The sequence below is a fragment of the Chlamydotis macqueenii genome, chromosome 1 (assembly GCF_036417535.1).
Source record: "Chlamydotis macqueenii isolate bChlMac1 chromosome 1, bChlMac1.mat, whole genome shotgun sequence".
NCBI lineage: Eukaryota > Metazoa > Chordata > Aves > Otidiformes > Otididae > Chlamydotis > Chlamydotis macqueenii.
Window position 1 is genome coordinate 84,086,839 of NC_141556.1, and position 287,469 is coordinate 84,374,307.

The window sequence follows — 287,469 nt, forward strand, 5'->3', positions numbered from 1 at the left end:
GCCCGTCCCTGCCGGAGAGAGGGGCTCGGTCGCGGCCTCCCGCCGGGCCCGCACGGTGAAGGAGACCAAGGGATCGAGATGTTGATGGGCATCGCGGCCTGGCAGTGCAGCAGGCGCTGAGTGCTCCTCACCACTTGGAGCAGGTGCCCTCTGTGCTGGGACAGGCTTTGCCATCGGCTCTTCTGGAGACTGGCTAACCTTATTAGACGTTTGTCCGTTTATGTAGGTTGTAAAATGTTTGTCTTAGTACCTGGAATATGCTTTGATGAAGAAACAAGACACAGGGAAGTTTTTCTGTTGAGGTCACATAAAGCACACGTAAAGGTGCACAGTGGACACCTGCATAAAAAGAAACCACAGTGCCAGAGCTTGCTGGCAACTTTTAGAGGAGAAGCTCTTAGTTACTCTCGAAGAGCATCAGTTCTTCTGTCAGTTGCCTGTCTTAGAGTAAGAGTGGTGGTTCAGGGTAAACTTACTCATTTTCAAAAATAGTGTTGTAGTTAGCATGACTGTTTCTGAAAAAAATGAGAAATGCCCTATCAGGTCAGACCAGTGGCTCATCCTGATGAGAGCTGGTGAGTTTCCTTTAAGGATGATGGCTCGTGGTCCAAGGGCAAGTGGAAAGAAGCAAAAGACAAGCAGAAGCAAATCATGCTCCATATACATGTACAAGATGCAGAAGCTCAAGCACCACTGAGGCTATAAGCATCATAAATATTCCTGCAGATGACATGTTTGAGCTTCATGTTGCAAGAACATTGCATCTGGCTCAGTAATGAAAGTGCTGGACTATGAAGTTACAGGAGATCCAGTCCCGTTGACTTAGAATCACAGAATAACATTTACTGCTGCCTGAAAAGCAGCAAAATACACCGTTTGGGCTGTAAACAAAAACATCTGCTCTAAATGCTGGGAGTTTTTTAATTCACCTGGAAAAGTGTCTAGGTGATTCTCCTAAAAAAAAAAAAAAAAAAAAAGCTATAGGAGGTATTTAAGGCTATTCAAAATAAAAGGTCAGATAGTGATCAAAGGAACAATTACAAGGTGAGGAACTCAGCCACTGTAATCCCTGTGAATTGACTGCTCCTAAAACACTCAGGACTGGATGAATGACTAAGACATTTGACCCTATTGCAAAATTCATAGAAGTCGATTCGAGGGAAGAAACTCTGCAGTCTATCCAAATGAAGGGGAACTACTGCAATGAAGAGGCTTTAGGACTTACTGGGGGAGGGATGTTGTAATCTATAAAGACTTGAGGATTTACACACCCAAGCAAGTAGGGATGTTGGAGGATACATGACAACCTATTCCCCTGGTTTTCCGTTAGTTTAAATTGATTAACAGCTAGTTTTATCACATGCCCCTAGTTTGTCAAAGATTTACTCAAGAACAGTTTTCCATTTACTTTATCCACCGCCTTCATTATTTTTGTAAATATCAGTTCCTCATCTGCTCACCAAATTCTGCTCTTTCCGCTCACCAAATGGTGGAATCCTGGCCTTTTTAGTGTCTCCTCATGAAGCAATTGTTCCATCTCATAATTGTTGTCATTGAGGCTCATGCTACAATTTTTGAAACTAACTTATACGGTCTGGCTGGAAACCTGTCACACACTATATGCCTAAATATAAACCAGGATTTGTTTCATAGATAGCATCGCTTGCTCACATCTTAGGTGCAGATCTTCCCAGCTCTGGGCTTCTCAGCAAGAAGAAACCCATTTTCATTCCAATGAATTTATTTTTTTTTCCGTTCCAACCCATTTTAGCAAAGTTCTGCTGGAGAAACGGCATCTTATAGAGCAAGCCACGAAGCGATGGTGACACTCAGTGGCTCTGCAGGAAAATTGCACCTTCTGAGTTTACACGTTTTTTCCAAATTATCAGCGAGACAGCGGTAGCACATGAACCTTATATACAGGTGAGTAAACAACACTGCTTAGCATAAGGATGTGTCTGCATACTGTGCCGTATAGATTCATACAGTACAGGCATATAAATGAATATCTAGCCTACGTGTCTGCGTTTGCCATCTTTCCCTTTCCCACACCCATTTACTTACTTTAGTCTGAGACCACAATCTTCAGGTGCCTCAGAAGGAAAGTCCTTTCTTATGTGGTGGGGAAGGCTGGGATGATACACACTGTCAGGGAACATGGCAACTTGTAATATATTCAGCCTCAGCCACCAAGAGCTAATCCCTTAGACCTATAGCATGAAGGTGCAAGGGGAGCCAGAAATCCAAATTAGGCCAACCTCCAAGCCTGGGATGTCTCCCTGCTCAGAGAAGAGGTTGACATGACATGTTCCAGTAAACTGGGAATGTGGGGTAAGTCTACGTTGCACTCACTGCAATGTACTTTTTACAGGCTGCAGAGATCTCTGCTTTTGGTATCCACACCTTCCGACACGTAGACACCCATCCATCCACAGCCTCACCACATCACTGGATCTCTTCAACAACCTCCTGCTAGCCCTAGCCAGGTGACCCATCACCGTCTCCAGAAGGAAGAAGATGGACAGGTGATGATCGCAGCAAATCCAGGGTCTGGTTGCCATTCTGTCCTGTCTCTGAGCAAAAGCTCATCTGTCTGTGCTAGTTTCCAAGTGCTCCTCTGACTTCTCCAGCCCTGCATTTCTGACTTCTCCAGCCCTGCATTTCAGACAAGTCTTTATATACCATCGCCTTTCCTGTATCCCTGCCCTACACTTTATTTCCTGCATGAGTGATCCTATGCCAATCTGCAGTTCCTACATTACAAGGCTTCTCCAAATTTGCAAGCTGAGAAAGTGGAGAGGCTCCAATACATGTCTCTTTATCTTTGTTTCCCATTCCTCAAAAAAAACAAAAAAAACCCAGGTCAATGCATGCCAAACCACCTTTCTGCTCCCTGCAGGGAGTGGGAAGTTGGAACACATAAAGGGAAGATCAGAATGCTTTGTCTGTGTTCGAGGAGCCAGCACCAGGGGTCAGTTATCTGCAGTACCCCGAAGGCACCCTTCTCCTCACCCTTGCCTTTAAGATGTGAACTGCATACGAAAGGAAAACTAGGTCAACAAGCAAAAGCTGATACATATCAGTCTGCTTCCAAATGCTACTGGACCTGGCCATCAAGACAGTATCAACTACATCTACATCACTTATCAACATAAGAGAGAGTGTGGGAATAAGCCCACTGTGCAGCAAACTGTACAACACAAGAGGTCACAAGTTTTAGACTTTTATGGGGAAAGAAGCCTCTTTGAATGTCAAAGATAAGCCACATTCCAGGACCTCTACCCTTAAGTTGAAAAAAAAACAAGTTTAAAAAATTACTTATTCATCTATTGCATGTCTTGAATTTAACTGTGAGTTGATACAAACACCTTGATGCAGCTTGATAGAAAACTATTCTATAGAATAAAATTAAAAATTAGGAAGATGTCACATGTGAGTTCATAAGTATACTTACCTTGCATGGAGGCAGCATGGATCATGAGATGAGTCATGGAAGTCTGATGAAGTTCCCACTGACTGGAAAAGGGGTAACATAACCCCCACTTTTAAAAAGGGAAACCTGGGGAACTACAGGCCCGTCAGTCTCACCTCTGTGCCTGGCAAGGTCATGGAGGAGATTCAAGGCCAGGTTGGATGGGGCTCTGAGCAACCTGATCTAGTGGAAGATGTCTCTGCTTCTTGCAGGGAAGTTGAACTAGATGACTTCTAAAGGTCCATTTCAACCCTAACTATTCTATGATTCTATGGATCCATGGAGTCTTATATGGTTCTCAGTGGTAGCTATTTAAAAAGCCTATTAAAGTCCTGCAGGTGCAAGAGAAAACTCTAGGTCATCTTTTACCTCAAAAAAAGAGAAAAAAACCTTAAGAATAAACCTTAGACTCTGTATGTTGTCCAACAGTCCTCAGTAACAAGCCTTACCATTCCAAACTACAGCTCTACAGTTTTGTGCTGCTTTGCTGTTTTGGGTGCTCAAAGTCAGAGAAAAAAAAGGAAAGGGGATTCACAGCACATTGTTCTGTATCCAAACTGGAGCATGTCAGTTGAGCATATACTAATATGCATGAGTCAGGAAAGAAGGCATGTGTCCAGGTTTCAAGGACAGTTTGTAAGTGAGCAATCAAGAGGGAGGTTTTGGTGACTAGGAACTCCAAAGCCTTACTCCTTTTCAGAGAGCACAGGAGTGTTGTTTTCTCTCATGTGTTCTTCTTTTTGGAAAGAGAAGGAGGGTTGTTTTCTGACACAGCTCAGTGCTTTTGGTTTCATGGCTGTGCAAGAAGCCCCACTTTCAGGCAGATATCTCTGGCTTAGAGACAGAGGGTTATCTAAGCATAGATAGGTGGTCAAAGTATCAGGATACAGACAATTTGTCTTGTGTCCTGACTTCTCGCTGTATGAGGCCTCTTTTCAATTTTCCATATGACCACTGCAGAGGTTCTGTGAAAGCTTAGGAAACTTATCTCTTCTGCACTCACTAGAAGCAGTGTTGTCTTTCAGTCCTATTTGCACAGTACTGACAGATGACCACAAAGGCCCACATAAGCCATACTCATCAAACCTTTATGATTTATGAATGCTTCAACAGATCCCTACCTGTTCATTGTACAGTCTTCTTTGTGTATAGATTTTAAGTATGCTATTTATTTTTTATAACAGCTTCCTAACAAGGCCATAATCCATTTGGGGCCATCTCGTGCTTATAGTCCTCCTTCTTTTAAGGGGCGTACTTCCCACTTCTTTTAAGAGCTATTCTTTGCAGAAAAATCCCTTGCTATCTGAAATGGTGCTTACTGGATTGCCTGTTAGCTGCTTCCTATACTGTGTTCTTCAAGACCTTCTGTGTTTTTTGCAGGCTGAAGCTGCAAAACTTTGCAGGAAGTTTCCCAATTGCCTCCAGGCCATCTGCGCAACCACGATCCACACAGCAGCTGTAGTGACGTGATGGGAGGAATTCTCCTGGCCTTCTGCCAGCTACTCGTACCCCTACTTTGCTTACATAGAGCAGAAGTTCCTTTCGTGGACTGGAAGATGTTTCCTATAGATGTCACCAAGGACAGGGAGCACCTTTCTACAGTCAGCAGAACTGAGCAAACTTCAGACTGCCCACCCAGCACAGACTAGCCACTTACCCCATTCCCTAACATTTGTGTCCTGGTTTCGGCACGGATGGAGTTAATTTTCCTCTCAGTAGCCAGTGTGTTTTGGATTCCGTATGTGAAGAATAAAAACACCCTGATGATAGGAGTTGTTGTTAATGAGACCAAAGACACTGTTTGTCTTTCCAAGTCTCGTTAACATGCAGATACAGGAAGCTGGGTGAAAGACAGACAGAATAATTGACCTAAACTGGCCAAAGAGAGTATTTCATGCCATAAACGTCATGCTCAGTATATAAGTGGGGGTTGCCCATAGAGAGGGCATCTTCTTCCACCTTTCTTTTGCTCACTGGCATCATTCCCTCTACCTTGCTGGCTCACTTTTGCTCCTTTGTTTGCTGCTCGGTTTCGTTTCCATGATCGCAGCTCAGGAAGGGCTCTGTTGGTCATTCGGACATCGGTTGGTGAGAAATTGTGTATTGGTCATTTTGTATATATTAATATCCTTATACTCTGTTATTATTGTAGTTTTCCTTTGCTATTTTAGTAAACTGTTTTTATCTCAACCTACGAGTTTTCCTTTCTTCCCAATTTCTCTCCCCCATCTTGCTGGGGAGGGGGAGGGTGAGTGAAACTGTGTGGTGACTCAGGCTAAACCACAACAGTCTGCCCCAAGAGGCGAAGACTTCACTGGCTTCTACTGTACAGTTCAGTCTTCAGAAAGCTTGCCACACAGCAGTTCTTTTGCAGTCCTCTTCTTTGACAGCTTCCTCAGCCCTTCTCATATACAACTGAACAACATTGATCTGATTTCAAACCACAGCCCAGAAATATCTGTTTGTATTCACATTTCACACACTTTATTTCTGTACTTATTTACCCCACCCAGGCACAAGGTGGCAAGACTTCCTGTCATCACGAGGGGATCTTGATGGGCCTGTTCCTATTTAGATCTAATTTCATGGGCATCTGATGATATAAACTGTAAAGCAGACCCCTGACATGTGTCCATTTAGAGGGAGGAGAGCCTGGCTCATGGGCACACTGAGCACACTGGGTTACAGTCTTCAGTTTTTATTTATAACCTCCCTATCTGAAGTTCAAACAGATTAGAGGACCTTCCTCCCGAAGATCCTTCAGTGCGGCCTAAGTACTCAGAGGAAGAAACTTGCCAGGAAGGCAACTGAGAGATTGTGGGCCCCACTTTGCTCCCTTGTCCTTTCCTATCCATAGGCAGAGCACCATCACCCAGTACCTACTGACTCCCATGATGTTTTGGGATGGGGCAATGTTAGGGGAACATTCCTTGGAGGCCCCTTCCAGTGCCTTCATATTTTTGCTTCCTTGAACTCAGCCCTGTCCTCTTTTTGTATCAGTTGTCCATAGAATCACTTGGTTCCTCAGGTTTTCTGCTTCCCCTAAAGGCTTGTTAGGCACTGCTATGAGACTTTTATTTTCCTTTATTCCTGTCCCACTGGACAGCCCCAAGAACAAAAATCAGTAGAGGCAGAAGTGCTAGCTCTGCATATTTTATGGACAAATCACTCTGAATGGTCAGAGAAAAAATAGATCAGGCAAAGGGCTGTTACACAGGAATCCCCCAAACAACCCTGGTCACATGATTTGCTTCATCTTTTTCGCCCTTTTTCACTCCTAGGTACTTCCTTTTCAGAAGCACCATCCCCTCCAAAAATACACAGCCCACCTTGCTCACTTTTTCACCATTGGTCCTGGGCTTGTTGACTTCATAGCTTTACTTCATATTTATGGCATGATTGCCCTAGTAACTTCTCCCTTGGTAATCAGCTTGATAAAACTAGTATCATTTTTTTTCTTATCTCGTATCCCACTGTGATAAAAGGGCCTAAGGTTTTGCTTAAGCCATTTTGGAACCTTATCCTGAGCCATGTAGATAACCAGATCCTTATCCTGGGCCATTCATAAAGATAACCAGGCCCTTATCCTGGGCCATATAGATAAGCAGATCCTTATCTTGGGCCATATAGAGGGGAAGCGGGGAGCAGGGGTGGGTCTGGAGACACGGGTGCAATCAACTAGATTGTGAGCTCCAACAAATAAAAGAAAAAAAAAGGAGACAGCCAAATTGGGTGATCAGGGGAAGGGTATAAATATTGTAACTCTGAACTAAGAGGTGTGCCTCTGCTGACTCAGCTGACTAGCAAATAAAAGATACTTTGCTCCGGTGACTTGGTCCTCTGCAGATTATTCATGGTGACGGGCTGTTTCTCACATCACCTTTTATGTGTGCTATCTTGCTAATGGCACTGCATATCCTGATAAGCCATCTGCATACACTCTACTCTCCTACTGCATATGTTGCATCCTGAGATTCCTTAGGAATTTTTAGTAGTGCCACATATAAGGATTAGCTACCTGAGTTAATGTCTTAACAGGATGAGACTGGATATTGCCAGATCTAAACAAGCACAGTGACTAAGGCTGTTGAATGACCCATCCAGAAGGCCTGGACATGGGTAGCTGAAATGGAAAAACCTAACCCAGTTTTATGGGAAGTGGTCATGCAAATCAGAGTCCGAGACAGGGAGCTGATGAACTTCAAAGAAAACAGCAAGGGCCATGCTCTGTTATGTGACTGGCCCTGCATTATTCCAAAAAGAAGAGAGGGGTAAAAGGAAAGTGATACTGCAAATCACACCAACAGATACAGTCATTTATGATTGTTTACAGAAAAAAAAAGTTGAACACTGAGTAGTGGTGCATGATATAAAAGATGATAGTATAGAATTATAAAATCATAGCACAGTTAGGGTGAGAAGGGACCTTTAAAGATCATCTAGTCCAACCCCCCTGCAAGGAGCAGGGAGGGACATCTCCAACTAGATGAGGTTGCTCAGAGCCCTGACCAACCTGGCCTTGAATGTTTCCAGGGGTGAGCCACCTACCACCTCTCTGGGCAACCTGTTCCAGTGTTCCACCACTCTCATTGTAAACATTTTTTTCCTTCTATCAAGTCTGACTCTGCTTCTTTCTATTTTAAAGCCATTAACCCTTGTCCTATCACAACAGGCCCTGCTAAAGAGCTTTTTGCCATCTTTCTTATAAGCCCCCTTTACGTATTGGAAGGCCACTATCAGGTCTCCCTGGAGCCTTCTCTTCTCCAGGCTGAACAGCCCCAACTTTCTTAGCCCGTGCTCATAGGAGAGGTGCTCCAGCCCTCTGATCATCTTTGTGGTACTGCTCCAACAGGTCCATATCCTTCGTATGTTGGGGGCTCCAGAGCTGGACACAGTACTCCAGGTGGGGTCTCACCAGGGCAGAGTAGAGGGGAAGAATCACCTCCCTCGACCTGCTGGCCACGCTTCTTTTGATGCAGCCCAGCACGCATCAGGCCAGGCTTTCTGGGCTGCAAGTGCACATTGTTGGCTCATGTTAAGCTTCTCATCCACCAGCACTCCCAAGTCCTTCTCCTCAGGGCTGCTCTCAACTCATTCTCTGCCCAGCCTGTATTTGTACTTGGGTTTGCCCTGACCTACGTGCAGGACCTTGCACTTCGCCTGGTTGAACTTAATAAGGTTGGCACGGGCCCACCTCTCCAGCTTGTCAAGGTCCCTCTGTGTGGTATCCCTTCCCTCCAGCATGTCAACCACACCACGCAGCTTGGTGTCATCAGCAAGTTTGCTGAGGGTGCACTCTATCCCCCTGTACATGTTGCCGACAAAGATGTTGAACACGGCCAGTCCCAATATGGATCCCTGAAGAACTCTCTGCTTGGACATTGAGCCATTGACGACAACTCTTTGAGCCCGGCCATCCAGTCCATTCCTTATCCACCAAGTGGTCCATCCGTCAAATCCATGTCTCTCTGTTTTGGGGACAAGGATGTCGTGCAGGACAGTGCCAAATGTAAAGAAGGTGTAGTTAGGACTGAAGTTATAGTCCAATGTGGGATGACTGAGTAGACAAAGCAAACAAAGAAAGGGAACCATTACAATTCAGAAGGAGAGATGACTGGAGGCTTGCCAATGTGACACCCATCTACAAGAAGGGCCAGAAGGAGGATCCAGGGAACTACAGACCTGTCAGCCTGACCTTGGTGCCGGGGAAGATTATGAAGACGGTAATCTTGAGTGCACTCACCTGGCATGTGCAGGACAACGAGGGGATCAGGCCCAGCCAGCATGGGTTCACAAAGGGCAGGTCCTGCTTCACCAACCTGTTCTCCTTCTATGACCAGGTGACCTGCCTAGTGGAGGACAGGAAGGCTATGGATGTTATCTACCTGGACTTTAGCAAAGCCTTTGATACCACCTCCCACAGCATTCTCCTAGAGAAGCTGATGGCTCATAGCTTGGACAGGTGTACCCTGTGATGGGTTAAAAGCTGGCTGGATGGCTGAGCCCGGAGAGTTGTGGTGAATGGAGTTAAATCCAGTTGGTGGCCGGTTACAGGCGGTGTTCGCCAGGGCTCAGTGCTAGGGCCAGTCTTGTTTAGTATCTTTATCAATGATCTCAATAAGGGGATTGAGTGCTCCCTCAGTAAGTTTGCAGATGACACCAAACTGGGCAGAAGTGTTGATCTGCCTGAGGGTAGGGAGGCTCTGCAGAGGGATCTGGACAGGCTGGACTGATAGACTGAAGTCAATTGTATGAGGTTCAACAAGGCCAAATGCCGGGTCCTGCACTTCGGTCATAACAACCCCATGCAATGCTACAGGCTTGGGAAGAGTGGCTGGAAAGCTGCCCAGTGGAAAGGGAGCTGAGGGTGCTGGTAGACAGACGGCTGAACATGAGCCAGCAGCGTACCCACATGGCCAAGAAGGCGAACAGCATTCTGGCTTGCATCAGAAACAGTGTGGCCAGCAGAAGTAGGGAAGTAATTCTGCCCTTGTACTCGGCACTGGTGAGGCGAGGCTGCACCTCGAATACTGTGTGCAGTTTTGGGCCTCTCAGTACAAGAAGGACGTTGAGTTGCTGGAGCGCATCCAGAGACAGGCAATGAAGCTGGTGAGGGGTCTGGAGCACAAGTCTTATGAGAAGCAGCTGAGGGAACTGGGATTGTTCAGTCTGAAGAAGAGGAGGCTGAGGGGAGACCTCATTGCTCTCTACAACTACCTGAAAGGAGGTTGTAGGGAGGTGGGTGTTGGTCTCTTCTCCCAAATAACTTGTGATAGGACAAGAGGAAATAGCCTCAGATTGCATCAGGGGAGGTTTAGGTTGGATGTTAGGAAACACTACTGAAAGAGTGATTAGGCACTTGAACGGGCTGCCCAGGGAAGTGGTTGAGTCACCATCCATGGAGGTGTTCAAAGAACATGTAGATGTGGCACTTCAGGACATGGTTTAGTGGACATGGTAGTGTTAGGTTGACAGTTGGACTTGATGATCTTGAAGGTCTCTTCCAACCTTAAGATTCTATGATTTTATGATTCTATGATTCCATGATTCTATGATTCCTCCTAGCCAGACTATGTCAGCCCCAAAGGGCTCTTCTGCAACTTCTAGTCTCTTTCAGATATGTAGGCCCTTTTTTTCAACTTCCAGGCTCGTATCTCCCAGGCATTATTTGTTGTTCAGTTGGTGTCTTGAGGGAAGGGAGTCCTTTTCTAGCCCCAGCTCCAGGAGCACACCCACAGTGCAGGACATATGATGCCATTCAGGTACTACCCCAGTCCTGGTCCTACATGGTGACATGCAGTAGTCATTTACATAAGTGTTAGTCTACCCTATATCTGTAGTATATGAACATGGCCTTCATCTGCTAGCTCTCAGAGGTTGTTTTAGCTAGCTGCTTGTTCCCCTTCTGCAAGATAGGTGTATAGAGGAATCTGTAAGAACATCAATATTGCATTTATAATGTCATCAGGAAGGTGAAACTGCCATAACCTCAGGAAGATTATGGACAGTTCAGTACATGGTAATATCTATTAATATCTTCTGTTTGCATTAAACACCTACAGCAGCTTTAGCTTTGCATGTCCTGCATGTAGAGTCCATCACTGTGTCATATTGTTATTTATTTTTATGAAAGGTAACTGAACCACTAAAAGGAGATTACAAGTGTTTGCTTCCAAAAAAGGAATCACAGGCCATAAAAAAAAAAGCAGCCCCACAAACACATCCAGATCTAACTCTTCTTTTGTATGGCTTGGCAGATGTGCTTTTAAAGCAGTAGACATTGAAAGGAAATCCTGGAGCCCTTGGTCTTGGCCTCCCTTTGTAAGGCGCTGTTATATGGTCTTTTTCTGTCTGGAAGAACAGAAGTAGTTCTCCCTTAACCTCCCCTTGCCTGTTCAGTTGTGACAGAAAGATGGTTTACAGGGCCATGTAGTGAACCAGATCAGGGTTAAAAAAAAAGCCTTTTTTTTTCTTGGAGTTTGGTTGCAGACAAACGGTTGTGTTAGCTCAATTGAGAAGGTAGTCCAGAGATGGGAGTTATGGATGAGAGGAATACCTAAGCCAATATGGTGACCAAAAGCAAAGTATGTAACCATGACCTAAGTAATGTTTCTCTCTTTTTCAAACACTAAAATGTGTGCAGATTTCATCAACTGTCAAGTCACTGCCTTCTTTCCAGTTTCCACATACTTTATTTCACTCAATCCCAAACTACTGTGTACCAAGCCAGCTTTTTACATAGAAACTTAGGGCATAGATCAAAGGAAATAGGATTTGTCCAACACAGCAGGGAAGAGGAGAGCCAAAACAATAAAGTTTTCCTTATGGAAGTGGGGAAACTCAGATTTTTCGTTGCAGAGCCAGGGCAGTCTAGTAGGAAGCCTTCTTCAAGACATCTGTGGAAAGAAATAGCAGGAAAAGGCAAAGCGCCTGATGAATTTTTAGGAAGATATCTAAGGACAAAGACATCTTAGGCAATGAGTTGCAACATCTTTTTGTCACTGATATAGGCATTTCCAGTTGCATTCAGATTTGGGATGCTGCAAGGACTGCACATATGAGTGTATGAAAATGGAATAAAGATAGATCTTTTTAACCTTCCATGGCATGCTCAAGCCCTGGTTTGCACTGAGATTACACCTGAACTACAAACTGTGCCCGCAACTAGTATAGTAGATTCCAGTTCAATCTGCAGTCCAAGAAGGCTCCATAGCACATGATGGAATTAAATCGAGAACAGAGGTGGGCTGCTTTGCTTCCTTATTGTCAGTCCTCTGCTCTAACTGTTTCAGCTGTTCCCACCTTGGAAGCCTGTTAACACTAACCTGAACTGCAAGGGAAAACGTATTCTCTTGCTGTGCGGTCATCTGTAGAAACAAAAGAGAAAGGGTGGTGAGCTACAGAACTGCATGGTAGGGTAATGCCAAGCTTCTTAAAATATTCACTTTCCAGATTGTGAATGCAGGGTCAGAAAAATGTCTACAGTGGATCAGACTGTAGACTGACTGTAGACTGTCTCCCTGATGTGTCTCCACTACAGCTGTAAAAGGTCCTCTTATGCAGTGTGATATCTTCTAATGCAAGAACATTTTTGTACATAGAGAATATTTCCATATTTTGTCTTTCAGTCATGAGATTTACTGATAACTAGTATTTTCAAGTCAGATAATTTTTGAAGTGTATGTGCTAAGCACAAAAATTCTTGTACAGGATGGAATAGCAAAGAGAGACCTTATTAGGTGACAATATTTAGCTCTGTAAAGGCTGGATTAAGAAGTCTTCTCCTTTTCTTGACATGATGTGGAAGGGAGAACAAGAATGGAATTCAGTATACAACATGTAAGCCTATGATGCTGTTTTCTAAAACTCCAGTGGTAATTTTTCCATTTTGTTCTCAAATTTTTTCAAATATTTTTTAAAAATAATTCTTAATATTCCATCTACTGGTTTGAATCATACTGAGCATGAAATAATCAGAGGCTCAAAATGACTCCAAAATCTCTCTTCTGTGTGCTGATAGCTAATTTAGACTTTTAAAGGGTAAGAAATTATTTTCTTATTATCCTCTGAAACATGGCAGCACCCAATGGATGGTAGGATTATTACATTATACATGAAAAGCATAGAACTTAATTCTGTCTTCTAATGGATTAGGGTGACAGTATGTAACATTGATTTTAAATAAATACCTAAGTATTTTGAAGACAGCTAAAGAGCAGAAAAAGATATGGTAAATTGACAGAGAAGCTTTCATTCCACAGAGAGGTTGCCTGAATCTAGAGGAAGTCAAAAAACACACTCATTTTGAACACATTTACACCACAACATATTCATAGTGCAAGGCAGTCTGATCTCAAGAACAGAAAAGCAAGTGATCCTGCTAGTTGAATGTAGAAGTTTTGTACAGAGGAAACCAATGCTTGGAGTTCCAGGAGGAAGTGCACTGGAATAAGTGAGATAAGGAAATAAAGGGCACAGACAGAACTATGTCTGAGTGGGAGGTATAATAGTTACTCTTGGCCTATGGCAGTGAAATCTCCCCTGGCTTATAGTAGTCATAGATGTGCACTGTTGCTGCTTTCAGGTTCTGCACTTCAACATCTTGTTCCACTGAGATATTAAGCTTCAGAAAAGTCTCATCCAGCTGGAGAGAAGAATAGAAGTGAGCAGGAATGCACTGGCCTTCTCAAAGTCACCTGCATACCAAATGTATTCCCTCTGCATCAGAGATTCCTTTCTCATTTCCCCAGGTTCTTCCACTCTCTTCCTCTTTTGCCAAAATTTTAGCTGCTTGACCAGCCTAGAGATTTGCATTTCTGATCTCTGAGAGTCCCAACGCAAAGACTGCAGTTGCTACCACTTGAATGGGCAGCTCCCTGTGGTCTTCCTCTTACCTCTTCCAAATAGATTGTGACTTTGTCTGGTTTTATCTCTGTCTTTTTCACCAGGGGTATTTTCTCCAGCTGTATAGGAAGACAAAGGATAAGCTTTGTTAGCAGCATCTCATTGGCCTTCAGTGTTAGAATCATAGAATTGTTAGGGTTGGAAGGGACCTTCAAAGGTCATCTAGTCCAACCCCCCTGCAAGAAGCAAGGACATCTCCCAGTAGATAGGTTGCTCAGAGCCTCATCCAAACTGGCCTTGAATGTTTCCAGGGATGGGGCATCCACCACCTCTCTGGGCAACCTGTTCCAGTATTCTACCACCCTCAGTGTAAAAATTTTTTTCCTAATATCTAATGTGAATCTACCTCCCTCTATTTTAAAATCATTACCCCTTGTCACACCAGGCCCTACCGAAGGGTTTCTCCCCATCTTTCTTGTGGCCTCCTTTAGGTATTGGAAAGCCACTATCAGGTCTCCCCAGAGCTTCCTCTTCTCCAGGCTTAATAGCCCCAACTCTCTCAGCCTATGATCATAGGAGAGGTGCTCCAGCCCTCTGATCATCTTTGTAGTCCTTTTCTGGACCCTCTCCAACTGGTCCATGTCCTTCTTGTGCTGGGGGCTCCAGAACTGAAAGCAGTACTTCAGATGAGGTCTCACCAGAGTGCAGTAGAGGGGCAGAATCACCTCCCTCGACCTGCTGGCCACGCTCTTCTTGATGCAGCCCAGGATGTGGTTGGCCTTCTGGGCTGCAAGGGCGCATTGTTGGCTCATGCTGAGCTTCTCATCCACCATCACTCCCAAGTCCTTCTCCTCAGGGCTGCTCTCAATCCATTCCCCGCCCAGCCTGTATTTATACTTGGGATTGCCCCAATCCACGTGCAGAACCTTGCACTTGGCCTGGTTGAACTTCATGAGGTTGGCACAAGTTTGCACCTCTCTAGCCTGTCAAGGTCCCTCTGGATGGCATCCCTCCCCTCCAGTGTGTCAACCACACCACACAGCTTGGTGTTGTCAGCGAACTTGCTGAGGGTGCACTCTATCCCACTGTCCATGTCGCCGACAAAGATGTTAAACAGGGCCGGGCCCAACATGGACCCCTGAGGGACACTACTCGTGACCAGTCTCCACTTGGGCACCAAGCCATTGACCACCACTCTCTGAGTGCAGCCATCCAGCCAATTCCTTATCCACTGAGTGGTCCATCCATCAAATCCATGTCTCTCCAGCTTAGAAAGAAGGCTGTTGTGTGGGACAGTGTCAAACGCCTTGCACAAGTCCAGTTAGATGACATCAGTTGATCTTCCCTGATCCACCAATGCTGTAACCTCATCATTGAAGGCCACCAAATTGGTCAGGTACATCTGCCCTTATTGAAGCCATGTTGGCTGTCACCAATCACCTCCTTGCTCTCCATGTGCCTTAGCATGGTTTCCACGAGAATCTGCTCCATGACCTTGCCAGGCACAGAGGTGAGACTGACCTTACCTGTAGTTCCCCAGGTCTTCCTTGTCCCCCTTTTTAAAAATGGGGGCTATGTTACCCCTCTTCCAGTCATCGAGGACCTCACCAGACTGCCACAACTTCTCAAATATGATGATCAGCAGCTTGGCAACTTCATCTACCGGTTCCCTCAGGACCGCGGATGCATCTTCAGGTTCCTTAGATGTTCCCAAATCTGCTCTTCCAGTACAGTGGGTGGCTCTTCATTCTCCCAGTCCCTGCTTTTGCCTTCTGCAACTTGGGTGGCGTGACTAGAGCTTGTCAGTATTTGTCAGTGAACTTGTCAGTGAATGACTGCTGACTACAGTACTTAGCCTACTGAAGCGAAAACATGCATTCCTGTCATAGTTTAGCCCCGATAAGGACCAGACTATGCAGTCTCTCTCTCACTCCCCCCACCCTTTGAGAGAATAGGGAGAGATAATATAAGAAAAAAAGGCTTGAGGTTTGAAATAAGGACAGGGAGAAATCCTTAAAGTTACCATTACAGGTAAAACAGACTCGACTTGGGGAAAACTATTCATTTATTACTAAAATCAAAGCAGGATAATGAGATAGAGAACAAGATAACCTCCTCCCACCCATCCTGGGCTTCACATTATCTCTACTACCTTCCCCCCGACCCCCAAGCAGCACAGGGAGGCAGAGGGAATGTGGGTTACAGTCAGTTCCTCACATGTCATTTTACACTGCTGTTTTGTCGTTGAGGGGACGAACTCCTCACATTCCTCCCCTGCTCCATCATGGAGTCCCTTCCATGGGCTACAGTCCTTCTTCAAACTGCTCCGGCGTGGGTCCCTCCAGAATGGCTGCCCCAGCGTGGGCCCTCCACACGCCACAGCCTCCTTCAGGCATCCACCTGCCCCAACATGGGGTCCTTCACAGGCTGCAGGTGGATCTCTGCTCCTCCGGGGACCTCCATGGGCTGCAGGGGGACAGCCTGCTCCACCATGGTCATCACCACGGGCTGCAGGGGAATTCTGGCCAGGAGCAGCATTACTCCTCCCCCTCCTTCTTCACTGACCTTGGCATCTGCAGTCATTCCTCTCACAAGAAATGCTTCACAACAGGCAGGCAGACGCCTCTCAGGTTCTCTTCACATCCCATCTCATCTCTCCACTTCTTGCAGCCGGGCTGGGCCAGAGGGTAAGGCCTGCAAGGTCCACAAGGCTCGTGCTTCCCCCTCTCTGCCTCCTGCTCAACGTCTTCACATCTTCTTCCTTTTTTTTGTTTTTCCCCTTCTTAAATACTTTATCACAGAGGCATTATCAGGGAGCATTCTGTCGTCTATTGGCTCAGCCCTGGCCAGCACTGGGTCCAACCTAGCAGCTTCTTGCAGAAGCTACCACCGTAGCCCTCCATCACTAAATAAAACCAGAGCAGTTCCCCAACCACAACGGCACTGAAATTTGTTGGGAGCTCATAAAGCCTTAGAAAATATTTTTTCAGATTTGGAACAAGTGTCCTTGAGTCACATTCCTACTTTCAGCACTTGCAGCAAAGGGAAACAACGTTAGTAGGAGAACATAATGGATCTTTGTGGCTATCTCCTGGAACTCTGAAGCATGCCATTGAACAACTCTATGGTATTCAGCAGTGCTTTATAGAATATTCCACTGGCACTGGCATCAGCAAAGGGTCTCAGTGCACCCCAGATGGTTTTAAGCAGGTGCTTTTCAGCACCTTTCTAACCTCTTGCCACATATGTGATCCTCACTACTGAACAAGAAAAACTACACAATCAGTTCTGCAAGTGGGAAGTTGCCTTGAGAAATAGCCCACTATATCTGTGCTTGCTTAGTTTAGTTAACTTGTAGTAAGATAACCTCATAGCAGCTACCATTCTCCAGCAGTTCTTAGAAGTTTGGATATTTCTGGCTAAGCTACATCTGGAAAATAGATTTTCATATCTTCAGGGAAGGCCAGAGGAAAACGTCTTACCTCTTTCACAGAGCTCTTTGCAGGAATGAACCCTGACAGCGTCTCCACTTCCGCCAGGGCCATGTTACTGGTTTCACAGTCCCCTACATAACTGAAAGAAGGCAGGAGGGAAGCACATTAGATATGATAGGCATCACAATATTTGTAGGAGATAGTAACGAACAGTTCCAAACTCTGGCCTGCTCTACAGTGATGTGAAAGCTGAACATCTTGTGTAGCTGATGGGAGGAAGGGAACTTCTTGCTCCATCTACTTGGTCAATACGGAGATAGATTGTGTAGCAAATGTGTTATGGTTAATGTTCATGCTGCCTTCTACAACAGATGGAAGTGATCTTTGATGTTACAGATTGAGAACAGCAATGTCAGCATTGTTCTCTTTCAGGACAGTACAGCATGGAGAATATGGACCTAGACACTCATTCTAGACAGATGCTGGAAAGCGAAGTGTGTATAGGCACTGGAGTTTCTGCTGTCTGGTTCCAGCAGAGGTTCACACTGCAGGAGAATGCATCTCAGGGCTGGGTCAGCCTAGGCTTCCAAGCGTCCCCCAGAGAGGGAGCTCTGGCTCTTGGGAATGCTGCCATCTCAGCTGCTAGTGCTCTGGGGGCTGCTGAGCTGCTCCACACTGACCGAGATAGTTGCTGTAGTTTTGCAAGCCACTGCCAGTGTCTTCTCATGCTTCCCCAAGCCTTAATTCTCAGTTCACCATCTCTTTGGTATCTATGGAGAAGAAAATATTCTTCCCCCATGTCTTTGTCTCCAGACAGGAAGTTTTTATGGGGCTCTGGTCATACTGCTGGGGCTCCTACTTCTTTCCACTGAAGAAAGAGCCTCAAGAGATCTCATACCTGACAGACACATGGATGACAAGCTGTTTCCTGACACCATCACGTTCTTTTGGTACTGTTTCCACGTCCAGGATAAAGACCTCTTCTGTTTTTGGTGGTGAGATGTTATAGTACAAAGTGGTCTGGTGGGGGAGAAAAGACTTCTGTGAAGTGCCCTGGAGCATCCCTGTATGAGCCAAAGGACTACCTGTGCCTTTGGCTTTTAATGAATTGCTAACCAGTGGCTAACACAATTGGCCCTAGCTGTGCTTCCTGTTCAAACATGCTGTGTTTAGCACATAGCATCAGATATATCTGCCAAATGTAACCCTCAGCATGAAGGCTCAGTTGTCTGCAATCCAAGACCTCATTCAGTACAACATTATCTTAGTCCTACTGAAAAAAAAATATTGTTAAGTTGTGAGAAAGTATATTAGCTAAAACCCTTCCCACAAGAAGCAAGAAGTGTGACTCTTAACTGTTGACATGAAAGAAAGAACAGAGAATCAGAAGAGAACAACTCAGCAAGAGGGATGATCATGCTCCTCTGAAGAGTAGCACAGGCCAATCTTCCTCCACTTGCCTGGTGACTGACTGCCGGCCAGCAGGTACGCATCAGATGTCTTATGCTTGTTGACTATATTCAAGTCAGTAAGTGTACGCAAGTAGTGTGAGACCTAGCTACCTCCTACATACATTACCAATAAATAATTATTGTGTCCTCTTGTCTATACACTGTTTGCAGATTCTCTGTGAGCATCATAAGAGATGGCTGAACAGACGTGACCCAGTAAGAGAGGTTTTCACAGAGAGCGACTTGACTCTGCAGTTCTTTGCTGCATGAATGGCTCATAAGGAGACTACTATCAAAGCTGCCAGGATGTGTTCTCCTGATGGATTAGGTATGTTGGTATACTGGGGTAAGAAGACCTTGGTCCTACAAGACTCCCCTTCTCTGCATGTGATAACAACCCAAAGAATATTTACTGTCAGAAGATATATAGAGCTGAGTTCCTGAAGCAGTGACATCGGCAACATACGTTCGACATAAAAGTAGGTACTGTTCTGTATCTCGTCACTCCTGACTTCAGATCTACTGATCTCTTAATGATGACATGGCATGTAACAGCAAAGCTGAGACATTTCTGAGAAGAAGATATCATAGATGATTGCAATAAAACAATGTAAACAGACTATACCTGAGCTACTTTAAGCTTCATAGAATCATAGAATGATTAGGGTTGGAAGGGACCTTCAAAGGTCATCTAGTCCAACTCCCCTGCAAGGAGCAGGGACATCCCCGACTAGATCAGGTTGCTCAGAGCCTCATCCAGCCTGGCCTTGAACGTTTCCAGGGATGGGGCATCCACCACCTCTCTGGGCAACCTGTTCCAGTGTTCTACCACCCTCAGTGTAAAAAATTTTTTCCTAATATCCAATCTAAATCTACCCCCCTCTATTTTAAAACCATTACCTCCTTGTCCTATCGCAACAGGCCTCCCTGAACAGCCTCTCTCCATCTTTCCTGTAGGCCCCCTTTAGGTATCGGAAGACTGCTATAAGGTCTCCCCGGAGTCTCCTCTTCTCCAGGCTGAACAGCCCCAACTCTCTCAGCCTGTCTTCATAAGAGAGGTGCTCCAGCCCTTTTATCATCTTCGTGGCCCTCCTCTGGACCTTCTCCAACTGGTCCATGTCCTTCTTGTGTTGGGGGCTCCAGAACTGGACACAGTACTCCAGGTGGGGTCTCACCAGAGCAGAGTAGAGGGGCAGAATCACCTCCCTTGACCTGCTGGCCACGCTTCTCTTGATGCAGCCCAGGATGTGGTTGGCCTTCTGGGCCGCAGGGGCACATTGCCTGCTCATGTTAAGCTTCTCGTCCACCAGCACTCCCAAGTCCTTCTCCTCAGGGCTGCTCTCAATCCATTCCCCGCCCAGTCTGTATTTGTGCCTGGGATTGCCATGACCCAGGTGCAGGACCTTGCACTTGGCCTGGTTGAACTTCATGAGGTTGGCACGGGCCTGTCAAGGTCCCTCTGGATGGCATCCCTCCCCTTCCAGCGTGTCGACGGCACCACACAACTTGGTGTCATCAGCGAACTTGATGAGGGTGCACTCTATCCCACTGTCCATGTCGCCGACAAAGATGTTGAACAGGGCCGGGCCCAACACAGACCCCTGAGGGACACCACTTGTGACTGGTCTCCACATGGGCATTGAGCCATTGACCACCACTCTCTGAGTGTGGCCATCCAGCCAACTCCTTATCCACTGAGTGGTCCATCCATCAAACCCATGTGTCTCTAGTTTAGAGAGAAGGATGTCGTGTGGGACAGTGTCAAAGGCTTTGCACAAGTCCAGGTAGATTACATTGTTCTGCCTAGAAAGCCAAATCCTACTAAGAATTTGAGGCTATAGTGCCTATTTAGAGCCAAGCCTCACTGGAAGAGTCAGTGGCAAAACCTGACAGCTCTGTTCTGAATATGTACTCACCTGTACACAGACACAGCCGCTGCCAGTTACCTGCACTGTGTACATCCCTGGGACTGCAAGGAGAGGTGCTTGATGCAGGACCAACTTGTTGTTCCTGTGCACATGGAACTTCAATGGAGAAGCCTCCTTGCCTTTCACTGTCACCTTTACGTCTCTGATCTCCTGAGGAATCAGGGCTGCATACTGAGCGAGGTCCTAGAGGGTAACAACTGTGTCCTGAAGGCAGAGAGAGTGAGTTTGCTATGGAGCAATATGGTGCAAGATCTGGCACACTAAGTCAGTCACTGCAGGGAGAACTACACACCTCATAGCCCTGATTCACACTCTTACACAAGCGAGGTCTGTGCCACTAAATCCACAGGCAGCAGGATGACTTCTGCTATCTGGAAAGGGCAGCTTCTGGGCCCTGGGACTGCTAGCCCCAGGGCCCAGGTAATCCCAGTTATACAACATAGAAAAAGAGTTTCCCCATGTTTCCCATTCCCAAGCAGGGCTAGTGTGTGCCTGTCTGCAAAAGATGGATCTAGAGTGACATACTTATGAGAGATGTGCACATTACTCCAGGCACAGTATCTCTTTCCTTCCCCCAAGACTTTTCCTGGCTCGTTACCTGTGTGGAAGCAAATCCACCAAAGGTATTTCTTTGTCCACTGAGCCAGTGCACAAGCTTGCTCACTGAGGCTTCATTGAATGCCAAGTCTGGTTTGGAGACATGAGCCAGGAGGATGTAGGCTACTGTCTCAATCGTAGAAGAGGAAAACTCTTCACTGCTGGAATGTGATGTCAGGAGCTCTGCTGTTACAGGGAGAAACATTTGGAAAAGAAGAACAATAGATCCCTATGAATATCAGCTTTTCCTGCCCTTGTACCCCTTGAGGACTGGCAGTTCCCTGTACACCATCAGAAATGCCTATGCCTTTCTGGGGCACCTCAGAGTGCAGAAGCCAATCTCTCCTGTTGCTTTTGCACTCTCAAGGGCCACCCAGGTATGACAGGCTCAATTTCTTCCTCTGAAAGCATTGAGAGATCCAGGCCACAGATCCTCAACCCGTTCTTCCAGGAAACACTTCCTCTAGAAACTGATTGACTCTAAACGGAAGCTTTTTGTTTCAGTCCTAGTCTTATTCAGCTCTGTGTATATTCAAAACTATGTCTGCAAGCTACAGCATTTTTGCTTCTTCTGCATTTACCTAGCATAGTCTAACAGGGCTCCCTGTGCTAAAAAGCTCTAGGACTTATTTCCAGTTAGTTTTATCTGTTGTACAAGAATCAGTCACTCTTTGAGGGAGAAATGCTGGCAGGCTACCAGAGGAGCAAGACTACCCAAATTATTGTGTTGGCATCCTCACTATGCAATGCCTAGGCTAGAACAATTTAAGCTAGAGCTGGGCTCCAACCTATAGTCCAAGCTCACAAGCACTGAATGCTTCTGAGTCTGGCTGATTGTTTTACTGTAGTGATAGCACAGGGCTAACCAAAATTCAGCTAAGACTTGAGCTTAATCGTGCCAATGTAGACACCTTCTGTGATGGCACAAATGTGAAAAACTGAAATGCTTTTAAAATTTGAACTCAGTTTTCAGAATAAACCTTCACTATTGAAATAAGAATCACAAAATCACTTGTTTGCATAAAACTAGCATAAAGGCTTTAGAATTTATCATAGGGACTCTATGGCTCTATGGACTGCTATTACTTCATTATGTTTATCACAACGGAAGGTTTTTGCATGAGGGATTTGTGATTTGTTATTTGCAAGGTGACATAAGCAGAAATTTTTTTTTCATGGTGTGTTAGAAGGTGTCTTGGAGATGTAGCTACAGATGACCCACAGATTAACCTAGATTCTTTAAAAAGCACCAAACTCCTATTTGAGATCCAGCTGTAATCCTGAGGCTAACAGAATCCTACCTACCAGCCATGGAAAGGGGTCTCTAGCCAGCAGAAGATAATCCTCTCAGGCAGAGACTATCCAGCAGGCAAACTGGCTGCAGCTGATGGCTGCAGTCACATCCTCAGTTTCGACAGGCAGAACACAGATACATCTAAGCATGTAGGACAACACTTTTCCCTCACTGCTAACTATTACCAGTGGAAGCAAGAGCCAAAGAAAACTATCACTTGACCCCTAGGCAGTTTGCAGTGCTCTGTGCCTTAAGGGGACATTTTCCAAAGTGCTTGGTGAGTTAGAAGCATCAGGCTGACTGGACATCAGTGCAGATGTGCTTCAATCATTTGTTCCATATCTGCTTCCTCAGAGGCAGCTCTGAGAAAGTGTGGCACTCAGTGTGTGCGATTCAACTCCTTCCACTTGGCCCACCAGCCACCCTGTGAAGCCAGCTGGGCAGCTTGAGTGGTTATGCAGTGAACTGCACTGGTAGCTGGTCAGGCTGAAAAATCTTCTCTCCCTTTTTTTCTTCTGTGTTATTTTTCAATCCCCAGTGTAATTCACCATACTCCCAGATAAACAGGTGTGGGGAGAAACTTACTTAAGGCAAATCAGGTAATGTTGTCACCAACTGTTTAACCATAGGCTTAGGTGCTTTGAAACCTCCACCTGGCATCCTCATTCAGGATAGAAGACCAGTTTTTTTTCCAAGATAAAGAGATAAAAGGAAGAACTAAGCTTAGCAGTACAGCAATAAAGATGCATCCACCCAAGGGCTCTGTGCTGAGTAAAGCAGCAATGGGGAAGCAGTCAAAAGGCTTGAATTCTGCAAGTAAATGTCCAAACCAGCAGCTAAATAGATATGGTGAGGCAAGTTTCCTCTGCAAGATCTCTGGTACCATGTATGAATTGCTGAAGAATAATGGGAGCACCACAACTCAAGTGAGTACTTTGACCACACAAGTTACGCATGGATCACCTCTGCTGCTTTTCATTAGAAGTTGTTTCCTGGATCTGAGAAAACTAGAGACTTTCACAGCTTAAATAAATTACCATTTTCCAACACAAAAGACAATCTGAGAAAAATTAAATTTTCCAAACCAGTGCAATAAAATCCTACAGATATCAGGCCTTAAACATAATAATTATCTCTAGAACATGAAATCTTCTAAACACTAACAACCTACCAGTTTCCTTCTCTAGCGTATCCAGGAGCTGCTTTCTCATCTCCATGTCCTTGGTCAGTGTGAAGACATAAGCTATCAAGGCCTTGACATAAAGGCTTGTCTTATCTAGTGTTATATTCTTGAGGCAATGTAAGGCATTATCCAGCATGGTGTCCTGAGAAAGGAATCCAAACCCAGTGAATTTCCTCTGACCACTTTTTGTTGTGAAAATCTATTCCCAACCCTCACATATCCCAGCTACATCACTGACGTATTTCAGTGCTAGCATGTCTCTCAGGACTGTGAAACACACAAAGCAGAGTGGACAAAGCACTGTGGGTTGAAAACAAATATGTGACTGGGCATATCACTGGGATGAGGGATTGTTAATATGCTGGAGAATCCAACTACACAAATTATCTGGTAACACACTGGCTCAGAACTGTCAGACTTGCATGCTGTGGTTCTCAGCTCTCAACAGGGTACGATGTTGTTTTCAGAACTGTACCAGTAAGGCTGGAGTATCAGCCCATTGTGTCTAGAATAGTCTACACTCAGCTTGAAGATCACTGCTTTTATTTCGGGTCTGAAGGAGAAGGGGTTTCATACTTGAAAGGTGATCTTTTTTTTTTTCCTTTAACAATATTGGTCAGTTTAATCAAAACTATTGCCTCTCCCTGCAAGCTCTGAGCCATTTTCATAGACAATTGTTTCCCCTGAGATCATTTGGGAATGGCAGATGCTCTGCTTTGCTGCAAATCAGGCCATTTATATTAAGAACTCCTTACCAAGTTAAAAATTTCCTGTTGAGCTTATTGTGTACAAAGGTGGGACATGATAGAATCTTTCATCAACTCAAGCTGGGTACTCCTTGAAACCACAGATCTGGGGAGGAATGAAGGGTGGAGCATGCTCCCAAGCACTGCAAGAGTTTAGATGGGACTTACATATTTCTCCAGATGGAGCTCCGCCAGTGCAGCAGTGATGTAGGCTGTTAATGAGATTGTATTATTCACACCACCCTGCAAGTCATATAGACAAACATCAGAAAGGGACAAAACTAACCTTTGCTTGCCTGTCGTTGCATAGCCACTGAAATGGCCTATGGATAGCGTATCTAAGAGAGTACAGTAGAATGTCTTTGGGCATTCCTGGACATGTGGAGACTGAAGGAAAGCACTCCAGGCTCACTTACTGAATATTATGAAAGACTGGTGTTGAGGGCAGCCTCAGAGCCATATTTTGTATAAAGCCTAGGTCTGCCTTTTCAGAAAACTGTCAGGTTATTTATTTTATTAAATATGTTACAATTGGACACTTGAACAAAGTTTTTGTGATGCAGGATTTGCATACAAGAAGCATACAAGAAGCATTACAAGTTTACATACAATTCATCTGACTCTGAGAAGCTACAGGTTAATATGGGTAAACAGGCTCACAGAAGCCTCTTTTCCCATCAGAGGACACTCATTCTTGAGGAAGTTCTGCTTGCATCCTCAGACATGAGACAAGATTACATCTAAAATGAGGGGGGAAATTTGGGCTGAGATGCTGAGAAAGCATCATTCACACTGAATAGTAGAAACTTTGAAGTGTAAGGAGGGTGGGGGTGCAAAATCTATTCCAAAAAGTTCTATTAAAATAGAAAGCTCAAAACTGAGAAATTAATAAAAGTCAGACAAGGATGAACAGTCTACCTGTACACTCTGGTTTTATTTTGTACTGCATCCAAATTTTAAGGGAAAAAAAAAAGTGTAACTCTTTGCTTTGCTAAAATAGCAGCCTGTTTTCTTTCATAAACCTGCCTTGTGTTTAATATGGGCAACTTTGCACTCTGACCAGTATGGATTACTCTTCCCTTTAGAAAGACAATGGATTCAAGTATTGCCATACTGCATGCACACTGTTTAGTACCTGAGCAGTAGGGCATATTCACCAAGAGTTTGGTGCATTTCCAGATATGCTGCAGGAAAATTATGGGGATGCCAGGCTCCAGGAGAAGTTACACTTGGTGAGCAGAGGAGGGACAACTGTGTCTTCAGATAATACCAAATTAGAGCACATACTCAGGCCTGTCTGAAGGATATTGTGCATCATAAGTCATGGGAAGAGGGAGAATCCAGCCAGGGTATTCTAGACAAGCACTAAAACATAAAAATATTCTCCCTGTGCCCCTGCAGTGTCTTGCATAATTAGCTATGGTGCCTTTTGGCTAGAGTAAAAATTAAGAAAGCCTGGCAGGGATTAAAATCTCACACAGAGCAAATGCCTTCTGGTTTAGGCCATGCTTTTTCTTTCTGCTCTGGGAAGCTGCCTTGGATGTGCTAGGCCATAGAGACATTGCTTTGTGCTACTGTGCACAGTGGAAGAGCCTGGGGAAGCAACCCCGTGCCCCACACTGTGTTCCTCCCACTCCCGTGCTTGGCAGCCATACCTTCAAGTCATTGTTGAAGAGCTTCCCCACACTCTGGAAGCAGCCATTGGGCAGCTGGTGCTTCTGCAGCCAGAGCAGAGCATTGTGCACATGATCCTTGTTGATGTAAATGTGAGAGCTGGCTTGTCCGAAGGACCTGGCTAAAAATGCTGTCAGCCTGTGGGCAGAGCATAGAGGAATTCCATATCACAGGCAGGAGCTGAACCAGGAAGGACAATAGGTTTGGGATGACAGCACCAGCTCTAGTCACTCACCATGTGTTGCTTTGGTTGTCAGCTTTCCCAAAGGCACTGTAAGAGCCATCATCATGTTTGTAGAGCAACTGACGCTGATAACCTATGAAGACAGGTGGCATGACAACTCTCAGTGTAGCAGCTCAAACTTTATCCTTCCTGTGGGAAAAAGGCTTCACAGCAAGAGACTTCACCAGGTCCTACAGCCAGAAAAATTGAGGCAAACCTACCACCCCACAATTCCCTATGTATCCCACAGCATTCAAGTGACAAGAAGCAGTTGCACAGCATCACTGGGGTGCGCCATGTGGCTGCTTTACGTTACTAGAGCTGTTACGTGCAAGTACTGTGGGTATCTGCCCTCTGGTCTGCAGAACGGTGACATGCTCAGCCACCTCATGTCTCTCCATGCCTGACGGAACTCTCATGGGTAGCTTGCTGTGAATAAAAGGAGGTGTAGGAGTGAGGAGGAAGGCTTTTCCTAGACGAGACCAATATGAAACCCTGTTTGTTTTTCAGAACTTCTGCTAGCCCTGTTGGGAATCAAGAAAGCGCCGTTTATAAGACATGCAGAAAGCAACAAGGCGATGCCTTTGAGCTCTGAGGGAGAACACTGTCCGCATCTGTTTGCTCTTCCTCCACCCTCCACATGGCCTCGATGTTTTCCTTCCATTTTGCCCCTCTGCTGCCGCCATTCCCTTGAGTAGGCCCCCCTCTCCCAGATATCTGTCCCAATGTGTAGTACAAGAGAGAAAGGGGGGAAGGAGAGGGAGTAAAATCCTATTCATGAGAGGCTGCTGAGCTTGTAAAGTAGTAGGATAAGGAGACTGGCAGGCTGGAATGTGAGGCACATGAGACACAGACAATGCCACTGTATTAAATTCAAATTATATTGGACAGAGCTGACATGTCCCCACAGTACATGTCCTAAAACAAAGGGAAACACTAAGCTACCAAACTCATATCTATTCCCAAAGGCTGCTCTTTATTCCAATTAATAACAGCTGATGCCCTGTTTCCACAAGGGACTTTCATCTGCCTCAGACTGATAAGGGAATAAACCACAGGCATCACATGATGATGGAGATCATTAATTACCTACTCTCTTTTCTGAAAAGCAGGCTTAATACTTCAATAACAGGTAGAGACAGAAGAAAGGTGTGTTTTCTTCAGAAACCCACTTTTCCTTCCATGAGACATTTCCCTTATGCTCTGTGACATCTTCCTCTGTCACAGCTCTGGCAGTGCTCCCACTCCTGCCCTGCACCTCCCTACCAGACCAGCGCCCCACACTCTTGATTAAGCGCACCTTCATTTTGCAGTGGAAGGAAGAAAGACAATGTTTACCTGTTTTCAGGAATTTCAGTGCTTTATCTTCAATTTTTGGGTCCAGTTGTTTAGTCTTATTCAAGTACTGGAGTATGAAGATATTTTGTGCAAACTGAACCATGTTCTGTTCACCACAGCCAAAGGGCATCTGTAGCAGCTAGTCTAAATTTTGAAGTGCTGGGCCCATGATGTCCCCTTCAGTTTGAGGTGGAGGAGCAGGAGAAGGAAAAAGCACAGAAATTCAGCAGTGTGAAACAAAGGGACTGCTACCTTATCTACATTCTACTTGGGTCCTGGTAAAGAGCCAGCCCCTCAATGAACAGAGGCGATTAAGATTTCTGCTGACCCTTCCTGGATTAGTCTAGAACACAAGGGGAAGATGGTATGGTTCTGGGAAGAGGGAGGGAAAGCAAAGCTTGAGGGGATCTGAAGAAAGGTGAAGAGACCTGTCATTCCTGTTATAAAGGAGGGAAAAGAATTAGACAGGCAAACTAGGTGTAAATCTGCAGGGATGGTTTTGGTTCACTTAGATGGATGGGAGTGACAGACGTCAGAGAAGATACTCCATTTTGTGCCTTCTTTTCCAGCCACTTGGGCATCACCCAGGGTTATTCCTTATGAGAGGAATAAATATTGAAAAAGATTACTTGATCCACATTTCTGAGGCCAACATCACACACCTTACAGTTTATCTCATGAGGAACTGTGTCAATGCAGCATTAAGGCCAAAGCATTGTGCAAGCTCTTCGCTCTGGGGACCCAAGAGCAGGGAAAGCCTTTCTCACCAATCACAGAGAAAGTGGCTCTGCCAGATCCCTCCAGCACTTCTGCAGGTAGCGTCAGGGAGAACTCTTCAGAGACAGTGTTATCTGAGGAAGGGAGAACCCAGAAATATATCCCTTGGAAGAAGTATCACACACAAGGAAACTTGGCCAGGTAGAAGACAGACACAGACAAACTATAGTGGTTGTCCTCCCAGGCAGGGATGGTGCCACCAGCGCTTGCTCTCTAACAAATTCTCCCCACCTCTGGGTATTTGCAGTAGCCCTGTCCCTTCCATCCTGCTCTTATTGTCAATAGCAGTCAGGGATTTTTGTGCCATACCTGCAGCACAGAGAAGGGCATTTTGGGGCTTCTCCTGTAGGACACCTCCTGGCTGCAGATGGAGAAAGAGTAATTCAGACAAGGAAGGCAGGAAAGGAAGTCACCATGCCTCAACAGGCCTGTCTCCTTCCAAGAAGGGGCTAAACTTCCTGTTAGCATCTTGTTAATTGCCTCAGAGGATGACCCACTGTCTCCAGGTGTTCTCCACCCTAAGGTCTGACTAACCTTCACAAGCAGAGGTTTTATCACTGTGTCTCTCTCTCCTTGCAAAGGTGTCATAGCAATCCTGTAATCACACAGATCATGTGAATCTTCTGCTACGCTGCTCACAGTGACATTCACTTTGCCTGCAGGAAGCACAAGGGCACATCATTGAGCACTTGCAGCAAACAGCTGTACAGGTGTCAGGACCAGACATGCAGATGCAGGTAAATCCCACCCCTCCTCCTGCTAGCTGCCACACATCCCTCTGCTCAACCTCACCAAGCCTGGTGGCTGTCACATTCCACTCAAAGCTTTCTGCTTCATTGGCACAGAGGCAGCTGGTGAACTGGCAGTCTGGACAGGCATCCATCTTTAGTTCTGGGGTCTCTCTGAGAGTAGTACGCACCTGAGTGTGGTGAGGTATACATTGGCATAGTGTTAGTACCAGGCACTGCAAACACCATGGGTCATGAAGTGTGAGACTGTGCTTTGTGGCCCAGACACCAGCATCTAGGCTCCTGAGAAGCTCATATCTTGCCTTTGGGCTCAAGTTTTTGCTCTCACAGAGGTGTGTAACTGGGGGAATACTCACCTGGATACAGCCCTTGAGGTAGTTGAAGACAGTGGCTTTTAGACTGAAAGTCTCCCCTTGGATCACAGAGTATGGCATTGACAGATCTACAAAGAAAGGCTGGAAGACCCTAAGAGTGGTCAGAGGAGAGAACCCAAACCCAGTTTCAGCAACACAGAAGGTGTTGGCATTCCATTCTGTGATGGTATCAGGAACAGCAACTTGGACAGATGCTTGTCCATTGTCCCTATAGCAGGGAAAGAGGAGAACTTATTCAGAAGCAGTCAGAAGTCTCCAGGGGTCTCTCTGGGGAAGGGAGACAGAGGCTGTTATCAACCCAACAGAGACTAAATCCCAAATCCAGGTCTCTGGGAAAAGTGTCCGTGGTTTTGACTTCATCATGTTATCAGAGCAAGGAGCAGAATCACTCTGGCCAACAGGACTTTCTGCAGAAAAGCAAGTGATACCTCAGAAACCAGCATATGTATCTTGAGGTGAAATTAGTTCTTCATTCAAAGGCAATCTAATACAAACCATAAATACTTTATGATACAGAACAAAAGTGGACAGGGTTAGCTTTTCAGTCTGTATCTTTGAGGAATACAGCTTTAGGGAGACAGAGTTGGATGGAATTAAGCCTGAGGCTCAGTCTGACAGATACAGCAAATTTGGTCTCGATCCGGGGAAAGACAACATGCTCAAATGGAGTTGCACTCTTTTAAATAATCTGTGAAAGTGCTGGTGGAGACCATATTACATTTTCTGTGAAAAGCAGAGAACACAAGGACAGCCAATAAAGCACAGAGCTTTTATCCATGATTTATAAATCAGGTCCATCGAACTGGACACAAGTTTAATTCCTCTCATACACAAACAAAAACCACAGTAGGATGGAAGTCAGCCATCTCAGCTGCAGGATGACCAGAACTGGGAGGAGGAAGCTCCTTCAGTCAAGGAGATGGGCATGTCCATTCCTTACCAACAACATTGTCTTTTCCAGAATACATCTTTTTCTCAAAGCCTGGTTGTATACAGGAAACTGGTTTCTTGATTCTAGTATTGGTTAATATTTTAAGGCGCAATTTCTGGGAAAAAAGTGAGGAGAGTAAATCAATGATAAATAAAAGGGAACAAGGATTGTTGAAAATATCTCATGACAGCAGGTATTATAAGAAGGCTGGCGGTAGCTGAAACATTTTAAAATCCTGCTTATTATATTTACAAATGCATAGACTTACAGGCTCAGGCTCTAGCCGATGCATGAGGAATGGAAACCATCTTCTAAGGAATATTGGAGCTAATAATTGCTTCTCATAAAAAGAAATTTCAGCTTCATATGCCTAACCTTAACAATGAGCCAGAGTCAAATGCCATATAGCCCACGAAAGACTTCAGAGAAAAAAATTCCAAGCTTTAAATCTCTGCACTTCTTGCTTTGATTTAATGGTCTGCAAGTCACTGAGAACTCTTCTACTTTCTTGAAGTGCTAAAACCCTTCATGGAGAATATGGGTCCTCACGCTTTCTGTAGAGGCTGTACGTGCCTATGGACTTAAGTCATATGTTACACAACAGTCATCTGTTACAGGGTCACTAATAATTGAAACATAGTGGGATCTCCTTTAAGTAGCATCTAACATTATCTAGGAATAAATATCTAGAAGACAGCAGAGTACCATGCCTTTGCAGGGAATCAGGGTCCATATTTGTAACGTAGAGTTCTGTCAGCCTGAGAAGCCCATGCAACTCAGACTCCATTTTAGGTTATTTTCAGTGTGTTGTTACCCTCTTCTCCTATTTTGAGGTGCTTTTACTTGCATATATTTCTTTAAACAGCATTCTGTCTGAAGCAGCACCACTTGGGTTTCAGTTAGCAGGTATGTTGTTAATCTTCCATTATGCTTGTTAGTGGATTAGTTTATTTTGTCATTTGTCTTGACAGTTAGCTATAAGCCAAATTGTGAAAGACTTTTAATAAAAACTGCTTTGAGGAAAAGCAATAAGAGAATCAATGAAACACAGAGTAAAGGAGTTTGCAGATAAAATAATAGCCAAACAGCAACTCGTCAAAATATGGTGAGGTGCTCAGGTCTTACTGGGATATTGTTGCCACTCTCCCTTTGTAGATATGGTAGCCTAAACTAAGTTTATTCATTTTTACACTGCCTTTCTCTCATCAAGTGGTTTGCACTATGCTTATTCATAAGTTTCATTTTTTGCTGTAGTCCCCAAATGAGTGTGGCTACACTGGCAAGCAAGGCACAGATGACTTGTAGCAATGGAAATCAGGGCAGGTGAAGTTTGCTAAGAGTAAATTCTTGTAGGCATTCAGGATGGTATACTGGCAACCACTGGCTCAGGAAAAGTTTTGTACAAGTGAGAGACACACCTTAAACAGATTAAAGACATCAGCATCACTTTGGTACCATGGTGCTTCCATCCAAGTCTTTGTGTGGAGACTGGACTGCTGAGGCAGACAAGGGTATGCCTCAAAGTCTTCCAAGTGATAAGGGAAACCTCGTCCTCCAACTGTGAAACTGTCATCAAAGACCTTTTCAGACAGCTGCAATGGAAAAACAGAGGTTTTCATGAAGAACTGGCCAACAAACATGAGTATGGGTCAAATATTTGGATCATAGCCCTGTATTATACTTCATAAAGCTTTGCAGTTGAGGAAGTTGGTACTGGCCCAGTTTATACTAAAGGACATGAAGCCCAAGGGGTGGGTATAGGCAAGTATCTTTTAGCCTGCAGACTTCCACCTCTGACAGTTCAAGCCTTTTAACTCTGGAGTGCAAGATTAGGACAAAACACATGATTCAGTTTGAGCACAAGGCATTGTCACATCTGACCTACATATTTAATAATTACTATTTTATATTCTTGTTAGTAGATGACACAAGTGCTCTGCCCTAGAACATAATTCCTGTAAAATGGAAAACCAGATCACACTGTGGGTCCTATCTACAGGTGCAGCAAGTCGCCCTGGATTTGGGGCAGCTTTTTTTTTAACAGGCTGGCCTGCTATAACTTAACTTACAACTTTGCATAAGGCATATACATGTGTATTATCTCTGATATACATTGTGGAATTACGTTAGAATTTTCAATTATTGCAGTATTTTTGTTCTAAGTCTTAAATTAATTCATCTGAATGAATTTAAATGAACTGCTCTAAGGTAAGTTCCTTCAACCCTTCTAGATTCTAAGAATGCACCTGGATGCTGACAAGATCTTGACTACTTTTCACCAGCCACTGTGTGCACTAGGTGCTGTCCTTTAGCTACTGTTTGCTAAAGAACTGCTAAGGTGCTCTCCTTTAGCTACTGTTTGCTAAAGAACTGCTCAGGTGATCAGCCTAATCTGTCATATGGTTATAATTCAGCAATGTTTGGGGCAGAGGGATACAAAGACTCTGCTGGGGCAAAATTCCATTTCAAAGGTTTAGCCTCACTGCCTGGTAGAAGACATAAGAGCAGAGAGACAGGTGGGTGTGAGAAAAGGTGCTAAACACTCTCCCTCTGAGCAGAAAGCACCAGCATCTCTTTGAAGCTGCTCTCCCCAGCTACCCCTGCAGTGCTGTGCAGCATCCACCACTCTTCAGGCAGAGGCCCACAGTGCAAGTCTGATGCATGAGGAACATGATCACCACATAACTGCTCAGAAGAGGCTGAGGAGGGGAAATGCCAGGGCAGCCACTTAACACTGCAGCTGAGTCTTGGGATGAACTATGGGCTTCCTCCCACCAATGCATGGAAACAGAAGGCAGGCAGACACTAGGAGTTGATCACCACAGACTGCACTCACTGTGTCTGCTGTTAGAGTATTGTTGTTCTTCAGGATGACACTTTTGTCAACAGCTTGAATAGAACACAGGGACCCTGGAGCAGCCTTGAGGTCCAGACTGACTTTCGATCCTGGGACTTCTTCTTTGTGTGAGAAGTCCAGTGCCACCTACAAAAGAAGACAGGGTCAGGGGGCTTAGCATTGGAGAATGGAATACTGTGACTCAGATGTCTGGGTAGCAGAGGGAAAGACAGAGAATAAGGTAGGGAAGGGGGCTGAGATGCTGAGAAAGGTCCTCCTGGAAACCCATTGGGAAAGTTACAAGGGCTGCAGTGTGTACAGCCCAGCCACAATTTCCCCTATCACCACACATCCATCATCCTCTGATCCAAAGCTACTACAAGGTAGGCAGGCTTCTCCTCTTTGTTAGGGAGAATATGGGGGACAGTGTGTTCCCAAGTCAGTAATGGAGAATGGAGAGAGAACACAGAGGTCAAGGAGACCTGGTTTACTCCTTGGGAAAGGCTTGCAAGTCAGTGTTGGGGAGGGCAGGACTAAGAATTCAGGGAAGAAGGGCATTACCTGTTTTGTTTCCCAGCCAAAAATACTGGGCATCTGGTTCGGCATGTATCCAGCTTACACTGCTTGGCTGAGGATAAAACAGGACCAGGAGCCACAGGTCAGAGCACATCAATGATCCCATCACACTCTTTGTGTTTCTACTCACCTTGTGCCTAAAGCACTTTTCTACTTGAAATTCTTCCACATCAGCCACCACTTCTCCATCCAAGAAGACTGCATACAGTAGAAGCTTGATGTCAGGCAGGAAATCATTGCCAATAGTCAGAGTCAATGAGAAGGAGCCCTGCAGATCTGCAGAAGATAATAGCAAGAAAGAGAGGGAAAGTATTCAGCTAAATCAGCTCATTGAGGTAGGACACACAATAAGAATCAAAAGAGGGAATTTAATAATTTCTACCTGCAGATAACGACATCCCACACAGACACTGTCACAGATTAACAATAAACCCACGATACTGGCCACTTCTTTGTCTCATATTTGGCAAAAAATATTCCTCTTCCCTACTGCACCTTAGATAAACATGTAAGCTACAAAAATTTTATATCTTCTCCAAAGGTACAAGCTAGCAGCAAAGGCATAAGGTTAGATATTAGATCAATTAGACAAAACAGGAGAAGGACAGTTACCTAGAAGGACACTAAACTGATATAAGAGGAGATTGTGTTGGTCTAATGAAGTGGACAACCACAAAGAACTCAGTTCAATAGTTCCCACCTGTGCATAAGAATAAAACCTGCAGAGATTGTCACTGGAGAGCAGTCATAGTTTTCTGAGGTGTGTTTAAGGCACTTAACTTCATGTGTTTCTACTCACTCTCATGCTGGATAATTGGCACCTGCTTCTCTCCACTGAAAAGGATCTTGCCTTTTGCTATGACCTGAAGAGCAAAGAGAAGAGCCATTCAAGGGCCTGAGTTCTGACAGTATGAGGAGAGTGAGAAAAGAACGAGAGAAGAGAGAAGGACATCTGACAGATGTTGTGACAGAAGCTCCTCTGCCAGGACATGACCTACAGAGCTCTGCAGCAGAGATGGTGATAGCATAGCTGGGACTTGAGAGATGTTGGTTAGGCAATGAGAAGACATGGCCACTTGCAAAGTCAGAGATACATTGGAAGCTAAGAGCAGCTGCTCTTAAGCCCTAGTGAACTCTGATCTTCACATTACTAGGATACAGTACTTTTCAACCGTACAAATGAGCCTAGTTCATAAACCTCTCAGCTAGGCTGTAGTCACACTCTTGCTTTGGACTCACTTTCTCGAAAGTGGACTTCATCAAAGCCTGATTACATACCTCTGGAGTGCATCAAGGCCTTGTGCAATTTCAAGCCTTTTCCTGTAAATATACATGCCAGGGGAGGTCAGCTGTACCAGAGATTGCCTCTTAGTTCACAGGTGGATTGCCCCAGACACAGATGGAAATCTGGGGCATACCTGGTCAGTAGAAACCAGACTACTCGTGAACATACTTTTCCACTCCTACTCACGTGAACATAATAGAAAGTGGAGTGAATGGCAAGTATCAATCACCCAAGCTTAGGTCAGGGCACTCCTAACAAAGTAAAGCAGCTGGGGGCTAGAAGCAGGTCCAGGAACTAGAAAACAGGAGGAGGTTTGGCCATAACAGAGCTTACAAACTGATTTATACTGGCCTGGGAGTAGTTTACCCTTTTTTGTGAGTATCTATGTGCTGTGTGAAAACAGCCAGTAAGCATAATCCTGCCCTGAAATTCAGCTGTCTTCTGTGCTCACCAAGTAGTGGAAATCAACATGGTCTGCTTCAGAGTTGAGTTTATTCCGGTCAAGGATATAATCCACTTGTACTTCCTGCTCTTGATCACAGGGCATCACATTATTCCTGGCCTTGATCTCAAGGAAGCTGTTGCTCTCAGAGTAGAAAGGTTTCAGCCAGTGGAAGCTGTCCTTGACTGCTGTGTGACTTTCAGAATAATCTTGCTCATTATAATTTCCAAGGCTCTAGGCCCTTCAGAGCACAAAAACAAGAGTTGTCAATTAGTATCAAGTGATACAAGGAGGCTTGTACACCTGCTGAAAACTCTAAGTCATCTGAGCTGATGGCAGACCATATGTCTGTACGCTTAAAATATTCTTTTATTTAAATGTAATTTTAAAGTCTTTTATGAGACTTTCTCTTACAAAGTTTTAGCAAAAATCTAAGTCTAGCAGATGTACCCACAATCTCATTTTTCCTCCTTTATCTTTCTATGGGGACACGCTCCAAACTAGACTTGGCAAACAGAACAGCAACCCTGTTTTTAGTTTGTGTCTCTGGTCAGATGCCCTGAAGCAAAACAGGCACCAAAACAGCTTTTGTACAGTGAAGCTCTACTTTGCTGCTAGTTTAGGGCCCTGTGGACAATAGCCATGGGCCTAGGGACAAGAACTAGAGCCTGTGCCCAGGCTCCCTCAGGACGTAAGTCTACCTCCTAGATTACAGAACCTCTGATCACCAAATCCTGCCCAACCAAAATCAGGGAAACTCATCCTGGACAGACTGGGGTCTTGGGAAAAAAAAACATCTGAAACAACAGTTCCAGTCTCTGAGAAAAGGATGGCAATAGGAGATCGTACTGCTTGGGCATGAGTCCCACATCAGCTCAGGAATGCAGATAGTGAGAAGATGGGTGTACTACCAGACAATGAGCTCCAGGCGTAGGATGAGAAGTTGTGAGGAGAAGCCAGAAACTGCTTCAAGGTCTGGTGTTGAAAGGGAGGTCAAGAGCAGCTACCTACCAAGCTGAGCCCAGACAAACTATGTGCTGCTGCAGAGTGAGGGCAGCCACTAGAAGTGGAGTTCAACAGAGACAGGGGTCAATTGCCAGTTCTACTGAGCCACCTCCAACATATTGCAGAGTGGAGAAAGGGGAGATTCCCTCTAAGGAAGCGTTCAGATTAACATAAGTTTTTAGTGGAGTCAAATGAAGGTGAAGGGGGTTAAAAAAAAATCAGGGTCATGCTCCTGCTCAGGACAGCAGACCACCTTTGGTGACCATTTGGCGGAACTGTTGCAGTAGAGTGTCCAGTTTCCCTCAGGAGATGGCACTGGAGAGTAAAGATGCTTCTATAGAAGTAGTCAAATGAGATCAGGAGCCAGAAGACTGTGCTCCAAAACCTCAGATTTCTTCCATTTTCTATCATTTTCCTCAGTCTACCTTGGCACTGTGGCAGAACATCTGCAGAGAAAGGGAGGAAGTTTATACCTTGTTGTACCACATTCCAAGGCACTACCAGTGCTTAATATTAACTGTTTCTATCATCCAGCTCCCTCAGTCCTTCTAGCTTTCAGGCAGGTTAGAAGGATCTAAATAAAAGTGCAATAAACACACAAAACCAACAATGTGCAGCTGTTCAGGGCTAGAAATAAATGGTAGGGCAGCCAAATGAGACACCCATATTGGAGAAAAAAAAAAAAGTTATTTCCTCAGATCCTGTGCTTTTTCTTAGACACTGCTGCAGGATCCTTGATGATCAGAAACAGTCTTGTCTCCAGTAACTTAACTCTTACTGTTCCTCGTCCTCCTTCATGCTGGGGTTACTACTGGCCCAGGTGAAAGTGTCCCCCAATGGCACAGCAGTCCTAGCAGCACCTAGGGGACTTAAGTCAGAAATTATTGCCAGTGAATTGATACACAATGCTTTAGTAATTTAGAATCATAGAATCATAGAAGAGTTAGTGTTGGAAGGAACCTTTAAAGGTCATCTAGTCCAACCCCTCTGCAAGAAGCAGGGACATCTCCAATAAGATCAGGTTGCTCAGAGCCCTGTCCAGCCTGGCCTTGAATGTTTCCAGGGGTGAGCTACCTACCACCTCTCTGGGCAACCTGTTCCAGTGTTCCAGCACCATCTCCCCAGATGCCACAGAGGGAGACCGTGCTCCAGCCCTCTGATCATCTTTGTGGTCCTGCTCTGGACTCCCTCCAACAGGTCCACATCCTTCTTATGCTGGGGGCTCCAGAGCTGGACACAGTACTCCAGGTGGGGTCTCACCAGGGTAGAGCAGAGGGGCAGAATAACCTCCCTTGACCTGCTGGCCACACTCCTCTTGATGCAGCCCAGCATGCATCAGGCCAGGCTTTCTGGACTGCAGGTGCACACTGCCAGCTCATGTTGAGCTTCTTATCCACCAGCACTCCCAAATCCTTCTCCTCAGGGCTATTCTCAATCCGTTCTTTCCCCAGTCTGTATTTGTGTTTGAGATTGCCTCGATCCATGTGCAGGACCTTTCACTTGGCCTGGTTGAACTTCATGAGGTTTGCACAGGTTTGAACCTCTCCAGCTTGTCAAGGTCCCTCTGGATGGCATCCCTCCCCTCCAGTGTGTCAACCACACCACTACGCAGCTTGGTGTCATCAGTAAACTTGCTGAGGGTTCACATTATCCCACTGTCCATGTTGCTGACAAAGACGTTGAACAGAGCTGAGCCCAATATGGATCCCTGAGGAATACCACTCATCACTGGTCTCCATTTGGACATCGAGACATTGACCACAACTCTGAGTGCGGCCATCCAGCCAATTCCTTATCTGCCAAGTGGTCCATCCATCAAATCTATGTCTCTCCAGTTTAGAGACAAAGATATTGTGTGGGACAGTGTCAAATGCTTTGCACAAGTCCTGGTAGATGACATCAGCTGATCGTCCCTGATCCACCGATACTGTAACTCCATCATTGAAGGCCACCACATTGGTCAGGCATGATTTGCCCTTAGTGAAACCATGTTGGCTGTCACCAATCACCTCCTTATTTCCCATGTGCCTTAGCATGGTTTCCAGAAGAATCCGCTCCATGACCTTGCCAGGCACAGAGGTGAGACTGACCGGCCTGTAGTTCCCCAGATCTTCCTTATGTTACCCCTCTTCCAGTCTGCAGGAACCTTACCAGACAGCCACAACTTCTCAATTACGATGGACAGTGGCTTAGCAACATCATCCACCAGTTCTCTCAGGACTCACAGGTGCATCTCATTGGGTCCCATGGACTTGTGCACCTTTAGGTTCTTTAGATGGTCCTGAACCTGCTCTTCTGCTACAGTAGGTAGTTCTTCATTCTTCCAGTCCCTGCTTTTGCTGTCTGCGACTGGGATGATGTGGCTAGAGCACTTGCTGCCGAAGACTGAGGCAAAAAAGTTGGTGAGTACCTCAGCCTTCTCCATGTCCCAGGTAACCACGTCTCCCATTTCCTTCTGGAGAGAGCCCGCATTCTCTCTGGTCTTCCTTTTATCCCTGATGTACCTATAGAAGTTTTTATTCTTGTCCTTGATGTCCCTGGCCAGATTTAATTCTGTCAGGGCTTTAGCCTTCCTTAGCCGATCCCTGGCTGCTTGGACAATCTCTCTGGAATCTTCCCAGGCTACCTGTCCTTGCTTCCACCCTTTGTAGGCTTCCTTTCATTTTGGTCCAGGAGCTCCTTGCTCATTCATACAGACTGGCTGGCATTTTTGCCCTACTCCCTCTTTGCTGAGATGCATTGCTCCTGAGCTTGGAGGAGCTCCTTGAATATCAACCAACTTTCCTGGGCCCCTCTTCCCTGCAGGGCTTTATCCCACGGCACTTTACCCAGCATATCCCTGAAGAGGCCAAAGTCTGCTCTCCTGAAGTCCAGGCTAGAGAGCTTGCTGCATGGCCTCCTTGCTGCCATAAGGATCTCAAACTCCACCATCTCATGATCACTGCAGTCAAGGCTGCCCTTGGGCTCCACATTCCCCACCAACCCCTCCTTGTTGGTGAGAACAAGGTCCAGCATAGCACCTCTCCTGTTGGTTCCTCTATCACTTGCAGGAGGAAGTTATCATCCACACATTCCAGGAACCTCCTGGATTGCTTGTGCCCTGCTGTGTTGTCCTTCCAATAGGTATCAGGGTGGCTCCATGAAGACCAGGGCTTGTAACCATGAGGCTGCTCTTATATGTCTACAGAGGGCTTCGTCCGCTTGGTCCTCCTGGTCAGGTCGCCTGTAGCAAACTCCCACTGTAATGTCACCTGTCCCTGCTCTCCGTTTAATCCTGACCTGCAAGCTCTCTGTCTGTTCCTCATCCATTCCCAGGCAGATCTCTGTGCACTCGAGCTGGTTGTTGACATAGAGGGCGACACCCTTTCCTCATCTCCCCTGCCTGTCCTTCCTAAAGAGTCTACATCCCTCCGCCCCAGCATTCCAGTCATAGGAGCTGTCCTACCACATCCTCATGATGCCAAAAAGATCATAGCCCTGCAGGCATGCACACATCTCTAACTCTTCTTGTTTGTCCCTCATGCTATGTGCGTTAGCATAGAGGCACTTAAGCTGGGCCACTGGTGAAGCCGACTTGCTGGCTGGAGCAGCTGAAATTCCTTTGAGCTGCACTTTAGGTACTCTCATACTTAATTGTTATCATTCCCCAGGTTCTAGGCATCTGTTGCTGGCACTGGCACCAGACTGACAGTAGTGGGATGGATTGTGGTTCCCCTTCCCCAGAAACATTAGTTTAAAGTCCTCTTTACCAGTCTGGCAAGCCTTTGGCCAAAGACACTCTTCCCTCTCTCTGTTAGGTTGGGCCCCATCAGCCCCTAGTAGACCAGGCTTCTCAAAGCAAGTCCCATGGTCTAAGCAGCCAAACCCCTGGCTGTGGCATCATTCCCGTAGCCATTTGTTGATCTGCCAGATTCAACTGGGTCTTTCAGGCCCCTTCCCTTTGACTGGGAGGACAGATGAAGAGATTACCTGCCCCCGGAGTCCTTAACCGTTGTTCTGAGGGCTCTGTAATCCTTCTTGATACTCCTCAGGCTGCTCCTGATTGTGTCACTGGCACCCACATGAAACAGCAGTAGTAGATAATAGTCCGTGGGCTGTATGAGGTTCAGTGACATCCCTCTTGGTGACATCCCTGATATGAGCCCCCAGTAAGCAACACACCTCTCTAGAGAGTGTTGGGTCAGCAAATGGTCACTAGCACTTGGGTCACTACTATCACCCATCACCTTTTCCTGGTTGCACTGGTCATTATACAAGCAGGTTGGGCTGCCTTGCTCAGCTCCAGTATCTCTCCTAATGTGCTGGAGTCTTACCTCTTTGGCCTGCAGAGGAGCAAAGCAGTTCTACAAGGGCACCTCAGGTTTCAGGGGAAGCCTCTTCCTCCTGTTGGCCCTTGCCTTTGCAACCTTCCATTTCTCAGCATCATTGCCCCCCTTCCCTTCTGCATGTATCAGCAGGGGAGTTTTTGGCTGGGGTCTGTAGTTCTGGTGTAGACTGTGCTTGGAACCAGGTATCCAACTCCTTCTCAGCCTCCCTGATGTCACACAGCCTCCTCATCACCTCATGCACCTCAGTGACCCACCACAGGATCTCATCCACCTGGGCATACCTTCTGCTGGCAGGGCTGCCACCTGTCCCTGCTCCAGGAGAAAGGTCCAGGCACTTCCTGCAGTCCGAGGTCTGCACTGCACCCTCTCCCTTTGGCTGCTCTGTCTGCACGGAGGCATCGGCCACCACTGTGGTAGCTGGTGCAGGCCTCCCAGACGGAGCTGCAGCCTTTGCCCTCAGGTGAGTGCCCACCAGTCTGCCTTGAGGGTTGGGTAGGATGAGTGCCCTCAGCCAGTGCCCAGATGCTGGGCTGTGTGGGCTCCTGGCACCTCTCTTGGTTACCCTTGAGCTTCCCCGGTTCAGGAAACCCCTCTGTACGCTGCGCTGGGATGCACCACTGCAGATCCTGCCAGCACTGAAGCTGTTGCCTCGGCGATCCCAATTTATCCCAATTTGACATGAGCATTTGGACAACTGCTCAAAAGGGATGTTGTTTCTCTGCCGATGCCACCCCATCCCATATGCCTTTTAACACACAGACTGGTTTCAGGATCTCATGGGGAAGCCTCCAGAGACTGCAGCTGGCCCCAGAATTCCTTTTCAGGGAATATACAAAGTTAGGATGGGGAGAAGAAATTGCTTCTGTAGAAGGCTTCTCTCATAGTTCCTGCGTACCAGCAAAGCAGCACTTATTTTCCTGGAGATTGTTGCTTTCCACCTACAGAAATATCAATAGACCTATGATGTATACTCAGCAGAGAAAAGGCATCCATGGGTGTTACCTTCCCTGTGTATGGTAGTCCACGTTTGTAGAATGAATGGAGGTTGATAAATTCTATAGACTTTAGTCTTGTTGTAATAGGAATTATAGCCATTTCCATAATGTTTGCTCCTGGATGGAGAGATGAGAAATATGTTAAACCCTAGCAGTGCTCTTAGGGAAGCAGAAGACTTTTTGGGGCCCTCTTCTTCATTACATGATGCATTGTACCCCATGACTACTTATTTCTCTGTATTGAAGATAAAAAGAAACTGGATGACTGTTTAGTTATAGACAGCTACACTGTAGATGCCTGAAAGTGGCTGGAAGGACCCCGCCCACAGGGTGACAGTTAAAAAAATGGGCACCTCGAGTTGCCAGAACTACTGATTTGTAAAACCTACCTGCTTATAATCAATATTGTGTCAGACTAAAAGGGAGCAGAATGGGATTCCTCGCAGCAGGAGTGTGCATTATCAGCCCTGCCTCAGGTTTACGAAAAGACAGGACAAGAGACTGCGGGTGGGGACTACCTGTCAGGATAGTGCACTACAATTAGCAAGGACTGCAAGGGCTTTTTGCAGACTTTTACATGGCTAGCCAGGGCTTTGCAACTGGATAAGGAACACCTTGGTGTCCTGGCAATCACTAAAAAAGTTATATACGTGCTGGTGGAGATGCAGGGTGGAGAGGATTACAAAATCTGGTAATACTAGATGGAAGAGGCACTAGAATAGAGACTATCATCATGCCAGAAGACTTGGGAACCCTCAAATTACTGTTTCAAAGGAATTCAAGTGCCACAGAAAGGCCAAAACCAAAGAAGTTGCCTTCAAGGAAGAGAACACTTCACATATTCTCCAGTACCTGTTCCGTCTTCCACAATTTCTACTTTTACAATTATGTAGCTGTCAGTTTCATTTAATTCCAGAGTCTCTGTCTTCACCGTAAAAGGAGTGCAGCCATTCTTGCTTGTCTGGAGAAAGTGAGATATGAAGAGAGAGAAAGAGCATGGTGTGGAGGAAGAGGATCTGTTTCATAGATTCTGAGAAGTCGTAAAGAAGTATTTCCAAATACTTGTGGAACAGATGGTAGCTCAAAAACCTGTAACTGCAGAATCCCATAATGGAACCTTTGCCAGAGAAGAAAATCAACACGCTTGGATTAAACATTCACTAAAAAAGTGACAGAAAAAAAAAGTGCTTCAGGTACATCACATAAGGATTGATTGTGTCACAGGCAAACTCAGGAGACTGGATTAAGCTCAGATCCTGCAACTGAAAGAGCATGCGTGTCTGTACCTGAGCTAAAGGTAACCCCCTTCCTGAAACCATATGGATCTGATAAAGCCTGACAGTGTGGCTTTCCAGTCATGCCCATCTCTGTGATATGGCTGTGTTAAACAAGGGAATCCAGTCAGTTACAAATTGCAAGAGCTATGCCAAGCATTAAGGCAGAGACTGGGTACAGCCAGTCTGCCAGAGACGTGAGGTGGACAAAGTGTTTCTAGTCGTGCATGTTAAGTTCTCCAGAGAACCTTGCAGAGCCTCTCATTATACTCTGTGAGAGGGAACCGGCATTCAGTTGATGTTTCGCACAGCTAAGGCTGTACAGCATTCCAGCTGGAAATGTTTGGATACTGGGTGCATTTTAAAAGATGCAGAGATTCAACTGGATTTTTTTTATATTCTGGCTTGTTGCTGGCTGATCTGACATTTAGAAATGTTTTTTAGTGACTTTCAGACTAAAAGAGCTGCATCAGAAAGCGATGGGAAAAACCAAGTGCAGACCTTAACCACAAACATATAATGAACACAAATCTGCATAAATTATAACCAGTATTGGACATAACCTCAGACAGTCCAACTAAGAAGCTTAAGATGATCCAGTAACTGCATGGATACAGCAAGAAACAGGGCATTAAGCCACAGAGCATCTGATGCTCTGATATCCTCTTTATTAGTGGGAATGGTCACAGGGCTGAATAGACCAGTGATCTGATCCAAACAATATGATACAGACCCTTGGGAAAGGCATCAGGCATCATTCCTTACAGAGAGCTTACACCTTCTCCTGAGACACTGAGTCAGATATCGGTAGCTAGAGCAGTAATTCAAGCAACAGAGTCACAGGAAGAGGAATCAGTGATCTGGTATAGTTTAGCAAGTGGGAAGACACCAAACTAAACAGATTGGTGCACATCAGAAGTGCATTGAGGCAGGTTAAGGGGAAAGCCATACATTTTCAGCAGATTATACTTTCCACTCTCCTATTTGTTCACCTACCCAGTTGTTTTGGTTCTTCATCTCAGTAGAACTTGATAAAGTGTCTTCCAAGTACCGGGATAATGTGATAAAAGTAATATTGTTTTTCCCTTGAACAGGCTTCCCATAGGTATACTTGTGTCAAACAGGAGAAACATTGACCTGAACACTGGCTACTTCAGCACAAATATTGGTCCAGGCCACCCCCCACCATCATTGCAGGGAAATAGAGCCTAGGAGAGCTTTGCACCTTGTTTGTTCAGGAACTACATCTCATCCCTTAAGATCAGTTCGCATCCATCTCCACCCACTATTACCAGTGTTCTTAGTGTCCTTCAGCCTCACACTAAATGATCAGGTGCCAGAAGGAGCCCAATCCAGAGAGTTATCTGTCTCCCTCAATAGCAGGTTAATGCAAGAATATCATACTTGGAAGGCCACTTCTCAGCTATGGGCAATCTGGAGGTGATTGTGGAGCTGAAGGCCAGAGATCACAAAGGTACCATGTACTTACTTGCCACAGACATTCAGATGAAATTCTTCATCCACTGTAGTGATAAATGGAGGGTGCTCAATCTTGATTTCAAAATTTTTCAGCACTGCACAGAAGATAAGAATATAAGGATGGAAGAAAAAAAAGCAATACAGTGTATGGGCACTGACTGTAAATTCTGTTATAACTGCACTCCAGATGAGGGGAAAAACAGTAATGTCTCCAGTAATTCATCACCATGCTGCAATAGGGGTTACTCCCTTCAGCCACACCACCCTCAATTATACATGAGGCTGCTTTCTAATCCAGCTCAGTCAAACATAAACATTTTAAACAGCACAGGGTTTTGTCCTTACTCACATCACTGCAACTGAAAGGAACTAACGCATGATGCTGCTTCCTATTATAGCAGCTGACTGGAGTGGACAGTAAATTTAGCTTAGAAGAGGGTGACAATGAGAAGTGGAAACTGTTCATCACAGGGCCCAGCCATAGCTAGAACAAGATGTTAGACCACAGCCTCTCCCTTGTACCCTATGCAGCTGCAGCATGAGATGTGCGCACAGACCCATCTGTCCTTGTGCCCAGTTTGCAGTTCTCTCAGAGCAAAAGGTCTGATGGACATGGCCACATCACCCTGCTCTCTTCTCCAGCCACCCACACTGCTTTTCCCTCAGTTTTGTTGTCCAAGTCTCACCATACTCATAAACACTGAAGGTTTTTTGAGCCGTGTCTTGTTGCACCTGAGATGGCATACTCCCCAAGGGGTGCTTCAGATGCTGGGGGAAGGACAGATGCACAATGCCATGTCTTGACTTTACATTTAGCCACTCAGCAATATGATTATATTCTGGATCCTATTCGGGAAAAGACATGCAGAGCCACCAAGTCACACTGGGAGCATGAGTACCCGGCAGGTCCAGCCATACTCAGGCACAAGAAGGCACTACGAGGGCTTAACCTTGCCCCAGTAGAGAGGATGCCAGATCACCAGGAGAGGTTCCTTTTCCTCCCTCCAGTATCCTTTTACTGAACTTTTGAATTGCAAAGGTTGCCAAGAACAGTAAAGCTTCTGGAAAGCGGTAACACCATGACTCCATGGTAACACCATGGAAAGAAGCAGCAGTTGTGCTGCATCTACTGAGACTTAGCCTTGTGCTTTGTGCTCTGTGCAGACAAGGTGTTGGGCAAAGGTTCATTATGGCCCTGCCTCTAGCTCAGCTGTGTGCATCACAGAGGTGCTCATTTGAATGAAGATCTCAGGCTAACTAGGTAGAAAAGACTTCAGCTGAATCTCAACCATAACCATAACCTTATGAGGTTACATTTGTGGCACAACTCTGTCCAGGAGTGAAAGGGCACACTAGAAGAGACAGACATCTTCCTTTGGTCTGTTCTCAGTCGCTTACCTGCAGCCATATGTGGGAATACTGTAAAAGCAAGAGAAACACAAGCTCAGTTTTGTACAAAGCAAAACAGTATCCGTGTAAACCAGTATTAATAATACTGCCTGATTTGAGTCCCTAATCAGAAAGTTCTGCCCCATTCAGATGCCACACTAGGTGTTCTCCTTCTGTGCTTCTGTGCTAGCTTACACTGCAGTCTTTCTCCAAGGGACCGGTGGATGAGTGGTTTCCTTTCAAAGATCATTTGTTCTTATGGTTTAACAGGCATCATGGGAGATGTCTCTTTCATGAGCCTCTCAATGTAGCCTCATGAGCCTCATGCTAAGGCTCCTACTTCTAGAAAAGCATAAGGTGATACTCACATCATTTTTAAAGACCTTAAGGTCCTCATTGAGGTTCACAATTCGAAATTTCACTGGAGATATAAAGAAAAGTATATAAACCATTCTGGGTGCAACATGTCCTTGCACAAATCTGCTTCTTTTTTTCCGTGGTCCAGTATTCATGTCTCTTTGTTTACCTCAGAGGTATTCAGGTCTTTCTCCAAACAGCCCTCCCCAGCATCTCCCACCCCAGAGGACTTTGTCTGGGAGGTCTATATGTAGCTGTGAGCTGTTAAAACTCACTGCCTGTACCTGGAAAGATTACAAAGATGTGTTAAAGAGTGGGGCTGGTCTGCCTGAAGTCTGTTCATATTGTGAAGACTGTGGAGTAACTCTCTGTATTTCTACAGTTTGGAACTGCCACTCTAGGCTTTACTCAAATATATCAGCAGTCTTCAGAAAACAAGAGATTGTCCAGTGTCCTGGAAAGTCCTAGCTTTCTTTTTAGGTCTCACTACAGATACTTCACCAAAACAACAACCAGGAGTAGCAGCCTGGGCATTTGGTATAGCACAGCTCAGAGGGGAACATCCTGACTCATATTGTTCCTGGAAACATATGATAATATAGATCTGCTTTCTTCCATCTCCAACAAGCTTAGCTTGCTGCATTTGATAAAATCTTCCCCCTAGATGTGGCTGCTACCTTGACCCTTCTCATTTCCATACACCAGCTTCTTGCCTTACCTGTTTCTCCAGGTTTGTATAAGCCCTTGTCTGTCTCTACCAGAATTATATTCTTCTGGGGCTTGACCAGAACCTTCTTGCGACCCTCAAAGAGCACATTTTCCCCACTGTGGATCAGGACATGCAGAAAAGCCACCTTCTCTGGCTGTCAGGTTAAAAAAACCAAACAAACTGCCTGAGACTACAAGTAGCTTGAAGGAGAAACAGAGGCACCCGTCCTACCAAAATCTCCAGTTTCCCTCTCCTCCTTTCTCCTCCTTTGATTTAGCTCTCTTCTTTCCCTAGTCTTAGTCTTCTCTCTGGTCCTCAGCTTCCTCATTCTCTTTTCTGTGCCTTTGTCCTTGTCATGTTTACCTCTTTCCACATTTCTGTCTCCCCTTTGCTATCTTTCCCACCCTGCATCTCCAACATCAACATGGCTCAGAGGAGAGACTGAAGCCCTCTAGTTTGTAAGAGGAGAGGCAGTCAAGAGAGGTGCCTTACGTGTGACGTGGAATTATCTCTTTTCCTGGGAATGAACTCTGGCACCTAGTTGATTGACACAAGGAAATGGAAAAAAAAATTCATCAGACACTCTGCATCTTATCAGAATTGTAAGACATCATCTCACTCTTAAAAAACCCCCGAACTTCAGAGTCCAAATTCCACTGCATGACTCTCTCTCTAACCTCCTTGTCATTATAGGGAAAAAAAGCAGTCACTGTCTGTCTGGTATTTGACAGCTGAGAGACCATAGGGAAGTGAGTTCTAGAGCTGATCAAGACAGTAACAGGAGATAAGGTACCGATCAGGCAAAAACAGGACATCTCAGTATCAGAAAGACCAAGCTTACCAGGAGAAAAGTTCTTCTTGCTAACAGCAAACTTCCTTGGCTTTCCAGAACCAGGACTGACCTCTCTCCTAATGGCTAGCACCAAACACTTAGTTAATTATTGTCTTGTTGATGCAAGAACCAGAAGTGACTACAGCCCCTCCTTGAGTTCTGCTGAATCTGCAGGACAACCGTGGCATAGGCACAGTGCTGAGGACAACCAAAACAGTTTGTAGAGCCTCAGCATCAAATACACCTCTGTGGCTCTCCAGAAATGTAACTGAAGGTCCTGTAGTCATGCCCCAGCCTCAGTATGCCTAGTTAAGCTAACTAGAGCAGCCAAGTTGCAATCATAGGAACTCAAGACACCCAAGAAATATCCAGACTGTCTAGGTGAAATTAAGTTCACTGTAGGTTCAGTGGCATCACCACTCATCACAGCTAAATTAAATCAAGCTCAATGTCTATGCAAGCTGCAACTACACCTTGCAGTATAGATGCAGCTTTAGAGCAGGACAGTCCTATCCGTGCTGTCCTGAGGAACCAAGGATGAAAATAATGTATTCCCTATGCATTGACTTGCATTGTGATATACAAGCATATTTAGGGAAGAACATTGACTAAACTGGACGTTAATGTTTTCCAACAGGCTTTAAGTAGGATGAAATGGGCTGATACATATCAAAAGAACAGATTTTTGTCTAGACAGGAAAGAATCCCTACTTTGCTAGGCTTCAGAACACTGCTGTATTTTGCCTGGCACTGATAGGGAAATACGCTTAACCTGCTTGCAATACATGGCAAGGTAAAGGACAGAGAAGTGCTGTGCTCCTGTCTGAAGTGAAAGTGAGAGCATTGACTGCTAGATCAGCAGCCACAGCTACACTCACCTGGAAGGTGACACACTGAAAAGTGCTTAGCTTCTCCACATCCTGTTCCACCAGTGTGTGATTCTGGGTTGTTACCTCCAAGGTGACAGCCAGGTGGACGGCCTCAGTCAGGGAGCAGAGGTGAACACAGAGCTTCTCCTCTTGGGAATGGTGAATGACAGCAGGGAACACCACCATATAGTGACTAGAAGAGAGCAGATGTTCAAAAACAGTTCAGAGGGAGAGGTGGGCAGGCCAGAATCCATCTCAGTTGCTTTCATGAAGAGGTAGACCAGGGGTTAGAAATGTCTGGAGACCTGCCTGCAGTGAAGGAACTGCAGTGCAACTCCCTTTCCACACCAGAAAGAAGCAACAAGCCTAGTGTGAAACCACGGGGCTCCTGGTATGTGTCTGTCAGCATCTTGCCACCAGCCAGGACACAGCTGCCCAGTGTACAAAACTCCAATTGCAAGTTACATACAGCAAGGCTGTGTGAGGACTGAAGTTGAAGACTCAGTGGCTGAGGCATAAGGCTTCAGTCCTCACACCAAATTTCACCCCCACCAGCATAGGATGAACAGAGGGAAAACTTGTAGCTTCTGTAGCTTTGCAGTGTGTGCAGTGCAGCACTTGCACAAGCAGACACCGGGGGCTTCACCTGCAGTGGTGGTCAACACCCAGCATCCAACAGGACTCAGTAGGAGCTGCTTCTGCTCAGCCGCACTGAGAACAAGGTGCCCACCATTCAGGTCTGTGATGCCAAACAGTGCAGCACCTTAGTACCGCCCTCCAATGACAGTCCCTTCCACCAAATCCCCCGAAATCAAAAGGAGATAATCTCACGGTTTGAGGCTTGCTGCAGCTGCGACTGGGAACAGGATCAGGGCTAAAAGGAGCACTGGTGCTCCCATTGCTTGGCCTGGGACAGACAGTTGACAAGATCCACACAGGAGAGAACTGCCTGTACTGATGGGCTGGAGCAATCCTAAATACCCCCCTCAAATGCTCCTAAGTCCAAAGCATGTGGGAGTTGATATATGGAAATAATATCTCTTCCATGCTAATGACATTAGTCAATATTTACTTGCTTCCACCAACAGTAGCATAAAGGCCACACAGCACAGTTCTCCACCCACATCTGCATTCAGATGGTATTCCAGGCCATGAATTAAATGCTCCGTGCCAGAGCATTTTGAGGGAAGATGTGGGGTGGGTGACTTCTTATGCAGGCTGAAGGAGACTTAGGAGAAAAACTCATCTCAGCTGCGGCTGATCTGGATCCTGGCAGTAGCATCTGATGAGAGCCAAAGCTGCACACCAGCTACTGTCCTCAGCTGGTTAAAAGCATCCTCAGTACTCTCTCTGTGCATCATTATTCTTCTTCCCCTCACCCAGTGTTGAATCAGAGCTTGGAGTAAAAACCTGTCAATTCACCTCCATTCCCTACATCACTACCTCTCTCCACTCATTCATCCCAGCCATGTCTGATCCTCTTGGATACAGAGCTTTCTCCTCTGCTCTTTCTACCCACTGCTGCCAGCTCCCTTTATAGCTCTGCTGTAAGGCCTTTCCAAATAAAGCAAGACATTTTAAGTCCTCACATATTTTAGCAAATCATACCCCCAAGCCAGACCAGTTTTCTACCAGCTTCCTCTAGCCATAAGGTAATTATACACTAATACCACCATTCATCTCCAGACTCCTCTCAGGCACTGCATCCTTGTATTTCCTTTTCCTGGGTGGCAGCAGTGAAGTGAACAGGTCTTGGGTGTATTTGCCCTCTAGTTAGAACTTAATTTGAAGGTGGATGTCCTCATCCTGCCCTGGCCCCAGCTGTGTTTTTGCAGAGCCTAACCAAAGGTACACAAGATAGAGTGAATTTGCAATCCACCCACTCTTTGCTCCCAGCTGAAGCAATCCCATGGATTTACTTTGGCACAGAGTCCATATGCGTGCTTAACATCCACCCTCTTAGTGCACAGTTCGATGTAACAGGAACACATTAGCCTTTAACTTAGCATTGACAATCAGATAATCTGCAGGTTTAAAGCACCGTGTGTCACTGATCTGGAGCATATTTGGTTCTTTGAAATCAACAGACTTTTGAGTTCAAGCCTAAACTAGCAGGACAGAAAACAATCAGAGTTCTGCCCGGTTTCAGAAACACTCTCCATGGCTCTGCATCTCTGAATGGTCATAAAGTTGACTGCCTCTGAAGTTAAATGGGAACAGATAGACAACAAAAAGATAATAAAATGCTAAAGTTCTTCCCTTCTTTCAGGGAGGAGTGGGGAGCACTGGCAGAGCTGTGTGTGGAGCCCTGGGCTGGGCTGTCCAGAAGCGGCAGGGCAGCAGTGAAATTTCAGTAAGAGGCAAGTAATACATAAAAAAAAAGATCTACAGAAGAGGAACCCTGAAACAAAATCCACTGACATCACAAAGAATGAATTTGCCCCAGGATGTTTCCAATGAAATCTTGGTAAAAATACCTTTATAAAAATTGAGCCCCTGTAACAAATATAGTAACTGAGCACTCCTGCTGCCCTCAGCTGTGTTGCATAGGAAGACAGAGCAAGACATTTGCCAGAGAAATATCAACAAGCATTACAAAGACCCAAGGCAAGTGCCTTTGGTGTGTAGGCAGTAAGCACTGTCTCCACCCCTTCCACCCGCCCACATCCCAGCCCCAGCCACGCACAGCATGATTCCCACCTTCTTGGTTTCGAAGCCAAGAGAGAGACGGGCACCCTGTCAGGGCAGAAGCTGCATAGTCTTTCAACTCTGGGTGAGGGGGAGAGGGAAGAAGGAAAGCAGCAGAAGCAGAGTGAAGAGGGGACAGAGGAGAGGCTCACCTTTCCGTGGAGGGATTAAACCTGCAATCAGCTATGTGGAGCGTCACTTTCCTGTGGGGCAGCATCCTTCTCCTGTCTAGCACTGCTGGAACGCCTGCAATGCTGTAAGAAACTCAGCTGCTTCGCATACACACTCTAGTCTGTGGGAAATCCTGAGGGGGTGGCGGTGTGACAGAAACAAGACAAAAGTCCTAAGACCAGGAGTGTTTTTCCAGAAAGGCATAATTTCTCATATTCCCAAGGTTTCACTTGGTTCTCATGCCTCCTCCCCACCTCACTCTCCCTCTAGTGCCTTTGATGTAGGCCTTCTATTTCTGCAAGGACTCAGGCAGAGCAACTCTGCTAGCTTTCTGCATGTGTTTAATTCTGACCTGCCAACATCTGACATCTCCTACTTTGCTCCAGAATATATTTCCTTTGGGCTTTTGTCCCCAGAGTCATAAATCACCATTAAAATCTTTAGCAGACAAAGCTGGCTGCCTTTACAAACCAGGAAAACGTGAGCCCAAGGTATCTGATAGTGGTGCTCTGTGTAAAGCAGTGTGTTCATTCTGGCTTGGCTGGCCATCTGCTCCCTCTATGCCTTTTCTCAGACCTCTGGCAAGGACAATTCCTGGTCCTGCTTCTCTTCGTATCAGGAATGCAACTCCTGTTGCAGCAGGCACTGCTGTAATACACCAGCTTGTGAACTTGCTCTTGCTTTTTGAAGGCCTTTGCTTTTGCAGCCATGGCACAGAAACATGACTGTGCTCAAACAGTAGATGTTACAGTGAGAAATATGTCACTGGGTCATAGCTGGATTCCCTCCTGTCATGTGTGGTGTGGCATGGACAAGTCTAGTTTTAAAAGTCTTTTCCAGCAGCAGTATACCATCTTCCTGTAGAACGTGTTCCATAGGCTGACAGCACCTGCTGAAATGATTCTTTACTGCTACCTGTTTCCCACTGTTACCTTCAGCATGAAGCTTTGCTTTATGGAAATACTGCTTGCTTCAATAAGCTGTCTCCTGTCTTGCCTGTATACCAGTGTTTTTTCTAGACTCATGACAAAGTAATCCAGCCTGGCTCTTGGGATCCTTGAATGACAGCCTCAGAGACGCTATCTTATACTTCTATAGCTCAGAAGGCAAGGGCAAGAGATGAATTGGCAAAGGAGTGTAAGAAAATGTTCAAGAGAAAAGGGTCATTAGGAGCAAGGGAGGTGTGGGAGGTTCAAGCAGTGAGTATTATTGCTCATCCCATCCTGCTCCCCAGTGGCAGTGGGGAGGTGCCGTGAGTCACCTTAAGTAGGAAAATCAAACTGCCATCGGCATCTTTTATCAGATCCCTTACTATTCACAGCAGACAAGCTGCTCAAGTCAAATGTGAAAGCACTCCTACTGGCCAGTAGGACTTCGACTCCCTCTTGCCAGGGCGCTGAGCTCCAACTAAGAACTGCCAGCAGGTCATGTCCCTGCTGTCCTGCTGCTACAAAATGTGCTGCTGGCTGAACATGTCCAGAGCCAGTAGGCAGGAGGAATCAGTGATAAGGGTTTTCAAACGCCCTTGAATGTTGGCTTTTCTTTGGTCTTAGTTGCTGCACTGCAGTATAAGATGAAAAAAAAACCTCCAAGAAGATAAGGTATTCATGAGACTGTGTCTGGGACACGAAGTCATGACACTGGGTCCTATACACATTGCATTGCTTCTGAGCCCAAGAACAGCTGATAGGACAGAAAGCAGATAACCAACCAAGCAAAATTATGGTGATATGTAGTGTGGTTCAGTGAAAAGGCTGAAGTCTCAGGAAGCCTGCAATGTAGCCAAGCTCTGCAGCTGATCCCTTGGATGATGTGGGGAGATCTCTTCACCTTATTTTGACTTTCAGTTTTGAAAGCAGTGACTTTATCTTTTCACACATGCATGCAGCACATAGTGCAGACCCTGTGTTAACAGCTCCATACCAATAGATGAGAAGAATGGTGTGATTTTGTCCCACTGGCATTGTGAGAGTGGAATGAAGAGGCCAGAAGTCTTATTAGGAAGTACACAAATCCTACAGTCAAAATCTGTCCTCTTAGAAAATCAGTTTCACCTGACTTTTTCTTCCCATTTTTAATAGAAATTATGCCGTGGCAATACCATCTCAGCTCTACCACCCCTTCTCAGAGACAGTGTGCCTCCAGCTCAGCAGAAAACAAGCAGTCCTGATTCACGTGACAGTAACCTTGCAAAGTAGAGCTGGGAATGAGACTCTGATCACTCAGTCTATCTCTCAGCTCACCTTCTTTCATTGCATGAGCTTTCAGGTGAGAAAGATATTTTCAGGGGTTGTCAGGAGGGTGGGCAGCTCATGAGTTCTTCCGTTGCTGGGCAGGAAGGCAAAGAATTGTGTCTTACCATGGAGACATCTTAATCGGGCACTAAATCTTCTGCTTCAGCCTTTATAGGTGTACCAGTGTCCTTCCTGCTATGTAGCCCTGCTGGTATTTTACTCTTCTAGAAAACATTCTGAAAAGTACTGTGAGAGTCTTTCAGGGCAAGAAGAACTGGAGCAATATAAAAGCAGTATCATAATCATTATCCCAAAAGCCTGAGGATCCATGCACAGGATTCACACTGAGTGATGGCTACAACTATGCCTGCAGGTCCCCCCTCCTCTTGGAAACCCCGATGAAGTGGCTTTTATTGTTATCAGAGTCCTGGAAGCCAACTCAGAGTTTCAGAAGAAACAGAAAGTCCTAATCAAGCATGCAGAGAAGAAGACTTTTATCCAGACAGACAAACCTGTGTACAAACGTGGACAGACTGGTATGGACAGAATGCCATGTCTTGTGAGAGAAAGAGTATTCCTCAGGCCACAAAATATGGGGTACCCTCTAGTGCTTGGAGCAGGGCCTGCTCTACAAGAGAGATGGGTCACAGGCTTCATCTTCTTTCTAAGCTGTTCCTGCTTTGGGGGATTCAGGGATACCTCTCTCCTAGATCAGCATGCTATATGTTTTCTCCAGTACTAGCCATACTCAGACAGCATGCCAGTGTGAATAGGGCTTGTGTGTTTTGGCTGATGTGCAAGAAAACATTCAGATGCCACTGTGTTATATTCACGACTGCTCCAGTCAAAGCCACAATAGTTTGTTAGCGCCTGAAATCCCTCTCTCTCCCTCAGATGAGGATCACAGTCCTGCAGGCCCCATCACTGCCTCTCCACCCTCTCCACTGGCATGACCTTCACTGCAGGCAAGACTGATTGCCCCACCACAGGTCCCATGTCCAGAAAAATGCTGTTTCTTACCAGTGCAGTCAGCTTTCCCAGGAACCCCACACTGCCTCTCCTACCACTGTTTTTCTAGCCGTCTGGCAGCTTGTAGCAGCGGTTTGGACATAGGGCCAGGAGTGGATGGCACTAGCTACTGCCTGCACCCTCTCAGTAAAGCACATAGGCATGTCTTAGCCTTCTGTTATTATTATTATTGTTAACAGACTTGATTTCATTTCAGCCAGTCCTGTTTTTCTTTTGCTCTATAGTCAAATTGCGAATTGTAACCTTGGATCAGAAATTTATTGCCAGCAATGAAATGGTAAGTCAAGAGGCAATGAAATGGTAAGTCAAGAGGGGAGAAGCCTTTGTAAGGCTGAATATGCTATGGGCTGCCTCTGTAACTTCTGGATCAGTGCTTGACCCAGCTAGGTGATCCATCTGTGGACAGCTAGTCAGCATTGCTTTTGATGCTTACAAACAGCATTGGGCACTACCTGCAACGCAGAAGCCCCTCATATGTTGGGTCATAGGCAGTCCCTGGGAATCAGTTGGGGAAGACTCACGAACGGCTGGGAGATGAAAAAATGCTGAGGAAGTGAATGGTAACTTGACTGAAAGCATCCCACCAGTAACTGTTATTTCCTCCTCACAGCACCGCCTGGTGGAACTGAAGGTAAAGCACCTACTTTATTGAAAGTGGTGACCTCATCTTACCTTGGGGAAGACACAGGTTTGGAGATGACGGTGGGGAGATATGGATGCCAAAAGCCAGTTATCTTAGAATGGATGGGAATGGTCCTTGACTTCTTGCCCTTCCTTCCTTTAGTATCCACACAAGTTTGGCTGTGCAGTGTCATGATACTGATCCCACAGGGGTCCCTGCATTAAGTGCTGGGTGCCACTGAAAACCAGTTAGCTCTCCAGCAAACTTTTCCAGAGTAGTCACAGGACTTTTAGTCCTTCTATCCTGTGAATTGAAGATTTGTGAAAATCCTGAAGATTCTTTAGGGAGACTTTTATATTTATCATACAGAAAATAAAAGTTTGACCAGTTAGTGATGTGGCTACACAGCTAGTGAAACTTCCTAAAGCATCTTTCAGGATATTTGCCCTTAAATTTTTTTTAGCTTAGTTTCAATATTACGGGTAAAATATGGACTGCAATCATCTGAGCTGAGAAAAGATACCTGAAAGAGGTGGGGAGTTTGCAATTATTCATGCAGAGAGGTCACATCAAGTCGTCACTGAAGTTTTCTGGCTGGGCAATGTGGCCACAGCCAGAATTCTGCATCTTGCCCTCCCAAGAACCAGCTGTGGGAGAATGCTGTCCGTCATGGACTGACTGTAGCATTCAACAAAGCCTCCAAATGCCCTTGCATCCCAGGTCTTTACATCCTCCTTTCTATACTGACCAGCATGTGCTGTCAGGATTGACCTGGGGAATATGCTAGCTCAGATCACCACAGGAGTCTCTGAGAGGGACGACCTCTATCTTTTAGTGTGACAGGCAGGCAGTAAACTGTCTGCAGTTTCATAGCAGTCAGTGAGACGGCAGTGCCACCAGAGAGCAATAACGTGGTAGATTGCTATCCTGTTCAAGCTTGGACTCACCTGAGCACTGTAGCTCTGTCATAGACCTGGGCTCTCAGGACAAGAGGATATGTGCTCAGATCATGCTGTGGTAGCTTGGACATCCTGCAAAGGAGTCTTTTTTGGCACTGGGAAATAACTATCTACTATTGCCTACACAGGACCCCAAAGGGAACCGAATTGCACAGTGGCTGAATGTTACACCTGTGGGAGGCATTGCAGATCTGTCCTTCTCTCTGGCTGCAGAAGCATCGGTTGGCAAGTACATCATCAAAATGCCTGACCGCACGCACACCTTCAGGGTGGAGGAGTATGGTAAGAGTCACGGCAGCAGAGAAAGATGTATTGCCTCCTGCCCCTCTCTCTCACACAGAGCTGAATGGGCCATGCAGCTGTGAACAGCTGTGCTAGTTGTGCTAGCACTTGAGATGTCCAACTGCCAATCAGTAGGTGTAATCACTGACTTTCACTTAGGCCCACTGGCATTCTCCTCACCCATGTCCTGAGGATGGACTGAGGCACTATCCCACAGCTGTACTCTGTGGAGGAGAATAAAGCTGTCTACTCCCTCCATGCTCTTCTGGCTGGGCTGCTAGTGCATTGCTACCACGTCCTATGCCAGTAGTCAGGGAATTAAAGGAGAGATTTCTTTCCGTGAACAATCATTTGGGGAGGACTGGAACAAAGGAGCTCTCTCTGTTCTCACTCTGTTCTCTCTCTTGCTTTCACACAGTGCTGCCCAAGTTCAGTGTCTCCATCCAGATGCCTCAAGTGGTCACCATCTTGGAGGAGAACTTCCATCTCCGCGTTTGTGGCATGTGAGCTGACTTGTCATGGCAGAAAGTGCTTCCTTACTGGTTTGGAAACTGCACAGCTACCGATAACTGAGCTCAAAATGGTCTCTGCCAACCCTCCTCCATCCCAAAGTCTGGTACCATGGCATCCTTTGCTAAGGAGTTCTCCTGAACTCTCATCTTTCTCCATATTCTCTCTCCCTACTTCATTCTCTGTGAGTTTGAAAGTGTGGCAGTGGATCCTCTCAGTAGGGTATGTGCCCTACAGTACAGTACCTCTGCTGCATTGATTAGTGCCAGTGTGGAAGGAATAATGACTAAACTTGTGGCCAGCACAGTGTGCCCTAGCACTGCCTGCTGGGATGAGTGTTGACTTGGAGAGAACTTAGTGACCACTACTTTCTGTCTAAATCTGATGAAGTAATTTTAACCTCTTGGCCTCTGATGAGCTCATGAATCATGAAGATACTGCAGGCTTCTGGGTTGTATAGCTGAAAACCACAGGCTAAAGCTGATTTTATTTACCTTTGAAGTGTTTCTGTATGTGAGTGTAAGTGTTCTTTGCTATGTTTGTCAGGTACATGTATGGGAAAACAGTCCAAGGGAGTGTGAAGGCTGTGGTGTGCCGTAAACATATCCGCTATAATTGGAAGTCTTCCAAAGGCAAGTGCAGTATTTGTAAGGATTACACCGGTGAGGTGAGCACATGGGATATCCACTCCCTTGCAAAACAGAGGAACAGGGGCAAAGAGAGGGAAGAATACTAAAGGAAGGAGCGGGAAGGAGCCATTGAAGTAGTATGCTCTTTGGTCAGGGATTGTTAACTCCCCAGTACAGCAATTTTAGCCCCTCTCAGGGATTTCTCTAACTGCACTCAGATGCACTCAAAGGAAGAAGCATCTGTAGGCAAGCTAACTACTGCCTACAAAACAAGTATTTTGACAGAGCAATACAAAATACAGGCATTGTCCACATTGATTCACTTCCACTGGATTCTTTTTTAGCACCCCCTTTTAAGCTGGTGTGAACACCTATGTGCTCTTTCCCAGAAACAGCTGTTTTGGAGACATAGAAATTACCTCTCGCATCTAAATAAGCAACTGCAACTCAGCACAGACTTTACTAATTCATCTTTATGGTTAAATTAATGTATCTATATTTGTTTATATATTTTCAAGTAACCCAGCACATATCTTAAAGATAAATCCCACCCTAAAAGAAGAAATCATGTTGTCAGGGAGAAATGACAACTCATGTTTGTCATTGGCACATGAGTGAGCGTGTAAAGATGAGACACACATGTCCTAATAGTGACTGCACCACAGAAAAGAAGTACGTTTCATGCCAGTATGGAAGTTATTCCTTTAACTCAAGTGTCTTAGTCATGTACTTTTAGACTTCTGGGCCTTGGGTTTGATCTGCACTGCAGAAAGGATTAGTGCATTCATGATTAATTAAAAGATACAAATTCATATCTCCAGACAAACAAGGACGGCTGCTTTGCCACTGAGGTGGATATTAAGTTCTACCACCAGAAGCGTGGTGACAATTATGATTTCAACCTGGAAGCTGTTGCGTTTCTGAAAGAAAGTGGAACAGGTAGCAAAAACTTATTCTACTCTTAGTGGAAAATCTTTTACTTCACACTCATACAATATGCTTGCCTTTGGGTTTTCATCTGTAAGACTCCTTATGGATCCTTGTGTCTTCCCATCAAACCACTGGAACTTTCTGCACTGGCTCTGATGGGGTCAAGTGTGCTGAGGGTTGTGTCTTCCCTGGGACCACCATGGCAGCATGGATGTTCTCATGCACCATACCACCCAGGTCTGACTCACATAGGACATGTGAGTTCTCTATCGCAGGATGGGCTTTACCAGCATGCTTGCTCTTCGACAAGCTGTTGTAGCCAGTCCAGCTCTGACAGCCACCTTGGTTTGGCAGAGATGGACAAGAGCTGCTTTTTATCATCTTCTGGTCACAGTAGAAATGTGCACAGAGGTGGACCAGGCCAGGTTCTTTTGTTCTTCAACTATACTTTAGGAAAGTTTGTTAGAATGAGGAGACACTCAGAGCAACCAGGGCCCAAGCCCTGACTGTGTACCATTAACAAATAGCTGCTCATCAGATTTATCTCCACATCCCAGACAGAGAGATAAGGCTACTTGGCCAGAATGCCTGTTAAATATACCATCCCATAACATTTCCTCTCTGACAAAATTTTACAAACCCTTCCTTACAAGAAAATATTTTGCAGCCCCTTGCTGAAAGTAGTAACACACATTTACTTATCAAACAAGTGCAGTGATTTCAGGTGGGCAGCTCATGATGAGACAGCAGAGTGCAAATTAACATGATGAAGGCAAGGGAAAATGTTGCCTTCTAGTGACTCCGCTGTGAGAATGGGAGGAGAATGGAAATGGACAGTTGTGAATAGGACCATCTCAAAGTCAGAAAGAGCATTTGGCAGAGACCTGCTGGTAGACTGCTGTAATTCTAGCAGGTCAGAATGTAGGAGGCACTATTGCCCAGTGTGTGTGTGTGTGTTAAATGACTTCTGAAGTTACATGGACAAACTGCAATCCCCTATGAGTGACTGTCCATCCCCTACCCCAACCCTTACCAATCTTGCTGCCTTTGCTCAGACGCATGATACTCACCTGCATGCACTTCCTATCTTTTCTAGGAGTGGAGTTCAACATCACTGAAAACTGCAAGGTCACTTTTGATATCACAACTCTCCAATTCTGGGGGACAAGCTACTACTATCAGCAAGGAGCTCCCTACTATGGAAATGTAAGTGAACTGGGCAGAAACGTGGAAAGCTAAGCAGCTGGGCCTGAGGGGATGGCAGCCACAGAAGTACTTAGAAGTGCCCTTACTCTGAGCTGCCCAAAGCTGCTAGCACAGTCCTCTGTCCCCATTTCTCCTTTGACATCTGTACCAAAGGTGTGACCACAGAATAGGTATATGACTTTGCCAGATGAGATGGCTGCTGCATAAATGGGGAGGAGTTAGAGGAGTCAGAAGTCACACGGAGAGTCCCTTTGCAGATAGGGGAATTGGTACTTCTACTGGGAGGCAAGTTTTCAGTCCTGAGGTGTCCAATTCCTGATTGCTTTCTGCTTCGTTACAGCTGGAACTCAAAGGTGCCAATGGGACACACCTGAAGAACAAGGAGGTGATTCTTACAGTGTCCTATGGTAGCAGGAAGCAGACCAAGACCTACGTCACAGATGACACTGGAATGGTCTCTTTCACTTTAGAGACGTCAGCATGGGACAACAGCAGTAAAGTTCTACTAGAGGTTAAGCCAAATAATTACATTGGATTTGACTAGCACTAAGCAATGCATCCCTCAGACCTTTAGTCTATGTCATTGTCTCGGTGCAGGCAGGGAGATGGAAGCATGGAGCACAGAAATCACAGATCTAGGGACAGATCTCTGCCCATTGCAGAGGCAACATTCTGGCCCTTGATGCCACACACAGTCCCTGAGGAGCCAGGAGACATGATGAGAGATGAGGCAGTGGATAAAGGCCTCATGAAGTTGTGACTGAGGTCTACCTACATAGCACCTCTGCCTGAGATAGAAAGGGCTTTGTGGAGCTGGGCAGGGACAGAGAGCTGAGGAAGGACTCCCACATGGTATGGAACACGAAGATAGGAAAGGAGCTAGGGAAAAAGCATCTGAAAATACATGCAGAAAAGAAAATGTTAGTGACCAGTTTGCATTATGTTTCCTCATAATTAAAGCATAAGAATTAGCATAAACCTGGGATATAGAAGGCATAAAACTTAGGAGAGATTCTTTCTCTCCTAAGTGAGAAACAAGTTGGTGCAAGGCAATCTGGAGCTGAGCAGGTAACTAGGAGGTAAGGGTCTAAATAGGGATGCCACCTGCAGGGAATTGACAGAAAAGTTCTGCATCTGCTTTCCCATGAAAAAGGAAGGCTCTCTTATCTCGTTTTTAGGGGTAGATTTCTAATACCTGTCCTATCTAAACTTCAAGGTCAAGACCCTTCAAGGCAAGCCCTATCTCTTTATCAGAGCGCATACAGTATCTTAGATGATGGATCTTGACCTTGCTGGAAGTCCACAAGATGTTAATGTCATAGTCTCAATGCAGATAGGTCAAAGATGAGCAGGCTATTGACCTTCAGTCTTCCCCTGCCACCCCTACCCTATGGATCAGGGAAAGTGCTAAAAGAAATGTGATGTGTGAGTGGAATAACACTGAACATTGAAATACATTATCAAGGCAGATCCATGCCGATGCTTTCCCCACACAATATCAGACAGAAGCAAACGGTTCAGTGGTTTCATCCAGGTACTAATAAGCTACTCTACACAATCTAACGATCTGGCTTGCTCCCAGGAGCAGGAGAATTGCAGAAGTTCAGGCTCAAAGCCCTGTTAGTATACAGCTCCCTGCCTCCTTTTTAGATGCTATTTATCCCAGAGCATGCGTGGGCAGGCAGTGCCAAGCTCCAGAGAAAGGGGCTGACTGAACTTGGCTGAGGTGGAAAAAGGCACCTTACCCTGGGAGACTTCAGAGCCCACTGTCCAGTCAGTCTTGGTTTTGGCATGGGAAGAGCTGTAAGAAGTCTTCAAACACTGAGCCACCTTTTCTGTGCCACAGGCAAAGGCCCAGTTGGAGGACTTAAGCAATCGAAATGTGATGGTGTCTTATGGCACTGCATCCCTCACACTGAGGGCCTTCTACTCTTCCAGCCACAGCTCTGTGAGGATCCAGCCAGTGCAGGCAATGCTGCCCTGTGGGGTCGTGCAGCAAGTCACTGTGCACTATTGCATCCTAGCCACAGAGCTGGGGGACGGAGCTGCCAGAGCAGACTTCTACTATCTGGTGAGTGTAGGGCAGCAACTGGCAATGAGGTCAGCTTTGCAATGGGTCTGTGTCGGCACAGGGCCCTTTGCTGGCCCAGAGATACGGAGCAGAGGCACTATCAACCCTTTGTTCTGTTCATTTCCCTTTAGGCTTTGGCCAGAGGATCTCTCATGCATCATGGGCAAACAACAGTACTTCTTGATTCACCATTAGGTAAGAGCGTCTAAATACCAGGAACAGATAAAAGACCCACAGGAAAGCCCTTCCAGCCCAAATAGGGAAAGAGAGAAAAGAGATCTGAGACCAACAGGAAACAACAGAGCTGGCACAAAAAAAATCAAGAGGAAATGGCAAATACACCGTGTCTTCTCTGTCTTTTAATTTCTCTAATTTTTTTTTTCTGATCAAATGGTGAAATTGTCAGAGTTTATCTGCCAAGCAGAAATTACCAGAGACCTTCAAGAAAACTCACATAATCTTTTTGCTGGACTCAGGTGGAAAGTCATTTCTCTTCCAAGTGCGCACTGTTGCCAAGTTCCCTCATGATGTAAGGTCACTGCTACAAAATGGCACTAATCTGCATCCTGATCTAGCTGTGGCCTCCACAGAAGCAAGGCAGAATAGTTTTTATCCAAACAGATGTACAGAAGTATTGCAGAGGATGAGCATATTGCTGCCATAGTCCTTGGAGACAGACTTCCTTGCCTCTTCCTATACTTTTTCTATTTCTCCTTCTTCCTTCAGGTCAGTATAGTGGGGCTTTCAATGTCACTCTGCCCATTGACCTCATTTCACCCATGGCTACCCTCTTTGTTTACACTGCTTTCCCTGAGGGACAAGTGGCAGCTGACACCTTCAGTCTGAAAGTCTCCAAGTGCTTCAGGAACCATGTAAGTATTGCACAAAACATAAAGGGGCAGGTGAGGTCTGAACTATGCTGGGCTCAAAACAACCCCATGGGTGACTCCAGGAAGGGAGAGTTAGCCAGCCATGTAGTCACACTTCTCAGGGACACTGGTCAAGGAGTGATTCTAAGGGTAGGCTGGGTCAGGGCACGAGCTGAGCACCATCACTTGGTGGGACAGAGACATCAGAACTGCTTGCTAGCAGGGCAATGGGGGGAGAGGCCATGCAGCAGCTTAGAAACCTGCTTCCCAGTGAAACTTCACCATTGGCATGCATATCCTTGCTGTCTGTGTGAGGCCCTTTGCATGACCCATGAGGATGGAAGAGGTGGGTGCAGGAAGATGGGGTGCTGTGCAGCTGCTATCTCATTTTACTAGTGTCCCATCTGAGCTGACCAGTCTTTTCCTCACCAGGCAGAGGGGCTGCTAGAGGAAAAGACCCGCACCTCACTCCTGTGCCCCAAAGGTAGGTGTATGTACTCCAGGGACAAGGATTGTTACCATTAGGATTTTTGAGGCTTTTATGGGAAGGCAAGCCATTCAGCTCTACCTAGTACTACAAGCTCCTGGCAGTACCAAGCTACTGCTTAACCACATCACAGTCACTCATCAGTGGGTAGCCTCATCTCTGTGTCATCCTTTCCTTTGAATGCTGATTTCCCAACTGATGAGGTGATCCCAGCCTTGTTTACATCATCTCCTGGGGATACTTGTGGGTGTGCCATGTCCCTTCTGTCTGGTGTTCTGATGCTTTTGCCATTTGCAGGAACTGCAGCTTCAGATACAATCACTTTCACTATGCCAGAGAACATGGTCCTTGGGTCGGAAAGAGTCTACATCTCTTTCTTAGGTGAGATTTAGGAGGGTCTTAAAAAGTAAGATTTTTCCCCGCAGGAGTCTTTTCTTCTGGTGGCACCATGTCTGCTTTAGCAAACAGAGTAACAGGAGGGAAAGTGTACAGAGAGGTGCGTCCTTATGTCTTCCAGAGAAGCATCCTATCTCTCTTATACAAGTGATGCTGGGCTAGATGGATATATAATTTCACCCAGCCAAGGGAAAGATACAAGTACCGTATCACTGATCCTGCAGGGCTCTATAGACATTAAAGTCACCCTAGTGTGAGCAGAGGTGAACTGAGACCAATCTTAGCAGGTTATCTGGAGAATCAGTGAGATTAGAAATTTTTTTAGATGCAAGAATGTGTAAAGCTCCCAAAGCTGTGGTTCTGTCCTACAGGTGACATTTTGGGGACAGCACTGGACAACATAGATGAGCTCCTCCAGATGTCCGGTGGCTGTGGTGAGCAGAACATGGTGCATTTTGCCCCCAATGTCTTTATCACACAATACCTTGAAGAAACAGGACAACTGACTCCAGAAATTAAACAGAGAGCAATTGGCTATCTGGAAAGCGGTGAGTGGATTTCTGCTCATCTTGGGCTATTAAGCTGGTGATATACACTATAGTAGGTCATGCGGTGGTGTCATAGTTTAGCCCTGATCGGGACCAGACTATGCAGTCTCTCTCTCATTCCCCCCACCCTTTGAGAGAATAGGGGGAGATAATATAAGAAAAAAAAGGCTCGAAGTTTGAGATAAGAATAGGGAGAGATCCTTAAAGCTACTGTTACAGGCAAAACAGACTTGACGTTGGGAAAACTATTCATTTATTAATAAAAACAAAGCAATATAATGAGACAGAGAACAAGATAACCTCCCTCCACCCCTCCCTCTTCCCAGGCTTAACATTATCTCTGCCACCTTCCCCTCGCTGAACGGCACAGCAGGGAAGAGGGAATGGGGGTTACAGTCAGTTCATCACATGTCATTTCATGCCGCTGCTTCTTTGTTGGGGGAAGACCTCCTCACATTCCTCCCCTGCTCCAGCGTGGGGTCCCTCCCACAGTCCTTCGTGAAACTGCTCCAACGTGGATCATTTCTTCCATGGGGTACAGTCCCTCCCTCCCTCCAGGCTGCCCCAGCGGGCCCTCCATGGGCCACAGCCCCCTTCAGGCATCCTCCTGCCCCGATGTGGGATCCTCCACAGGCTGCAGGTGGATCTCTGCTCCTCCTTGGACCTCCATGGGCTGCAGGGGGACAACCTACTTCACCATGGTCATCACCACGGGCTGCAGGGGAATTCTGGCCGGGAGCAGCATTACTCTTCCCCCTCCTTCTTCACTGACCTTGGCATCTGCAGCCGTTCCTCTCACAAGAAATTCTTCACAACAGGCAGGCAGATACCTCTCAGGATCTCTTCACATCTCCTCTCCACTTCTTGCAGCAGGGCTGAGCTGAGTCAGGCACAGACGGCCACCTGGCAGGAGGCCAGAGGGTGATGCCTGCAAGGCCCACAGGGCTCGCGTCTCCCCCTCTCTGCCCCCGCTCAGTGTCTTCACATCTTCTCTTCTTTTTTTTTTTTTTTTTCTATTTTCCCCTTCTTAAATACGTTATTGCAGAGGCATTATCATGGAACATTCTGCTACCAATTGGTTCAGCCTTGGCCAGCAGCAGGTCAGCCCTAGGCCCGGCTGAGTCCACTGAGTAAAGGGGAAACTACTTCTAGCAGCTTCTTACAGAAGCTCCCACCGTAGCCCCCCTCTCCCCCCCACCCTAAATAAAACCAGAACAGATGGAAATCTCAGCAGAGGCTTGGTGCTGAACAGGATTTGTGTAGTGTCACTTGCCTGACACCATGAGAATTACAGCAGTGTAAATCAGCTGTGTCCCAGCTGAATAAGGGGTGCATGGCACCCCTCTGAAAGTCCTTTGCTGAATTCCTTAGAGGCAATACTCTCCTTAATGATCAGCAGGATTGGCAGGGCAGGTTGTCACCTTGAGAACACGACAAGACACAGAACATCTTCACTACCCTCAGCCTTTTCTTGTAGGGTATCAGCAGCAACTCCTGTACAAGCACACAGATGGCTCATACAGTGCCTTTGAGGAAGGAAGTGAGCCAGGGAACACATGGTAAGCAGAAATATCCAGGCACAGATGAGAAGCAACAGCTTGACCTGGTCAGGCTGAGACTGGCTTGAATTTTGGTATGGGGAAACTGAGGGAGTCTGGAGTTGTGGAGTTGTGAACAGAAACTGCTCCTGAAACTTTTTAGAAGAGAACCATGCCAATGAACTGACTTGTGCTATCCCTGTTTGATTGTTTGTGCTTGGGAACCCCACCTGAGTCTGATTCTGAAAACTTGGCTGCAAAGACACTTTCATTCCAGGTTTTTCAGAGTGCTTTTTGCCCAAACAGGATTGGGAAAGGGGCTGAGTGAGCTCACTAAATATCAGCCCTCCTGGCTTTAAATGACACAAGTGCACCCTGTTGGAATTGGCAGAGCTCCAGGGGAAGAACTGAATTATCAGTGAATTTTTTCTCTCTTGCTGCTGATGGATCTGAGCTTGAGCTTCAAGAGCATCTGACACATATAGATTGCTTCCAATTCTCCATCTGCACAGAGGCTCTGGCCTGCTGGTATTTCTCCAGGGATGAGATGGTGGAAGACACAGAGATTCCTATCTCCTGCTGGAGATGGGCATCAGTGACTGGTTCAACTGGATTTTCTTCTCCCTTTCTTGGCTCTAAGCTTACTGCCCTTGTTCTCAAGACTTTCAGCCAAGCCCGAGACTTCATCCACATAGATGAGCAGAATATAAAGGATGCTGCCAGTGCCCTAATTAAAAGTCAGACTACATCTGGCTGCTTCAGGAGTGTGGGGAAGCTCTTCAACAATGGTCTGATGGTATGACATGTCCTGCTGTTCATTAGGCACCTCAGAGCTCCTTCACTTCCTGGCCTAATTTGAGTGCCAAGAACAAATGAGCTCTACTGCAGGAGGGAGGCTCTGATGTGCCCAAGGTCACCGTTGGGTAACACTCAGGGTTGTGCTTTGTTGTGGTGGCGCATTTTCAAGTTATCAATGATGGAGGTTTGCATTTGATGATATGCACATGGGAACTGAACTAACACCCTGACTTAGCCCCATCTCAAAAGCTAACACACGCCTCAAAAGAAAAAAAAAAAGGAGTGAGTGGAGATTGATGGCAGCCACTCATGTGAGATTCACCTTGCCAGGGATGTGCCCTATACACTCAAAAGCATAGCACTTGTGCATGCACAGACACACACAGAGTACCACCAAAGTGGAGCCAGCAGCAGTTTGGTGGATAGGACCTCAGATAATTAATCCTGTAAGTGAAGAGAATGGCATTTTTCACTTCCTCTTTTGCTCCTCCATGCCCTTGCCACTGTCCTGGCCCTCAGGTGAGGTGCCATCTTGCAGCAGGGTTGTGGGAACATTTTCCTCTGGCACTAAAATCTGCTACTGAAAATCTTTTGCAGGGGAGGGGAAAGGGGAATGTGTTCAGCAGAGGGAGGGAATCAGCTATCCAGAGGAGCCTTGGGCACTGTGGCTGACAAGTGCTCTGGTAAACAGGACCTGCAAGAGTAGATACCAGCCCTAGCACTTCCTTAGCAGAAGGAATAGGACCAGCACTGTTGCTGCACTGGCTTTGCTCAGGGAACAGAAGGCACTGGAAAACTTTTTTCTCTCCCTTCTCACAGCAGCCCTCTTATTCTCTGTTTTGTGATGGCTGCAGGGTGCAGTGGAGGAAGGATTGGGCCTGACCTCTGCAATCGTCACAGCTCTCATACGCTCAGGGATGTCACGCTCTGTGAGTATGGGCAGCAGGGACGGGCTGTGTGTGCAGCCTCTCAGCAGGCAGTGCACTAGTGCTCTGCCTTTGTCAACACATGGGTATGTTACCAGTGTTTTCCTCATGTGTCCTGTCCCTGTTTCCACCCTCCTCTGCACATATCAAGGCTGCATTCCATTCCGATACACCCTGCCAGCAACCATTGTGCTTTCAATTGCATCCTAGGACCCAGTTGTGTGGAAAGCTCTGAAATGTATAAAGGACCTGGTCAATGCTGATACTGGCAATTCCAGCCTCTACAGTCTGGCACTAGCCGCAAATGCCTTTGCAGCAGCAGGTGATAAGGCCTTCAGGCAGAAAATCCTCAAAAGATTGGATAAGGCTGCCACAATATCAGGTACCAAAGACTGTGGGGCAGGAGAAAGAACCATTGGCAGAATTGTGTGGAGATCCTAGGGCTGAGTGACCAAAGGAATGGTGGGCAGGAGTGGGGGGCACTAGCAGAGCCCTGTGGGCAGCCCAAGGCTTGAATAGCCTCTGTTTGCCAAGCTGTCATAGGCTATATCCATACTGTGAGATAGAATTTCTTTATGGATAATCTCACAGTCCTGGTCTCCCAGTCGTCCAAATCAGGAGAGCTTCCTGGATATTGTAGAGCATCTTGCCCAGCCTGTAGGCCTAAGTTTTTACTGGGAAAAGCAGAGTGCTGGGAGCAAATAGGGAGATATGCACCCATATCTTGTCCCAATGTACATGTTCACTCAGTACCTAAGCACAGGGGCTGAGTAGGACTCCAAGGTCATTAGATACAGCTACACACTCCATAAGTGTTCCCAATCCACCTCTAGATGACCAAATATTCTGGAGTCAACAGTCCAAACAGGAAGAAGACTCCCTATATTGGTATCGAGCTTCATCTGTTGATGTGGAATTGACATCTAGTATCCTCATGGCTCACCTTTCAAAGTCAAGTTTATCTTCAGATGAAATCCGAAAGGCATCCCAGATTGTATCTTGGCTCATCAAGCAGCAAAACCCTTATGGAGGCTTTGCTTCAAGCCAGGTAATCCCCTTGAGCTATAAGCAGCAGAGAATCTGTGGTTAGCTGTGGTTTGTGAGAGCAATGGGTTCTAGGATAGCCTATGCGTTCCTGAGGGGTCAGTACTGGCCTGGTCCTGTTTAACATCTTTGTTGGTGACATGGACAGTGAGATAGAGTGCACCCTCAGCAAGTTCACAGATGACACCAAGCTGTGTGGTGCAGTCGACACGCTGGAAGGGGAGGGATGCCATCCAGAGGGACTTTGCCCATGCAAACCTCATTCAGTTCAACCAGGCCAAGTGCAAGGTCCTGCCCATGGGTCAGGGCAATCCCAAGCATAAATGGGCAGGGAATGGATTGAGAGCAGCCCTGAGGAAAAGGACTTGGGGGTACTCGTGGATGAGAAGCTCAACATGAGCCAACAATGCGCCCCTGCAGCCCAGAAGGCCAACCACATCCTGAGCTGCATCAAAAGGAGTGTGGCCAGCAGGTCAAGGGAGGTGATTCTGCCCCTCTGCTCTTCTGAGATCCCTGGAGAGTACCTGGAGTACTGTGTCCAGCTGTGGAGCCTCCAACATAAGAAGGATATGGGCCAGTTGGAGAGGGTCCAGAGGAGCGTCACAAAGATGATAAGAGGGCTGGAGCACCTCTCTTATGAGGACAGGCTGAGAGAGTTGGGGCTGTTCAGCCTGGAGAAGAGGAGGCTCCGGGGAGACCTGATAGCGGTCTTCCAGTACCTAAAGGGGGCCTACAAGAAAGATGGGGAGAGGCTGTTCAGTAGGGCCTGTTGTGATAGGACGAGGAGTAATGGTTTTAAAACAGAGGGAGGTAGATTCACATTAGATATTAGGAAAAAAAATTTTACAGTGAGGATGGTGGAACACTGGAACAGGTTGCCCAGAGAGGTGGTGGATGCCCCGTCCCTGGAAACATTCAAGGCCAGTTTGGATGAGGCTCTGAGCAACCTGATCTTGTGGGGGATGTCCCTGCTTCTTGCAGGGGGATTGGACTAGATGACTTTACAGGTCCTTTCCAACCCTAACCATTCTATGATTCTATAGTAAAAAAGAAAAAAAAAATGAATTTACAGCTCCTGGGAGCTGGGAAAAGGTGAATATTTGTATTCCCTGAGCTAATCTCATTCTAAAAGTCCAAGGGGAACTTGTTGTGCTGTAGCTGCATTATGAGGGTGGGAAAGGCTAAGGACTGGGAATGCACAGAAAGCAGGGATCGCATTTTGCCCTGTGTGTGTCTCTTTCCTCAGGACACAGTGGTTGCTCTGGAAGCCCTAGCCCTGTATGCAACCAAGACCTTCAGCAAGGATGGTCCTGATCTTCAGGTTTCTCTCTCCTCTGAGGGTTTCAACCAAAACATCCAAGTAGACAACACCAATCGCCTCCTGCTGCAGACAGTGGAGCTGCCAGCCATTCCTCGAGATTATACTGTGCGTGTCCAGGGCCATGGGTGTCTCTTCCTGCAGGTAAGCCCAGTCAGGGAGAAAATGTCTGCCTGGGGAAAAGCCTTGAGGGCAAGGGGACCTCTCACCTTGCTACTTAGCCAACACTGAAAACAGACTGCTGCAGTGACTTGCAAGAATCTTGGCTTCAAGGCTGGTAGGAGCAGCTGGAATCCAACAGGTAAGGAATAGAAATTCCTCAAATTAAACCTGGATCATCTTCACCCAGTCAGAGCTGCACCTTTCCTCCAAGAAGTCCAGTGAACACCACCAGGAGCAGCACACCAGCAGAACCTTCACTTCCACCACGTAGTTTTTCTCTTACAGCAGTGCAAGACAGCAAGCAGTAGATAAATGCTAGTCAAGGACACTGTCCAGCAAAACACCCCTGCTATTCTCTGCCTACTAGCTTCTTTCTGTTCTGACAGGCCATTCTGCGGTACCATATCCCTCCACTGAGGAGCGACGTCACTTTTGCCCTATCTGTACAGACAGAGTGCACCGCACCCAATGCCACCCAGTTGTCTGTCACCATTCATGCTCGGTAGGAGACACTAATTTGCCCCTTGCCTTCCCTGTGCTAGGAGGCTTCTGGCAGCACACTAGTTTCTTGATGGCCAGAATTCCCCTTCCCTCATGGTGTCCAAGTTCTAGGATGTCCCCATTCATTTAATTATGCACTCCTCAGCTGTGTGAAAGGTACAAGGCCCCAGAGGGACGCCTCAGGCTATAGTCTATCTCATTATCGTGCCAGTTACCACAAATTTTCTCAAGGTCTGTGGGTCTCATCCCCTTCTAGGATTAGGTCTCAAAACCCTAGTGATGTGAAGGTCCTGTGGGACAGACTGCTGACACTTATTCCTAAGTCTTCCCTCCTCTGCTCCTGGTTGACTGTCACAGCACTCTCTTCTGCTGTATCCCTGCCTGACTTGGGACAGAATTGCTAAGACAGCAGGCAGAGGATGTGCTATTCCCTGCCGTGCGTAGAGAAGGTAACTCCAGAAGCCTTCCAAGGAATTTATTCTCCGTGGCTCAGCACAATTAAAAGAGAGATCAGGGGAAGCACAAATATTTATTACAGTACAGGAACAGGTGTGCTTACAGGAGAAGCACTGGAATGAGAGGCAGATTCCTGTACTTGGCTGGAGCATCTGGAGATCATGACTCAGAAAGTAACATTAGTGCTGTCCCCTGGGTTCCTGCTGCAGCTACAAAGGGAACCGTGTGTCCACCAACATGGTCCTGATCCAAGTGGAGCTGCTGTCTGGATACAGCCCCGTGGCAGGTTCACTGGAAGAGGTGAGATTGCAAGTTTGTGTCCAGCTGGGACGGGAACAGTGGTGGATGTCCATCATGCAGGATTGCATGCAGAACTCTGATCATTCCTGCAGGCAGAAAAACACAGTTCTTTTCTTTCCAAGAAATCTTTATACTCAAAGTCTCTTCCAGGCCACACCTTGCCTTCCCCTACTCCAAGGGCTTCCTTGGCCATGTGAATATTTTGCCTGTGCTCTCAGAAGCACGAATATTCCTGAATATTTCTGCTTTCTGTTAGAGTCTTTCTGACATTTTTTCCCCTATTTTCAGCTAAAGAATTTTTTCCCCTATTTTCAGCTAAAGAAAATGCCTTTAGTGAAGAAGGTTGAAAGTGAAGCTGACCAAGTCATTCTCTACCTGGAGGAAGTGAGTGGAATTTAAGTTATCATCATCATTAAAGGGACTATGGACTGGCAGGTAGCTTTTAGCTTATTCATGTATCTTGCTTCCATTCGTATTTTAAGTACCCAGCGCTGTTGTTCCCGCATACTAGCCACATTTGCTGACCTGGAGAAGTGTGTTGTGCCAGTCAGGAGTAGTTCAGCTGCAGAGCCTGTATATAGTGCCACGTAACTTGAGTGAAATGAGGCTAACTCTGATGTTAAGCCTACATCTGTCAGCACTGTTCAGAGGCTTTTGAAAGTCCATATACAGTGTTTGATCAGGATCGGGGTGTAGTAGTGGGATCCATCTAGCAAATTCAAGCAAGCCTGAATTCTTAGAAAACCCTTAAGCAGCCTGAATGTAGTAGGGAGTATCTAAGATTGTTCATGGAGTTTGCCAAGATCACTCAAAATGAAACCAAATGGTTGTGTGAGCAGCAGTGCTCGCTCCACAGCCTCATTAATCAATGCATTAAAAAAACACTCCAGACTTTCTCTAACTACATGCACCTGAAATACGACCTGGCATGAATTTAAAAACTTCAGAATTTCCAAGAAGCACTTCTACGTTTCTGTGATTCTTCACCCGCAGTTGTCAATAAGCTGAGCTAAGCTATCTTCATCATAGGCAGATCATTATCGTGTATAGAGTTGCAGAGATGCTGCTTTCGTTACATCTACCGCATAGAGCAGAAAGGCAGCACAGAGAAAGATTTCATCTCAGGCTGCCAGGTAGCACAAGGTGGAATCCAATCAACAGCAGGTCATGTAACTACTACCATCCAGCAGATGTTCATCCACATCCTGCATTTGTCTGCTTAGTGGTGAGGGAGGTGTGAGACAGGAGAACATAAGAGCTGGTGTAATGGGACTGTGTATAAGAAAGCAGCCAGTGAGAGAAGATGCATGAAAGAGCTCAGAGCACAGCTGGATGAGAATGTGGTTTGGAACACTAGTGATACATTTAGATACTTAATGCACAGTGACTCTGTGAGTTTGATGTCTCTTATGAGCTAAGTTAAATTTGGTGACCAAAAATGGGAGATGGCCACAGAATGTGAAGTAAAAGACATTTCTGAGATAGACTGGAAAGCAGAGCAGATCTCTCACAGTGCTGAAGTCTCCACAGAGCCTGAGTGAGAGCTGGTGGAAGGGATTGTCTTACAATACTTTCATTCTGGCTCTAATCCTTGCATCTCTTGGTCTTAGCTGACTAGACAACCTCACACCTACACTTTGATGGTGCAGCAGGACATGCGAGTGAAGGATTGTAAGCCAGCTAATATCAAGGTCTACGATTACTGCATGCCAGGTGAGCTCAAATGCTGTACTGCAGAAACCACCCAAATGTATCATTAGAAAGAAATTTTCTGAAGTTGTCAAGTCTAAGACAATGCCATCCCTGATATGTTTATTTAACTGCTCCTTAGAAGCTCTCTAGTGATGGACTTACCCTCTTGGGTTTCAAAATGGTAGATCCTTCTTTCTCTGGTCCCAGAACTTGCAAGCTTGAAGTTGGCATGTAGATCCAGTTAGAGTCTAACTCTCCCAACAAGAGGGGAGCAAGGAGGTCAGAGCTGTGCTTTTGTACACTCATTTTGTGGGAGGCAGCAAAGGCAGAGGGATCATAGTTGAGGGGATGGCTTAGAAGAAGGCCACCTTAGAAGAATAACACTGAAAATAACACGTCCTCTGTTCTCTGGGGTCCCTAGTGGGAAGAAAATCTAGAAATGTGTCAGGGGTTGCTATTGCTTGAGAAGGTGAGGAATCCATAACTGTAATGGAGCTGTTTGGGAGTTAGTACTTACCAGTGCTTTCATGTGTCACAGTGGAGGGGAGTCATAGCCTGTAAGCTGAGGGAATGCCTCTCCTCTAAACAGAGGCACAAGGCTGGGTTGCTTTGGTATATCTCACCAGCACTTTTTTTTTTTTTGTCTTCCAGAAGAAACTACAGTGATAAGCTACAGTGCCCCATGTGAGTGAGGTGAGGACTTCTTTTGTCATCACAGGTGTCATCCTGAAGGGTATGGAGAGGGAGGGAGATTCAGGCAAGGGCTCATGGTCCAGAAACTTGCCAGACTGTAGATTCAGGGTAGGAAGTGATTAGCAATACCATGTTCACCTTTATTGATGGGCCTGACTCCTTTTCAGTGCTAACCCTTTCACAGTCTCAGCCTGGCTTCTGAGCTGGGCAGATGCCCATCCTCTTTCCAGGCTGGGCAAAGGCAAACCTTGAATTTGACCAGTGCCTGCTCCTGTTCTAAACTTTGCTTGCATCTGCATGCTTCCTTGCCCGCTTCATGAATCACCTGTGGGAGGCATACAGCTGTGCCCTGGGATGCCTGCCACAAAGCCCCACAATCTTAGTGGAGGTTCTGCCTCAGGCTTTTTATGGGTAGAGTCAGAGAGAGCCCTGTCCCTTGATGGCTTATTGTTCACGAGGTGCAAAAAAAAAATGCCCTGAGTTCCCAGTGGTTAGTTTCAATACTTCAGGAACACAGATTTTTTTGTCCTTTGTTGTCTTCACAGGAAGTCTCTGTCCATCAGTCCTTTGTCACCCCTGTCAACAGCCAACACATGGAGATGAGAAGCAAAGAGAAAATACTTGAAATTTCCTGCTGAGCAGTTAGTTTCTGAAATGCTCAGACTGTCTGGCATCTTATTAAAATCAGGAGACTACAACTGTCTGATTGAGTGATTATTCAGATTTACTGTTTTTCTCTCAAACCAGGAACACTGCATTTAAGAGCATCTGGGGAAAAAAAAGATCTTCTTCACCTCTGCTCTGTGTGTGCATATACATGTACATGTGCAAAACTCTGCCCCTTCAGTCTCAGACTTGCATAGGAGGAGGTAGAGCCTTCACCAAGACAGAGCTGGTACCTGGGAGAGATGACCATCACACAAGCTGGAGTTGAAGGCAAGGGAGGGCTCAGATATGTTCAACAGTTCCTTTGGCCAAGAGTTGCATTTAGAGACCTTTATCAAGAGCAACTGGCAAGGCTGTACTGCTGAGGAAGCGTGAGAGGCTACAGTCTTAATGCACTGCATTACTGTCTGGACACTGCTTCAAAGAAGAGCTGATGACCAGGAGCTTGCAGGAAGGGCACAGAAGATACAGCTGTCACAGCATATTCTGTTGCATCTTGTACTCCAAAGCTGCCTTAGTTCTACTGCAGGAAGTATTAGGAGAAACCATGGGAAGCATGAGGAGAAAGCAACAGAAAAGCTAGAAGGTTTGTACCTTGGCAATGGCAGAAATGGTATCTTAATGAGCTAAGCCTGTAGTTCATGAACAACTGGCACAATGGCGGCAAGGTCGGGATCATGCTTATTTTAATTCTTCTTTCTAAGTGTGTACCAGATATGTGAGAACCCCCCACCACCCCAACCCAGGCCTTCACAGTGCAGACACAACTGCTATGCTGCTGTGATCCCTCAACCCATCCACTCAGGCACAGGATCACATGGGCTCAACTTTAACGTGGGCTGTATCCCACATGGGGCACTTTCTTCCACTCAGTGCTCAACCTGAAATATTGGGCAAAAGCAGGAGTCATGGTGTGGCAGTTCCTCTGCTTTCTTTTATCACAGATTTTGGAGCTCCTCCATCCCTTTCTGAGGAACCATCTCTGATTGTGGGGACAGAAGGTAAGACAAACCAGGAGGACATGATCCAGTCCTTCCATGGCTATCATCAGGCTGTGGAAGGTGCCTTGTTTTGGCTAGTAGTGGGGGTGGCTCTCTAGGCAGTCGACTAGGAAGCAGTCTCTCTGTGGGATGGTGTCAGGATGCAGCATGTACCATGTCAAGATTCTGTCTTATCCTTCCAGAAGGGACTTCTCAAGACATGTCCTGGCTTCAAGCTACTACTAACAAGCCATCCTCCTTCTGGCAGTTGGGTATGTCACCCCACAAGACAAAATATTACATCTTCCCAGCTTCAGCTTGCTCCTTTGGCTGCCTGGATCCCCCATTCTAATGAATATAGTGGGAGGTGGAGGGAATGGAGCCATGTTCGAGTCTGAGGGCCCTTGTTAGCACAGGCTGCTATAGTTTTGCATTCTCACTCCACATGATGCTCAGCCCTTCCTTCCTCATTTTAATTTGAGAGATGCTGTCCCTGTCTCTGCCTTCCACCAGAGCCTTCCAGCTGCCTCCCTGGCTGAAAAAAAGCCCTCATCCTCCACGCACCCAGCCACAGGCAACTGCCAGTTCCTCTTTATAGCTGGATATATGATCTCCACTGATTATCATCCTCCTTCCTGTCTTTGCTTACATCCCCTCTCTCCCACACAAAACCCACAACTTCCTGATCCACTGTTTGTGTCACACAGGGACTTACTGCCTACCTCAACTACAGACAGCACTGTAGTCAGCCAAAGCTCGCTCCTCTGCAAAAGGAAATGAGGAAGTCAATTACACACATATGCACACACACACAGAACAGTGCACAATGTCTTTTCCCAGCCAGAGAGCTAGGAACCCAGCTTCCAACTCCAGAGTAGGAGGGAATCTGCAACTCACCTGGCTGGTAGTAATCGTAGATTTTGACAATGGCTGGTTTCAGATTCTTCATCTGAATTACTTGTTCCAGTTGCAGAACGAAAGTCTGAGATTCATCATTGAGCTTGTGGAGATGGAAAGAAATTATCAAGGAAGGGGAGAAAGAAGTCATTGCTTCTTTGCCTTCCCTAGCTTGAATGTTTTCCTGCACTAAATCTCTCTAATCCATCAGAGATTCTGGATTTTAGAAATGGAGTATGTGTGTGGAATAGCAAATGCTAACCTATGGCTCTTTCCCCATGCCTAGCCCAGCCTTAGGCTTCTCACACAGCTAATTGTCCTCTGGCTTCTCGCTCTCACTGTGCCAAACCAAATGCTTTTTTTTTCTGCTTACCTTCTCCAGATAAATGTAGACCACATCAGCTTTCACTTCTACTTTCTCAACAATGGTTCTGTGCTCCAGCTGGGATAGGAAACAATAACATGAGGAAATTTGTGAACACTTTCCTTAGGGCTTCCTGACCTGAGGGACCCACTGTTTTATTGAAGGGATGGTATGGAGCTGGACTCTGTGTGGAACTGTCTTTCTCACACATATGGGTTTTAGTGGTTATACCTTTAGTAATCCTTTCTGGACATCCCTTGCAAGCATCTCAGGGATGAACTATGTTGTCCCTACTCAGTTAGAGGAATCTCCCACTCTGGGGACAAAAGGCTGCATGAATAACACAAAGGACCGATGCACTGGTCAGCAAACAGGTGCAGGTACCAGTAAAAATTCTTGTTATGTCATCCCACTTACTGCTGCTTACTCTTAAAGACCTGCCTGGGAGCTGTGCTAATAATTCATCTTTCAGTTTTACAGCTTATTGGGAAAAAAATATATTTTTCGCTAGAACTAGAGTCTTTGTAAGAAATCTTGTCTTAGAATTTCTGGCAAACAAATCCTGGTGTTTAGCACAACCAGCAACACATTTTGTTCCTATCCCAAGGCAGAATACTGCCAATGGGAAAAGCTGAACTACCTCCGATCTCCCATAGCCTGGCCAGGCACATGTGGAAATGAGAGGGTTTGATTCAGTTACAACAGAAAAGGCCCCCTACTAATTTAGTTACCTCATGGCCCGAAATGAACAGTTCCCAACAGGAGCAAGCAGGTGGGATCCATTCACCACAGCCACTTTTTCTTTTTATTCCGGTCCTTACCAACATCCTAGATCCAGGAGCCAGGGCAAATCCAGACAGCAGGGAGACCTCAACTATCACCATGTTGGATGTGACTCTGCTCCCAATGTAGCTGAAGAAGGAGAAACAGACAGAGGGTCTGACTCTGTGAAAACAGTGTCCTCTCAGCCCCTCTTCCCTCCACCACCATACCCTGCGAGTTAGGTAGCCCATCCAGGACCGAGGACATGGCAGCCACTGCTCCCTCTTGCAGCAGGTAGCCAGCACCTTCCTTCCCCACCCCTTCCACCTAGCAAACTGACTCTCTGTCCTCTCCACCCCAAGTACCAGGTCCCTCCATTGCATCCCTGTGGCTTTCCCAGCTGCTGTCCCCAAGCATAGTAGGTCTTGCTAGAGGAGGAAACAACCCTTGGAGTCACCTGGCAAGGATGCGGATGATGAGGACACGTGCATTGGCCTGGCTACAGTTGGTCAGCTCTGTGTTGACACGCAGAGTGAAGGTTATAGCAGCCCGTGAGGGAGGCTCATTGTACCTCAGGACTGTCTGCAGGGCAGGAAAGGGCAAAAAGCCAGGAGGGGAAAAGACAGGCCAGGCATGATCTCATGCAGCGAGAAGAGGCAGAGTTTTCCACCTCTCCTCTCTCCCATGCTCATCCCACCACCTCACCTGAGCAAAGACACAGCTGCTGCCATAAGCCTGCACCAGGAACTGCCCCGGGACCTCTGTCAGTGCCGCCTGCTGCACCAGCAGCCGTTTCTGGCGAGTGACTTGGAAAGCCTTCCCAAAGCCCTTCTGGGACTTCACCCTCACAAATGCCTGACCTGATGTGCTGAACGTCCTTGCTGCATATTTTGCTAAGGCTTGCAAGGCAGCGACTGTGTCCTAGAGAGGGAGAGGCAGTCACTCCTTTCAGCATCAGCTCTAGTGAAGCTGATTTGGAGCAGGAAGACCTCAAGAGGACTTGCCCTGCTAACCTCGGATGCAAAAGTACAGGAGGGAGCTACTTGTTACCTGGGTGGAAGCAAAACCCCCATAGGCATTCTGCTGCCGTGTCAACCAAGCCACAATACCAGCTGCAGTTGTCATGTCACCTGCATGCACCAGTGGCTTAGAGAGGTATGCCAGGAGCACATAGGCTGTCAACTCAATGTCCACTGACTGAGTACCAGGCCAGAAGTCTGTGGAAGCCGGAGAGCTTGGCTTGGGGCTCCAGTGGATTTGTCCTCCTGCAGAAGGAAAGGAGCATGCAGGCTATCTGGAGAGGACATAATTAGGAGTTCACAGGAAACAAAACCTAGAATGCTTTCAGGGCTCCTTCAGCTCTTTCCCTGTACTAAGGCCAGGATTGCTTTCTTCAGTTTATTCTCCAGGCTTTCATCTGGTTGTAGCTTACAGATTTCTACCTCCTCCCTCGAGGGGATCTTTAAATCCTCCAGGCTGAGGATAATTCACTCTCACAGCCTGTGAAATAACTTACTGTATTTTCATTTACACAGTGCAGTTACTGCACAAATACAAGGAATATGTACAAATACATATGTCATTTTTAACAGTTCTAGTTGGGCATACATTACTCCAGATGTGAGGTGAACGAGAAGAACCCCAACCAACAGCCAGCACCTGATTTTATGGCCTGTTCCTCCAGTTTGTACAGCAGCTCCTGGGTTGTCTCATAGTCTCCAGCCAGGGCAAAGGCATAGGCCAGCAGAGCTTCTGTGTAGATGTTAGTGATGTTGTGAACTGCTTGCTGCAGGCAGCGGAGGGTACTCTGCATCAGCTTACCCTGCATTGGGAGAAGAGACACACACCAAACTGACAGGGGCAAAACAGGGGGCAGGGAAGCTCATTCCAAGGAGCCAGAATATGTCTTCGTGATACAGCTCTAGAGAAACCCATTAAATTACACACTATCTTGAGAAAATAAGCACTGCAGCCCCAGTGTGCACTGGGAGCCATAGCCACCAAACACTGTTGCACCGTGCGAGTTTTGCAGCACTGTCTCTTTTAAGGAATGACTTTACAGCCCATCCAAACATCATCTCCCTCCCAGCAGCTCCCTACGTGTTCGTGGCCTGGAGAATGCCACCATTATGAGCTGACATATCCCCATAGCAGTGCCCAGGCGTGGGAGCATAGGCGAGAGCAGGAGGGAGCGTGCTTACCTTCAGCGGCTGACCCAGCTCAAGCAGTGCTGCAGTGACATACGCCCCCAGAGAGATTTCATCATCCATGCTGCCCTGTGAAGGGAATGCACCTTTCACTCTCTAAGTGGTGTTTGGAGGGTGCAGGCAGTGACTCCCCAGAAGGAAAAGCATTCCTTTCATGTTCCCCGCACCATACACTGCTTTCTTTAAGGCTGGTTGCATGGGTTGCAGGTGTGACTCTCCAGGATCCTTTGGGATCTCACAACATATGTGCAGCCATTCCCCAGCTGTGCTGCCTGACTTGTCACTATTTACCTTTAGGGAGGAGTGAAAGAGGCTCCCTTTGGTGACAAAGCAGCCACTGGGGAGCTGGTTTTGCTCTAGCCAGCGTAAGGCATCCTGGATATTCTTGTCCTCTACGTAGATGTATTTTCTGGCTTGGCTGAAACTCTTGACTACAAAAGCTGTTAGCCTGGGAAGAGGATGAGTTGTGAGAGAAACACAAAAAAGGCAAAAAGAAAGTCAAAGGCCTCCTGGTGCTTGTCCCTGAAGTTAACACTGAGATAGTGGGGTGCCAAAAAGGAGTCATTTTCATACAGAAAGGCAAGATAAAAGTGGAAATTCTCCATGGGACCCAAGTGGCTCCTCTCCCTCACTCTGGCTCCATAAAGGTACTACTCATGTACTACTGCTTTACCCAGTCTTTTCACAGGTAAAAAACCTCTTACTCCCTCTACTTTTACCTGTTGCACTTCATGTTCCTCAAATACCTAAAGACAATCTTAAATTCCCCATTTTCTTCCTCTCTTCCTTTCTCTGTTTCTCCCAGCCCAGACACCACAGGGTCAAGCTGGGCCAGTGTAGCTCCTTCCAACTCTCCCAAGCAACACCTTCCCTGGGAAGATGATTTTTTATTGCTCTTCCCTGATCTACCTCCAGTCAGTATGTAGTCCTCTTGGCTGCTGGGACACCACTAGCAGTACATGGTGTTGTCTGTGGGACAACAGCAGGGCCATAGAGACAAAAAGCAAGTGCCTGCCCCCGGGACCATATCTTTGTTGTTCCACGTTCCCAGCAGAAACTCTGCTGCCCTAACTCACTGCTTTTTCAAGTGGCTCAAGTATCTCAATCTGGCTTGCTGCCAGGGAGCTCCTGGGGTCTCCATCCAAAAGAAGGAACACACATCTTATCAGCTTTCCCAGGCACATTAGCTGCTCTGGCTCAGACAGGAAAAATCAGGAGTGAGAGAGACTTGCAGTGCTTACCAAGTGTTCCCTTCTTCACCCTGCTGCCCAAAGACACTGTAGGACCCATCTCTGCGCCTATAAAGAAGCTGTGTCTGGTACCCTGGGGAGATAGGAACAGTAATTAATACAGCACAGTAACACAGAGGGACCAACGTTGACAGAGTGAGTGCAAGGGCAAGAGCTATTGGTAGGCTGGACATGAGAGAAGGAAGGCATAGGAGCAAGGTGAGTCTGCTGTACTTGCCATTGTGCAGGAATCCTGTTGCTCTCTCCTTGATCTCAGGGGTCAGCTGCCTCGTCTTCTCCAGGTACTGCAGTATATATACAATGGGGGCAAACAGCACCATGTTCTGCTCCCCACAGCCAAGGGGCATCTTCACCAGACGGTCCAGGTTCTGCAGTGCCATCCCCATGAGGTCACCTATGCAAGGGTGTAAGAAACAAAGCAAGTGTAAGTGTGATTTGAAGTGCTTCTCAGACACGCAGTGGATAATAGTGCTTTATCTCAGCACAGGAGGAAAACACTGGAGAAAAGAAAAAAAAGGAGTAAACAACATAGTGCAGAACAGAGAGTGGTGACTGTTTTGCCTCTTCCCAGTCTGGCATTGTGATGCAGGGTGACCACACTGTGGAGTCCCTGAGGAACTTTGCCTTATCAGCTTTTGCAGTCTGAAGAGCTTCAGCCATAACAAGTAATATTTGTAAAAGGCTATGAGCAGAGCTACAGTTGCTCAGTGTGTCACACAGACAGATAAATATAAAAGCACTTAGGGAAAAGTTGAAATGTTTCTGGTCTTTAGCCAGACCTGTTCTACCTGGCCATATGTCAAGCATCAAAATGTCAGTAAGTCAGAAGGGGCGCTAGCCAGATGATATGACGGTATCCCTATGTCCTCCAGCCAGTCAGAAAAGCCTTGTATTTGCTTTCCTCCTTTGGGGCTCTGTTGCATAACATCGATGGCTACTTATGTCAGGTGGCTTCAAACCAGTTCTGGCATGCGGGCAAATGAGCCCAGGCAAAGTGTATTGAATGGTAGGTATGTCTGGTCCCAGTAGCCTCTCCAAAGTGTTGTTTTGCAACTTATTAATGCTGAGAAGGATTTCTTCTCTCCAAGAGCTTCTCTTGTAGCAGTGAAACTTAAGAGGGAGACAAGAAGGTTGTGAGCTTTTGCTGATTGTATCTACACAGAACTAGCCAAGGTCCCAAAGTCCCAGTAAAAATAATGGCTTAGAGTCTCTGCTCCAAAGTCCTAACTAGAAAAATAAGGAGTATCCTCTTCTGCAGATTACTTTTTCCATGAAAGTCTAAGTGCTAATCCAAAAATCTGAAAGCCTTGTGTTGGCAAACCTTGCAGAGAATAGAAACACAGCATCCTCTCTTTTGAGCAGTTTCATGTCAAATGGATCGCATGACACCATCACCAAGTTAAACCTTGCTCATCTATAACAGCTGTCAGTGAGCCCACAGTAGAAATCACTTACCTGAGATGGAAATGAAAGCCCTGGCAGATCCCTTTACTACATTATCAGGGAAGTGAAGGGACACAGGTTCTTCAGCCATGTTTCCTGATAACAACAGGATAAAGATGTAGCATGAAAAACCAAGCCAAATGCATCTAACCAGAGGGACAAGACTGGCACAGATAAATGGGACACTGCCCACATCCTGCTTACACAGACTGCTCCCTAGTCTGTCCCAGTCATCACACCAAGCTGCATTGCCTGTAAACTTTTCAATTAGAAGAGTTGTGAGAGCTGCTGGCCAGGCTGAGAGCTCACCAAGCTTCACAATTCAATTCACTGTGCTTCACAAGCTTCACAAAAAAAATCACAGTTGGTCATTACTCAGCAGGGGGACATCCTGGAGAGACTTGCAATGCTGCAGGGACAGGGTGGAAGGGTTGGAGCAGCTCTGACTGGTGACTATCAAGCCCCAGGAATGTCCAGGGGCTACAGTGTGGGAAGGTGACTACAGAGCAGGATTTTGTCATCTATATTTAGTGGCAAACTCAGTAGGACAGCAATGTGGAGGTAGTATTTATTGTTCTTTCCTGTCTAATAGGAAGTGAAACTTCGTATATGAAAAATCATTTGAAAACACTCTTTCATCAGACATCCCACAGTTTGGGCCTGCTCTCAGATCCAATTATTTCAGGCTGCAGGACCCATTCAGGCTGTCCACATACCTCCTCTCGGGCACAGAAGGGAGCTGTAAGTCTTCTCCACTAACACACCTTCTGGCTGCCAGGGTAGGAACATGAACATGGGACAGAAGAAACAAGATCACACATAAAATTCTCAAACAGTAGGAAAATTTCAGAGCAAGTTCAGTGGTTAGTCCCCAGGCTGTCAGGGACTCCATCCTCCTCACCTTTGAAGCTGCCTGCTTCACTGCTCAAGCGAGCAAGAGCAAGCCTGAGGGACAGGGCTCTCTGGTCAGTGAGCACGTACAAAAGCTCATGTACAATGGGTAATTGAGCAGGGAAAGGTACAGAAAGAAACACAGACATGGTGTATGAATGCAATTCAAGAATGAGTACTGCAAGAAGGGAATAGGCTTGGCTAGGTCCTGGGGGGACACGGCAAACTGAGCCACAGCCTTGGTAAGCTAACACTGGCCAAAAAATGAGGAGAGAAAACCATTTAGCCCAGCTGAGCCTCCCTTCCCCCAGGGGCAGGGATACTCAGAGAGAGAAGCAAGCCTGCTCTCATACTGACCTGGACCAGCAAGTGTTTGACCAGCATATGCTTCCGCCTCATGGTAGCTGGCAAGGGCTTCCTACCCCCACACCGTGGCATGGTGTCCAGAACCTCTATCCTCACTGTGATATTCAGAGTCCCTAGCAAATAAAATGAACAGAGGTTGTTTCTTTTACCTATGGCAAATGGTGTCAACTTGCTTTACCTGATAGTGGTCTGAGATGCTTCGGATGGCTCGTCTTCATAGCCAGGTGAGACAGCCAGTACTGATGGCTTGTCATCTCGAAGCATGAGGGAACTAGGTAGTGCCTCACCAACAGTGACTTCAGTGCACTGAAAGGTGCACTGAAGGTCCAGCAGCCCCTTGGACCCCAGTGTCCCCTTCCCATTGTATATGGAGCACAGCACCAGCAATACAAGGTTCCCTCACTGACATCCATGCAGCCCCTTCCTCCCCAGCTGGTCCTACAGCTGTCCCGTCAAGAGTTCTCCATGCCACTCATTCAGTTCCTGCCCTCTCTGATAAGCCTGTCTGAGAAAAGAGAAATAAAGCAGACACAATGGGTCGCATGCTTGAACTACTAAGAACAAACTTTGGGATCCAGAGAAGGCAAGGCTCTGCCAGCTTCTCTTGACCTCCCACTCTCTTTCACTTCAGTTTTAGGGTTCCCCATCATGGCTCCCTTTTTTGCTGCCATACCGAGCTGGACTGCTGTCACATTCCACATGAAGGTCTTGGACTCCTCTGCACACAGACACTCCTTATCCCTGCAGGTCCAGCATGGCTCCACCTGGAAGCCTGAGGATTTAGCCAGGATCACGTGGATCTGAGTGAATGACAGATGCAGGAGAGTGACTGGGTAACTCAGGAGAGATGGCTTGGCACAATGCCTTCTAGAACTGGAGGGCATGGTAAGTCAGTCCTACACAGTGTTACCTGTGGCACAGGTACTCACCTGTATGCACTGCTGCAGGTAGTTGAAAACAGTAGCTTTCAGCATAAAGGTCTCTCCTTGGATGACAGAATATGGCAGTGTCACATCCACAAAGAAGGGCTGGACTGTTCTGAGGCTTGTGGTCGGGGCAAGGCCAAATCCCCTCCCAGCCAAGCAGAATGTCTTGACTCTCCACTCTGTGGCAGCAGCAGGCACTGTGACTGGAACACTCCTGTTGCCATTGGAGCTGAGAGGAAGAGAGCACTTGCATGGAGAAATTCATCCCACTCTGCTGCAATGGGGAGGGCTCGTGGCCCTGGATGAGGGAGGCTGCCGAGGTCCTCATGCTCAGATCAACCTCTGCTGTATTACGAATTACTTCTGCTGCAGTGGCTTTGCGGCAAGGCAGCTCTCAGCAGTTTATTCCCTAAAGCCACAGACCCTCTTTAAATGCCATCAGTAATGGCTTTATACCCTTCTCCTGAAGAAGACACTGCCCAAGTATTCCAGTTCTGTACACTTAGTCAACAGCATGATGTCAGTCAATAGCATGATGTTCTGGAAAGCAGCAATGCCACATCCTCCTGAGGATCTAAGCACTGTGGCAACAAGGGCTACAAAGTTAGCTGGTGTGCCCAGCAAATTAAGAAGTTAGTAGAGTGTACCCCAATGTGTGAAGAGATGATACTCGGTGGTTTGGTCTTGAAGTGTATTGCTGTTCTCTAAACCTGTGTAGACTTCAGTTCTGCACCACAAAGTCTACTAGTCCTTCAGTTTGATGCACTGCAAATGTAGGGAAGAGCCACAAAATTCACATGTAGGCCTCTCTTTGCACCTATAGCTGGGCTTTTGCACCAGTGCAATTTAGTCAAGATTCAATAACAAAGGGATCATCCTTCTGTCCATTTGTAAAGTCTGGCATCACTTACCCAACAGAGAACAGATTCCAGATCCAAGTTTCAGGGAAATAGTGAAGTCTTCCATGGGTTGTAAATTGGGATTGTTCCTTAGTGATTCTTTCGTCTTCCGTAGAACGTCCCCCTGAAAGAAAGAACAAGCAGTCCCACCAGACTGGGAGACAGGAACCTTGCCAATGACAGACAGTCTAGCACTGAGGCAAGAGGCCAAGCAAAAAGTAAGAGAGATTTGGGAGGAGTCTGTCAGATGAAAACAGAAGGGTGTGGGCTGATTTGGTGGGAGAGGGAAAACAGGAAGGGAAAAGAGACTGGTAACAGGAGAACCAGGTTGCAGTGAGCGGGTTGCAAGTATCCCAAGACTTGGTTAGACAAAGTCCCTTGCTGACCTGACCAGAATTGGTGCTAAAGAGACTAGGAACCTTCAGAAAGCCATTTTAACTAGGGACCTTCAGAAAGCCATTTTAACCAATGCTTCTGTAGTTCTGTGAATAACAATACTGTTTTGTTTGCCTGCAGAAAACTCACAGCCCTCTGCAAGCAATGGTTTAAATATCAGCAGACGTGTGAGTCAGTTTATGATTATCTAGTGCAAACTGAGGCATAGGGGAAGTGGCTCCCTGCAGCCAGAAGCTGAGACAGAAGCCAGGTCTCAGCATAGCCTGTAGGGTAGTCACTAGGAAACAGATCCTGGCCCATGCTTGGGTTTATCTGTGCCAGGAAAGGGAATGCCATCCTTTAATGTCAGGGAACATCCAGGTAGTGACTTTCTTCAGAGCCCTTTTGATAGGGACTGGGTTATTCCTGACAAGGATGGTGGACAGGTCACCTAGGCTGTGACAGCAGCACCTGTTACTCCTCAGAGAGCCAATTTCCACCACCAGCAAACCCCAGAGATCAGAGGGCTCTTCCATCTGGGTGACCTCATGTCAAAGATAGGCTGAAAGTGCAGCTCACCCATGGTCAGCTTCCTATCCGCCCGATGAAAGCACTGGGTCGGCTTCTTGATTACAAGGTTTGAGAAGATTTTCAGCCCCATGTTCTGTTGGAAAAGAAGGAGGGCAGGGGAAGCAGAAAAGTGTCTGTGAGTGGGAAAGAGCAGCCACTGCTCTTCAGAACTACTCTGAGAACCATCAGGGACAGGACAGCCCAGTGCTCAGGCGGCCCAAAGCAGCACTGGCCCAAGCAGACAAAATACTTAGAGAGGAAGGGGGTCTGGAAAAGGCAAGGCCCTCTCAGACTGCTTGGAGAGAAAGAAAGCTTAGACACTTATAATTTCAATAGCTCTGGGAAAAGTCACAAAGTGATTACCCGGAAGATGTTAAAGATGTCAGGCTGAAAAGAATACTGTGGTTTCCCTTGTAGCAGAGATGACGTGGACTGGGGCTGAACACAATTATCTGAATGCTCTTCTACTTGGGCAGGATATCCACGTCGGTAGGCAGAAGGGAACAAACCATAGACCTAGGGAAACTCACAGGCAGGGAAGAATTGGGCAAGGAGCAGATACCTCCAGGTGCTTCGCTCCACCCACCCCCAGCATACCCCTGTTACTGCCCATCTCCCATCTCAAGACAGACCTTGCTTTCTCCTCCACACAAAACCTCCTCATCCATTAGCCTCTGGCTCCCCTTGCCATAGCCACTGCCTGCCTCCCCCCCTGCCTCCTGGGTTTTTTTGTGGTTGCACAGACACTCACCATTTGGCTTGTCAGCCCACTCTCTGGTCTCATGAAGAACATGTTTTCATTCACTGCCTGTACCGCACACAGGGAGCCAGGGGCTGCCTGCAGTTGCAGCTGCACTGTTGACCCTGGGTGGGCTTCTTTAGCTGGGAACCCTACCTTGACCTTGAGCAACAAATCAGGAAAGGAAATATGAAAAAGAGAGAAAGTGGAGTGAGGAGACTGACAGACAGATGGCACAGACAGAAAGGAGGAGATCAGGTGGAGTCTTCCCTGCTCAGCCACTGCTATGAACAGAAGTCACTGCTGAAGCTTTCCTGGTCCCTGGGCACTGTGCTGCAGCCATCCCCTTCCTCTCCGTCATTCTCTCTTTGAAGGATCTGAGGGTCTCCTTCCCTCAGGCCTGCTGATTCCTGCTTGTCAGCTCTCCCCCAGCCGCAGGAGTGAGTCTCACCTGGTTTTCAAAGCACAAGGCAACATCAAAACGGATGCTGTCAGCTGTTACCCCTCCATTGGGGAAGATGGCATACACCACTAAGGAAGGTGATGGGGTGAAGTCAGCAGTGAAGGTCAAAGGGATGGAGAAGGAGCCCTTCAACACTGAGGAAGGAAAGGCAAAGTGTTTTCATCACAGCCCCACTGAGACCTGCCCTCCTTAATTTTTCCTGCTTTATAATCCCACAACACCAAACCAATTCCTGCTGCTGCTCTGTCTGCCCTCTCCCTCCATTCTCTGACCTCATGTGCTCCATCTTCCCACAGGTCCTCCCAGTCTCTCTTCCCATCATTGATTCCCTCATTCTGTCTTTTCAGCCTCTTCCAGCTGACACAATTGCTTCCTCAGCCTCCCTCTGTCCTGTTCGCTGACTGCTCAGGACTTATAGATAACAGGGAATTTGGAAGAAACTCTGGCAACTCTCACTGTATGACCTAGAAACCCACCAGACACAAATGTTTCCTTTTGTCTCGCTGCCACAGACTTACTGTTCAGCTTCCCGACCTGGACACTCCTCTGGCCCCTGACAACAATTCCAGCTTTCCCAGTGACCTGTGGGAGGAGGGACAAAGGATGAGTAGACTACTGTTTGCCACCAAAGTGCGGTCACACTCGCCCATGTGCATCTTGCTCTCCTAAGCAACCTCAGAAATAAACTGTTGGTCCAATCCAACCCCACACCTCAGGTCCAGCAGATTTGCAGACATCACAGTGTGGGAAGAGAAGCTTTAACACATGACATTCTGGTCTGGTCTGTCCAGTTAGAACTATGGATGGGTAGTAGGTTCACTGGAGATAAGTGAGAGACAGCTAAGGTATTTCCACTCTAGATAGGTCTGCAAACCAGACCAAAAGCCATTTCCACCGAGCAGCTGTTTGATAACCAGAGTGAAAAAGTGATCCCCCATCCAGTTTTAAAGGGAGGTGAGTTTGACAGCAGACTCTGCACAACACTTCCCACTGCAACCTTGGCAGAGGCTAAGCAGGCAATGGGCTGCAAAGGTAGAAGCCTCCTCCCATCCACGGAGGTGACTGAAGCTCTGATACCAGGATCACACTGTGGCCAGGCTGAGCTGTACTGTGTGTAGTGATCACTCAGTTCTCCAACAACAAGCTTTTCCTGTCATCCCTCCAGGGATGATCTTCACCATTTCACTGGGGTCTGGTCCCATCAGTGCAACCTTTTTCCCCATAATTCTCTACTACCCTTACTCACATAATATGCAAAACCTATACGGCTGGTGTCTTCTCCCATGTCATCCCGATTGAGTGTGAATGTCACCTGGACATTCTGCTTCAGCCCACAAGGCAGTGTTTCTGGGAGTGGATGTATGTCCAGGAAGCTCTTGGTTGTGACATAGAAGGGCTGCAGGTGATGGTAAGCGTTTGTATAACGGAAGTCACTTTTTCGAGGTGTATGCGTGAGATCCTCCAGTGTGAACCTTCCCTGAGAGGGGACCAGAGACACACAGAAATCAAGAGTTTCATGCTTCAGTGCCTTGTTAGGATGTCATCAGGTCGGTTTAGGAAAGGCTGTGGCTTGGTGCCTTCCTACTGGCTTTGCACAGGCAGAGCTGTGTGGGTAGCCCAGGCCTGAGCTGGCAGTGGGGCTGCAGGGCAGGAGTGGGGAGCACTGGCAGAGCTCAAGGATCTCACTTTCCTGTATGCAGAGGTGAGATTTACCTCCAAAGAGATGGATGAGCTGTTCCAGGCAGTTGTGTCCAGGTTGAATGATGCTATTCCACTGCCATCTGTGATGTATGTTTTGATAAATCGACGCCTCATGAACTTTATCACAAGATAAACTTTTCTGTTTTTCATACCATTTCCATAGTGATCCTGAAGCTTAATCTGGTGACAAAAGGGTGAGGCAGAAAAGCCAAAGTCAGATATTTCTTCCAATGCCATACCCAAAACCTTCCTCCCTCTGACAAACATAGAGCCTCCTGTGTAGGCAGCCTTAACTTCAGTTTAGCCCCAAGAAGACAGGAGACCTATACTCTAAAGCTAAGCTGAGAGTGATTAAAATCTGTCTGCTCCAAAAGGTGTGCGTGGCTAGAGCATGAGGAGCTCATCTCCTAGCCAACAGCTGAGACATCCCTGCTGAAACAACACTCATCACTCTCAACAGAAGCTGGAGGTGTAAACACATCAGGGAACCTGAAATGCAGAAACTGGAGCCACACTGTCAAGTGATGTGACACACTGCAAGGTAAAGTACTCTGTCTGAGGAATAGAAAATTGTTTGGGTCAGCAAATTTTACTAAGCACTAAATTCCTTAGCAAATGATGGGGAGGGAAGAAGGAAGGGAAAAAAAATCACCTTCCCCCTGTAGGGTACTCCAGGGATGTAATATGCATTTGGTGTCTCAAATACTGCCCTTGCAGCTGTCCTGGAGATGATGATTTGGTGGGATGTGTTGATCTGTAGCCCTGTTGGAACATAGAGTACAAGGGAAGCAGGATCAGTATTGGAGATGACTACCACACCCTCCTTTAATCTCACTTTGTTATTCCCAGCCTTGCTAAGTAGAGTGTCTCAAACTTCCTGACACCAGCACCCTTCAAGGTTTGGAGGCTGTTCCTGTGGCAGCTCCTTCTTTAGTCAAGATGCATCCAAGTCCCATGTGGTTATCTGCATGGGCACATCGAGTTCCTTAGGCAGGACCGCTCTCTGTGTCCTGTGATGGTCCCAGTACCAGGTGGAGGAGAGAGAGAGGTGTGCCCACTCTGACCCTCACATCCCCTGAATGGTCCCTCTCACCCTTGCATCTTCTCTGCTGAGCCTCTGGGTACCTGTGCCCATCTCCAGGAGAGAGGCTTCTGCATAGAGCTTGCTGTCTTCCTCGCTTGGAGCCAGGTTGAAGACCAACGTGCTTACAGAAGGGGTGAAGCACCCCTTGCTTACGGTCTGCAATAGGAAGTGGTAGATATTATTTGGGGCTTGGGAGAAGGGAAGAAGTCAGAAGTACAAGGTATTAGTCATTCTGTCATAACTGTTGACTGCAACAAGTAATAATGCAGGCTCATGTATAGATAGCTATGGTTCACATTTTAAAGTCTGTATTTTATATTTTATATGCATGAATACATGTAATTCATACTGTAGAAATATAAACAAAACATGCATCACAGTTTTATCAAAGTTACAATGTTGGCAACTTTCAGGCTTTAGTAGAAAACTGAAGACTACACTAACTGGATCACAGAGAAAATATATGAGTATTTTATTAGATCTAGCTAGAAAAACTGCAGAATCAAATGAAAATTCAAAGTAACAAATAATTTCCAGAGCTAGAAGATTACATCTATTGTAACAAGTCGTAAAGCATGAAATGTTTTCAACCATATCTGTATAAGGAAAGAGCCCAGCTGTTAAATACTTTGCTAGGAATGGAAAAATGTAATAAGAAAAATATAAAAAATATCCAATATATAAATCTGTAAAAGGAGAAAATAAAGTATAAAAGCCACTGTGTGATTTGGCTATGGAATTAATCACGTCTCCACCATACGTTAGTCTCCTTGTGCAGCTCCAGGATAGGTTCACCTTCACATGGTAATTTTGCACCTGAGAAAGCTCTATTAATTGTTGTTTCTTACACTGCACCAAATTCTGGCAGGTTTTGCTTCTTTCCAGAAAAGAACAGAAGTCTAAATCTTCCATGAAATTCCTCTTTTCTAGTCCCTATCATTAATAAGCAAAGTTACACAGAAGAACTTCTGGGGGTAAAGGCTTCTCAGTTGGTCTGGGCAACAATAATTGCATTAACTGAACAAAACCAGTTACTTCTTAGTCTACATATACATTACAGAGGTTGCCAAACCTTCCCTACACATCAGTTCATTCTGTTCACTCAGCCCTTGACACTTAGTCCTATGTGGTGCTCCTTCACTACCCATGTATCTTCCAGGATTTTACTCACCGGACCGCTGTATTCCCTACAGATGTCCTTGCTGGCATTTTGAGGACGCCTCCTTGCCTTCTGGCACAAAGTCACTCGCATTATCCCTCGCACTGCTTTCCCATAGCTGTACCTGCAGGGAGAACAACAGAGGAGCTGCTGAGCAGAAGCACTGGGTGTTTTGCTGAGCTCATTGCTCCACCCAGGTGGCCCTCCTAATGAAGGTCTTAGTGCAGCTGGTAAACAGGAATGCATAAATGAAAATAGAGCACATTGTGTACTTGAGGAGTGCACTAGCACAGTCCTGCATCCAACAGAGGCAGAAACAAAGCACAGACAGGAAAGTACCCACATTCTCTGAAGCTCTCCCACTTCTGCGTGCTTGCTGTCCTGAAATTGCAAGCAGACACAGAGAGTTGACCTGAGCTGATATTGTCCCCATAGCATGGAGCAGCACCCAGTGGAGACATTAGCTCAGGTGTGAAAGCAGCAGAAACCTATATCCTTGCAGACAGCAACAGCAACTGCATGGTATGGTAGTAATAGTCCCAATACAGAGTGGCCTCAGATCTGCCTCACTATGGGCTTATCTCATGAGCTGGACTCTTGTTCCCGTCATCAAACCTGCTCTGCTGTTTTTGCAAAGAACAGCAGGAGTGTGCCCTTGTCAGTACAGACATTTCCCCTGCTGCCTTTCCCTGCTTCAGCTCCTCTCTGGCTTTCCCTTTGGAGCAATGCTCCTGACAGTATCAGTAACAGGAAGACATCTATGACTCACCCTGAGGACGCAGAGTGCTGTAATGTTTTCTACTAGAGCTTAATTTGGTCTAATTTTAAATGTCCTGGTTAAAGAGAAATGACATTGGATCAGCAGCGAAGAGACACGAAAAGCCTCTGGACAGCCCAGGCCCAAATATAAATGATCTCACTGCTCTATATCTGACTACAAAGTGCTTTCCATAGCACCCTCCTTCCTCCTTTGTGCTTATACCATCTGAGGTCATGCCTTCCTTCACACTCTTCACTTTTTTCTAGTGACTAGAGAAACCCGTCTGCTACTTCTAAGAAGGTAATAAGTTCAGCAGCTAGTAAGTGAGAAGGAACAGCATAACCTTCTAAAGAAACATCAGTTCTTGCTCCTTTACCTCAGCAGATCAGTCCCATATCAGATATGCATTTTTCCCCACATAAGGTCTTTCAAGGCTGGACACACAGAGCTAGGGTGTCACTTGCTTAGGACAAGTCTTCCTATAGCTGGATGGTCTCTCACAAGTGTGGCTCATGTACCTCTTCCCCAAGGAAGAACTTATTAATTTGACTCTTGCACTATTTGGGATTCTTCCAAAGGAACAACTGTGTTTGTCCCTTCTTCAGCCACTTCTCCTTGATGCATTCAAGAGACAGGAGACATACAGAAGGAGAGAGACAGTTCTGATGAGCTCTTTCCTTTCCCATGGGCATCTTGCTTACCTGCCACACACACGTAGTGGGAAAGTTTTATCTGAAGCATAAATCTGAGCTGGTCCCTCGAAGAAAACATCAAACTTTTGCAGCACTGGAACAAAACCCACAGAGTTATTCCCTCAAAGGCAACAGACTACCCAGACATGGGATCACAAAAGGGAAGAGTGTGTTAATGTAAGGCTGGAGTCCCATGGAGGCACATGTTCATGAGGTAAAAGAAAGAACTAGTTAAAAACAGGGAAACTAAAGAAAGAATCCCCCTTCCCCCCCCCCCCCAATATGTGAACAGACTCGCAGAGGTCTTTAGTGTGTTCTCACTCTGTGCCAGTCTAGTTGCTAGCAGATACCTTCTCCAGGAATCTCCAGCACAATCTCCCTTGTGTTCATTTCTGATATTGCCTGTGGTATACTCTATAGATTTGTCTTTAATCCTAGCTCTCAGACAGTAAATCTTAGTTTACAATGTTTGGCTCTATGTTGTTATGTAGATAGAAACAAGCAACTTTTTCCATCCCATTCTTTCTTCACCATACTCCATCTTACCATATTCCTCCACCTGAAAGGTACTGGACACTTTTGGGTTCACCACACTGATGGTGTAAGTCCCCAGAGAGAGTACAGCAGCTAACTGGAAAGAGAGATCTGCAATGCCTTGTTTTGGTCTCACATCCAGCCACTGGCTAATGCGGTTTTGGTTTGGGTCCTGGAGTCCAAGGGAAGAAAGAGAAGGCAGCCATCAGCAACACCTGCTATTCTCTACCCAGAGCCTACTGGATTCAAAGGCATTTACTTGACTCAGTAAGACAGCAGCCTAGGTATTATCCATACTGAAGTACCTTTCCTCATAACATCTGAGGAGTCTGAAACACCCACCTGGACTTCCACCATGGAGTACTGCAAAGAAAACAGACAGCGATGTCGGAAACTGGCATGACATAGCAACCTCCATGTAAACTTATCTTTCCCGCCTACCCTGTGTGCTGCAACAACACTGCCAGTCCCAAATATTACAATACAAGGAGCTTGATCCTACCAAAACCGGGAGAATGGTTTTGAAATAGTAAGGAGAGTATGTAACATAAAGAACTGTGCTATTCTTTGGATTTGTTTTTTGATCCCTGAATTTTTAAGATACAGTTTGATAGATACTCTGCAATTGTGAAAGCTAGAATTTACTATTGATAAAGGAAAAAAGTAGAGACACTCACAAATACCATCATTCCAAGCTCACAAGTATTAAAAGGCATAAGTTTTGTTACATAAATTCCAAGAATTAGCAAAACTTCATCACCTATAGGAAGAATACATCCCACATTTTCTTGTAAAATCCCTGGCCTAGGAGGTAAGGCTTGGAGATATGAATTACTGCTGACTGCAGTTGACTGTTAACAGGGAGGGACAAAGAAGGACATACTTCAGCACTTCTAGGGCTATTAATTCTCTGTTTGTTCTTAGATCATTGCAGCTACCACCTAGGAGGCAGGAGTGGTGAAAAACATGTGATTTGGAAGCACAGGGCATAAAGAGGCAGGAGCAGGGGCTTGGGAAAGTAATTAGTCTATAAACAGATAGCCACGGTGTGGCCGCATGGCACATGTAATTAACATTATTTATCATTCTAAGCTTTCATGCAGGTTATCATAGGCAGCTCTGTTTTCACTGAAACAAAAAAAAAAATATGCAAGTTAACTATTTTCATAACTTGTCTCTAATGTCAATGCTAAAACAAAGCATGCTGGTAAACAGTACCTGTGTTATCTCCAACCCATCTAATTTACAAACTACATATTATAGCATTAATGCTGCAGTGCAGTCAAGCCTCATAACAGCTTTGGTTAAACATGACCTCTTTTGAGTTTTCATTATAGCATTATTAACAGCTATAATGCTGATTTACTTATATTCACATATAGGCATCAAATATTTACAGTCAAATCCAGAACCAGTTGTAGGTATGGAAGCAAATATATTGTTTACTCTATTATCTAATATAAGAGATATAACTGATATGTTGGGAGGAGAAAGGAATGTGTGATCCTAGGCCCTCACCAATAGCCCAAAAAAAAAAAAAAAAAAGGAAATTAAGTCAGAAATAAAGAGGCTGGAAGGATCTCTCCCTTTATTTCAGTTTAGAGGGATTTGATCCAACTCACTGCCCACGTGCACCCTTCAGTATTTATCTGTCATGGCATGAATTCCTGTTGGCTCTTCTTAGATTGCTTGAGGACAGAGGAGTGTGAAATAGCTATAGCTGCTGGGTGCAGGTATAATTGCTTACCATAAAAAGATGCTAGTCTTTCAGTTTCCAGGCTAGCACATATGCAAGTCTCTGGCGACTTCTCACTCTCTTGACATGGAGAGAATGAGCTGCTGCCAGCGGCAAGTCAGTATAATTCAGTTACACTCTTTTCTCTAATTTCTTTTTTAATGATCACTTCATGCTTATCTTTTTCCATGTCAATTATTTTTTCTTAAAATTTGCAGATGTGTCACAGCTTGCTTCAGACCCTCCTGCCACCCTCAGGTGCAACACACTCCACAAAGTGCCGAGCTTTCCAGAGCTGGAAGAGGGGAGCTTCAGGTCCCGCCAAGCCTCTACACAACTTGTCTGGTGCCCACAGCCAGCAGCCCTTGAATGTCTCTAGAAGCCCTGCCTGACTTCTTGGCTGGCAGGGGTGGGGGGAAGCAGGCGCATGCAGCTCTCAGGCTGCCCTGTACTAATGCAGCTCGCAAGGTGTGCTGGCACACTCCCCAAATACCATTAGAAGCGCCAGCCCTTCTGTGAGATGCCAGCAGCCACCCTGTGAGAATGACAGCACAGCCACCGGCAAACAGCCAGTTTAGTTTAGTAGAGGGTTGGCACTGGCTGCACTGGGTGCTGCAGATATTGGTACTGTCTCAGCCTCCGTGGTGTGGGGCTGGCAGAGGAGGCAGAACTGACAGAGGGAGCCCAGAATCTTCCTCATCTTCACTTAGACAGGCTTTACCTTGCTGTTAACTGGAGCAAAATCTTCAGTCAAAGTCACAATCCGGAATTTCACTGAAGGAAGAAAAATGAGAAGAGCATATTATACAGACAGAGCATGTTTGGGAATGGACTTGCCCTGCATTTGCCTCACCCTGAAATCACAGCTCCCTGCACAGCCCTACACCTGCCCTGCAGCCCCCCTTAACCCTTGCTCAGCCCTGCTCACCACCTCTTCCCCTTACACACATGGCAGCAGCACAGCAGCCAGCCTCACAATTTAGGGTCTTTCCCATGGGCTACACCTGGAGTTACTCTTATGTTTCCCTGTCATCACTGTGAGCAGACCAGTCCTACCTGGCCCTGAGCAAAAAGAACATGTTCAGTTCCAGTTCTCTCTCACCCCTAAAATGTGGTGCACAGATACATCACTCCAGAAGGCAGCAGATAGCTTCCCTGTCCATCCCCATGGAGGCCATATGGCACAAAGCACTCAGCACGCCACTCACAGGAAATTGGGAACAAAGTCCAGGCAGGTCAAGGCAAGGGAACTGTTGGGGTGTTCCACGTAGTGCCCACCTGTCTGTCCTGGGTTATAGACGGATTTATCCATCTGGATGAAGGTGCCTGTGCCAGCCCTGCGGATCAGGACATGCTTCTCTTCATTTACACTGACGTAGTGGCCATTAGAGATGTGCAGGTGGACAGTGCCCACCTCCTGGTTGCTTGCAGGTTGTGGGACCTAGGACAGAAAAAAGGAGCCACCAGGTTAGCAGGCAGTAGGAGAGGACAAGATTGCATGACAGCTGTGCTCTTCTGCTCTCTCCTGCTGTGCTGTGAGGCCAGCCCCTTCTCTGTCTTACTCTGAAGGCCAGTACAGGGTGTCCCCTCAGGGGCTGAGGACTGTGAAGCACAGGGGACAATGCCTTTGCACTGGGGACAGATCTTGGACAAGAGGAAAATGAAGCCTGTTCTGGCACAGAAATTCTGTCTGCCTCTTCACAGGGCCACTGTTAGGGCCTTGCATGGACCAAGATGGAGAAGACTTAACCCAAGAGAAAAAAAAATCTATGTTGATGAGAAATCTGTTTCCTAGAGTGCGTGGGTCACAGAGGCTGAAATCCACTCTTATTCATCAGCGCAAATCAATAAAATAAGGTTAATGAGTTTGTCAGATCAGACAGACTTGTGCCGAGTTTCTGTGCATACCCTCCCATGTCTTTTCTAGGCCTACAGCACATATTCTAGCCCTTAAAGAGAAGCTTGGAGGGAAGCAGATGTGAGGGGAGGCTGGCTGAGATGAAAGCTCTGTCACTTCCTGCATCACAATTCACAAACCACACTCTGTGTCAGTGCTTCCTTCTCAGAGGAGAGAATGAGCTGCACAGCTGTCATTTGGGGGCTTCTAAGCACCTCCATCCTCCTCAGTCCTTTGGTGATACCCAGCAGGAACAGTATCATGTAGGCAGACAAAGGCAGACAAAGGTGTCTCTGCTCTCACTAAACATTCTCCCTGACTCTGCATTCACTCCTTTCCATGCCCTCTTTCCTCCTGCCATCCTCCATTCTCTGTTTCTCTGGTAAGAGGAGTCATGAGCCAAAAAAGCACACTAGGAACTGCCAGCTAGAGATCCCTGCCAAGAATGGTCCTGACCTGAAATTTGGAGCACTCAAAGATCCAGTTGTTTCTCCGGACAACCTTGCGGTAGAGGCTGAGGTTGCCAGATGGATGCACAAGAGTTAAGGCCACACGAATAGGCTTCACCACCCCACGGAGGTCCACGCACACCCTCTGGGAAGAGGGATAGGGCAGTGCAGCTGGAATGACGACCAAGTACCTCCTGCAGTGGGGAAAGAAGACATCATATCGTGGGAGTAGTCTCACCCACTCTTGGCACTAATAGTCTTTGATATGAGGAAGTAGGAGGGTTTACCACCTCTCTGGAGACAGGAGGCGTTGCTCTGCTGGAGTGAGAGAGACAGATTAACAATGAGAGTGTGAACTTCTCACAGGGGTGATGGAAGCTGTATAGTTGATTTCAGATCAATATAAGATAAATGCTTTCAGGTGACTTCAGGTCACACTAATGTATGCATGGTTTTAGAGGATGCTACAGTAGTGCAGAGAAACATATACTGTAAAGATCATCTCTGCTTCTGCAAAGGGTGTTCTTAGGTGTTCCCAGTACATATGGAAAATGCAACAGTCCAGACCCTCAACAGAAAAGGATTCACTCTTTTTGCTTTGAGATGGCTCCTTGGCAGCAGACTGGTTCCTGCTTAATAATCCCTAGCCCTGCAGCCCTTTACTTTATCCAACACCTTTTCCTTCAGCCTGCCTCACACTGCAGTCCCTCCCTCCTCTTGTCCACACTGCCAGTCCTCACCTAGTTCTTGCACTGCAGAGATATCCATAAGAGAGGTTCCCACCTTCAGGTGGATCCTGGGTTCATAACAAGGCTTGTGGCATGCTGCGTACCACTCCATGTCTATCCCTTCCCAGAGATGACTCGCAGAGTCCCACACTCTCTCCCTGCTATCCTGGCCCCTCCCTCAGCATCACAACTATCTATCACCAGATTTTTAAATGGCACTTACGGTTGTGCCACTATCCCCAGGGTGTAGAGCAGGCAGCTCAGGAGGAAGGGAGTCCACATTTTCACAGGAGACCCCCAGAAAGGTGGATATTTCTGGAGGGGTGGTCAAGGAGAGAAGATAGATTTGCAGCTTCTTTCCTTCCAAGGTCTCCAGGCCACCTGTTGTTGCCGTTTCTCCCAGGCAGCAGATAAGAAGCACCAAAGTTTCCTTCCTTCTGCCACATTCCTGTGTTTATAGTGCTGCAGGCACAGGGTTGTACCATTCAGCATGTTCCCCAGCCAATCCAAGTCTTTTTGGACTCCAGCCTTTCTGCTCTCACACTGCCCTTTGGATGGACCAGCATCATTCAGATAAATTTGCTTTTTATTTTATTAAGCAGCAGCCTGTTTCGTGTTCACTGCACTGACCCTGCTCCGTGTGCCAGTTGCAGCCCCAGTCCCATTGTTTTGCCTCCAACTGGATTGTCCCATGACCCCTTGGCATGTGCGCTCAGCTGGAGCTCACAGTGAACTCTTGTGGTCATACTGTCCCCAAGCTTTCTAAGTCTGTAGCTCCCAAGGTAGGTCTCTGTCTTGAACTGGAGACCAGGCTTTGTACAAAATAAGTATATACGCATAGTTCTCTGCTCCTGTGCAGAGCACTGCCTTACCCAGGAGAAGATCACAGAAAGCAGACAGAGCTGGAGTCCTCACCTTATCTCTGCCCTACAGGTTCTTCAGCTTGAAGAGAAAATCTAACAGCTGCAGTTCACTCCACCTATATCACACAGTCCTCTGTGGTCCAGTTCAGGGCCAATTTACACACACACACTCACTGGTGGAAATGAGGGTTGAACATCAGTCAGGCAGCTCAAACTGCATGGTTTGAGTCCCACACGGTTTTCTTTAGCTACCAAAAAGCTATGGCTCTAGCCCTAGGTGGTGGGAACATACGCTATCTGGTTTGGGAGCTTCTTTCCACATGCTAATTTTATGCTTGTTGGTCTGCTTATTATCCCTGAGTTCCCTGAGTATCTTACCATAATTGAGAAGTAAATCTGGTTCTTGAAACTACTTGTTCTTGAAATAAGGAAGTTCTTCTATTTTAGTGTAAGGGCCATTTCATATCAAAATGCACAACTAATTTATCCTCCAGTACCTAACTGAGCTCTTAAATATGTAGAGCCTAGAAATATTTTCCTTTTCTTTAGGAAAGAACAAGAAACTAGGGTTTGGGGCTTTTTTTTTTACCCCCCTCCCCACACACAGTGGGCAGATACAAATCCTCTCTCTCTTTTTTCTCCCCCCCACTAGGCTTTGTTCAGCTCAGAGATGCTGGTGCCAATGGCTTAGAAAAAGGTGGAAGTGCACCTAGATAAACAAGCGAACAAGAACCAGAGCAATAACATCAATCACTTTCTGACATTAGGCTGCCCTTCATTTCTTTCCATGGGTCTCAAAAAGTACAGGCAGTACCTGCTGAACAGTCCCAGTTGGCATTTGTTTGTTCACAGTAGATCCACAGCAATTCCAGGGGACAGCCAGATCCCTCATCGGGGCTCACAATGGCAAAGGTATTGAGAGTCCTGACTCCTACTGATGCCAGCAGCTGTTTTATGAGAGACGACACATAAACACCTCAACTTCTGGACTTAGCACTGATTGGAAACCTATATCCTGAGCAACCAACTCACTCCAACTCCCAGATAAGGAAGCAGAATTAAATAAATGTTGGAGCAACAAAAACAAAGTGGTCAGCTTGGTATGCATGATCCATCTGACTCAGTCCCATCTCCATCTCTCATTACAGGCACAGTGACTGGCTGCTGGTGGCCAGGAGGCATTCGGGAAGTGAGCACCTCTTAGCAGGGCTCTGCACCCACTGGAACTTGTGTCAGGGCACACACAGTACCTGTCTGCTGTCTTGTACTGAGATCCTTCCCGAGCCCACAGACCCATTAATGACTTGGCACAGAGACAGGCAAGAGGCACACAAGAAATGGAGGCTGCATTTGTGTCCCTGGAGGCAGGCAGTCCTCAGTGTTCACAAGCTGATCACAAGCTAGATGGAAGCATGCGCACCACCAAGACTTCAAGTGGAATCACAGCAACCCCTTAATTTTGTGAAGGATAAAAAAAAAAATGAGCGTGATGTTTGACATCTTCTGCTCTAAGCTGAGAGCGGGAAGTTTAGGCCACAGAGAAATCAATGTGTTTTGTACAAAAGTGGTTTTTTCCCTGTCTTTAAATTCTCCTGGCAGACAGCCACCTCTCTCCACATGCTCTCTAGTAGCCAAACACCACAGGTACTACAGTTTAAGTCAGAGAAAGAACATTTTGAAGGACCCAGAAGAGATGTTAAGAAAGTAGGCATAGCAATTGCCATGGAAATTTAGTCAAAAATGTCACTACATGCAATTTTTACACTCTGTGTGTGAACATATGCATGAGTGGGGGCTTTTTTTGTGTGTGAACTTCTCCTGCAGTAATGGGCTCATGCATGAGCTGCCCCTCCTGGGGTAGAATACATATGTGTGTATGACCACTACAGCAGTTGCTTTTCCAATAAACCTCTATTCTGGTGACTTCTGTCAGACCTGTTGCCTGTGCTTTGCTAAGCACTGCAAAACAGAGAAGAACATGGTGGCATCAGCAGTGATAAGCGGGCTCCTTCCCTCTCTGCAAAAGCCCAAGCTCTAGCTAATCGTGCTCTCTTAGTACCAATACCAGAGGCAGGCCTGACTAGCTCTAGTTCCGCTTTTTGGTATCAGCAAAGACAGGCATCACCAGAGGTAAAGGCAAGGGAGAAAGGAGACATCTGCAAAGAAAGCTGCAGTATCTGCAAAATTGTTTAAAAGTTTCAGAGAAAGTAGTATTCTGGCAAAAATCGTGTTCTGCAGAGTTGAGTTCTGTATTGCTCATGAACTGCTGAAGAAATTGAATAAACAGAAGGAAAAAGCACCTGTTTAAACAAAGGTGCAGGAGGAGGACACCTGGAATGAAGCCAACCACAGCACAGCCAGTTCTGGCACTGCACAGGGCACTGGTAACACCTACACGCTCTGCTGAATTTATGCATTCATTCTGGTCCTGTTAACCTGCACATGAAGCACGGAGCAGGCTTTCAGCAGCCTGCCTTTTCTGGCAGATCTCCTCAGTGTGTTACGGAGAGTGTTCACTCTTAACCAAAAGAACTTGAGTGCTTATATCTTTGCCTTACAGAGCTAACTTGCTGAGACTTCAAGGTTACTCTGGAACTTAAAAGTTGCAATTTAAATACACTTCCCAAATCCCTCCCTTTAAACCACCACAAATCCCAGCCTTGCTGCAGGGTCTGGTCTGGAGAACTTTCAGGGCTGTAGCCAAATCCAGATCCTCAACTCCCAGCCCCTCCCAGACTTTCCACTCCTAAGCCAGACTTTGCGTTTAGCCATCACACTCTCACAGTCAGCTCTAGCAAGTGTCTGTGGAGACCCACGTGTCTATATAGCGACACAGAGCTTGAAGATCACAGATCACAAGCTGGAGTTCCTCAAATCATGAGCTTTGATTTTAAAAAGCAGCAATAGGTGTTGAATTTTCACATATGCTTTGGTTGTTGAATTGCCCTTGCATCGTGTTGTCATGTAAGAATCAAGACCCTGTTCACTTTCCAGTAGCTCATTAGGGGAGAGAGTTCAACCCTGGGGCACCATTCCCACCTGGCAACCCGTGGTTTAATTGTCCTGTGCAAGATTCAACTTCACAGGAGGTGCAGAAACTGAAATTACTCCCCTCCCTCCTTCTATGCTAGAAGGACAGAAGCTAATCTGTAAGCTACACAGCAGGGTAGATTTCCTTTACATCCATGTAAAGTGCAGAATAAGCCAAAACCTTATTGCTCAGCTACATCTGTGTGCAGTAGGTGATGCTCAGTGGGATCAATCTCCGTACAGGGCCAGGAGTCCTCACCCCATACTGATGGCTGCACGACACTGCTGGAGTGGAATCCAGTGTTGGAAGAAATTAATGCCAGGTGCACAGTTCAGTTACACTCTCTCTATGAGTTTGCTTCTGCTCACTCCTCCAAGGTAATCCTCTGTCACAGAGTCCAAACACACATCACAGTACCCAGATTTGTGTTTTGTATTTTATTCTCATTCTTTTTACAAGCAAGAAAATCCCTGGATTAAAACAATCAGAATTAATCAGACACCCCAAAGAATTTGTAAGGAAATGGCTGTGAGGATGAGCAGGATGGCCTGGTCTGGGTTTAGTCCTGAAATCCAACTTGAGATTTGCCCCAGCCCACTGAGATGTGACTTTCCAGGTGACGCATGCCTCATCATACCAGAAGAAATAATGCAGTAGCCCTGCTGTCCTAGGGCATCTCGCACTAGTGGGATCCCTGTTGGCTGAAACACAGCACAGTAAGGGAGCAGACCAAGTCCTTGGAGAAACAAGAGCACAAAGAGGGAGTAACCAAGAGAGCAAATAATATGACCCAAATTATTACCTCTGGGATGCTAACAGCTAGGGAGCTCAGGCACTCTCTGAGGACTCTACAAAGGAAAGTGTTTCTCTGGTTTGATCTAGTGCCCTTGTTGTATCTCAGCCCCTCCCCAGGAAGAGGTGGGACTCTCCATATCCAAAAAGTGTAAGCTGAAACTAGTACCATTAATTCTGCTTGGAGTTTCTTCTGGAATAGTGCAAACCATCTATGAACACTGCCAGTCAGTTGGCAGGCAGTCTCATGCACTAGTGTCAGAAAATGCTATGACTAGTCCTTCACAGCATGGCCACATGTTAAACACTTCATGTCCTGCCTACAGGGCAATCAAGCAAAGACTGTTACAAAATCCAGAAAACAGAGGGCAGAGACTAAAGTTCCTGGAGGCCTAGCGAATTCCAGATATAGTTCTAGATGAAGGGAACACATTGAATCAGAGATATGCAGGGCTTCCCTGGAACAGAGAGAGGTGGCTGGGTTGCAGATGAAACATCACATGGCTGCTTGGTCTGTACAGGGGCTGAGAAAGGGACTCACACCTACCTCAGGTGCAGAAGACATTATAATCAGCCAGAGCCTGCTCCTCTGCAACAGGACAGGAAAGACCCAAGTTATCCTTGCACAGAGCCAAGTGCAAACACCTGGACAGCTCTGGTAGCCCACACCCACCTGGATGGTAGTAGTCATAGATCCTGACATGGCCTGGCTTCAGGTTGGTCACTCCAATCTTCTGCTCCAGATGCAGGACATATGTCTCAGACTTATGGCTCAGCTGGGGAAGAAGAGCAAACGAGTTCACTTACAAGCTGTTGTTTTTATTCCTCACCTAAATGATAGGCAATAACAACTCTGTGGAGTCAAACACAGGATTTCAAGGTGAATCTTTAATATCTTGCCCTGCTAGCCCAGCCCTGGATTCCCCACACAACTCTGCCACTGTCCTCCACTCCTGCAGCTTCTCTAGTAGCAGACACATACCTTGTCCAAGTAGATGGCAATACCTCCTTGTGTTTTCTCAGTTCTTCTCACAGAGTGCCAATGCTGCAGCTAAGACAGGAGAGCAGAGGAAGCAATTCAGTACGGTCTTTTGAAAAGCAAGTGTGAGACATCCCAACAAAGTTTATTTGAGCTTGAGTGGGCAGGTTCTCATTCACTCACTTCCAAACTTATTTTGGACTCTTAGCCCTTCAGGCCCATCAATCTGTGGGGACAGTCTCTTCCTACAAAACCCGAGGACAGGAACCTAGGCTACTTAGCTGTCAAGGATATGCTGAGTGAATTGGGCCAGAAGGATCACGATCCTTAAGGCACAAGGAGAGATAGTACATGTTCATGTTTGTTGTGTGGCAGAGAGCAGGGGATGGTGAGATTGCTCAAGAGAGAGACAGGCAACACCTTCCTATGCAACCTCCCCCTCTCCTTGGGCATGGATGGTCCCACTGACACCACATCACCATCCTGATTCTAGGCGTCTTACAGACATCCCGGATCCTGGAGCCAGGACGAATCCAGACAGCAGGGACACCTCCACAATCACCATGTTGGAAGTGGATCTCTTCCCAGTGTACCTGGGGGAGAAGATAAAAAAAAGTCTCTCTCAGCTTCCCCTTCTGTCCACCACCGTACCCTCTGTGTAGGACCCTGAGCCAGGCAGGCCACCCAGGACCAGGGCCAAGGCAGTCACTGCTTCCTCTCACAGGGGCAGATGATGGCTGCACTGCTCAGAGCATCCACAGTCTGAGGTGACTACTTGCACTCCTCCTCCTAGCAAGAACCAAAGCCCTCAGAAATACTTCCCCTCCCATGGAGACATTTCCTTCTCCACCTTCCATTTGGACCCTTTTGCTGAAACTGCCTGCTGCCTCCATTGCAGACAAGAAGCATCCCTCAGCTCTCCAGTCATGCCTAGCTTTCCTTCCCAAGTGGAGTTGTGTCTTTAGAGTCACCTGACGTTGACATAGACAGTGACAGAGTGTGTATCATCCTCGGTGCAATTGACTGGCTCAGTTTTCACTCGTAAGGCAAAGGATGTGGAGACCTGTGGGGAGGGCGTGTTGTACCTCAGCACTGTCTGCAGGGAGAGGCAAAAAGACAAGATAAAACACGGATAACTAGTTCAATGTCATCTGTCATACCATTTTTTCACTAACTACTCTAATCCTCAAGATACAAACCCCAGACAGTGACTAGATAAACCATACACAGTGAGCACACTCATCCCAGTACCCAAAATAAAGGTCACTCAGATTGGAAACCTTTTCTGATCCTTCCAGCTGGAGCTCCTTCTCCTCATCCTTCCCCTTGAGACTGTGCAAGTCAGGTGCACAGCACTGGGACCATCGTACAACATTTCCATCCTCCAGTATCCTGAGAGCCATGGAAGCATCACTGTCCTCATGTTTGGACATGTTCTGTCTCTGAGCCTCTTACAGCACACAGGTTTATTGCATTGGCAACAGGCTGGAATTAAAGCCCAGTTAATGCACATTTTGCTGCATAGAGCTGCAATGGAGACTTTTGTTTATGGTAAGATGATGAGCAGAGAGGGTTGTCACAGCAGAGTCTGTGGGAACCTACCTGGGTAAAGACACAACAGCTGCCGTGGGCCTGCACTGAGAACTTTCCTGGGACTTCTGTCAGTGCTGCCTCCTGCACCAATAGCCGGTTCTGGTAGGAGACTTGGAACTTCCTCCCAAAGCCTCTCTGGGACCTCACCCTCACTTCTGCAACCCCTTTTGTGCTGTATGTCAGTGCTGCATACATAGCCAAGGCCTGCAAAGCGACTACTGTGTCCTGAAAAGGAAGAAACAATTATATTTGCAGCTCTGAGACCCAAAGACACTTGAACTCACTGTCCCGAGGACCTCCAAATACAAGGGCTCCTCTCCTCAAAGTGTTCACACTTGCATTCTTTGTGCATAGATTGCAGAGGTTCTTTCTCAAGTAACATTCCCTTCCCCGGAGACGAGTTACCTGTGTTGAGGCAAACCCTCCATAGGCATTCTGCTGCCTGGTAAGCCAGGTCACAATGCCAGAGGCTGTGGTGAGATCAGACCCTGTGACATTTGGCTTGGAGAGCAGGGCCAGGAGGACATAGGCTGTCAACTCCACATCCACAGACAGTGGCTGTGACCAACGGCCGGCACTGGTTCTGGGCTTGGATGAGGTCTGACTCCAGTAGATCTGCCCACCTGGCAAAGGAAGGGAGTAGATTACATTGAGGGATGAAAGGAAAGAAATCCTGAGGCCTAGGAAGCACAGTGGCTTCTGTCTGTCTGTAAAGACAGTCGAGTAAATACCTCTTGGCTGGGTCATCATGTCACGGGGTGAACTGCAATCCCATGTATTTTGCAACACCCAACACTCCATATTACTCACCAAGGTGATACACAAAAACGAATATGTCAATAATCTGCATACACAGTACCTCTCCATTGTCCTGTTTGCCAGGTCCACTAACAACTTGATACTAGCTAGCTAGCCAGTAGCCAGTCTTAGCGGTCATGGACTAACAAGAGGCAGGACAACTTGCCAGATTGCTTCCCTCTCTGGCACTTTGCAGTCCTGAATAAGAAAGCCTACTTCTCTCAGAGCCCAACCTTCACTTTGGGTACCACAAAAGGATGAGAGGTTTGAAGGAGATCAGCACCCACACCACAATATCGCCAGCACATATCTTGAGTTTGTAGACTGGCTGTCTAAAAACTCTTTGGTGAAGGACCTAAGAAGTAAGGCTATGGTCCTTCCAGGTTGCATGTAACCAACAGCTCAGAAAGATCACTTATCCCTTCTCTGATGTTCACCAGGCACTGAGGTTCCCGTACCTGCTCTGATTGCCTTTTGATCAAGCATATCAAGTAGCTCTTGCGTGCGTTGAGAGTCCTTGGCCAGGGCAAAGGTGTAGGCCAGCAGGGCCTGGGTGTAAGTGCTGACAGCTTTGGGAAGGGAAGAAGTGATGCAGCCCAGAGCCTTGCGCACCACTGTGCTCTACAGGGAAGAGTTACATGGGGGTTGGTCACACACAAATACATGTGAGGCAGGCAAACACTGAGGTACACAAACAGAGGAAGCATTAGCATATGCCAGCATAGAAAGCACCCCATACATTCCCTCAAGCATCTCTGTGCTTGAGCCTGCACTGTTCTCTTTGTATCAGTGCAGCATCAATAAGCAGTGTATCCAGCCCTTGCTGCAAGGTGCTTGACAGATTCTCCCCTTAGCTGGTCATGGGTTTCAGCAGTGCTCCCTCAGTGAAATGAATGCCTTACTGCTGGAAGAACACTATGTCTTCCAAGTTCAAACACAGTAAGAGCAACAACACAAAATTGCAAATGCTTACACCCAGATTGTTGACCAAGAATACTGTGTTCAATTCACCTCTACAGTGCCTTACAGGATTACTAGGATTTCCAGTTTCCCTTGGAACACTAGAACTGCAGTTGGCAGGAGGCAGCAAATCCACCAGTCTCAGCAGCATTGTATTCCAGCATTCAGCTATGCTATTCCAAACATGAGCCAAAGGCTGTGGTTTCCTGTCCCATATGTGTGCATCTACAGCACTTTATGGTTTCCCCTCTTCCAGAGGCCTCTTGGTTAAGGTACAGTACTTGGAGTAGTGTGTCCAGCTCTGAAGCCCCCAACATAAGAAGGACATGGACCTGTTGGAACAAGTCCAGAGGAGGCCCATGAAGATGATAAGAGGGGCTGGAGCACCTCTCCTATGAAGACAGACTGAGACAGTTGGGGCTGTTCAGCCTGGAGAAGAGAAGGCTCCAGGCAGACCTTATAGTACCTTCCAGTACCTAAAGGGGGCATATAAGAAAGATGGGGAGAAACTCTTCAGCAGAGCCTGTTGTGAAAGGACTAGGGGTAATGGTTTTAAAATAGAGGGAGGTAGATTTAGATTAGACACCAGGAAAAAAAAATTTACAATGAGGGTGGTAGAACACTGGCACAGGTTGCCAGGAGAGGTGGTAGATGCCTCATCCCTGGAAACATTCAAGGCCAGGTTGGACAGAGCTCTGAGCAACCCGATCTAGTGGAAGATGTTCCTGCTTCTTGCAGGGGGGTTGGACTAGATGACCTTTAAAGGTCCCTTCCAATCCTAACTATTCTATGATTCTTTCAGTAAGGATCACACAAGGGCTACATTTATGATTTATTTTGACGTGTGCCATGCTCCTCACCTCTTGCCCTTCTAGGAAAGAGAAAAGGTAATATCTGTGTCATCTTTGTGCTCCCTAGATGGCAGAGTAGTATTACTGGATGCAGCCACCAGTTCTCAGAAATGCTCATAGTATCTACTCATGGAGTACCAAAAGCTCCCAGGATCCAACTCGCTTTTTGGTTGCTCTCTCTTGTTAAAGCCCAGCAGAAGCAGTAAGCTAAGCTCCCATCATTTCAAAAGCCCTACTTTTCTACTTTCCCTTAAATATAATAACTGCAAGCAGCACACTTACCTTCTGTAACTGAATAGACCTAAGTAGGAATTACATCACATTTGTGAATTTGTTCAGAGGCTCCTTTATTATTCCTTTTCCTTCTTAAATCTCTCACTTTCCCAGACAGTTAAAATGGAGATAACACCACTAGTGTTTGTACAACTACCAAACTTCAAGTGAAAATACTTGATGCACCACCTGTGAAGTGCTGACTGTTATCGTACATCTTAATACCTTGCCTAGGAACAGATTGACAGCTATTATAACCCATCTGGCTCTGGTGTCTTCTGGTGAAACTAACACAGGAACTGAGAGTGCCACTCTACTGGAAGTGCTTTCACACTGTGCTTATCCTGGTGTTCACAACAGCAGTCCTAAGTGCATACTGTACAGAAGCATTTAGCTTCCCAGCAGCAGTCACATGCCAGCTAAGAAACTGCTTCTCCACAACATGCCATTCATTTCTGCAGTCAACATAAACAGTCTGTTTTGTTCCAAGAGATCAATTTCCAATACAGAGTGGGGCTATCTGCCTAGATTTTTTTGTCATACCAACTACGCTTTAATATCAGTTCATTCAGGTCAGTGTAAAATATCTCCAACCTTTTCCTTGCATTTTATCGCCTAACAACTTTCATAAGCCTTTTAGGTATGCTTGTCAGGAAAAGTAGGATCTGTTCAGAAGACTTTGAGTGCATTTTGCAGGACATCTTCAAACTCTTTCTCAGAATTCTGGCCTCCAGTGATTGTGTATTCTCTGTAAAGCATTTATAACCCACTCAAGGACACCCTTTTCCTAGGTGATATGGCAAGTGTTGTGTTTCCCATTTATCTACCCACACACCTACTCAGCAAATTCCTTCATTGAGGTTATGATAACTACTATGAGACTTGTATTTTTACTTATACGTTGATACTTTTGAGTGTCTTTCATTGTCATGACCATTTTTTAAAAAAACAATGGTTTATGCATGTATGACCAATTAAATTACTGTCTGGTTACTTTCACATAAACAAATCTGCTTCTGCAATGAAGCATTCCTCACAATGGACAATCCTTTCTGAGCTAATAATACTATTGTCATCTTCTATGGAGTATGAGGAATTCCATGAGGTCTCCTACCTTGTGGTAGCCTACATTTTCTATCAATCACCACTATCAGAGCACTAAGTCACCCCCCGTGTATTCATTCAGGACAGAGTAGTGGCTTCCACTAGCTCATTATGTAAACTACTTTGAGGTCCTATTTGTCTTCCTATCAGGATTTTACTCATGGATTTGGAGTACAGTCTAGTCTCTTCTTAGTAACTCTTTACTTTCCTTCCCAAATCACAAAACTGGTTCTTAAACCTACAACAAACTCTTCATTAATTTTCTACTGGGATGAAGGTCCTTGTCCTTTTGTTTCATTCTGCTGCAGAGCACAGTATGTGTCAAATATTTGTCATCCAGTTTAATGAAAAGCCTCCTCCACAAAAATCGACCAAAACTCAGACAGTTCATAGAATTACCAAATGACAGAATAATTCAGATTGGGAGGGACCTCTGAAGGTCTCTAATCCAACCCCCTGTTCAAAGCAGAGTTAGCTATGAGATCAGAAGAGGTTGCTCACAATTTTATCCAGTCAGGTCTTGAAAACCTCTAAAGATGAGACAACTAAACCTCTCTAGGCAACCTGTCCCAACACTTAATTGTCTTTATGGTGAAAAAAGGTGACCTGAAGAATATCTGTTGCCAAAAAGAATGTTAATTTCCATCTGTCTCGCTTTGTTCCCTAAGCCCATTGTTTTCAGCTGCAATGAAAAGCACTGCTCTTTCACTTACTTTTCTTATGTCCAGAGAAATTTGCTTCTCAAATTCTACAGCGATAGCATTTCTCCATCAAGTTTACTATATTTTTTAACTGTCAGTACCACAGAGTAATTAGTTATGATCTTTAGCACTTCTCAGAGTTCCCTCTTGTTATTACTTTGGTGTGCAATTCCAACTGCCCTACTTCACAACATGCGCCTCCCTACAGCACTTCTCTCCCAGACACCCTCCTTCTGGAAAGCTAAAACATGCTAAAAATGTCATTATGGCTATTTACTTGACTGCGGGAGCAGCTACGCCAACCTCTCCTCCCTAACAACTCACTACTAGCTGCATATAGTACAAGGGGGTAGGAGGATGGGGTGGTGGGGGAGCAGGAATGAGCAGCCAAAGTCTGGGAAACAGGCATAGTATCTAGCCATGAACTCCAGTGGCTCCCTGTAGTCTAACCTCACCTTCTCCCTTGCCATTGATGACCTACTCAAGGGATAGATGAGGCTTTTTCCTGAGAAGTGGCAAGTTATCCCTCAGCCACTCTATTACTTTGTCTGCAAGCCTCTCTAAGACACTCTGTTGCCTGCCTCAGTGATGCCACTAAGCTCTTCAGGATTCAGATCTTAAGGCAAGAGCATGGCAAAGAATCACAATATTTACCTCTGGTGTCTCTCCTGCCTCCAAGTATGCAGCAGTGATGTAGGCAGCCAATGGGACCTCCCCATCCACACCTCCCTACAAAAAACATAAACATTCAAAAAGCTGGGAAATACACAAAGACCTGAAGCTTCTAAATAAAGGTCTCACCGATCCCTGGCTTGCTCCCATGCAAGAAAGCAGAACAATACAGGAAAGTGAACTAAACAATTAAACACTTGGCAAGAATTGCTTTGAGTCATCCTTCAAGGTGCTCTGGCTCTTACCTTCATGGCTGTGTGAAAAAGTTGGCCCACATTTCTGAAGCAACCATTGGGAAGCTGGTGGAACTCCAGCCAGGTGAGAGCAGCTTGGATGGTCCTGTTGTCCAAGAAAATGTATGGCTTGGCTTGGACAAAGCATTTAACTACAAATGCAGTCAGCCTGGTTGGGGAGAGAATGGAAAAAAAAAGCATGAGAGGGAAGAGAGAAGCAGAAGAAGATGGAGTGAATGAGAGAGAGGGAAGAATGAGTGGAAAGAAAGAATCAAAGCAGAAGTTGAGTAAAAAGAAAAAGTGAGAGTTTAAAACTGGTGGGTCTCTCCACACCTATTGTTCTGCTATTCCTTATTTGCTGGTCCAAGGACAATTCGTCCCAAGGACAGTTGCATACCCCAGGATGCCATAGCCCACAAAGCATCTAGAATACTTTTGGTCCAATAGGACAGAAAGGATTCAATGTTGGAAGCAGAAAGCTGCCCACCTCCAGGCTGTCAGTCAGCAGAGAGAGAGAGCCCATGGCTTACCAAGTATTACCATACTCATCCTTGATACCAAATTCACTATAGGAACCATCAGGGTGTTGATACTGCAGCTGTATCTGGTACCCTGGGAAGCAGGATAGGACATTAGTGCTCAGAATGGTATTTGCAGTGAGATCACTCGGCAAGGAATGGAGTAATGTTAATATTATAATTGTTTGAGTGCTCTGGGGGGAAGGGGAGTAGGCAACTATTTGTAGGTTGCACACAGGGGAAGGCAAAAGAGTAGGATGGGTCTTTTGTACTTGCCATTGCGCAGGAATCCTGTTACTCTCTCTTTGATCTCAGGGGTCAGCTGCCTCGTCTTCTCCAGGTATTGCAGTATATAGACAATGGGGGCGAACAGCACCATGTTCTGCTCCCCACAGCCATGGGGCATCTGCACCAGGTGGTCCAGGTTCTGCAGTGCTGTCCCCATGAGGTCACCTGGATCAGACCATAGGCACCCTGACCACCTCCTGAGGAGGACGTTTGGGGATTCACCTCCTCCTACCTGTGACTCATTCCCAGCAGTGCACCAGGCAAGACAGCCCCAGCACAGCAGTGTGGGAGCACCTCTGCCCAGCCAGTTTATCAGTTCCACTGTGCCCTCCATATGGGCTGGATACATTTCCTATCCTAGCAGGGGAAGCCTGTAAACAGAACACCCTCTCCCTTCTCGAGTCTTTTAGGTTATCTGGAGTCAGGAAACACAGCCACACATGGGAAGAACAAGGCAGTGGAGCCTCGGAAACCTCAGAAAAGGTGCATGGGGTTCTGGGTTTGGGCTTTTCCAGGGCTATGAGATATGAGATATGATTTGGAAGGGTATTATCATAGCTGAATTCCTTACCAGTGACCGAGATGGTGGCTCTGACTGAACCTTCAACCACATTTAGAGGCAACATCAGGGACACAGACTCCTGTGCTGGATTTCCTGACACCAGTGGGGTAAGATGTGTGGGGATGAGAAAAAGAAAGAGATTCTGATTAAAACAGCCTTCAAAATCCCCAGAGAGTGTTCTGTGCTAACATCCCATTTTCGTGTCACAGAGGTTGCAATCACCTCAAAAACCTATTCCACCCTCAACTCCCTCCATCAACTTCATTGTGACTGTGCTATCCTAACAGCCTTTCTTCTAAAGAGATTGAGAGGATCTTCTCCTGGAAACTCTCAGTGGTTAAAGCCACCTTCATGCTTTTCTTTACATAATTTACTCCATCTAGTTTCAGATTTCAGTTGCAGGTATGTCTTCTCAATACGCCTCCTTCTCTCAAAATCAGCTTACAGCGCTGTCATACACCATAAAATTCAAGGCGGCAGCAGCAATCATAAAGTCACATCCTCCAGCCTTGCCATATTCAGTAGTCTAGTTTTATTACCACAGGTGAAAAAGGCTTCAAGCTATCACATTGTTATCAGGGATGCTGATGCTAAAAGATTGGACCTCCCCACATCCTTACCCTGGGGAAGATCTAGCTAGCACCACAATTAGAGTATGCTTCTGTAGATTGGTGTTGACAGAGAAAATATTTCAGCAAGTGGAAAGACCCAGCAGGTGGTTAGGAAGGAAGTGGGGGATGAGCAGGGTGAAAGAAGAAAACAATCTCTCTACCTTTTTTGGGACACAAGATGGAGCTATGAGCCTTTTCTACCAACACTCCCTCTGGCTGTTGGAGCACATAAAAGTAGCATTGTAATGAGCAGATAGAAGAGAAACAGGATTACAAGTAGATTAGAAATAGATATGGACAAAATCCTGGTTTGGGCTGTACAGTCAGCTGGAGTAACATCATTACCACACAAAAATGTAAATTATTGTCAACCATTTTCATTCCAGATAAGAAAACACATGCATTTTCAGAATAACCTCTGAATGTCTGTGAAACAGATACTGCAAGATTCAGCAGAGAGCTCAAGAACGAGGACATAAAAGAGTGTACATATTTAAAGTTTTCCATGGTATGAAGATACCCCTCTACCTCCCACATCCATCAGTCCTCATGGCTGGGCCCAGCTCAGGCCCTGAAATTCTAATTACACACTTTTAATAGCAAGGGTTAACTCTCCAAATTACCCTGCACAAAACCTGGGAATTGCACAAAGCCCACTTTTAGGTCTAGGTAACAGAAGAGCTTGTCTGACCCGGACTAGAAGGAGTTTGGTGATCATGTCTTTCTGTCCTTGGCTTGGGACAAACGGTGTCTCTTCACCACAGAGCTCTTCAGTGGCCACGGCCTCTGTGCTAAGGGTGATGTTCACGAGCCCTGAAAATAACACGTTTAGGTACGTAAAACATCTTCTGAGGAGCATTTCCCATTACTACAATAGAAGTCACTTGTTGACAACAAAAAATTGGATCAGAGCCCTATATGATTCTGTACCTCCTAGCACACACTTGTGAGTAATCATGACCTTAGGATGAATGCAAACAAGTACTGTCTGGTTAACAGGGCAAAAAAGTGCTCACTCCATGTTAGCTCTTACAAAACATCCCCGCCTTGGTCTCATCCCTTCCCAATTCCACCACCCTAACTCCCTGTTCTTCTCACCCAGTTGTTCAGCTGTGACACTCCACTGAAAGGTCTTAGCTTCATCAGCACACAAGCAGCTGCTGTAGACACAGCCTTTGCATGACTCCAGCTGGAAGTGTGCAAACTCTTCCAGGGTCACTTGGATCTGAAGGTGCAGCAGAGATGGCAGGTGGTAACAAGATAAACATCACAGGCCATAGATTTCAGCCATCTCCTACCCATTCCCCGCTTTTCTTGCAGAGCCTATCAGGGCTCACCTACCTTCACGCATCGCTGCAGATAGTTGAAGACTGTGGCCTTCACGTTGAAAGTCTCACCCTGGATCACAGAAGGTGGCAGTGTGAGCTCCACAAGAAAGGGCTTGAAAACAAGTAGACTGGAGGTTGGAGCAAGTCCAAAGCCATTACGTCCTGTGCAGAACATCCCTGCTTTCCATTCTGTGATGGTGTTAGGCACAGTGACATTGACATTCTTGTTCCCACTGGGACTGAGGAGAAGTAGACAGCAACAGAAGCATTTCACTGAATCTTGCTGTACGCAGCACCAGGTGACCTGGTCTGCACCACTCTCTCCAGTGCACCCCATCCCCTAACCTCAATCTAACCCCTAACCTCTACTGAACTTGTAGCCCTTGCAGGGTTACAAGTAGGTCCTTGTAGAAGTGGGGACCCCTGCCTCAGATTATTATATCAACAGAACATTTTTGACAATAGGTTACATGGCTGCAAGATGCCATCAATCACACTCAATGCTTTTCTCAGACAGCACTTGCCCTTCACACATCTAAAAATGCTTTAGAGATGTCAGCAGTTTCATTCTTCTTGGCCTAGGGATGGAGAACCAGATACCAGAAGAGCAACAAGACTGGCTCAACATCAGTAGAACTTAGCAGAAGGGACAGATCAAGCTGTTCATCTTCCTGTGAGACACTGACAGCTTGAGGTCCAACATGAAGACAGGGCAGACTTAGCTTCTGCCCACATCACAGCTTCTGAGAGCAGCAGACTGTTCTGTGGCTGCTACCATAGTCGACACAAAAAAGCCCTAGCTAAAGCTAATTATATTATTTGACTCCAATAACTGGAGACATTAACTTTTGGCAGGCATGTACATGAAGGCCACACATACAACATGGAGACCTTTGGCTTGCTCAGATCAGGCTGGTGGATAAATCACATAGGAGATATCTGCTGCTAGACTGAAGAGATGGCCGTAGCCGGAAGCACAGTGGAGGTAGGAGAGGGTACATATGGGGGCATCTGGCCTGAGTAGATTCCAGTCTCCAGACACCAGGCAAGAAATTCTTAAAGTCAGAGATGAAAAATCTCCAAAAGCTACCTCAGCAGACCCTGTGTACTCACTGAGCCTTTGTCATAGGACACAACTCCCAGTCCTGTGAAGGACTTCTGTGGAGATTGCCTTCCCCTGCATCCCAGGATACATCCTGTGAGCACACTCTGGGAAATGCCGGCCCACAGGGCTACCACAAGCAGAGTGCAGGCAGTAAATCAAGCTATTTTGCTGCATCGCACCTACTTTCCTAGATCTTCCCATGCCAGCCACCTTCCATGGACAGACAATACTTCTGTATGATCATCTAGTACCAGAAAATGCATTCGATGTAGACATCAGCTCTGATGAGAAACAGCCTGACAGGTATGAGCCCTATGACATATGTCCTTAGACATCTTTCTCAGCAGCTTATGATCTAAATCCAGTTGTACCTGCTGCCATTCCCCGTCACACTAAGCCACCCAGACTGGACCCCCACTACTCAGTTTACTCACCCCACAGAATACAAATTCCATATCCAGGTTTTGGGGAAATGCTTGTGTACTCTCTCTTCAGCTGAAGAAACAGGTGAAAACATAGTGGGCTGATAGATAGATGTCAGATGCTCTGATGGAAATAACAAAGACCCAGTCACCACAGGGTCCTCGGGCCCTGGTTTAGAGCAGAATGTCTCCATCCTAGCTGAGGCTGCAGGTCATCCAGTCAGCTCTTGGGAAGCATGGCACTGGAACAGAAGGTGCTACTCCAAATTTTAAAATCCCTTGCTTCATTTCAAACAACAGAGGTGTTGTGGGCATTACTTGCATTTGTAGGCACCAATGGAAGGGCAACCATTCCATCACATCAGAGATAAGACTTGGGATCAAGACAGCTCACTACATTTCAGAGCCAGAAGCTGTGAGCCCCAGCCAGCCTCACACTAGCACAACAGGTTTAGAGCCAGGACACACTCTTGCTCCTCCTTTTGCAATTACAGCAATTACTGCCTCCTAGCTCAAACCCAGAGTTGCTTTCATCTAAAAGACAGAGCACCCCATGTAAGAAGAAATAGTTGGCAAATGCTTACTGTTATATGCCTTGTGGGGCTGGGCAAACATCAACATGGGCCTGGAAGTAAACATTGCTGTTTCCCGCAGCATAGTTGTTGATGGAGTGGTTGGACAGACTCTGGGTTTCCTAATATTGGTGTTGGACATAATTTTCAACCCCATTTCCTGTAGGAAAAAATAACCCAACTAATGCACCAGAAACTTGTCCTCTCCTCTCTGCTCTGTACCCTGTGCCTTCTTGTCCCCTCACACTGTGGGGACTTGGCTGTCCTCTGGCTTAGTATTCTCTTGCTCCATTTTAAGAGGGAATTATTCAGATCCTCAGCAATGGACAAAAAAAAAGGTCTTCTGAGCTAATTCATCTGGCCTGAGTCAACCAAATCTATTCTTTTTCAATCACATGGTCATTTATTAGGTACTATGCCTTCTCAGTCTGCAGAGTGCAATTGCTCGTGCTGTGGAGATTAAACATACTATGTGAAATCCAATTAAAGTAACCAATCATCCTTGGCATCCTGAATCACACAACCAAAGTGCAGTAACCACACAACAATTTCTTCTTGGTCAACAATTTCAAGTCACTTATTCAAATAACAAATGAATTACAAGGGCCTAAACTGGACCTGTTCCCTGTACTGTCTGTAGTGGCATTCCTAGGATATTCATAAAGTCAGGGGGTCACACTTCCTTCAATTAATGAATTATCCCAACCCATCAAATCAATCATTTTTACCCTGAATGCTGTAAACACATCAGGCTCATCAGAATTTGGGAGCCTGCATGAATGATCATCTTCAGACATTTGGCGAGGATACATGGAGTTATAAACAGATGGGAACAGTTCATAGATCTTGGAAAACAAGAAAAAGAAAAAAAAAATCAGCACAAATAAAACTTGGCATTCCCTTCCTGTCATACATCCAAGGCCTGTTTGAATTGCTCCTGGCTACTGTGCATGAATGCATGCCTGAAAGCCCAGGCTCACTGTCACTATTCTCTGGCTCTTCTCTGATAGAGACAGCACAACCCGCTGAACTGAACATGAGGCAGAGCAACAGAAGCTCATTTACCACCAGTGCACTGAGTGATGTTCAACCTCTTTCTTAATGCATGCCACCTAATCCTCACCCATGCCACACTGAGAGCAATGTGGATCCTTCCGGACAGTGCTTTGAGTTCCCTGGGAGATAAGCTCTGCACAGATGCAATTGCCTGTCTGTCACCTTTGTTCTTCATGTCAGTACAACGGAAGGGAAGAGGTTGGAGCAGGCTCACTCACCAAGGAGCTGCTGAGCTCTTTCCCTGGCTTCAGTAAAAGGATGCTCTTATCCACAGCCCAGACAGCACACGTGGACCCAGGAGCTGCCAGCAAGTGGAGACCAACCTCTGAATCAGGAAGGGTCCTGGGTGTTGAGAAGCCCAGCTCCACCTGGATAGGAAGAATGGAGGCAAGAGGTGAGTAATGTTTCTGCTGCTGGCCACCCTATCACTTCCTGAGCAAGGAAGGGACCTACATGAAGAGCATTTCCAAGGACTTGCCTTGGATGGAAACCTGAGGAATCTCACAAGGACCCTCAGAATGTATTTTAAAAAAACATCACATTGAGATTCTAACAGATGGCAGAGGCGGAACCAGCAGTGTGCGCAGCTCACAGTACCTGAGACATTTCTGTGTCAGAACACAGCACGCTCTTTACCCAGCAAACCAGCCAGCCACAATACACACCTCACACAGCTGTCCTTCTGCTCCTTTTCCAAAAGCCTCAGATCAAAAATAAGCCTAGTCCTTATCTCCAGGCTCTTTGTGAGGTTGGTCTCAGTTTCCTGAAGTGCTTCCTGTTCTTGCTTGAATCTGACTGTCCACGGCAGATAAACAGCATGGAGCAGCAATAATGCCAGTCCTCAGAAGTTCATCTTTGGAGAGCAAGACACAGCCAAGAAAGCAGATTCCCGTAGATGTCACAATGACAAGTGCTTAACTCTTTCTGGATGGCCAGTAAAATCCACTTCTTCCATCGGCCACTTTCAGCTGTCCACATGCTACCAAGTCTACGTGTCTGCTGCAGCAGCAGAGCAGCCTTTAGCCCTCCTGGGAATCACACTAATAACCTGTGCTGGGCTATGACCCTACTGGGCTGCAGTTGCTATACAAGCCTATGGAGATAGACCTAGGAATTCTCTGCCTTTCTGAAACATTGCAGCAGCTCCCACAACGCTCAGCACATACTTGCTCCATACATCACAGCACACTTCACCATTCATATACTGCAGTTCATGTGATGGCATCCCACACAGTATCAGCCACACACAAGCTACACATATTATGTATTCCTCAGTCTCTTCTTTCATTGCAGCAGATACATGCACTCTCACATATTTAGTCATGGCCTCAGACAGAAATCCTACCTTATTTCTGAAACACATGGAGATACTGAAGACGGCAGAATCAGCGATGATTTTTCCATTAGGGAAGATAACATAAACAACAAGTCTTGGAGCTGGAGCATAGATCAAGCTGAAGGTAAGAGGGATGGAGAAGAAGCCTTTCAGCACTAGATGGAGGAAAGAGGGAAGAAGACAAAGGAGATTTGGTAGTGAAAATAGACTCTGATCAGCTTTTGCCATTCTGCATGTGTCTGTTTAATTCCTTTCCTCAAGACTACCAGGACTAAGGAGATTTCTGGAGACCACTGAAACAATCAGCACATCTCTGGATCTGGTATTCAAGAGCAGCAAAAGACTCTTCCTGGTTCTGTTCATTGCCCCAAGGAGATGAAACTGCTCTTTGGAGTTCAAGCTTAGCTCCACTAAGAGTGAGAGTCTCAGATATCTTTCAAAGCTTCCCATCACAAAACATCTCCCATCCCACCATCAACAGAGAGACGACCTTTGTCCCAAAGCACCTATAATTTGAGCTTTATAAAAAAGAGCTGGGTAAGTAGACAACAGTCAGTCAACACGCATCAAAATTATAAGCTGTGGCATCCTAACTACTCAAAGATTATTCTCAGATACAATTGCAAATTAAAGCAGTAGAGTTTCATGCCACTTGCAGGGGCAGCAAAAGGAGACTTCTTTGAAAATGCAGAAAACAGAGGATGAGCCTATGGGTTGGGAAATGCTGAGTATTGTTCTCTCAGTACCAAGCAGGAGAGTAAAGGAAACATGAAAGCTGTAAAGGCACGCTGCTCTAGTGCAACAGAAAAGTGGTGAGCCAGCTCTAAATTGCAATTAAGCTTATGTTCCATATCCAAATAAGATGTGATGCCACAGACCACTGAGTGCTTGCTAGACATGAAACAGGGGAATGTACTTACTTCCTGGAAACCCAACCCAAACAGTCTTCTGACCTGCATGGACTATCCCTCTTTTCCCTGTGACCTAGGGAAGAATACAGAAAGATAAGCAAATGCCAGTTACATAGTCTTTGAGACCACTGTGCAGATCAAAGTAACCCTGAAACTGGAGATTAAATGGGGGCAGGGGGAGGGATATAAGCTTTACTCACTCTCAGGTAGCAGGAAGACCTCAGGGGATCTGAGACTTGGGGGAGGCGAGGTAAAGCTAATACCTGCCCTGCACCTGCGCAGAGCCCAAAAGACAGGTGCTGCTTTTCTTGCTGTTACTGCAGCCCCAGGATCAAAACAAGGATCCAGCCCTATGATGGCTGGATGAGCTACCTTGTCCTGGGCTGAGCCAAATCTATCAAACATCAGGCTTGAATCTGTAGGAGATGCTCATCTTGTGCCTTGGGCCATCACCCACTAGCACTTCCCCAGAAACTCACAAAGTAGGAGAAAATGACACGCTTGGGCCCATGTTCCAGGTCCTCCTCATAAATTCTGAAGTCCACTTGGACAGCCTGCTTTTTACCACAGGGTATCATTTCTGGAACAGAGACAATAGAGACAAAACTCCTGCTGGTGCTGTAGAATGGACGTATGAAATAAAAGGCTTGCTGGTAGCTCAAATCAACTGTCTCAGGCTCTTTATCCAGATCTTGATGCAGGACACTTGCCTGGTGAGACAAAAAAGAACCCCACAGTTAATTTCTCTAGTTAAGCAAGTCAGCTGCAAAGCACACTATCTGCAGCTTGATAAGAAGCTCTGATCAGGTGTGAGCAACACCATAGCACAGGTCTCTGTGTGGAGAGCTCATGAGGAAAACAACTGGGATCTGAAGAACAAGCTCTCAAAGGGAGCCAAGATCCAAAACATGCTGAGGTGTTTCACGTTTGAATTACTGTCCTTCAAGAAGGAAGAGGGGATATGTCTGTAGGTCAGTAAATAGCTCCGAGATGCATACATACCCCTGCCAACAAGACAGACTCTTCCTCACTTACCTCCAGGGAGGCTGAGGTGCTGTTCCAAGCAGTCGTGTTCAGGCTAAATGAAGCCATCCCAGAGTCTCCAGTGATGTACTTCTGCTTAAATTGCTGCTCACCACAGCTTACTACAAGGAGGACTTCTTTGTGCTTCAGTGCCTTGCCTTGGTAGTCAATGACTTTAATCTGAGAACATCACGGTGAGCAAGAGAAGTACAAAAGAGTCTATCAGTGCTCAGAATCTCCTGCTTCTCCAAGTCAGGAGCAGCAGTTCCAAAGGTAGCAAGGTCCCTCTTCCAGTCATTAACAATATTATCAACTCTGCTACTGGTTATCCCTTATTATCACTTCCACTACCATGTTCATTCACCCCTATGCTCTCTACCCCTTCAGAGCAGAAGGCCTCTTGGCTGCTGAAATTCCAAATGTTTGGGTTTTCTCCCCACATATGGATCCTCATAGCTGCTACTACTCAAGGCTATTTTAGCAAATGGCCGTCTTGGGTGTTTAATCTCACTTTTGACAATTTAAGAGTTCTGTCTCTGGGAGTCATTCACACCCTCCCAAGCCCCTGGCTGGAGGTGAGGCTGGACAAGATGCTAGGTAACACTTGCTGTGAAGGCATCCTTCCAAAGGACTGTAACTGGGAATTACCTTCCCCCTGTACATCTCTCCAGTGTGGTAGTAAGAATTCATGTCATCAAACAGGGCCATCCCGGCAGTCTTGGACACGAGTAATTTGTGGGAAGCATTGACGTGTATCTCTGAATGAAAGCAGCAAGACAGAAACATAAGGTTGCAGGGCCAGGGAGGAAGCCAAGTACCCCTCAGCAATTTCCCTGCAGACTGACCCACTGGTAATACCGATGCTCCTGTTCAGCTGCATACACATTTAATACGAGAGAGGTGATCTGCCCAGAGGCAGATCTCGTCTTCCTCTCACTTACTTCTAGCCCTTTGAGAGCTCCCCAAGCTTCACCACCCAAGACTGCAGGCCCTCAGAGCAAGTGTGCCATGCCGTCAGGAACTGGTGGCTCTGTCTGTATCTGTGAGGGCAGATCGCAGGCCCCGATGGGCTCAGAAAGCTCAGAGCCCTTGCTAGCCTGAAAGTCTCCAATGCTCTTGGTAAGATTAGTGCATCTTCAAATGCCTCTTCCCAGCCACCAGAGATGTTTTCAGAGTTACCTGTGCCATCCTCCACCAGTGAGGCCTCTACAACTATGCTGTCCTGATAGTACCAGAAGTCTTGAGTGAAGGAGGACAGACTCACATTTGTGAAGAAGCAACCCATCTTGTCTGTCTGAAAGTACGGAAAGAGGAAACAAGGTCTGCACAAGGCACTTAGGTTAGAAGTTACCCAAATGGTGCAGAAACAGCTCTCAAAGAGCTTGCCTTTTGACATAGCAGTCCAGGATGTGAAGCAGACACAGGATGTAGACCCAGTCATAGTCACCAAGCACAGACACTAAGAGGCAGCACCGGTAGACCACTGGCCAAAAGTAGACAAAACCAGGGCGTAACATCACTATTATTTCACCTGAAGCCTCCAGCAGCCTTGCGTTACCCTGGGGCTGAGCACAAATGTCTCTACATAGGGCTCAGCTCCTGCTAACCTCTCACCTGGTTGTTGAATTCCTGACAGAGATCAGGTTTCGAAGCACTGGGCAGGAATGGGGCTATCTTCTGACAAAGACTCACATGAACCATCCCCTGGACACCTTTGCCATAGATGTATCTGTTTGGGAGAGCAGGGAAAGGAAGAGACAATCACACACAGTGAGAGAAGACAGGGCTTGCTTTGCACAGATGCAGAGACCACTTATTCATGGATATTCACAATATCGCACAAGAGTGGCAGCCATACAGCAGGACCAGGAGCCCTGACCCAGTAAGCAGAGCCAGGCTAGGGCACTGCTGTGATGGGAGATCAAGGGCTCTGTGATATAATCAGTGCTGAACTAATCTGTTCTGGGAAAATAGTGTTGTAAGTGCTGACTCAGCACAGAGCTCTGCACTTTACATCAGCATCAACTGCAATAACCCTAGGATATGCTGAAGGCATGCATCATGTTATGAGCAGAAGCATGGGTGATTAAGAAAGTGACTTTCATTAAGAAAGCACTTTTACATGAGGCTGTTAACTGTAGCATTGTCCTTGGACTGTACCTGGGGCAATTCCTTTTTGCATCTCTCTAGAGCATAATCTGGAAAATCTTCCCTTCATTTCCCATGAGTTTGTTCTGCAGGGAGATGAACACCAAATGTCTGCCACGTTCTGCCCCACAAACGGCTGCTTGTCAAAGGGTAGGCTGTTTGCCCAGGTTTTGTGTGTGGAGACTTGTGGAGTGTTTTTAGAAAAGGGGCGTTAGAGTACCAGAAGGATAGTTATAGGAATGTTTTGTGTTGCATCAGGGTGCAAACAGGTGCCATGAAAATTCTTGCCTCCTGTAACTGAAGTGTAGTAAATTTCCTCTGAGCTTCTCATGGTTACCTAGCCATCTTGTGCTTATCAGGCCAGAAATTAACACAGGACCATCCCTCCAAGTAGAATCCTCACCTGCCACATATCCGCAGTGGGAAGGTTTTATCTAGGGCATAAATCTGCTTTGGTGCCTCAAAGATCACTTCAAATTTTGGCAGCACTGGAAGGAAAAAATAGAGAACTGTAGGAAACACTGGCCAGGGACAGCCTTTCCAGAGAATCAACGTGAAGACTATGGTGGAATAAGAGCCAGGAAATGGAGAAGGAAGGTAGTGAGAAGGGAAAAGGGAAGATTTCCATTGTTTCTTTAACAGATTTGTGTGTAGTCCTTGGTTGATTGCTCCTTCCCAAACTAAAACCCAAACATATCCATGTCCCTGCACTTCTGATAGCTATTTGCACTGAGAGAAGACCAGCCTTTCAACACAATTAATTAGGAGATGAAAGAGAAGTGGGATGGCACTGGACTTCATACTCTCTGGAAAAGCCCATCCTAAATGACCTTGTTTTGTCTGACGCAGAGATATGCAGGAGTCAACTGTGTCAAAGGTCTGGGACCATGCACAACATTCCTCCCACATACTGACCCAAGGTTCCAAAGTGGTCTCTCTCCTGAGCTTCAGCTCAGACTCTTTTCTATGACAGATGCTACTACTTTTCCCATTTGCTCCCAGGATGTTTATCATGGACTAAACATCCAGCTTCCTGGATCAAGAATGCAAAGTCCTCTCCGCAGCTCAGTCATATTCCCCACATGTTCATACCATACTCCTCAACGGAGAAGCTGCCGTACGCTTTCGCACTGGTTACATTGATGACATATATCCCCAGCAAAGGTTTATCACTTAGGTGGAAAGATAGATCTGCAATGCCATCTTGGGGGACCACATTCAGCCACTGCTCTATCCGGTTGTTCTTAGGGTCCTACACCCACAAGAAAGGAAGAAACAGTTGTTCCAGCATCTCACTGACCTGCACGCCATAGAAACTGAGCTTTAGGATTTCAGTGCTATGGACTAACTGATTCTATAGCTAAGGAATGAGGTTTGGTATAGGCTAGTCAATAAATTTTGAAGACAATATAATGCTCAGATTCTGCTCCCAGTTTCTGAGTCTCCTTCTACACTTATCCAAATTTTAATCTCAAATAAAGATCCTTCACAGTTCTAACTTTTTTTCATAAAGGTCTAAGTTGACCTGTCTATACCCTTGCAAGTCTAGAACAACTCAGATGTCTGCTGAAGTAACTGGGAGCATAACCTCAAGTAAGTGCATAAAAAAGAAACTGTAAGGAGTATGTCAGTTTAAGAAATCTTTAAGTTCTACCAGTCAGAGGTCTGTAAAATCTACAAGGAACTGAATATGAAAAGCCTAATGAAATAGCTGCCATCAACATTACTGTAACACTAGCTTTCAGCATCACTTACCTGGAGAAACAGGGAAATCTGGGGAGAGAAAAACGTCAAAACATTAGAAGACAGAAACATGTGCCAGCAACACATACAAAGTACTTCAGATGTAAAGCCCTCTCTGAAGGATGTGAAACTAGTGATATGGAAATTTAGAGCACTAACAACAATATAAAGTAAAACAAACATTACTAAAAAGGAGAAATACTGGGTGGGTCCATTACAGTAAGGTCTGAAGGAAGGGAAAGAAAAAGCCAATCTGGAGGTCACCTAGCACTTGCTAATGACTTCCTGGCAGAGTCCTCCATCAGGAAAACTCACTACCTAAACAGATCTAGCTCTAGCTCAGCTGCAGTCTTAAGGGGGTAATAGAGACATAGGATCACATAGTTTGGAAGGAACCTCTAGAGGTCATCTAGTTGAACACTGTGTTGAAGCACGTCCTCTTACAGCTGATTGCTCATAGGCTTCTCCAGCTGAGTTTTGAACATCTCCAAGGATGAAAATGCCTTCTTTGAGCACCTGTTTCAATATCTGATCATCATTGCAATGAAAAAGTTTGTCCTAATGTGTAATCAGAATTTCCCATGTTCCAATTAGTAGGATCCAGATTAAGAGCACCCCTCCCCACCACACATCCAGGAAAACCTGACTTGCAAACTATTCACTCCCCACAATACACCATCACATCAGGAATCAGTATATCCCATGCTTGTTCTTGCATGACGATTTTATCAAGAGGAGCAAGAGACATGTACAACTCTGTCATCTTCCTGAGTTACCAGCTTTTACTTGAGTTACTATTCTCCTCTGGTCACTCATTAAGGGATGAATGTGGAAAAGTTGGACCTTTGGCAGATGAGCAGGATAGAAAGGAAGTAGGATCCAAATATGGAACAAGGCTGCCTTTTCCACAGCGCCCTAGGGCTGGCTTACCGAATCGTTGAGTGCAGTGAATTCCTCATCCAGAGTCACAATGCGAAATTTCACTGAAGGCAAGTAAAATGGAAATATATTTATCAGATCTCAGTCCTTCCCTATAGACCCCTGCTCTATCTGTTTCCCCAGCTTCTGTCTCCGTTCTATACATATTTGTGACAACACAGACATTCCCACATGTAAGGTACCATGGAAAACGGCCTACTGCCTCTTGCAACTTCAAAGTCACTACAAGCTGGACATTACAGCTGCTGAAAACATGACATCAAGAGACACTGTCTCAAAGCCTTCTGCTAGGGCTGTTCATGAATTTCACGCAATCGCAAGATTTCCATATGGTGCTACCAGCAGAAAGCCTTAGGCCCATGGTTGCTCCCATTTGCAGTTCTCACCTGTCTGCCCTGGCTGATAGACGGGCTTGTCTGTTTGGATGAAAGTGCCCCTGCTTGCCATGTGGATCAGGACCTTTTTCTTCTCCTCAATACTGACCTCTTCACCTGTGATGATCAGTTTGACAGTGGCAATCTCCTCTGTGCCATCAGCTGGAGGTGCAACCTACACAGACAGAGAAGAGAGCACGTAGCCCCCGGGTAATCTTCTTGGGGTCCTGAGCAGGAACTGGGACTAAAGTGTAAGAACTAACCAGTTCCCCTACACCTGTCCCGGGACATCCTCTCCAATATCTGGATCCAGATCACATCCAAATCTCACTTAGTCCTACATGACAGCAGGAGGTCCTGCATGTCATAGAATCTGTCCTTTTTCTCCCTGGTTAAAGAATTTTGCTTCTGGTGACAAGCAGGTGCCTGACACCTCTGAGTCTTCAGACTTGATCAGGAAGATGGGCAGATGCCAGAAAGGTGGGAGATGGTAGCAGTGAATCAAAGGAGAGAGATCAAGGTGTAGCACAGCCTGAAATGCTAGTCCTTCAGAACTACCCAGCATGTACAAGTAAGAAAGCCAGATTAGAAAAGACAATCAGAGGGTCTTCCTCACTCCAGCAGCCAAAGATCCCAGCAGCCTCAGCACAGAATATACTGTATAATAGAAGGGATACTGTTTAGGCATGTCTGCTTTATCCTAGATCTTTGTTAAATTCTCATCAACAATTAATCAGCTCTAAGATGCTGGTTAAAAATAACAATCACATCCATTTCCATCCAACTGCGCTTCAGTAGCTCCTAAGAGCTGAGTTGCTGCATGACTTCAGGTCCTCAAAAACTGCAATATGTCATGCAAAACACCATTGTGGGTAAGGAGTTGGCTGGATGGCTGCACTCAGAGAGTGGTGGTCAATGGCTCGGTGTCTAAGTGGAGACTGGTCACGAGTAGTGTCCCTCAGGGGTCCGTGTTGGGCCCGGCCCTGTTCAACATCTTTGTCAGCAACATGGACAGTGGGATAGAGTGCACCCTCAGCAAGTTCGCTGATGACAACCAAGCTGTGTGGTGCTGTCGATACGCTGGAAGGGAGGGATGCCATCCAGAGGGACCTTGACAGGCTGGAGAGGTGGGCCCGTGCCAACCTCATGAAATTCAACCACACCAAGTGCAAGGTCCTGCATGTGGATCAGGGCAATCCCAGGCACAAATATAGGCTGGGCGGGGAATGGATTGAGAGCAGCCCTGAGGAGAAGGACTTGGGAGTGATGGTGGATGAGAAGCTCAACATGAGCCGGCAATGCGCCCTTGCAGCCCAAAAGGCCAACCGCATCCTGGGCTGCATCAAAAGGAGTGTGGCCAGCAGGTCAAGGGAGGTGATTCTGCCCCTCTACTCTGCTCTGGTGAAACACCACTTGGAGTACTGTGTCCAGTTCTGGAGCCCCCAACACAAGAAGGACATGGACCAGTTGGAGAGGGTCCAGAGGAGGGCCACAGAGATGATAAAAGGGCTGGAGCACCTAGGCTGAGAGAGTTGGGGCTGTTCAGCCTGGAGAAGAGGAGACTCCGGGGAGACCTTATAGTGGTCTTCCAGTACCTCAAGGGGGCCTACAAGAAAGATGGGGAGAGGCTGTTCAGTAGGGCCTCTTGTGATAGGACGAGGGGTAATGGTTTTAAAACAGAGGGAGGTAGATTTAGATTAGATATTAGGAAAAAAAATTTTTATAGTGAGGATGGTGGAACACTGGAACAGGTTGCCCAGAGAGGTGGTGGATGCCCCATCCCTGGAAACATTCAAGGCCAGGCTGGATGAGGCTCTGAGCAACCTGATCTAGTCGGGGATGTCCCTGCTTCTTGCAGGGGGGTTGGACTAGATGACCTTTGAAGGTCCCTTCCAACCCTAACCATTCTATGATCCTATGATTCTATGATTTTCCCAAGCTTTAGCTGCACAAGTTCTTCAGAGAAGAGCAAAACCTACTTCATCTGGTCTGGGATGGAAGAGAGGGAAACAGGTGGGTTCTCCTTATGTATCCAGAAGTGTGGTAGATTTTAACAAATATAATTTCAATTTAAAAATTAGATTCAGAAGGGGAATTCAGTGCTGATGAACAGATTCTGTATTGGGCTACACATTCATTCACCTTCCTAGCAGGCTCAATCCAAGGCAAAGTAGACCCTGTGCATGTCATCCCTGGTTAGGGAGCAACACAAGGGATTTGCAGTTTCTGAAGGGAAAATCAGTGATGGCATTTGCCTAGGGTGGCTCACCCAGAACTTAGTGCACATGAAAGTCTTCTCCTTCTGGATGGTTTCTTGCACTAAGAGTTCACGTCCTGCAGAGCGCTCCAGGACCAGATTCACTTGAAGTTTTTCTTCATAACAGGTGATATGGAGGCAGGCAACTTGGGTGGATGGGTAGTGGAGATCTGCAGGGATCACTACCAGGTAATGTCTGGGGCAGGGAAAAGAAGACATCAGAGGTGGCATCAGGTTGAGGCTCAGAGATGCAGAAGAGCTTCCCTGCAGTTACTCACTACTGCAGAATTGCTCAGCAATGTACCATGGTTGCAGTCAATATTCAAAAGCCACAGTGAACCCAGCAGATTGATTCTCTGATAACTTGAGAAATAGTTTCTGCTTGATTAGCTTAAGTACAGCCCTATAATCTTTTTCAAATCCCTTACTCCAGTCATCTCCTGAACTTCCCAAAACCTTCCCTTGCAGTCTTCAGAAGTGGCCTCATAACCTTGCAGTCTAGACACCAGTGATTTGATCTGGCACAGCAACTGGAGAAGCAAACATCTCTGGGCCTAAGGTCTGACTTGGAAGCCCTCCCAAAAGATGGCTTGTATTTTAACTCACAGGAGTCAATCTAATGCATGGCAGGCAAGGTAAATTACTCAGCTACCCGCTGGGGTGATCTGATAGAACAGGAAGCATGAGAGCTGACAGCATGGAATGTGGTCCATCCACCTAGACTGATGCCTTCGTGAAAGAGATCAAAACAGAAGTCAACGTCACTCACAGTTGGTGAAAAGCAGCTGCCATGTGGAACAGAAGGCTCAGGAGGACGGCTTTTCTCATCTTGGGGGCTCTTGCTGCTCAGTCTTGAACGGCCCTCTTCCTCTGAAATCAGTGAAGCTGCTTTTAGGGAAGGCAATTCCTTTCTAGCAAAGACTAAATGAAGAGGTGGGATGGGGGGAGGAGCCAGCCTCTCCCCACCTCTTTCCCTCTCCTGAAATTATACAGTGGCAGCAGTAGGAATGGGTGTACTGTGCCAAGTGCCCCTTGGCCAATAGCAGATGCTTTGGCTGCCATCCACCAGTTCAGAACATCCCCTCCTGCAAGGCTGCCATGGAGACATCTGACCAAACAGACTTTTGATGAAAAAAACACCGGGAACTTTGCTGATCAGTGACCCAGGCCAGGTCCTGATCACTTGTCACTTGCGTTTCTTTGTTTCAGCTGGAGATGGATTGCTGCTGTACAGCCTGCAGCAAGAGCTCACCATAACACACAGCATGCAGTGTTGTCATTTGGGACGGAGGCTCAGTAGCTCTGAATCAGACTGTGGGGGTGTGGATCATAGGCTCTTTGGCTTCAGAATGGCAGTAAATCCTTGCATGCATATAAGGAAGCACTGTAGCAACACTACCACCAGCCAGCAACTACTAATGAACTAATGACTTTGCCTTTTCCTTCTCTGCATATAATGAGGGAAATGGAAATACATACTGGCCAACAGAAGCCTCCACCAGCTCCCTGCAACATCCATTACCAATGGCATCATCTGCAAGGAGAGGGCCTCAGGAACTGGTTCCAGTTCCTCACTGTTCATGTCTGGGTCTGAAAAGTCTAGGGTACAGGGATACAACCTTTTGGTTCTGTTTTTGAATCTGAGGGTTAGGTTAAAACTCACAAGTTAAGCATGTGGAACATTTCCTAGCACTGATGACAACCTGTACAGAAGGGCAGACAATTGTCCTGTTTAACCAGCCTGGCCTCCAGAAAAACGTGGTCACCATGTAAACTGCCTGTTGTGACTTGTACACAGATTGCATTAATTCACAAACTACATTTGAGACTTGTGTGATACAGCATTAGCTAGCCCAGGCTAAAATGTACCAGGGACTGTCCTAATATTACAGATAGCTATGGTTTTGTGCCTGGAAATATTTCCCAGCACTGTTTAATAGTGCTGATGCAACCTAAACTTTCCATATCTGAGTCCTAACATGATGTTACTCGAAGAGAAAATTGAGATCTCTTTGTCTGGCAAAGCCAGGTTCCAGGATGCCCAGAAATTTCCAGCTAATTTGGGATCCCTGTTCTCAAGACTCTCTATACTCTTTTTCCAGATGGGGCTGGGAAGACTGATCTCCATTTTACCTCTATCATGAGGCCACTCTAGAACAAGCATGTATCATGGGGGCTATACATTACACACAGGAGCCTTTGTCTGCAGTGAATATTTCACTGCTCAGCTGACTGAGATAACTGGCTAGAGACCAGATATCCCAACTGATTTCAGGAATCAGCTTTGAGTTGGTGTAACTCAGTGTTAGGTTCCTAGGCAAGGAATACTGGACACTTTTTATTCTGATGGACACATTCTTCCCATTCTTGTCTCTTTGTGAAGGAAGGTCATGTTACTGAGAATGGCAGGCAAACTTATAAATTTGTATCTAAAACCTGAGATTATCCTACAGAAAGTGCCAGACAGATTTGTCACAAATCAATAAACCATAGTCAGAGAGGTCCAGCTGCTGGCAGACTTCTGACAGAAGTGCACCCACGAGGGTCAGGACTGGGGAGATCTCTCTGACCCTGTCCCATCATGCTCCTCCTTCTGTGTTTGCCCAGGTGCGCTCTATTCCTTGCTTGGCTTTGCAAATCTGCCTCTTGGTCACAGGAACATACATTTGAAGGATCTGCATTGAAGGCAGTGACTGACAGCTGCACAGGTGTCATACACCCAAATAAAGTCTCTGAAATAGAGGAAGCACAACAAGGCTGTGCACAGTTTTGAGTTCTGCAGTTTCTTTTCCTAAATGAACTAAAAGAAGGTCTTTGTGATAGAAGTGCTGAGCCAAGAGACCTATGGGGAGTAAGGGATCTACCCTCCTGAAAACACAATGCTCAGCTGGAGCAAAGGACATAGCACATACTGACAATGCAAAACCATATAGATGGATCTCCACAGGTAATGTGAATCAAAAATGAAAAGGAAGAGGGACTTAGTAAAGGTCACACCTATGACCATGGAACACATCTTCCTTGGTTCAGAATGAGGACCAGGAGCAATGACACCTTGGAAATCACTCCAATGTTTTACTATATTTGAAGAAAACAAAAAGGCAATAGTATCAATGTTCTGTATGAGAAGGTTCTGGGGAAGCATTGATGTCTGCAGAGCACTTTGACAGGAGACTCTGCAGAGAGGAGGAAGGCATCAGTTTCTTTAAAGAATCACATCTGTTAGAGAGCCTGCAGTGCAGAATAATTCATCAAAGAAACTGAATCATTCTTCATTCTCCTCTAGACACTCATCAGCTTCATACAGGCCTAGGGCCTCCTCCATTATTGCCTTCTTTCCTTTCTAATCACAAATGTTATGCTCCTGATCACTGACATTTCCAGCTCACCTCTTACACGCACATATACACACACTTTATAACTTCAAAGACAAGGGGATTTGATATCCTTGTGTTCTGATAGTGAAGTATACTTTTGCATTAAGGATATTTCACAGGGTTTATAAAAAGTCGTGAGGCTACAGTGTTTCTGCAACCTGACCAGCATCCATAACATCATGGAATCCCTTGAAAGAATCTCTCCATAATGCTAAGGTAGACTGCTGCACCCACTTTCTGGTGCCTTAACAGCAGAATTTGTCCACTGAACCAAAGGAATTGAGAACACAGCTGGACAAACACAGGAGAAGGAGCAGGAACTGATGGGATCAGAAAGCTTGACGACAACATACTGTAAACTGTTGTTCTATGCTTCTCTCAATGCTTGGCTCCTACACTGAGAGCATGCAAAGAACCGCAAATCTTCTGAAATTTTTGCCCAGAAATCTAGTGCAAGTCTTTATATTGTAGGCTTTATATTTGTTAATTGGAATTGAGTTTTGGAGAATTACAGAACTATGCCCAAGGGAGTCTGGAAACCTTCACAAGAAGGCTCTCAAACCATGGGCAAGCTATGGATCTCTCTCCAAAGAACAGGTGCAAACCCTGAAACCTGAAGCTTTGCATACTTTTCATGAAAGGGCACAAATAAGTAGTGCAGCTACTAGTGCTATTACTATTTCTAGCTAACACTCAAAAAATCCATACAACTCATTGAAAAAGCCTATTATCTTCTGAATCTTCTTGACCCAACACCAAAGCTGTGGTTCTTGCTTCATCTCTCCTGCTCACCTTACTGAACTAAGAAACTCTCACCGGCACTGCAGGCATAGTGACTTCTCTGAGTCACAACATCCTAACTTATAAATTCAAATCTAGACATCAAGTAGATAAGCACATTTTATGGCACACTCATGATAGTTGAAAATTGTTTACAAGTTGGTAAACTGGCTCAGCCAAAACCACAAAGTCTTCCAGATCTGAATGCTGTGGCTTAGGAATAATCTCTAGTGTTAACTAGGAATCAAAAACCAAACCAGAACCTAGTGGCAAAGTTTGGGGTCCTAGATAAAGCAAGTTCCACCAGAATAATTGTGGTGAAGCTTCAACTCATGTAATATATTTGTGGATCCATTTGTCAGGTGTTACATGAAATTCTTAATTTTGGCAAAGCCACTTATGGCAACTTTGATTATACCCAAGGAGCCCCTTAGAATCATAGAATCATAGAATGGTTAGGGTTGGAAGGGACCTTCAAAGATCATCTAGTCCAACCCCCCTGCAAGGAGCAGGGACATCCCCAACTAGATCAGGTTGCTCAGAGCCTCATCCAGCCTGGCCTTGAACGTTTCCAGGGATGGGGCCTCCACCACCTCTCTGGGCAACCTGTTCCAGTGTTCTATAACTCGCATCGTAAAAAATTTTTTCCTAATTTCGAATCTAAATCTACCCCCCTCTATTTTAAAACCATTACCTCTTGTCCTGTTGCAACAGGCCCTACTGAACAGCCTCTCCCCATCTTTCTTGTAGGCCCCCTTGAGGTACTGGAAGACCACTATAAGGTCTCCCTGGAGCCTCCTCTTCTCCAGGCTGAACAGCCCCAACTCTCGCAGCCTGTCCTCATAAGAGAGGTGCTCCAGCCCTTTTATCATCTTTGTGGCCCTCCTCTGGACCTTCTCCAACTGGTCCATGTCCTTCTTGTGTTGGGGGCTCCAGAACTGGACACAGTACTCCAGGTTGGGTCTCACCAGGGCAGAGTAGAGGGGGAGAATCACCTCCCTCGACCTGCTGACCACACTTCTCTTGATGCAGCCCAGGATGGGGTTGGCCTTTTGGGCTGCAAGGGCGCATTGCCTGCTCATGTTGAGCTTCTCATCCACCAGCACTCCCAAGTCCTTCTCCTCAGGGCTGCTCTCAATCCATTCCCCGCCCAGCCTGTATTTGTGCCTGGGATTGCCCTGATCCACATGCAGGACCTTGCACTTGGCCTGGTTGAACTTCATGAGGTTGGCATGGGCCCACCTCTCCAGCCTGTCAAGGTCCCTCTGGATGGCATCCCTCCCTTCCAGCGTGTCGACGGTACCACACAACTTGGTGTCGTCGGCGAACTTGCTGAGGGTGCACTCTATCCCACTGTCCATGTCGCCGACAAAGATGTTGAACAGGGCCGGGCCCAGCATGGACCCCTGAGGGACGCCACTCGTGACCGGTCTCTGCATGGACATTGAACCGTTGACCACCACTCTCTGAGCGCGGCCGTTCAGCCAACTCCTTATCCACCAAGTGGTCCGTCCATCAAACCCATGTCTCTCTAGTTTAGAGAGAAGGATGTCGTGCGGGACAGTGTCAAAAGCTTTGCACAAGTCCAGGTAGATGATGTCAGTTGCTCGTCCCTTGTCCACCGATGCCGTCACCCCGTCATAGAAGGCCTTCTTGGTGGAAGGACCAAACAAAACTCATTTTGTATTAAAATAGTTCTAGTAAACTGACCTGAGACATTGCAGTAGCTTGGAAGAGCTGATCTTTGTGAAATACCTCGAACACTGTCAGGCAGGAGGCTACAGCCAAAGTCAGGATATTTCCTGACTTTGTGTGACTGATGACACACATACACACATGCCAGGTACACAGGTGTGCCATCTTTCTGGAGGCTGCATGAAGAAAGGGACAGGGAAGATTCCTTCTTTTTGAGGAAAGGTATCAGAGATTCTTCTTCTTCCTCTGGCAATCTCATAATTCCTTTCTCTTGCTTCCCTCTCTTATCTCTACTGTCTTCTTTGGGTAGCCTTCCTTTGCTGACCTGTAAAGGATAGGATACAGTAACCAGTTGGCCAGCTCACAGGTGAGCAGAGCAGTAGTCCCCAGGCACTTGGAGGGAAAGGACCTGCCACACAGGATAGTTCCCTTCCTGGACACTGGTGTGCTTAGTCAGGGGAATAGTCTCTATTTAACAAAGGTCTTTTCACCTCTCTGAACTTATTCTTCTCCCACCTCACAGTTCTGCTGTGATTCTATCTCCTCATTTTACTGCATATAGAGAAAGTGAAAATATTTGCTCCCTACTGCTCAGACCCAGCTATTCTATCCAGCATCCAGCCTCAAACAGAGATGAGAGTTTGAAGGAAGGTGTGATAGCTCTCAAGCGTCCTGTCTGCTAAATACCAGGAAGACTTCAAGGACAGTTCAAAGGTAGTTCTGAAATTTCTGTCTCTGTACCCACTCTGAGGACATGTTAGACTACAGTGTTACATGGCTGCGCTACGTGGAGTACTCACCTAGCTGTTTAAATAGCTGTGGGGCACGCTACATAAATTATGGATATTTGTGTTCCATAGGAAGCAATGGGATTATTTATGCTGTAACATATGTTTTTCTGGCTATACGTGCAGAAAGCTGGGCAACATCTGGATTTCATGCTGTGGTTCGAACAGCCAGGAATCCAGAGGGTCACATGCCAGTACCGCAGCCGAGCAGGGGATTTCCTGGTTCTTGTGCTTGCAGGCACTCTGGCCAGCAGCTGCTTGGACCCTATTAGTTCCAGACCACTTTTCTTCTCCTTCTAGAAGAGTCCGGAGGACAAAGTGGGAGAGATAACAAAGTCCTAAAGAGTTCATCATCAGCCTTACACTGAGCTTCCTCTTGCTGTGAAGCCATGACTCACAGAGTTCCCATCCACAGCACGGGTGTACCAAGGGAGGTTTAGCTTCGTCATTTGGAAAAATTTCTTCACCAAAAGGGCTGTCAAGCATTGGAACAGCCTGCTCAGGGAAGTGGTTGAGTTACCGTGTAAACATGGTGTTTAGGGACACAGTTTAGTGATGGACTTGGCAAAGTTAGGTTTACAGTTGGACTTGATGATCTTAAGGGTCTTTTCCAATCTATTATTCTATGATTCTATATGTTTTTCTTCTAAAGTGTTCCTGAACTTATGTCTGAGAAGAAGCAAACACAGTCGCTTCTCATACCCTGCTTGTCACATGGAACAGCAGGATTAGCGTGTTCAGAGAAATACTCATCAAGAGGTATCCACATCACTATTTATTATTCCCTCTCTTAGAACATAAACATAAAAAAACACAGCTCCTTGCCAAAATTTACACCTGCCATGAAGAGAGACTAGGGAGCAACGGCAGGCTGCATGTCCACGGCTGTGGGGAAGAGCTGCCCCACATGTGCACAGCAACCATTGTCCTGCTGCTTCACAGCCATTTGGAAGACCTTGTCACCTGTGAAGATGTACTGTCTGGCTCCCAGGAAGCATTTTGTTATGGAGGCTGTTAGCCTAGGAGAGAGAGTCTGAGACAGAACAGACTACCAACAGTCGGGTCTACATAAGTAGTGACAGAGAGTTTAGGAAGAATTTTTCTCTACTGTACTGAGAAAAGAAGGGCATTTGTTTACCAGAAGATGCCTTTCACATGACCCTCTCAAAATCCAGTGGAGGATCCATTGCTAGATTTGAACAGAAGCTCGCTTTGGTAGCCAGAGAGTGAATTTTTTTCCAGAAGCAACAACCACTTTCCCTCTGTGTCGTAGTTCAGCCCCAATTGGGACCAGACTACGCAGTCTCTCTCTCACTCCCCCCACCCGCCCAGAGAGCAGGGAAAGAAAATATAAGGAAAAACGGCTTGAGGTTTGAGGTAAGGACAGGGAGAAATCCTTAAAGTTACCGTCACGGGTAAAACAGACTCAACTTGGGGAAAACTATTCATTTATTACTACAAACAGCAGGATAATGAGACAGAGAACAAGATAACCTCCCCCCACCCCTCCCTCTTCCCAAGCTTAACATTATCTCTACTACCTTCCCCTCCCAAGCGGCACAGGGGGGAAGAGGGAATGGGGGTTGCGGTCAGTTCGTCATACGTTGTTTCACGCCGCTGCTTCATGGTCAGGCAAAGAACTCCTCACATTCCTCCTCTGCTCCAGCGTGGGGTCCCACACCTACGCCACAGTCCTTTGTGAAACTGCTCCGGCGTGGGTCATCTCTTCCATAGAGTGCAGTCTCTGCAGAACGGCTTCCCCAGTGGGCCCTCCACGGACCACAGCCGCCTTCAGGCATCCACCTCCCCTGGTGTGGGGTCCTTCACGGGCTCCAAGTGGATCTCTGCTCCTCCATGGACCTCCATGGGCTGCAGGGGGACAACCTGTTCCACCATGGTCGTCACCACAGGCTGCAAGGGAATCTTGGCCAGGAGCCGCATTACTCCTCCCCCTCCTTCTGAACTGACCTTGGCGTCTGCAGCCGTTCCTCACAACAGGCTGGCAGATGTCCCTCAGGATCTTTTTACATCTCATTCACATCTCATCTCCTCTCCACTTCTTGCAGCTGGGCCGGACCGATTTGGGCCCAGTCGGCTGCCTGGCGAGAGGCCAGAGGGTGAGGCCTGCAAGGCCCACGAGGCCTGTGCCTCCCCCTCTGCGCCTCTGCCCCCGCTCAGCTTCTTCACATCTTCTCTTCTCTCTCTTTTTTTTTCTGTTTTCCCCTTCTTAAATACGTTATCGCAGAGGCGTTATCACGGAACATTCTGCTACCAATCAGCTCGGCCTTGGCCAGCAGCAGGTCCACCCTAGGCCCAGCCGAGTCTACTGAACAAAGGGGAGCGACTTCTAGCAGTTTCCTACAGAAGCTACCACCTTAGGCCCCCCGTCACTAAACAAAACCACAACACTCTGCCATAATCATACTGTACTCCTGAAGAAGGAACCACCCGATAATGGAACAAGGTTACTCAGTACTGGGGATAAAGAATTGATGTAACAGATCTGATGAACCTGTCTGCAGGAATCCCATCGCTTTAATCTTTAGCTTTCTGTCAGCTGTCCTGTCTTCTCCAAGTATTGCAGCACAGACATGATGGGGGCAAACACCACCATGTTCTGCATCCCACAGCCACTGGGCTGCAGTCTGGGATGCAGAACCAGGCAGTCCGGATTCTTCAGTGATGTCATCTGGACATCAAAGGTAAAGGACAAGGCAAGGGTAAAACTCTGATATTAAGGCAAATGAGGTTTTCTTCCTTAACATCACTACTTACTCCATACCTCTGCCTGCTTTCCACCACAATTCCTCTCAACATTTGTCCAACCACATAACTTACTCCATTTACCACCCTCTGCAAGTCTCCACTTGGCTTCATCAATTTATATGCACGCCATTCATCTCCTTCAGTATTTTATCATACATGGAAAATTCAGCCATGTCAGTACTATCTTGGTTTAGTGACTCAAAATAAAGAGTTGGTGTAGGAGGAAACCTCATGAAGTTCAACCAGGCCAAGTGCAAGTTCCTGCATGTGGGTCAGGGCAATCCCAGGCATAAATACAGGCTGGGTGGAGAATGGATCAAGACCAGCCCTGAGGAAAAGGACTTGGGAGTGATGGTGGATAAGAAGCTCAACGTGAGCAGGCAATGCGCCCTTGCAGCCCAAAAGGCCAACCGCATCCTGGGCTGCACCAAAAGGAGTGTGGCCAGCAGGTCAAGGGAGGTGATTCTGCCCCTCTACTCTGCTCTGGTGAAACACCACTTGGAGTACTGTGTCCAGTTCTGGAGCCCCCAACATACGAAGGACATGGACCAGTTGGAGAGGGTCCAGAGGAGGGCCACAAAGATGATAAGAGGGCTGGAGGACCTCTCCTATGAGGACAGGCTGAGATGGTTGGGGCTGTTCAGCCTGGAGAAGAGGAAGCGCCGGGGAGACCTTATAGTGGTCTTCCAGTACCTCAAGGGGGCCTACAAGAAAGATGGGGAGAGGCTGTTCAGTAGGGCCTCTTGTGATAGGACGAGGGGTAATGGTTTTAAAATAGAGGGAGGTAGATTTAGATTAGATATTAGGAAAAAAATTTTTTACAGTGAGGATGGTGGAACACTGGAACAGGTTGCCCAGAGAGGTGGTGGATGCCCCATCCCTGGAAACATAGAGGCCAGGCTGAATGAGGCTCTGAGCAACCTGATCTAGTGGGGGATGTCCCTGCTCCTTGCAGGGGGGTTGGACTAGATGGTCTTTGAAGGTCCCTTCCAACCCTAACCATTCTATGATTCTATGAAATCATTGTCTAGACCAGTCTTCATCAAATAATTTCTACTTGTTTGATTTCAAAACGTTGATTTACGTTTAAAAAAGTCACTTTTTACTCATACAAAATGCATTGTCTCCATTTTGGGCACTTTCAAATGAAGCAACATAGTTGAAAAGGAGGACTATACTGGATACCTCTCATAAAAACAACTGAAATAATGGGCAAGTCACTATCTTCAACTGGTAAGTCAAACTAATCCTGGAATACTACTAAGGTGTTTACTTAACCCTGACTTGCAAATTATTCCAGATTAACCAAACCTACTTGTTCAGAAAGTAAACAAAAATAATTTTTCAAACAATAAACACAGAAAACAGACACATACACACACAAGTTATTGGCAAGTTTTTATGAACTATGTTCCCATTATGGAAAGACAACTCTTCCTCATGTACTATGGGTTTTCAAGCATCCGCTCACAGTAGATTTTCACTCCCTAGGCCCAAAATTCTGCCATGACTGAAGCCCTCCCTGTCTTTTTGGCTCACATCTACCTTCTGGGCAGAAGTGAAAAGTGATGAGATTTCTCCACCAGTATGGCTTACGGCTTGTGGAAAACACACAGGGAAATACATTAAGGGCAGCACAGCAACAAAAAACAGTTCACATCTGCAAGACTTTGGCACTTCACTTGAACAGAGACTTTATATCACAGATTAGGGCCAGCATTCCTCCTCCAGTCACTCTAGAGGAACCAGAGGAAGTCTTGCATTGGAAATGTCTAGGCACCTCCATATTGCTGTTCCCTAATGGTGGCCAGTGTATTGTGTCTTTCTCTCGTGCAGCCACACACCTTGCACACAAATTAGTCTGGTAACAGAAATCCTCAGGAAAAAGAGGGATGACCTATGGCAAGTTCAGAGGACTGGTGACTTCTGTGGAGGAGAAGCTGGTAGTTTAAGGAGAATGCATGTTGGTGAATGGAAGTGATCTTTGTATCTTCCCTGCATACACAGCTTGACATCATTACCCAGTACATAAAAATGGAGTTAAAGTTCCGGAATATTTAGCTATTGAAGTGGAGTGCCAAAATCCAGGACTCCCACAGGATTAGAGACCAATCATCCATCCAGCATGGCAGGAGCAAACTGGAGAAAATGGACTCCTAGCCTAGGTCAAAGAGCAAAACAGAATCCTGGATTAGCTTGAACCACGGCCTGAAGAGCACAGCAACTCCCAGATGACTTTCTCTTATCTGTCTCCTCTGCTTGCTCCCCTAGTTGATGGCTATAAAATGTAAAAAGTCTTGTCTCCTCAGCACGTGGGCAGGCAGTGTGGTCACAGCTCATGTATGACTCCAACTGGTACTCCTTGATCTTGGGCAGCATAAGCAGAATCTCTCCCAGGTGTATAGGAAGACAGAGTTAGCAGCCACTGACAAAACAAGTGTCCTCATTGACTTCATTGGGATAACCTTCATTTTGGGAGGAAAATACCTGCATAATCACACCAAAAGGCCAAGAAAATTGAACAAAAGGTTCACATTGCAGACAAAACATGATAGATTGCTACCCAACCATCACTCCACAGATTTCTGTCTCCATTCTTAACCTTTTTAAATATCAGCAACCCACCATGTACTGCAATTCTCCAAAATCCAAATGGGTCACTCTTTAATCAAGATAATCCATTTTTAAAAGGTAGAATTTTAGTGTCATCTAATCACAGCTCAGCAGACTTCTCAAAGGTTTCAAAGTCTGTGGAACACTAGAGTGTTCGCACCTTTCCTCTGAAAATAATTTTTTAAACTACTAAATAGAGACTAGATTTCATATCTCCCACTGCTGAAGAGCATGCTGTTTAAGATCAGGTGTGATCTGTGCTGTATAGCAGCTGTGCGGCCAGCAAGTCAGCAGATGGGTACCAGTTAGTCAGAGCGCACACCAATAGTTCTTGGACAGCCAGAACAGGTGTTGCCTCTTGCCCTAGCCAGAAGTGCAGAAATACAGGAAAATGGAGTTATAAGGGTTAGGAAGCTGGGAATACATAAACAGGGAAGCTTACAATGAAGGATAGAAGTGTAGACGAATAGGATACAAACCCCAAAGAAGTCAAGCTTTCTTAAATTTTGCTGCTTATGTAACAGCTTGGATCAAAAATAAGCCTTTTTAAAAGTCAGTTTAAAGTCATAACAGACATATGCAGAGTTCAGAATATCCTTTTAGAATGCAGCCAAGTAATTAAAGTAAAAAGTTAATCAAGTCCTACGTGTTTTCTACAGTGTTTTAAAGGTAGACTACTAAGCAAATGTAAGTCACTAGTGAATGTCCAGAAAACCTTTTAAAAAGCTGTTCAGCCAGTTTTCGACAAGAGCAGCCTGTTCATGTCTCCACAGAATATTTCCTTTTTTTTCCCTGTTTATTCACCTGGTTCAAAGTAGTGACTAGCTTATTCAAACTGAAAGAGCCTTTGGGAACTGCAAAAGCATGGAAATTACTTTTGCCCTCTATATCTGCAAATAGGAACTAGTTGTGAGGAGCTAAGATCTATGATATCTGAAACACGGAGGAACACAGTGACCAGAAAAAGGGGGAAAAAGTATCAATCAGTTAATTATTTTCTAAAAGATAAATCTTGTTTTGTTTAAATTGTGTCCATGTAAATGTCAAATATGTTTAGACAAGCTTACTTTCCGTGAATCCAAAGCATCTAAAGTAGCTTTATTTAATGACAAATTTTGAGTGCTGAGGGATTTGTGCATTAATTGAATTCCAGCTTCCACGAAGCGATGCTGGAATGAATTCAGAAACAAAACTTGATACTTACCTTGTTATATTCTCATAATGAAAAAAGGATAACAGTGAAGAATCTAAAACATTAACCTGATAGGGCTAGTTAAACAAGGACAGACATAGTACACATTTCTGGATAGGAAAGGTAAGTTTAAAAGACAATTATTATTGTAGACCATATTTGCTTAGTGTATACTGGTTACTAGCCCAAAAGAAGATTAAATAGTTTAAATAAAGGCTTCTTATTTATTCATTTAAATGTATTTAAGTAAATAATCTCTAACACTTCAATTTTCATCAGTTGATCTCAGAAGCGTTACAGTTCTGACCCCATCTCTTTTCCCAGCACAGATACCTGCTGCCCATTCATCAGCTCAGCTCCTTCTACAACTCAACAGTGTTTCTGTCTTTCCTCCCTGTCCTGCTGCCCTACTGCCCTTTGCAGCAAGCGACTCAGGCTGCAGTGCTGGTGCTCATCCTCTGGCCTTAGGAGTAGCATGCTCTGGTCCACAGCACACACAGCACCCAGCCAGCTGGGAGCTGCCCTCAGCTGGAGAATCACTGTTGCCCCTGGCAGATCATGCTGTTATGAAACTCCAATGTGATCTACAGCAGCAGGCTCCAATAGGGAAAAAGGGGCCTGGGAGCAAACAGGGACACAAAAAGAAGGCATTGGAAAGAGAAACCAACCAGTGGCCTAGCTGTGGTTCTTCCACTGCTTCAGCAGAGCTCTCTGTGCAATGCAAGCAAGATAATGTCTGTCTCATTCTTTCCTCCCCTTTCTGCACCTCTTTACTCACCCAGTCCACTTCAGTGTAAGCCTCACCAGATTACCGAAGTACAGGGAAACTTTGAATTCTGCTGTAAGCAACAAGGTCTCCAGCAGGCAACATGGTGTGAGCCACCACCCAGTGAGAAGCTGGGAGTAGAGTGGGAGAAGAAGGAGAGATGGATGGAGAGAGAGAGACCTTCAGGCCCAGGAAAAAAGACGAGGAAGTGAGAGTCTGATCAACTCGATCTAACACTATTTCCTGCTAGAGACAGAGTCCTTCCCCAGCCTACCGAGACATGCCTTCCTCCGGTACCCCGTCTAATTTTGAGATGTCCCTGCATTCAACAGCATGCACCCTCCTTTACTTCGGAAGTGACTGTACTTCCAACATCTTTCTTGAGGTCAGTGAGTTTCTGACCATCCACAACAAGCCTATCATTCCCATAATCCAGAAAAGAAGCACAGTACCTGTTCAGCTGAAAATTCCCCTCTCTGAAACTCTTCCCCATCCCTTCATACCCTACTAGTGTCAGGAAAGACACAGTGAGATCAGACAGCAAGAAGTGAAGCAGCAGAAAAAAGCATGTGGGGATATTTTTAAAATAAATTCAAAGGTCACAGCCAGTTACTATGACTGGAAGAAAAGGAGAACCAACAGTGGGAATGGGTGGAGGGATGCTGCAAAACAGAGAACAGTTGACTACATCTAACAATCATCTCCAGGGCTGTCTGAGCTAAGCACAGACCACGGACACTGCAATCAAGACTGGTTTCTCCCTTATCCACAGCATCTTGACTTCAGCCACCACTGCCTCACTTCAACACACACAGGCCTCCATCCACTATGACCACAGGGTGCTCACAAAGAAGAAGTGGTCCACAGGGTCAATACCATAGTCCACCCAGACTTCCGGCTCCTGGGCACAGGCCAGCACCCAATATAAGCCTCTGGCTTTGAGGTAACTCTTGGTAGTGCTGTACTATGGCTGCAGGAGCAAATAGCTGTTCTGGTAGTATGGACTGATTGTCCCCAACTCATACACAGGATCCTCATTTGCAAATCTCTCCTGAAAAGGAAATAAAGACAGACATGAAGCTATTCAGACAGAGCTCCATGGTTTCAAGTGCAATGTGCATACCTTCAGTCCTTCGCTGAGTAGCACCAGCGTGGCTCAGGCATAACACAGCACCTCGATGCTGCACAAGTTGCCTTTCAGTTTAAGTGGCAGTCCTGTGCTGATGTGCACGTAGATAGTTTTCTCCCAAAAGACGCCAGAGCACTATGAGACTCCAGTACAATACAGATCCCAGAGCAGTTAGACACTACCAAAGTATATAAAAATCTGACTTTAAGAGTAAGATTAATCTTGGCCATCTTTAAGTATATTCATCTGAGCTAATTCTTTAGATTCTCTTTACAATTAGTGGGGCAGAGCCACTCACAGAACATTCCTAGGATGAGAGCACTCAAGTCTGAAGATAACCCTCCAGATACAGTCAGACACACAGCATCCAGTGGTGGCTTATCTTTCACCATTAGCTCTACAGGGAACAAAAAGTGACTAGCCCAGATATAAGCACATAAATTATATGCTAAAATAGATTAGATCTCTCCTTCCTTAACATCTAATATTAATTATATGTTACATGTTATAAAATAATATGTTATAATAGATACTGCAACAGATAAATATCTGCAGCACATAGGTACAAATAGTTTTTATGCTGACACCATTTGTCCATTGCTTTCATCAAGGTAGAAGTGGTTCCCCAGGGAATTAGTGCCTAGATGTCCCCTATTTACTTACATTTTCTTTTCAATTTCTTCCATCGCTTGTGGTGTCAGCCATTCTCAGATGCAGCATACTGCCATTGTTACACACCAGCAATATCTGAAAAGTCCTACACTCTGCATTCAGCTACGCAGGTTACTAGCATGCCAATACAAAAATGCAGCAGGATGCGTTACTAGTACATGACTGGTAAACAAAGTACATGACTACTCGTTACTGGAAGACTTCAAATAAGCCATTTATTTCCAAACATTGGCAGCTAGAAAAACAGACTCTGGATTTGAATCGAACAAGACTAGCTTGCTTTTTCAACTACACAGAGCCAATTCTTGCCCATTCAAACTTTATCGGTACCTCTGAAGACTGAAGACATCCAGAAACAAATCTGTGACTTGGGTCTGAGTTTACCCATGGTTGCACACACAACAAAAGACAGATGTCACTATGGAGTGGTAAGGAAATACCTGTAGAAAAACACAGGCTTGTCTCCAACATATCTTTGGAACTGCAAAAGTTATGAATAGAGAGAAGCCACACTGCCAGGGACTTCCCTCCCCAGAACTTTTTCAGAGGTAATGAAAAGAAAAGAAAACTGCACTAGGTCCATTTAGAATAAAAGACTCTTGAGATCCTCCTAAAAATAAAATGGAACCTGCAAGATACAGCAAAGGGAATCCTGCCTTCAAATGCTAACAGAACACAGGAGCTCAGCTCCAGAGAAACCTCACTGTTATTATAGAATCATAGAATGGTTACGGTTGGAAGGGACCTTCAAAAGTCATCTAGTCCAACCCCCCTGCAAGCAGCAGGAACATCTTCAACTAGATCAGGTTGCTCAGAGCCTCATCCAGCCTGGCCTTGAAAGTTCCCAAGGATGAGGCATCTACCACCTCTCCAGGTAACCTGTGCCAGTGTTCTACCACCCTCATCGTAAAAATTTTTTTCCTGATGTCTAATCTAAATCTACCTCCCTCTATTTTAAAACCATTACCCCTAGTTCTTTCACAACAGGCCCTGCTGAAGAGTTTCTCCCCATCTTTCTTATATGCTCCCTTTAGGTACTGGAAGGCTGCTATAAGGTCTCCCCGGAGCCTTCTCTTCTCCAGGCTGAACAGCCCCAACTCTCTCAGCCTGTCCTCACAGGACAGGTGCTCCAGGCAGCTGCACCAAGTGAAGGCAGCCACATCAGTGCTATGGGTGATGAGAGTTCATTTGGATTGTGTGCTCTCAGTCCCCTTTAGTAAGGTTGTCACTTGATCCTTCAATATCTTTTTGTCTCAGTCTGTGGTCTGATCTGCAGAAAAAGAGCCTAAGAAAATCATGCACAAGTTCACCAAAGAAAATCTACTTTTAAGATGAGCCTGAGAGGAGACATCACCCTCAGAGCCAAGCAATTTTTCTTTCTTGCTCACCTAGAAACTGGGACAAAGCTCCAAACAGGCAGAAAGCACCTCCAGTGACATGAAGGAGACTTTTCAAGTCTCATGCATTCTCTCATGTCCTTGTCCCTTCGTAGGACAAGAGAGAACTCTGGGTGACCCTCCAGTAGATTACTACTTCACAATTAAAAAAAAATCCTACTTTCCTGCAGACAGCTTGCCAGCCTGAACAAGTCAGCCACTGCCCACTCCAGACACACAAAAAAGCTCTATTTGATCCGCTAGTTTGGAGCATGAATAACGGAAAACAAAGGCATCTCATACTTACTCACCTTCAACTCCACCAGTGCGTACTAGAAGACAAAACAAAACAAAAATTTTTCATTAGCTCCTTGAAATCTGTTTTTATAATACAGTGGTGGTATAAGGATTCAGGACTGGTTACTGTGGCAATCAAACCCTCGTAGTCATAAGTATTCAGCCCACCATCCACAAACCTCAAAAGGATTAAAAATACCCAGTTAAGAACCATTTCCCTCACATTTGCTGACACTGTTCTTTACATTCCAACCAGCCTGCAGAAGATATCTGACATCCACATCTGGAAGGTCAGCTCAAACTGCTTTATTTCATTTTGTTGGCAGGACTCCATGGATTTCTGTGCAGATCTCAAACTATTTTCTAGGGACTCACTTAGTTCCTTGGAGTGATTCTTTGGGTTGAAAGGAAGGAGCTGAGCTGGAGTGCAGTAGCAGAAGGTCAGGGGCTGGCAGTCCTTCAAAGTCATCCAGCTTCAAGTCAGAATGGGGTCTGAGCTGGGTTTATGGGAGCAAAGCCCCAATTGTAACTGGTACTGAAAAGCCAGTGTTTACCTTCACTGCTGAAGTAGCTCCAGCCTCAACTCTGAGATCCCCACCAGGAAGGTGAGGCGCTGGAACAGTCTTCTGATGGCCACCAAGCAGTTCTTGCCCTCAGTTTCCACCCTGGGGGTAAGCAGTAGGGCTCCTCCACCATGGCAGAATGCCCGCGTGGACCTTCTCAGTAGCTTGGTCATGCTGGCAGCACCACCCCACAGGTCCTGGCAAGATAAGTGAAAACTGGGACATACAGGTTTAACAGCATTAACACTTTAAAAACAGAAGCATATATGTTTAAAAAGGAGAAGGAGATTCAGAAATGAACCAAGTGGTGGCCTGGCACCAATGTAACTGCAACAGCCTGTTAGGGTCTGGAGGGCGCCCACAGCCCTGACTGTCCCTGCCCAGCCCCTCCAGGGCTCCCCTCACTTGCCCACAGCCCTGGACCCCATGTCAGTCCCCCCAGGGCCATCAGCCCCTGCCTCAGTGATGCCACAGCAGGACTGATCTCCAGCTCCCACAGCCCCACCCTGCCTGGCCATGGGCCCTACTGACCCCATCCCACAGGCTTCTCACCTGAACCTTGGGCCTGCGTCATCATTTCTCAGGTGCCAAAGGGACTCAGTGAGGTTTATGGACTCCAGCATTAATATTTGAGAACACAGAGGAAGTCACCCAGGAAACTGCATAGACTGAGGCAACAAGTGCTTGGGGACCTGCCCTACAGAGGTGTGACCAGCACACAGTAAGATGAGCAGGCACTTGAAGTATCCCATCTCTCAAAGGGAAGTGTCCCTGCTGTTACTTCTGAATTTCAACCAGAAAAGGCCCTTAGCCACCCAGCGTGACATCAAGGTTTTTCCCTGTCATCCAGTAACAATGCCATGGAAACAAAGTCTTCACAGAGTTACCATGTCTCTGTCATCTTTCTGCCTGTGCCACTATCCTTTATCACCACTGTGCCTCCGAGCAGTAAGAACTGGAAAGAGACAGAGGCATGGGGGAGACAGGTGAGAGGTTGCAAGGAGCATCTCCAAAGGGCATCTGTCTACACACGCTATGATCCTTGCCCTTCTGTGACACTAAGACAATGACTAGCTATCCCTTGAAGGGAAAAAACAGTGGCAACTGGAATGAGAGAACGTGGCTTTCTCAGTCTCTCTCCTCTATTTCTATTATATGAAGAACAGGAAAAAGGGTGAAATTGGAGGAAGAAATTGTGGCTACTCAACTAATTTCATCAAAAGGTTCTCAGAGCACAGCACTGCTACTGGCTTTTCAAAACCCCTGCTACACCCCCTCCAAAAGTCACACTAAATCGCAAAGATGTCCAGCCTCTCCCTCCCTTAACCCCTTTGGCTCCACTATCCATGGGAAAAAACCTCACAATTGGTCTTGCTGGTTCCCTTATCACATTATAACCACCTCCCAGTACCAACTAGGTACCTGTCCCACCTCCACCCTCCTCATTGAAGGACAACCCATGACTACTTAAAACAAGCTGCTAGCCTCTTTCCCTGCTTCTTTGATGTGGCATTCCCTATGCCTTTGCTACTTTTGTGCCATCAGACTGTTCCTCCAACATCAATCCAAATCTGTAAAGTAGTTAGGTAGGAAAAATTCCTCAATATTGCCATGTTTACTGTGTTTGTAGTAGACCAAGCTCTGTCTAAAACTCACCAGCGTGAACTCTGTCAAAGTTTCCATGCTGTCACTGCTATTCTCAGTGAGCCTGCTGTAGCAGAGAGAATCACAGCTATCAGGTTTGCTAGCTCATTTATGCAAGATTTAACAGGGACCTCAAAGGTACTGCATACCTCACCCAGGAAATACAGCCCCACGGCTACAAGACACACACAGCAAAATGCCCTGGGATCTCTCCCAGATACCTTAATTTGAGGAAAATCAGGTTGTCACAGGGAAATAAATTTTATCTAAATTTACAGCTGCAACTTTTCAAGTATGTCCTAGTGAAGTTTGGGGACAGTTTGCATTTTTGTTAGTAACTGGTATGTCCTGCATGGTACATGTGAGGCAGACTGAAATCTTTTCAGATGCCAATCACTTCGACAGCAAGATAACAGTGGAGGAAAAAAGTATGCAATATGTAGTTCAGCAGCTGGATGAAAAACTCTTATTAGCCAGAGGAGAGCAGTTAGTTACTGGAATGAGGCAGATTAAAGGGTAGACTGCAAAACAATTTGCAGCGAGTTGAAAGAGAACAGTGGAAACAATTCTCCACTGCTCTTAGTGACCTTTTTCTGAAGATTATCTACAGATTTAAATTTCAAAGGATCTACTCCTTGCTGAGATTAAGAGAGTAAAAGTAAAATGCTCTTTTATTGATGCATGTAGGCTAATTCCCATGCTGCTGCTTCATCTGCATGACGGTAGAAGGATTCCGACTAAAGTCGTTTGTGTCTCTTGCTTTACACGCTGAATGTACCCTTATGCCTATACCTTTCCTTTGATTCCTGCAGTTTTCCAGTCACAAACACTGGGAAATCTAGATGTTGTTGAAGTAACCATGAAGCTCCTCTTTCAACACACTTTACCCACAGCTAACAAACCAAGGAATATAATTTTCATAAATAAGTTCTATTTCTATGTTTTGATCAGCCCATACCAGCATGTTCTGCTTTTCCCTGCCCTTACATATAGGGAGAATGATTTCTGGGAAGCATCCCAAGCACCATGGAGAAGTTCAAGAAACCTCTGAGCCCCACTGCAAGGCTGACAGACACCTGGAAGTCCGCACTAGCTGTTGTGTGCTTGAGCCCACTTACTAATTTACGACATAACATGTTGTCTGCACTGCAAACCTCATCCCAGGTGAAGGAGCAAGAGTTGCCTGCCTGCAATTCACAGGCAACATCTGCTGCTGAGCTCTATAGTACAACAGGTCAGCTCTGCCAAGCTTACTCCTCTGGGCAACAGATGACCATTTTCCTGTATAGGCTGCCAGAAACATGGAAAAAAAGTGGTTGCCTCACTATGTTATGTCTCCATATAAGCTGCAGATTTCACTAAAAGTGCACAGAGCCATTGCACACATAAAATGGACTCAATGTAGCTCTCTGGCTTCTGGCCCCAGTACACACTTAGGAGTTCAGTAAGTGTATGTTCATAATGTGCATGGTACTGCTGCTCTTAGCACATTTCTAAAGGACAGCAATAATTCTTGTGAGGGTCCAGCATTAAGCTTAGCATGTTCCAGACACTCCCATCACTTTCTGTAGCATGGCCAGAAGTTTTGCCTTCCTCTCCTCTTTTGATCTAGAAATCCAAGATTTCCCTTGCTGAGAGGATATTTAGCTTTGCTACAGAGAAAAGTTTAGCTAAAACCGTAGCTCCATATATACTAGGATCAGCTTGGGGCATTGCTGTATCACTTGTAATTATGCCTGTGATCCAAATAAAGTGGGAGCACACAGTTGCAATTCTATTGAATTTCCCTGAACCGTGAGACTGCACATAATGCCTGATCAGGCATGAAGCCTGCCAGGAAAGTTTCCTCTATTAAAAAGAAATGAGAAACACCTTGAACCTGCATGATACATTTGGATGTGTTCCACTCTGTGCCACATGGCTACAAAGTTTATAGTCTTATTATCCAGTACACAAGATTTACTGTTGTGTGGAATCAGTCTTGTACTCAACTGGAGCTTGGAAACTCCACTTCTAAACCAGCATCCCAAAATGGGAAGAATCCCTTTTCTATGCCTAAGACAAGCGAATTTCAGCCTCTCCGTACTGGCACTTTGAGGTCTGTGCATTCTGCTTGTGGGGATTACTAACGGTCACTAAAACACAGGCCTGCTGTTAGTGCATACATACTTCTGCAATATAAAATTCTGCGTTCTTACTGGAAAACCTGCAGGAAGAGAAAACTTTTTTTTAAAAAAACACTTGCTAACAGCTATACGAGACCTTCTCTTCACTCATCAACTACTCCTACCTGATCCTCTCAGCCTCAAACAAAACTTGATGCTCTGAAAATGGAGGTGGTCCCTCTTCAGACCGTTCCATATTGCTCCCCCAGTGTGCCTCCCAACATCCTTGGCTCTGCTTGTCCTTGAATGTCTGTCCAGCTTAAATGATCTCCTTCATTTCAACTTGCCTACATGGATTCAGATTCCTAGCACATAAGATCTGCCATGAAACCACACTCCACACTGTAATTTATTTTAACAATGCGATCTGCTCTGGCAGATCTGCTTGAGGATTCCCAGTTTGAGGTGGGGAAGGACAGTGAGGAATACAGACAAAAGAAAGGCCAGAAAGGGGAAGAGAAAGTTTATGCCTATTTACAATACACCTTTTATTTGCCTTCACATGATTTTACCTTCATAAAAAGAGAATGAATTTCAAGAAAGGGAAGTAGAACCACAACCAAGAAATTATATGAAAGTTGTTAAGATCAAGGCAGGAGAAAAATGTTTATACTGAAGTTCGAAGGTACAGTAGGTAAAGCTGAGGGCCAGTGGCAAACTCAGGATGAATACCAGGAAATCATAGAATCATAGAATGGTTAGGGTTGGAAGGGACCTTCAAAAGTCATCTAGTCCAACCCCCCTGCAAGAAGCAGGGGCATCTCCCACTAGATCAGGTTGCTCAGAGCCTCATCCAGCCTGGCCTTGAATGTTCCCAAGGATGAGGCATCTACCACCTCTCCAGGCAACCTGTTCCAGTGTTCTACCACCCTCAGTGTAAAAAATTATTTCCTAATATCTAATCTAAATCTACCTCCCTCTATTTTAACCATTACCCCTCATCCTTTCACAACAGGCCCTGCTGAAGAGTTTCTCCCAGTCTTTCCTATGGGCACCCTTTAGGTACTGGAAGGCTGCTATAAGGTCTCCCCGGAGTCTCCTCTTCTCCAGGCTGAACAGCCCCAACCATCTCAGCCTGTCCTCATAGGAAAGGTGCTTCACCCATCTTCATGGCCCTCCTCTGGACCCTCTCCAACTAGTCCATGTCTTTCATATGTTGGGGGCTCCAGAACTGGACACAGTACTCCAGGTGAGGTCTCACCAGGGCAGAGTAGAGGGGCAGAATCACCTCCCTTGACCTGCTGGCCACTCGTTTTAATGTACCCCAGGATGCAGTTGGCCTTCTGGGCTGCAAGGGTGCATTGCCTGCTCATGTTGAGCTTCTCATCTACCAGCACTCCCAACTCCTTCTCCTCTGGGCTGGTCTTGATCCATTCTCTGTCCAGCCTGTATTTGTGCCTGGGATTGCCACGACCCATGGGCAGGAGCTTGCCTTTGGTGTGGTTCAACTTCGTGAGGTTTGCATGGGCCCGCCTCTCCAGCCTGTCAAAGTCCCTCCAGCCTGTCAAAGTCCCTTTCCCTCCAGCGTGTCAACCACACCACACAGCTTGGTGTCGTTGGTGAATCTGCTGAGGGTGCACTCTATTCCACTGTCCATGTCGCCAACACAGATCTTAAACAGGGCCAGGCCCAATATGGACCCCTGAGGAATGCCACTCGTGACCGGTCTCCACTTGGACACTGAGCCGTTGACCACCACTCTCTGAGTGCAGCCATCGAGCCAATTCCTTATCCACCGAGTGGTCCATCCATCAAAGCCATGTCTCTCCAATTTAGAAACAAGGATATCATGTGGGACAGTGTCAAATGCCTTGCACAAGTCCACATAGATGACATCAGTTGATCATCCCTTGTCCACCAATGCTGTAACCCGATCATAGAAGGCCACCAAATTGGTCAGGCACAATCTTCCCTTTGTGAAGCCTCGTTGGCTGTCACCAATCACCTCCTTGCTTTCCATGTGCCTTAGCATGGTTTCCAGGAGAATCTGCTCCATGACCTTGCCAGGCACAGAGGTGAGACTGACCAGCCTGTAGTTCCCCAGGTCTTCCTTATTCCTCTTTTTAAAAATGGGAGTTATGTTCCCTCTTTTCCAGTCATCGGGACCTCACCAGACTGATGGATGCACCTCATCAGGTCCCATGAACTTGTACACCTTCTTACTGTTAAATCCTATTTAACAGTAAGACTTCTTAGCAATTCTGATTAAGTGCAATAAGAGAATAAGATATTAAGAAACTGCCACTTCAGTCTTTCAGAAGCAGACTCTAGCCTGAAGTTTTTTTAAGACATTTGACTCAGTTTAATCTCTCACACACTTCCAGGCGTGAAAACAAAGTGTGTTCTCTCCAAAGAAATTCACGTTTCGTAACAGTCAGAGGTCTCCAAGCCCACACACCTACAGCAATTAAATGGGATGTTTCACTTCCAGTGTAACCTATATACTCTGCTCTTTGCACATCTTTTTCCCCTAATTCATCCCCCATCTTCATTTTCTCATTCTCTAATTTGTTTTACCCTTAGCCTTCTCCGTGTTTCCTACCTTCTCCTCTGCCTCCACTTCAGATCTCCTTAGCAGAATGCAAGCAGAACAGTGCAAGATCAACTTCAAACCCCTCAGAGTCCACACGTGTTCCTGGTTTGCCACACTTTTGCCAAAGATCCATGGAAAAACATGTACAGACTAGGGCTATGCTACCAAAAAGCAATACTGAGGTTTCAAGGAAGTCATGATCACTGTTCCTTTGCCACATGGAACATATTCTTGCCTCGTCCTAGAGCTGCACAGAGATGGACAAAGTTATCAACACAGATGATTTTATGTCCAGTTATAATCATAAATCATTAGGATTGGAAGGGACCTTGAAAGGTCATCCAGTCCAACCCCTCCCTGCAAGGAGCAGGGACATCTTCCACTAGATCAGGTTGCTCAGAGCCCAGTCCAACCTGGCCTTGAACGTTTCCAGGGATGGGGCATCCACCACCTCTCTGGGTATCCTGTTCCAGTGTTTCATCATGCGCACTGTAAAAAAATTTAATTAGGTGAATGGATATTCCTAACAGGTAACCCTGGCTTTCAACAGAGCATCATTCTGATTAAGCAGAATTTACTGTCTCCAGAGGATGCCTGAGTTAGAGCCTGAGATGTTAGTAATCTTCCAAAGCACCCAGCGGGAAGCATTTTCCCATATATGGCCTAGAGGAATATTGTCATTAACTCTAGAGATATGCAAGGCAAGGTTCATAAATGCCTTCTCTAAGGTAGTAGTCCTGTTCCCTCCACATCCCTGACACATCCTCACAGTGCGGTACATTGCAAGACCCAGACTAACATCACACATTGTCCCTGCAACCTGCTTCCCATGTTAACAGGTCAGCTGAGGGAGTCTTCGCTTTGGTTACAGACTTCAAAAGCCAAGTCCTCCAAAGGTGATGACTTGAAGATTATTATCTTTACGGTTGGACTAGATGATCTTATAGGTCCCATCCAACCATGTGATTCTATGATTCTATGATCTTCCTGACTTCTGGCTTATAGGAAGCTGTAAGGAAATACAAGACATAGCACACTGTTTGACATTGTTTGACTTTTGAATATCAACACTCTCAAGCCAGTAGACAAATCTGATTAGGCCATCTGGGAATCTGAGAACCTCCCCAGAGGACTTACCTCATTTTTAAAAACAAGATTTCCAGAACTGTTGCAAATAAACTTTGGGAACTTGATGCTAATTTTCCAGGGCTTTCTCAGTATGTGCAGGGATATGTGGCCCAGTAACAGACCTCGTCTTGTACATTCAGTCCCCAGCATCTTTGAGGTGTTCTTTACTCTGAAACTCTGCTCACACCCACTGTAATGGCCATACGAGAGAGTGGAAAAGGTTTGAACGTAAAAATTGGCTACTTGTGTTCAGTACTTAGTCTCCACAGCTAAGACACCTGAAAAGGAGAGGGAAAATGACACACAGACCCTTCTGAGAGAGCATTTTTATACACATACCAGCCACTAGCTATAGGTAAAAGGCATAGAGTATCATTACTGTCATGATATTTGTAACTGGCATCATTGTTATCCCTTGTGATGTCTAAAACCTGAATACTCCTAAGGACAGGTAATTTTTTTAGTAGTTTTCCTTAATTCAGAGAATCTAAGTTCATTGCCTTTCATTCAAGACTTTACCTGAAACTAACTATCGGTGATTTACAGTTTCACTTTTGTTAGGACTTAGTAACTACAAAGGCATACTCAGATCCGGAGACGACAGTATCTGAGAAGACAGACAAATCTGAAGGAAAAGCACTTCTCTGCCTCAAAGCAAAATGAGATCAGCTGCAGACAAATAATGAGTTGAGATGCTGAATCAATTAACAAGAACAAAAGATGTTTTTGAAGTCAGGGAACCAGACCAGATAATAAAAAGGGAGCATTTTACTACAGAAGTCTTCACTGGGCTTTCATAATCCTCTTTCTCCTTGTCTACAGCCTAAGCAAAATATCACGACTTTCTGCTCAGAGCTGGCTCCACTCAAATTCTCAAGTGTGGATAACCAGGAGCCACAAGACTGTTTGCTCCCTAAGAAACATCGGCTTTCTGGAGTGAAGTAATGTGACTAACATAGTTGTGCCCTAGAGGCAAACATGCCCTCTTTACACCAGGGCTGAGCAGTTAGTTTCAGAAGGGATTACCTAGTGACATCCAATAACTGTGGCTGCAAATTCTGGTTCTGAGCAAACTTGGGGTTCAGTCTGCATGTGTAATAATCACACGGTGTGTTTGCACACATGCAGACCATGCAAAACCTGTTCCTTAGATAGGATACTGCAGGCCAGAACTGACTTGTGAATCTAGATAACTCTAAGCAAAACTACAGTACGTCTAAAGCTAGTTCTCCTCACCATAACAAGCTGTTTTCAGTTGCAGTTAGCAGTCCTGGGTGACATTTTCCAGGACGTGCATCTTCCTTACACCAGATTTTTTGACAGGTTTTGCCAAAAGCGCTTTAACAACGATGAAGACAGGGAACTGTAATGTTTAATTTTTAACATCTAAATTTTCTGGTGATCCTTCCTTACAATTCACATTGGAACTGCAGCTTGGAAAAAAGCACAGGCTCAAGCAGAACATGCTAGTGCATAACAGCTTGCTGAAGCCTCTCTGCTAGTGCTTACTAACCCACTATGTATCCCATCCCCACGCAGCAACTTAGCAAATTCCTTTTCAGTGCTCCAAAAGTGAGGACAGATGTAGTTTGAACAGCAAGAAGCAAATGGTTATGCTGAGCAAGGTGCTGGCCTTGTCCGCTCTGAATGCTCACTTACTTCTCTGCATTACTATGCAGGTAGTACAGGAAAGGCAAATGTCAGACTCGCTGCCGAAGTGTCAAAAGCACCACCCTGAGGCACACAAAGGCGATTACTGGAGGACAGCCTGTAAACAGGGTTTAAGAACAGTCAGACTAGGCCACAAAGCTGGCTAAGAACCAGAATCAGTGGGACTGAAATTAAAGGGAAAGCAGAGAAAGAAATTACGGGGAACTTTAGATAGATATGTCCAGAAGCCAAGAAAGGCAAAACCATTCAAAGGAGGGGAACAAGGCAGGGTGTGGGAGAGCTCTCAGGCTGGAAACTAGTGGCAACAGGAAAATTAGCACTTTAAGAGGAATTGCCTGAATGTTCAGACACTACTTTTTGAGCATCTGCAGATGCACAAGAGTCCCACATACAGTAGCTTGGAAAGACTTCTGCAGCCAATTGCATCAAGGGTAACTGTTCTGGTTTTGTTAAGTGGGGGGGGGGGCTAATGTGGCAGCTTCTGTAGAAAACTGCTAGAAGTTGCTCCCCTTTGTTCAGTAGACTTGGCCGGGCCGAGGGTGGACCTGCTGCTGGCCAAGGCCAAGCCAATTGGTAGCAGAATGTCCTGTGATAATGCCTCTGCAATAACGTATTTAAGAAGGGGAAAACAGAAAAAAAAAAAGAGAGAGAAGAGAAGATGTGAAGAAGCTGAGCGGGGGCAGAGGTGCAGAGGGGGAGGCGCAAGCCTTGTGGGCCTTGCAGGCCTCACCCTCTGGCCTCCCACTGGGCAGCCAACTGGGCCCAACTCAGCCCAGCCCAGCTGCAAGAAGTGGAGAGGAGATGAGAAGTGAATAAGATATAAAAACGATCCTGAGAGGCATCTGCCTGCCTGTTGTAAGAAACGGCTGCAGATACCAAGGTCAGTGGAGAAGGAGGGGGAGGAGTAAATGCAGCTCCTGGCCAAGATTCCCCTGCAGCCTGTGGTGATGACCATGGTGAAGCAGGTTGTCCCCCTGCAGCCCATGGAGGTCCACAGAGGGGCAGAGATTCACCTGCAGCCCGTGGAGGACCCCACACCGGGGCAGGTGGATGCCTGAAGGAGGCTGTGGCCCATGGAGGGCCCACTGGGACAGCTGTTCTGGAGGGACTGCACCCCATGGAAGAGATGGCCCACGCCGGAGCAGTTTCACGAAGGACTGTGGCCCGTGTGAGGGACCCCACGCTGGAGCAGAGGAAGAATATGAGGAGTTCTTCCCCTGACGATGAAGCAGTGGCGTAAAAAAACGCATGATAAACTGACCGTGACCCCCATTCCCTCTTCCCCTCCCTGTGCTGCTCGGCAGGGGGAAGGTAGTAGAGATAACGTTAAGCCCAAGAAGAGGGAGGAGTCAGGGGGAGGTGATCTTGTTCCCTGTCTCATTCTCCTGCTAGTTTTAGAAATAAATGAATAGTTTTCCCCAAGTCGAGTCTGTTTTGCCCGTAACAATAACTTTAAGGATTGATCCTTATCTCAAACCTTGAGCTGTTTTTCTTATATCATCTCCTATTCTCTTGGAGGGTGGGGGGAGTGAGAGAGCCACTACGTAGTCTGGTCCCGATCGGGGCTGAACTACGACAGTAACATATGTACCCAACACACTCTTGTGCTCCACTCGCAAGCAATAAGGAGTAGAATAACCCCTCTGTCTTCACTTAATTTCTTCTTTCTCTAGAACCCTAATGCTAAAATAACAGGCTGAGGAAAAGGAAAATGGGTCATGGGATTTTCACTTGCCAGCAACAACCTTCTTCCTGTAGATCTCACGGTGATGAGCTAATGAGCTGGGAGTTTACCTGAATACTACCTTACCTACAACTAGTTGGTAAAAGTTTGCAGCAGCTCTTTAAACTGCTTTGGGAGCCATGCTGTGGAAGACTGCATTTGTTTACAGCATGGGCTGTTCCAATTGGATGTGCAGTCCATTTTGTTAGCCTTTGATCCAAATTTTCTGTGCTGTCAAAAGAAGGTATAATCAAGGAACCTGCTAAGGGATCTCATTCTGTCTTTGGTTTAAAACATTTATTTACATTGATGGGACAGTTTGCTTCATTTCAGGATAATTACGATCATTGGGAGGGAAAAAAAAAAAAATCAAAAGCAAAGGCATTCCTAAGTCTTGATCACCATGAAGGTCTAGTTCCTTTTTTTAGATAAATGCAGCATGATGTTTCATGGCTCTGGAGTACTTTGACTGGAAAGATTGACATGTATCTTGTCTTTGAAATAAGTCACTAAAAAGTCACTTTCATTGACAAATAATAGACTGAAGAAGAAAATAGTGGTTCAAACAATGGTTTTGTCAAGTGTTGAAAGACCTGAAGTCCAACAGTGACGAAATCTTCCTGGCTAGACAATAAAGGTTTGGTCTGAGAAACTGGATTCATATTGTACTGGTAAGTGGCAGGCAGATACCGCTGTTGCATAGACCTCTCTCTTCCTGTAAAATAGGTTCTAACAATGACAAACACTTCAAAGTAACTGAAAGTGAGGATTGTCTAAGATGCTTTCTTTTCAGCTTTGAAAAATATTTCCGCTTAACAGTGTAAGTTCTTGCACAGAAAAGCTTTGCAGTAGCATTCTGTAGGTATTTGTAAAGCAACCTGTTTCCATACATGTCATTCAAATATGCTCCACATCATGACCTGAGAAATATCCACCTTGGTGGAACAATAATTCCAAATTCTGCCACATACCATCATTCGGGGTAGTAGTACTGACCTCTGGTGATTGTGCAGAGAAAATAAAAACCAGAGCTACTAGGGTTAAGCTGAAATAAACACCACTATACTGTGTTGTCTACTCTTTCCCTGAACTCTGTGACTTCTGAGAGATAGTGCCTATCAGCTAAGGAAACCTCTGTAGTATTTCCTATCAACATTGAGCTATTCTGTTTCCTGAGAACAAAGGAAGACAATTTGCATTGTCTTTGGTCACAAGGAGGTCCACCTCAGAGATAAATATCTATGGAATACTTCAGGCACTATAGGTAGCTTTAGGATGCACTTTGAAAACCACCTTACATTAATCTCAGGCTGTACTATTGTTGAAATTAGTAGAATCAACCTTTTCAAGAGGGGAATGGGTCTTAGATAACCTTAAGCTGATCAAAATATACCTGCAGAGATCATTTGTGGGAAACACAGGCTCTCTTGCTCAGATGGTCTGCCAACTGCTTGCCCTCCCTGCAGAGATGCATAGCAAGTGAATTTACTTGATTTATGATGTTCAGTTCTCATGAGACATCAGCTTCCTAACATAAACTGTTTCATTCCCCTTGCTTGCTTAAGGCTGTTAGATAGTCCAGGCTCTGACACAAAATGTTTCTTTTCCAAATCCAATGAAAGATTCATACAACAGCCATAATAGCCTTCAGTTCCCAAACACCTATTTGAAGTCTGAAATTTGTTTCTGATCATACTTCATGTATCAGAAAAGGATGTGACCTGGTAGATTAGTAGGCTCTAGTGCTCTTCGTGGTTAAACACTTTTTCCTGTTCTTTCCACTACAGAAAGAGTAAGGAGAATTCCAGATTCTTACTAGCAGACTGTTACTGTTAATATTCTGACTTCACTGACATCTAAAACTGTCTAAAGTATGATCAAACTGTCACAAATATGCAAGCTGCTAAATATTCCAAAGGACTGTTGTCATTTCTGATGAACTTTGATCAGCTTGCAAGACCTACTATCTAAATCTTCTGGATGGCTGAGAGAGAAGGAAGAGTCCTTCTGATTCTGAAATCCACAACCCCAAGGTCTTGAAGAGACTGCCTCTCCAGTTTCTTCTTCGTAGAGTGCAACTGACAAGAACAGTCATATAGAGATTGCTCATTCAAGGACCTGGTTCATCTAAGGAGTATGTACCATTTCTGATACCACCTCTTTGTCCTTAATTCAGAATACCTTCTATGGCTGTTTTTGTTGTTATCTCAACTAGCAATAGATGGCTTGGAGAACATGCTCTGATGGAAAACACAAAAGGAATCTCCCATGAGCAATCAACCCAAAAAGTGAATCTCCATGGAGACAATTAGCAAGCAGGCAGCAAAAAATGGAAGGTTTGTTAAACCAGAGAGTTTGACTCTCTAACTTGTTAAGGAGGACATTCTAAGAAGACTTCAAAAACATTCACGCCTTCACCAAGAAAGTATCCTCAGCTGAGTCAGAACTCCTCTTCCTTCTTTAGCTCTAAGTCTTACATTTCTTCTATGTAGCTGTAGATTCAACAGAAAGACTTTCACAAGTCTTCCCACCCCACTTACCTATACCTTCATGGTATAGGCACTGTAAGACTAAGAAATAGAGATAAAGGTTCTCAGCACCTTGTAAAGGAGTAACATCATTTTTTCTTCCTCCACCATCAGGCAATTCTGGAATGAGAACTGGTCACAGCTACCACACTTGGTGCTGAGTTTAGTGTTGCTGGGCCACACAAGGGACTGTCTGCAAATCTTATGCTCTAGTCCTATTAAGACAGATACCAAAATGCTCAAAACAGCATATTCTGTTCATAACAGAACTTCAGGTGACAAGCATCAGCTTTTGTCCCTTTCACATCATCTCTTCATCCCTCTGAACATCTCAGACATTAGGTGTGACTCTTGCAGAACCTCTGCTAGATCTAGACTCTACAATTCCATCTAAGTCACACACATGCATTGAATACATCTTCTAGCATGGAAGATGTTAGGGCTCAAACCTGGATGTTACTTAAAACTGCTATGGTATTCTAAAAACCTTTGAAAGAGCTTAGTACAGATTTTTGCAGTAACAAATTTCCAAGTACAGTACAACCATGTGAAGAAAAGCAACAGCTTTTAAATTTGTATATCCAAAGCAGATCTAAGAAATATTGTTATTATAGGCATGAAAATCTAAATAATAAAATCAAGGTATGGAAAAATAAGTTTTAAAACGCCTTATGAACAACTTGATAAAAGATTTTATATGCCTATCCAGACTACGTAATCTAACACTTTTATATGGGAGCATCATGGTTATCAACTATTCCTACTTGTAAGGAAGATCTAAAGTACGGTTTTAGCTTCTACACACGTAAACACACACATATATGCACAAACTGCATTTGAGATTCAGCAAATCAGTACTACTACTCGCTTGCAAATCTATACACCTCAGTTTCTAAATGACCCAAGGTCCTATTTTCCATCTATTTAAATAAATAAATAAATAAACCTACAGCAGTTTTACAAGTGGAAACTAGTAAAACGGATTTTAAAACAGTGCTACTTCTAATTTCATTGGGTTTTTTTTTTAATCTTAACATGCAGTGCAACAAATGTTCAGATGAATTCTATAAATTTCCATGTAATTTAGATTAGCTAATCATGTCAGACAGAAGTACAAATTTTCAAAAATATTATGAGATGGTTAGCAAAGTATTAATAATTACCCTAGAAGAATAGAAACAGGACACTTTGAAAATTGTCATTTCACCTCTTCAGTCTAGCTCCTTCCTTTCCTTCCATACCAAGCTGTGTGGTGCTGTCGACATGCTGGAAGGGAGGGATGCTATCCAAAGGGACCTTGACAGGCTGGAGAGGTGGGCCCGTGACAACCTCATGAAGTTCAACCACACCAAATGCAAGCTCCTGCACGTGGATCAGGGCAATCCCAGGCACACATACAGGCTGGGCAGAGAATGGATTGAGAGCAGCCCTGAGGAGAGGGACTTGGTGGACGAGAAGCTCAACATGAGCAGGCAATGTGTGCTTGCAGCACCGAAAGCCAACCGCATCCTGGGCTACATCAAAAGAAGCGTGGCCAGCAGGTTGAGAGAGGTGATTCTCCCCCTCTACTCTGCTCTCATGAGACCCCACCTGGAGTACTGTGTCCAGTTCTGGAGCCTCCAACATAAGAAGGACATGGACCAGTTGGAGAAGGTCCAGAGGAGGGCCACGAAGATGATAAGAGGGCTGGAGGACCTCTCCTATGAGGACAGGCTGAGAGAGTTGGGGCTGTTCAGCCTGGAGAAGAGGAGGCTCCGGGGAGACCTTATAGCAGCCTTCCAGTACCTCAAGGGGGCCTACAAGAAAGATGGGGAGAGGCTGTTCAGTAGGGCCTGTTGTGACAGGACTAGGGGTAATGGTTTTAAAATAGAGGGAGGTAGATTTAGATTAGATATTAGGAAATAATTTTTTACACTGAGGGTGGTAGAACACTGGAACAGGTTGCCCAGAGAGGTGGTGGATGCCCATCCCTGGAAACATTCAAGGCCAGGCTGGATGAGGCTCTGAGCAACCTGATCTAGTGGGAGATGCCTCTGCTGCTTGCAGGGGGGTTGGACTAGATGACCTCTGAAGGTCCCTTCCAACCCTAACCATTCTATGATTCTGATTCCCGCCACCCTTCCCTGACAAAAAAAAGGTAGCATACATATCACACAAAAAAAAAAAAAAGTGGCCAGTCATTCTAGTCCAGTGTTCTACTCATGGAAGACCAATTTTACATCCAGACTGGGTCACTTCAGCCCTGTCCAGTCAAATTTGGACAGTGTCCAGGCAAGGAGATCCCACAGCCTCTTCAGATGCCTGTTGCAGTCCTGTACCATTCTCATGGCAAACAATTTCTTCCCATATCCAGTTCAAATTTTCCTAGTTGTAGCTTTAGGCTATAACCACCTGCACCCTACAACACTGTACTTACATAATTCAGAAATCCATATAATATTCTTGACAGTTGAAGAACACAGTTAACTACATCAACTCTACTTCTGTTGATAGTTCAATTCTAATGATTCTTTTTTAATATTTCAAGGAAATATTTTTATTCTATTCTTGAAGTATTGCTATTGCCTCTTGTATGTTTTGCCTTAGCATTTAAAGTTTGTATTTATGCACTGTATTTAAATATGTTGTTTACAATAGAAGTTTATTTCACTCATTAGCATTGTTGCTGTTTCTTTCTTAATTTTATTTTGATTAATACGCTATATTTGGTTACTGAAGACAGTTTAAATGTTTCTTGGGATTATAAGGAAGCAGTAGGTTTGGAACCTTGGTTTTTAGGAAAAAAAAAAAAGTCAGCAGTATTACCTACATGCCAGCAGAGGGAAACACAGTCTCAAGAAAACTAACTCACCCTCTTGGAGATGTTTTTTACTCATCACATCCATTGAAACTGACTGATTTACCCAGGGATAAATTAGATCCACTGAGATATGGTAGGATATGTTGCTTTGTATCTTGTATTTACTATGCATGCTGACAGAAATAAATAAGAGTGATCTCTACTCCGAGTTGTATCTGTTAATATATTGACTCGGACATCTTTGGCTTGATTTTTTTCAAGGTTATAAGTGTTTCCTACTCTCCATGAAGCTAATGGGTCCAAAGTGCACTTGACAAAATACGATCCAAATCCAGCACAGTTAGAAGTGACTTCTGGATGTTGGAATTCACATCTTTCTCCTTGGAAGATGTCAAACACTAGCTACTGTGGCAGTAGGTACTTGTGATAAAACCACTTCTGGAAAAAAAGAAACAGAATGAACAGGCACGATTGGCAAGAGCACTTCTTTCACACTGGCTCAAATGCATCTCTGTCCTGAACACTCATGACCCACACCTTTCTACGCAAAAGAGAAGTGCAGTATTAGGCTAGGTTTTATCGGAAGCTCAATGACAGAGGAGCAATGCTGCCTTAAGGAGATATGTTCAGACAGTATGTATCCAAAACAGTGGGAGGGATTCCATAACAAATAGGGAAGGCAAGAACTGTACAAAAAGATTCCAAGAGTGAGATTGCCTAGGAGCATGAATTTCACCTCTTTGAAAGCCCTTCACCACTCTGGGCTCACAGTATCTGCTTCCAAATCCTTCCAAACCAGTCTGCTTCTCATACTCGCTGTTCTCACTCCTAAGGGTTACATCTGTTAAAGGACAGTTATGAAAACATGTAATTAAAAGATGCTCAACTCCTCCAGGCAACCAAAGCAAACACACACACTATGACCTGCTTGCCAACTCTATACAAATAAAACAATGCACCACAGTGTGCTCTGCTCCAAGGGACACTGAATGCAGTGATATTAAACTCTAGTCACTCAGGCTAAGGGAAAGAGATGGAAATGTAATTAAAAGTTGATGGCTATGACGAGTAATTTTTCAGGAACTGGCTGCCTTAAGAACATATACTTTCTTTCCCTTCTCCATGTTCAAAGCCAGCTACAGCCTCATCCTAGAAATTCGGAGCACTTTCTTTCTCCTCTGAAGTCAGGAGGCCCTGATGAAATTAAGCATTTTGAATCATTTCCCACAGAGCATTATAAATGCATTCCCCTGATTCTTACTGTACTCCTGCTTCCACCATGCAGAAGAGCTTGGTGCCACTGCGTGCAGAGACTTGATGTGACTTTGTGAGATTTGGTCCTCAAAAGTGGACTAAAGTGGCATAGTGTCCTTAATGTTAAATTCCTGTGACTGTATTGTCAGTTTTGTTGCTGGCATCTACAGCTGCACGCAACTCACTGGGAACTCCCCTATATGACAAAGAAAACACTGGCAACTCAGCCTGGGAAGGTGGGTCAACACTACCCTTCCTGTCAGTATGCAGGCTAGGAAATACATTAGCTGCTCAAAAACAGATGTCCACAGTTTCCACCTGCAAACGCAGTATGACTCTGGCAGTAATACTATGTATGAGAACAAAAAACAGGATGCATGCAAAGTATAGAAGTCAGCTAACATACAGAATCCTGGTCATTTTTCATCTTTTTTAATCCAATGGATCCTAAAGCAGAATGGGTAGTTGTCACTGCACTGCAGATGCGTTACAACTACTAATTACTGACATGCTGTTTCCCTGTGCCCTTCCACCTTGTCATCAGTACTTTGACTGTATGCCTTCCAGAGTAGGCTGATATTTTTGTACAGTCTAGAATAACATGCATTCAATGCCACTTTCATCTCAGTAACTAAACTTCCAAGGAAACAAAGCTAACTCGGTGTAAAAACCAGCAGGAGTTCCACAGCAGTGATGATGCAAAACAGTTTTGCGCAAAGGGACATTAACCACATTAACCACAACCCATTAAAACTGAGAAGAAAAATATAATTCAGGAAACCTTTTAGGAAACGTGACAGACACACAGATTTCAGAAATTAATGGCCAGTCTTGTAAGTGCCATGAGACCGTAGCTCAGTTGCAAAAAAAGTAACTTGCAACAGTTAAGAACTGTTGACCTTTGAAATTAAAGCAAAAAAGCTACTAACCAAATCACTCTGAAAAACAGTATCTCGTAGAGCAATGGGAGGAAGACAGTTTAGAGAAGAAATCATCTTTAGGGACCCCTCTCATCCTTCTGCTACTATGTCATCACTATGCCAAGCAGAGTAAGCTGCATCTAACCAAAGCCACACTCGGTTACTATCTCACATCCAAGCAAGCTGACTTAATGTGAAATCAGAACCATGGACGTTGTAACAGAAAGTTAAACACACCCACCTAACAAAATCTGGAAACTTATATAGTGAAAATACTCTTTCTTTCCTTCCCTCCACTGGGCCTTTTCTCCCATTTCAGGGTTTGCTTGTTCCAGAGAGAACTCTCATAACTGGGCTGCAATTTTTCATTTCCATTCCGTGTTCACAAATTCAGCTGTTTTCAAAGTATGTGAGCTCTTACTAAGATTGGGCTGAGATGAAAGATCACCAATCTAAGTCATGAAGGATTCAGGCTGCAGAGAAAGAATGAATAGTTTTGAGGAGTTGTTCTTCCCTTGGAGCCTTACCTTGCAAATAGGATCACAGAAAGCTGTGCAGTGTGATGTTATGGGGAAAACTAAGGAGATATTCTTCCCTGTAACACAGCACTGGCCACTAGGCTGGAAAGAAGGGACCAGAAAACTGTGGAGGTTGCTCTTTTATTTCTCCAAAAGCCCAAGCTCTACACTCTGCCTCTCCTCCAAAAGCCCAAGCTCTACACTCTGCCTCTCCTCCATCACAGATGTGACCACTGTTCCATTAGTGACCTACCACAGTTGGAAGCTATTCTGTCCTTTCCTTCCCTGTGCCCTGCTCTCTCAATTTCATATTCTTAAACAGACCAGCACTGTCACCACTAAGCAGCTCAACATAGATGGATAACAGGGATGCTAGAAAGCAACATCCCATTCTTTTCTCTTGCAAGCTCACCACTATATTCTTCTGTATCTCTTTGTCCTGGATCTTAAGGGCTGTAAAGAAGAAGTAATAACATTACACACAGCCCTGACAGCTGCTGTATGCTCTCTCTAGAAGGACGGGCAGAACTAGAACACAGACTTTTTCCTTTACTAGAAAGCTTCAGAAGCATTGTCACAAAAATATTTTTTAAATGTAATGAAAAAGCTGAAGAAAAACATGCAGCTGTTGTAAACTCCTCCTAGTGTGCTTCACATGGTTTTGGAGCCCAGTACCACACATCTTCCTTCTCCATAAACTGGGACAGTAGACACACAGCAGGTCAGGTCAAATATGTAGGAGACAAAGGGACTTGTCTGAATCTCAGAACCAGGCATTCCTAAAGCAAGAAAGAGCACAGCAGTACAAACACAGTAATCACTGATCTCACCAACTGGCAGGGAGAAGTGCTGTTTATGCCAATTACTGAAGCATGCCAATGTCCAAGATAAAGTACATAAGCCATTAAACAGTGTAGGGCTTAGCTTATTAGCTTGTGCTTTGCCTACTAGCCTGTGCACCAACAGCTAAATTATAATGCGAGGGGAAAAGTAGTACAGAGCAGCAGCCTCTGTCCCATGGATTCCACCCTTGAGGCTTTTGAGGCAACTTTATCATTGCATTACATGTTCTCAACAACATTACCATCTCAGCAGAGGAAGCCCTCCAAAGCAGCATGGCTGGAAAAACACTGAAGTGCTGACAGCAAGGGATAAAAGAGTCGAAGAGAAGATGCGATGTTTAGTTCCAATGTGATACCTAGATTTTGAAGACCACCTAGAGGTAAATGTACAGTGTTAAACCAAGTTGTTAGGACAGGGAAAAGAGCAGGCTGGAGAAGCAACAAAAGTTGAAAGGCAAAAAATAAGGAAAGTAAGACAGAAAAACAAAAAAAGACAGTGGTCAAAACAGCTGTCTGCTTCTGTCATGCACAACTGGGAATGCAGGCCAGCCAAGTTACAGGTTTTCCCGATCTTACACTAAACAAAATTAGAACCTCTCTCCCAGTTTGGCTTCAATACAAATATGCTCCACTCCAAAATCTCATACTAAGCAAACCAGAGTTCTACAAGTACTCAATTTCTGTAACCAGCACAAAAGCATGATTCCAATTAAGAGGAAATGCAGAAGTGCAAAAGGAACTGTTTATACCAGGTTTCCCTAGCCATCTCAGCACAGGTCAGTATTATCACTACAGGCCAATTATTACTCTGTTTTCACTGTACTGTAAAAACAATAATAACAAAGTACTGTATTATGAATATCCAATTACTATTTAATTATTGATACCCAGTATTCATATTCAAAGGACAAATTCAAAGGAACAAAAGAAAGAAAGAAGTAAAACTTTAAATGTTACTAACACATTTTTGACCATAGCTCTTGAATTGGAGCTTTTAAGGGAGGTACATAAAGAGATGTGTTGCAAGAAGACCAATCCCCCTCATTAAAGATCGCTAAATGAGTGCAAGACCCATGGACCTACTGATCTTTTCAGTATTACAATTTGGTGATTCTGACTCACTTGAGAGATTACAATGAAACTAGACGTCTCTATTTTCATTAACTTCTTTTAATTTCTATTTAACTTCTGATGCATTTACGGCTGTGAAATATCAGAAGAAAACACACAGTAACAAAACCTGTCTTTCTCCTCCTGAAAAAAGGAAAACACACTTTTAGGGTAATTCACACAAACATCACAGAACAGTTATCTATACTAGACACTGAGTAAGAAATACTCTTAAGCTACTCTGTGTGTGCCTAGGACAATAAGAACAAGTAGGGCCAGTGGTTAAGAGTGGAAATAACAGCAAGTATTTTCCTATGACAAGTGGGCAGGAGCATTTAGAAAAGATAAAAAAAAAAAAAGAAAGAAAGAAAAAAAAGGAAAAAAGAAAAAAAAAAAGGCATTCTGGACTTTTTTCCCAAGGCAGGAGGAGCAAATCTGTGAATGTTAGGCGGTAGAAGAGGGAGAACATTCCAGAATATCCACAAAGAAAATAAGAGAGAACTGAAATACAGACAGAGGCCTGAAACTAGCTTAGCAAGACAGGTTATATGAAACTACGAAGGAATTTAGAAGGTTCTCAGCTGTTCTACTTTTATAACATTAAATATTAAGGAGAAATGATAGAAAAGCACTTATGGAAGCATTAGCATATGCATCAGCATACCCATATGTACTGAACTATAACAGATAAAATGGCCACAAGTCTGCAGAGACAGCCATTTTACCTGCTTACAGAGGTATCAGAGTGCTACCAGAGGTATGGTTTCACATACAGATTTGCAAAATAATCAACCACATACTGCAGCTATTTGAGGAAAGGCATAGCTGCAGACAGGGTACCAGTCACACACCTAGTTTCCACTGACATGTAACTATAACAAGCATACAGAAAACAAGAATGAAAATATCCATACCACCACACGGAAATTTCTTCGGTAGCAGCCCTCACTCTTTGACAGGTTTCTGAAAACAAATTCCTGTACTGTTTGTTATAATATTAGAGAACAGAGAACCTATTATCCTAGAAGACATGCCTCAGCAAGAGGAATTCCATTTCAAATCCGAGCCATCAGAATTGTTTACGGCCTTAGAGGGGATGTCTCAGCTCGACCATGCACAATAGCATTGAATACCTCTCTGAAGGTATTCATAGACATCTGAACATTGTTTGCCTTTCTCATTGCTACAATACATCGATGGTTCAGTCATCATGTAGATGACAATCATGTAAAATCATGCTTATAAAAATAAAAAATTGTTAAACTCTTGGCCTAAAATGCATCTTGAAATCAATTCCTTCATTCACCTTCTAAGCTAAGGGCACTTTCTGCACAAAATGTATTATATTAATTTTACCCAAACTGTGCTAGCTTTCAGCCTGATGTGATGCAATCTAACTTTAAAATATTCTCAAGATTTAAAGTCCAAGGGGATATAGTCTTTAATTAACAAAGGTTGCTGTTCTGTGTCTCTCTAGCAGTCATGAAAGCTATCAGTATACCATGATCAGTATAGTATGATTTTCCTTTCAAAACTCAAGAGACTTATATGTCCTCAGTGACTTAGGTGAACTCATAACATGACTGAAAACTCAAGGCCTGATACTGAGGTTTCCAAAGCATTCTGGAAAACTATTAATGTAAATATAAAGCATTTTCAAACTTTCAGAAATTAAATTACTGGAGATTAAAAAAAAGGGTAATACAATTAAGAATATACAACAGGTTTTACTTTTCTGGCTTAGTTGTATCAAATCTGCAAGATCAACAGATTTCTTAAGTTAACCAGCACTTCGAGAAAGGGGGGTTGGTGCAGAAAATACCAAAAAGAACCTCACACTCTCATGAATTAGAACTCACAACTATTTTACTCAGTTCTTCATGTCAGTAGGACAGTGTTCATTATCAGTATTAACCCCAAGTGTGAACATCACCCCATTCCACATTGCTGCTGGTCCGTCCTTTCTTCCCTTCATTGTGAAGGGGGCATTATCAAGAGGTAAATGTTCCCATAAGAGGAAAGAGAAGACCTCCTGCTGGTACAGAAAAACCTAGAGAACACACCATCGAAGAAGTTAGTCTTTTTTCCCAAGATATCAGAAATTCAAGCAGACATCTTAAAAAAACATGTAAGTCTCTGTAACTGGCATCTATCTAGCTTCCTTAATAGCTGCAATAGAGATGCACCAAGGACTGAGCCACAGGTACCAAACTCCTCTTCTGACCTTGGAAAAGACCCTTCCAGGTCAAGGAGGGAGATGCAGTGAAGGCTGTGTTCTAAAGGTAAAATCTAGTTCCTGTTACCTTTCCTGTAGGTAGAGGAGTTCAGTCTCTGCAACTGTTGATCCAGCATCTTTCACAAGTATTACATTCCTGTGGAAATACGTCATGTGGAAGAAAAATCGTATAAAAGTTTAGCAAACTCAAACTGCAGCTTCTTTCTGCCTAGATCTCTCACTGATAAAGCTTCAGTATTTGCAATCCAGTAAACAAACATTTCCATTTGGGCATGGATAAGCATTCCTACATCACATTACATTTGCACTACTCCTCCCACACACTGCTGTGAAGATGGCTGGGAAGAGTAATCATAGATTTGTGTTGTTTCTGTTGGTCTTCTGTTTGTTAGAGGGATGGGAAAATAAACACACGCAAGCATACTAAGTTTCCTCCTGAAACTTACAAAATACTATACAAGTTTCAAGCTTAATACACAATACCACTGAATAGACAGAATCCAGAGAATAATAAATACTAGCAGACAGTGCTTTCCACAGGAGTAGTGAGGAAGAGAAACTGCATGCACATCCTTGGGCAAATCACATTTCTTGTAAACAGCAGATATGAAACAGTTACAGTTGCAAAAACAGTCAATGTGACATTCACATTCCTCATCACAGTATAACCAACTTGATTCCTGGCCTCTCACTACATTGGTAAGAAAGAGTATACAGCTACTGCTCAGTTTTTTCTCTCCACTTCATGGCACCTTCCTGTTTAGTCCACATAACATTGTGCACAGTTGTCATCTCTCCAGCTTCTTTCTCCCCAAAAATGTAAGTATTTACCACACAGATAAACTAAGCATCAAGGAAGCTTGGTAGCATCACTGTTTCACCATAAACAGGAAATCTGCATAGAAAAAATGCGTGACTAGCCAAAGAGGTAGCAACAACTAGGTTACTGGCTAATATAATATGGATTTTGCATCCCTAACAACAAATGCTATTTTGTACATGGGGGATATCCCAATAAATCCTGGAAATTAACATATATCCCTGAAAATCCATTAATGTGATAAATTATTTTTTTCTGAGTACAATACTTTATTGAAAAAAAATTCCAATGACGTCTAATAAAACTCCATTTCTTTTCCATTCCTGTATTTAAGTACTTCAATTATACTGCAATTTGTCTAAGACAAAAATTCAATCCTGATTTGGAGAACTGTATATATCATATTACATTAAACCACAGATTAACCTAATACAGTACCCATACTCGGAAAAACACAAAGTACTACAAGATAAGGGAAATTTTAAAATTAACTTTTGATCAAAAGCAACTGCATTTTCTAGTGACAGCTACACAGGATACTATTTGATAAAGACTATTGTATATATCGCAATAAAAATATACAGACCAGCAGAATCTAGATTAGACTTTCTCTGTCCTCATCTGGCCAAGGCCCAGATTAGCACAGCTGACCATTCTCAGTAAGAGAGCATTCCACGTTTATTCCCTCTGTTCGACTGACCTCAGCCCTATGCACTGGAGACGTTTTGTCAGACAATACCTTTTTAATAAAAGATGTGTACAGAAGCACATCAAAGAGTTCTGAAAGAAAAAAAAAATGGTGAGAGAAGATGTAACTCAATGTACACAACACTTTCAAAGACCTTTCTCAGGTGTTTCTTTGTCTCCTCTTATTAAAAGACAGACCAAAAAGTCTTCTCCCCAGCAATATCTAGGAGTACTCAACTGACATCAGACTTTGGATATAACTAGTCGTGTAGTTCCTACAAATTTTGACTGCTTTTCCTTAACCACTTTGCTTCCTATAGAAATGGACAAAAAAAAATGACATATTTAACTCCCCAAACACATTTCCTTCCTTCCCAACAAACCAAAAAAAAATCTATTGCACTATGACAGAGTACTATATGCAGTTACATATAGCAAATTGCTTCCAAATAAACAAGTAGACTTAGCAAACACACAGAAATTTACTTACAATCTTTATGAGCCCTTCCCCCACACACCCTTGGCAGTGCTTAATACACTGACATACTACTATGCAGACTCTGGATATTCTAGTAACACTTCTACTCTTTCTAAATGGAACAAAAGAGGGATGCAGAAATACCTTGAAAATGCCTTGCCAAAGTACAATGTATATGTTAATTTTTCTATCAGTCTAATCCATAATTCACACTTCAATCAGTGTGAGGAACCTATCCATTCCTCCTTCCACATGCATATCATCCCCTATCTTATCCGTCTATGATAAGAATGAAAAATATTTTGCATTCTTTAAATCTCTACCACATCAAAGCTGCAGAGAACAGGATGCTTTGCTATGTCACATCTAGTAGGAAAAAAAAATACATATATACAAATATATTTTCGTATTGATAGCCACACATGAAAAAGTGGAGGATCTGCATTTGGCCTGGCTGAACTTCATGAAGTTCACACAGGCCCACCTCTCCAGCCTGTCAAGGTCCCTCTGAATGGCATCCCTTCCCTCCAGCATGTCAACTGCATCACACAGCTTGGTGTCATTGGCGAACTTGCTGATGGTGGACTCTATCCCACCGTCAAGCCTATCTGTCTATCCCTTACTATGCCAAGAAGCAAAAGATTACAGGTCTATCTGGGCAAATAAGCCCATGGTGAGGGCCAGATGACCACCATTCTTCCCAAGTATTAATGTCATCTAAACTCAGCACAGTAACATTTTTAATCCACATGACCATCCATTCTAGTACACAAGTGCTACAGTTAGCTTGCATATCAAGAGCTCTATATCAACTTTCAGCTCTCTTCCTTGATATCCAGCCGCCAAAGGCTAGCATGCCCGGCATATATTATGTACAGTAAGTCCGGGAATGCTCAAGATCAGCAAAAGCTGTTTTACTGCCTCACCTCCCTTTCTGCTGACAGACTGACATATGCTTCAGACTCCTTTGCCTCTACTACCAGAATTCACTTTCTCTCTTTCACATGTCCAGTCTGACTGGATTTAAAAAACTTTCTCTATGACCTTCATTTCGCACACAGATTTTGCTAATTGTTATATTTAACGTAACTCTTTTAAAATCTCCACCCAAAATATTTTTCACTTTGCACATTTGATCTCCTTTCACTTTGAAGTAATCCAGTTCTCAGATTTCCAGCCTGTGGCCCACATAATACTTTAAAAGGCTGTTTGAAAAGTGAGAAGCTACTGAAAAAAGCACACTAGTTGTCCATAGTTCTAAATGGTACCTAATGTGCACTTGAGAGTATTCAGTTGCCTGAATACAGAATCATAGAATAGTTTTGGTTGGAAGGGACCTTCAGAGGTCATCTAGTCCAACCTCCCTGCAAGGAACAGGGACATTCCCCACAAGATCAGGTTGCTCAGAGCCTCATCCAACCTAGCCTTGAGTGTTTCCAGGGATGGGGCATCCACCACCTCTCTGGGCAATCTGCTCCAGTGTTCTACCACCCTCAGTGTAAAAAATTTTTTCCTAATGTCTAGTCTGAGTCTACCTCCCTCTATTTTAAAACCATTACCCCTAGTCCTGTCACAACAGGCCCTACTGAACAGTCTCTCTCCATCTGTCCTGTAGGCCCCCTTGAGGTACTGGAAAGCCACTATAAGGTCTCCCCCGAGCCTTCTCTTCTCCAGGCTGAACAGCCCCAACCCTCTCAGCCTGTCCTCATAGGAGAGGTGCTCCAGCCCTCTTATCATCTTTGTGGCCCTCCTCTGGACCCTCTCCAATGGATCCATATCCTTCTTATGTTGGGGGCTCCAGAGCTGGACACAGTACTCCAGGTGGGGTCTCATGAGAGCAGAGTAGAGGGGCAAAATCACCTCCCTCGACCACGCTCCTTTTGATGCAGCTCTGGATGCTGTTGGCTTTCTGTGCTGCATGCGCGCGTTGTCAGCTCATGTTGAGCTTCTCATCCACTAGCACACCCAAGTCCTTCTCCTCAGGGCTGTTGTCAAGACATTCTCCACCCAGTCTGTATTTGTCCTTCATGAACTGCTCCAGTGTGGATTGTTTTTCCATGGGGTGCAGTCCCTCCAGAACAGCTGCCCCAGCGCAGGTCCTCACGGGGCACAGCCTCCTGCAGGCACCCACCTCCCCTGGCGTGGGGTCCTCCACAGGCTGCAGTGCTCCTCCGTGGACCTCCATGGGCTGCAGGGGGACAGCCTGCTTCACCATGGTCATCACCACCGGCTGCAGGGGAACTCTGGCCAGGAGCCAAATTACTCCTCCCGCTCCTTCTTCACTGACCTTGGCATCTGCAGCCGTTCCTCTCACAAGAGATTCTTCACAATCGGTAGGCAGATGCCTTTCAGGTTCTCTTCACATCTCATCTCCTCTCCACTTCTTGCAGCCAGGGTGGGCCGAGTTGGGCCCAGCTGGCAGCCCAGTGGGAGGCCAGAGGCCCACAAGGCTCACGCCTCCCCCTCTCTGCCCTTGCTCAGCTGCTTCACATCTTCTTCTTTTCTTCCCATTTTTCCCCTTCTTAAATATGTTATCACAGAGCTGTTATCACGGAACATTCTGCTACCAATTGGCTTGGCCTTGGCCAGCAGCGGGTCTGCCCTAGGCCTGGCCAAGTCCACTAAACAAAGGGGAGCAACTTCCAGCAGTTCCTCACAGAAGCTACCACCTTAGGCCCCCCCTCACTAATTAAAACCAGGACACATATGCAGCTATAATTCGTTGACGATGTCTAGATCAGCGCTCTCCAAAGCAGAGTGCACATTCCCCTGGGGGGTACACAAGACAATCCATGAAGCTTCAGGAAGAAAATATTTTTTTGCACCGTTAATAAATATAACAAAATAAATGTTTAAAATAGTGCTCATCTTTATCTCATCCTTTTTTAATTTCTGGTTTTGGGTATGGTTTATAATGCATATAGTAGTACATGTATATAACTTACAAATAAACATCTATTGGGGTGCATGCTCAAAATTTTTTTACTGATAAGGATGGACAATCAAAAAGCTTTAGAGAACACTGATATAAGTAAGTGAAGAGGTGATCAAAACTACTACCTGTTAGGCATTAAGTCAGAAACATTATATACTTTGCATTTCCCACTTTCTCTCACTTTCAAAAGTAATTTTAACTGTTGGTGCTTTGAACATTTTTCCTATCTTGGGATATATGAAGTCTCCAGAAAGAATACTGCCCTTTACTATCATGGTGTTTCTAAGGCATCTATCATTTACTCTATATGGTACTTTACGAATACCATAAGTAATTAATATCCACATAAGATTCACAGAAGAGAATAATGGATCTGTTTTTTAGCTTTTCTTAGTTTAGAGCTTTTACTTAATATTTCCAAGTTTGGGACTGATAGTATTTGGGTGCCTGAGAACATTTTGTACTTTTACTTTGTTCCTGTATAAACGACTTATCTCCCCCTTACAAAAATACCTTTTAACATTATGTAGAAACAAATTTTTCTTAAGTGTTATGTGAAGACGTTTGAGCATCTCAATTAATAAGAAGTCCTTAAATCCTTTTCATTATATTGTAATAGGCTAATGACTGGTACAAATCCAAGAAGCAATTTATCTTCTGTACTTACTAATCTGGGTTTACTGAAATCAAAAAAAAGGCCAGGATTCAGAAAGAGAGGAAAGTCTCCAAGAGGCTTTTTATGTAAAGGAAACTTCACATCAGACTTTTGAAAAATTCATCTAGATTCATTTGAATACGCGTGCACCATTGTGTTCTACTGGACAAAATTAGAGTGACTGAAGGACACAATTTAGACTTAATGCCAAACCTATTTATTTGTCATAAGTTAATCCCTGCTGTTGTCCCTAAATCTCAGTTAACCATCACTTACCATGTGAAAATTCTGAGTTCTTATAGCACAAAGTTGGTTGCTTATTTTATGTATTTGAAAACTATAATCCTTGCACAAAAAGAACGCACGTTGACAATACTAGGTTTGGAGTTCTTCACACTCAAAGGGGTACCAGGTTTTAGATTCAAAGGAACCAACATTTGATGTTAAATGTTAAATATATGTATACACATGTAATTTCGGTTACCACCAAGCAGCATTGTTATAAAATCCTCAAGAACATTTCAAGAAGAGACCTTTATGTATAAGAAGTACATAAGTGAATCTCCCCCAAAAGTAGCACTAGATAGCAGATGGGCAAAAAAAGAAGTAGCAAAAAAAAGCAGAAGGGCTCTCAGCCCATGAAGCTGACCACTGGCTGACAATAAGGATGATTTTTACCTTCATAAAATAAAATTCCATAGGTAAAGACTGCAGAATCTTCCTTATTTATTCCTTAGTTTTTAAACCAGGTTAAAACAAACATGTCACCAATGGCATTAACTATGACTGATCTTCCTGTGGGGCAGAGAAATGGACAGGCTAGATAAATTCCTTCCAGCCTTATTTTTCCAGTACTCTTAAAATGTGGTAATTTTGGTGACGTTTAATTTTTTAAGGTATATACTGTGCCGTGTAGAGGCAGTGGGGAAACTTGAATGCTGAATTAAAGGTCACAATTAGGACATCAGGTAACCAAACACCAAATCAGATAGATCGATGCGTCTACTGAACTACAGCTTTTGATGGTTAGAATTCTGTAAATTAAACTCACCATTCAAAGGGACAGTTCAGGGACTCTGCCTCTCTCTTCCGTCCCCCTTACTTCAGTTAATATTTTGTAATCCATTTCTCCCAGTACTGGAGGTTTCTCAGGTCACAGTCACATGAGTTTCTTCTGCTGCTGCTGCTGCTGCCACCTACCAGTTTTATTACTCTGTTGCAGCAGAAGGGCATATAGAAGAAGTTCTTGTTCAGCACAGACATAATCATCATCCTTTGTCTAAGATGTCATAGCTTATTCAAGTTCTACAACATCTCCCATACACTAGGTAAAGCACTGGACACAACTGAGATCAATGCAAGGTTTTGAAAGCTATTCCATAAAAAGAAAGGAGCATGATCTGTAAAACCACTTTTCAAGTAACATGAAATATTAAGACATTAACTTCTGCAGAATGGAGTAAATTTTTGTAAACTCTCCCCACCAAAGATGACACTGCAAAGAACTAGTAAAGTCTTTCTTTCAAGAAAATCTTCACGTAGTACGTATAAAACCAGGCTAGAGAAGTAAAACTGTGAGCTGACATGAATTCGCTCAACAAATTTGAGGAAAATATATTTTTTTTTTTTAGACATTATCACAAACCTACAAATCTTTCCCCCAAAAAGACACCCAACCACATGCCTGAAAGTGTTACACCCGTTCCTATAGCAGCTGACGCACAAAAATATACACAAATTAAGGAATAGGCCTGCCCAGTGCTGAGACGCAAGAAGTAGATATGTCTGAAAGGAAAAAACATTGGAAACATAAGTATAACAGGTCTGTAAAGTTATCTTCCAAGTAAAATTAAAGACACAAATTATACACTCAATTATTCCAGTGAAATTGGATATTACTCCACTGACTTTCACAGAGTGATTCCAGGTTTATCTCTGCATAACTGAGAGCAAAATTTCGCTCTGAAATTATTCCCTCCCATGTTAATTCGAAGCAGCAATTTATGGTATTGCTGATAAATTTGCTGTTTTTCAGGAAAATATAAATTGAGACTACGAAAAGTAGACTATTTTATATGATACAGAAGAGTTATTAATGTACACAGAAAAAAAAAACATAAACAAATGCTAATTCTTTACAGATGTCATGGGAAATAAAATACTGCATCAGGAAACTTGGAAGCCTAGCTGAAGGCTCATATTCTTCCACTTTGAATGGTATTACAATTGTCTGGTATTTACCTCTGTGAGTAAAATACAGATTCTCCTTCTTGGCAAAGTAAAAAAAATATTAAGTTCCCAGCACTTTTAAGTGATCTGAGATTAAGGGAGGGAGTTACCAGAGAAGGATAAAGTGTGCAAGTACTTAGATACAGCAGTAAGGGGAACATAAAACCCATCATTCCATCCTCCACAAACAGAAATAATCAGTCCTACAGTCTTTTTCTGTAGCACACATATTCTCCCATCTGTCCTCTTTACAGGATCCTGTCTATTGAATTTTAATAATTTAATTTAACGTTCTCAGTACTAGTTTTTCATACCTATCAACTCCTAATTGATGCAGTTATATTTTATGTTCACTTGGCAAATGGAAAGCAGCATATCTTTCAAAAATCTAAGCTAAAATAGAGCACTTGAAGGCAAACTACCTTGAAGTGACAAAAAGGATGTGGAATTAATGAATTACAAAACTATCCCTCATATACTTACATGAGGGGACTCACTTTTGTCTCACTTGGGTAGAGCAAAGGATAATGACAGTTTTCTTTAAGTTTCTTAAAACATGTATAAGGAGGGGAAATAAAGAAGTAGTATTTTCTCTAAATATCGCTGTTAAAGAAATTATTCAGGAAGTTTCACCAAAATGAACTGATGGGAAGAAAGGAAGGCAGACAAGTTAGCAAATCTATGAAGGTTACAGTAAGAGCAGAAAAGAGTCCATTTACCTGACAACAGGTTGGTTTTGGATGTCACCAAACTGCTGCGTTTACCATTTTACCCGCTTGCATTACTGGGGGGAAAAGTTTAGGAAGGAACATTCTCAAGGACTTTTCATAAGTTCTCACTCTTGCCATCGGAAAGGGGAGAAGGGAAGGTTTTCTCTGGACTGTTTGACTTTTTTGGCTCCTGAAAAGTTTTGCAAAAAACAGTAACAAAGTGTGAACTGTTAGAACACATTTCTGTAAAAAAAGGGAGAGTAAGTCACACAAAATAGAGCAACAACAAATCCCACTCAAAATCCACACATCTAAATTGTGTCATTGGTTTAAACAAATAAAAAAAACCCAAAAACTTTTCAACTCAAACTGGAAATATGGGAGGCTTGGAAACTTCCAACAGCAGGCAAAGATCCACCATCAGAATGCTCCAAAAGTCACCCTCAAAGGTTAAAGAAATAAAGACTTAAAGAAATAAAAGACTTAAATAATAAAATAAGACTTAAAGAAATAAAACAAAGGAAAAGGCAGCAAATATCTGGTTATAAATCCTGCAGTATTCAATTTAAAATAATTCCTAGAACAGTGAAAAAAATTAAAAATTAAAAAAGACAGTAGCAACAGAAGTTACCTGTCTGAGCACCTACTATTCCATAGAGAGGAGTGGGTTGTGCGTCTCACACCAGCCAAAAAGCCCATAAACCTTCTCAAAATGAGTGAGCCATGAGAAAGATACTGTACATGCATTTGTTTTCAAAGTCTATCTAAGCCCTTAAGGTCCCTTATGTATTTAACTGACAGATTTTTGCAACAGGGAGGAGAAAAGATTTAGCAAATGTCACTGGTTCCATTTGTTGGACTTTGAAGTCTAGTATAACATCTGAAGAAGTATTTCCTTTGCATGTGACATACACAGGTGCTCCAGAGGTTATTTCCTGAGGAAGTATCACACACAAAAGACAGCACATGAAGTGTGAGAAAATGCTCCAGTAGTGACCATCGGCTCAGAACAAAAATGTTAACAGTCCACATATGCATCAAGCACTGACATTGTGTTATGGATGAGGTATTGTAAAGTTCCAAGAAGAGATTTTATAAAACACATTAAAGCATTAAATACAAGGCTTAAGACACAATCCATACACTGAAATAGCAAGACATCACTTATAAACATGATAAGGTGAACAGAAGAAAATCTCAAGTGTTACAAAAAATAAAATTTCATCAGATGTAGTTTAAGAAACTTATTCTTGCAAACACGAGTTTCTAACTGGCTCTTTCAAACACTAAAATACACAAAAATAGTTGTATTACCATCAGCCGTATTAGCACTATTGTAATCCAGCACTATGTTGACCATTTTTTCAGCACATGCTTCCAAACCCACATACTGAGGTATTACTAGTGCAACTGTATGAAAGTTTTGCATGTGTTTTCTAGCATATGGAATTGAATGAAATACAATGTATAAAGCCAACGTCTGTAAAACTCACCTTCAATGGGAAACAATGCCTGTTTACCACAGGCTAGATTTGTTGGTGGCTTTTTCCTTCAAGCGAAAACAAGATAACCCCCCTCACATCCCCAGGCCATTCTGTACATTTCATTATTTCAGGAGCAATGGATAAGTAGGGAGTAAAAACATGAGACAAGCGTGCCCATTTGTACCAATGAAGCCTCAAGCAAGGTTTTCATGTAATATCAATACCCAATGTCCAAACAAATGTACATTATATTTCAAATCCTATCTCCCTCCTGATCACTATGCATAGACTTATCTCCAAACTAGCAAGGGAAGCAGCAACCACAGAGGAGCATCTTATCCCAAGGGAGCCAAACTGTAAACCTCTCAATCCACTGTTTGGTCTTTCAAAAAAATCTTATGTTTACTTCACAAATTTTACTACTATGAGGTGTAGTAAAATTCTGAAAGGGTGACAGAAATGTAAAGTTCCTGTGAGCCACAAAATACCACAGACACTCAAAAAACAGTCCAGAATGTTCAGTTATCAGCTATTTCCTCTAAAATATGTTTCCTGTGACAGAAATACAGAGATGCCACTATACCAAATAGCACATTTACTCCCTGATGTTATTCCACATGTGCTCAACGCATACCACAGTTGAAAGGGCAAGGATTGACCCTATCAGCCTCTCAAGGAGTCCAGGCACCTACCAATAAAAAGAAAAAAAAAAAAAAACAAACAAACAAAAAAAACCCACCACCACCCAAATTCCTCTTAGATAAACAAGCAAGTGGAGAAGAGCCTCTGGAAGAGACAGTTTACTGCTCAGTGACTAGAAAATTAGATTTCTTTCATGTTCTGTGGTTCTGCAACTCTTAATGGAAGTTAAAGACCTTTATATTCTTCAGGTATAACCTGTGCACTTGAAGGCTCAGGAAGCAAGACTTGAAAATACCTTTACTGTTGAAGTTCCTTTTGTGCTGGACCAGCTGGTCCACTCTCCTGCTTAACACCAACAATGAACCTTTCACTTGATTTTAATAATAATATTTAATTCTACAAAAAAAAAAGCCATTTTATTACATTCCTTTTAAAATTAAAAAAAACCAAACTGTACAAAGAAGCATGATCAAACCTTCATAAAGCAGGTTAATACTGTTCTGTTTATTGCCTCTTGAAGACTCTCTGCATAGTGTCCATAAGTTGTGTTTAAGGTCCAAGTGAAGATAAAACAGCAGAGCAGCAGAGAGTTGAGGAAGGGCCACAGAGGTGGGCAGTGCAGAGCCTCAGAGGGTACATGGGACATGCTCCATTAAAGTATCCAGAAAACAGCAGCATTGCACACACACACAATCCCCTTCCAAACAATCCCTATTTTCATAAGATTATTTTTCAATTGTAAACATTTTACTTTTTATTTTTTAAAAAAGAGACTTATCTTATATATATATATAAGTTATATATATATAGTTCCAGGGCTTTACCAACCCAGAGAATGAGAAAGGAATGAAAAGGGAGGAGAAGAAGGAAAAGAAGGGGGAAGACAGGGACTGAAAAATGGACTCAGTATCTGTTTTGGTTATCTGTTTTCCAAAACAGCTAAAGGCAAATGAGAAAATGCACAGCCAGAATGACTAAGGAAAACCGGAAAAAAATTATGAGCTAAACAGCCAAAACCCAAAAAGAAATAAAGCAAAGCAAATGCGCACATACAGACACACACAAGTGTGTGCACTCACACCACACACACGTAAAGGTCCAAGATCAACTTGCTGATTGTTTGTGGACCTAGGTTACATATTGTATTTTTTTAATTCTGGCTGAGCTCTCTTTTTTTTTTTCCCCCTCCTTATTCTTTCTCTCTTTTTTTTTCTTTTTCTTTTTTAAATCTGCTGCATGTTTCCCATAGCTAAGAATTGAGTATTTCTCCCCAGTTATACTCTTTGGATTTCTGCCAACATCAGCTTTTATGTTCAGTGGGGGAAAAAGTAAGCCTGGTAAGTATTGTAATAAACTGCAGCTTTATTCTAAAGCACCTCTAGATGTCTAATCACTTTTAACCAACTTTTCCTTCCTCCATACCTTACCACATTTCCCCCGAGAAAAGTAAAAAAAATAAAACCAACCAAACAAATCCCACCCCACCAACGTACAGGCTTTAACTCAGTGTTTTCTTAACAAACAGTCTGCAGTGTTTTCACTTTGGCCACTATTAAAGATGCAACCATAGAGAAGGGAGTGTTGGACTAGCATGTATTAAAGAAAAAAGAACATTAACATTGCAGATCTCTCTCAAAAAGACTAAAACACTAACAAATACAGGTCGATGCACATTTGCTTTAAACTAGTGTAATTCTTTTTCACATTGCATTAAACATTATTTTGTATACCAAACATTACAGTGCTGTTTATCTCCTCCAACCATGAAAAAAAAAGTTAAAACATGCCACTTCTGCCACAAATAGAGTATGACCAATTCTCCTACATACCTTCCAAAATCAGGATTTGAAATGAGAAAAACAGAAGTACTAAAATCCTCCTTCAAAAGCTTTATAAATAAATATAGACACAAAGCTGCCAATTAATAGCAAGATGGCACAAATTACCGATTTGTACAGAAAGCTCACATTAAGTCAACTGACACTTCTCTCAGCCTCATCATTTGAAAGGCCATATCCTGCAAGGTCAGAAAGTGATTATTTTAAAAGGATCCCGAACTTACAGCTCCCATCTACAAGAGCAGGAACAGTAGGCATCCATGAACTTTGAAATACCTGGTATTTAACACCTTCAGCTCACATTGAGAATTTGAGACACTCAGCAATTTAACAGATCAAGCCTTACAGAGGTCGAAGAGACTTAAGTGGTGCAGTAATTCACAAAAGTTTCTAGAAAGCTGCCAGACAGCTTTCTGAAAATCTTCAAGTGTGCATCATGCTCCAGTTCTTGCCTGCGAACATACATGAACTGCAGTACATCTGGGGACCAAAACAGCATCCAAATAAAATACCCACTTAGGTTGTGAACTGAGCATCTTCATTAGAAAATTGATACTAAAGAATGAATGCAATTTTATATTCTGCAAAAAAGTAAGAACAGCAGTCACAACACATGTGCCTTTTACTTCTCCTCTCAATTGACACCCCCCTGCCCGCACTTTCCTCATTCCTCTGAGCTTCTTTGATAAACAGCATTGCAAGTTGGTTTAAAAAAAAAAAAAACTTACAAGAGAGAGTTCTGTTGGTCATCTATTTACATGTGATATCACTCCACAAGAAGTTTGATCTCATTGGCTAATAGCTGGTTCATGTTGAATAGAGCCCCCGGGAGCTTGGTGAGCAACTCCCTCTCCGTGGTCTCAGGGTCGCTGTCGACAGAGCTGGAGCTAGCACTCATATTGTCGACAGCGGCACTAGCTGGAGGGCCCAGCTCTGGCTCGCTAGTCTCGCTTGCCGTGGACACCACAGAGAGCAGGGACATGCGCCGCGTCAAGCGACCGGGGGTAAGGAGAGAAGCGGCATAGTCTGCTATGATACCAGCTACATCTAGATTACAAGCCTTGTCAAAGGCAATGAAACCTACATTTGCATTGGCCTCGCAGACGTAGAATGAACCGTCGTCTTTCATCAGCAGGTCAATGCCGCACACGTCCATCCCCAGGATGTTTGACACTTGGACTGCCAACTGCTTGCCTTGTTCACTCAGTGAGCACATCATTCCTATGCCACCTGGAAAAAGTAAAAAAAACTTGCTGTGTATAGTCTGGTCATGGGTGACTGACATTCTTCTCAATTGGCTGGTGCTTTTTGGTTTGGAAGCTCCAAAGCAAGCCTGCAAGCATACTGCTGATGACTCAGAAAGCAACCGCCTTTCCACAGTGACTACTAATGAACTTGAAGCCACAGCAGGATTTCGAAACATTCTCACCTGCCAAACGCAGGTCAAGATTATGACTTGTTTAAAAAACAGTTAAGTGCTGAATTTTTAGTCAAGAAAGATATCATACATTTTTATGATCCTGGGATATTAAAAAGATGACCTCACAAACCACCCTTGTTCCTTCTAACATAGAAGCTTTCCGTATATATTTGTAAGTCTTGACAAGAAATCTCTCAGCAAAATTAAACAAAGTGTTCCTGATAAGACTACAGCTCTAACAGATATAACTCTCACAGCTTGCTATAACAGGTTACTGTCTCTAAAGCAAGAATCAGGGAACATTTGTGTCTGAATCTCAGCTGGTCCAGTTCACAGTCCATCAACTAAGTATCAACTGACCCAAACTTCCTCTATCACAACACTTACGTTGAAAAAAAAACCCAAACAATCACAAAACAAAAAAAAAACATTTAGCAGAAAAATATTTCAGACTATATTTCCTCAGCATCAAGTAGTAACTAAAACCTCCCAGGCATTTTGGTCATTTTGACTAATCAAAACTGTACTACACACACATGAACCCATTTTATCCCATCCCTGCTCAGATTCAGTACAGCTTCAGCCAGGCAACCTCGATCCTCCTTCTACTCTCAGAAACCCCCCTATCCTACACCCAAAGCTATGCAGAAACTCATTTCTGAGTATGCTACAATGAATGCAGTAACCGTCCTCTTCCTCCCAGACATGGTCTTTGGGGGAAAAGGTTGCAGGTAGGAGCCTAACAGACTTAAGGCAGCACAGCAGCGCACAATGCAATCTGTTCATTGCCTTCAACAGTTTCCTCCCTTAACACTCTCTTCTACCCTCTTGCCAACTGGCTGCCTCCTCCACCTCACTCAGTCTCGTCTTCTGTCTTTCTTCTTTTTCTGTTTCTCTTAAAAGGAAGAAATGAATGATAACATGACATTAGCATGATGCTGCCACTACCACATCAGCTGCTCCGTTTGTGTTCCTAGAACTTTCCCCTCCTTTTTATCCATCCTATCCATCTAATACTTTGGGCAGAGATTGTCTCTCCTCCTCTGCATTTGCTCAACACGCATCTCACTTAATCCTTACTCTTGTGTTTCCTCTGTAAAACCCCAACAGTAAGCACAATTAATATAAAATAAAACCTAAAGCTTATTTCAGTTGAGTTTGTGATTTTTCAACTGAGAATTGAAAAATTCTGATCAAAACTATGAACAATGCTTTTCCTACCAAGTGAGCAGTTACTCTGCATCCTCCCATCCGTTGAGCAGCGGAGCATGGTGCCTACCACACGGCCTCCTACTACAATGACACGTACATCCTTGCCATGGGACTCTTTAACGTATTTTTGAAATAAGTAAGGGGCATCGTGACGAATCAAATGGCTTAGGTCTGCCAAATGGTGCTTGTCTCGTGCCAGGAACACAGCTTTACCTGTATGAAGAAAAGGACATCAAAAGATTGGAAGAAGCTACTGATTTGAGCTGTGTCAGTGATTCAGCACATAAAAGTAAAACCTCTGACCAGTATGCTGCCCATTCTCACAGACCCCATCTGTAGCTTATACTCATTTACAAGTTTTTCTGTGGACATCAGTGTTGCACTGCTTCAGTGCCTCTAAGTGTTCAAGTACCAACAGAGTTGAGGAGTTAAAAAAAAATTTAAAAAAAGAAAGACAGAATAAGAAAACTGCTTTAGACAAAGGAGGTGGCCTTGTAATTTCAACTCCTTTTGGTACAAGCCCTTAATGGGAGAAAAAATAAATACTTAAAGAGCAGCAGACATTTGATTAATTACACAGTTTTGTTCAACCAAGAGGACTGGACTTGCAGCCTACTGCTTTGACACACAGGAACCAATGACATGAAACTGTCAAACACCAGGCAGCTAAGAATTCTGAAGTTGCTAGTGTGCCACTGCAGAAACAACCACTTCTCTGTTGGGAAGCTGCTGAAAGGTGCTCTTCCCAATACTTACAAGAGCTCATAACTCCAGAATAAGGCTTCGCAGTGGAACAACTACGTTCAGAGGAAAACACTAGATTCCACAGTATCCAAGATAATTTAGCGGAAGATTCCACAAGTCACAAAATGAATGGAATGTACTAAAATTTTTTAAAAAAAGCTCTTTAGAAATCACTACCTTTTCACCAATCAAACATCTCAAGGACTTGTTTAACCTGAAACATGTCATTTCATGTCCCTTCATTTCTAGAGCACATCAAAGACTTCCTTGTTCTTTTCCAGTTCTAATACTGATGAAAATCACTCCTGAAACAGACTCTACCACTTTCCATCTCATTTCTAGTCTCACAAGATAGCATCCATTTCCATCTTTAGCTACATTTCCCAACTCCTCTTTCCATTTCTTAAGGACTCTTTTATGTGTCATATTAGATTGCAGCCCTGCAATAAGGCTGCGCTTTTTTTTTGTGGCAGAATTGTCACTCAACTATGCTACAATGTTAACAGAGTACAAAAAAATCAATTGATAAACTGTCTGTCTTAACAAACGGAACACAAATGCAGCAGTAGCAGAACTAGGAGAAATAATGTGTGAAGAAGAATTCCACCAAATGCTCCAAAGCCTAACTGGAGCAGCCTCTGCTTCATCGGGATTTAATGTCTCCATAATACAGAACACTGCTTGAGGAACATGGAATTTCTCATCGCAGGGTATCAGAATGTAGGCTTAAAAATCATGACAAGAAAGCAAAAATCTCCATGTGCTTTCCCCCATTACTCAACTTCAGCTCTCCCACAGGCACTTAATAATCCTACTGTATTCCTAAAATGGGATAGAAAGAATGACGCCTTGGAGGGGAACTACTTAGCTCCTGGGAATTATGCAGCATCATGACATCTTGGCAAAAGACTGGCACATTTGGTGCAGCAGCAAAGTACACAAAAAATGGGCCTAGAAGAGTATGACTTTTATTCATCAGCCAGTATCTATGACCACGTTTGCCAGTTTTTTTAAATACAATTTGCAAATGGTGGCTCTTCAATTATTTTGAAAAAGTTTCCCCAACTCTCTTAATGCGAAAGGATATGTACCATGCCTAAATTTGCATTAAAATGTCTGGAATTTAAAGTGCTCTAAAGCAAAACTTGTAAACAGAATTTTGGCTAAAAAAAGGAGAACAAAGTCAACAGCTGCAAACTCTGCAATCATTTAGTAGATCTTAACAAGAGGCAGTGTCAAGTCAAATCCTCTGTCTCAGATACTCCACAGTTGTCAAATTCAGCTTGCTGCTAAGTCAAACTCCAACTTGGCTTCATAGCTCCACAAGGAGTTTAGAACCGTGTATTTTAGACATACAGATATTACTGCCAACAGAAGCAGCTCTGATCTTGCCTCTATCCCTCTGCCCCAGCCTCTCTCTTCCATTACATCAACAAAAGCATTTGTGTGAGTAAACAGTAAGTCATGTAAGGAACTAATGCCCTACAAATAACCTATCTAGATTCATCTAACATCAGTTCCTGAATCTATTTACTATAAGGCTACAGAAACACTCATGCCAGCAGAAGAGGTGCACCAGAGCAGCACAGAGTGGGAACAAACCAACCGGCAAAAAGGAAGAAGCTATGTCTTTTTGTTACACTTTTGTTTAAGGTAACCGCTGGTTTATATGCTTAAACTTCAGTTTCAGTCTCTTTTTACTTCCAGTATTTATTAATTTGCTTTCAAAGTAAATTAAAACCAGCGCAACTTCCTGTGCAAATAACCTCTAAAACTGATTTTAAACCTGGATTCCTTTAGTAGACCACTATCTAACATTAAACAAAATTGATTGTTTCATATTCAATACTTAAAACAAAAGACTGATAACAGAACACTTTAATCTGAATCTGCTGTATTATCTCCAACACTGTCAGAAATATTCTTCTGAAAAATAGAGATCCAGTTTGACAAACAATACACGAGATTTTATTTAAATCAGAATCTTAATTACTATTAATCCTTAATTATATTAAGTCAATGTCATAGTTCAGCCCCAATCAGGACCAGACTACGCAGTCTCTCTCTCACTCCCCCCACCCGCCCAGAGAGCAGGGAAAGAAAATATAAGGAAAAACGGCTTGAGGTTTGAGATAAGGACAGGGAGAAATCCTTAAAGTTACCGTCACGGGCAAAACAGACTCAACTTGGGGAAAACTATTCATTTATTACTACAAACAGCAGGATAATGAGACAGAGAACAAGATAACCTCCCCCCACCCCTCCCTCTTCCCAAGCTTAACATTATCTCTACCACCTTCCCCTCCCAAGCAGCACAGGGGGGAAGAGGGAATGGGGGTTGCGGTCAGTTCATCACATGTTGTTTCACGCCGCTGCTTCATGGTTGGGGGAAGAACTCCTCACATTCCTCCCCTGCTCCGTTGTGGGGTCCCACCCCTACGCCACAGTCCTTCGTGGAACTGCTCCGGCGTGGGTCATCTCTTCCACGGAGTGCAGTCCCTTCAGAACAGCTGTCCCAGCGGGCCCTCCATGGGCCACAGCCTCCTTCAGGCATCCACCTGCCCCGGTGTGGGGTCCTTCACGGGCTCCAAGTGGATCTCTGCTCCTCCTTGGACCTCCATGGGCTGCAGGGGGACAACCTGCTCCACCATGGTCGTCACCACAGGCTGCAGGGGAATCTTGGCCAGGAGCCGCATTACTCCTCCCCCTCACTTCTAAACTGACCTTGGCGTCTGCAGCCGTTCCTCACAACAGGCTGGTAGATGTGTCTCAGGATCTTTTTTTTACATCTTATTCACTTCTCCTCTCCTCTCCACTTCTTGCAGCTGGGCTGGGCCGAGTTGGGCCCAGTCGGCCGCCTGACGAGAGGCCAGAGGGTGAGGCCCGCAAGGCCCATGAGGCCTGTGCCTCCCCCTCTGCACCTCTGCCCCCGCTCAGCTTCTTCACATCTTCTCTCCTCTCTTTTTTTTTCTGTTTTCCCCTTCTTAAATAAGTTATCGCAGAGGCGTTATCACGGAACATTCTGCTACCAGTCGGCTTGGCCTTGGCCAGCAGCGGGTCCGCCCTAGGCCCAGCCGAGTCCACTGAACAAAGGGGAGCGACTTCTAGCAGTTTCCTACAGAAGCTACCACCTTAGGCCCCCCCTCACTAACAAAACCACGACAGTCAAGTAGGACAAAAGTCAAATTAGTACTGAATGAACTAAGATTTCATTTCTTATGCCCGTTTAGAAACACCCCTAAAACCGATGTAGGCTTCTCTCTACTTCCCTAAGGCCAGATCTTCCATTATTTCAGTTCAAAGCTTTCCTCACAGAAGTTGCCAATGCACTATAACTTTGAATCCCTATCCCTCCTGCTATTGCAACACTAGGTTCTACTAAAACTGCTTCCCAGTGTTGCAGCCTACTCAACATTCATAAGGCAAAGGGTGGTAGAATGTAGATGTACCACAAAGAAGTCCAAAACCTAATGGAAGACCACCTTAACTATCATCCCGTGACAAGACAAAATCTTAAACAGTGCTGCCCAGAATATTCCTTACCCTCACCCCTGACCTCACAACCCACCTCGGTGACCCCGCGTGTTCTTCACCACCATAGGGAACTCCAGCACTTCCGCCTCATCAATCATTTTGGGAAAATTCTCATGACCACCTGGCAAAAAGAAAATCAACAACGTTATGTGCCACCAATCTGGTGTGGCCAAATTGGGGATTAACTGCCACGTATTCCTCCCACCCTTATATCTTAGATTATGCAGAAAAAATTATCCATTAAGAGGAACCTGGTCATGGAGTATCATCAGACTTTTAAGATATTTCTAATATGCAGGATACTAACTCCTCCTTCCTTTGAAATGGAAGATACAAGTTGACAAAGGCCTCTTGATCACAACCCCAAAAAACTCAATCCAGTCTTCCAAATCTGACTGCCCCAACTCTACCATCTTGTTCCAGTTTATCCCTTTGACTTTATCAACTCCCACTTTTTCAAATGTCTAGCAGGAAAGTAGCATAGACATAACCATCCAAACTACTAAGCAGGAAAGCAACATGGAATACAAAGACAAGGCATAATCCAGAGAGCAGCAACAACCCAAATCTTGTCACTCGACCTCCCCCCTTTCCAAGGATTAAGTCTCCTGCATCTCATTCTATTTCCTAAAGTAGTACTTCAATCTTTTCATCTCACTGCATCTGTAAGGACTTGAGAGAATAGCTTTTAATGACCACTCACATTATTGTGGTTGGTACTTCAAGGTTATTTGAGTTCAGTTCAATTCACAGAAGGCTGACCACAGTACAAGAAATACAAAAGAGAAAGTCAGTAGACAAAGGGATGAGATTCCTCTAACAGAATGTGCAATAAAGTGCAGAAGTCAAGCCAAGACACTGGTCACAAAGCCAGCAGCAGCCATCACTACCCTGCCATGGATTTTAATGCATGTCATGGAATAACATGTCATTCAGCACATCTTGTTTTTCTTGTATAAGCCAGCTCTCACTGATAACTTGATACTTGTGTTGGGGGAAAAAAAAGAGACAGAAGAGAGAAGGCGGGGGGGGGGGGGAAGGGTGCAGGGGGGGGCAGAAGGAGATAGGGTAGGGGAGAGGTGGGAGAGAGAGAGAAAAGAAGTCACACTTTTGTCAAATTACAGGGGCAGGCATTAAAAGAAGTGGCAGGGAGTTATGAACAGAGATGTTCTGCAATTACCCCATCATTCATGGTTTCCCCTTCCTCCTAAAAACAAATTAAAACTCATTCCTTTCTCAAAGAGCTAGAGCAACCACATCTACAAAGAAAGGGTGTGTTCCTTCCCAAATATGTTTTCACAGTAATCAACAGAAATAGTAATTTATCATAATTTATGTAACCCGTGTTTTGGGTTTTGTCAGGTTTTTGTGTGCTTTTGTCAAGTTCCCATTACAAAAGTGAGAGTGATATAGGCACTGGTATTTCCCAAGAAGGAAAGGAAGGCTGAGAAATATCTTCAATTCCTTAATATATTGTAATTAAAAGTAGAAACAGCATCAGGGTAGCTCAGACAAATGGTTCCTCTAATCTAGCATTCAGTCAGGAACCACAGACTCCACAGGCAGGCATAAGAAACATTAATAATGTTTCTTATGGCAAAAAGGCCAGGAGGCCTGCGTGGATGAGCAAGGAGCTCCTGGACCAACTGAAAGTGAAGAGGAAAGCCTATAGAGGGTGGAAGCAGGGACAGGTAGCCTGGGAGGACTACAAAGAGGCTGTGCCAGTGGCCAGGGATCAGGTGAGGCAGGCTAAAGCCCTGATGGAACTGAATCTGGCCAGAGATATAAAAAGCAACAAGAAGAGCTTTTATGGGATGTAGGGGACAAAAGAAAGTCCAAGGAAAATGCAGGCCCCCTCCGGAAGGAAACCGGTGTCCTGGTTACCCGGGACACGGAGAAGGCTGAGGTACTCAATGACTTTTTTGCCTCAGTCTTCACCGATAAGGGCTCTTGTCCCGCCACCCAAGCTGTAGAATGCGCAAGCAGGGACTGCGAGGATGAAGAACCGCCCACTGTACTTGAAGAGCAGGTTCGGGATCACCTGAGGAACTTAAACGTGCACAAGTCCATGGGACCTGATGAGATCCATCTGTGGGTCCTGAGGGAACGAGCAGATGAAGTTGCCAAGCCACTGGCCATCATATTTGAGAAGTCGTGGTGGTCTGGTGAGGTCCCAGATGACTGGAAGAGAGGGAACATAACCCCAATTTTTAAAAAGGCGCACAAGGAGGACCCGGGCAACTACAGGCCGGCCAGCCTCTGGCAGGTCATGGAGCAGATTCTCCTGGAAACCATGCTAAGGCACATGGAAAGCAAGGAGGTGGTTGGTGACAGCCAACGTGGCTTCACCAAGGGCAGATCGTGCCTGACCAATTTGGTGGCCTTCTATGACGGGGTAACAGCATCGATGGACAAGGGACAAGCAACAGACATCATCTACCTGGACTTGTGCAAAGCTTTTGACACTGTCCCGCATGACATCCTTCTCTCTAAACTAGAGAGACATGGGTTTGATGGACGGACCACTTGGTGGATAAGGAGTTGGCCGCAACTGGATGGCCGTGCTCAGAGAGTGGTGGTTAACAGCTCAGTGTCCATGTGGAGACTGGTCACGAGTGGCGTCCCTCAGGGGTCCGTGCTGGGCCCGGCCCTGTTCAACATCTTTGTCGGTGACATGGACAGTGGGATAGAGGACACCCTCAGCAAGTTCACCGATGACACCAAGCTGTGTGGTGCCATCGACACGCTAGAAGGGAGGGATGCCATCCAGAGAGACCTTGACAGGCTGGAGAGGTGGGCCCGTGACAACCTCATGAAGTTCAACCAGGCCAAGTGCAAGGTCCTGCACTTGGGTCGTGACAATCCCAGGCACAAATACAGGCTGGGCGGGGAATGGATTGAGAGCAGCCCTGAGGAGAAGGACTTGGGAGTGCTGGTGGATGAGAAGCTCAACATGAGCAGGCAATGCGCCCTTGCAGCCCAGAAGGCCAACCACATCCTGGGCTGCATCAAAACGAGTGTGGCCAGCAGGTCAAGGGAGGTGATTCTCCCCCTCTACTCTGCCCTGGTGAGACCCCACCTGGAGTACTGTGTCCAGTTCTGGAACCCCCAACATAAGAAGGACATGGACCAGTTGGAGAAGGTCCAGAGGAGGGCCACGAAGATGATAAAAGGGCTGGAGCACCTCTCCTATGAAGACAGGCTGAGAGAGTTGGGGCTGTTCAGCCTGGAGAAGAAGAGGCTCAGCGAAGACCTTATAGCGGTCTTCCAGTACCTCAAGGGGGTCTACAAGAAAGATGGAGAGAGGCTGTTCAGTAGGGCCTGTTGCGATAGGACAAGAGGTAATGGTTTTAAAATAGAGGGAGGTAGATTTAGATTAGATATTAGGAAATAATTTTTTACAATGAGGGTGGTAGAACACTGGAACAGGTTGCCCAGAGAGGTGGTGGAAGCCCCATCCCTGGAAACGTTCAAGGCCAGGCTGGATGAGGCTCTGAGCAACCTGATCTAGTCGGGGATGTCCCTGCTCCTTGCAGGGGTGTTGGACTAGATGACCTTTGAAGGCCCCTTCCAACCCTAACCATTCTATGATTCTAATAATTAACTGTTCTGGTGGGAAACAAACCCTAAACAAATGTGAAAAGTTTAACACAAGGGTCCGTACTCTTTTTGTCCTTTCACAATAACTAATACATTTGCAGATATTTTTATTCATGTACAAGTTTAAACTACTTTCAGGTTTTACCAAAGTCTAAATCTTTATAGTATCCTATAACATTTAGCTCCCCAAGTTCTTGTCTGCTGTTTCAGGCAACTGGAAAAGAGTTCAAAATGTTCTAGTAGTAACAGTCAAAGTTAGTTGCTTGGAAGGCTGGGGTACAGTGAAAGTACTCTTCCCAAAGCATTACAGCTAATCAACAAAGTCAAAAAAAGCACTCAGTGTTGTGACTTTTCTTTCCTTTTCTGGTTACTGAACCAAAACTTGGTTTCCAAAACTTGTCTCATATCTTTTGCACTACAAAAGCATAAACTACAGTAGGCAACTATGCTATCATTTTGACCCAAATGCCTTACCATATGAAAAAGTGTCTGGAAGAGGCACACCATGACCAGCAAGTTCTTGAAACGTCCAGAACTTGTTCACACAGTTGAGGATGGCTTGAGGACGGTTCATCAATCGACAGCCCATCTTCTCAAGGTGGCGAAGGACTGTGATATCGCTGTCACTCTGGACCCAAGGTGTTGGTACACGCACAACCACCACTTGTGGGTAAGCAGTAATGAGTTCTCCATTCACCCGGAGACCTAAAGAAGGAAGAGAAAAACATCCCAATCAACTACAAGGTCTTCAGGAGAAGGTAAACAGGCAAAAAAAAATACTGCACTGTATGTGATCACAACAGAGATATCAGGCTTCAACAGTGAGCCTTAAAGCAGCACAACTCTCTGTAGACCGCATCTTGTCAGTTGTGCTGTTTCACGCATGTCACTCTTAATCCACCTAAAATTAGGAATAAGCAAAGAATAGACTGTACTAGGGTACATGATCTTGGCCTCCTTCCCAGGGTGAAGGTCTTTTTTTATAGTTTGACATGTCATTCTTCCTATGGGTGTTAGCCACACACTACATTCAATCAGCAGTATCAATAGCTCAGGAGGTTCCTGCCTCCCACTCCTTGTTCTTGCCTACATGATACAGTTCATACCAGTCTCAGTACAGCTGTATTGATCCCTATTTATGCTATCACATTACACAACACATTGACAAAGTAACAGAGATGAGATATGACCCTTAAAAAAAAAAAACCCAGCAGTAATTTAACACAGATAACTTCAACAATCTAGTATATACTAAGTAAGTACTCAGAAATAACTTTATCAGCTAACAGGGCAGCACCCTGTTACATTAAGGCAGGAACTAGAAGCAAAGTCAGCTTTGCCACCAAGACCAATGTATTACTTAATCATGACCTATAGTTTCACAGACTATGTCTCTGAAAAAGAAACACTGAAAGACAGGCTGCAGGAATGGGACTACAACAGGATTGGACAGGAAGGCATCGTGCTTGATGAAGATACTTTGACATCTGAAGATGGAAAAAGACAAGTAGGACTTGATATTCCCTTTATTTGGCTTATGTTCAAAGTACAATTTTCTGACTTCGGCATAAAATACACAGCTCACACTGCTGTGTATTTTACACTTAGCACCTTAAGGGTTAAAAAATAGAAAGAAGGTGAGCTGAGAAATCACAGTGCATCTGCATTTCTATGCCTATGAAAGTCCAGCTGTAACTATCTGCCCCAAACTATCAATATATCTAGCCCTAAATAATTACCTAATTAGCTCTACTCCAAAGATGTACTTTTCAAATACAGACTTGCATCTACTCAACCTGCAGACACATATTACCAGGCAATATAGCTCACTCCAATATGTATTTGAATTAATTGAGGGGGGAGAAAAGGGAGATTGTCTCCATCTCTGTACTTCCTGCTTTCTCTTCTTCTCCTGACCAGGATATCTTTTAGAGCTTGCCTTAAATATAGTGAAGCAACCAGCTAACTCCCAAAATGGAAGTAGAAATATGCTGCTCAGTCCTCAGGAAGACACAGAACTGCACTCTGGAAAGGCCAAAACAGAGCCATATCCAATACAAATCCCTTTTTCCAATCTCCATTGCCATAATTGTACAGAGATGAGAAAACATAAGCAGACGGGTGCTCTGGCTGCTCACCTCATTAGCACCAAGCACTGCCGCAATGCAGCTGACATGACTTGCGTGTTTAAGCAATCAGGCTTCAGACACACACACACCATTTTACAGAGGCATCTCAAGTAAAATTAGAAACAATACATTGCTAAAAATCTAAGCAGAAATGAACATCAGGAAATGGACTGCCATCTCCTTTAGCCAGAAAAGGTGTACAGATTCAGAAAGTAAAAGATCTTTAACTCGTTAGTCAGATTCCACCTTACATATGTATTTTCTCATTTAAGTGCATGCCCAATTACACCCAGTTTCTGCCACTGTAATAGCATGCATGTCCTGATCCATGTGCAAGCTCTGTAACAATCACAATTACCACTGTATCTTTGTTGTGAAACAAAACTACAGTTTTCTAATTCATAATCTCTCAATTTTGTCGTTTTGCTTTAAAGTCCTATCACATGCACCATGGAGTCTGAAAAAGAAAAAGAACAGTTTGAAGAGAGGTATATGCCTCACCTGGAATCCTCCTGAATACCTGCAATAGACTTGACTATCAGACCAATGTAAATTCAGCCAGGCCACCATCCCCCCACCCGCCCCCCCCCCCCCCCCGGGAGTGACTTTGGAAGTACAATTATGCTATCAACAGAACAATCTGAACTTTTGTTCCAGATTCAGTTATTTTCTCTGGTCTGTATACTGTTCTCCCCAGAACAAAACAAAAAATTCTCTCCCTTCATAGAAGACAGTTGACAAACAAAGAGAAGAGCTACTCTATGAAAGGTGTAATTTGAATCACTACAACTCACATGTGCCACAAAAATTAGCTGCGGTCTCCCAGCAACACAGAGCAACAAACAGAAGCAGCTTTATTACAGTGAAAAGAACAGCCAGATTCTGCCATTTTGGAAGAAGCTTATATTCAGTATTTCATCTGAGACCCAGCAGTTAACCATCAGTTTAATGGTCATTATTGCCAAGTGGGCTGATAAAATAATATTTATTCACTATGAAGTGCTGAAAGAGTAACACAGACGATATTAAGGCATTCAATTAATTTCTTTTTCAAATAAACAATTCATTAATGCAAAGAGGGAGAAAGAAAAAAGTATACATTACAGAGATGATACTTAAAGAGTGGTTAAGATATTATTTTTTTGTTGTTGTTACATATGTAACAAGCTTTCCAAGAAATCATTAGTATATTCATCACATTTTCTGGAATTATTTAGCATATTTAAATATCCTTTGCACATGTGTAGTGAAATGGGTTGGTGGTCCTCTGGGGGTCTTTGGTGGTCGCTGGTGATCCCTAGTGGTTACCGAAAAGGTATCCCTTAGTGTCTTTTCCCTGAACTCTTGAGTCCTTCTTCCATATAGGGTCTTGTCTTGACTCATTGCTCTGCTTGTAAATTCCTTAAGCTCCTTATCTTGGTTTTAGCTAGTGTCTGCTGGTTTATCTGTATTCCTTCAGGATGTGCCAGTCACAGTTGCAAAAATCTCATCTCAGCACCTCCTGGAGCATCCTTAAAGGAGCTTTGTTTTGTCACACATTAAATTTTACAACTCTGCTGTTCCTTTCCTCAAGGTTAGTTTACATTTTCACACAAGGATTACATTGTTATAGTGATTACAACTGGAACACATAATTCATTGACTTGGAGATAACTCTTATCAATTTGCTCTTTTAGTCTGGTATCAGTACCATCCTGGTCCCAGAACAGCAGCAGTGAGTTACATTCACAGTTGCCTGTGGACAATGAACTGAACTCACAAACTCACAGGAGGCAGATGTTCAGATCATACAGAAGCACCTGAACAAATAACAAGTTGGTCCATTTGTTGGCTTCCTAAATGGATCCCCTAAAATTGCAGATATGGCAAACAGACAGCTATTACAGTCCTTAGAAGTACCAATACTGTGAGCCAGGAAAGGGAGATTTCATGCTTATCTAATATTATGAACTTTACCAACACATAACAATCATTTTACCAGTTCACGGGGAACAATTTCTTAGGTTATCATAAAACATTTGGGTATTCTTTGGCTCTATAAGATAGAGACTCCTGAGCTGGAATATCACACTGCAAAAATAGATTTAAATGCTACCCTTGAACAAGTTCTGTTCTTTCACTCAGTACTAGCTTTCTTTGTTCTTCCTCTGCAAGACAAAACTCTTCAGAATGGAATATGGTAGACTTTTAACATTATACACCAAACATCACAGTAGTCAGATGAAAGTGCAAAAGGAATTTTTGCAATGTGAACTGTAATCACCTGCGAATGAACTTGACCAGTTACACCACATCCCTCAAATAAAGTTGAAAAGCCTCAAGTTTCTCTTAAAGACAGCTCAAAGCAGCACATGATAGAACTGAGTGGGTAAACGTATGACTCCTCATCAGTTGGCCCAACCAGTCCTATTGCTTTTCATTCCCAAAGATCAGCAGAGGAGCTTAAAGTGCAAAGTAGCTGGTCTCTGCTAAAAAGGCTTATTTTGACCCAAACAGATTAGAAGCCATCACATGCACCCGAGAAGTCCACAGAGAAATGGAAGCAGCATTAAATTCTAGTGAAGACAGAAGAAAGAGGCAGAAACTTCTACTACTGCTACCAGTGAGATCAGAAGACGTATCTATACCCTAAGAAAGCTCTTGAGACAGTAAGACCTAACACGGTAGGCCCTATTTGCATAGCAAGATATTCAGGATGACAGTTGCCTCTCGACAATCTGATTTTGTACAATTTTAGGGTGGATGCACATAGTCTGGAAAAAAAAAAAAAACAGAATTCTGGAAGTTCCCAGCCCTCACTCATGTATGCAGGATTTTTTTAGTACCCTCTGTCTTCTTCCCTCTCACAAATTTATCTCATTATCACAACTGTTTAATTAAAAAGCCTCACTCTTAAGAGAGTTATCATTTAGGTGCCAAGAGATTACAACTGAAATGCCTCAAAATACAGACATACACACAAACAAAACTGAGTTATCCTGACTTAACCAGTTTCTACCCTTCAACTAAGACTCCTAAGCTGACTATGTGCTTGTTCCCACCCTACAGCAAAACACAAGGCAAAATGTTTGACCTTAAGCCTCAGTGAACGGATTCTACAACAATGAATCTCACTACACGACTGGGATAAGCTAAGTGCCCAAATACAGGCATTGTAATAATATCCCATAAAGCTTGCAAATCAAACACACTTCTGCAAGTCAATCACAACCACAGCCAGAGTACTTAAATTCTTAAACTGCAGTCTCACACCTTTTACAATACACAAGCACTGGTGCTTCATCTACCCAGTTATCTTACTTTCTTGTGCTTTAGAAACGCTGATAAGCACTTCTGCATTGATGGCATCATGGATGGCTAAAAAAGATCAAGATTTTAAGAAATCGTGTGCAGCTTCTGAACATCTTAACTCACACCCAAGCAGCATTTTAAACTCATTCTATTTAGTTTGTACTCAACACAAATCCCTTCCAATTCAGCAAGAATCAGTTCAGCAGCAGATTAATAGCTACTGCAAAGCAGTACCTCATGTCCAATTTGCATGTTATGAACAATTGTGCTTTCAGCTGAAACAATGCAAACGTTTTCACAGAAGGAATATAGTTTCAGAAGGAAGATCTAAAATCTCTAAAGATTTGCAAAGACAAAAAAATAATTACAGAGCTTTTATAGCTCTCATTATAGCAAACATCATGCACTTTTAACAACAACAAAAAAATCTCAGTAATATGAAAAAAGTATTTTCATTCCAAATTATAATTTTGGAAAACAGTCAAAAAAACCAAACTAAGTCACCAAGACCATGAAGTATGTAGGATTCAAATTCAGGTCTTCAAGTACAGCATGTGACCATAAGAACCACAGCCAACTTCTTCAATAAAATGATACAATACAAAGCTAAATGCTTGAAGTATTTAACACACAAACAGAAGGAGATCTGGGTAAGCTTACATGTCAATCAGATTATTGATACAAAGCCTTTATTTTTATACAATATGAACCATCAGTATTAATCGATAGACTGTGATAGATGAAAAGACTAAGGTAGTTGGAAATGTCAGAAGCTATAGCCTGGGGAAGAAACTCAAAGGACATGGACATATTAGTAACAAAGAAGAAACTTTCTCAAGTAGAAATACTACATTTACGTTTACTTCTACATGTACACTAGTACACTAAATCACCTACTTGTCCCAATTAATCAGTTGTAACAAAAATCACTGAATTTTTCTACAAACCTAGACTCACTCATGTTCTCAAAACAGTGCATTACTATTTCTGGTTCTTTCATCCTCCCAATATGTCAGCCAAAAGCCGCTGCATAATATTTGTGTTAAAGTTATAAAGCTCAAGAGGGAAATACTCTAAACTTTAACAGCAGACTATTGTCAATAACAAGACAAATGTTCCCTCACCAAACTCAATACAACTGAATTTCAAAAATTTTAAAACTTAGCATACTTTGAACATACATTCTGCCAAGAGAGTGGCAGAATTTACAAATTCTACCGAAGTAGAATTAACATTAACAAAACACTATTCTATACCCCCAAATCTTGCAGTATATTGATTTTACTTTACATATCTATCATAAAACAACTGTAAGCAACATTAATTCCCATAACTTGGGTGATATGTAGTAAATTACAGCACTTTAAATGGAATTTGATTTAAACTAGAACTTAATCTTTGAAGCGCAGCTAGGCATTGTATTTTTAGACACCCACTGATTTATTAACATCAAACTAAACTTCCCCCTTTGGAGTTGCACAGGCATTTTCTCCTCTGTATCACTTACCACTTGACAGCTAGTTTATTAGTTCAAACACTAGGTTGTCACAATTTCTCCAAAATTTCACTGCCATGCAAAAGTCCCTTTGATAGCTAGTATTACCAAGCTATTTTTCACTTTAGTGTGCATAGAAACAGATTTCTACAATAGTTCTGTGCTGGGTGTTTTAAGTTTGTATTCTCTTCCTTCCTATTCTACTTACTAGTTTTTCACACCAAATTAACAAGTCCTGGCATTTAACCCTATGGGTTTAGTAGTGCCTCAATCTCCTTCTCCACACAAACTTAACCAAAACATCTTTCTCACCAAGATACACTTCCATAGCTCAGCAGTTCAAATGAAATCACACGTAGCAGAGACAAAATTGATCTCTCTAGAAAAGTACTACGCCATTCTATTCTGCAAAAGTGAACAGAGAAATAAAGAGGAGTAGCTTCAGCTTCAATTCATAAATTCCTAATGCAAGCATTGTGAAAAGTTTCACAAAAGGCCACGGCTGCAGCTCCAGACAGAAAGTAAGCAGGTACGCGAGTTAAAGCAGCTTTGCTTCAGGTCCCCTCCTGGTCTCAGAGGACCTCTTCCCTTCCCAAGGAAGAACACTGAATCATTCTTAGACCTGAGCAGGCTATTGAAAATGGTGAAGAACTTGTGAAGGGCAATGATCAAAGTGTTATGGCCATCTGAACTAGGGGTTCTTTTGGGCACAAGGGGGAAACAGATCAGAAGCCTATATGCGTACCTCACTAAATCAATACTAAGCAAACTGATTATGGCTATATCTGTGTTTCTGAGCTACATTTCTAGTCACAATACACTATTTGCTTATAAACCCAAACTACAAGCACTTCTTCAGAGCTTTGAGGTCAATGGACAAATATAAAAACATACGTAAAGGTATATTACAAACACAAATTAATTCTAGACCACCATCTTGCTCTGAGAATTAATTTTATGGTAGATATATAAACATGGAAACTATACTGAAATTATAGTAAAGCCTTAACTACCATTATTGTATGTATATAAACACACAATTAAAACACTTTGCATCACTAAAAAAAAAACCAAACCCACACCACTACACATTTCCAGAGTACTTAAAAGACATTCAAACAAGTACAGAAATACATAGTACTTTAGCCCTATTTCCAAACAAGGATGCTTAAGTGATATAATTGTTGATGCACAAACAGAGTGTTGTAAAAAAAAACAACAAAGAAAAATGCCACAAGAAGAGAATCAAAAGATTCATTAAACAAAAGAGTGTTAGAAAAGGTGTGATTTCAAATACCTTGAAAAGACCATTTTTGCTTTTCCCACTGAGTTTATTTAAAGGTCCCATCATACATCTGCTTTTCTGGACAGGAAGACAGGAAGGGGAGACGAGGAGGGTGTGTCGCTCTCTATGTCAGCAACCGGCTGGAGTGTGTGGAGCTCCGCCTGGGCATGGAGGAGGAGCTGACAGAGAGCTTATGGGTCAAGATTAGAGGATGGGGACGGACAGGGGACGTTACGGTGGGGGTCTGTTACAGGCCGCCTGGCCAGGACAGAGCAGATGAAGTGCTCTATAGGCAGATAGGAGCCGCCTCACGGTCACAGGCCCTGGTCCTCAGGGGGGACTTCAGCCACCCTGACATCTGTTGGAGAGACAACACGGCAGGGCACAGGCAGTCCAGGAGGTTCCTGGAATGCGTGGATGACAACTTCCTCCTGCAGGCGATAGAGGAGCCGACAAGGAGGGGTGCCATGCTCGACCTTGTGCTCACCAACAGGGAGGGGCTGGTGGGGGATGTGAAACTGAAGGAGAGCCTTGGCTGCAGCGACCATGACATGGTGGAGTTCAAGATCCACGGGGCAGCAAGGAAACTACATGGCAAGCTCTCTGCCCTAGACTTCAGGAAGGTGGACTTCGGCCTCTTCAGGGACCTGATGGGCCAAGTGCCATGGGAGGCGGCCCTGGAGGGAAGAGGGGCCCAGGAAAGTTGGTCTGTATTCAAGGAGCTCAGCAGAGGTGCATCCCGATGAAAAACAAGTCGGGCAAAAAGGCCAGGAGGCCGGCGTGGATGAGCAAGGAGCTCCTGGACCAACTGAAAGTAAAAAGGAGGCCTATAGAGGGTGGAAACGGAGACAGGTAGCCTGGGAGGTCTACAAAGAGGCTGCGCGAGTGGCCAGGGATAAGGTAAGGAAGGCCAAAGCCCCGGCAGAACTGAATCTGGCCAGGGATATAAAATGCAACAAGAAGAGCTTTTATAGGTACGTAGGGGACAAAAGAAAGTCCAAGGAAAATGTAGGCCCCCTCCGGAAGGGAACTGGTGTCCTGGTTACCCAGGACATGGAGAAGGCTGAGGTTCTCAATGACTTTTTTGCCTCAGTCTTCACCGACAAGAGTTCCTGTCCCACCACCCAAGCTGTAGAAAGTGCAAGCAGGGACTGCAAGAATGAATAACCGCCCATTGTACTCCAAGAGCAGGTTTAGGATCATCTGAGGAACCTAAAGGTGCACAAGTCCATGGGACCTGATGAGATCCATCTGCAGGTCCTGAGGGAACTGGCGGATGAAGTTGCCAAGCCACTGGCTATCGTATTTGAGAACTCGCGGTGGTCTGGTGAGGCCCCGATGACTGGAAGAGAGGGAACATAACCCCAATTTTGAAAAAGGGGAATAAGGAAGACCCGGGTAACTACAGGCCGGTCAGCCTCACCTCTGTGCCTGGCAAGGTCATGGAGCAGATTCTCCTGGAAACCATGCTAAGGCACATGGAGAGCAAGGAGGTGGTTGGTGACAGCCAACATGGCTTCACCAAGGGCAGATCGTGCCTGACCAATTTGGTGGCCTTCTATGACGGGGTGACGGCATTGGTGGACAAGGGACGAGCAACTGACATCATCTACCTGGACTTGTGCAAAGCTTTTGACACTGTCCCGCACGACATCCTTCTCACTAAACTAGAGAGAGATGGGTTTGATGGATGGACCACTCGGTGGATAAGGAGTTGGCTGGATGGCCACACTCAGAGAGTGGTGGTCAATGGCTCAATGTCCATGTGGAGACCGGTCACGAGTGGTGTCCCTCAGGGGTCCGTGCTGGGCCCGGCCCTGTTCAACATCTTTGTCGGCGACATGGACAGTGGGATAGAGTGCACCTTCAGCAAGTTCGCCGACGACACCAAGTGGTGGGGTGCCATCGACACGCTGGAAGGGAGGGATGGCATCCATAGGGACCTTGACAGGCTGGAGAGGTGGGCCCGTGACAACCTCATGAAGTTCAACCAGGCCAAGTGCAAGGTCCTGCACTTGGGTCGTGACAATCCCAGGCACAAATACAGGCTGGGCGGGGAATGGATTGAGAGCAGCCCTGAGGAGAAGGACTTGGGAGTGCTGGTGGATGAGAAGCTCAACATGAGCAGGCAATGCGCCCTTGCAGCCCAGAAGGCCAACCGCATCCTGGGCTGCATCAAGAGGAGTGTGGCCAGCAGGTCGAGGGAGGTGATTCTCCCCCTCTACTCTGCCCTGGTGAGACCCCACCTGGAGTACTGTGTCCAGTTCTGGAGCCCCCAACACAAGAAGGACATGGACCAGTTGGAGAAGGTCCAGAGGAGGGCCACAAAGATGATAAAAGGGCTGGAGCACCTCTCTTATGAGGACAGGCTGAGAGAGTTGGGGCTGTTCAGCCTGGAGAAGAGGAGGCTCCAGGGAGACCTGATAGCAGTCTTCCAGTACCTCAAGGGGGCCTACAAGAAAGATGGAGAGAGGCTGTTCAGTAGGGCCTGTTGCAATAGGACAAGAGGTAATGGTTTTAAAATAGAGGGAGGTAGATTTAGATTAGAAATTAGGAAATAATTTTTTACGATGAGAGTTATAGAACACTGGAACAGGTTGCCCAGAGAGGTGGTGGAGGCCCCATCCCTGGAAACGTTCAAGGCCAGGCTGGATGAGGCTCTGAGCAACCTGATCTAGTTGGGGATGTCCCTGCTCCTTGCAGGGGGGTTGGACTAGATGACCTTTGAAGGTCCCTTCGATCCCTAACCATTCTATGATTCTATGATTCTATGATTCTGTGCTTGTTGCTGGGCAAAGTTAGAAGAATTCTAAATATATCCCATAGTATAAACTCAAAGAAAAAATATTCACAATGAGATCCATTTAAATTTACTGCAATTAAAAATGTAGTTTATCTGTTGATCAAAGTTTTAAATTATTTGAATTATAACAAAGCAAATTCTCTCACAGCTTAAATTAATGACTCTCAGCGCAAGGGAGATGGTTTTGACTTGAATGACAATTCTTACGGAAGTATATGCATGCACGCATGCTATACAGCCGCTGCATAAGCAGTGATAAGGTTGTCTTTTGTCAATCAGATTTCCCATAAAAGCTCTCAATGAATATAACAATTCTTCATATTAAGAGAAAGCTCAGGCTCACAAACAGGATTTACGTATCCTGTCCTCACTCACTATGTGCCTTTAAAATGTACTTCTAGCAACTGCACTAGGAGATCTCAAAACATTCCTGGGTCAAATAAGCATGCTTTACAGTGTTTTAAAAGCCTAAAGTATCCTCAACTGACAGAACAGCCACTTGTGGCAGGTATTTGTCCCTTTATATAATCTATCCAGAGCCCACCAATACGGAGAGCCTTAGCAATAACAAGTTCTGCAATCTCTCCACCACCAAATGCAGAAAGTCATAAGCATTAAACAATCTCATCCCAAAATGCTAGTCTTAAATGTTACAGAACAAGAACAGAGACTAAATACATGTAAACTAATCTTACTGCAAACACATTCCACTCTTAACAGTCAGTTGGTCTCTCCCATGTTTTAAATGTCCAATTTCTGTTCAGTTTAAATACCAAGTGAAGAAAAAATTAAGGATACACCTAAAAAAAAAAAAAAGCAAAAGCAGAAAGAAATCCAGAACGGCAAAAGGTTCTCCTCCCATCTGAGATGAATCTAAAATTTTGCCTGCAATGATCTATTAAAAACCTTTAAAATGCGTAACTTAGTCACTTCATATCTCTCTCTGCTACAAACAATACCTTCTTTCATCTCAGTAATTCTGCCTTTTACTACTTAAGCAAACTGCTGAATGGAGAAGTATTCCAGGTGAGTTTTCAACTTGTAACAATGGCATGTATCCTCCTTATCTTTCTCCCACAACAGAAAAGATATCTAGAAGCACTTCTACATTGTCAGAAACTTTTAATATATAATACCCAACTACTTGTCCTCTCCAAGTGTTCCTAAATATGTTTAACTGAGCCTGAATTTTGCGGAACAGAGAGATCCCCTCAGCTTACTGTTTTGACCTGTCATTCCAGTATAAGGACCTTCTAGTCAAAATTGCATTAGATTTATGAACTGCAGGCACTTATTTTGGAGATAAGTGTGTCCTTAAAGGAAAGAATTTAACTGCTGTGTATCAGGAAAATTTTGGGTTACAACTGACTCTAAAACTTGCAGAGATAACATCAACTCCTGTCTCCAGGGAGATTCTGTAACTTTTTTTTTTTTTTTTTTGGTGTATCAGGGAAAACTTTATTTACTCAGATATACATTATAGAACAGTTTCAGGTCTCTTCATGAGTACAGTATTTTCCTACACCAAAAAAAAAAAATAATTAAAAAATTGTTCTAGACCAAAAAAAAAGATATAACCCAAAAATTTTTCATTTTGACAGACATTAATGTAAAACCACACACAAAGCAAAGCTCAAGAAGGAAGAATTCAATTTTTCCCACTCCTCTGTAAGCTCACCCACTGGGCTTGTTTCCTCTTCCCAGCTTTAGAGGGTTAAAACTACAGTGTAGTGTAGTGTGCTCCATGCCCATACTGTAATGAAAATACAAGTATAACACCACAATATTACTTCTCACCTATTCTGGATGTAGAAGCTTCCACCTGCTGCCAAAAAGATGTTAACTAATTAAGAAATTTGCTTAGTATGCTCCCTAATTAAGACACTCCACACAATTTGTAACTATCTTAAAAGAAAATGCTCCTCAGAATTACACAGGTATACAGTCCTTCCAACTAGATAAGTCAAATAAAATCATGCAGCAGTAATACTGTACTCACAGACAGGAGACTAAAGCAACCAGAAGGGACATCCCCCACTATCAGCTTGTTTTGAGCTTTGAAGGCAACAGATTTAAGAGATTAGCTATCTTGCAATTCATCTCTAGATTTTAAGCGTAGTCCTGAGTTTACCAATCCCTACAAATGGATAAATACCTTTATATGCATTTACTCTGCACTACAAGCTCTAAAGCTCTCTTTGTCTTGTATTTTCTGAAATAAGCATCTGCAACGAAAAGCACTGAGGAGCTACTGATGTCATCACAACCAAATCAACAGCAGAGATGGAAAACAGAAGCTTTTTTACCAGCACCAGGTACGACAAGCCTCTAAGGAGGTTCACTGATCTTCCTCCTCCATAGATTCCTCTAAGAATCTCTTTTAAATATTTGCAGATTACATTTTTCTTCAAGTTCTTCCACTTCACAGCAACACAATCATAGAAAAGTCATTACTAAATGTCACTCTTGATCCATTCTCAATAACAGAATTGTAATTTACATTCACTTCTGGACTCTGTCTCTAACAATCTAAAAAGACTAACAGTTCTTAGAGGAAAAGGTTTAACTACATGCTATGTACCTTGGAAGACCCAAGCAAGGAAGGGGAAGAAATGAGCACCTCTTTAGAAATCCCTGTGTTGGACAAAACACTCACATAAAGTTGTGGTTTTAAGACAATTTAAGTTAATGTCTTGCAAATTAAGTTGCTGCAACAGTTTTACTATCAAGTTGCATGTAATCCTACAGTGGCATGTAGTACTGCTCACTCCCTAGCACTCAAACTAGCACTCATCAGACTCACTGGTGAGCAGGTAAGCTTCCTACACCAGCAGGAAATTATTCTGTTCTTTTGTGGAATTTCATTTCTGCAGCTATCACAAGTTGAACCAGCTCACTATAGGATCTGATCAATCCAGGTGTCAACTGCAACAGAGGCTGAATCGTAGCAATGACAGCCATGATCTGAACAGCCTAAATTGTCAAGACAGTGCCGTTTTAAGACCACAGAATTGTCTATAGTGAGATGATTTTTTTCTTCCTACATTTACAACTCTATGGCCACTACGCTAGCCCAGCTTCCAACTTTGTAAAAATAAGCCTGTCTGACCAATTTCTCTTTCTCAACTCTTGCTCTCCTGTCCTATGCAGATCAGTGGTTCGCACTCTGCACAGTGAGAAAAATTTGCAGCAAAATTCCTATAAAGGCCCAACTGCCAGCCGTTTTTGAGCATGACAAACATTACAAGCACTGAGACGTGCAGTTTACAAGTACAGCACCCCTTTTGCCTGCAGCCACAGACCTTATTCCCCTCAAAGCATCCACAAAGTGCATGCATTTTCAGAATCCTGCCTCACCTTAAGTCCCAAGCATGTAGGGAGGAGTGCACAAAGAACCATTTCAGACTTAGGCCAGAATGTTTCTGGGAAGATTGACAGAAGAACAAAAATAAAGCAGGATATGAACATGCACATCTCAAAAACTTACAGTCATTATTAAGTAACTTATCTCTACCTTTCTACCTACACTTACACCATGACTCCAACCCATAATCTCTCCTCATTGGCACTCAGATAGTTTGCGTGCCTGGAGTGCCATGGTGAATGGATACAAGCTCTTTCAGAGGACAGGCTGTGAAAGTGAGGAGGAGAGTTCGCACTTCATGCAAAGGAGCGGATCATATACACGCAGCTATGCTTCGGAGTGCACAGAGCTAGTCAAGAGACTAGCAACAGATACAAATTGCAAACACAGCTATGACCATATATTTGGAATTTTTTTCCCACTCCACAAGAGTGGTCAAATTCTGTAACAGATTGCCCTGAGAGGCTGTAGAGGCTTCATTCTTGGAGATATTAAAAACCTGACTGAATATGCCCCAAGTAATCTCATCTAACTTTAGACCTGGCTCTGTCTTTCAAGCCGGCCATTTTGAGCAGAAGGTTGGTTCAGATGAATTTTAAGGGTCCCTTCCAGCCTCAATTATTCTCTGATTCTCTGTGGCATTCTCCTGCAGTATGCCTGGCCTCTTATGTGGCTGCACCAGTAGGATGCATGCTCCACAATGCATTATTTCAGTTTCACTGTTTCACAACAATGCACAGTTTCACAGTTTCACAAATCCAAATTAGATTTGTGGATTCACTGGGAAATGTCTTTTCTTTCTTTTGCACAATCAAGGTCATCTGACAGTCATTAAAAAAAAAAAAAATAAAGTTCTTCATGCTGAAAGTGGAAATTGCCTCTAGGTTTGATAGTTGTAGGAGGCAATCACAGTCTGATTCCCTGACCACAGTGAAACTTGGAAAGAGATTTAAGAAATTCAGTATATGATAAAAGCTGGAAAGCAAAGTAACGAGGAGGGGAATGTTGTGAAGCTTTTATTGTTAAGCTACAAATAAGCAACGGAAAACAGGTCTTGCTCACCACCACTCCATCCTCCTGGCAGAAGCAGTCATCCAACAATACAGTCCTCCACAGAAAAATGTTGATGCAGAAAGCTGACAGAGGCACAAAGGGTCCCTTTAGGTCCTGAACTGAGTTTGAATCTAGTTTTGTGGAACAAGCAAGAGCTACTCCAAACCTTTAAAGAATTTTTAAGGTACAACTACCAAAACTCTGTCTCACTGGGAATAAGCAGAGATGGATTGCAACCCAGGCAAAGGAGAGCTAAACCTTTAATCTTAGTCTACAGGATATTCATAAATATCATCTGAGCAGGGAAACAGGGACACATAGTAACACTAGCAGGAGAACCTGATATGGCCTTTTTTGTTATCAATAAAAACATTATTCCTTGAGAAGGAAAATGCATGATATAGGAATGAAAGCCACCTCTCAACAACATAAAGAGGTAAAATTTGGATTGCTCTGCTTTCCAGAACAGTGAGCTAAAAGATATATGTGATTGGTGCAGGAAATCCTGGAACTCCTAAAAAATAATTTCAAGATCATAGCAACTGACTGCCTCTACCATGGGAGGCTCAGTCAGCTTCACTAGTACTCCCTTCTTGCTTCATGTTAAGAAAAAAAACTCAACCCAAAGCACAGCATCCTGCCTGGCCAGAGAACTAAGAATGTAGCTTTCACTGTGGGTCTGTTGATCACCCAGGAACTGAAGGTCCAGTTCTTCATGTTGGTATCTGAAAGTAATATATTACTTTTTCATATACATATGAAGAAATTCTTAACCATGAAAAACAGCCAGCAAGACAGCTCATAAAATATGAAATATAAACACTGAAAACAGTGCTGTCAAAAGAACCCAAACAAAAAAACATTCCAGGAATGGAATAAGCCATGTTCCAAAACAGCTGAGAAGTACAGTAACAATGGGTACATGCCAATTTACATGTTCATGAAACAAGTATGAAGGAGAACAAGGCACAAACGCAACCTCTCCAGGTATTTAGACAGGTAAAATAATTCCTCAGCCTCACTGACAGGATACATATATACCTTGAATATAAATATATCCATGAACTACTATTCAAAGACAGCGTATTGGGTTACCCAAGTAATTTGTTATCATTGCATCACTCCTGTTCTTCCCTACATCTACATTTTCCAAAGCCTGGCTAGTAAACAGTGTTGACACATCTAGCACAGTTCCTATGTGACTGCACATACACTATTTAAAAAGAATGTGTGTATACAGTATTACATCAAAAAGCTACATTAAGAGAAAACTATTGAAGCCACAAAGCAAAGGACATAAAGGTTAGAAAAAGCCACAACTAAGGATATGTCTGTAGCATTGATCTACTACCCTACCCACATACTGTCTTCAATTACACAAACAAATATTATTTTTCCCCACAACATTTATCTAATGTGTACAGGAGGTACAGCACTCACTTAACAAGCAGCTATTCAGCACTGCATTTTCTTTTATACTGTTCAGTGTGTAGTCCATGGATTGGTGTACTGAAATCCTTGCTTGAAACACATCACTATTAATTTCTTCTTGAGTTTTATTTATTGTGCTTATCACAGTATCATCTAAGTGTTTTGCAATCTTAATGTATTTTGACAACACCACAAGAAAGCAGTGAGTATTCTACTGATCTCCCATATGGGGAAGGGAAACCCTGAGACACATGTTAAGGAAGAAATTCTAGATGCCATATTTGGGAGATCATGATTTTTCAGTTGCTGATGCTGCTCTGATTGATTTCATTTGTGGATGCAAGTATTCAGCACTTTCATAAAGCTGATCTTAGTATCCAACGTTTAGGCAGTAAGACAATACCAAAATATGCAATTAAATGCAGTTTCTGAACAGTCCAATTTAAATCACCAAACACTTTTCTTCCAGCAATGTTCTGCTTCAATTCACAAATTCCTGTAACCACAAAGAAGGCATCGTACAAATTGTCCTCTCCTTCACTATGCTACAAGTTACGCTTCCAGAGTAGAACACCCTGTACTTCAAAGAGGCTGATGAAAAAGTAGCATATGACCAAGTAATTTAAAATGTAGTATCTGAAAACAAATACACAACAAGGTAGTCAAAAATGCAAGTCTGTTTTTCCCATTTTCTAATTTGGGGGTATTTGCTGTTGCTACTCATAACAGTATTTTATCTCCACATTTGCAGATAATCAAAAGCAAACTTCATCACTTCACATCTAAGCAACACATGCATGACACTGGTGAAATAGCACACGAAGGTTAGAACAGTTTAATCTACTATACAGACCTTTGACACTTGAGCTGATAGGTGTCACGAGCACAGGGTCCGCGGCCCCTGTGTGGACTAGCACTTCAGGTGAATGGGCTTCACGATCGGCAAATATTTCTGTAACCAAATAGTAGAGTAATATTTCTCTGCATGAGAGAAAAGCTCTGGAAGGTTTGATTCCACTCCAGGCACTGGAAATCAGCAACTACTGCACGTAGCTTGCTTTGCCCCCTATTTCTCACTCCTCACTCACCCCCCATAGGATTCATCCCCCTAGATGTAACACCTGTGCTTCCACTTCCTTTCTGTCCCACTTTCACTCTATTCTCCTTATTTTTCCATTTAATTTCCAAACTACAGATTTCTCCTACTGTCAGATAGCTTCTCTGCCTGCAATTTTGAGCATCACCCTAACTACTCAGCTTCCTGCCTGGCCTCCAAACTTGTTTCCCATTTGAAGCTCCTTGTTCAGTTTGCATATCTTCCCAAGGAAGTTTCAACACACAACCGCCATGTTTTCACTGGTTTCCAGCTCCGATTTCCTACCTGAAGGAGGCAATTTCTTATCTAGCAAGAGTTTCACTGCAATCACTCCCTGTTACCGTTTCTCTCCAGTACATTTGCAAAACATTTGCAAAACATGCTGCCTTCACACCAGATTTTTCTCCGCTGACATCACCATTCCCAAACCCAAAACAATTTCACTTTTCTTGTCCCCGCTGCATTTGAATGGAGTGACTTACTCCATTGAGGTCTTTGTGTCAGTGAGAGGAGGCATAATGAACACAAAATAAAATCTGCATTTTAAATTGTGTGCTCAGACCAAAGTGAAGTTCATTCTACAGCAGACAAGACTACAACACAAGAAGTCATTTTTCTGCATAATAGTGGAGTATGTTCCAAAAGTTTTAGCTGGAAACTTAAATAAGTTTCTAAGATGCTTAACAGACGATTTTCTAAAGGGTAACAATTTGGGACAAATTTATGACTACTTTCACAGGTATAACAAGCAAAAGCCACTTCAGACAAATTCAGCCAAGCTAGTTCCTCCAAAAACATCCTTGCAAACTTAGAGACAAATAGAAAAACATACTCTTTTTTCCTTGAAGTGCCCTCTGCCACTGAATCACTTTGCTGAAAATTTTCAAAACTCCCTCAAAAAGACATTTAAGACTTGGGGAGGGGAGATGCAGGGGAGGGGGATGTGAATAGTAATAAGGGCAAATCATAAGCAATAAAAATCTAGTATATAATGGAAAGGTTTGGTCCACTGTAATGTTAAGATGGATGATATGAGACCCATCCGCAAGATCAAACAACACCTCATATAATGTTTCATCAGATATAGTATGTCACATAAGAACCGAATCAGTACCAAAACACAAAATTTCCTAGTCCAAACCAAGCAAAGTACCAGTTTAGTATCAGTGTCACCTGCCTGGCCAACAGATGAAACCATGTTTTTGTTTTGTTTCAGACACAAGAGAGAAAGCAAGCAATATGCTCTTCTTACTGGAAAGCAGGAAAGAAGGCATTACAGGGCATTAGGACACTTACCATCTCGAGTGTCTGAAACTATACTTTTAAATAAATCCTCTGACTTTCACAGGAAGTAGATGTAATGTCAATACAACAGCAATTTCAACCATTAGGTCACCCATTCAGATGTCAAAGCATAGAACATGCAAATTAGAAACAGTGGTCTTAGTGTACACAAGCAAGCAGCTAGCCATCTACTCATAAGCATAAATCAAATCTACTTAATGTAGTGACTTACACACATCTCTTAACTTTCCTATATATTGTTTTTGCATTGGTAAATACAGCACAAGGATTGTTGTGACACAGAACCTCCCAGGCAGTTAAAGACTGTATTGTGAAATGCTAGGCTAATTTTCGTTTCTTGACTATGTGACATACAGGAACACCTCTTTCATCTAGCTTTTGTCTTTTTTACATTATTTTTCCCCCAGATGGCCATTCCTGAGAATTCCTACAACAATGAAAGAACTGGCAATGCTTTCAGGCATTTTCAGATACGATGGCATGCATGTATGTTCACAATAACGTGCCCTACAAGTCTGATTTTCCTGGCTGACAACTCTAGAACATGTGGAAATGAAAAACTTCAGTACTTAACATAGCCTTCTGAAAAGACCATAATAAAGTACTTCCATGCAGAAACATTCCTATCCCTCCACCTTGCAAAGGTAGCTTTGGACTGAGCCTGTATCTTCCACTGATGGCATACTGACATTTACTGAAGAAATTGAATGATTTTGAGAAGATTAAATTCATTGTTAGCCTCTGTTATTTAGCATCAGCTAATGATCAGGTGATCATTCATGTAAGTACAGAAATCACTGACAGGAAGGAAGAAAACTGCAAGGACACCAAGGGCCACAGAGTAGAAATCCTTTCCTTCCATATATATCATAAGAAAGTTGTGTTTGGTGTCACAGTTCTGAAAGAAAACAATTACTCCTAAAATATGTGGCAGCTGTTGAAATGCACCGTTATTAAAATATTTTTCTATGCCAATAAAGCAAATATTTGAATTGCTGTTTTTTCTACTAGAGATGCATTTGTCTGAGACATATAATGTTGAAGTGGTCACACAGTCACCCACCTCTTAACACAGCTACCATTCCAGAATCCCCTCTACGTAGTCCATAACTGCCTACTAATAATCCTTATGGCTCAAAAAGGTTTAACATCTATCAGGCTGGCAAGTGATCGGTTTCCACAGTGAGAGAACATCAGAAACAGTTTCAACTGGTTCTGAGCCCAGCACTGTCAACAACACAAAATTCAGTTCATGTCTAACCACCTTCCAGTCCTTTGCAGAGAATGGAGTTTCTTCTCCAGCTCTCACTACTGAGTTACAAACCAATTTCCCAACTCTGCAGAGGAAGTAATCGCTGTTCTGACTGTTGTTAGTAGCAGGAAACACGCCAGTTCTGCAGTGCTCAACAGGGCACCTTGCCAAGGCCACTTGCCTCTGTTCCATCACTCCCAAAGCCATTGCTGCACATTGCAGGCAAAGTTCTTACAGTAAGGTGGGTGCACTGCTGGACTGACAAGTGCCAGGGGACTGCTGAAACAGACAGCAGGAAGAGGAGATGATTACGCTTCTTATGGTGTAACAGAAGATAGTCTTTAGGTGACTTAAAGATGATTCAAAAATATTAAGAGTTTTGATACAGCAACTGTTCCGTAGAATGTAAAAGCCCTCTCTTATCATGGATCTAGCTGATAGGGTGTTTTTCGTACCATTAAATTGAAAACACAGGATTTTACTATCTAACCTTATCCTTTTTTCCCCAGCTTTCTATACTTTACAGAAATCTTTCAACTACCCCGATTCCTCCATGTTTACTTCCAATGCTACCTAACCCAGTGTGAGGGGAAAAAAAAAAAAAAATCAAAGATCACAACTATCTGTTACTAGTTACTAGACCAAATTAGAAATGAAGGATAGATCATATGAAACAAAACAGATTTTGCAAGATTAAAAACTTAAATGAAATAGTGACTAATATTGCAAATTTCAGGCCCACACAGGAAACTCAGATGCCGAAACCAACACACCAGCAACCTTCACCAAGTTAAAAGAACCTATCTTCTGAATAATTCCTCTACAGAAGATAAGGAGACAAGATTAGCTCCCAGATGTCATCCATCTGACCTATGAAAAGGCAGATGACCACACACAAAGTACTACTGTTTAAGAATAAATGATTATTATGTTCTTGTTATTCCTCACCTAGGCTGATTACTTGCTTTTACATTCCCAAAGGAAAAGCCTAGAAAGTCTTAGGAAAAGCTCACACTTTTATGCTTTAGGACACTCCAGTATCTTTAACAGTTCAAAGTCTATCAAAGTAACTTTCCTCAAAACTATGTTCCTTTACAGGACATTATCAGAAAATATGGAGATTCCAAAAACCTACAATAAAGGAATTGGTCAGTTGCTGGCTCAGTGATCTCCAACTTCTGCTATTCTGGTAGAAAATAATTTTAATTAAGACATTCTTGTATATAATTTTAGTGGAGGAAAGATCCAAATTTCCCTAGCATGTTCTTCATCAACGAACAGCTCTGAACTGTTTCACTTACAGGTAAGGTAGGTAATTTGCAGGGAAGGTTACTGTTAAGTTCTGGACTTAGGTGTGAAGAAAAAGAGTGCTCTATTCAGAAAGAGGAGACAACCAATGAACTACCTCTTGTCTCTTGTTCACTAAGTCTCTTAGCATGTTTATTTCCTACAGGCTTCCTCTACCTCCACCCCCATCCCACCCCACACACTGTTGCTCACAAGCTTTAATTTGTCTAGTTTCCAATTCCCCAGGCCTGTTACATCATTGCACTAGCAAACTTAGACCAACAGTTTAAAATTATACATTTTAACAGGACTCACTGTTAAGACTTCAGATGTGTGTCTGAATACGTCATGCAAAGTTTTGTTAAATTACCTGCTATGTATTTCAAATGAATATAGGAATTGCCAAACTAGATCAGGCAACTAGCCATTTAATTTTGTAATCCAGCACTTTCCTTACAGCAGTTAAGTATCAGATGCTTCAAAGAAACACACACACAAAAAATCCTAAACGTGACACTATCAAGCATCCCAACCATAAGAAAATTCCTGATTTAAAGTATGCCTTGAAGCTACAACTAAATTAACATAAATATGAGCCATTCCATAAAAAAGCAACCCTATTCTCCCTGGCCCTCCTGCACGAGAGCTAGCAATTGTGTGACCACAAAATAGGTTGATGCAGCAAGCTATTCCAACAGAAAATCGTTTGAGTGGAGTTAGCGTTCCATTGGATTAGGCAATTCAACTCACACAAACACCAGATCCTGCAAACGAACGGAGAATTTGGTCAACTTCTTTTTAAATTAGATTAGCTTAGCTACAACATGAAAGCAAGCCAACAGAGACATGAAGTCCTTATATAGGGCAAGCAGCAACAGCAAGGCTAGAAATGAACAAGAGGAACAAAGCTGCTCCATTCCACAATAAATCATACTAGACTGGTGTAGCTTCAAGAATGCAGCTCTTAAGAAATTTAGGCTACAGCCATACCATAGTTTGAGGCAGTTTATATCAGACCAGCTGCAGTATCATCCTCCACTTTTTCTTCTATGTATGCATTCCTGTCCATTCCTGTGCACCAATGTTGTACTTGTCTGATTCAATAATCATTTCAGCAGGTTTGGCCCACCAAAGAAGCAGAAATGAACACTTTGCATGAAAATAATTTACTTAAGAAATTCCCTAAGACAAAATATCTAAATAAAAGTTTAGTAATACCAGAATCAAAAATGTTCTCCCATGCATTTGTTTTATGCTTGATTGATTCATGCTACAATAAGGTACAAATTGTGACCAAAGTTCTTCCCTAGCATCAGTTTTAAGATTGCCCTCCTATATAGATTCCCCAATAAGGAACAAGGTATAAGATCACAGGGCAGCCTCTTCTTCAGGGCTGAGAGTACTTTTATATTTTCTTCCCATACAGAATTATTCTAATAAAACTTTCAGAAATGTAATTCTTCCCTGGATCTCCAGAGATTTTTTTTTTACTGATATATAGGGAAGTGAAATGGAAGAGGCAAAGGTACAAAACAACACTGCGGTCTCCTTCCTTGAGGAAATCTAAATTAAAACATTGAAAAAAAAATTCTATTAAGTGTTACAAAGCTTGACATTGGTGGTATTAATATTTTTCCTATAACATAAGCTTACTGTCTCCAGAATAATTTTATATAACATTTCTAACACACCTTAACATCTTGCTTTTCCTTTTTAATCACCACAGAAAAAAAATAAGCTAATAGGAAAACAGAACAAAAATCTTACAACTTAGTTTAAAACACTGTAAGTTGTAGTAATAGTTCAAATTATTCTGATGCACACATACTTTTTCAGCTCTGTTCTTTTTTGGCACATATGTAGCTACACATTCATACAGCAGCATGCTTTAGTTACTCTACATTATTATTTCCAGCTCCACAACAATTTGTTCCTTTCCTTTGAAAATTCCTTTGTTTCAAATGTGTTTGCTATCTTGAGCCAGAATACAAACAGGAGAAAAAATCCCCCTGAAACTCAAATATGATCCATAAACTTCAAGTACCTATGCAAAAATGAAACTGTGTAATTTCTTCTTAATTCAGAGGTCCTATAGTCCTTATCCTGGAATCAACAAGCTAAAGCAACCCTTCTCACTGTTGCACAGAGGGAAGGCAAAAATATTCTAATGCAAATTAGCAAAGTTAACAATTGTCTTTCATCATCAGAATAAATGCTAAAGAACATGATATCATGTACATGTACATGATTTAGATCACATATGGTAGTCTGGCACACAGGGAATTTACGATTAAAGAGCACAGATGCTCCATTTTACAATCTTTTTCAAAGTACCCCTTGAGCAAGTTCCCAGCTGTAGCTCATTCTCACCAAGATTTCCATCCTCAATGGTCAGCACCACTTCATCCATCACCAAGGCCCGGAAATCTAGCTCCTCTTCACAGCACTTGGCCTTCAGTGCTCTCAGGATCTCTTGCTGAGGGTAATCTTCTCTGATGCGACGATCTGTTAAGAACCACAGCCTGGGAGCAACTGAACTGCACATCTTGGACTTGTCTTGCAACCTTCAAGCTTTCCTTTGAATGGAATTTCTAGATGGTGGAGAAGATGAGACTCTGTTAGAGTACATAGGCTCCTATCTTCATGTTCCCCACTGTACCAAGTCCTACTCCCTCTGCACAAGAAGTGCAATGGAGTGCAACTTCCAACCTCCAAGTGGGAAAATAATGTCTACGTCTAATCTGCAACAGAAGTAACAACAGAAACAAATTCATTTACATCCAATAGATGCATTCAATGCAATGTAAATGCTAAAATGTAGGGTTTAGTCCTCATCCTAGTTTCATCCACAGGAAGTACACACTTGACATAACTACTGGTACTGGTAGTAGCATCCTCCTTTCTTGACAGTACTAAGAGGCATGCTAAGGACTGAAAACATTTTGAATGGCCATCTCTGAAGGCCAGAATTCCAATTTCACGATTGGGGTAATTCCTTACAATTGGAAATAACTCAACCCCTCTCCTAGGTACTGCTAAAACCCCAGTGATAGACTTGATGTATCCCTTTCCACCACATATGGAAGACAATAGAGTGTGTCAAAATATTTATGTTAAAAGAGCAGTCTAGAAGAAATAAACACATTAAAACAGAATTTTCCACATTAGTATTTCAAGACTGATTTGCTCTTACAAATACTTCATATCTAGTGTGAAATATATTTAGTATTATCCAGAATACATTAATGGAAAAACTATGGAACAAGGAGCATCATAAAATGTTAAGAATATCGAACATCAGCACATCTAACCTAAAGCAAAATCAAGGTTTGAATCTCAGTGCTAGCCCTTTTTTTTTTTTAAGTCACCTTTATACATAAACAGCACTAACGAATTCTGAACAAAAACCAGAAAAAAATAGTTCAAAATGAAGAAGGTCAGAGGTGTTTGAAGCAATGACAGCAAGGTACTGCTCCTTTTGCTTCCAATACAGAGGACTTGGACTATTTTTTCTATATACTAAAGTATTTTAAAAGCTGTAAAACAACCATAGGTACGTTTATGGTCTGCTCATTTACACTCAAGAAAAACAAGAAGCAGCATGGTGTAGGGAAAAATAATTCTGAAGAAAAACAGTTGTTCTCTGTGACACACTTTAAACTTTCATATTAAAATAAAGAGGTAGAAATAATTGTTTTCACCAATATAGCTTACATGAGTTTCAAACAGAATTGAACTCTGGGTTATACACGAGTTTTGCCTGGAAATCCTAATGACAGTTCCTGGTGTCAGCAGAAAATGTAAATGGAGAAACACCATAGGTATACAATTGCTTTCATTTAATACTACAAAGTATTATAATTTTTGCAGCAGGTCTTGGGACAAAGGGATTGTTTTGCTACAACCACAAGAACAAGCTGATTTTTTGGCAATTATTCAACTAGTATAATTTTTTTCTTAACACGAAGATAAAATTTTAAAGTTGGCCATTTTTGTTCCTGGCACTGAGAACCATAAAAACAACAAGCAAAGCCAGTGTTTTTTTTTTTCCATTGCTTTGGCAAATGCAGAGCAACAATGAAGTCAAGGACTAAAGTTCTTCATGCTAACAGACTGAAAAAAAGCAGAAGCTAGGGAAAGACAATCACAGATGCAGATCAGCCCTTGACAGCAACCAAGATGCCCAAGGTACAGCAGGAAAAGGAGTGCTTGCTCCCTGCAGGAAAATGGGTATGGGAGGTTGTAAAGAATATCTTCTGATGTCTCAAAGAACCCCTTTTTACTTCAAAGCAGCTGAAAGTGAAAAGGGCAACATGAGGCTTGGCCTTGCAATGGCTGACAACTGCCAGATCCTGCCCCACTTTTGGCTCTCTCAACAATGGATTTCTCTACATGGTAGTTTACAGAAAACTTCCTGGGATGACATAGTCAGCTAAGAACTGAGACAAGCTATATTTTTCAGAACTGCCACTGCTACAGCACAGTTCAGAAGACCTCTTGTCAATTTATCATTATTATTGTTATTTGCATGAACGACTGTGGAGACCAAACAGCCCCATCTACTGCCTCTCTTTTGAAAAGCAGCTCTACCTAACAGGTTAGCCTATCTCATTTTAAAAAACAGCTATAGAACATCGACTACATTAAAAAAATATATGAAAAAGACTTTGTCAGAATAAAAAAAAAAAAAAAACACAGAATCCATTACAGATTTTCAGCTTGTTTGGGTTTTCCTTTGGTTTTTTGTTGTTGTTTTATCCCCTTACTATTGGTTCTAACATTGGTTGGTACAAATAAACATGTCCCTGTTTTTGCTTGCTACTTATTAACCCTTCATGGCTTTGTCAACACGGAGCTGTTCCTATGTTTCTCAAATCTCTTTTCTACATGGCACCACCTCCACCCCCTTAAATCTGCAGAGACTGTGCCATCATCTCATCATCTCTGTGTTATCATCACTGGAGAGGGTCCAGAGGGCTGAAGCACCTCTACTATGAGGACAAGCTGAGACAGTTGGGGCTGTTCAGCTCTGGGGAGACCTTATAGTAGACTTCCAATACCTAAAGGGGGCCTACAGGAAAGATGGGGAGAAAATCTTCAGTAGGGCCTGTTGTACAGGGCTAGGGGTAATGGTTTCAAAACAGGAGGCAGATTTATATTACATATTAGGAAAAAATTTTTTTACAATGAGGGTTGTGGAACACTGGAACAGGTTGCCCAGAGAGGTGGCTGATGCCCCATCCCTGGAAACGTTCAAGGCCAGGCTGGATGAGGTTCTGAGCAACCTGATCTAGTTGCAGATGTCTCCACTTCTTGCAGGGGGGTTGGACTAGATGACCTTTGAAGGTCCCTTTCAACCCTAACAATTCTGTGATTCTATGATCTCTCCCTGATTGCCATTTCAGTACTTTCTTTATTAAAAATGAGCAAAGAGCTGAAAAGGAAACACAAAAAGGTTTATCTTTTCTTTCCTCCATCTTTCTTTATTTTTGAAAGAAACTATAGCATCATCAAGAAGAGCCATCCAGATATCCCAACTAGCACATTAAACCAGCAAGCATACAAAAATGCCTTGGGTATGGGTATTCATCTCCCTCCTAATACTATGTCTCATTTCCTCTAAATCTTAACAGTTTTATAAAAGTATATACAAAGGTTCACATCTCATCATGAGGCATCATGTGTTCTGGTTTTGGCTGGGATGGAGCTAATTTTCTTCCCAGTAGCTGCTGTATTTTGGATTTAGTATGTGATCTGGTATTTGAAGGATGCTGATAATACACTGATGTTATCAGTTGTTTCTAAGAAATCAAGGACCACTCGGTGGATAAGGAGTTGGCTGGATGGCTGCACCCAGAGAGTGGTGATCAATGGCTCAATGTCCAAGTGGAGACCGGTCACGAGTAGCATCCCTCAGGGGTCTGTGTTGTGCCCGGCCCTGTTCAACATCTTTGTCGGCGACATGGACAGTGGGATAGAGTGCACCCTCAGCAAGTTTGCCGATGACACCAAGCTGTGTGGTGCCGTTGACATGCTGGAGGGAAAGGATACCATCCAGAGGGACCTTGACAGGCTGGAGAGGTGGGCCCGTGCCAACCTCATGAAGTTCAACCAGGCCAAGTGCAAGGTCCTGCACCTGGGTCATGGCAATCCCAGGCACAAATACAGGCTGGACAGAGAATGGATTGAGAGCAGCCCTGAGGAGAAGGACTTGGGAGTGATGGTGGATAAGAAGCTCAACGTGAGCAGGCAATGCGCCCTTGCAGCCCAAAAGGCCAACTGCATCCTGGGCTACATTAAAACGAGTGTGGCCAGCAGGTCAAGGGAGGTGATTCTGCCCTTCCACTCTGCTCTGGTGAGACCCCACCTGGAGTACTGTGTCCAGTTCTGGAGGCCCCAACACAAGAAGGATATGGATCCATTGGAGAGGGTCCAGAGGAGGGCCATGAAGATTATAAGAAGGCCGGAGTACCTCTCCTATGACGACAGGCTGAGAGAGTTGGGGCTGTTAAGCCTGGAGAAGAGGAGGCTCCGGGGAGACCTTATAGCAGTCTTCCAGTACCTCAAGGGGGCCTACAAGAAAGATGGGGAGAGACTGTTCAGTAGGGCCTGTTGTGACAGGACTAGGGGTAACGGTTTTAAAATAGAGGGAGGTAGCTTTAAATGAGATACTAGGAAAAATTTTTTTACACTGAGGGTTGTAGAACACTGGAACAGGTTGCCCAGAGAGGTGGTGGAAGCCCCATCCCTGGAAATGTTCAAGGCCAGGCTGGATGAGGCTCTGAGCAACCTGATCTAGTGGGGATGTCCCTGCTTCTTCCAGGGGGGTTAGACTACATGACCTTTGAAGGCCCCTTCCAACCCTAAACATTCTACGACTTTTTTCAGCTTCCTAGGTTTTGCTAATATGCAGGTGCAAGAAGCTGGGAGGGGTATAGTCAGAATAGTTGATGCAAACTGGTCAAAGAGAGTATTCCATGCCATAAACATCATGCTTAGCACATAAGTGAGTGCTGGCGAGGGGGCAGCGCTCCTATGCGTGCTTGCTCTCTCTCACTCACTCTCTCTCAGGATCCTTCCAAGATCGCTCTCAGTTCCATTCTGTGATTACTGCTCAGGACAGGCTATATTGGTCGCCGGGTGGTCAGAAACTGTGCATCGTTCACTTTGTATATTCTATTATTATTTACTATTACTATTATTATCTCTTCATTTGCTGTTATAGTAAACTGTCTTTATCTCAACCCATGACTTTTCCTTTTTCTGACTCTCTCCCCCATCCCATTGGGGTGGGGGAGCAAGCAGCTATGTAGTACTTGAGTGCCAACTGGGGCTAAACCACAACAGGCAGGCAGGTAACAATCTCAAGTTTAGAGGTGAAGACTTAAAAACTCACTTTAGATCAAGCTACAAGCCAGCAGCAGAGGCAGAAGCTAGTAATCCTAACTATCAGTTCCTTGACCTCCAACCCAATATTACATTTTTTTTCCACCTGGAAAAACACCCTTTTCCTATTAGCATTCTGCTCCTAAAAAGAGAATTTACTTATCAGTTTCAGCTTCTCCTTATAATCTCTATTTCAATTGTGTAAGAAGTCTTATAGAACACAAAACCTCCAATTTACCCTATTAACCCAAACATCTTAACAATCCCTCCCACATTCTCAAGAAAATGGTCTGTAGGAAGAAAGCCTGCCTTGCAGTCAGATGCGTTAAGCTCTCAAGTTAGATATGATTTACAGAATGTTTCCCTAAAAACCAGCTCCACCCACTTCAATCTAAAAGACACAGCCTCAGACAATGCTGGGTGTGCATGGAATGCTTCCTAATCCATAAGAGCATATATTCAAAATAAGTATAGTATACGTAAGGGGAAGAGCAAATGTTTAAATATCTTTAAGATGACCAGTTGAAATGCAGTTTTCACTCAAAGCAACCACTGGCAATGTAAGTACAATCTTTCAATAACTATTCAATAGATTTACAAAATGAAAAGGAAAAAATAATCACAAACTTAACGGCATAAAACAGACTGGAAGAGGTAAAAGGGTAGCATCAAAGTAAAAGCTCTATGATAAAAATCAAACTAACAGTGTGTCACGCTAGCCAAGCAGACACTGCTGCATCTGCTTCAGAACAGATTCTCAGTAATTCATAGAGGTAATGAAACACTCACCTCAACTCTGAGCTGTGGCAATTGCTTAAAGCCATTGCTTAAGCGAGCCTTTATTCTGGCATTCACACAGCAGCTTCCTCCCCTCCCCGTCGCATGCAAACATATTTCCTCCTGCATTCCTTGAATCTGTAATACGCCTTTAGGAGCTGTTCTAACAAAAGCATCCACTCTGCTACTTTTCTACATCATACACAAACACGTTTTGTTGACATAACAGGGAATTCAGCCAATCGGATCATCTGTCTAGAGAGATCAAAAAATCCTCTCTGAAGAACACTCTTTCTCCCTTGAAAGGGGTCTTCTCTTCACAGAGCCTTAGAGACCTGCCTCCAGGAATGGGAGATTGGTCTCCATTGTCCATTTACTCCTTATCCTATATTCAACACCCAAAAGCAAGAGAAAAATGAATTAGTATCTTTTCTTTTTTCATCATGATGTATTTTCCCCTAAGCTGAAAAAAGAAACCAGTTATTACATGATACTAATTCATTTATGTATTATTGATTATTATTGTAACATAAAAGATATCTAGTACACAAAAAGATCATTCCATATCCTTTCTATTCAGAATGCAACTACTCAATGTCTCTGCAAAGTAAAAAGATTAGTTTGGTTTTTCCCCATGGGAATGACAAATAGAATCCTAGATGTTCTGTAGCATTAGGAATCGATGGGATCTACCTATCTCAACTGCTTGACTTGTGATCTGATGTTGCAGCACACTCCCACTGACTATAGTGCAATCTGGGAAACAAGTTAGTGGAATACCTAATACCATCACCCCTCCCAGAATCGCTTCTTTTAGAGATCTTGGCTCAAATTTTTGGCCTCAGTTACAGCACTATGCAGCTAATACAACTCCATGGATTTCAGCAGCTAACAGAGAGGTAAAATCTAATCTTACTTTTCGTATACCTCTAGGCATGTTTAATCCCTACAGCTCAGATAATGATAATAAAAATCTCATGGAAGTGAAAATGAAAGAGCAAAGCGACTGACAGCCATGACTGACATAGTAAATGGAGAAATAGGAAAAAATACAGCCCCAAGCACTCACCTCACTACGAATAACACTGCACCGTCACATCTATCATTAATGCATATCCCTTAGTACTTGTTTCCAGAACAGTGTTATTTAAGTTGGAAAAGGTATTTTGTTTTCCTTTTTATCATAAATTAGCTAAAGCGTGAAACTGAGTACACACTTCCAATAAACCAATTGTCTCTACCATTACAGCAGTTTCTAGAATGCTAATTTGGAGGCCACACCTCAAGATACTTAAGACTTAAGAACAGCTGGCAGATGCTCCTAAGTTATCTCCTTTAGGAGACACTTCAAGGCAGATCTGAATTCTGAAGTCAATCTTAGATAGCAGACCAGTCAAACAGCTAACTAAGGGTCATCTGGTGTATGAATCAGCCTATGATCCATCATACGCTGTCATGGAAGTCTCTGTCTTATCTTAATGAGAAGAGAGTAGTATTTGAAACATCCCAGAAAAACAACTTTCTATGTCACAGGGAGAGCAGATCTGAAAATGGTTCACAGCTGCTTCAAGTATAAAGTACAATTAATTTTTTTTTCCCCACACAAAGATATCAGAATGATGATCACCTAAAGAAAACCTTAAGGAAATATGGATGGATGATGAATATAACCCATGGTGATATGTATAAAAACTGACATCTTGAACCACTCGTTAAAATTGCTTTAGAAAAATAAATCCAAGAGAGATCAACTCATTACTGACACTGCTGCTTCATGGTGATGCTTAAGGACAACCTCAAGAAAAATTCCTCTCTTACCTACCAAAGTCTAGTTTTCTTAAGATTCTCACAAAACTGCTGAGAATCTTTGTAAAGAACATATTTTTAAAAATTAAAGAACTTGAAAAATTAAAATATTTATTTAAATACACTTTATATAATATATTGAGCAGCTGCAGCGCAATCTGTACGGTGCTGCTGCATTATCATCCACCCTCTACACATGCATCATAGAATTAAAATCACTGCAGGCAGGTGAACCCCAAGCACACGTCTTTCAAAGCATATAACAGTATTCACCTCTTTTTCCCTGTGAGATTTGTAGACTGCAACAGCCAAAGGATATGGGAATATATTAACTGTTCCCATTCGTTCCCAGTACAAACCCCCTGCCCCCGCAGACGGGCAACCGCACTTCCTGGAATGGCTTTCATCTACTTGTCCCCACCTTTGCATGGAGTGATGTTAAAGATGCTAGCAGCAATCGTTCCAGACACAATTGCCTCTAAAAGGCAGATATCCACACCCCTCCTCGTATTTCCTCCTCTATGTTCATTCTTGCAAGTGGATTATAATGTTCCTCATTCACCCCTGTTCCTGATCTCCAGTGAATATTCCGCTCCTCCCTCTCTTCAACACTAGCCCGATACTGCTCAGCATCAGCTATCCTTCTACTTCGGCCTTAGTATTTTTATCCTACAACAGGCTCTCAGCTTTTTCACACCCCCTTCTACTCTGCCTGTGCGTGCACGCACGCCCATGCAAATAAAACACACATTTCCTCCCACATTAGCCACTCTTCTAAGAGGTTCTTCCATCTCTGCCCAAGCTTCCCCGCAATGTGGTATAATACCCTCCTCTCCACCCCAATCTGTGTGTATAGTTCCTTTCCCCTCTCTGTCTCTGTGCATGCTTTTTCCAGCGCCGGGAGCAGAGGAAGGGAAACACGCATTGTATGAATGAATGGGCTGAAGAGACTTACCAGAAATTTGGTGAGGAAGGAGTGGGAGACAAAAAAAGATGCCAGAGATGGGTGCTTCCTTCACTGTGCCAAGTGCTGCTTCAGTTCTGGCTTCCTTAGTGAGGTCACGTGTCTTGCTAGGTACCCCTTTCCTGGATTCTCTACTAACCAAAAAGGGTGGCAAGGAGGTCCTCCGGATGCCTCTCTGCACTGCACTCCCAAGGAGGGAAGGGTACTACTCAAGCTCCCAAAGCAAGCAAGGGATGATGACCGTAACGTTCCCCTGGTCCTATAATGGGTAATATCTAGCAGATGCCTTGGGGACCAAGATGGATTTCTAATGGGGCAAAGGGGGAGTAAATGACTGTTAAAATAATTCCTAAATTGTCTTCCTCTATGGGGGAGGAGAGATGGGAAGGAGGAAAAAGAATACTGGTGAAGAGCTGTAGCTTTCTATGTAAAATAGACGCAATCCCCGTGTCTGTACTTCCTCAGAACTAACACCCTAAATGACTCTGAAGTCGCTAACACCTAGGGAGGGAAAAAAAAAAAGAGAGAGAGAAACATCCCTATTAGACATAAACAAACATATAAAGGTAGCTAATAAACTAAATCCCAACAGAAGAAAAGGCACTGTACAAGACAGTATGCAAAGCCAAAAGAAAAAGATGGGATCAACACAATTAGGGGAAATGTGCAATTTCAAACTATTTACAGGAGTACACTACCAAAGAAATCCATTTTAAGGTGAAAAAAAAAAATAACATAAAGTTAAGCAGTTTGCTCCTTTACTGAAGAATGCACATTCAAAAGAAAAGATAAATCTGTATCTCCGCATGAACATATGAAGAAATGAAATTTTTAAACCTACAAAATCTATTCATATTTATTTGTGTCAATCTTTAAACCCCTCCCATAGAATAACATTTAGAACTCAAATGAGGAGACTGGAGAAAAGTATGTTTCAGGTCAGAAACCTATATTCCTACGCATTAGACCCCACTCTGCCACAGTCGTTTATAAGCAGTGACCAAAAAAACCCCAAAATAACAGGTCTAGAGAATGCTTGCTTAAATGATGGAGGTAATTAAAGATTAACAATCGCACACTTCGAAAATTGAGCCCTTGGTAGAGCCTAGGCAGGTAAGTGTGCAATTAGCTCTTTAAACATCAGAAAACAAAAGAGAAGAAACCTAGTCGTAAAGATTTCGTCGTAAGACTCAACGACGGGCACACACCCCCCTACATCACGTGAAAAACTGTCCCCAGCGACCGCAGATTTTCGCACCCGCGCGCATGGGAGCGGTTTTTCCACCCCGATTCGACGGCTGCCGGCACCCACGAACGCGCACGACCAGGCTAACGGCGGCCAAGCCCGGGTGCCCAAGACGGGAGGCAGAGAGCCGGGCTCCCCCGCCACGCACAGGCCAGCGCTACCCGCGAGCGGCCCCCGCCACAGACACGCACACACGCACGCACACACACACCCCCACGCGCGGCCGCCGCTTCCCCTCCCCGAAGCAGGCCCGCACACCACCCACCTGGGCGCCCCGGCTGCCCAGCCCGCGCGGGCGCGGCGGGAAGGCGCCGGCAGCTCGGACCGCCCCCGCCCCGCTCCGTGCGCAGGGATGCACAATCACCATGGGCGCAGCCCGGCGGTGAGGCGGGACGGCGGAGGGGACGGCCCCAACTCCCCTCTCCTCCTCCTCCCCCCGCACCCGGGCATGGCGGACCCCACCCCCGAGCTCGTACCCACGCAGCCCAACATCTCACCCGCCCCAGGCAGCGCGGAGCCTGAGGGGTCTCGCTGGCGCCCCCCTCCCTCCCCCTCCGGCACCGGGCCCAGGAAGGGAAGCCGCGGAGCGAAGAGAGCTCCAGGGAGACTCGCCCCTTCCTCCCCGCCGGCAGCAGTCGCTCGGCGGCGCGGTACTACAGGAGAGCAGGCGACGCGATGCGACGTGACGCTCCCCCCCCCGCCCCGTGTCCCTCCTCCCCGCGCCTGGGGCGAGGAGGCCGGCTGTTCCCTGCACCGAGACCCTCGCCCCCCGTAGCTGCAGATCCAGCCACAGCGCAGCGGCCGCCGCCCAACTGCAGCGGTGACGGCGCTAACGGCCGAACGACGCGGCCGCCGGCCGGGGGAGGGTGCGCGGGGTGGGGCGCCCGGCTCTGGGTCGGGCGGCCGCGGGAAACCGCGGGAGGGCGGCGGCGGCGGCGGCGGCGGCGCACTCCCGCCTGACGGCTCGCGCGCCGCGCGGGGGCGCGAGGGCGGTGAGGGAGCTAGGGCCGGGCCCCGGGGTTGGGCAGCACCGGCTGCACGCTCAGACGACTCTTGTCTAACGGCCGAGAGGTCCTGCCCGCTCCCACCCTCCCCCACCTGCCCCAGCCAGGCGTTCGGACACCCCCACGCCTTTCCCACGCCGCCGTCGCAGACCCCGGACCGGGCGGGAACCGAGAGAGGGCTGAAACCACAGCAGCGTGATGGTCCCACTGCCACGGGTGATCAGCAGCCACGCCGTCAGGTGGTATGGCAAAATGTTGGGCGTGCAAGCCCAAACCTTCATCCTTCGTGTGACAGATAAATGTGTGGCCTGTCCCACACACCACCTGCCATACACCACCACATGCCTGATGTACCCAGCGTGCATCCCTCACTGCTGTAATTTCTCGAAAATAATAACTGTTGGCAACAAACAACCATGACACATCCCGCAATTTAACCAATACACCTTGCTTATCAGTTTCTGTGGCACACCTACTCAGTTTCCTCCACACCGCACCCTTTTTGTATTAGCTGCATATGCCATGTTAACAGCATGTTACCCCCAAAACACACACCAGGCACACTTGGACACAAAACACCCAGTGCATCCATCAATGGTCCTTCCTCTTTCCCATCTCCTGTACTTCCTCGAGCAGTTGAACTAGCACTTCCAACATACGACTACTTGCTAAGCAGTGCACGTTGAAAATGCCCTCCCTTCCACCTTACAGCTTGTAATTGCCTTTATTTCCTTCACCTGAGCAGCACAAAATGCTGCCTGTACGAAACTGTCACCTATCTGACAGTCCCGGTAAAACCGACTGCCTAGTCCAATGTAACGGTTAGCAGGATATTCCCAAGAACTCCCAGGTACCCACTGCTACTGATTGGTTTGCCACCTGCTGTATGTACAGCAAACCCACACTATGGCCCCACAGGCACCAAGGGGCACGTGTACAAACTGCACATACATGAATTGCCATTCCTGTGCGTGGCTTGTCGAGCTGCATTGCATCCATTGCCACAGGATCACAGAGTAGTTGAGGCTGGGAGGCATCTCTAGAGACTGTCTAATCTAACCCCACTGCTCAGATAGAACAGGTTGCCCAGATCATCTCCACTGAAAAAAAAATTTAAAAGTTTTCTCATGTTTAAATGGCATTTCATTGCATTTCACTTTGTGCCCATTGAATAGACAGGACTGTTCACTGGGCACGACTGAGCACAGTCTGCCCTCATGTTCTTCACTCCCCTCTAACAGGGAGGGGTGAGATCTCCCTGAACCTTCTGTTCTCTATGCTGAACAAACCCAGCTCTCTCAGCCTTTCCTTCTATGAGAAGATGCTCCAAGTCTCTAATCATCTTCATGCCTCTTTGCTGGACTAAGCCCGTATGTCCATGTCTCTCATACTGCAGAGCCCAGAACCGGACACCGGACTCCAGATGTGACCTCAACCAGGCTTTACTACATACACTAAACATACTCAGCTTGTGGCCCTGATTCTGTCCTGTGCAAACTTCTCCTTCACCAACCTTCTAGATAGACATACACTCTGCACCCCGGGGGAACAACCTATATATTGTTCAACAATCTGTTACACTCCCAACTTTGCAAAGACGGGGCATACCTGCTTGGTCATGCCTGATACTCCCAAACACCCATCCTATCACGAAGGTAGCCAATTGAGCCTGCTTTATTCTGCCTCTTCAGTATGTGGTGGTTCCATCCTCACCATCTTAATTCTCCCACCTAACACACTCCTTTCCTCCCCAGTGTAGTTCATCCGCACATGACACATCCAGAACCATTTCAGACAGGCTCTAAAACTTGCAGTTGCAGGATGAAGATGTGCCATCCAAACCTTTCATGCAGTACCCTCGGTATTTAACTGACATGGTGGGACTTCTGCAGTAGTAACATATACATCACAAGACAGCACACCCTAAAGTCTGCTGAAATGCTTATTCATCCACACTGCAGAATGATGTACCATAGTATCACATGCTCCTACTTTGGTATACCTTCACAAAATTATAGCTGATAGTTAAAACAGTCATAATGCAAGCACCGTTCAGCATTTCTAAGACTGACTTTACTGAAGGGTATGGATGTTTGTTCACTTGCTTCTGCAAACATCCGGGTCCTACTCCCTAAATCTCAGGTGTGATTCAGACAGCTCTTCCGAAAACTGTTTGCCTCATGAGTATGCTCTCAAACAGGCTACCTCCCAGATGATGTCAGTGGCCAAAATCTCCATTTACCCAGACGTAATCATCTGCTTAGATTGTTCAGCAGTACTTGTGGCTCCTCATGGCTGCTAGCCAGAGATCACCTCTGGATTCCAGGTTCCCATCCACCTGACTCTGTACAACAGTACAGGGAAAAATACACTATCACTCACTGAAATGCCAACCAAAAGTACAACTTGAAAGCAGGAGACAACGGTAGGCAAGCCCCAGCAGGGTAAATGAATTAATAAATAAATGAATTATACTAAAATGCTGGACAATATTTTTGTTACTTTGACAGTAATAAAACAATATCTTCTTTGACAGAATTACCGCATTCTAAGCTTTCTGGAACAGAGTTCCCACGTGCATCAAGTTCACACTTCCGAAAGTTGTAATTTCAGGTTGTGAGCTGCATGGGTTTGTTTACACAGGGAATTTACTAGCAGAAAACTAGTGGTATCACTGCTCAGCTGAAGATGTGTGTAACCGCTGCACACCACCCAGCAGGCACACGTGTTTCAGGGTAAGAATTCTCCTAGATTCATGTAATGCTCCTTTTAAGATAGAATAATGCAAAGAGGAAAGAAAATGTCCACATTAGGATTTATATAGCTATAACTACAGTGACATAATAATAGCAGGTTTTTTTCCTTTTCTATTTCCATAAGCAGCCTAGCTGTAAGGCAAGTGCCTCTACCTCCCAAACATGGTTAGCAGTTTGTGGAAAGAAGAGAACTGCACAGCTAGGAAATTTGGTAATGTAGATTTTTGGACAGCCTGGAGAAGAGGAGGCTCCGGGGAGACCTTCCAGTACCTAAAGGGGGCCTACAAGAAAGACAGGGACAAACTGTTCAGTAGGGCCTGTTGCGATAGGACTAGGGGTAATGGTTTCAAAATAGAGGGAGGTAGATTTAGATTAGATATTAGGAAATAATTTTTTACACTGAGGGTGGTAGAACACTGGAACAGGTTGCCCAGAGAGGTGGTGGATGCCCCATCCCTGGAAACATTCAAGGCCAGGTTGGATGAGGCTCTGAGCAACCTGATCTAGTCAGGGATGTCCCTGTTCCTTTGCAGGGGGGTTGGACTAGATGACCTTTAAAGGTCCCTTTCAACCCAAACCATTCTACGATTCAATGTTTGGTTATAAGACAACTGAGAGGAAGTCATTTGACAAGTACAGGAAAGACACTCAGCGTGGTGACGGTAAGACATTTGATCTGTATCTCAAACCATTTGGGATATTTCAGCTGGGTCTTATCATTACCAGTAACAATTTCTTCCACCAACTACTATTCACCTTCCTAGCTCTCTTGCATGCAAAATATAGCCTTGTATCCCTTTTATTACTGTTTGTTGAGCTGCTGAAGTTGTTGTATGTCCAATTTTGGCAGAAACAAACTTTGAGTATTGAACTGAGAGCAATGATGGGAGTCACTTGAAAGAGCAGGTTGCATAACTTGTATCTCTAGAACAATTTCCCATCATGTTGAAACTTGAGTCCTGAAAGTCTTTTTGCTTTTTCTTAGACAGGTGGAGCAGAACAGTCAATTTATTGCTCAGGACATGCCCACCCAGGACATGCCCACTGCTGCCAAAGCTTTTGAGTTCTCTTTAAAGAGTTATCACTGCAGCCAAGTTGGTTGTAGATGTTATACTTCCCTAGAATTAAGCAAGTTTGGTTTTTTTTTCTTCTTTCTATTCTTTTTTCTTCTTTTTTTTTTTTTTTTTTTTTTTTTTGCCAGTGAAAGTGAGATCTTTCCTGTCACCTATAAATCTGTTCTCAGGACAAAATTCTCACTATTTGAGGATAGTGGCTACTGTTCTCAGTGTCAATGGTCCATAGTACCAAGTTTCACCCTTCAGGAAAGAAATATAATTGTAGTATCAGCAAAGAATGGATGCCTCTGAACATTAAACATTCCTGGCACCTTTCTTTTGAGATTTTTCCCATGCAGTCTGAAATGCATAATGTAAGGACTCATCCAAAGCCTTGATGTATGCAGAATTTGATTTCACGGTTGGTTCCATGAAACATCTTTTGTCATTGAGTTCACTAAAAATGCAAACATGCTATTTAGTCCTGAAGCCAAAGCCTGCAGGACATTATTCCATTGTTCCCATCAAAGAGTTTAATATACTCTCTCTGGTTGGGTGTATGAGCTTGTGACAGAAAAACGGTGGAAAGTCCAGTCTGCACATGTTGCTAAGCCCAATTATTTATACCGATTTGCCTGTGTGCTGCCTGTCTGCAGTAGCTACTCATTTGGTCAGCTAAGTCTCATAGCAGTGTTTCTGCTTCCCACTAGGATGACTGAATAATAAAAAATGTAAGGCAAGGTAAATGCCCGTGTTCACACGTGAATGCTTGGGTTCACATATGAACACAGATGGCCCCATGGAAGGACACAATTTCTGGATTGTGTTTCAGTGGGAAAATGGTTGTATCATTCTTGTTTCACACTATGTAAAAAAAAAAGACTATGCAAAATGGTGCAAAATCATCTTTAATTTCACAGAACCTCAGTTTCTCATTGGCTCTAACTGTTACAGTAATTCCTGCTCTAAATAAACTACCTTAAGACAGCAGAAAACTGAGAAATTGTTGCCAGCATAAAGGACTCCCAGCTAAGGCAGGGGCTGCAGTCAAGTTCCAGGTTTCACTGACTCAACCCCAAAAGTATTTCGACCTAGCACCACGCACATCTCCAACCTCAGCAGCCAGCTGCTCCGGGCTCACCCCTCGGAGACCATAACAGACCGGTCACCACGCGTCCTCTCTCCCGAACAGGGCACCCAGGCCTTCACACGGGTCCTTCACACCCCGTCCGCTGCCCCCCAACACAAGCCGGCGAACTCCTCCTCCGCCCTCAGCGCTCCCGCCCGCGTTCAGGCGGAGACCAGCCAGTCTGTCCAACGTGGGGAGCCTGAGAGGCCTGGGGCGCATGGGCACCCCTTTACCCTCCCCCTGCCGCAACCCACCCGCTCCCCAGGCGCGGGCACTGGTAGGCCCGCACCCGCCTGTTCGGGGCTGCGCATGCGCATCCTGGCCTGCGCGCGGGCGCGTGAAGGCGCGCGGGCACGTGGAGGCGCGCTGCCGCGCGCGGCTGCAGGTGGGCGGGGCGGGGTGCACGCAGCACGCGCGCACAGCTTGGCGGAGTTGCGCCGGGGAGGGGGACGCGGTGGTACGCGCCCGGCGGCAACCGGCGGCAGCGGAGTGTGCGCAATCAGTTCGCCTGCCTGTTCCCCGCTGCCATCCGTCCAGGCTCGGACAGTGCCCCCCTGGGGAGAGGGAGACCCAGGATGGGGGTAGAGGAGGTGGAGGGGATGTGGGACGTCTGTCGTGGTTTAGGGAGGGAGAGCGGCCCTGCTGGGGTTGCGGTGAGTGCCGAACGCACTGGCGGCGAGGGCACGCGCGCACCGTCGTTGCGCCAGGCGTTAGGAAAGGAGCGAGCAGGCTGCTAGGGTGGGAACTAATTCATTTGGTGTAAATCCTGGGACAGGATAGAAGGAGAGCGGTCTGTGCAGGGGCTAGGATTGTTCCCAGCATTTGAAACAAGGACTGCAAAGGCTCAGGGCACAGTCCTTCCATGCGCAAGGGGCTCACAGGGCCTGTGCAGGGCTTTTTCTGCCAGACAGCAACCGCTCAGGGACATGAGAGAGCAGAGCATGCATGTCACTGAATAGGTAACTTTGGAGAAGGTCAGAGGCTTCTGCAATCATTCCAGCCACGGTCTGAGAACTGAAAGACACAAGGAAACTCAGATGGGCAGAGTTACAAACAGAAACAAAGGGATAGATGAATAGAAGCTAGTAGGCTTCAAAGGCTGGTATATAACCAGCAGCGCCCATTCCAGGGGGCAGGAGTGCATTTCTGCCAGCTAAGTTGCAGTTATGCTGCAGGGACAGGGAACGGTACTAAGGAGCTGGAGAAAAGGAAAAATGTGCCTTTGAGGGAAACTGTAATTTGGAAGGAAAAGGGTTCCTTCTCTCTGTATCTCCCTTCTGCCTCTCCTTTTCATCTGCCTGGCCCCTTCTCCAGCTGTTTTTCTCACTCTGCATTCTTCCTTCACTATCTGGAGAAAGTTCCTTTCTCTTTTCTGCCTGCCTGCTTTTGTTGGTTTCCTGTTCCTTTCCCCCTCTTTTTGACTCTCCTTCTGCCCTTTTCTGTCTCTTTCCCCATTGTCTTTTGATGGATGCGGTTGCGGTGATGACTTTCCCAGTGGCAGCTGGGAAAGATGTGTTGCAACCAGAGGGTACAGCTGCAGGCACTTTCCTGCATGAAGATGGATAAACATCTGCCCTGCGAGCTGAATAGCTCCAGAAAGCCAGTTCCCCGAGTTTCTCCCAGTTTTGTTGTTTTCCTCCTGTGTCCGGCAATTCTGTGGCCAGAACTGATGTGAGGGTGTTGCTGGGAATCTGGTTTTAAGGCTTCTCTCATTTGTGGGGAGCAGTTTCTTCATCTCTGATATGGCCCCTCTCGCTACCACCCTCTTGCGTGGTTACACACCCAGCACCCGCTTACCCGCCTCAAACCGATGGAGAAGGCAAAGGGGCAAGTGCATGTACCTCAAATTCGGGTTTCTCATGGCAGAGTCTGGCACCGTTATGGGAGCCGTGCTCAAGGGACCCTTCCCTCCTCCTGTGGCCAGGTGCTGAGGGAGGAGGGGGATGGAGGGCCTTGCAGGGAGGCCAGAACTAGGTCAGTATAGCTGCGAACGCAGCTGGTGCAGTGCGATTGGGGAGGGGGTGTCGGAGAGGCAGCGGTAGCCGGAGTGAGGGGAGCCGTGCTGAATGCGGGGGGAGTCTCCGAGAAGTTGCAGGGGCGGGACAGCCTGCTGCATGCTGATTGCATGGCTCCTGGCACACTCCCCTTCCTGCTCCCCATCCCCTCCCAGCCCCTCACGCCCTGCACTCGCCCCGACGCTCGCCCCGGCACCCGCCCGTACAACCCAGGGCCCGGGGCTGGCATCAACTATGGTCAGCGGGGAGGTGAGCCTGGGCGTGGGTGGGAGGAGGTCAGCGAAAGGGGAGAGGGAGAAGAAGCGACGGTGGGAGATGATGCTGGAAGGTTGACTGAGAGAATGAGGTTAATAATGGAGAAGGGAGGGTGGAGGGAAACAGAGAGATGGAGAAAAATCTGGACAATGAATAGGGAACAGATGGAGACATATACATTTTAAAAAGGAACGAGAGAAACATGAAAGGCAACAAACACTGACAAGTGATGTTTCAGCACTTGCAATTGGTGCAGTGGGGAGAAGGTAATTTGCATTCCTCCCAGTGCCCAGGAAAAAGGACACATTCCCTTTGCCAAAATCCATAAGGCAATAAAGCAGCTGCAGCCAGGTGCTGCCAACATGCTTACCATCACCAGTGGTACGGATGTACCCTGCTACTGTCCAAAGGTCATACTGTCGTCACCTTTGGGAGTGAAATGAAAGCACATTTCAGTACGGCCTTGTCTGACGTTTTGCATGTTTCTACATCTCCGACGCTGCCTCTCTAATAAAGCTCCAAATAAATTAATATTGCAGGAGTTGGGTTCTTTTGTTGCTGCTGTACAACCTAAGCCTTACTTTCTCTTGTTGTCTCTGCCTTGCTCTCCCTCCTCTCTTTCCCTATCACTTTTACATTTTCCCTGTTGGTCTCCCCTGCTGCCCTGTGTCTCCCTCAGACCTGGACTCCCCAGTCTACTCGGAACGGTGCAACCTGCAGAAATGCAGGCTCTCCCAGCTATGCTCTCCCTTTCCCTATTTTCCACTCCCCCCTTCTCTCATCAGCCCCCACTACAGCCTTCCTGTCCTGACGCTGGCAGCGTGTCTCCTCCCTCCCTTCCCCATCCATCCCTCCCATTCCATCCCCATCCCTCCCCCTCCTCTCCCCGCAGTGGTCCCAGCCCTCACTGCAGTGCCATCCATCACTCGCAGCCAAGGTCCTCACGCCAGGGGAGTGGGAAGCCTGGCTCCCTGTGAGACTGGGGGTGGGCAGGGAGGGCAACTATCTCCTCCTTTGTTAAGAAATGAGAAAAGCTCACTGAATACAGAGCCTTCTGGAATTGAAACCTCCCATCTGCTTCCAACTAATTTATTTATTCATTTACTTATTTTGTCTCTTTGTTTTCAAAGAAAAAAAAATGTTTCTGCCAACATTCCAGTGAAGGTGACTGAAAGGCAACCAGGGAGAAAGAGAGAAAGCCAGGGTCAGAAAAGCTTATGTAGAGAGAGAAACGAGAAGAAAGAGCACTGGGGGAAAAAAAAAAAAAAATAAAAGAAATAAAAAACCAACATACACAGAAGAGGAGAGAAACAGAGGAAGAAATACAGAAATAAAGAGGGGGATAAAAAGGATTGGGTGCAGGAAAAACAAAATGTAGGACAAAACCCAAGAATTAAGTTGGAAGGAAACCCGAGATGGCTGTCATGGCAAGAGACCTCAAGGAGGAGCTATACAGTAAATAGCTGAAGAAGCCTTGCTAAAGAGGCTAGGTTGATACAATGAAATAATGTTTAGATATTTTAACAAGCAAACCCAGCGTGCTTTGATCTGAATGCAAATATTCTATACAGCTTCATGCAAATGAAATTCCAGTGTGTTTTTATTCTAAGAACAATAACAAATGAGGAAATAGTGGGAGAATAGTTGAAGTCTTTTTTATAAAAAGATACGTATTGGGGCAGTTGCATTCATGGTCAGAGGCAATAAATTATTAGAATAATATCAGATTAGGTTTTTCAGCTACCAATGTTGTTGCCCTTTTACAGGCATCTTGTAAAGGTGTTGGTTATGTTGATGCAGAATAGTCTACATTTGATGCAATTTTCATATCTTTACAAAGTGAGCTAAATCAGGGCAGGCCCTCTACATGTATACATATCATATTAGGACAGATTTTAATTAAAATCTGTTGCCTTAGTTTCAGTCTGCCATCAAGTCAGAACAGCAACTATACATGGGGAAGGTCAGAAGAATATTCAAGTGATCTGGTTGAAGTCAGCTGTACCTACAGGAGAGACAGTGATTCATATCAATGCAGTTGCAGTAATGCCCAAAATCTTTGTTTGTTCGAGTTCCTCTAATATCAGCTATAGAATAAAATACAAATCAGTATTTAAAACATGAGTCAGCCTTTACAGTCTCTGTGAAGGTGTAGGAAATTGAGGGATCAAAATCTGAAAGGTGGTGCTTCCTAATTTTCCCCACTATATAAACTCTTACCAATTTGTCTGCTAACATACATCATTTGCATTTGTTCTACTCAATGCAATTGCTATTTGCTATTCTCTTTTCTTACATCCTTTCAGAAGCAGGCTAAGTACTGTCAATGCTGACGCTGAGAAGGCCTTCCACAGTTTGTGTATTTTGGATGTAGCCAGTTTAAAAAAAAAGACCTTGACAACAGATCTTTTTCTAAATGTTACAGAATTTAAAACAAATCACTTTTAAAGTTGCCACTTTTGCCCCCTTTCCTGATTATGATTAAAAGCTTGTAGGGTATCATATTTTAAATATTATAATATAATATAATATAATATCATATAATATAATTTTTAAATTGCTGTTTCTGCCCTTAGTCTCTCTATGTGCACATGAAACATCATCTCTATGTGTTGGATACCTGGAGTATCAGGGGCACTTAGTGAACAATCCAGACCGAATGGAATTGTTATGTTTGTGAGCAGCAGGCCTCAAGGACATCACTGAAGCCACTTGTGAGAAAGTACTGAAGCTGCCTGTGAGAAAATAATGAGGCCGCCTGTGAGAAAGTAATGAAGCTTCCTGTGAGAAAGTAAACGAAGCAACCTTGAGAAGAAGGAAAACAGCTGGCATACGTGACGGGGGGGGCTGAACGTGAAGCAGGGTGCAGGTGGAGAGAACTGTGCGCCTGAACAAAGAGACTTAACGAATCATATTTTAGCTAAGAGCGCATGCATGATATAGTTAGCCAATTAGTAGAGAGCTTGCGCATGATACGGAATTAGAAGGGGTATATTAACCGGGATGTATCAACAATAAATTGGCATTTGCTTGATCATATTGGTCGTCAGCAGTGTCCGTGACTTCCGCGTCAGCAGGTGGCGCCCGAACAGGGACCCTCGGAGAGAGGGTACAGGGACCCTCAGATCGGTGTTGGACATCCCGACAGAACCGAAGAAGGAAAGAAGAAATGAGGGGGCGGAAGCCGGTCGAAGTCGAGTGCTACCCCGGCACTCAGGAAGTCGCTATAGCGCAAAAAGGTACAAAAGGTACGGAGGGAATCTCATCTTGGCCAGGCGAGTGGCCGGGGAGGAGATGGGGTCCACAATGACCAAAGAGGAGTCAGCAGTGGTTAAGCTCCTCCAACATATGCTCTCTATGAGAGGACTGAGTTATGACTCGGCCGTCCTAGAAGCTTTGCTGCAGTGGGCAAAGAAAAGGGAATTAATCTCCACAGTTGATGATGTTTTTGAACTCCCGACATGGGAAAATATAGGAAAAGAACTGTGGGATTAAATAAGTAAGGGATCAAAGGAGGCGAGCAAACTCTCCACCGTGTGGAGGCTAATTAATGAAACATTGATAAGCATGAAAGCCAAACGTTCAGTCGTCGCGTCTGCTTTCGCGGCTTTAACTCCAGCCAGCGGGTCCACCTCCGCTACTAGCATGCTGTTCTCGGGTTTAACGAGCCCTGCCGCCACCCCGGCTCATGCTGAGGGTGGGGGGTTCGAGCCCCAGCAAGGACTCCAAAATGCAGCCACAGCCCCTATAACTACAGATATGTGGGCACCAGAGGGAAAAACTGCCAAAGACTTTTCACCACCATCAGATGTACCGCTGCCAGGCAGCCCGCCACGCTGCGCCAGTGCAGGCTCAGAGTCATGAGCCTTTTCGCCAGCGCCAACAGCTCCGGTTTATCCCCCATTACCACCTTCTTCCCTGCCACCATGGCGTGAGGAAGAGGGGGATGAACATTCATCCGGCTTGAAGGATGCACAGCTGCAAGAGACGCTAAAAAGGCTGGGAGCCCTAGAGGTTCGCCTAGAAGCGTCGCTGGGAAACTTGTCAACTCCTTCGCCTGTGCCACATCGAGACCTGCCAGCGTCCAACCTATTCGTTCCGAACAGAGCATCGGGTGAGATCAGTCTTTTTGCACCTTTGCAAGGGACGCCGGCGGGAGGGGCCGGGGATTTGAATCCGATAGTGCAGAGGAAAGAGGTGATTCGAGATGCTTTGACAGAAGGAGAGCCTTTGCCCATGGCATTTCCAGTTGTGACCAATAATACTGGGAGAAGTGTGTGGCAAACATTAGACTGGAAAATATTGAAGGAAGCTAAAAGTGCAGTGCAGTGCTAAAATCATCATATACTCAATCTGTGTTGCAGCATATTTTTTGTCACAGTTGTTAACTCCTTATGATATTAGAATGATTGTCCAGATGCTTTTGCTATCGTCACAGCAGCTGCAGTTCTTTCAGCACTGGCAGACTGCTTGTGATAGGGCACCTGCAACGCCTCGACAACAGGGTGATCCATTATTCGGGGTGCAAACTCAAATGCTGATGGGAGCGGGACCCTACACACGATCTGATTGGCAAGCACAATTTGCTACTGAAGTGTTACAACTGGGCCAAGATTTGGCTTATAGAGCGCTTGCTAGGGTGTATGATGAAAAGTCCGGACCTGCCGTTACGTCAGTAAGGCAAGGTCCCACAGAACCATATGGGAAATTTATTGATCGGTTGCACACTGCAATTATGGCTCACCCTGATCTGGATGATGACATGAAAGCAAAGTTCTTAGATATGCTTGCCTTTAATAATGCTAATGAAAAAACTAAGAGAGCCCTTAGCATGATATAGTTAGCCAATTAGTAGAGAGCTTGCGCATGATACGGAATTAGAAGGGGTATATTAACCGGGATGTATCAACAATAAATTGGCATTTGCTTGATCATATTGGTCGTCAGCAGTGTCCGTGACTTCCACGTCAGCATCTATGCATGGACCTGTACACCTGCCTCCCTCTGTTGCCATTTTTAACTGAAAGGGCATGTCTGATTCAGGCACTGCGTGCTGTCCTGATTTAATCACATCTTGTAATATCCAGTACGCTCTGTAGCCTCACTACTGGACTCATGAGATTGTATGAGGATAGTCCATACACCTCTTCACTACAACATTTGAACATCTGAGTAGCCCCTTTAGGGTGTGATTTTTGAAGCTGATCTGCTCAGGGGAAGAGAGCTGGGGGGGTGCACCACTCATGGTTTTGGACTGTTAGGGTAGACAAAACTACCAAAATCTGTTCTGCCTTGGAGGACTATTAAAAGAACATAAAGTGGTAGAAAAGGCTGGACCTCTAGAGGGACAGATCCCATAGTGATGGGAAAGCTTGGCTGTGATTTGATCTTCGCCAGACCAGTTCTGGTGAATCTCTCTGCACAGGTGTAAGACACCTCTCTGCTTCCTGACAGTGACTTCTTTAGCCAGATCTGATTACTGCTCTGGTGCCTGATCGCCACGCTGCAATGGGAGGATTAATCCTGCTGACTTTGCTGCAGGGTTTGAGATGTCCAGAAGAGAAGGGAGAAGGGGAGGGGGAATTCATAATGTCTTTACTGGCATTTAACTTGTGACCACAGCCTCATCTGTATGGAAAACTTGCACCAGTTTAATTAAAGATGGCGTTTCTATGTGATCCAGAGTCTATATGGACACACATAACTGGCCTTACAAGAGGGATTTATATGCTTGCTAAACATAAAGTCTTACCTGTCTCCCTGAGAGAGCAGGCTTGGAAAAAGTGCCTTGAGAGATGCTGTATTTGAGCTCAGCTGCCTGGGGAAAGGGGAGTGCTGAGAGACATGGGAAACAGCCAGGAAGAATCAGCCCTGAGACAGTACAAGGGACCAGAAAGGAAGGATGTTTGTGATAGTAAGAACTACAGAAAGAGCAGAGAAGCAAACTCTGAAGCACAAGGGAAGAAGAAAGGTCCTGATGACTTCTCACCATAGGTTTCTTGGCCCTGAGAAACCTGAAGCATGTGGCCATGTGACCAACCAAACAGCAAAAAGCTCACTGGCTGCCTCTTCTTGTGTCCAGTTCTTCACAAATGTTGAACTGATTTATTTGAAGGAATTAAGTATCTATTAATTAGAGTTTCATGGACTCCCTTAGGGTACTTTGTGACTGCAAGACTGCCTGCCCTCTAAGCACTGTCTTGTTGATTTGGAAATAAAGAGATGCAGAATTCCTTATTCTTGTAGATGGGACAACAGAAAGCACAACCGTCAGTTAAAAAGAGGTGGATCGTGTCCAGGCTCCCATCCTTGATCTCATGTCCCTTTCCACTGACAACCTCAGCAACACCAGTGGAACAACTGCAGGATAGTGTCAGACCTCAGCTATTAATGGAGCCTGTCAGCACTGAGAATTCATCAGTGGGGGGCCCAAGAAAATTAATTTCAACCCCAATTCACATGGCCAGTATGCTGCATTTTTGACCTGATACATTCAAACATCTTCTTTAATTTCTCATCACTCATATGTTACATAAGACCCGGTTACTGTGAGGATATGTGAAGCCCAAGCAGACAATAGAGGCAGGGAAAAAAATCAGCCAGTGTTTAAATGCCGCTCCAAGACCTTTATAAATAGTATGCCTCAGGATCACTTACCTGTCTGCTGAGATGCAGTAATCTGTGGGGTGAAATGCACCAGGATATTTTAATTTCTAGGAAGGCTAATTGTGTGTCTCATCCAAAATACCATGCTACCATCCTTGGTAACTTAATGGGATCAGTACCAACTTGGAAGAGAACTTTTCACTGAATCACTGTCATTGCTTCTGATCTTAGGCAAACACCTACAGGCACTGGTGTCAGTACAACTTAAGGGAATATAAGTATGGAAGTGTTTCCTTTATGACTCACCACACTATCTACTGTGGCATGGTTCTCCTTCACACCATGCTGTGGCACTGACACCTGACTTTTTAGCGGGCAGAATGCTTCACCTTGAGTCATTTGCTGCAGATGTCCCCAAGTTACCCTGTGCTGGAGAAGGGCGGCTGCTTGCAAAGCAGAGGACAGCAATGTGAATGAGAAGGGAAGGCACAGAAGGATGCTACTTATTCATATCTCCCAGAAGCGAGGGCTGTCCAAGTATTTTTGTCATTGTAATGGGGCAAGGATGGGGGAAAAAAATAACAAGATTCTTTTCTGTCCGAAAAGCAAAACAATTAAGCAGTTGTGGATCCAGTACACTGACAAACAGGAGAGCTAAGAGAAGAGCCTTCATTCAAGATCGGGGCCTACAGACAACAGAGGCACATCTCTTAAAGAACGTGCTTGGACTACAAGAGTTAAAATGGGGCCCCGCGTGCTGGTGTGCTGCAGCTCCCTCCGGTGTCCACAGCGAGCAAGAGCAGCAAGATACCTCCAGTTCTTTCCCTGCCGTTTGCCTGGTGATCTGAAATACTGAACTACTTCCTACCCGGCGATTCCATTACCACGAGCGTCCCCCTCCATCCACACCAAGCTCTCCAAATGGAGGGGTGCTGCTAGCACAAGTGGTCTGCCCGCATGGAGCAGCTTGGGGAGGACATGGCCCGCCAGTCTGAAAAAAAAAAAAAAAGGATTTAAAGCTTAAAAGTAATTGCAAGAAGCCTTGCCCAGGACTCGAGGTAAATCCTGTGCTTTGTGAGAGATGGTGACACATTAACGCATGGCTAGACCAAAACATACAGCATCAATGACACTATCCAAATAAACGTGTTCAGAACTCACAAGGTCTTCAAGATATTTTAGATATCCAGTTAAGCAGTAACAGGGACTTGAATGACAACACAGAGACACAGAGAAAAACAAAAACCAAACCAAGCTGTGTGGAAAGGTGTAGCCCAAACATACTGCTATGTGGACTTCCAGAAAAAGCCAAGGATCTTCTAAGAAGAAGATTCCTCAACCCAGGGTGTGGTTTTAACTTCCATCACTTTCTTTTGGTTGTCTAATCACCCTTTGAGCCTCTCCACCAGACTGAGTTCTAGGCAGTCCCTGAAAGTGGGAATGGTGGTGTCTTGCTCCAGTGAAACAGTGACAGTGCTGGGGTCCAGAGGGCTGCCCTGGTGAGCAGGGAAGTGCCTGGCTTTCCCCATCCCCTCTATCCACCCTCAGGTACCACCTACCACCGATGCTTCCCCCTGAGTCTTAGGAGGACCAGAAATAAGAAGGAGCAGTCATTCTGTCTTTTTTCTTAAGCGGTCCCACAACTGATGCTCAGCCAGAGCTAGGTAGGAAGGGATGGCTTCTGTTACGTCACATGCATGTGATGCTCCGTGCCAGCGAGGACATAGTGAGGATTTCCTTAGTAACTGTGTACAGGGCATTACAGGGGTTTATTCCTAGCCTGCAATTTGTTGAGAACAAATGAGGGTTACCTAGCTACCAGGATAAGCCTAGCTACCAGGATAAGCTATCAGGGGACACAGCTTTCCCTTACAAGGTTTCTGTCTTTCGTTGTCATGTGAGGGAGGGAGTTCGGGTTGTTTCCTAGGCTTCTCCTTGGCCTCAGGGCTGAGATTGTGCCTTGGAGCTCATACAAGGGGCACTGTCCAGCCAGAGCCTCCTCAGACCCAGAGGAGTGACTCCAGGAGCAGCAAAGGGAAAAGAAGTCTCTGGGAATGGCGACAGGAGGCAGGAGATCATGGGACTGCTGGAGGGTTAGAGGAGAGTGGTTGTTCCGGTGGGCTGGTACATAAAACACAGCGTGCTTGGAGACAAAGCAGCACAAGGCATCTGATCTCGTTCTCACTCTTCCTTTCTCAGTTTATGTCTCCTCCATTTTCTCACTTTTAAAATTTAACTTTTTTTTTTTTTTTTGCACATGCTTTCCCTATTCCTCACCTCTCTCAGGCTGGCCAGGACTGCAACGGCCTTGCAGAATGGACCCCGTCCCTCCTGCACACAAGCCCGGCTCCAGGGTCAGGGTCACTCCTACCCCCACCGCCATCCCCATCTCGCCGGGAAGCCCCGCCCTGACGCGGCTCAGCACGGTGATGTCATCACGGTTGTTGCCAGGCGATTGGCTGTCTACCAGCTCGCCGTCTGCTCGCGGCGGGCGGGCGCCGCTGCCCCCCTTTCCTTCCTCCTCCGCCTGTTTCCCAGTCGTGCCCTTCCCCCTCCCGTCCGATTTGGGCTGCCGCAGCAGGGCAGGGACGCCCGCACCCCCGCCCAGCCCGCGCGGCGAGACCCCGTGGTGGCGACGGCTGGAGGGGGATGGCGTGCAGGGAGCGCCGGGTGGGCCGTGTGTCCGGATGGTGACGGGCCGGGGGACTGGGGTCCGCCGCGACACCGCGGCAAGCCCGGCACGGCCCTCAGGCACACAGGGGTGTGGGCTCTGTCGTGCCCGCGTGCGGGGGGCAGGCAGGAAAACTAGGAGAGGAGAGGAGCAGCATCCCCAGCAGGGGTGGAGAAGGGCAGCGACTTAGTGGGGAAACACGTGTGGATGCGGCGGTGTAAGAAGGGGCAGGATGGCCGCGTGGGAAGGCAAAGCCAAAGGGGGCACGAACGGCGAACGCAGGCGCAAGAATGCGTCCTTGGTGCTGGGCCATCTTGGGGGAATGGGAGGAGCGCGCTCCCTTCGGAGGATAATAAACTGTGGAATGAGGGTGTGGGCTGCTGGTCCGCGCTTCCCCCCTCATTCCAGATGCATGATGACACCACGTCCCAACATCTCGCTGGCTTTTTTTTTTTTCTTTTTTTTCTTTTTTTTTTTTTCTTTTCTTTTTCTCGCAAATCGTGTTTTGAAGACAACCAAAAGTAGAACGTGTTCTGGGTGTGGCTGCATATGATTTACCCAATAGCCAAAGTGAGGGGGACTGCTAACGGGGAAAAGCAGAGCGTGTGCTACTGAAGAGAGGGGAGATGGAGGGCTGCAGTAAGTGATGGGGACCCTATCAATTCTCTGAGAGCTTCCTCAAGATAATCTAAAAGTAGAAGAGAGTGGAGGAAGATAGCAAGGGGAAACTTTTCTTTGCATGTTGGGGGTGTGTGTAGAGGGGGGCTTAGCCGCCTGGATGAGAAAAGACTGCAGAAATGGGGTGGAAAGAGAAAGAAAGCAGATGGAGTTATATATTCAGTTCAGAATGTTTCAGAAACACCTGGAAAACTGGCCAGATTAGGAGAGAGGCAGGTGGGAGGGAGTCTGTGAAGACCAAATGTTCTTGAGAGGGAAACAGGCAGCAAGCAATGAGTTTCTGTGCTATAAGGGAGAGTATCCCTGTTCCTGCCTTAGCTTTCCTCTGACTGCTCTCTCCTCCGCTCCACAGGGATGAAGACTTCTGGAGCCTGTATACTGTGGTGTCTCTTAGCATTCTCCCTGTCCCCAGCTGGTGAGTCCTTATGCCAGGGGGAGGATTTCTTCTCCACCCTGGCCGCACGGTTTCCTACGCAGGCTAGTGTGCAATGACCAAAGGAGAAAGACAGAGACATGTAGATGGACAGTGAAGGGGGAAGGACTGGACAGGAAAGACATGGTGGATATAGGGTTGTAAGGAAAAATTTAGGAACTGTATGTGTCCATTCTTCAGTAAGTACTGGGAGTTGCAAGAGACAGAGGTCCGCAGCCTCCACTACAGGGATGTCTGAGTAAGGAAAACAGCCAGGGTGAGTTGAGAAAGAGGGTTAGCTGTGCTTTGTGCTTACTGTAGACTGCTGTGCCACCTGCATCATCTGCAGAGCATTTCCAGTGCTCCATGAAGCTTATTCTGTCATAGTTGTGGAAATTTTTCTGTCACTAGCGGTTGCTGCTGGAACTGTTCCCATTTCAGGCTGCTTGGCTGCCGGCAGGTTTTGTAGTTTTCTGTGTAGCTGTTTTGAGAAACCTAACCTCTGTAGTTCAAACCGCTCTCTGCTTTTGTTGTTGATAGTCTATTTTGTTGCTCCACTTCTTTGTTTGCTTGGAGTTACGTTGTCAAAAATTCTGGTGGGATCAAATTTGTTAAAAAAAAAAACAAACAAAAAACAACTGCAAATCAGACATTATAGTTGGAAGACTCGGGACGGACAGCAGAAGAAGATTAATTTCAGTGAGTGAGAAGATCTTCACCCAGGAAAGACTGTATGTAGGAGACAGATGACTGCACCTATCACATTCAAATCGAGTCATTCCAATCTACTCTCCTCAGTCCGCTGAAGCCTGTTTCTGCTGCTAGTAGCACTTTTTCCTGTAAAGGTGCACAACAGAGAATGTCATGTTTGTGACTGTGAAGCAAGGAGGAGAGGCATCCAAAAGATGAGCTTGTAGGTGGCCTACAAAGTTAGAGGCAGGAAAAAAAATTCTGATTTTTTATGATGTATGAAGGAGGTCTGAAAGGAAGATTTCTTACTTTTGTGTATTTTGTTTTAGTATTTCTGGGTGTTTTTTGTTTTAATTTGGAAAACAACAGGAATCACTAGCTGGTCTCTCATTGTTTCTTTTGATTTTGAATGAGCTATAGATTCAGTGAATTAAGATTGCATCTTTCCCAGACCTCGAGGATGAATTTATTGCAGTTTGGGCAATAAAGTTCAATCATTTATAAAGCATATGAATTGAGTATCATAGCAAATATAAATTTAAGTGATTGAAAAATCTGATAATAAAGTCATCTCTTTTGTCTCCTCATATACAGAGGTTTCACTTCACTTAGGTTCTGTTGGTTTAGAATTGGACCAGTTTTCTAGTTATTTCCTTGAGAGGGGAAAAAAAAAAAAAGGTAGTAAGAGCTGACTTTTCAATGTTAGAAAAAAGGAGGGGAGCCTCCTCCCTTTTTCCTTATTACTCCCATTTAAAATCTGCCACTGCTGGCCCCTGCAATGGTTTCAGAATTTGTGTCCTTCCTTTTCTATCAGAAACAAATGAGAACGTGTTCAATATAATTTTTTTCTCTTCCACTTGTTACTATTAAGAGATTAGTCAGAATTTTTGGGCTGCACTACATTGCACACTGAAGTTATTATACATGTCTGACTCTTCCTGGGTCGGTTGTCAGCAGCTGAGCCCTTGCTGGCAGCTGGATTGGGAAGAGAATAGCAGGATCCAGTGACTCCTGTAACGCTGCAGAGCAGGATTATATAGGGGTCTCAAGAGTCCCTCTGCAGCCTGCAAGTAAATGCTATTGGAATGAGGAACAACTAAGAGTAAAGGTCCAGATCAGATAGTTTTTACCCATGCAGTGCTGCCATTAGGAACAGAAAGCTAAAGACTGCATTCATAAGACATAGCAGGGTATACTGTTTTTTGGGGCTGGTCCTGCACACATCACTGCAGTGCCCCAGATCACTGGGTTTTTCCTGCCAACTCCTTCCTTCATCGCACTCCAGTTATGCAGACTGTGCATTTCCCTCCTCTGTGGCTAGCAGGAAATATTTTCCTATGCCTGGCTGCTGTAGGAAGCAGCTCTCTCACCCTTTATATCTGGGCAAACAAACAGTCTCGTTCAGTTTCAATTTCCCCTCTTCCACACAGCATGCGCAGCCAGGCTTTCATCGTTCTCCCTCTCCAGTGTGTCCAGGGGCTGAGAGGGGAAAGGTCTTCTGCTCTGTGCTCCATACCCAGGCAGAATGATGGGCCAGATAATTATTTACCTAAGGAACTACAAGACCTGCAATCTATTTCTTAATGTGCCAATGACTCAATCTGTGACCCCAAGCAAATAATGTCCATGACTCAGTTTCCTCTTTTAGAAAACGGAGATAGGGATTTTGCCAGCCTCCAGAGCAGGGAGGTAACATGCAATTTGTTTTCAAAATACATCAAATGGGGTTTCAGAAATGCAAAGTCCGGTAGCAGATCTAGAGGTATCTACTAACTTGACCCTATGCCTAGCCTTCAATCCTGGTGGAACCAGCAGGGATAGGATCAGTATCTAAAAGTCTTACAAACCCAGCCAGCAGTGGAGGCTGGGGCAAAGAGGAGGTAATTTCTCCCTTCAGAACAGGGCAGTAGTGTCTCCTGGACAGATAAGCATCTCATAAAAATTTCACGAAGCCTGCAGACTATAGAAATCCTCGTCTCTGTCCTTTCTTCACTCTCTTTTCTTCTCTTGCAGACTGGTTTCCATGGGTGGTCGATGGGCAAGAACTGGAAAGTGCAACTGGTGAGTTTTGCCCTGTATAATTGCTAAAGACTGCTCATGTGACCCAGTTGTCCTGTGTAGTTACAGCCTGTGTAATTGTAAATGCCGTTGTTTGTTTCCTTACCTCTGACATCGTGAGCTTGCCTTTCAGTGAAGATTAAATAAGCCCTCGTAGACAAAGTGCTAAGTATTGTGTGTTCTTTACAAAGAATTCACTAGTGCTGGGGTCCTGAACACTTAGCATGTTCACAGACAAGGGTTGTGGGAGATCAATGAGAGCTGACAACTCATCAGCCATGAGGTGCTCAGGGAGTTGTACCGCTGCTCAGGAAAATACCAAGAAAAAGGGTGTGCAAGTGGCATGGTGCTTTGGCAGTGAGGCCACTAAGAAAGAATATTAACTGGTCTTCATACTGACTGTGGTGTCGGGGGTGAAGTGCTTTATCCCTCTGGACCTTTTTCCATTTCTGTGACATGATGAAATAAAATAGATGTATGTTTGCATCATGCTTCGACACCCAGAAGAATCACAAGGGCCTGCCTTTTCTTCAACTTGAAGCCCCTGGCTAAGCTATCAGACATCACCCAGCTGTGATCCTGTCATGTGCAATACCTGGGCTTTCCCAGAAAACTATTCAGAGACCAGTCTAAAACATGTCCACCAGTCTTCCCTTTACTTCACTATTTATCCCTCCATCACACCTACTCCAGCTTTGCCATCAGTTGCCTTTCAAAGAAACTAATATGCTGATGAATTTCCATAGTCAAGGCTAGGTTCTGAAGTTGCCTCCCTCCTTCTCAGCACTGGGTGCCTCAGCTGTCTGTCCGGTGCCTTTGTTTTAGACATCTTTCCTTCCCATCGAGTTGCCCATATCTGAGAAGTCAGAGTATGAATCCAGAGTTCAGTAAGGGTTGATGCAACATGTGCACCAATAAATCCAGTCCCAGGCCAGTAACTGAAAAGAGGGATGGATACGGGTGGATACTGTATTTTGGATACTGTGTTTATGTGTTTACTGGATTGGACACCACTGTCTCATGAGCCTACCATGGCGGCCAAAGTAATTCAAGCTAGCTATGGCTAGCTATGTAAGGGACCACAAAGCAAAAACAAGCTCTCTCAAGGACATTCTCTCTTTTCCAGGTGAAATTAGCACCAACTCTTTTATCAGCACCTCCGGTAAGCTCTTATCTCTTTGCAACTTCAGGCTTCTTTTCCCCTTTACTCTCACCTGCATAGCCCCAGAAATTACCCATTGTGCTCAGAAACTCCGCTTTCCCACTGCTGACATCTAGCAGTGCTCTTCAGTGTTTATGGCTGTCTGGGAGTCCTTTCTGTGCTCCATGCAGGCAGATGAATTTGGGGTGGCTTAATGGCCCGTTCTCCAAGGAAATGCCAATCTCACCTGGTGCACCAGGGCTTTCTGAAGCTGTTTGCACTGCAGAAAGCCATGAAATCTGAAGCACACACAGCCTGGGCTTCCAGAGAAGGTTGCAGGAGGAAAGAGACTAAAAGACAAGAGAGAGAAATTGGTCAGGTTCACCAGTTAACTGTGCAGCACTGGAACGCAGGTTGTGTATGTGTCTGCTGACAGCTAGCGGCCATGCTTGAGTGCTCAGGACACAGGGGTGGCAAAAAAAGAAAGACAGTAATAAAGCAAACTGTGCGGTGATGGGATGGAGAGGTGGAAATACTGTTCTTTTGGTACTATCTTCCCTGCTATGCCTGTGGCTGTGTCACTGGGGGGCAGCAAAAAGTGAAAGATACGGTATATAGAGGATGCTTGAAGATGAGCACTTGTAGCACGCAGTGTATCTCCTTAGAGAGCCAAGCCTTGCTGTGGAGATAGCCCCAGGGGAAGGACACAGAGCTGATGGAAGTGTATGCACTTGCAAGACGGGCTAATCTTGCTGGACTCACAATCAGAGGAGGAGGCCAGAGGCTCAAGAAGGAGCCTCTCCACTTTTTCCATACCAGTGCTGTTTCGTATGTGGCACTGCTAGCCTAGATGATGGTTTCTCTCTCTTCTGGGTCAAACACACAGTCTCTCAAACACATCCCTCTGAGGTGAGAGGGACCAGGCAGGGCAGGGAGAGGAAGAATATACCTGGTTGATGATATGGTTTAAAAGACAAAGGGGGAGGCAGCAGCGGTTGGACTGTTGCTGGGAAGTGTGCTCTGTGTGTAGGAGAGCTCATCTGAGAGTGGTGTCCTCTTCTCCAAGTAAGCAGTTCCATGGTCTTTCCTCTGCCCTGTGACTCTGCTCATCAGCTGTTGTGGGTCAAGCTGACCAGCTGTCATGGGACAACACTGGAGGAGAAAAGTGAAAGCACAGTATTGTATATGCAAGATGCATGATCTACCTGATAGGGATGGGAGGTGAAAGCAACCTGTGTTAGTTTCGTGTTCAGTGTGTGAGACCTGACAGTCTGTAGGAGGATAGACAAGATTTGGTGTCCAGATCAAACTGGCAGTGGCTAACTTACATCTGAACCTTAAAAGACTAAATGTGAAGCCTTTACAAGACACTTTGGCTTCAAAACACTTATTGTTGAGGGATCAAGAAGAAAATCTTCACAAAGGATGTGCCATGGGACCCATCTCTGCACTACAGTGTCCCATCAGCTCTAGGTCACCCAGCATATTTGCAGGGAAAGCCTGCAGTTACTCCGACAAGTCAGATAACAACATCACAATCAGTGTGGTTTATAAACCAGATGGCTACTGGTCAGAAGTGGTGACCCATTGGCAGAACTGTGGGAGGGGGAAAGAGGTTGAAAGCTCAAATTAAGACCTTTGAGAACATCTTCTCTTTTTTCTAGCTGCAGCTATCACACCACCTGTGCTTCTTAGTCCTGGTGAGTTTATTCTCAGTTCACAGCCAAATGTTGTGGACCCCTCTTCCCTCCCCTTGCTCAGTCCCTTGCACACCCACAATTCTGCCTTCCCTGTACTGCCCCTAACCACAGCCCTGACACCCAAAAGACTCTTTCTCTACACCCATGTCTGTGCTTCTGGCTGATACTGTGGCACGTGAACAGGAGAAGTATAAGCCCTGCATAACTGTTGATGAAAACTTGCACCTGGCCGTCCGTCCTCCAAGTTCCTTTACAATTTGTCACTGGATAAATAATAAAGTGTACTGGTTTACTGTGGTAAAGGTGGTTTGCTTTATCAGAGGGAATAGCAAATCAACCTCCTTTTGACTCCTTGTCATGGACATTAAAGAACCAATAGTCTAGGGGTGCTGTTTCTTAAAGGAGTCACTGTTCCTTAGTAAGAGACAGTCACAGGCTCCTTTGCTTCTTGTCTAGATGGATGGCAATTATAGCAACTAAATACATGTACCTGACATTTTGAATTGTAAGTTGAGATGCCATTACAGTGTAATTTGAACAGCAGCTTTATGGTAAAGCTTGGGCAAATTTTTAGCATTTTTTGGTTGGGTAGCTGGCAATAGATTCTTATTGTATTTGTACCTTCTTTTATGGTTCCATGTCAGTAGCACTGAAGTCTTTTTCCACATCAGAAGTTACAATGGAGGGCTCTTGAAAGAGCTTTCCAGTTATTAATTTTGAATAAGCTGGTGTCTAGGAAGGCATCGTGATAAATCACATTAACTTTGCTACTCTCTGTCTTCCAGTTCAGTCTGACAGCGAAACTACAACGGCTTCATCAGGTATGTTTAAGTTTGCTGCCTGCACTCCCTCCCAGACCCACTTTCACCCACTCAGTTACCTCTCCAGGCAAGTGCCGGCCAAGCACTGAGCTTTGTCTTATGGAAAATTGCCTTCACCCTGTTCTTGAATTAGAAGTACTGGAGAATGACAGTAGTGAAAGCTGAAGTCTTCCCCTGGGTGGCATGCGCAGGAGGGGAGGAACTGGTATATCACTAGACCAGACACACTGGGTCAATATTCTGTCATTTTCAGTGGCCAAGACCTGATATTTCAGAAGGAAATGCAAGAAAACCCATCCCAGTTAGCTACGGGGTTGTTTCTCCAGAAAAGAAAGGAACTAGGTTTGTGTCCTGAAGTGTGAGATTGCAGATCTATTACAAACACGTGTCTTAAACATGCAATTACAGTTTACATCTTGTTTATTTGTGTCTGTCCCCTTTACAGCATGTGCCTTTTGTACTGAGGATTCCCAGTGGCCTTGTTTTGCACTTCACACAGCTTTCCCTTACTTACTTAAGGGGCAAGGGGATCAGAAATGTGTGCCTTATTTTCCTCTTTTAACCATCCTCATCTCTCACAAGAGAGTGGAAAATAGAGGCTAGGGGCCTTCCTTAGAAGCCTGGAGGACAATACCTAGTGATTAAGTTATATGGGTGCCAGAATGTGTGCACCTGTCAGTGATGCTGGATTGCACTCTGTGTGTGTGTGTGTTCCCAGATTGTCGTGAAGAAAAGTTCCCTTGCACACGCCTGTACTCTATTCACAAACCAGTAAAGCAGTGTATCAGCTACCTCTGTGTTACAAGGTAAGAAATCAGCAGTCCCTAAGAAAAGCCCCTCAAACTCTCCAGAAATGGCATGTCCTGTTCAGCAGTTGTTTCCTTTGAAGACTAGAGGTTCCCTCAGGGAACCAGTTGGTGGGATGAATCCCATGCTCAGAGTGTCCTTTTAGGGTGATTATTAAAGCAGCATAATAATTCTTAACTGTGCAGCACTAAGGAGCTGTAATGTGCCCTATATTGTAATCTGTATTTCAGGTATCTGGCCATTTCATGAAGTCTTGACAAAGGTTACTTTCCTATTGACAACAGCTTTATTCTAGACTAATCCTAAAAATGTAGGATTTGCCTCCTTATCAGTGAATATGTATGTTTATTGCCTGTATCCCTTTTTTGTTTCTTTGGGTCTCTGTGCCTTTCTCTACTGTCTTTGGCTTGCTCTTGGCGATCCCTCAGTGTGCGTCGCATGTACATAATAAACAAGGAGGTGTGCTCTCGCATTGTCTGCAAGGAGAATGAGGTCATGCAAGGTGAGTGATAGCAGAAGCTAGCCTAGAAGAACAGCTGCAGCCATCTAATAGAGTCTCCAAGCTAACTAATTACCCAACCCCAATTCATATGTAGTAGTTTCCCTGGACTTGCCTTGGGGGAGCTCTAATGCAATGCAGCCTTGAATTCAGTATGCATGCCATGAAAAACACTGGGAAGTAGATAGAAGAATTAGCAGGAATTATTACAGCTCTGCCTTCGTCTATCTTGATTATGCTCTGCTAGCCCCAGACACATCCTTATTCAAAGTTGCATTCCTTTGAGGTTAAAGAGTAGCTCTCCGTATTCCTATTCATGAATAGAAACAGGATCCAGTCTAGATTTTTTATTTTTATGTCTTCGTTGCAGCAAAATATGAGTTATTTTAATGTGTGTTGTACATTAATAAAGCCAGAAGGAAATTAATAAAAGCTAAGGACTTGTTCACTTTCCTCATGTATATGAGGACTCAGCAATTCCAACAGTTTCTGTAGATGCAGTGAAGGATTATCTCTAACTATTCTGGTGGTGAAGAATTTGAAGGAAGTTTGATTATCTGTCAACATGTGTGTGTCTGCTATTTCTCCAGATGAGATCTGTCGCCAGCTGGCTGGCCTTCCTTCTCGACGTCTCCGCCGATCTGCGCAACCCCTGCATCTGCCTTGCAGACAGCTTCTGGAGCAGCAGCGTGAAAGACCTGATGCTCTGTGAGCTACCAACAGCAGGAGAGAAAGGGAGAAAAAAGAAATCATTATCCACCTGCAATGCAAGACAAGTCCTTTTCGTCTGTGGTTTCCCCACCATTTCCTTGCTTCTCTGCCTTCCCCCACATCCTCTTCTTCAGGTGCTGCAGTACAGAGAGTTCCCTCTCTGCTGGTCTGTCGTGATGGCTGTTGTCATCTTCTACATCTGTTGCTGAGGATGTGGGATGCTCCCCTCTTTTCTCTCAAACTCTGTTTGGCAGGCCCTGAACTGCTCATATCCCAGAGGTCCTTATAAATGTGCTGCATCTTCTCTTGCTTTGCCCCTGCAGAGGGGCATGCATGGGGACAGGATGTAGCCCTCTCCAACAGGACAGATGGCTTAACCTGCATCTCATGTGGAGGAGTGCAAACCTTTATGCCCTAGGACTCCTGGCCTAGGTTTCTTGCATGGCATCAGTTTGAGTTTGGATATGGTTATTCAGCTTGAGCCTCTCTGGTCCTCCTGAGCCACTGAGTTTGCTGTGTGATAGCACACCCTCCTCCTGTGTCTGCTGGCATCAGAGCAGTGACAGAACTGGGAGGTGAGCTGTCCTCAACCCAAGGCAAACCTCATTGTTCCTGTATGGCAGCAGATCATTTATAACTACCTCTGGGAAGTTCTTTGTCTCAAGTCCATTGCCTCACTCATGGATTTCTACTGAAAGGAAGAATTCTGGATTTAGTATGGCATTATATTTTTCTCAAGAATATGATGTTGGAACAGAATGCTGCCTGTTCCTCTCCCTCCTCTCTTCTGCCCCATTCTGTCCCTCCCTTCTTGTTGAAGAAAACTCATGGTGCCCATTCCAGGCAAGTTCTAGAGAGCTAGAAGTATGGCTGCCTCCACTCCTAAGCCCAAGAGAGACCATGAAGAACTTACGTGTCCTCACAGAACTGGGAACTTGCAATGAATTAGCTTGTCCTGGTGACTTGTCTTGTCTGCACTCTCCAGTTTCTGAGCCTGCTTTCAATATCTCCACTTGAGTTCCTATGAGCTGACCCAGGAGTTCCTGCACAAAGCAGAAAGGAGTCACAAATTGGAATGGGATCTGGGAGAAGAATCATTATCTGATATCCCTGGATCTTCCTGCAGGTTCTCAGGCTGACCTGCACAGGGGCAGGTGCTGGTGGTGGGAGGTAGACATATCTGCAAGTATAAGCACAGAGACAGGCCAACCTGAGGAAGAGAATTCACTCTGGTGCACTGGCTGTTTATGGTCTGCTCGAGAACTTTATTTTCCAGATATATGGAAAGCATTTCTAGGTATATGGGCAGTTGTCACTATAAGACTGGGTAGGGTGAGTGGGGAAGAGCAGCCTGAAGTGTATTAATCACTCTGTGTGACTGTTAGTGGCATAGATGCTGTGGGGCACCTGAGCTGAGCAGCTTAACTCGCTGCAGCAGCAGATCAGCAAGACCCTATTTCTAGGATCTTTGACCGTTATTCCCAGCTAACAGAAAGCCAATTTGCTAGAGTAGATATTCACCCCCTCCTCACATGTTATACTCTGCTACTGAACTGAGTACCATTCAGCCTTGCAGGACCACTGATCTGCTGCACAGAGCCAGGGTTGCACAATGTAGGGGACAGTTTGCTGCACAGAGGCAGACACCTCCAAAAAAAAAGGGCAAAACAATTAATGTAAGAGGGTCTCCCCAGGACTCGGATTTCTGCTGTATGCAGCAAGAAGCTGCTTCCATTCTCTGTGTAGGGAAGACACCTCTGTGCAGGTACGGATTTGTTTTCTATATAAGGTCAAAATCAGCCATAGATCTAAATCTCTCTATATTAATCCAGTATACAAGAGAAAGAATTCCAAGCTATGTAGTGACTGGAATTTCATCCTATACATAGCGGCATAGCACCCGTACACAGAGGATGGTGCTCCTCTTGAGTACTCAAGGCTCATGAGACTAGAGATGGAGGAGGAATTTCTCTGTACTGAGAGTATGTATGTTTCTGTAGAGAGGAGGGCAGTGAGAGCTTAATCTCAAAGACATTCAGGCCACTGTCAGCCACCGACTTCTATGGTGGAACACTTGTGGAATTTACTTGTGTGGAGGAAGGTAGGATGGAGATGTTAGCGGGAGCTCTCGGGTATTGCACTAGGGCAAGTCTCCACTCTGTATTTAGAGCTGAATGTAAGCTGATCTAGATATGTAACTGTATAACATAGCTACTATACAGTATATAGAAAATTAACATTCCTACAGTTTAGGGAACGGTTAGAAACCTTTCTGTTGCTTGCTTTCACCAGTGAAGGAAGAGGTGCTCCTCTCCAGGACAACACTTTTAATGCTAGAGTCCATATAATGCACACAAAAATATTAAAAGCAAACTTATTTCCTGTTATTCTTGGCAATTCTCATGTGTTTGGGTTCATTTGTCTTTAGCTGCTCCAGATTGGTGGGCAGACTTTACTCCAGCCCAAATCTGTCATTTGGACCTCTTTACTCCCTGCTAGCCCAGTCTTCAGCTGTCACCCTCTCTTCAGTCATGAATCACATATCTTCCTGAGAGGTCATTTTATTTGTTAGAGATACAGAAAATTATAATCAATTCTTTTTTCTACAGATGGTTGTGCTAAATTTTCCAGACAGTTGATAGCTGCTGAGCACAGGGATAACTTCTCCCAGCCCATGAGATACATGCTGAGAAGACATCTTTTCATTGCGCCTATGCCATGACTTGCTGGTGGAGAATTGCCATCTCCAAGTAAAATGGCAAGATGACTGAAGTGAGAGAAAAGCTGTGATACCTCATAAGCAAGAACTAGAGCTATTTATCTTAGTAATGGGAAAGACTACATTAAAAATTACACATCTAGGTCAAAGGGATTAGGACATTTTTTCTTTCATTGAATTTCTGAGCCTAGATTCATCAGGCACTAACTGTGCATCACATTATGGTTGAAAAGATGGAGCACTCAGAGCATGGGGGACTCTAGACACCGTCTTCATATGCAAGCAGTCAAGTCTGCATTTAGATGGTATTTCTAGAACAAAAGTGTCTGTGGCCCAAATTGCTTGCTAAACTGCCCCTAACAGTGTCCCATATTTCTTCAGGACTGAACCACACAGTGCAGGTTATTGTACAACACTGTCCTCTAGAATCAATGCTCATTCCTGGCTGACGCTGCAGTGTCCATATCTCGGTCTATTATAATGAAAACAGCCTCACACTACGTAACTGTAGATGTTGCTCCCATCTACACAGGCTTGTTCTGACTCATGAGCTCCTGGCCTTTGCAGTGTCCTATCAACACATTCCACTGGCTGTGTGAGTAGAGTACAACATGTCATCAACTTTTTGTAGCTCAGTCTATTCTTAATGTTCCTTCCTGAGGTCCACAGGCAGACTTCCCCATCTTCATGAGCACTTATCCCATACACAGATTTATCTCCCTTGCAATTCCAATCTGAATTATCATGGTGCTGCATAACTGTTCTCTGGACATTTCCTGTTCTCAGCACCTTACTTATGTTGCCTTCTCTTGTAAGCTGGAGAAATGGTTTTAAATATAGCTTCAGCTAGGTCTAGTTTCTTGTGAAGTTGGACTAGCCACAAATAAAGCTGTCAGAGGCCCATTTTAGAAGCATGACCTAGGGTTTGTGGCTGATTTTCATAAACTATTCTGACCTGGAGTGGGAGTTAGATGTCCTGCAGTTACTTCCCACACAGTGGTTGTTCTTGCTCATTTTGCTGTCACAGCTCCTGAGTACCAATCAGTGTTGCCAGTTTGAAGGCTGCTGTTTCAAGGCCAGTGCTCTGATGCCTGATCCCTACTTTGAAGTGGCAAGTGGCACCTCACTTTGCTGGGCATGTGCAGCTGGAGCTTGCTGCAAGGGAAGCTGGCCACACCAAGGGCTTTCTGCTGCACCTGGAGAGCAAGGGTCATTCCAACTTCTCACCTCTCCTTCTCCTCTTTGTTCTCTGCCTCTATTTTACTTATCTCTTGTCTTTCTTCTCTGTTCATATGTTCATCTTGGAGCAAGAAACACAGTGGGGAGGACAGTGGAGCTGAAGTGAGGTGGCAGGAAGAGTGCTTGATGAGGTGACACATGGCATTGCTAAGTGGGGCTGGGGACAGTGCTTGGCCCATGCCAGCTCCCCTTTCCTCTTGCCCTCCAGTTCTTGTGCACTGTGGCTCCCTCAGCTGCCAAGCTTGGGATTTTCTGAAGGGAAGGACATGGCAGTCAGAGCAGGGAGGGGAGAATGGCACCTCAGGCCAACTTTTGGACTGTGGGAACAACTGCATGCTTTGAGGCAATGGCCCCTGGCTGCAGAAACAAGGTGGGGAGGAAGACAAGTGCTGTGGGAAAGCATGGGAAGGCTGTTGGAAGCAGCTGCCATGTCACCTGGAAGCTCCATGTTGCCTGGATCTTGTCCACAAGAACCCGCAGCATGAACAATGTTGTCTTTTGCAGAGGGGAGCAGTGCTTGCAACCCATCCATAAAGAGCACCTCGATTACATAAAGAATAGCTGGGTTGAAACCAGAAGAGATTTTAGTTTAAAATAAATTTTTTTAAGGGTTGGTTTTTTTTTTAAAAAAAGAAGATTTTAAATGTGCACCATCGCATAACTTTTACTTACACATAGTCTCACAGTATTTGACAGTGTACATTTGTCCAGTTGTGAACAGCCCCTCAACTGGAGCACAGAAGATCTGAATTCCATTTCTGGATCTCTTCTTCATCTCCTGCTCTCTAATCTTCAGCATATTGCTTTGTTTCTCTCTGTTCCCTGCCATCCTTAGCTCTTTTAATGGAGCAAGCTGGAATCAATTCCCACAAAAGAGAGACTTCGATTTTACTCCATTTAAAAAGAACTATTAAAAAATGGGTGTGAAACATCATGAATGAATCTGTCTACTTTTGATATTAATGTAATTTTTTTTAATAAAAATGTTTTAAATCATATGAATTATATCAGTTAATATACAAGCTGCATGTACTTGTTGCTACTATTTTGAAGTATAAATGAAATGGTGGAAGTAATTCAGCAGAGCAAAACTTCATTTAATGAATAAATTACATTTCAGAGTGCTGTTTTGAGCATTTTACTAAGATTGCAATTTCCATACAAATACAGCTTGTCACAAATAAGACATTAACAAAAAGATGTAATAAATAAATATATGTAATTCAATGTCTGTAATTAGTAAATGTGAGAACTCACCTGCTTAAGTATAAGAATAAATGTACATGAAGGTGTGCATTTTTTGAAATAAATGTGCTTATTGAGATAGCATACCTTCCCAATTAAGATCATAGATAAAATTATGTTGAAGGTTATCAAGAAGAGCTAACTCAGAGCTAATCAGATTGCTCAGAGCCTTGTGCAGCTGAGTTTTGAAAAAATCGACAGGGATGGAGAATCCACAAACTCTCTGGTCTCCTCTTCCAGTGCTGCACCACACTTAAGATGGAGAATATTTTCCTGATGTCAGATCTGAAATTCCTTTGTTGCAACTTTTGTCTGTTTCTTCTATTCTTTTTGCTGTGCACCCCTGAGCAGACTCTGGCTCTGTCTCCCCTACAATACTGCTGCAGACAACAGAAGAAAATAGGAAAAATAAACATTTTCATTCATACAAAGCCTTAGTTTTATTGCAAAACAAGGAATTTTAATTATTACAATTCATTATCTTCCTTTGAGGAAACTGTGTTAAAAAATGCAAAACATGATGAAAAATAATGGTTCAATTACAGGACTTACACTCTGTGTTCCTAAAGCAGGACACCTTGTCTGTGCTCATACAGCATCTGCTTCTTTGTACACTACCTTCTTAGCCTCAGGCCACACTTGATTTCGCTGCCTTGAGTTTGGTAGCCTGTTTGGATTTTGTTTCACTGTTTTGCCCTTAGCTGGATCTTTGCCTGTTTCGGTCTGTCAGCTTTTATATTCTCTAAGCAGTGATTACTTTCTTAGCCATAGTGGCTGCCAGTTTCTTGGCTTTCCTTGGGATTTCCTTCATAGCCACAGCTATTGTGGGCTTCTTGGCAGTGCCAGTCAAGGATCCTTGGCTTTTGCTGCCTTCTTGGCACCTTCCTGGCTTGTTGTTGAGTGTAAAGGAGCTGGAAGCATCAAGTCCTCTTGTGCTGCCCTTTTCCAGGCTCCTGAGCCCCAGCCAGTGTATCTGTTGTTCTTCTGTACCGTGTAGAATTCAGTTCCCTTTCAGAGTGGTGAGAGAAAGTTCTTTTGTGCTTTCTTGAAGACAGTCATCACCCTTCATCATCAGCCCCCCCTGAAGGCTGGAGGCTTGAAGGATTTGTATCTTCCTGCCACCTTCTCTGGCTTCTTTGCCAATGCCTTAGAGGCTGGAGCAGCAGTGGCATGTGCAGCAGCAGCAGTTGCTTCAAACATAACCAGCACAGCTTACCAATGTGACATCTTGACCAAGGTTTTTGTTTCGCACTGATGCACATGTCAGCATGCCACCTTTTGTACTGGGTACCTTGTACCTACAAAGCCTTTCCATGCTGAAGACATTCCTGTGGGGCTTACTGCTCTGACTGTTCCCTTGTAGCACCAAAGTCAGATGGTATTAGAAAACACACCCACTAGAAAATGCTTACACCTCACTGTCTCTTGTCTGGTACCGATCAGCTGGAGCAAGCTGCATTGGCCATTATTATGGATTAACAAATAAAACGTTTTCTTCCACAGCCTAGACTCAGCCTGCAGCCTGGTCTTTCTGTGTAGGAAGGGTTCAAAAGGGTTTATTTTCTGCCTGGTGCAGTGTGACAAGTCATTTTCTAATCTCAGCTCTGCTCGAGCCCAGCACCATCATTACACCATTTCTCTTGGCTTTATTCTCCATCACCTTATATCTTTGCAGTTTCCCTTTGGTTTAGTTTAGGAAAGGCAATTGAACACTCTCTGCAAGCCCTTTTGCCATTTCTGCTCCCTGAGAGTCCCCGGGGCACTGCTTCAGAGTAGGTTTTTGCCTCTCACCAGGTTTGGTCTTCTCACCAGTTTTCCAAATCAAGATGGGACAAAGCTAGCCACCTTAAAGTAAATGTGCCTGTGCCTAACCCTAGCTGTACCTGCACAGAAATGATAGAAGGTATGAGTGGATGTGGTGTCCCCTCATTGAGTGCAGACTCGGCAAAGGGAAATGAAGTGGTTGTGTACGTGAATGGAAGAGTTGTGTATCTTACTGAGATACAGTCGTTTTGGGGACACATCTGAGTGAGAAGCAGAAGCAATACTGCAAGCATTGTGTAAAACCAATGGGCACCTATGAATTAAAATTTCTGATAATAACAATTCATAATCAGTAGTTTCACTGGGTCTTTTTTTCCACTTCATAATCTTCTTCATCTCCTCCACTTTCTAGGAGCTTCTACCACCCTTTTCACTCATGCTTTTGGCTGGAACATGAAAGGGTATTTTAAAACTCTATGAAATCAATTGGGAGGGTCTCGAACTCTTGGCTACTCTCCCTTGCCTGGGCAGCTAGGTTAAGTGTGTCACCACTCTGATCTCACTGCTTACACTAGAAACTTGGGAGCCTCCCATGTGGTAATAGTTAAAGACATGTTTGTGCTAACAGTCAGCACAGCCAGGCATGGCAGTGCACTAGCAAGGAAGGAAAGACAGCAAAGATATCACAGTGAAGGAGATTTTCATCATGCAATGAGAATAATTTTTCACCCCCTTCTCTCTCTCTTCATTGGTCTCAGGATGGGTCTCCCAATCCACCCCCATTGCTGAGAGCACTAGGGCCCCTGGAAGAGGAGCAGACCCTAATTCTACTGACTGACACTTGATATGAGGGAGTGGAGGTTAGTGGGTTAGTGGTAGCATCCCACAAACCTGGATGCGGCCAGTGATAAGAGCATAGGGGCAGCTCTGAACTCCGGGGGAGGAAGACAAGAACTAGCAAGGCTATCTTGAATCTTTTGAATATGCTTGCTTTGATGGTAAGAAAACTGCAAGATGCAAAATACTCCTCATGAGGACCTCCAACCAAGGAAGGCTTGTAAAAGTGCAGGGAATTCTCAACACATGGCTACAAGCCAAGAAACATACAACATGCAGCTCTTTAGTGAGCTCCCAAGCACTTCTGTCCCAGCCTCTCCAGCAAAGGACTTCTCCAAAGACAAAAGGGAAATTAAAATCAGGATTTACTACTCAGGCCCCAGTTGCAAGCTCTTTTTTGCACTGAGGAGCATGAGCTGCAGCAACTGCATAAATAGGAGCTAATAACAGGCAACTTTGGTCTGTGAAACCATAACCACAGCTAGAAGGTGAGTCTCATTGTGACAAACTGTGGTGCAAAACTGAGTTTCTCCCCATGACTAGCAGATGAATGCAGAGATATGGAGCCAGTGACATTCATTAAGGAGGGGAAAGATGTGATTGGGAGCAGGGTCTGGGGTGCTCAGACCAAGGGGCTGAGCTGTAGGAGAACAGAGTAATGCTGGAATGCAGCCTGCAGCTCCTTGTGCTTGAAGAGGGTGTTCTCTGGGTCTGTGCAGCACAGAGCCAGAAGCCACGTCAGATGGGCAGAGTGTGCTGGAGGCTGGAGCTGTAGGAAGCAGCAAGGTGCAAGCAGCTCTGGTGGGTACTTCCCCACCCCCAGCTCTCAGCATAGGGAAGGCACATTCTGCTTTGATCACAGACTCTGTGTTTTCTTAGTATAAATTAGATAAGCTGCCAACCCTGTAACGGCTTCAAGCTAGAGAAGACACTTGAGGACATTTAGTGTAAGTACTTGGACTTTGGTCACATTTCTTACCTGCATTCATGATGGGGAAACCATTCACTAGGTGTCAAACACCTCAACCCAACCCCTTTCTTCCCTTCCTGCTGGTGATCCCAACAGGTGTCAGTCACTGGTAGCAAGGGACGGATGGAACTGCTGCTGCCTAGAGACATGGTGGGGGGAACTAATATAGATGGGGAGAGATGGGATCACAGAGGCAAGATTAAGGGTCATTAGTTCCTACAAGGAGCCCAAGGGTGGGCTTAGCAGAGAGCTGCAGGACAGGAACAAGAGGCACTCACAGGACTGTGGTTGAAAAGTGTGTACTCAATTCAATAGTTTCACCCTAATTTGCCTCATTCTCCAGCATCAAAACAAGTTCAACAGTGAAACAAAAATAAACCATGGGTCAAGTCTCCAGGTAAAGGTTTTGCAGTGCAAGCCTGGAAAGCCAAATTACTAGTAAAATGCATCATAACATATAATCTTAGTGCATACCCAGCAAAGAGATGCCCTCAATTCTGCATCAATGGCATCATCTACAATCCTGCAGCATGCAGCAGTGTACAGTGCAGGGGTCCAGATTTCATAAACCCACCTCCCCCCCAGTGGCACCCCCACATATCTTGAACTCCTGCCTTCTTTTCTTCCCACTTTCTTCTCATGACCTTGGATCCCTGTGCTTGTCTAATACAGGTGCAGCCTCAGTCACACTCACCCCACAGTGCTTTAGATTTGTGTTTGCAACATCCCCCCGCCCCAGTGATGTCCACCCCAGGCAGTCCTCACACACGTCCTCATAGTTTTCATATATCTCTGCAGTGCTGCATATTCCACACCACGAAAAGCAGTGCTTTGTCATGCTGCTGCTGAAACCTTCTCCCCAGGCATGGTACCCACAGCTGTGTCACAAGATGAGTTGGCAGCTCTAGGGACAAGGCTCTTTGTCCCATGTCCTAGACAGCAAGCTGCCTATACATCTAGTGTGGATTTTTTTTTACACTCAGGACTGGAGTAATGGGAGTGGTATGTCTGGCAGAGGTGCCTGAGCAACTGCATTAGCTATGTGTTGGGTCTGTGGTTCGAAATGGAGTGATGAATCTTTGTGGAACGAACACAGAATATAACAGGACATGTTTAGAATAAATAAACACTTTAATATATGCTTATGCTTAATATATGCTTATATTAAATAAGCATATTTAAGCACTTTATAAGTGCTTATAATAAATAAGCACATCAGCTTATTTATCTACCTGTGTCTAACTGCAAGGAAGTCTACCATTCCCCTGCTTAAGGTCTCTGTGCAAGTCAGTGTCCATGGTGCATCAGCACTTGTTGAGCAGAGAAAGTTTTTCTGCTTGAGGTTTTCACTTGAGACAAGGGGAAGCAGGTGTCTGCGTTTCTTGTGTTCAGCATAAGAACCAACCAACTGGTGATGTCGGCGCTTGTTTCAAAATGCGATTTCTGAGCAAAAGGTGAATGGAAAAAATAAATATGTATTTATATCGGTACACAGGAACACATGACTTCCTGTTGACTAAAGAAGCAACCTCTCCTTTGGTTTGGGGCTAGGTAATTACTTTTAATTATTCACTGCATTTTTGCTCTCTGATTTCTTAGTAGTTTGCTTTCTGAATCTTTAGTAACAGAAATGGTGATATTCCTCCTCCTCCCTTACACCTGACCACTGCTCTTCAGTCTGCTGTTATTTCTCTGTTGTTATCACTTCAAGACAGGGAATAGAGCCCCAAGCACAAGAAACCTGAAGGGATGCTAGGATATCCTTCTGTGATCCCGATAAGCTGGAGTGGTGTCTCTTGCTAGATAACACTCCAAACACACGAATGCAGGGACCCTTTCGAGCCTTCCCCACTAGTCTTTAACTGACCTGGGCTTTGATCAGAAACAGAGATGCAGTCATCTTCAGTAAAATTGTTTTTCTCTCCCACCCCCAGTCCCTTCTCCAAATAAGTTTGCATTGAGCAGAAAGGAAGGAAAACTGGAGTGGTCAGCATCTCTCCTCATGTATTAGCTCCCAGCCAAAAGGGTCCCACCATATGTTTAAAATTTGGCAATTTACAGCCAGGGAGGAAGCTGTGCTAGCAGCTAGATCAGGGATCAGCAATCTTTCCATGGTTTTCCAAACTTTTTTAACCAGAGCAGATACGGCATCTTCTGGCTTTAGTCAAACACTAGAAGCCAGATTCTCAAAGAGCATAATTGCCACAGCTCTTGAGACCAATGCAGCTGCCAAAATGTGGATTTGTTGAGTGTGTGCCCTACCCAGATATTTCCCCAAGGAGCACGACAGCTCAGCCCTGGACCTTCCAGGAGAGCTTCTCCTCCTGAAGCACGCCATGCCAGCCACTTTCAAAGACAAGTACTTTCAAAATCCTAGGTTAGAGAGTTGTCTGCTCTGTTCTGGCAACTCATCTCTCCTTTTCATGTTTTTGCATATACTGGTTTCACACAGTTCTAGCATGCTGAAAGCCAGTAAAATTAATAAGGAGAGTAAATGAAGCAGAGAAAAAATGAAGAACTACCCTAGCGTGAGGTAAACAAAAGCCCTGTTTCTCAGCCGTAGCACTGACCATCCCCGCTTGAGGCAGAAATGGAGCAGAATATCCCCCAGCTGCCTTTCCAGCACGCTGCCTGGCCAAAGCTGCTGCCCCATCCCTTGGCTGTCCTTCAGCCCTGCAGAGGGGATGGATGCCCAGACAGGCACTGTGGGGCTTTGGTGGAGCAGAGCCTGGGCAGCAGAGCATGGTGCTGGCAGAGCAAAGAGTGTGCATCTTGAGAGTTGAGTCATTCTTCACCAGTCCTTTGTATACAGCTTTGCAATGCAGCTTTGCCACCACTCCTGGCATGCTGAGACAGCTCAGGTGCTCATGGCCATGTTCAGGTGCCAAAGTGGGGCCAGGGCGCTCCCCATCACACCTGGGCTCTCTCTGGAGGTGAGTCTCTCTCAGCCTCCTCTTTGGCCTCCAAGCAGCTGCCAGGCCTTTCAGGAGTATATGGAGGAAGAGGGGAAGCCTGCCAACAGTTTGGTGTTCCCTGAGATCCTTCCAGGGGCGTGGCTGCAGGGCACTGGGCAGAGGTCCCTCCATGGTGGGGCAGGACAGGGTCACCATCTTCTCTGCACAGCTGCGTGACCTGAGGCCCAGAGGGATGGTGTGGTTTTGCCCACATTCACGTTAGTGGTACACAAGCTCCCAGGCCCCCGCCTCTAACCACTAGACAATGCTTCCTGCCTCGTTATGTTATTGATATTAATTCAGAATAATTTTGCAGGCGGGGAGGGCTCAATGGGGAGTGCAGCAAGGGGAGGCAACCAATGAGTGCTGAGCATCTTTCAGAACTGATGACCCTTCGCATCTCAACCCTTTGCTCTTCAGCTCCTGCAGCTCCAGAGATCTTTCTAACTCCTCCCTCAACCACACCCTGGTGAAACCCGGCAGGGGGTAGATAGGGGTGAATGGGGAGAGGACACACAGGGCAGTCTACGTTTCTGTACATCAAGTCAGAGGGCTGTACAGACAGAGCCTGCGAGACAACCTCCCCACAGTCGCATCACCTGAGGGAAACCCTGGCAGTCATGGACAGGTAAAATGAGTGCCTCCAGTTTCTTCCTTGTGTAAGAAACAAGGGTTTTAGAATTAATCTCCTCTCCCTTTGATGCTTACCATCCCTTTCCCTTTCCCCATCTGACTCAGTGATCTAACTCCCCACCCCATCCTGCTCTTGTACCTTGCATCTCTGTGTCTCTGTCATCCTTTCTCTTTGACTGTCTGCCACCCTCTACGCTTTTCCCTTTCTGTCATTTCTCTTTCTCTTGACTATCCTCTGTTCCTTTTCATTCTTTTTCTTTTCTAGAAACAAAAAAAAAAGACAGAAAGATGAACATTCAGATGCTAGCCACTGCTTAAGAATCTCAATCCCTGCCCACTCTTCTCTCTTTATCCACCTATTGTTTCTCTTGCACCAGATTTCTGTCTTATTCTATTTCTACTGCTGGCACCCTTGTGCTTCTAAGCACAGACTGTTCCAGCATTGGATTCCTCCACTTGCACTGAAATTAGTCTGAGAGATAATTATTACTAGTGACTCTTCACAGCTGCATATCATTCACACACTTAGAGGTCTTCACTCTGATTTGAGGATTGGCTTAATGAATCTTTATTTGAGGAGAAGGTTTCTGGTCAGTCTACCTCTTCAGTGCCCAGGTATAATCACAGCTTCTATGTGCTTGCTGCTTTCCCTTCAGCTATCCTATAGCTATAGGAGTTGCACATGTATCCAGCACTTTGTACCTAACTGCAAATTTGCTCAGTTGCTCCTTGTAATATCTGTTCATTCATTCTTCTTCTTGTACCACTCATGTTTTGAAATCCTCCCTAGCAAAAAAAAAAAACTGGAGTGGAGAACTCCAGAGAGAAGGGGAAACAAGAACTGATGTTAATGAACATTTCTAGTTGAACAAATGGCTTCTGTGATTCAAAATTGTCTTCACTTTGTTCTGACACTGAAAAATAGCCCAAGGGATCATAATTTTATTTTTCTGGGTTTTGGGTTAATTTCTTGTTCTTCACCCTTATTTGCATCCACATGCGGCTCTGCAGGGGCAAAACCACTGAATAGAGAAAAATGGGAAGAATTGAGAGAAGGGAAAGTTAGAAGAAGAATCAGAAACATTTTGAAAGCAATTGTTTTTGCCCAAAACTTTACTGAAAAAAAAAAGAGAAAATCGAAGGTCTGTTTTCCCTAAGCTTTTTGATGTGTTGAAAAGTATTTTTCCATGTCGGCTTTGATGAAACATCAACATAATTGTCATTGGTTTTTACCTCGCATATATGGTTCTTCAACAAGTGATTGCATTTTTTCACACTTTTTCTACTCTGTTTTCTGCTGTTGTGGCACACCCCAGGTAAGAGCGTTGAAACCCTCTGGCCTATCATATCTGCTCATTTCCCATGCGATTGTCTGGGCTGTCCTCTCTGGACAATCTGAGGATCTGTCACACATGGAAGGGGTGTCCCCTCTCCAGCACCTCTGTTACGGATGAGAGTCTTCCCCACATCCCTACCATAACACACATCTAAGAGGGAGAAGCCTGAGGTGAATCACCAGTTGACAATTTTTTGAGGGAACCAACACGTGTGTGTGTGTGTATTTTAGGGAATATACACACATGTTCATGCGCATTTGTACAAAGGCAGGGAAACAGGGTGAATCAAAGGTGGTAGAAAGTGGGGCAGCTCTAAGTGTGAGAAATAAATCAAAACTGATGATTAAGAACATACTCTGCAAGAGAGAAAAGTGGGTAGGGGACACATGAACCCAGCATGAACTGCCAGAGAAAGCAGTGATGAAATGCAGTGGGATTAGGTTGTGTTCTACTCCTGACACAACCTGTAAACCCAGCAGAGCAGGACTGGGGCAGTGCTTACAGGACAGACCTCCAAGAACTGGCTGAGGCTGTTGCTGGGCTGACTAAAATGCTTAGTAAGGATACTTTGCTCTCTGAGTGTGTGCAGGACTCTGCAGAACCTTGTCTTCTCTATGGACTTTCTCCCATCTGATCTACTCTAGGAGCGTGTCTGTATAAAGAGTGGCATAACTGAGTATGTGTGTGTTTGCTCTTTCTGTGTGAGCAGGACAAGTATTTTTGCACTGCAGGCTGAGGGTGACATGGCAGGAAAGAGGATGTGTGTGGGTGGCTTGCCTATCTGTGGGACAATCAGGGTAGCAAGGATGCTTGAGGGAAGAACGTGCCTTTCTGGTGATGCCGTGTGAGGTGCAATAGGGAGTGCTACAGGAGAGCAAAACATGTGCACTGTCACAAAACGTAAGAGGATGTGCATGACTATACGAATGAGCACCTATGGTGCAATGGTGGTGTATGAGGGTGCACAATGGAGAGAAACTCCTGGAGGAGCAGAGAGGATGCCACTGTTAGCTGGAGATTAAGTGCTCTGCAGTGCTTAGGCTTTATGGTGATGTTGGCAAACAGATGAATGATGTTTGTATAAGAAACTTTTCCTTACTTAGACTCTCAGATTAACTCAAATTCGCCTTTCTTACACCTCACTGGAGACACCCCAGAAAAACCATCTTGGTGTGACTTAAACTGACCTAGTCTCCCTGCTAAATACCAGCCTACCAGAGGGAAAAGATGACAAAGGACGTTATTATTTTTAACTCATTCACTTCTGTTTTGTATTGCTGTGGGGGAGGTGAGTATCTCAGCTCAATGAACACAGCTGTTCTCAGCTGCCTATGTATCTTCACTTGTCAGTGAGTCTGTTAGACACAGCTCATTAATACCTTACCCTCTCCATGCTCCTGCTGCCTCTCTCCAGCAGAATCTCTGGGCACAGGAGCAAAACCCCACCAATCTCAATGTTTGTCTAATGTAGGAACAGTACTTGTGTTTGGAGAGGTGTCAGCATGCCTACCCCATTACGTATTCTGTCAGCTAGTGTATGACCCTTTACCCAATCCCCTACCAGCCCTGCACACTTTCAACCATGCTCTTCTTTTGCGCAATGCCGAGAAGGAACTCTGTCCAGTCTTCTGTAAAGACTCTAATTTGACCCATCTCTTGTCCCAGTGGCTTTTCAGGGTTTCATACAGCAGTAATAATATCTCTTGATGACTGAACTCCAAACCCTCTCATCTTCCCAGTTCTTCTCAGACACCTTCATCCTTCTCCCTCATTTGTGTCCATCTTCTGGATATTTGCAGATATTTTTGCACTCTACCCAGCCATAGTTGCTGTTTGACTAATCATTACTAATTCATTTACTGGTTCCACTCACAAGGTCATCTGCTTCATCTCTACAGTCACGTCTGCACCCTTTCCCTAACATATTGCATGCAAATTACTGATGCTTTTGTCGTACTGAGAGGCCTGGACATGAGGATATTTTTGGTGCTGAGCCCTCAAAAAAGACACGGCCAACTGCTGGCTCCAGGATGGGGCTAAAGTAAATTCTTTCTTGTCTTCTCCCGCAGCCTCTTGATGAAGAGAAAACTCTTCCTCTACAACTTCAAGAATCTGCGCTGGGCTAAGGGCCGGCGTGAAACCTACCTCTGCTATGTTGTGAAGCGCCGTGACAGTGCCACATCGTGCTCCCTGGATTTTGGATACCTGCGCAATAAGGTATGGGGAACATCTTGGCATCCTGTTCTTATCTCTGAGCTGAGGTGCATGCAGCTGCAGTCCGCCTAGGGCAGCAAGGAAAGGAGGGCTGCAACAGCACACAGGCACTGGCACACGTGTCCACAAGCATGGACACTGCACTGGTACCTACTATTTGGAGGATGCAGCCTTCAGGTAAACCCATACTTTATGCTACCCTCAAGTGTGTTACCAGCAAGACAACCATATTCCCTGCTGCTTTACCAGTCTACCTACTTTTCTACTTAGCTCCCACCCATTCCTCTTGTGTATGTCCCTAAGCATCAGTGTGGCCCTGTGCTTTTCCATTTAGTACCACTGTGCCTTCTCCCTCTGTGCACTGCCCCTAGGACCTACTGCCCACCTTGTTTCTCTTCCCCTCACATCCTTTCCAGCTCACATCTCCTTCCTCACCCTTTTTACACCCTGCTCACCATCCCGCCTCATGCCTTGCCTCTCTCCCTCTTTCACGAAGATGGGCTGTCATGTGGAGGTGCTCTTCCTGCGCTACATCTCAGCCTGGGACCTGGACCCAGGCCGCTGCTACCGTATCACCTGGTTCACCTCCTGGAGCCCCTGTTACGACTGTGCCCGACATGTGGCCGACTTCCTGCGCGCCTACCCCAACCTGACCCTGCGCATCTTCACGGCACGCCTCTACTTCTGTGAGGACCGCAAAGCAGAGCCTGAGGGCCTGAGGCGCCTGCACAGGGCGGGGGCTCAAATTGCCATCATGACCTTCAAAGGTGAGATGTGCAAGCAAAAAAGAGATGACAGAAAGCTATGGGGACTTAGGGAGACCCGGGAGGGTGGGAGAATGTAGGACAAGGAGCCAGATAAGATGATGGTAGGATGTGATGATTTAGTGACCCTAGTGGCCAGTGTCCTCTCTGGGGCAGTCTTGAGCACTCTGTAACTCCCCTGTGCCTTGCACAGATTACTTCTACTGCTGGAATACGTTTGTGGAGAACAGGGAAAAGACATTCAAAGCCTGGGAAGGACTGCATGAAAACTCTGTCCATCTGTCCAGGAAACTTCGACGGATCCTCCTGGTGAGGGCCAATTCTCCTTTTCTTTCTGATGCCTCTTCCCCTCATCTTCTTCCTCTATTCCTTGCTATAGTTGCTCTCTGCTCTTACTGCCCATCTCTGCCATCTGCCATTTCATTCATTCCTGTATCTTCACCTTCCACATCCCTTGTGCATCTCTCCACCAACTTCCTTCCTATCTCCTCTCCTCCTTCTCTTGCCCTTCATCCACCCATCCCATCTCCTGTCATTCCTTTCTCCTTCCCCATCTTCCTGCTTACTTGACAACTGACCTATAATTTATATTTTGTCCTGCAGCCACTGTACGAAGTAGATGATTTACGAGATGCCTTTAAAACTCTGGGACTTTGAAGTGAAAGTCAGCAATCAGAAGACTTCACAAACACTTGTTCTTCGATTTCCAACTCTCTCCTTTACAACAGATCTTTTTCTTCTTCCCTCTTTAAATCTCTCTTCCTTCCAGCTCTGTGTCTATTCAGATAAGAATAGAGATAAGACTTTTTCATTTCCAAGGAGAATTAGGCTGATCTTCTGAAGACACGTTCCCTAGACTCACACCTCATCCATTGCTAGCTGGGAATAGCCAGGACTGCAGTGATATTGCCAGAGAGCAATATGCCATCTCTCAGTCCCTGCAGAGCTAATTCATGTGGTCCACTAAATGGAGTTCTGGGTTTAGCCTTGCCCAGCTGGGAGCAGACAGCCTGCAAAGCTGTTTGTGTGACTGTGTTTTCACTGGCACCACACTGATCTGCACATTTCATGAGGGCTTTGGGGAGCATATCTCTTGACTCTTAGAGCTGCACTACACTGAGCTGCTTTGTGTCCTCTGCTGTGAAACAGTATATTTGTCCTTCTGGATGTGGATAGAAAGTTGAAAACCACCACCATTTAAGTGGTATAGCCTGTGTCCTAACAGAAAAGTTTGACAGTTATTGGAAAGCTCAACTGAGAGTGTTGAAGTGAGTCCTGGGACAGCCCAGGTAGTTTAGCTTGAAAGTCTCACTTCAAGCCAGCAGGTCTTCTAAATAGATCATGTGCAGGCCCAGGACCTGTAGTGCCTCCTGCCCAGAAAGGAGAGAGCTTCAGTAGCTGTAGGTCCAGGTTTTGTGCCCTAGGAGAGGTTGAAACTAGAAAATAAAAGCCTAAAATGAAAGCAGAAGACTTGCTGGCCAACATTTTCAAGTGCAAACTGCAGTTCTGGGTGTCCAGTAAGATGTTTCCCATGCAGAAATAGGAAGTCCACTCAACTCCTATGAACTATGTTGAGATTCATGGCAGCTTGAGGTCAGTACTGATCAGTGTGTGGACCTCCCATCTAGCCAGGAAAGGAGCCAAAAAGGCACTTCACCATTGCAAAGTTTTTCCAGCATACATCTACTGGAAAATACACTTCATTTCCACATTGTATTGTCCCTCAGACTTAATTTCTTAGACTGTCCCTCAGACTTCATTTCTCATTCATGTTGTGTCTTTTTAGATGGTGTATTGGCATCCACATCAGTCACCATCTGTTTCTTGACACACCTCAGGGAGGAGCACCACAGCTCTCACTACTGGAGTACTTTTCATCCACTGAGCATTTCCTTCTAGATCAGTCCTACAATATGCTCCCTCCTTAGCCAACTGTCCTCTGCTGGAGGCCCCTTAATAGTTCCACAGTCTTCTGGTTTTTTTCAAGCCTTTTACTGCCCATAATATATCTAGATATGGCTATTTGGTGACCAGGCTGAGAGCTGACCAGAAAAAACACTCGGCATAAGCAAACCTGTAAAGCCTGTAGATAGATATCTTTTGTAGAGGGGAAAATCAAAGCATCCTCCTGCCTGGCAATCATTGTGTTTCCACTAGGAGACCCCATCAGCACCTGATCTTGTGGACACAGTCTTTACCCAAGTTGAAGACATAGGTTCATAGTACACATCTACTCACCACCACCTTCCCACTACCTAAATTACAGATGGATTGTCCTCTGCAGTCTAACTTCTTGAGGCTTTGCCAACGCTAAGTGTGTCCCACATTCTGGAGGTGCTCTGTCATTTCCTTCATGATGGCTGTGAGTTTTCTGCTCCATCCTGGATAAGGCTGGAGGCTTCTGTGTGGCTCTTTAAAACACCTCTTCTGGTGATAGGCCAGCCGCAGGAGGACAGCAGAGAGCCCTGCTTCCCCAGTGCCTCCTTCTGCTAGGAGAGGTCACTACTGGGTGCACCACAAGCTTTCTACAATTTCAGGCTCCTGAGGTACTCTCAGCTTGAGGAACTTCAACCAGGAATAGTAAAGAGAGTTCTTTGCAAAGCATTAATTTGCAAACATGGTGTTGTATATTTGTTTGATACAGTGCATATTATTTATATAAATAAAGGTCTTACAAATGAGCATCTGATTTTGTCATTATTTTGGTACCATGTGGGTGAGGGAAGTAAAAGTTGCCACAAAAGATTGACGTGTCATCTATTCTTTCTGATTTCTGGAGAGACAACCTAGCACTATCCTATATATTGTCTTTATCCTTTTCCCTTGTAACTTTCAAATTGTTGCCAGCGTCACCCAGCAGATCAAGGCAGATAAAGTGTTCAGGCAATTTTCCAACTTTGGAAATACTATCAAAAATCTGGGATGTAAATACTGAAGTTGTATTCAAGATGCTTCCTTCATCAATTGCAAGCCTATTGTCCCCATTCATGTCTTATAATTAACCAAAGCAGACACAGAAGAAGTGCTGAGTCAACATACTCCACAAAACAAGAAGAGAAGCGGAGATGGAAACTTTTGGTATTGGCCTGTACAATACCATTGTCCTTCTGAGTGGAATTGTTGGAGAGCTGTTAGAAAAAGTAGCTTTTTTTTTTTCCTGAAAAAGCACTTGAGACACTGGCTTTTGCTTAAATGCTGACAAACATTGAGTTGAAGATACTTGTTGAGACATGACAATTGGTGACATTATACAATAGGAGAATAAATGCAATGAGTAAATGCAAAGAAACATGCACTGGATTCAGAATACATCCTAGATTGCTTCTTCTGAATCTAAAGCAGATTAAATTCAGAGTGGACTGTTCAGGTAATCTATGTAGTTTAGCTATAGGAATTTAAATCTTCTGCTATAGAGATCCTTTTTAACTGCAACTTTTTCTGTTCTCAAATACCAGTTCATATTATTTGTTACAAAGTATTCTTTGAATTGGCATTGTTAATTAATTCAACCTCAAATAGATTAGGTGTCTCTGCCAAGAATAACTCTGTGAAGGATGACGGTTAAGTAATAACATTACTTTTTCAACCTAAGAATTTTTTACATGCTTTGTAGACAGTGTATATAGGGAACATTTCACTATTGCTTATATATTCTGGAGTACCACTTATATTTACAGCCTATCCCTTATGGAGATGGGCCTACAGCACTAACTGAAAGTCTCACTTGGTCTGACATCCTGTGGATTGCAGTGATGGACAAGGCACTTGCACATACAAATACAGCTGCTGCCCTGAGCCGTGCTTTCCACCCGTTTGCCCGCCTGCCCATTCTCTTGTTACTCACACCATAAGGACTACAGCCACAATTAATGACAAAAGATTTCCAGCAAATCTGGCACAAACATGAGCTCTTACCAGGCCTGCCCTCATGAGTGGGTATGTAATATTTTGAGTGCTTTTTGCATTGTCAAGCTTTATACACCATTACTGTAGGCATGTCCTCACGAGGCCCGGGGGGCTGCTGAAAACCATCCTGCCTAGGGGCTGGGGGTAGCTCCTTCATCCTCACTGAATATCATCCTGCATGTCTCTGCACACAGCTGCCTGCCTGACCTTTGGCAATAGGACCCTCAGGATGCATCCAGTCTCATGAAAACTGACATACACTTTATCACCCCGGGGAGCTGGGATACAGAGACCACCCACTCTGTGAGAGCTCCAACTCTGCAGCAGAGCGAGGTGCAGGATCACTCTGATAACAGAGGAAATGGGACAAAGAGAGGATAAGATAGTTATTGGTACAGTGTGGAAAACCAGGCATAGTGCACCTAGTGCATATGGATGTTTTCCACCCTTTAGGAGGGTGTTGGCTGGAGGGATGTTCCTCGCTGCAAACAGCTCCCGGAGTTCAGCTCTCAACAACCCCCAGAATATGCCCATTGAAAATCAGGACACTGACATCATTCCCACAGCTGCACACAGCATTACTCCAGGTCAGTACACAGCGTCCTTGGACATCACATTGCAATAATAAGAAACAGATTACCATGAAACAATGCAAAGACATGCTCCAGGCCCTTACAAATACAAGGGAGATTTTCAAAGCATGTCTCCCGCCCTGCTTGCTCTTTTTCCCTCTCCCATATGCTGGTACTTGGAAACCAGGACAGAAAAGGGCCTTGAGGTCATGCAGTCCAGTCCTCTGATACTGACCCCTTCAGGGGTTTTTAGCCTATATGTATTTATGTCCAACATTGTCCTCTAGCTTCAGCAGGGTTTTTTTCTTTCCCTCCCTGGTGCTGGCCCTTCGGTGTTTCTCTGAGCAGAAATTTCATTATTTAATCACAGAAGTATTAAATACTCCTGGCAATGGAAATTGGGTTTGGTTTGCAGAAGAAATGTGGAGGGGTTTGTCACAAAAGACAAAGTTTGTTCTGACAAACCCCAGTGTACTAAACTACACTTTGATCAAGTGATTTGATTTCTCCCTAAGGAAACAAAGAGTTAACCCTAGAATGTCCAGAAAGAAGACATGTAACATCCAGCCTGAGGACCTGGACAGGGGGAAGAAAACTTCAGCCACGCTATACATTGCTTCAGTTAACATAGGAGACACTCCTCACCCAGATGCGCTTAGCTTTAGATACTCTCTCAGACAGAAGGGGCTGGAGCTGATTCCGTAGTCTGTAACTTTTCTGCCTGGCTTGATTGTCTGCTAAACATCTGGAGACTTCAGCATGGCCAAAGGATGCTATAAGCATTAATCAACTACAAGAGATAGGCAGGATTCCCACCAGCCCCTACCTTATTCTTCAAATAATAATTTGCGTCTGCATGTTGCAGATCCCAGCAGCAGAACATTCCCCAGTGGGATCACACAATGGGCCTCCTGCTTGGAGGGTTTGGCATCATAAAACATGGAGCTTCCAACACGACTCATTCAGATATTTTCCATTATTTGCAGTGCAAACTAAAAACTCTTGCAAGGCCCAACACACCTATTTTTTTTTTGCCTTCTGCCTGTAGAGATAGCTCAAAGCTTTCAATATCTCCAACCTCACCATTCCACTCAGTGCTTCCAGTTGGAAAAGCAGAGATTATTTTACTGTTTTCTCCTAGTTTTCAATGAACAACTGGGACTCCAGAGTATGGAATTACAAGGGAAGGATGTGTGCCTGCTGAAAAGCAAAGTTGCCAGAGCTGACATTTTCCCTTTTATTCTATTGTTTCTACAGTTGTGAAAGCAAAGAGAATAAAACCTTAAAATGAAGCAATATAATCCTTAGTAATATAATTGTATTATATTGTAATAAAAGCAGTAATATAATAATAATGATGTTACATAAATACTAACAACATTAAGTATTTTCTGAAACATTCTGAAACACACATAGCCATAAAAGTGATGTTCATAAGAAATTCTCAAAACCAGAATGCATTGTGCCAATTACTTCTTTGAAACAGATCAGAGTGGGAAAAATGTCACTTGGTGGCCTCTTGAGAGCATACTCACAGAATCTGATTGCAGAATCAGCAGACATGAAAGGCTGGATCCTGGGGCATAGGTCTTGTCCCCACTGGACTCTCAGAAAGCCTTATAAAGACCCAGAGCACTGTGTCCTGGCTGCCCGGCTGCACAATCCAAACTTCCTTGTTGTTTCTTATGTGCTCCTTCTGCTGAGCAATGCCCAGCCAGTGACAAGAGTCTTCTCTGGTGACAGTATGAAGCTCATAGTTCAAGACTGTGGTGGGTGAAGACTGCCAGGAACTGGCCTTTCCAGCCTTGTAAATAATGTTATGATGCACAAAGTGAGCTTGAAAGCATGCTGCTGATGCTTGTTAGTATTCAAAGTTTGCCAGCAATGGAGGAAGCCCCTAGCAGGAAAAAAAGAAACATAAAGATTAAAAATTAGATGTCAAAAGCTAAGTTGTCTTTTCAGCATGATCCAGAGTTTGAAAATACAGCATCTAGTCCAAGAGATCGCTCTGATCCACCTTCAACATGTTAGATAATCTCCCTTAGGACACAGCTTTCCAGACAACAGGGTAGCACCTTGGAATTTACTGTGCCATGTAAACTCCTCCTAGAAAGACTAACCACTCAGAAGCATTTAAAAGGTGGCAGATTGTGCTGCTGAATGCAGGGGAAGTGGAGCTAGGTCCTGTGGAAAGGCAGAATCTTTGGGGTTAGAAAGGCCCTCTAGAGGGTCCAACAACGTGTTTGCTGCATGGCTAAATCAGGCAGCTCAGAGGAAAGCTCTCGGTGTCTCCAGGGATGTGTTAGTCCGATAGCCTCTCTCAGCACTCCTCCCTGTACAGCACCACTATCGGGAGAGACTTTTTCCTTCTGTTCAGTTGTAATTTCCCTTGTTGCAGCTTGTGCCTGTTGCCTCATTTTCCCTCCGTGCAGCTTTGAGAAGAGCCTGGCTCTGTCTCAGCTGCCTTTATGTAGTGGAAAGCTGCAGTAAGATCTCACTTAGCCTTCTTCTCTTTAGGTCTAACAAAGCCAGCTCCCACAGTGTCTCCTTGTAGGGCAAGTGCTCCAGCACTCTGAGCATTGCAGTGGTACTCCACCAAATCCCCTCTGGTTCCTCAGTGTCTTTCTTGTGCCAAGACTTGACACAATGGTCTGTATTTCTCTGGAGCATAATGCCTGGAACAAACTCTCCTTGTTACACCTCTGCGCTTAGGGGGTCTTCATCTACCCCAAGAATTGTGTCAGCTGGCAATGGTCAATGAGACGTATGTGAACATGCACAATTAGTACAATGGGGTGGGGTGTTCACAAGGCTTGAGCACATAGACCTTCCCATTCCTCTGTGCAGGGTGGGTCGTGGTTAGTCATAACTACTGATAATGGGCCCTATTCACTTTCGTTTTAGGGGTGGCTTGAGTTTGGTTGAAGCAGCAGAGCAGTTGAGCAAGTGCCTGACTTTCAGCACAAAATTGCTGAAGGTGTCCAAGTGCAAGCTTCCCAGCCACCAGGACTCTGCAGTAATCAACAAGGTTGCCAGGGGCACAAGCAGAGACAGGTCATTTGTCAGCTGGCTTGTTAAAACCAAAAGCTGAAGGACAAGAGGAAATGGCCTCAAGTTGTAGCAGGGGAGGTTTAAATTGGATACTAGGAAAAATTTCTTTACTGAAAGAGTGATCAGGCACTGGAGCAGGCTGCCCAGGGAAGTGGTAGAGTCACCATACTTGGAGGTGTTCAAAAACCGTGTAGATGTGGCACTTCAGGACATGGTTTAGTGGACATGGTGGTGTTAGGTTGATTGTTGGACTTGATGATCTTGGAGGTCTTTTGCAACCTTAAAGATTCTGTGATTCTATGATTCTTCACCTTCTACTGCTGCCCAGGGAACTGTGCTGAGTTGGCTGTAGTTTGTCAGTACCCACAAGCCTTTAGCAGACAGCCTTGTTCAGCTTGCATTTGACTGTGTGTGAGCTGCTAAATTATTTATCTCAGGCTTTAAAGAAGGAAAGCTGAAAGCCAAGGGAAAAAAAAAAACTCTTAAACAGTTACATTGCATTAACTACTCTGTTAGATCATCTGACTGACTGGATAATGCCACTGTCTGCATATCCTGTCACCTGAATGTCTTATTCAGACAGTTAGAGTAAGAAAGGTCAGGTTCTGAGGTATTAAAAGACCTATGTAAAGCTTGGGATGGATGGAACTGAAATGAAGTCTATTGTTTACCTTTTCCTCAGTCAGAAATAAAACAAGGCATTTACAGCATCCTACAAATACGTTATTCTCCTTCTAGACTTCTGTCTGTATTATGTAGTTCTCCCTCCTGTCTGTATTATCTAGTCCTCTGCATCCCTTCCTCTGTCTCCTGCTGTCGATTCTGCTAGCCCCCATTCTACATATAGCGGCCAGTTCAAGAAAGAGCTGGCTTTACCCACAAAGGGTGGCTAGGCCAAGAAGTTAACTCCAGTCTTGGTCTTCTCTCCTGTTTAGTAGACCAACTTCTCTTTCCTGTATAGTAGGATATGAGGACATACAAATAACTTATGCAGTTGTATGGATTGCAAGAAATGGGGAATGCAGATCTGAGTCATATGATACTCTTATGTGTAAGTTCTGATCCTGAAAGTGAATCCTCCCATTTGGGCTTTTGAACTTGCTCAGAACTTAACTAAAATCAGTAGTGCTCCTGTCCTGAGAAGCAAAAAGAGTGTTCTTGAATCATGTTGACATAGCTGAATGAGCTTTTGGGATCAAATAGCTCCAGTAAGCTTCAAGCTAATGAACTTGTATCTGACCACATAAAAGACTGAAATAATTTACCCTTTTCTTATTAAAAAAAAAAAAAAAACCCTGAGAGTACTGTTAAATCTCTTCTATCCTCCTGGCCACAAAGGCACAATATAGCAGCATAGTCCTTGGCAATCTCTTGTCCACTTTGCCCCCTTGAGGCATCAAGCCCGTGCTTATTTTTCCTACTATCGTTTCTGCTAACACCATTGCCAGGATCTTCCAAACCTCCTTTACCTAGGATTTTGCATTACTTTTCACTCAGGATTTTCTTCAAGTGCCTACTAACTGAAAGGATATGACAAAGCTCTATCAAATTCAGAAAGATGTGTGAAGCGAAGCTGTCAGGCCAATAATCATCTTCTCCATGTTGGGATGCAACAAATCTTTTCCACCAGTAACTGTAATCTGAGAGCAGAGACACCCAGTCACTCTTCATGAAAGGCATGCCCAGTTCTTCCTTCATGAACACATCAGTGGGTCACTTCTTTGTCAGTAAAATAATGGTAAAGGGCAGGAGAATTATATTCATCTGAGGGTATTCATGCAAGGGACCAACAATGACTTGCAGCTACACAAATAAGTCAGTGGGAAGGGGAACAAAAACGATACAAATAGCAATATATTTTAAAAGGAGAATTGCCAGAGAAGGAGATCACTACAGTGGCTTGGGCAGCCCCTATCACATATAGCACATCAGAGTATAAAGCCAGAGCACATTGGCCAAGGGAGAAGGAATCAGTGAGTGGCAGGAATGCTTCTCTCTGGGGGACTGAAAAGGGAAGTGGCACATGCAATCTGGGCTGTTGAGGCATACCTTTTGGCAAGCCTTGTGCTTGATCACAGCAGCTTTGGGTAAGACAATAAACTTGTTGCTTTAGTCATGAATCTGTCTGACTTATCTCAATGATCAGGGAAAACCTAAAGTGAACATCCTAACATTTAGCAGCTTCATATTGATCTTAGTGTTGATAGGATGGCCAGAGCTTCTGTCAATGCTCTGGTGTATAATCCCAGAGACAGATTCCCCAAGATAAGCAATGTCCTTTAAGTATACATTTGGCCTGGTAGGTTTGTAGCTGCACGCTCCAGTAGTAAGTATCCAGACACAGATGTTAAATTCATCTCTTAAAATGTACATTAATTTTTGTGAGCTACTTGTCTGGACTATTTTACAGCCAAACATCAACAGGCAGGCAAGATATACATATGAAAAGACATATATGCAAGATACCATTGTCCTCTGTGATGCATCATCCTTAAGTCTCCTTTAGATACGTCTCCTTGTCTTCTCAAGCTATCAAGGGAAACCAATTACTTACTGCAGCTGGCAAGTTGATCTACATATATATGCTACGAAGGACAGGTTCTATCTTCCTGTCAGGATTTTTCACTGTATATAAAGAAGGCATGGATGACTAGAGAAAGACATAACTCTCCTTGTTCAGATTTGGCAAGAGGAAATGACCATGCTGGTCCTGCAGCTGTATGGGACTGGGGAAAGAAATAAGGCAGAAGAGTGGCACTCTTCACTCTCTAAACCTCCCCAATGCCAGTCATCACCACTATTACAAAGCACAACTGCTGAGAGTGCACATAATCCCAGAACCTTCAATCCACACCTACACAAAGCCAAAGAGAAGTTGGGTTACCTGCAAGATTCATGATACGTATAATGACTCCATTCATTGCCAGGTTCCTGAGACCTTGCTGGTTATGGATATCCAGGTGCTTGAACATCTTGGCTGCACATATTTCCAAGGTCACACTGGGATGTACCCTCAGGAACTCTAGAATTCTGGAGCATTTCCCACAGTGGGTAGTAGGTAGGACCCAGGTGATGGAGCAAGAAACTGATGGCACGGTCTTGAAACAATTTTCCAAGCAGCTGACTTCAGCATGTTGGGTAGAATTGTTTGAGCATCAGGTCCTCCAGATTCTCCTCCAGGTTCCTCTGCTCCACCTGACTTCATACAGCACATATACTTGGATGCTGGCCAGGCAAATAATTTATTTTGAAGTCATTTTGCTGTGTCTTCCACCTGTGACAAATGTACCAACAGTACTATGATCCCAACACTTCAATGATGTTTAGTCCCATTGTGTGGTGCCTGCCCTCAACATCAGCTAAGCCTCCCACTCTCAGCCTTTCCCATTACAAACGTGCAGCTTGAAGAATGTTGCAATCTAATGACCTAAATCTGGAATTTGATGAAGGCTCCAGAATTATTCCCACAGCATCTCCTTGAGAGGTGTTGGGAGGGTAAGCAATCCCATCACTACTCTGAGATCCGCACTGATCAAAGCAGTGAGAGAACTAGAAAGGAAGATCAGGGAAAGGGATGGTAAGAGCAAAACAAGGCACAGGGCTTCCTAGCTTTGCCTGTGTCTGTAAACTGCCATGAGGCCCAAGCAGCACACGGTGATAGAACCCTCGGTTGTCCTCTTTGGGTGCAAGACTGTGATGGTTTTTTGGTTTATCTGCAGTACTGCTTGCCAGGGTTTGAGTAGCCACAGTGCCTGTCATGGGGGTTGAAGCAATCGCAATGTCTGTAGCAGGGACTGAGGTAGTTGCAGTGCCTGCCATAGGGGCTGAAGTAACCACAGTGACTGTAGCAGGAATTGGGGTAGCTGCAGTGCCTGTTGTGGAGGCTAAAGGGACTGCAGCAACTGTAGCAGGAGTTGGTCTGTAGTGGGGTTTGGAGTATCTGCAGTGCATGCTGCCAGGGTAATGGTAGTCACAGTACTCTTACATAGTTGTTTGAACTTAATCTAAATCAAGATCTGAGATAGCTGCAAGAGACCTGTCAATGTGAACGCCGTGGTTGGAGTATCCCAAGGGTATTCAGAATTCTCAAAAGCTGTGAAATTAGCTTGGGGAAGTGGGGGAAGCTGTAAACAGATATTCCCCCCATGGCCTGGCTTCCCAGACCATTCCAAACAACGTCCATGAGATGGCTCCCAAAATACACAGGTGGAGCTGCCACTGCCTCCTTGTTCTGCACACTGCCCGCTGCCATTGAATGAAAATATGAAACTGGTCCCGTTATCAAGCAAATCAGTGCCACATAGCACAGCAGAACAATACCTTTAATCCAAGACATGGCATTGATAAACCGTGCATAAACACCAACAAACAGCAAATACAGCAAGCAGGGTGCTGCCCAATACAGCTCTAAAAACAGCTCTGAGAGCAAATAAAACATCACGGCCAGCGACGACCAAATGGGCTTACTGAATACTTGTAACAAATCTGTTTTCAACACACTGTGTTCAAACCTGTCCTTATCTCAGCCCTTCGGGACTGACCAGGGGCTTGAACCTTGGACCCTCAGATTAAAGTCTGATGATCTCCCGACTGAACTAGCGAGGCCCCTTTGAGCCCCACATTGGGTGCCAAAAAGACTGTTGTGGTTTAGCCCTAGTCACCACACAGTTTCTTGATCAATCCCCCTGTGGGATAAGGAAAATAAATTGGGAAGAAAGGAAAACTCATGGGTTGAGATGAAGACAGTTTACTAGAATAGCAAAGGAAAACTACAATAGTAACAAAATATAAGGATACTAAAATATACAAAACAAACAATACACGATTTCTCACTACTCGATGTCCCAATGACATCGAGTCATACAGCCCATCCTGAGCAGTGATCACGGAAACGAAACAGAGGGAACGACGCTAGCCAGCAAGCAAAAGAGACGAGATGGAAAAATGGATGCCCCTCTCCATGGGGCATGACATTTAGGGCATGGAATACTCTCTTTGGCCAGTTTGGGTCAATTATTCTGTCTGTCTTTCTCCCAGCTTCCTGCATCTGCACATTAACAAGACCTGGAAAGCTGGACGGTGTCCTTGGTCTCATTAACAACTCATATCATCAGGGTGTTTTATCAACATTTTTCACATACAAAATTCAAGACACACCAGCTTCTGAGATGAAAATTAACTCCATCCCTGCCAAAACCAGGGCAAGGACCTATACAGAAAATATTTGCTAGTCATTGAGGATAGTAGATCAGGAAATAAAATTTCCTTTACACTTTCTGTCCTAGCCCCTTTGAGTCTATACACTCCCTGCCAAATCTCTTTTATTTTAAGAGGGTGTAATAAGTAAACCCTGCACAGCAAGTAAACTCCTGCAGCACTCTGGGTTGCAGGAGTGGTGGATTTCTACCTGGGAACTAAACTCGATGATTGTTTAAACTATGCTGTACATGAACCCTTGCTCACTTTAACATATTAGGGTTGACTGTGATATCACTCAAGTTTATCTTCACTAATTTCAGCAGTACTGCATCTGCTTTTCCCTGACTAATCAAAGAGTAGAATCAAAGCTCTTCTCCCTTTGTATCTTCCAAACCACTTTTACTAGGTAAAATTTGAGCTGTTTTCCTGTTGATACTCATAATGCCAATCTAGACAAAAACATTTTCACAGCAAACAGTTTTTTTTCTTTTCTTAGTATGAAACTGTTTCAAAAGCTGGAAAAATAACAGTGCCAAGGAAAAAATATCAGTGCAAAAAGGAGGGTGATTTCTGACTAACAAATACCTGGAGGGTGACATCACAGCCCTGCCTGATTATATACATTTTGTTTCTTGTGGAGGTGAAGAAGTTCAACCCCATGACTCATTCATGCCTTACTAGCTGAGAGTCTAGATGAAAACAATTGCAGGTGATCAAGGCTAGTTATTTATTTTGTAAAAGTCTATCCATAACAAACTTAAGACTCTAAGAACTCTAATTTTATTGAAGAAAATAATTCATTTACTTAGAATTAAGATACTAAAGGCACTTTTCTGTAGCTCTTTAAGATGAGGAATTATGAAATATACACAATGAAATTACATTTCAGCAGGAGTAAAATAGTCTTCCACATCAACAGAGACCTGATCAGCTCCTTGCACAGCCTTATTTCACTGATTCTTTAAGAGGCATTTTCTAGTTGTTTATTGCATTGGAAACAAAATAGGTGAAAAAATAAGCTAACTAATTTGCTCCATTCTTAACTGCCACATTAAGAGATCTTTTGGAATTTGATTTCTTCCTGCCTAATGCCACCTCATGGTTAACAAAATGAGACATTAATATTTTGAAGCTGGACCTAAGACTCAAGATATAGTAATACATTCAAAGAGATGACACACACACAAATCCACAAGTGTCTCCTGTTTACCTTTATGTACCAACAGACACATTTGTCTATACTCACAGTTTCTTAGATAAAACTACAGTGAATATCTGTACTGACTATGGAGAAATAGACCTGCTTTTCACATACACGTACTCACCTCTATCAGTGACAGAAGCCATGGATATTTCTGGATTTGTCTGCTGCCTCTTGAGTGATGGATGTCCCTTTAATGGTCTTACATTAGTTTCCATTTCTATTCCCAAAGACTGAACGTTGAACATTAGTAATGTTACTCAGCTGAGTATCACCAAGGTGACTTGCTCGCTTGCAAATAAATTACCCCACTGGGTGAAACTGAAAGCAAGTTCCTGGTGACAAAAGACTGCAAAAGAGGATGAGTGTCATTCAGAAGTGGATCTAGGGGTGTAGACAAGTTTGCCTGCCAGAAGCTGGAACTAATAGATGAGCCTTTTTTTTTTGTAGTGCAGAACAGAAATATATCTCTTTATCACTACTAGCCCCAGAATAGAAAAGCAACTCTTCTCTAGTCACCTCAATGTACCAAGAGAGAAAAAGCACCTGCACAAATGGCATCAAGTCACATAGCTGTGGCATGGCAGGTAAACTTTCTGGCACCTAGATATAATCAGAAAGTAGAGCATTCTCTCTGGTGCAAAAACTCTTTCGTGGCTTTTATGAGCAAATAGCAGTAATCCAGTATGCCTTTAAGTTGCTACCTGTCTGTAGCAAGGGTGATATATAGGAGTGGGATCTCATATTACTCAAACACCTGTGATCAAAATATTTTTTTCTATTTCTTATGCTGTCAATTACCTCTGCTTACAGAAGTTTCTTAAAATAATATTAGAGATAAATGTGAAGGTAACATTTGAATATATCTCACCCACTGCAGCAAATGGATTTTTTAAAAAATAACCATCACCCTCGTATTCATAGCTCCTGAACATAAATGCATTTTCGAGGAACATAAACAACAAAGGGCACACAGAATGGTGGACACACTCTCATTCGTGACTCCATTAACCACCAGGTTCCTTAAAGCTTCATGATAATATTCCCTTTAGTGGCAGTAGAGCTATGCTATATGCATAATCAGCAGATTCACCAGGGGTAATAATCTAGAAACTTCACAATTTCTTCAAAACACTTTGCAGGGAGACTCTAGGATATATAATAGGTGTGAGAGAGGTGGACAGAGTAACATGGAGCTAGCTCCTTACAGATGTCTCCCAGGAAAAAGATTTCAGCATAACAGTCACACAGCATGATGTTATTACAATAGTGGTGTCTACTGGATGTGCCACCTCCTAATTTACCTCACTGAGCCAGATGAGTCTCAAGAGGACAAGCACGTACTTCACAATTTTTCTCAAATATCTTTTGGCTTATCTGACACCTGAAACCCAAGATATATGTCTGGTAACACCAACATCAGCATCGCACTGAACAATTTTATTCAGCATAAAACACAAGTTTGGACTGAGGTAGAAGTCATTAAAATGGAAATATATGGAAGAAATTAGGAAAGACAAACAGGTTAGAGAGAAGAATGAGGAGCACAGGAGAAGCAGAGTTAGATCAGACATGACAGAAGACAAAAAGGGACAAGGTTTCAATCAGCCAAGATCCCAGTTTGCAAATCTCTGAGGATTTTACAGGTACTGATCTTTCTATTCTCTAGATGAATGATCTATTGGAAAGAGGTGAGAATCACCTGATGGAAGTTGGAAGCAAGGGAGAAGGCAAAACTTAGATGTGACTAAATGCTTGGGGCTCATGCCACAGAGGCTTAGGTCTCAGTCTCCGCTTATAAGCCACCTCTTGGACTTAATTTGTAATGGTAAATTTTGTTTTAGTTCAAGTGTTCTGCTGCTGGCACATTTGACAGTAAAAGGAAAATCAATTGTATGTTTGTTTGGATTTAATGGAGTTTTCTCAGTAGATATCTACATTTTTCTTGAAAGAAAAAACACATAGATGTCTTTTGAGATTTACTCTATGAACTTCAAATTTTAAAAAGGGCTAAAATGTGTCTCTGTGTGTGTATGAATATATACATATGAGTACACACTCACAGATACTTACATATATATGAATGCATGATAATGCAATAATGCATATAAAAACAAGCTTGTAGATACACAAATGCGCATCCTTAGCAGCATGTGAGTTTACAGCTCTGATCGATAAGCACACCCACCCATGGCCTTTTCATCTCTCCCAGCACCTTTACTTTCCTTTCCTCTGCAGGTTACACAGCATCATCCTACTTTACTGAGGCTCTTGTTCAGTTTCCATATGTGGAAACTGAAATGTAAGATATTAAGATAACTGATGACACTTTGCTACTACTAGCTGAGTGTTATGAGTCTGACTCCAAAAAACAAAGTGGAATGGCAGCCAGTCACAAAACTGTATGGGTAGAGCCCTGACACAGGCAAGATGGAGAACAGGTAGTTAATGGGAAGGACTTACTTGTGTGCTTACTTCAGTAATGATTTTTCTCAGCTAAATAAAACATTCCAATATCCTTGTAATATAATTCTTTCTCATTAACTGGTGAGGCTATGTAAATCAGAGAAGTGGATCAAACATATTTAATTTAAGATTTTTCTTAGCTAAATAAAACATTCCAATATCCTTGTAATATAATTCTTTCTCATTAACTGGTGAGGCTATGTAAATCAGAGAAGTGGATCAAACATATTTAATGAGGAGTCAGTGTGAAAAAAAGAAAAGCTACAAGTGAACATATCTGTATTTTGGACTATGATTTTCTACTCCGAGCAGTCCTTCTACAGTCATCTCGCATTACTTTGCATCACAGAAGTTCTATATATTTATCTTTTCTGATTTTGCCTTGTTTCTACCTCTTTGTTTCAATGCACATGCTGTGTCAAAGCACTTGGCAGAACAATAAGTACCCCAAACCCAGTGGACATCACAGTGTCTATACTCCCTTTGAGAGGCTGAGTCTGGCATACAGTAATCACACAACTGGCAGGGTTTTAAATAGTGAGGGGGACAACAAAACCAGGTGGACTTCACTTGAGAGAAAGTAGTGATTCATCTGTTCCTTTCCTATCAGTCATACTGGAGAAAGTGTTCAGAGCAGCTCTAGGAAATTTTGGTGCTGAACTTTTCTTTTCCAAGCACTCACGGATTGCTCAATGGTGACCGTAAGTTTAAACTCTCCCCAAGATTCACCTGTAGGCTCTGCCTCCCATGGGAGGTAAAACCTTGATTGGAAGCACAAAACCTCCATCAGAACCAGGCATTAGAACCATTGGGCAC

At 44.8% G+C, this 287,469-nt stretch overlaps 6 protein-coding genes, 1 long non-coding RNA gene and 2 pseudogenes across 12 annotated transcripts; 3 read left to right on the plus strand and 6 right to left on the minus strand.

Moving 5' to 3' along the window:
* Positions 1-18,976: 18,976 nt before the first annotated feature.
* Positions 18,977-29,947, minus strand: LOC147602183 (alpha-2-macroglobulin-like protein 1; annotated as a pseudogene).
* A 178-nt stretch (positions 29,948-30,125) lies between these two features.
* LOC104479665 (alpha-2-macroglobulin-like protein 1) lies at positions 30,126-50,361 on the minus strand. Its single transcript, XM_086749177.1, has 13 exons — positions 50,327-50,361; positions 48,901-49,084; positions 47,200-47,344; positions 46,757-46,765; positions 46,493-46,545; positions 46,134-46,154; positions 35,664-35,888; positions 34,727-34,790; positions 34,058-34,203; positions 33,352-33,498; positions 31,934-32,107; positions 30,525-30,630; positions 30,126-30,151 (listed from the first exon to the last, which is right to left on the minus strand). The coding sequence occupies exons 1-13, from the start codon at positions 50,359-50,361 to the stop codon at positions 30,126-30,128; spliced, it is 1,335 nt and encodes a 444-aa protein (XP_086605303.1).
* Positions 50,362-51,764: 1,403 nt separating this feature from the next.
* LOC147602184 (alpha-2-macroglobulin-like protein 1) lies at positions 51,765-74,053 on the plus strand (annotated as a pseudogene). Its single transcript, XR_015258713.1, has 28 exons — positions 51,765-51,835; positions 53,832-54,018; positions 54,358-54,520; positions 55,238-55,290; positions 55,624-55,644; positions 56,723-56,876; positions 57,295-57,379; positions 57,933-58,053; positions 58,837-58,954; positions 60,042-60,151; positions 60,492-60,662; positions 61,998-62,222; positions 62,354-62,417; positions 62,949-63,124; positions 63,509-63,575; positions 63,876-63,959; positions 64,346-64,522; positions 66,000-66,085; positions 66,701-66,856; positions 67,713-67,787; positions 67,995-68,166; positions 68,618-68,832; positions 70,075-70,290; positions 70,695-70,810; positions 71,475-71,565; positions 71,881-71,949; positions 73,176-73,278; positions 73,909-74,053. The product of XR_015258713.1 is annotated as an alpha-2-macroglobulin-like protein 1 (transcript).
* Positions 74,054-76,319: 2,266 nt separating this feature from the next.
* Positions 76,320-98,769, minus strand: LOC104485671 (alpha-2-macroglobulin-like protein 1). Of its 2 annotated transcripts, none has more exons than XM_010128093.2 (35): positions 98,711-98,769; positions 97,767-97,953; positions 96,692-96,854; positions 96,135-96,187; positions 94,021-94,041; positions 93,691-93,850; positions 93,154-93,238; positions 91,705-91,816; positions 90,575-90,689; positions 90,102-90,211; positions 89,462-89,629; positions 88,995-89,225; positions 88,267-88,330; positions 87,737-87,882; positions 87,298-87,447; positions 86,910-87,062; positions 86,556-86,640; positions 85,614-85,725; positions 84,706-84,931; positions 84,450-84,576; positions 83,768-83,889; positions 83,236-83,290; positions 82,532-82,615; positions 81,294-81,470; positions 81,068-81,149; positions 80,118-80,274; positions 79,821-79,895; positions 79,279-79,441; positions 78,670-78,884; positions 78,325-78,540; positions 78,077-78,201; positions 77,679-77,769; positions 76,867-76,935; positions 76,494-76,596; positions 76,320-76,360 (listed from the first exon to the last, which is right to left on the minus strand). In XM_010128093.2, exons 1-35 carry the CDS (start codon positions 98,767-98,769, stop codon positions 76,320-76,322), a joined length of 4,302 nt encoding a protein of 1,433 aa, XP_010126395.2. The 2 variants fall into 2 exon arrangements, with proteins under 2 accessions (XP_010126395.2, XP_086621282.1); XM_086765156.1 differs by having other exon boundaries at positions 88,225-88,330.
* A 4,066-nt stretch (positions 98,770-102,835) lies between these two features.
* LOC104485682 (alpha-2-macroglobulin-like protein 1) lies at positions 102,836-129,358 on the minus strand. Its single transcript, XM_086765036.1, has 36 exons — positions 129,300-129,358; positions 128,543-128,726; positions 126,286-126,448; positions 125,891-125,943; positions 124,973-124,990; positions 124,310-124,469; positions 123,621-123,705; positions 122,684-122,798; positions 122,249-122,363; positions 121,718-121,827; positions 121,082-121,249; positions 120,526-120,756; positions 120,056-120,119; positions 119,145-119,290; positions 118,018-118,167; positions 117,472-117,588; positions 116,756-116,903; positions 116,184-116,295; positions 114,658-114,883; positions 114,415-114,541; positions 114,008-114,129; positions 113,478-113,532; positions 112,715-112,798; positions 112,132-112,308; positions 111,868-111,949; positions 111,350-111,506; positions 111,087-111,161; positions 107,002-107,164; positions 106,151-106,368; positions 105,751-105,970; positions 105,124-105,244; positions 104,655-104,745; positions 104,156-104,218; positions 103,847-103,949; positions 103,721-103,762; positions 102,836-103,082 (listed from the first exon to the last, which is right to left on the minus strand). The coding sequence occupies exons 1-35, from the start codon at positions 129,356-129,358 to the stop codon at positions 103,722-103,724; spliced, it is 4,323 nt and encodes a 1,440-aa protein (XP_086621162.1). The 3' UTR covers positions 102,836-103,082; position 103,721.
* Positions 129,359-139,369: 10,011 nt separating this feature from the next.
* LOC147602185 (uncharacterized) lies at positions 139,370-146,666 on the minus strand. The gene is made up of 4 exons (XR_015260100.1): positions 146,536-146,666; positions 145,996-146,016; positions 143,355-143,558; positions 139,370-140,423 (listed from the first exon to the last, which is right to left on the minus strand). It is a non-coding gene; the product is annotated as an uncharacterized LOC147602185 (long non-coding RNA).
* Positions 146,667-180,725: 34,059 nt separating this feature from the next.
* Positions 180,726-227,188, minus strand: RIMKLB (ribosomal modification protein rimK like family member B). Of its 2 annotated transcripts, none has more exons than XM_086758859.1 (6): positions 227,072-227,188; positions 216,766-216,986; positions 193,079-193,309; positions 189,039-189,125; positions 184,736-184,939; positions 180,726-183,324 (listed from the first exon to the last, which is right to left on the minus strand). In XM_086758859.1, the coding sequence occupies exons 2-6, from the start codon at positions 216,938-216,940 to the stop codon at positions 182,861-182,863; spliced, it is 1,161 nt and encodes a 386-aa protein (XP_086614985.1). In that variant the 5' UTR covers positions 216,941-216,986; positions 227,072-227,188; the 3' UTR covers positions 180,726-182,860. The 2 variants fall into 2 exon arrangements, with proteins under 2 accessions (XP_086614985.1, XP_086614993.1); XM_086758867.1 differs by lacking the exon at positions 227,072-227,188 and adding an exon at positions 226,840-226,888.
* Positions 227,189-244,553: 17,365 nt separating this feature from the next.
* Positions 244,554-255,969, plus strand: MFAP5 (microfibril associated protein 5). Of its 2 annotated transcripts, XM_010128974.2 has the most exons (9): positions 244,554-244,704; positions 245,096-245,158; positions 247,859-247,906; positions 249,030-249,065; positions 250,709-250,744; positions 251,530-251,565; positions 252,284-252,371; positions 252,801-252,874; positions 253,462-255,969. In XM_010128974.2, the coding sequence occupies exons 1-9, from the start codon at positions 244,692-244,694 to the stop codon at positions 253,581-253,583; spliced, it is 516 nt and encodes a 171-aa protein (XP_010127276.2). In that variant the 5' UTR covers positions 244,554-244,691; the 3' UTR covers positions 253,584-255,969. The 2 variants fall into 2 exon arrangements, with proteins under 2 accessions (XP_010127276.2, XP_086614902.1); XM_086758776.1 differs by lacking the exon at positions 250,709-250,744 and having other exon boundaries at positions 244,672-244,704.
* Positions 255,970-265,810: 9,841 nt separating this feature from the next.
* AICDA (activation induced cytidine deaminase) lies at positions 265,811-270,915 on the plus strand. Of its 2 annotated transcripts, XM_010128973.2 has the most exons (5): positions 265,811-265,938; positions 269,350-269,497; positions 269,991-270,261; positions 270,452-270,567; positions 270,862-270,915. In XM_010128973.2, exons 1-5 carry the CDS (start codon positions 265,811-265,813, stop codon positions 270,913-270,915), a joined length of 717 nt encoding a protein of 238 aa, XP_010127275.2. The 2 variants fall into 2 exon arrangements, with proteins under 2 accessions (XP_010127275.2, XP_086621564.1); XM_086765438.1 differs by lacking the exon at positions 265,811-265,938 and having other exon boundaries at positions 269,354-269,497; positions 269,991-270,268; positions 270,489-270,567.
* Positions 270,916-287,469: the final 16,554 nt, after the last annotated feature.

What these genes read in the sequence shown, in the direction of transcription:
- LOC104479665 (XM_086749177.1), bottom strand. Translation starts at nt 50,361, where the DNA reads ATGGCTGGGATGAATGAGTGGAGAGAGGTAGTGAT. An exon ending in TTAAGGTCTTTAAAAATGAT is followed by an intron (nt 46,155 to 46,492) that starts GTGAGTATCACC and finishes TTGCTTTTACAG; the next exon opens with TATTCCCACATATGGCTGCA. An exon ending in AAAAGTGCTTTAGGCACAAG is followed by an intron (nt 33,499 to 34,057) that starts GTGAGTAGAAAC and finishes CTTCTTTTGTAG; the next exon opens with GTGGCACTGGACTTCTCACA.
- LOC104485671 (XM_086765156.1), bottom strand. Translation starts at nt 98,769, where the DNA reads ATGTGGACTCCCTTCCTCCTGAGCTGCCTGCTCTACACCCTGGGGATA. An exon ending in ACCTGCAGCAGTGCATACAG is followed by an intron (nt 84,577 to 84,705) that starts GTGAGTACCTGT and finishes TCATTCACTCAG; the next exon opens with ATCCACGTGATCCTGGCTAA. An exon ending in GCAGCTGTGTCTTTGCTCAG is followed by an intron (nt 78,202 to 78,324) that starts GTGAGGTGGTGG and finishes CCTGCCCTGCAG; the next exon opens with ACAGTCCTGAGGTACAATGA.
- LOC104485682 (XM_086765036.1), bottom strand. Translation starts at nt 129,358, where the DNA reads ATGAGAAAAGCCGTCCTCCTGAGCCTTCTGTTCCACATGGCAGCTGCT. An exon ending in CCACTGCGGATATGTGGCAG is followed by an intron (nt 122,799 to 123,620) that starts GTGAGGATTCTA and finishes TCTCCCAAACAG; the next exon opens with ATACATCTATGGCAAAGGTG. An exon ending in CATCTTGTGTCCCAAAAAAG is followed by an intron (nt 112,799 to 113,477) that starts GTAGAGAGATTG and finishes CACTGGTGTCAG; the next exon opens with GAAATCCAGCACAGGAGTCT.
- RIMKLB (XM_086758859.1), bottom strand. Translation starts at nt 216,940, where the DNA reads ATGTGCAGTTCAGTTGCTCCCAGGCTGTGGTTCTTAACAGATCGTCGC. An exon ending in TCCAGACACTTTTTCATATG is followed by an intron (nt 189,126 to 193,078) that starts GTAAGGCATTTG and finishes TCTTTTTGCCAG; the next exon opens with GTGGTCATGAGAATTTTCCC. An exon ending in GAACACGCGGGGTCACCGAG is followed by an intron (nt 184,940 to 189,038) that starts GTGGGTTGTGAG and finishes TTCTTCATACAG; the next exon opens with GTAAAGCTGTGTTCCTGGCA.
- MFAP5 (XM_010128974.2), top strand. An exon ending in ATTCTCCCTGTCCCCAGCTG is followed by an intron (nt 245,159 to 247,858) that starts GTGAGTCCTTAT and finishes CTTCTCTTGCAG; the next exon opens with ACTGGTTTCCATGGGTGGTC. An exon ending in AGAACTGGAAAGTGCAACTG is followed by an intron (nt 247,907 to 249,029) that starts GTGAGTTTTGCC and finishes TCTCTTTTCCAG; the next exon opens with GTGAAATTAGCACCAACTCT.
- AICDA (XM_010128973.2), top strand. Translation starts at nt 265,811, where the DNA reads ATGGGGAGAGGACACACAGGGCAGTCTACGTTTCTGTACATCAAGTCA. An exon ending in ACCCTGGCAGTCATGGACAG is followed by an intron (nt 265,939 to 269,349) that starts GTAAAATGAGTG and finishes CTTCTCCCGCAG; the next exon opens with CCTCTTGATGAAGAGAAAAC. An exon ending in AACTTCGACGGATCCTCCTG is followed by an intron (nt 270,568 to 270,861) that starts GTGAGGGCCAAT and finishes TTTGTCCTGCAG; the next exon opens with CCACTGTACGAAGTAGATGA.